This window comes from Dendrobates tinctorius, unplaced genomic scaffold, assembly GCF_039654945.1.
Source record: "Dendrobates tinctorius isolate UK_male_01 unplaced genomic scaffold, ASM3965494v1 ptg000230l, whole genome shotgun sequence".
Lineage (NCBI taxonomy): Eukaryota > Metazoa > Chordata > Amphibia > Anura > Dendrobatidae > Dendrobates > Dendrobates tinctorius.
In genome coordinates this window covers 6,400,712-6,689,069 of record NW_027361897.1, presented here as the reverse complement: position 1 = coordinate 6,689,069, position 288,358 = coordinate 6,400,712, and the positions used below count along the sequence as shown (strand labels likewise).

Genomic DNA, 288,358 nt, shown 5'->3' with positions numbered 1-288,358 from the left:
GGCGATACCCGATATTTTTTTCGTATCGGGCGATACCATCCGATACGATATTTTTGGGTATCGAACAGTATCGCTCAACACTAACTGTGACCCATTACTGTCACATCTCCTCCAGTCACTTTCCTGTTGTGAGTTCATTTTCCCCTTCGTCACTGAAGTCTGGTGAACTCCCTATTCTGGTAAAGGAAGGTAATGAGCCTGATTATCAGGCACCTGAGCCTAATGATGATGACTGGCTGAGTGGAGTCACGGACTGGATATAAGGCTGCCGACGCCCTTCTGCCCTGCGGGTGATTTCTCTTTGGACTTCCAGGAAACCAGTCTGATTCCTGCTCCTCTAACGCTAAGTTTTCTGCTTTGCCTTTTAGCATTTGTGCTTTGTTTTTGTTTGCCTTGCTTTTCTGGATTCTGCCATTCCCTGCTGGGGTGAGCTGATTCTCCTTTTGCCGGTTGCTCTGTCTTCAGAATATTCCTGAGTACTGACATAGTCTTTCTGAAGCCTAGCGTCTTCAGGGCCTTTTTCACTGTCAGTCTGTTGGCTCTTATTTTCATAGGGTTTTTCACGGATTGCAGACAGCAGCCTTCCTGTCCTTTCCTATCTAGTTAGCTTGGGCCCCGTCTTTGCTCAGTCTATCTTTCTGTCTGTGATGTGTTCTTTCTTCTTGCTTCACCGTCATTATATGTGGGGGGCTGCCTTTTGCTTTGGGGTCTGCTCTGGGGCAGTTTAGATTTCCCTTTCTGTCTTTAGGCTATTTAGTTCTCTGGCTGTGATCGAGGGGTCTAGGGCATCGTAGGAACCCCCCACGGCTACTTCTAGTTGTGTTGATAGGTTCAGGGGTCTGCAATCCGATAGCTGCCAACCTCTCTGGTTTTCTGGACTTAGCTAGCATTTCTGTTTTTGCCTCCTACGGTGACTCAATCATAACAGAATCACCCGCCATACCGCAGATCCTAGGGTGCTCAATAGCAGGAAAGAATTTTTTTTTTTTTTTTTTAAACACAAGAGTGTATATTCTTTCCTCTATATCTCTGAGGCCGTAGGGGGAATTTTTTTCTCTCAATGGAGATAAAGCAATTGTCTGATCGTGTGGAGCAGCTCGCTGCGGAAGTGCGGGGAATTTCCGCCTACCTTGCTCGTTCGCATGCTGTTGAACCAAAGATCCCTACACCTGATGTATTTTTTGGGGATCGATCTAAATTTTTGAGTTTCAAAAATAATTGGAAATTATTTTTTGCCTTGAAGCCTAACTCGTCAGGGAGCTCCGCGCAGCAGGTTAAAATTGTCATCTCTTTGCTGCGTGGCGATCCCCAGGATTGGGTGTTTTCTTTGAAACCAGATGATCCTATTCTGACTAATGTGAACGCATTCTTTCAAGCCTTGGGGTTGTTGTATGACAAACCTAATGCTATTGATCAGGCTGAAAAGACCCTGTTGGCATTGAACCAGGGTCGAGATTCTGCAGAGTTGTACTGTCAAAAGTTCCGAAAGTGGGTGGTCCTTACTACCTGGAATGATAATGCCTTGGCTGCTCTCTTTCGGAAGGGTTTGTCAGAAGCCATAAAAGATACTATGGTGGGATTTCCTGTTCCCTCTGGTCTGGACGATTCTACGTCATTAGCCATTCAGGTTGATCGGCGTTTACGTGAACGCAGGATTGCACGAGAGGTGTTGCCACTGGTAGAACAGACGTCTGAACCTATGCAATGTGATAGAGTTTTGTCTAAGGCGCAACGTCAGGAGTTCAGAAGGCGTAATAAGCTGTGTTTTTTCTGTGGAGATGCCTCGCATATTATTTCTGTTTGTCCTAAACAAGAGAAACACTTTGCACACACGTTTTCTGTTGGTGGTGTTCAACCTAAGTTTCTTCTGGCAATTACTCTGATCTGCTCCCAGTCCACATTTTCCGCTAAGGCTTTTGTGGATTCGGGAGCAGCGCTAAACCTAATGGACTTGGATTTTGCTAAACGTTGTGGATTTCCGATGACACCTCTGCAGACGCCTATCCATTTGAGGGGGATTGATGCTACTCCTTTGGCGAAAAATAAACCTCAGTTTTGGACCCAGGTGGTCATGCGGGTCGCCCCAGACCATCAAGAAAATTGCAGATTTTTGGTGTTACATGGTCTGCATGATGCCGTTGTTCTGGGGTTTCCCTGGTTGCAAATTCATAATCCAGTCTTGGATTGGAAATCTGTGTCTGTGGTGAGTTGGGGTTGTCGGTGTGCCTGTAGTGAGGCTCCGGTTTTTTCCACCTCTCCTCAGTCGCATGATGTTCCTGACTATTTGGCGGACTTTTATGATGTATTTAGTGAGAATGAGTCTGCGTCCTTGCCTCCTCATAGGAGTTATGACTGTGCAATTGAACTAAGCCCGGGGTGTAAATTTCCCACGGGTCGGCTCTTCAATTTATCTGTACCCAAGCACGAGGCTATGCGGTCCTATATTAAGGAGGCGTTGGAGAAGGGTCATATTAGACCATCCTCTTCACCCTTAGGTGCCGGTTTTTTTTTTGTGGCCAAAAAGGATGGTTCTTTAAGGCCTTGTATTGATTATCGTGCCCTCAACAAAATTACTATTAAATATCAGTATCCATTACCCCTGATTTGGATCTATTCTCTAGAGTTAGAGGTGCTTGCTGGTTTACCAAGCTTGACCTCAGGGGGGCATATAATCTTATCCGCATTAAGCAGGGGGATGAATGGAAGATGGCGTTTAATACTCCGGAGGGACATTTTGAGTACCTGGTGATGCCTTTTGGGCTCACTAATGCCCCTTCTGTCTTCCAGTGCTTCATGAACGATATTTTCCGAGACTTTGTCGATAAATTTTTGATTATCTATCTGGATGATATTTTGATCTTCTCCAAGGATTGGGATTCTCATGTGGAACATATTCGGACCGTGTTCCGGATCTTGAGGGAGAATTCCCTGTATGTCAAAGGATCGAAATGCCTTTTTGGAGTACAGAGGATTTCATTTTTGGGATTTATTTTGTCTCCATTAACTATTGAAATGGACCCAGCCAAGGTACAGGCCATTTATGATTGAGTTCAGCCCACTTCTTTGAAGGCCCTCCAGAAGGTTTTGGGTTTTGCTAATTTTTATCGGAAATTTATAGCAAAATTTTCTAGTATTGCCAAGCCATTGAATGATCTGACTAAGAAGTGTGCTGATGTGTTGAATTGGTCTCCGGAGGCTGTTGCTTCCTTTCAGGAGCTGAAGCGAAGATTTACCTCCGCCCCGGTTTTGCGGCAACCTGATGTCTCACTCCCGTTCCAGGTAGAGGTGGATGCTTCTGAGATTGGTGCAGGAGCTGTTTTGTCCCAAAAGGATCCTGTATCATCTAAAATGAATTCCTGTGCTTTCTTTTCCCGAAAGTTCTCCCCATCTGAACGTAATTATGATGTGGGGAATCGGGAACTGTTGGCCATGAAATGGGCATTTGAGGAGTGGAGACATTGGTTGGAGGGAGCTAAACATCAAGTTGTGGTCCTCACTGACCACAAGAATTTGATTTACCTAGAGTTGGCTAAACGCTTGAACCCTAGACAGGCTAGGTGGGCCTTGTTTCTTACACGTTTTGATTTTGTGGCCTCTTTTCATCCTGGAACTAAGAATGTCAAGGCAGACGCCCTCTCTAGGAGCTTCTTTGCTGATTCTCCTGTGGTGACCAAGCCTGCTACCATCTTAGGCGAAGGGGTAGTTCTTTCTGCCATCTCGCCTGATTTGAGACTTGCTCTGCAAGAGTTCCAGGAGGACAAACCTGAGCGTTGTTCCAGTGGAAAGTTGTATGTTCCTGACCAGTGGAAGAAGAGAGTGATGTCTGAAGTTCATTGCTCTGCATTGGCTGGTCATCCAGGTATTTTTGGTACTAGAGATCTGGTGAGTCGCTCTTTTTGGTGGCCCACCTTGTCTCATGATGTCAGGAATTTTGTGCAGTCCTGTGGGACTTGCTCCCGGTCTAAATCTTGTTCTCGCTCTAGTTGGTTGTTGATGCCTTTGCCGGTCCCCAGGAGGCCATGGACCCATATTTCAATGGATTTCATCTCTGATATGCCGGTCTCTCAAAGAATGACTGTTATTTGGGTGATTTGTGATAGGTTCTCTAAGATGGTTCATCTTGTATCACTCCCTAAGTTGCCATCTTCCTCTGAGTTGGTGCCCCCGTTTTTGCAACAGGTGGTTCGCTTGCACGGGATTCCTGAGAACATTGTATCTGACAGAGGAGTTCAGTTTGTGTCTAGATTTTGGAGGACTTTCTGTTCCAAGCTAGGAATTCAGTTGTCCTTCTCCTCTGCTTTTCACCCTCAGACCAATGGGCAGACAGAGAGAACAAACCAGACCTTGGAGTCATATTTGAGATGTTTTATTTCCGCTGATCAGGATGATTGGGTTTCATTTTTGCCCTTGGCCGAATTTGCTATAAATAATAGAGCTAGTTCTGCCACTTTGATGTCACCTTTTTTTTGTAACTTTGGGTTTCATCCTCGATTTTCTTCAGGGCAGGTGGAGCCTTCTGCCTGCCCAGGTGTTGACACTGTGGTGGAGAGAATGCACCAAATCTGGGACCAAGTGGTGGATAAGTTATCTCTCTCCCAGGAAAAGGTCCAGCGGTTTTCCAATCGACATAGGACCATTGGTCCCCAGTTTAAGATTGGTGATATGGTGTGGTAATCATCAAAAAATATTGCTATGAAGGTGGCTTCTCCTAAGTTTAAGCCTAGATTTATTGGACCTTACAAGATTTTGGAGATTATTAATCCGGTCTCTTTTCGTTTGGCTCTTCCTGTCACATTTAAAATCCATAATGTGTTCCATAAGTCCTTGTTGAAGAGGTTTGTTGAACCAGTTGTTCCTGGGGTGGCACCTCCGGACCCTGTATTGGTTGAAGGTAACATGGAATATGAGGTAGAGAAGATACTGGATTCCCGTCTGGCTAGACGGAGACTCCAGTATTTGGATAAGTGGAAGGGTTATGGTCAGGAGGATAATTCCTGGGTCTCTGCCTCTGATATTCATGCCAAAAGATTGGTGCGTGCCTTTCATCGGGCTCACCCTGATCGCCATGGTGGCGTGGTTGAGGGTTCGGTGACCCCTCCTCAAGGGGGAGGTACTGTTGTGAGTTCATTTTCCCCTTCGTCACTGAAGTCTGGTGAAGTCCCTATTCTGGTAAAGGAAGGTAATGAGCCCGATTATCAGGCACCTGAGCCTAATGATGATGACTGGCTGAGTGGAGACACGGACTGGATATAAGGCTGCCGACGCCCTTCTGCCCTGCGGGTGATTTCTCTGTGGACTTCTAGGAAACCAGTCTGATTCCTGCTCCTCTAAAGCTAAGTTTTCTGCTTTGCCTTTTAGCATTTGTGCTTTGTTTTTGTTTGCCTTGCTTTTCTGGATTCTGCCATTCCCTGCTAGGGTGAGCTGATTCTCCTTTTGCCGGTTGCTCTGTCATCAGAATATTCCTGAGTACTAACATAGTCTTTCTGAAGCCTAGCGTCTTCAGGGCCTTTTTCACTGTCAGTCTGTTGGCTCTTATTTTCATAGGGTTTTTCACGGATTGCAGACAGCAGCCTTCCTGTCCTTTCCTATCTAGTTAGCTTGGGCCCCGTCTATCTTTCTGTCTGTGTTGTGTTCTTTCTTCTTGCTTCACCGTCATTATATGTGGGGGGCTGCCTTTTGCTTTGGGGTCTGCTCTGGGGCAGTTTAGATTTCCCTTTCTGTCTTTAGGCTATTTAGTTCTCCGGCTGTGATCGAGGGGTCTAGGGCATCGTAGGAACCCCCCACGGCTACTGCTAGTTGTGTTGATAGGTTCAGGGGTCTGCAATCCGATAGCTGCCAACCTCTCTGGTTTTCTGGACTTAGCTAGCATTTCTGTTTTTGCCTCCTACGGTGACTCAATCATAACACTTTCCCCTGCTGTCACCCCTCACCTAACTAAAATATTTAACCTCTCTCTCTCTTCTGGTATCTTTCCCTCCTCATTTAAGCATGCCATCATACATCCACTACTTAAAAAAACATCCCTCGACCAAAACTGTGCCGCTAACTATAAACCTGTCTCTAATCTTCCCTTCATCTCTAAACTCCTGGAACGCCTGGTCCACTCCCGCCTTATCCGCTATCTCTTTGATAACTCTCTTCTCGACCCTCTCCAATCCGGTTTCCGCTCTTTATACTCTACTGAAACTGCCCTCACTAAAGTCTCTAATGATCTACTAACAGCTAAATCAAATGGTCATTACTCCATGCTAATTCTCTTGGATCTCTCTGCAGCATTCGACACTGTGGATCATCAGCTCCTCCCCACTATGCTCCGTTCCATTGGCCTCAAGGACACCGTTCTCTCCTGGTTCTCCTCCTATCTCTCTGACCGCTCCTTTACTGTATCTTTTGCCGGTTCCTCCTCCTCTCACCTTCCCCTTACTGTTGGGGCTCCTCAAGGATCGGTTCTAGGCCCCCTCCTCTTCTCCTTGTACACTGTCCCTATTGGTCAAACAATCAGTAGATTTGGTTTCCAGTACCATCTCTATGCTGATGACACCCAATTATACGCTTCTTCTCCTGACATCACGCCAGCCTTTCTAGAAAACACCGGCGATTGTCTAAACGCTGTGTCTAACATCATGTCCTCACTATATCTGAAACTGAACCTGTCAAAGACAGAACTCCTTGTGTTTCCTCCCTCTACTAATGTACCTATACCCGACATTGCCATTTCCGTGTGTGGCTCCACTATTACTCCCCAGCAACATGCCCGCTGTCTTGGGGTCATACTTGACTCCGAGCTTTCCTTTGCCCCCCACATTCGATCACTGGCTCGCTCTTGTCATCTGCACCTCAAAAACATTTCTAGAATTCGACCTATTCTTACTTTTGACTCCGCAAAAACTCTGTTTCTCTTATTCATTCTCGTCTCGACTATTGTAACTCTCTTCTAATCGGTCTCCCTCTTACCAAACTCTCCCCTCTCCAATCTGTCTTGAATGCTGCAGCCAGGATCATATTCCTCGCCAATCATTACACCGATGCCTCTACCTTGTGCCAGTCATTACACTGGCTACCCATCCACTCCAGAATCCAGTACAAACTTATTACCCTCTCCCACAAAGCTCTCCATGGCTCAGCACCACCCTACATCTCCTCCCCTGTTTCAGTATACCACCCTACCCGCGCCCTCCGTTCTGCTGATGACCTGAGGTTAGCAGGTTAGCAACCTCAACAATCAGAACCTCCCACTCCCGTCTCCAAGACTTTACACGTGCTGCGCCAATTCTTTGGAATGCACTTCCCAGGTCAATACAATTAGTCCCCAATCCCCACAAGTTTAAGCGTGCCCTGAAAACGCATTTATTCAGACTGGCCTACCGACTCAACACATTAACCTAATCTATCCCTGGGTGGCACAGTCAAAAGTTTTACCATAACTAGGTTCCCCGCATCATGTTTCCACATGCTTTATGCATCCATTAGCCCTCTGTGTCTGTAGTGTTACACACTTAACATTATGGCTGGTCCAAACAATCAGGGTAATTGTTACCACCCACCTTTCGTGTCTCCCCTTTTTCCTCATAAATTGTAAGCTTGCGAGCAGGGCCCTCATTCCTCTTGGTATTTGTTATAATCTATGTGATTATTTTTATGCTGTAATGTTTATTGTCTGTACAAAACCCCTCTGAAATGTAAAGTGCTGCGGAATATGTCGGTGCTATAGAAATAACATTTATTATTAATTATTATTAAAATTTATTATTATTATTATACTCTGTTCTGTTGGTGCATGTGCTGGTCTAAAAAATGTGTGAAACGACTCACAGAAATTACTTCTGCCACTTACACTGCTGCTGCTAATGTTCTTGCATTGACGACTCGACATTCCCAAGGTTTTAAGTCCATAACTGAGATGCACACGGTGTGCCTCACTGCTGCTTTGGGGAAAACAACTGTTAAGATTGTCTACAAGCAGGTTTCGATACTCCAGCATGCAAGCATCCCTTTCCAGGGGGAAAGTATCTGGCAAAATTTACTCTTGTACCGTGGATTTAACAGAGTGGCAACCTAGTAGTCAACACTATTTCTAATCCTAACAATACGGGCATCATGTTGCAGATAGTGCAGCAAGAAGGCGTTTGTGTGTCCATGAGGTCCAAGTCCATGGTGTGTTGTTGGCCGGATAACACTCAAGCTTCCTTCCTCTGTTCCCTCCTGCCAAGCACGGACAACAGAGAGGGGATCATTATCATCTTAATCTCCTTACTGTTGCGCACCCATCACTTCTTCCTCCTTGTCCTGCTCCATTTGTTCCTCGGCTCCTGCACCTTCACTAGCAGTTTGTCGGGTACCTTGAGTCCCCTCAAACGCTGTAAGACACCCTCCCATGGCACTCACTTGTGCGACGACAGTCTGGAACTTAGAAATATTGTTATCCCTTCCGCATCCTTCTCTGCTTCCTCTTCTTCCTCTGGGTCTGCCACCTCCTCCAACAGTTTTCAAAGTCTGCTCCAGCATGTAGATGACTGGAATAGTGATGCTGATGACAACCAGCTCTACCCTCACCTATTGTATCCTCATCCATTCCTTGTAGATAATCAGCCCTATTGGCAGCATCCTCTCTCCTAATTACCAGTTGACGACTTGTACTTTTTAAGATTAGTGTAGTTATTTTTATTATGGATACCTCTTTTCACACGTAAAGCACCTTTGAATAAATGGCACAATAACAATAAATAATAATACTGCTGTGCAGCTGCCAAAGAAAGGGAGTTGAGTAGCCCGTCCACTAACAGAAGTTATCAAAATACTGTGCAAATATACTATTTCTACTCTGGAGAAATTTATGCCACTTTAGTGGTGTGTGGCAATAATTTTTGGAAATGTGGATACTCCAAGATGGGTCTCCATCTGGTGGGTTGCCTGTAGTGGATGAGGTGTCAGAGCCCTATTATACAATTTCTACTCTGGAGAAATTGATGCCACTTTAGTGGTGTCTTCCCCTAATTTTTGGAAATGTTTGGACTCCAGGTTGGGTCTCCTTCATGTGTGTTGCCTGTAGCAGTAGGGCTCCCAGACCGGCAGGCCTCCATTTACTTTAAGTCAACTACCTATGTTACTATAATTACATTAAAGAATAGTAGTCTACAAAGCTGATGCTTGTGCCATCTGAGTGTGACTGAGCAGCAAAGCAATTTGAGCTGTTGCATGAGGTATCAGGGCTCCCAGCACAGCAGGCCTACACCAGTCTCTCACCTACCTCATCACAATTTAAACTTAAATTCAAAGGTCTAAATTCTGGCCCAGACCCTAACACGTCATGCATGGCCTATGGCTGGCTGCGCCTGTGCCATTATCTAATTATTCTACTGTGGGTCAATTGATGCCTCTTCTTGTGGTTTCTGCCCCTAATTTTTGTAACAGTCCAAGTTGGATCTCCTTCATGTGTATTGCCTGAATTTGGCAGGACTCTCAAAACACCAGGCCTACACATGTGATTCATACACCTGTTACTGATCAATGTTTAAGCTAGAAATGCTGGTCCAAGCCCTGTCCTATGCATCAATGCTGCACAATTATATTTGTACTCTGGGTCATTTAATGCCAATTTTCATGGTGTCTACCCATAATTTGAGCTGTTTTGGCAGCTTTTTGGACCCCCTGAAGGTATTGCCTATGCGTTTGGTTTTGCCTCCAATTGAATTCAATGGGGTTCAGGTATGCTCTTCGAACTGTTTGTCGAACATCGGGACATTCACCGAACCGAAACGAACTGAACCTTGAAAGTTTCACTCATCTTTAATTATATATAGGTTTTAGAACAGCATATGTTCCATTGAGACAACGCCTATTTCAAAGAAGGTCTTGTATATTTCAGCAAGACAATGCTAAACCACATACTGCATCCATGCCAACAGCATGGCTTTGCAGAAGAAATGTTCGGCTGATGAATTGGCTGCCTGCAGTCCAGACTTTTCACCAACAGAATATGTTTTGTGCATTATGAAAGGAAAAGAGAACTCTTCAGCATTGTTTCACATCGATCCCCAGGGTTGCTAACCTCCTAAAAAAAATTTCTGGACAACTAGACTCAAATGCATGGATGGCCTACAAGTTTTACAGACATTAAAAATGCCCCTAAAAGCCATGAATCCTAAAGACCACACTCCCTAAAGACCAGAATTTGAGTTGCTATCTATGCGCCCCTCAGGTCTTGTTTAACCTTGAAGACCCCTTTCTATATGCCCTAATAAGGTCTATGGGTATAATAAAGTGAACAGACATGGAAAGAGCAAGAGCAGAGGGATACCTACAACACTAGCTCTGGTAGCCCCGGTTGGTCCATATATTCATCTGAATAACAGCGTGTAATATAACATTTTCCTTGAAGTGGCCAAAAAGTATAACTAGCCAGATCTTTTTCTAGTAAAATCAGTTTATCGCATTTCTCATAAATTAGTTTTCTGTGATGATAAAGCACATTTAACTGTACCATTTTTAATGGAGACCAATATTTCTACACCTTTCGGTATAGGCCATATATTGCCCTACCTTCTGGAGTAAGCACCTGTACACAGCTCTTTCCATGGACCTGGGATTGGGAGGCTTGGACAGATCTGGGAACCACTCCACAACAAGTGCTCACTGCGCAGATACTGCAGTGGTTCCTTATGCCAGGGTTGCGTTTACCTGGCTTCAAACCCTCATCTAATTTTAATCACAACGCAGTCTGAGAAAGCCATGGGCTGTGCGGGTAATGGGCCATGGTAAAGCTGATGCCTCCTGTCCTGCCTCCTACTGCCAGACTAGGAAACAGCCAGGAATGTACGCACTGGCAGCAGTAAACGTCAATGGAAATAAAAATCACAGATGGTGCACTTTTCTGCCGGACATTATGGACTGCAGAGAAAAATAACTGTTTTTTTACGGACTGTCTGTAAGTTTATGAATGGTTAGCAACCATGCCGGTCCTAGGTAACCTGATCTCCGCTTCCTTCCACTGGATCCGCTGCCCACTTTTGTGCTCCATGTTGGGTTTTTCCAGTTGTCCGGTGTGAATCACCATTTCCCTAGGCCGATCTGAGGCCTGCTAAGAGACGCACACCTGTATCTTGGGATTGAGAGTCTAGTCCTATGTTTGGTGTGATCCACCATCCCTGATTTTGTGTTTGCTTTCATTACTGTTGGCTTCCACTTTATCTATCCTGCTGCTCCAGAGACTGCTGTGTGTGCCAATTCCTCACTGCTCACATGTTGTTCTGCTGCATCAACGCCCGGGATCCATGTGTCCACCTGGACCAGAGGCTTAGAGAATGCAACTCAGCATCTAACAAGCAGCAATAATCCTACTCCAGACAGGAGTGGGACATTTCTCTCCTAAACCTTCAGCAATTGGTTTCTTCATTTCCTAGATGTTTGCAGACGGTTATAAAAAGAAGAGAGGATACTTGATAATCATACACATGGCACTGGCCCAACATTTTCGAGATGTGTTACTGTCATCAATTTCTAAGAGTTAATTTTTTCAATTAAATTGAAAAAATGTCTACTAATGTTCTGATCTGTCATCTTCTAATCTGTGCTCTGTTCTGAATAGTGCATGGTTATAAGAGATTTCCAAATCGTTGCATTCTTGTTTTCTTTACATTTTACTCAGAGTCCCAACTTTTTTGGAATTTTGGGTTTTAGTTTTAACTTGTTTGAAGTCATCAAGACCATACTTTTCTACAGGTTTTTGTGTGAAAGACGCACATGTAGGAAACATTTTTAACTGTGCATTTTTTTTCACTGCATGTATAAACTGGTGACCATCTTCAATCACCCAACAAGTTTGTACAGCGATAACAGCGGAGAGAATTACCTGAACAGTTCACGATTATGAAACAAGAGACTAATCGCGTTACCAACACACAACAAAGCTGGCCGTGGTCCTGAAACCTTACGTTTTACACTTGACACTTATTGAACTCTCACGAGGGTTAAGAAGGCAAAGATACAGTGTATTCTGATGGATAAATAATGTCACACACGACCGGTTACATATATAAACTCATACAATTGTATAAAAGTTCAATGTGTACACAGATAAATATGAAGCCACCCGGAGCGATCACTACTCAGAGGTTAGTGATGTTTTCATTCGCAGTGTATTAGGAATTGAACAGGATTATAGATGCAAACCCGCTCCATTACATCATGTGTCACTTCAATTATTGATCTGTTTATCCAGCAATGAGCCATCAATGTACAGATGTCTGTATGAATTTACTCAGTGTATCTAGAGGCCTCGGGGCCTGATGTAAATGTTCAGCCCCACTGGTCCTACAACATCCTGTATGTATACTGAATGTTTGTCTTTTTAAGTTTCATTGTCCTATATCTAATTCCAACTGATGGATTATGTGGCTATATTAACCTATACACGACTAGGCAATTTTTCCTTTTTGTGCTTCCCTTTTTTTCCCTCCCTTTTTTTCCCCAAAAAGTAATAGCTTTTATAATTTTCCTAGGCATGATGTAGTTTTGAATAACAACTTTCATTTAACCATACACTTTACTGAGAAAAGAGAAGGAAAAAAATAGAAGGGTGGAGAAATAGACAAAAAAAGAAAGCTCCAGTAAGCCTGCCATTGTTTTTTGAGTTTTGGTATTACAGTGTTCATTCATTGTATAGTAAAAATAGATTTGCAACATGATTCCCCAGATCAGTATAATAAAGGTTTATTTTTTAAATTTAAGTAGTAATGGAAGATAAATGAAATTTAAAAAAAAAATAACAAAAATGGGACTAAGATTGAAGCCATCAGCAACGCCATGATCGCATCGTCAGGGGCAGATAGGAACCAGTGCACATGCACCTTGGCAATTGTTTCATTTAAATTCTGCTGTCAGTGATCAATAGCGGTATTTAAACTTTTTTTTTCCTTTTTTACTATGGACTTAAAAACTAACAGTCAGGCAGTTGCAGTTTATGCACCTGTTGTACATGGCGCTGGCTCAGAGCAGTCACTGACTGCTCCTGCCGACGGTTCGGCTGCTTAACGTCAATAGAGCAGCTCTTCTACTGGGCTGCTCTGTCGACGGTGCGTGACTGCCGACATCATGCTGATTGACAGCTGGCTTCCCGCTGTTAATCAGCATGATAGCAGCACTCATGCGTTGTCAACAGAGCAGAGTGGAAGAGAAGCCGCTGCTCTATCGATGTGACTTCAGCGGAAACTGCTGTATTGCAGAAATGGTCTAGGAACACTACATGCTGGCAGACATCGATGCTGGGCACACCAGGCAGGTATGTAGTTTTTAGGCCCATAGTGAAAAAAAAATTCTTGGATAAACCCTTTACATGGTTAAATAGCAATGACAGAAGCCAATGCCAGTCAGCAATGTTACAGCAAAATGCCTTACAGTCAAGAAACAGTGAGGGTGATTACTGTGTGCTCACTGTGTAGAGAGCAGTGACTGTCCCAGCTGTCCAGATACATTGCCAAACATCATTAAATGTTATGTACCTGCAGATTACCAGTATAGTTGCAGGTAAGATGTCGTTTTGTGGGTGACAGGCATTTATTTCATATACTGCAGCTATTCCATAAGTGTTTGAGTTTGGGCAACCCCTTTAAAGTGAATCTGTCACCCTTTCTTTGGACTATGAGCTGCCGGCACTAACATCAGGGGCTTATCTGCAGCATTCTGTAATGCTGTAGATAAGCCTCTGATGTAACCTGAAAGATAAGAAAAAAGAGTTAGATTATACTCACCCCAGCATCCGGTCCGATCGGTGTCGCCGTCCGGTCCGGCGCCTCCCATCTTCATATGATTCCGTCCTCTTCTTCCCTTTCTGTCGTGGCTCTGGAGTAGGCGCACTGCTCTGCCCTGTTGAGGGCAGAGCAGAATACTGCAGTGCGCAGGCGCCAGACCTCTCCCGGCACCTGCACACTGCAGGACTCTGCTCTGCCCTCAACAGCGCAGAGCAGTGCGCCGGAGCCACCACAGGAAGGGAAGAAGAGGACGACATTGTATGAAGATGGGAGGCGCCGGACCGCGACACCCATTGGAAAGGACGCCGGGGTGAGTATAATCTAACTATTTTTTCTTATCTTTCAGATTACATCGGGGGCTTATCTACAGTATTACAGAATGTTGTAGATAAGCCCCTGATGTCTATGCCAGCAGCTCATAGTCCAAAAAAAGAGTGACAGATTCCCTTTAAGTTTAAACATTAAAAGACTATGGAATTTTTATTTTTTTTCCCTCACCTTCTTCCAAAGGCAATAACTTTTTTTATTTTGTCTTCGACCCAGACAGGTGAGTGATTACTTTTTTGAAGGACGAGATTGGAATGACGCCATTCATTTTGCCATGCAATGTATTGAAAAACGGAGGAAAAAATAAGGATGAAGTGATAAAAAAAATGCAATTCCACCAATGTGCTTTTGGGTTTTGTTTTTACAAAGGTCGTTGTGCAATAAAAACGATCTGGAAATTATTGCGGAGGTAAGTCCGATTACTGCGGTACCAAAAATGTATTTCATTTTTTGTATTTAAAGACACTCGGTCATAAAGATTTTATCCCCCAAACTACTTGCATGTATGTAAAAGCTTTAATGCTGATTAACTTCTTACCTTACCCGAATCTCATGTTTCAATGATCGGTCACAAACAGGCAGCGGGCGGTGAATAGGGAGAGAGGCAGCAGAGCTGGAAGCTCAGGGACAGCTCCACATACAACTATGGATGTCTCTAAAGCAGCAAAACGTATTTGTACAAAAAAAAAGTAAGTCTTTAACCAGCATTAAAGCACCTTTATATATACGTCCTTAATTTGCTGTATAAAATCTTGATGACAGGTTCTCAAGTGATGAAAAAACTTCAAAGCATTGTAAAAAAATATTTCGCTTTATGTCACCATTTTCCGAGACCTGTAACATTTATAGTTTTCCACTAATGGGGCTGAATGAGGACTTGCTTTTTTAGCAGTGTGCTGACATTTTCATTGATACCAATATCATATACTGTATACGATGCTTTGACTGCTTATTGTTACATTTTTTAGAGAGGTGAGTGACTGAAAAAAACACAATTCTGGTGTTTTGATTTTTTTTTTTAACTTAGAGGTTAATTCCATATTTCGATTTATTAGACTTTTCTCAACACGGTACTACCAAATGTTTATAATTTTATTTTTTACCTTTCTTTGTATTTAATGGGGAAAGAGGAAAGTGATATTAATTTTTAAAAACTTAAAATTGTAAAACTTTTTTTACATAATTTTTTTTGCTATTCTTAGTGGACCTGAATCTGTGATTATTTGATTGCTCATACTATATTATACATCATCACAGTAATGCAGTACGTAGTAAAAATCTCATCCTGTGCCTGAGATTCACAGAAGTACCAAGAAGACAGCGGCTTCTGGCTGTCACAGTTATCTATTGGTTCTCCGCAATCATGTCACGGGTAGGCTGATGGTAGCAGGTGCACGCAAGTACTGTCTAGCGCTCCATTTAAATGCTGTTGTCAGACATTGACAGCGGCAGTTAAATAGTTAAATGCTGAGACCAAGCTGTTAGAGAGATGCTGACTATGCAAAATTGCGGTATCAACCAGGTGTGGTGGGAGTTCAGCCCCTGAAGCCCCTCCACACATGCGGCCTTCTTCCCAAGGTGATAATAGACATCCTAATGTAAGAATGGGTTAATTTATTGGCCATCATTAATTTTATTGCTCTTATCTACACTACTCTTTATATTTGTTAGGGACGGCGGAACGCACTAAATATAAAATAATAGAAAGTGCGTTCGCCGCCCGGGGTCCACCGTGCAGAGGTGTTAAACTGCTGCTATATAATGGCAGACGCACAATATGGCGGTATATCGCGCACGGATTGAACGTCACCTGGTGTGCACTGGGCGTACTCTGCTAGCTTCACAGAGACGCCTTAGACATAAACATAAGTACTGAGCCTGTTGGACTCACAGGTCTCAGAGAAATGCACGCACAGTATATGGTCACAGGAGCTGAGCCCAAGGCAGAGGGACAAAGTCTGTCTAGACCTACTGTGCATGCGGCGTCGCTACCGCAGACGCCCACAGGTGCTGCAGACTGCAGCGCGGCGACTGACACAGCCGCTATGCGACAGTGCCCAGGAGGGGGCGCACTGTCGGACGCTAGTTAGGTGATGATATGCAGTGTGGCCTGTAGCGTGCCACTGACTGGCGCTGACTCTATGAATAAGTCCCTATCCACACACGTAATATCAGAGGGAGGGGAGTCTTAATGAGTCATTCGCAGGTTCATGCATCCGTCATCATTCACGCAAGTAGAGTCTTTACTAGCGCATGGCCGAGTGGCCATGATGACCTTTTATAGCCGTGCACTTCCGGGACCTTCCAGATCTCTGAGATGGACCAATGAAATCAGGAGAAAGACCTGAGCATGTGACTCCCGATCTCCAATAGGAGATCGTCTCGTGAGCATGCCCCGTAGCGCGATGAGAGGACTTAGCCTCTGGAGCGTTTTGCTGCAAAGCAGCCTGCATTGCTATTGCTGACCCAAAGGTGGCAGCAACAGCCAGACCCACAGAACAGGTCTGGGCAGAGCGTCTGGGATGCTGAGACTGCTGTGCAATCTCCTCTGTGGTCGATAGACAATGAAAGACCGCAGAATGTGAGCCTCTGGATTCCTGCTGAGCTGCTGCAGGAACCCGACGCCTAACAATATTAGATGCAATAATAAAGTGGTTTTCAAATATTCAGACAATCCCTTCACTATATTTCACACTTGTAACATAATAACACATATACTCACCTCCGATGCCAGTGCCATTGCAGCATTGTCAGCAGTGGTTCTCCTGGGGATTGAGTGACATTGTTATGTCATGCGATCCTCTAGAGAGCTAGTGCAGAGGTCACTGTAACTGTGCTGGCACCGGAGGTGAGTATAGATGTTTTTATTTTACAAGGGAGAAATAGAAATTTAGAATGGGTTGACCGAGTAGTGGACAACCCCTTGAAAGAGTTATTCTCTTAATAAGTTATCAGGAGTGCAGCACTCCTCGGTCTCCCAGCTTCTTGATTGCATGGTGGTGGTGCGCTCCTGATGATTTACAGTTTAGATCAGCTGACCCAAAATTGAGTGCTCTTCCATGCTGCAAGCAGAGGCAGATTTGCCTTTGCATCATCAGATGAGCACAGGGGCGCTGAAGTTGGCCAGATTCCACGATCTGGCCAGATTCAAAGTAGCGCTTACAAGCTCTATAGAAAAGTTCTTGTAAGTGATGGGCTCCTGGCCAATTATGATAGTCTGCAAAGGTGTCTGGTGATCTAGGCAACAAGCAGTAAACTATAGAGTTGAGGGGGTTTTCCTACAAACAAAAGTTAATTTTAATCAGTAGATCTTGGAATAATAATAACTTCCACAACTGGATGTGTCTAAATAAAATATTCCTGTGCTGAGATAATCTTATACATGTGCCCCTGCTGTGTACTGTGTAATGGTTGCGTCTGACCGTGCAGGAACATGGTCTGATCATACCACAGCTCCTGGGCAGGGGAGGAAGCAAAAGAGACTATATGGACATGACAGCATGGGGATCACAGCTGATTATTTTTTTTGTGAGGCAAAACATTTCCCTGAAATGTCTGTGCACTCTTTTGCTCCTACACTTTTCTATAGAGCTTGGAAGTGCTACTTTGAATCTGGCCCGATCATGGAATCGTGAAACCGCTTTAACCTCTTGCCAACATTTGTAGTTCATGTACGTCATGATCGGGAAGGACTTCCTGATTGATGTTGTTCATTTACGACATGGCGATCGCCCACGCACAGCTGACACCCATTTCTCAGTGCCAGGAATGGTCCCGCCCTGCTCCTGCACTTTAACCCCTAAATGTTTCCGAAAATGGTACCAAATGATACCGGTAATGGTACCTATAAAAACATCAACTCGTCCCGTAAAAAAAAAGCCCTCACATGACTCTGTTGGACAAAATATTGAAAAATTATAGCTCTCAAAATATGGTGATGCAAAAACTAATTTTTTGCAATAAAAAGCGTCTTTTAGCATGTGACAACTGCCAAACATGAAAACCCCATATAAATCTGGTATCGTAGTAATTGCACCGATGTGAAGAATAAAGTCGCCTAATCACTTATACTGCACGAGGAATGGCGTAAAAAATAAATAAAAACAATTCTTCAACTGCTGTTGATTTTTTTATTCTGCCTCCCAAAAATCGCAGTAAAGCTATGTGCACACGCTGCAGATTCTGCTGTGGTTCCGCAGCGTCTTTGGCCCTGCGGCACTGCAGCAGTTCCGCAGACATGGTACAGTACCATGTTACCCTATGGGTTTTAAAAACCGCTGTGCTCACACTTCTGTTTTTTCCGCGCGGTTTTGCTGCGGTTTATAAACCGCAGCATGTCAATTGCTTCTCCGGATTCCGCTGCGGTTTCACACCTTTAACATAGTAGAGGTGTGAAACCGCAGGTCACATTACCTGCGGTTCCACGCGGAAAAACCCACAGGTGAATCCGCAGCGTGTACACATAGCCTAAGGCTCGGCATACATTTATCCTGTGCTCTACGCTGAGCGCTTACATTGTGGTTTCCGTGTAAAACTCTGAAATAATGTATGTGATTCAAACGGCACCCCCGGTGGAAGATTCCATATAGAAGTAGGTGGAGACACTGTTGATGCCATCTGACCTGTGATCTGGCGGTGTCCATCTTTTTATTAGGCGTACATATAAGTGCAGTCAGCCACACACACGCCTGCAGATCACCCACAGAGACTTACATGCGGCGCATCTTTCCAGACTGCAGCATATCATTTTCTCTTGCGGAGATGCTAGTCTTCGCAACAGAAATTACATCAATAGAAATGTATTGAATGCGGTAAATCCGCATGGTTCAGTGAACACATGCAGATTTACCTGCTTTCAACATAAGGAAGCGCTTTGGTCACAGCGAACATATGCTGCATCCAAAGTGCTGCTAGTTCCGAATCGTGGGCCCCCTTACTAAATCTGCTGCCTCATTATAGTGAGTGCCTCCCTCAAGGGTTTCATCTGAATTGTGTCACATCAAGATTTAAAGGGAAACCCCAATTTGAGTGCTCAGCGTAGAGCGCAGGATAAATGTGATCCAAATTGTTATTTAAAATGTTCCCAATAAAATCTTCGACTCAATCCATGAAAAAAGCAAGTCCCCACTCACATTTGTCATTTGTAAATGGAAATATAGGGGGTTCCATGTTACTGGTAGCACAAAGGCTCTGGAAAAGTGAAATGGCTCCTCACCCGCCAAAAGAAATTGAACAAATTCTGTACTCAAAAATACAAATGTCCCCTCCCTTCTGAGCCCCAGTGTGCCTAATCCACATTTAGAGTATACATGTTTACATGTTTGGCATTTCTGTAATGATGAGAGCTCGCCTAATTTACAGGTGCATGAGCATACTGGTCAATACAACGGCAGTTTACAATTTTCACTTAGCAACATCCACTGCTGCTTGTTTCTGAAAAACACCCATGGAGTCAAAATCATCACCTGTAGATAAATTCTGGAAGGGGTATAATTTCCAAAATAGGGTCACTTGAGGGGAGATTCTGCTTTTCTAGCACTTAGGGGCTCTGTATATGGAGTCCCCAAGCTAATCTAGGAAATTCTGCACTCCACGATGCCTCCAGTATAACAGTACAGCTTAGCCATACGGCCAGACTTCAGAGGGATGGAGCACAATTTGCCAATAGCACTCTGTCCCTACCAAGTCTCGCCGTATGGCTAAGCAGCACGGTACTGCCACATTTGGGGTGTTTCTACATTCAGCAGAAATTGTGGGACACATTTCAGTGCTATTTGTAAAATGTAAAATCTGGGGCTGAAACAAAATTTTGGTGGTATAAATAGAATTATTTTTTTCTTCATTACTCAAAAATTTTGTGATCCACCTGTGGTGTCATATGACCTCTGCACCCCTAGATGAATTAATTGATGGGTGTAGTTTGTAAAACAGGGAGTTCTGCTGTTCATGCACCTCATGAACTCTGCCAATGTGACACGGCACTCTCAATCCAGTCCAGCAAAATGTGAGCTCCACTATGGCGCTTCTTCCTTTCTGAACTTTGCACTGTGCCTCAAAAGTAGTTTTCGACCACATATGGGGAATTGGACTACTCAAGAGAAATTGCACACCAAATTTTGGGGTCCATTTACTTCTACTATCCTTGTGAAAATAAAAAAAATGGGGCTATAATAACATTTTTTGTGGGAAAAATTTGATTTATTTTATTTTACTGCTCTACGTTATTAACTTCTATGAAGCAACTGGGTGACAAGGTGCTCACCACACATCTAGGTACATTCTTTGAGGGGTCTAGCTTCCAAAATGGTGTCACTTGTGAGGGTTTTCCTCTGTCTGGGCACAAAAGGGGCTCTCGAAATGAGACAGGACATTGGCAGACCATTCCATCAAAGTATGCATTCCAAAATGTCACTCCTTATCTGAGCTCTACTGTGAGCCTAAACAGTATTTTATCATCACATATGGGGTAACTGTGTACTGAGGAGGAATTACAAAACAAGTTTTATGGTGCAATTTTTCCTGTTACCCTTGTGAAAATGTAAAATCTGTGAGTAAAAAACATTTCTGTGGGAAAAATGTGATTTTTTTTATTTTTACGGCTCAATGTTATAAACTTCTGTGAAGCACCTAGGGGGTTCAAGGTGCTCACCACACATCAAAATAAGTTCTCTGAGGGGTCTAGTTTTCAAAATGTTGTAAATTATGGGGGGTTTCCACTGTTTAGGTACATCAGGGGTTCACCAAATGCGACATGGCGTCCGCTACTTCCAGGAAATTTTGCATTCAAAAAGTCAAATGGCGCTCCTTCCCTTCCAAGACCTGCCGTGCATCCAAACAGTAGATTTGCCCCACATATGGGATATCAGTGTACTCAGGAGAAATTGCACAACATATTATATGGTGCAATTTCTCCTAGTTTGGGTCTAAAAATCATTTTTGTGGTGAAAATGTGATTTTTTTTTAATTTTCACGGCTCAATGTTATAAACTCTGTGAAGAACATTTTTTCCTTCCACATTCCAAAAATTCCTGTCAAGCACCTGAAGGGTTAATAAACTTCTTAAATGTGGTTTTGAGAATCTTGAAGTTTGCAGTTTTTAGAATGGTGTCACTGTTAGGTATTTTCTGTTATATAGGCCCCTCAAGTCACTTCAAATGTGATGTGGTCCCTAAAAAATTGTAAATTTTGTTGGAAAAATGAGAAATCGCTGACCAAGTTTTAACCCTTATAACAGCCTAGCAAAAAAAAAAGGGTTTCAAAAATTGTGCTGACGTAAAGTAGACATGTGGGAAATTTTATTTATTAACTGTTTTGTGTGATATAACGCTCTGATTTAAGGGCATAAAAATTAAAAGTTTAAAAATTGCAAAATTTGCCAAATTTTTAATTTTGTCACAAATAAACGCACGTCATATCGAAGAAATTTTACCAGTACAATAACTCACGAGAAAGCAACCTCAGAATCAGCGGGATCTGTTGAAGTGTTCCAGAGTTATTACCACATAAAGTGACACTGATCAGAATTGTAAAGTTTGGCCCGGTCATGAAGGTGAAAACAGGTTCGGGGGTGAAGATGTTACACTTAAAATTCCTACCATTCTCGAGAATAGAGATTTTTAATAAAAAATAAGAGATAACTTGCAAAATTGCTTATTTTTACAAACACTGTGCATTTTTACTAATTTATTATGATGAGAAAACCCCTTTAAATTATTTAGAGCTGTATATTTGCGCGTCATCATCTTGCAAGTTGCAGAATAAGGGTCAGTAGATTACAACATCCCACATCTATACTAATTAATTCAATAAACTCTCCAAAATGGTGACATAACAATAAGACCAGAACATATTTTTCTGCCCTTTCGCATCATCCTAGAAGGGTACGGATCTGTCAGGATCGTGTTAAAAAAAATAAACCGATGTGTTCGTGAATTCACTTGAGGCGCGTAAAAAAAAAAATCTCAGTTTACCTTGAAATACCGTAATTAGAAAGAGGAAAATCTCCCAATTAAAGTTATATTTGACGTTTGCCAGCTGCTATTACCGCTTTAAATACGTCAACCTGAAACAGATTTTTCTTGAAGTTTCGGAAGGGAAATAATTAACTGGAAATTATAAGAAATGATGAACTCAATGTATATACAGGAATGTATAGGAGGGCTATGTGCACTATATGGTCTGCAGGATGAAAAACGCACAGAAAACTTTGCTAACATCAGTGTTACAAGCTGAGCCGTCAGATCACGGCGGAGGGAAAACAAGTGGCCGAGCGGCACAGATTTCTTTTTTCAAGTGGAATTGTATAACAAAATAGTCCAAGGGTGTAGCTACATTTTTAGGTCTTGCAGTTTTAAAACATTTTCGAAAGGAAATAGTGCTTAGTTTCACAGCCAGCCTATAGCAACAGCTGGGAGACTACTTATTTCTTCAAAATGATCTTTCAAGCAGACACCTGAAAAATAAATGTACCAGGATAGACACATTACTTCATTTAAAAGTCCCCCAGATGTAAAAGTATATGAAATGGAATGCAAGGCATGCAAATCGCAATCTATCTCATGGTGGTATGAAAATTCTTTAAGATAAACTTGTGGGGGCAGCAGACCTGCTATACTGTTCTAGTAGTTAAATTCTTGGCATTATCTTTAATTATGTGCTATGAAGTCTTGCAATAAAAATATGGTGAGTATTACGGGTTTTTGAAGACTAATTTAAACTGAAGAAAAGTAAAGGGCTTATCCAAGAAAAGCAGATGAAGGCAGATGGCCGATTGCCCCCTGTTTATTTTGAGCTTTCAGACAAGATACCTTGGGAGAAGTACTGGTTTTCTTCAAAGGGTTTGTCCAGGTCAACCTATGTGACTTCAGAATTCACAATACGCGCTGTTAGGATTCTCTGATGCCGATGGAGAGACTGTACATTCCTGTGACCTCAATGATGCAATATGCATACTCCCGGCTACATTCCGACTAGACATGCGCGGCCTCGCTCAATTCATGTCTAGTCCGAATGTGGCCGGAAGTGTGCACATAGCATCGTTGCGGCCACATGACCGCGCAGTTGTAGGTAACAGCAGGTTCGCAGGATGCAGTGACGAGACGCGAGACTGGTTGAACTTTGAAAAGCAAACTTTTATAACTTGAAGCCACTAGGGCTATACTAAGCAACCAAATTATACTCTATAATGTCACTTATCCGTCCTGACGTCCCTCGGCGGCACTGTGGAAGCTGCGTCGCTGATGAAGCTGCTTTGGCGTCTTTGATAAGGCTGCTCTGGCGTCTTTGATAAGGCTGCCGTGGCATCTTTGATGAGGCTGCCTTGGCATCGCAGCCGCTGGGCCCAGCTGCTGAAGGTTTGGAATAATCTTCGGGCATTCCAGCGCCCAGGAGGAGTTGGGGCACAATAGGCCCTGATGGAGTCCTGAGATGAAGTAACCCCCTGTTGTAACAGCGGGGTTGCACTTGCTAGCGAGTTCAATGGGACTCTTGTCACCAAGCAGGGTTGTGTCGCAGTCCTCAAGAGTGGTGGTTTACTGGCCACGCGCACAGCCTGAGGCTGTGTGCAGAGTGTCTCTGTTGACGAGGAACAGGTCCCAACTGCCGACTGCAGCGGGGTGAAGGTGGCTGTAAGTGGTGATAGACAGGCCGCAACCACGGGCTGAAGTGAAACGGCAGCGGGCAGGCCGCAGCCGCGGGCTGAGGGGGGATGGCAGCAGCCAGGAGAGGGAGCGGACAGGCCGTGGAGGGCTAGAGCTCAGCGGTAACGGCCGAGGATGACCGGGGGCAGATCGTAACCCGGGATTGGGGTGAAGAGGCAGTCCCCTGTCGGTAAGCTCGGCGCCTCTTTCCTGAGGGCCACTGCGTATCTACCCTCTGCTGCTGGTCTCTTCTCTCAACTGTCAGTGTCCTTCCCGCTCTCCCACGATCCCCACCGTCTCCTGCTCCGGGTTTGACGTATCACCAACTGATTCCTCTGCGCGCTCCCTGTCCCTTTTATACTCTCCCCTCCCCTTGCTGTCCTGTCACTCTCAACAGTCCACTCTCCTCCTGTTCCCCGGGTACTGTTTCCTTAGAAATTCAGATGGCGGTCCCCTTGGTTCCTCCCTACACTCCCCCATCCTGTAAGCTCGCCAGTCCTCAGGCAAGGGCCTCAGTCTACTTGGCCTGGTCTGCGGAGGTGTCAGTATTCGTTGCCATATGAACTGGTCCTGTTCATATCGTTCGGGGGGTTTGCCGGCTGTTGACCGCTCGGAGCGTCTTAGTTCGACGAGGGTGGAGTCTTCTGGGGTGGTGGCCGGTGGTGGGCTAGCTGGTTCGGGAGGGCTAATTGTGTCAGTTGGTTTGTCTTTGAGTAGACAGCCCCTGGTTATTGTGGGGAAGTCTTCTTCGTCGTCCGAGTCCCAGAACACGGGCAATGGTTCAGAGACCTGAGGAACAGGTTCAGGTTGTTTTGGGTCAGTGGAAATACAGGGGCGTAGCATATTCCGATGCACTATGTGGGTAGGCAGCGTTTCATCTTTCTCGGGTCGTATTTTGTACACAGGTCCTTCCGGTTTATACGGCATAGGACCCGATAGGGACCCTATTCCCAGCGTGGCTTTAACTTGTTCTGGGGACATTGGTCTAGTACGAGTACTCGGTCTCCACTTTGGAGGTCAGGAAGTGGAGATAAATTCTTTCCTGGATGTTCTAAGTCTTGGAGTTTGGTATGTACGATTCGATGAAGGGTTTGCAGCTGGTGCCGGGGATTTCGGACCCATGATGATACCATAGTCCAGGTTCCTCTGGGTCCATCTCTACCTCCGTGATCCCCTTGCCCTCGCGTCTGAACAAGGAGTAAGGAGTGTAGCCGGTAACTCGATGTACTCGGTTGTTATAGACCCATACTAGTTCAGGGACATATTCGGGCCAACGGGCCTTCTTGTCACTCTCCAGAGTACGCAACATTTGGATTAATGTCCGATTAAATCGCTCACAGGCCCCGTTTCCCTGCGGGTGGTATGGCGTGGTCCAGGATTTGACAATACCGTAGAGACGGTGTAGTTCCTCCATTATTTTTCCCAAAAAACATGCTCCTTGATCAGAATGTATCCGTTGAGGGCAGCCATAAACTTGTATAAAGTTTCTACAAATTGCGGAGGCGGCCGACTCCACTGGTCTCGAGTGGGAGTGACCACAGCGAACTTAGTGAAATGGTCTACCATGACGAGGCAGTGTTCATACCCCTGGAATGTGGGACCAATGGTGAGGTAATTCACCGTCAGAAGCTCGAGGGGTCACGATTGTTTGTACTGGGGTTCGCTGTTCGGGCGGTTTAGCTAATTCGCATAGGCGACAGGTACGGCAAGTCTCGTCCACAACAGCATGCAAGCGTGGATGGTAAATTTTCTGTTGTAACCATTGCAAGGTCTTTTGAGCTCCGAAATGAGCCCCTTTTTCGTGGGCTTCTCGAGCCAGTTCGTTAAGTTGGGCTCCGGGCGCAACTACCTGCCAACTCGACATAGATGTTGTTCGTGATGTCATTTTACGATACAATAGTCCCTTTCGGATAACCAGTCTCTTCCATTGTCGTAATATCAGCGACATGTCCTGAGTCAAAGTCTGTCTTTGTGAGTCAGTGGGCAGTTTGCCAGCGGTTACCCATTTCCGGAGAAGCCCAATTTCTTCGTCTTCTTGCTGCTGTTGGATCCACTTATCCCGGGATTGTTCCAGCATGCCCCTTTGGGTCTCTGTGGCAGGTACTTCCTGGGTGGCAGCTGTAAGCACGGCAGCGGTGAGGGTGAACGGTATCTCTTCCCCTTCTAATTCGTCGTCTCGACTCTTCCCTGGGGTTGTATGTCGAATCCTGGAGAGAGCATCAGCGTGTATATTCTCGGCCCCTCTTTTATAATTTTATAGTTGAATTTCACCATCCGGGCCACCCATCTTTGTTCCAGAGCTCCCAGTTTGGCATTTTCCAAATGGGCCAGCGGGTTATTGTCGGGCAGCACCACTACTTCGGAGCCCGCCAGGTACTCTGCGAACCGTCATGGCCCACAGTACTGCAAGGAGCTCGAGCTTAAAGGAGCTGTAATTGTCAGGGTTGCGCTCGGAATCATGGAGTGAGAGGCTTTCATACGCGATCACTCTCTCCCGGCCGTCTTGGACTTGTGACATCACAGCCCCCAGCCTGTGGAGACTCCCGTCAGTGTGTAGGATGAACGGTTGCGAGAAATCCGCATAAGTTAACACCGGAGCATCCGAGAGCGCAGCTTTAAGGTCTTGGAAGGCCTCTTCTTGAGGTTGTCGCCACTGGATTTTTTGTCCATTTACCCCAGCGGGAGCCCCCTTCAGCAGGTCGTGCAGGGCTCGAGCCCGGCATGAAAAATTCTTTACGAAGCGACGGTAGTATCCGGCCAACCCCAGGAAGGCCCGCACGTCTTTTATCGTCTCGGGGGTAGGCCATCCCTGAATGACAGCAACCTTTTCCCGGGACGGCCTTACGCCCTCCGCTGAGACGACATGACCCAGATATTCAATGTGGGTGCGAAATAGATGGCATTTTTGGGGTTTTACCTTCAACCCGTACTTTTGCAGCTGTCCGAGTACCTGCCCCAACCGCTTCAGGTGGTCCTCAAAAGTGGCAGCATAGATGATGACATCATCCAGGTATATCAACGTGGCCTCAAAATTGTGATCTCCCAGACACCGCTCCATCAACCGCTGAAAGGTCCCCGGGGTGTTGGCCAGTCCGAACAGCATCCGATTAAACTCAAATAGCCCCATAGGAAGTATGAACGCCGTCTTTGCCCTGTCTTCTTCTGACATGGGTATCTGTCAGTACCCACTGGCCAGGTCCAAAGTAGTACGTCGCCTTCCCCAAGGCGGACAAGGATTCTTCTACTTGGGGTAGTGGGTACGAGTCTTTGATAGTGCAAGCATTCAGCTTTCGATAGTCCACGCAGAACCGTAAGGTGCCATCCTTTTTGCGGACCAACACAATAGGAGCCGCCCAGGGGCTTTGACTTTCTCGAATCACTCCCTTTCGTAGCATTTGGGCCAGCAAAGTTTTCACCTCTTGGTAAAGTTGTGGAGGAATCTGTTGATATCGTTCACGGATGGGGGCTGCTCCTGCCATGGGAATTACATGGGTGATGGCGGTGGTACATCCAAAATCTTCCTCATGACTAGCAAATACCTCGTGGTACTGTCCGAGCAGTGTTTTTATCTGAGAGAGCTGGGCTGCAGTTAGTCCAGAGAGTTCGGCCTGCATTTGTTCCAGGATGATTCGACCCTTTTCCTGAGTTGAAATTTCGGTAGTCTGTAGAGCACGGATAGTTACTGCCCAGGGGTCCTCGGATTGCACTCTCAATTGAACTGCAGGGGCTGGTAGTACTTCTTCAAAAGGCCTTACTAGCTTGGCCAATTCTGTCTGGGGCTTCAGGGTGATGTCTTGGTCTTCAAAGTTGACACTGCGCACCAGGACAGTCCCCTTCTGCACTGTGGTCAGGGAGCGAGCCACCAGTATGCCAGGGGGTAAGCGCTCCAAGTAGCATGGCTCCACCTGCATCTCCACGCCTTCCAATGGTATCGGGGCTCGGATGGGCATGGCCACCACTGTCTGTCCAGGGGGCAGTACAAGCAGGGGAGCGGCTGGCGCGATGACTTTGCCCAGAGCCTTGCCCTCCCGGCAGTCCTGGAGGACTCGTGCTTGCCGCACCAACTGCTGGAATACCTGTCCTTGGGCCGTGCGGGAACCCCACTGTTTCAAGGTCTCCTGCGTGGGATCATTGAGGAGTAGGTTGCCGAACTCCCGCAGTATGTTCATGCCCAGAATGACTGGGTGCTGTTTATCAGTTTCTCCATGGGTCAAAACCACTCCTCTGCGGCCGAGGAATTTACCGCACAGCGTCACCTGTATCCACACCACCCCGGCAACAGGGACCGGTAGTTGATTGGCGGCTACCAGTCTAATCATGGGCCCCCACTGGGGTCTCGCTGCCTCGGAGAAATTCTGCCGGAAATAAGTTGCAGGCATAGTTGTTACTTGTGACCCCTTATCCACCAGGCACCGGACGGCACAGCCCTTGACTTCTGCCCATACCAACGGACACTTTGCGACCAAATCTTCGGGACTTCCACCACCCCTAATTGTGGTTTCTGGCTCCGAGCGGCGTCCCCCCAGCCCGGGGCCCTCTAGTTTAATGGCCGCCGGGGGTGGGTATCTCCCACTCCACGGACACTCTCGGGCGAAGTGGCCTGGCTCCCCGCACTCATAGCACCGGGTCTGCGAGGTCTGTCCTCCCCGGGTGGGGTCCCCAGGGACCAGGGTTGAAACTAGGCCATCCAGTCCCAGACTCAGTCCTTCTTTTCACTTCAGCCAACTCGCCCTGGATGTTCTTCAACTCCTGCTTCATTTCCTCTACCCATTGAGGCTCCGCAACTGCGTTCAGGGAAGCCTCCACACTCCGGACCTTCCCCACGGGGACCGCCATTCCCTGCTCCTGTTCTCGAGCGCGTGCTTGACTTCCCACCTCGGAAAAGTCTATACGTGGATTCATTCTAATCTGCTCCCGTAATGCCTGCTTTATTAACGGGTCCCGCAGTCCAGTCACCAACAGGTCCTACCCCTACGCCATCTTTTCTTTCGATGGCCGTGTGTAACTCATGGAGGACATTCATATACTGGGTGATGGTCTCCCCCTCCATCCGACTGAACAACCGGGTTCTTAACTCTCCCAAGTTGGTTGGGTCCCCATGGGGTCTGTTCTAAAATCTGCAAAACCTTATCAAAGGTGTTGCGGTGTCTCGAGGGTTTTAACATCACTGAATTCCGAGCCTCCCCGTTTAATGCCATGAGAGCTACTTCTGCTTCCAGGTCAGGAGTCATCGGGTGCATTCTAAAGAGCCCCCGCATGCGCTCTGTCCAGCTCCATAGCATGGTATTGGAGCCAGAAAATCTAGGCAGGTTGCTCAGCATAGCCCCCAACGAAATGCTGGAACAAGGGCCCTCGTCAACTGTTGAGTTCACGGCCCTGCCCTGGTCTGGGGTGTCGTTGTCCACACTCGGAGACTGCATCCTGCCGACTACGCCAAATGTAGGTAACAGCAGGTTCGCAGGATGCAGTGACGAGACGCAAGACTGGTTGAACTTTGAAAAGCAAACTTTTATAACTTGAATCCGCTAGGGCTATACTAAGCAACCAAAAAGGGGTAACAACAGTTGTCCTCGCAGAGACTCAGTACAACCAAACAGTACTTGAAAAGAACACGACTAACCCGGCCGAGGCCGAATACTATGGGGACACGGTATGGCCGTCTACGGGTCCTTATACTCTATAATGTCACTTATCCGTCCTGACGTCCCTCGGCGGTTCTCTGGAAGCTGCATTGCTGATGAAGCTGCTTTGGCATCTTTGATAAGGCTGCTCTGGCGTCTTTGATAAGGCTGCTGTGGCGTCTTTGATGAGGCTGCCTTGGCGTCGCAGCCGCTGGGCCCAGCTGCTGAAGGTTTGGAGTAATCTTCGGGAGTTCCAGCGCCCAGGAGGAGTTGGGGCACAACAGGCCCTAATGGAGTCCTGAGATGAAGTAACCCCCTGTTGTAACAGCGGGTTTGCACTTGTTAGCGAGTTCAATGGGACTCCTGTTCCCAAGCAGGGTTGTGTCGCAGTCCTCAAGAGTGGCGGTTTACTGGCCACGCGCACAGCCTGAGGCTGTGTGCAGAGTGTCTCTGTTGATGAGGAACAGGCCCCAACTGCCGACTGCAGCGGGGTGAAGGTGGCTGTGAGCGGTGATAAACAGGCCGCAACCACGGGCTGAAGTGAAACCAGGGGAAGAGTCTTGAGGAGATCATTTGCATATTCCCAGTGCCTTCTAGGATAAGTGAAGAGTCTCCGCGAGCTCAACGATCACTGGGTTTTGGCCGTTGCAGCTGAAAAGAGGAAATCGGAAAACCAGGGGAAGAGTCTTGAGGAGATCATTTGCATATTCCCAGTGCCTTCTAGGATAAGTGAAGAGTCTCCGCGAGCTCAACGATCACTGGGTTTTGGCCGTTGCAGCTGAAAAGAGGAAATCGGAAAACCAGGGGAAGAGTCTTGAGGAGATCATTTGCATATTCCCAGTGCCTTCTAGGATAAGTGAAGAGTCTCCGCGAGCTCAACGATCACTGGGTTTTGGCCGTTGCAGCTGAAAAGAGGAAATCAGAAAACCAGGGGAAGAGTCTTGAGGAGATCATTTGCATATTCCCAGTGCCTTCTAGGATAAGTGAAGAGTCTCCGCGAGCTCAACGATCACTGGGTTTTGGCCGTTGCAGCTGAAAAGAGGAAATCGGAAAACCAGGGGAAGAGTCTTGAGGAGATCATTTGCATATTCCCAGTGCCTTCTAGGATAAGTGAAGAGTCTCCGCGAGCTCAACGATCACTGGGTTTTGGCCGTTGCAGCTGAAAAGAGGAAATCGGAAAACCAGGGGAAGAGTCTTGAGGAGATCATTTGCATATTCCCAGTGCCTTCTAGGATAAGTGAAGAGTCTCCGCGAGCTCAACGATCACTGGGTTTTGGCCGTTGCAGCTGAAAAGAGGAAATCGGAAAACCAGAATTTTGGCTCATCTTTCATCGTTTCTAAGAAATCTCAAGATGGAAGAGGCCAGGAGCCATTTGGTGAGCTGCATTTCTTGCTACATGTTCACAGATTTACCAGTGGAAAAGCCAAACTTCACCTGCCACAAATGCAAGCTTGTGTCCCTGTTGGAGGAAAAGTTGCAAAATCTCGAAGAGAGGTTAGCTACATTGAAGATCATTAAGGACGGTGAAGAGTTCTTAGACAGAGCAGAATTATCTCTTCATGTTACAGAAAGAGAAGAAATTCGAAGTGCACCTGAAGAAACAGAGGAATGGAGACATGTGACCCAGAGAAGCAGGAGGATCAGGAGGCAGTCAGCACCCATACTGCTCAGAAACCAGTACCAGGCTCTCACGCAGGAAAACGATGAAGAAATACATCAGGATAAGACTTTGCCAACAAACAACAACCATGTACGCCTTCAGAGTCCTCCCGGATGGAGAAAGAAGAAAAATGTTGTGAAGAAGAAACGGAGAGTGGTGGTCATGGGGGATTCCCTGTTGAGAGGAACAGAGGCCGCTATCTGCAGACCGGATATAACTTCAAGAGAAATGTGCTGTCTTCCAGGTGCAAAAATTAAAGATGTGTCTGACAGGATATCAGGACTCTTCAGACCTACAGATGACTACCCATTCCTGCTACTACATGTGGGGACAAATGACACCGCAAGAAACGACCTGGAAACCATCTGCAGAGACTTTGAAGACTTAGGCAAGAAAGTGAAAGAACTGGGAGCGCAGGTGGTCTTCTCTTCCATCCTCCCAGTGGATGGCCATGGAACAAGGAGGTGGAATAAGATTCTGCAGGTGAACAACTGGCTACGTCGATGGTGCCGTCAGCAACGATTTGGATTTCTGGATCACGGAGTGAACTACTTATACGATGGACTACTTGCTAGAGATGGGGTGCACCTTACGAAGACTGGAAAGTATGTATTTGGAAGTCGCCTTGCTACACTTGTAAGGAGAGCTTTAAACTAGAACAACATGGGAAGGGAAGCAAAAGACCAGAAAAAGCCATACACCTGACAAATGCTATTGAGAACTCTGCTATTAGAAGTGGAAAGGAAGAACAGGAAGAACAAAGACGAAAGAATCTAATTAATAAAAATATTGGAGAAAGAGAAACCAATCACAAACTAAAATGTTTCTATACTAATGCACAAAGCATGGGCAACAAACAAGGAGAATTGGAACTACTAACACAGGAAAAGAAATATGATGTCATTGGAATCACTGAAACTTGGTGGGACAATACACATGATTGGAATACAAGACTAGAAGGATACAACTTATTTGCAAGAAACAGACTTGATAAACGAGGAGGAGGTGTCGCATTGTATGTTAGAAACGCGTATGTCTGCACAGAGATTGAATCTTCAGAGACTGGGAGTTCTGTGGAAACTGTTTGGGTAAGAATACAAGGACAGAACAATGGAAAGGACACCATCGTAGGCATTTACTACAGGCCGCCTGTGCAAGCTGAAGATATGGATGAACTCTTTATGCATCAAATGGCCAAGTTCTCCAAAAAATGACATAGTTGTCATGGGAGATTTCAACTATCCAGACATTTGTTGGGAATCTCTCTCAGGCAAAACTAACAGGTCAAGGAAATTCTTATCCTCTCTTGCTGACAACTTTATCTTCCAAAAGGTAGGGGAGAAAACAAGGGGAACTGCTACCTTGGATCTAATCCTTATAAACAGGGAGGAAATGGTTGAGGAGGTAAAAGTGGCTGGGACCCTAGGAGGTAGCGACCATGCTATTTTAGAATTTTGGATAACTAGAGGCGGAAGACCTGTGAAGACTCAGACGTCAAGGTTAGATTTCAGAAAGGCAGATTTTAAGGGATTCAGAAAGAGAATTGGAGGGATCCAATGGCTGGATATCCTAAAAGACAAAAATGTCCAGGAGGGATGGGAAATCTTGAAAAATGAAATTCTCAAAGCACAGTTGTTAACAATTCCGAAAAGAGGGAATAATAGGAAGCATTTAAGGAAACCAGGATGGATGAACACAGAACTTAAGCACATGCTAAAAAGGAAGAAAAAAATGTTTATAAAATGGAAAGAGGGAGGCATATCTAAAGAAGAATATAATGCTGTCTGCAGAACCTGCAGGGCACAAATCAGATTATCTAAAGCTGAAAATGAATTGAGGCTTGCAAGAGATGTCAAAAGCAATAATAAAGGATTTTGGGGATATGTCAAAAGTAAAAGAAAAGTCAAAGATGCTATAGGATTTTTACAGGATGAAAATGATGAAATGGTAAGACAGGATGTTGAGAAGGCTGAACTTTTAAATTCCTATTTTGCATCTGTTTTCTCTCAGAAAGGAAATGTAACATCAACTGTTATTCACTGTCCTATTAAGGGAATAGAAGAATCCAGGATATCTATAAACAGAAAGATTGTGAGGAAACACTTAGCTAACCTAAATGAATTCAAGTCTCCAGGTCCAGATGAATTACACCCCAGAGTACTGAAGGAGATAGCAGAAGAAATTTTTGAACCCCTCTCCATAATCTTTGAAAATTCTTGGAGAACAGGAGAAGTGCCAGAAGACTGGAGAAGAGCAAATGTTGTTCCTATCTTCAAAAAGGGGAAGAAGGTGGACCCAGGCAACTATAGGCCGGTGAGTCTGACTTCTATACCAGGAAAGATCTTTGAACAAATTATTAAACAACATGTATGTCAATACCTGGATAAGAATGAAGTGATTAAACAGAGTCAGCATGGGTTTGTAACTAATAAGTCATGTCAGACTAACTTAATTTCCTTCTATGACGGTATCACTGATTGGGTGGATCAAGGAAATGCTGTAGATATAGTATATCTTGACTTCAGCAAAGCATTTGACAAAGTCTCTCATACAATGCTTATTGAAAAAATGACTAAGTATGGAATGGACAAGGCAACTGTTAGGTGGATTCATAACTGGCTTAGTGATCGGACCCAAAGAGTGGTCGTAAATGGCTGCACATCCAGTTGGAAGAATGTCTCAAGTGGGGTACCACAGGGCTCTGTCCTGGGCCCTGTATTGTTCAACATCTTTATCAACGATTTAGATGAAGGAATTGAGGGTAAACTGATTAAATTTGCTGATGACACAAAGCTAGGAGGGATAGCTAATACTAGAGAAGAGAGAGAGAGGATTCAAAAAGATATAAATAAACTGGAGAAGTGGGCAGCAACAAACAGAATGGTTTTTAACAGGGAAAAATGCAAAGTACTACATCTGGGCAATAAAAATGAAAAAAGCATATATAGAATGGGAGGAATAGGGCTAAGTGACAGCACATGTGAAAAAGACTTGGGTATACTAATAGATCACAGACTGAATATGAGTCAACAGTGTGATGCAGCAGCAAAAAAGGCAAATGCAATTCTAGGATGTATTAACAGAAGCATACAGTCTAGATCACGTGAAGTCATTATTTCCCTCTACTCCTCTTTGGTCAGACCTCATCTGGAATATTGTGTCCAGTTTTGGGCACCACATTTTAAAAAAGACATCAACTAACTGGAGCAAGTTCAGAAAAGAGCGACCAGAATGGTGACCGGTCTGCAAACCCTGTCTTATGAGGAAAGGTTGCAGGATTTGGGAATGTTTAGTTTGCAAAAGAGAAGACTGAGAGGAGACTTAATAGCTGTCTACAAATATCTAAAGGGCTGTCACATTGTAGAAGGATCAACTTTATTCTCATTTGCACAAGGAAAGACTAGAAGCAATGGGATGAAACTGAATGGGAGGAGACACAGATTAGATATTAGAAAAAACTTTTTGACAGTTAGAGTGATCAATGAGTGGAACAGGCTGCCACGAGAAGTGGTGAGTTCTCCTTCAATGGAAGTCTTCAAACAGAGGCTGGACAGACATCTGACTGGGATGATTTAGCGAATCCTGCTTTGAGCAGGGGGTTGGACCAGATGGCCCAGGAGGTCCCTTCCAACTCTACGATTCTATGATTCTATGAAACGGCAGCGTCCGCGGGTGGCAGCGGGCAGGCCGCAGCCGCGGGCGGAAGGGGGATGGCAGCAGCCAGGAGAGGGCGTGGACAGGCCGCGGAGGGCTCGAGCTCAGCGGCAACGGCCGAGGATGACCGGGGGCAGATCATAACCCGGGATTGGGGTGAAGAGGCAGTCCTGTCGGTAAGCTCGGCGCCTCTTTCCTGAGGGCCACTGCGTATCTACCGTCTGCTGCTGGTCTCTTCTCTCAACTGTCAGTGTCCTTCCCGTTCTCTCACGACCCCCTCCGTCTCCTGCTCCGGGTCTGACGTATCACCAACTGACTCCTCTGCACGCTCCCTGTCCCTTTTATACTCGCCCCTCCCCTTGCTGTCCTGTCACTCTCAACAGTCCACTCTCCTCTGTTCCCCGGGTACTGTGTCCTTAGAAACTCAGATGGTGGTCCCCTTGGTTCTGGCCCTGACACTCTGTGGGGGTCCTCCTCCCTAAACAGTCTCACTGCTGGCACCAGGGAATCTTCTCAGAGTGTGCCATGAGGAGTCACAACCTCTTCAAAGAGACCAGTTGAGTATGAAGTCAATGCTCCATGGGAGAAAAGTATGTAAATTAGCGGTCTGGTAGAAAGAAACAAATTATAACGCAAGTACCACATAGGAAAAGTATCTAACCAATAAAGAGGTTGATCAATATTTTTTTATGGATGGCCTATCCATTGGATAGACCATCTTTAGCTCATCTGTGGGGGTGAGTTACCTGCACTTGTGCCGATCAGCTGTTACCAGCGATGGCAGGAGGTTCTCGGATACTGCCAGAGCACAGCAGTTCTGTCTTTTCTATAGTGGTTGTGGCTGGGTGCTGCAGATCCACCCCTATATTCAATTAATTTGTTAGTGGATCTGTAGTACTCGGCCGTGGCCACTATAGTTTTGATGAAGCTGCTGTCTTCCAGACGCTGCTGGTAACAGCCGGTAGGTGGGAATGCCTAAGGATAGGTCATTCATTAAAAAAAAATAGTCACCAATCTCTTTAAAGGGAATCTGTCACCGAGTTTTTCTATTTCATCTGAGTGCAGCTTAATGTGTACAGGCAGAGTTCCTGATTTCAGCGATGTGTCACTTACTGGGCTGTTTGCTGGTTTTTATAAAATTACTTTTTTTATCTGCAGGTGATTATCACTAGAGGACTATTAAACCTGCTGTCAGGTAGTCCTCTATATTCATGAGCTCTGTAGAACCCCACCCCTGGTTGGCAGCTTTCTACCTATGCACACAGAAAGCTCCCAATCAGTGGTGGGGGCGGGGTTATACAGAGCTCAGCTTTCAGAATTGGTAGATCTGCAGCAGATAAAACAAAGATTTTGTCAAGCATCCCAGTTACACATTGCTGGAGTCAGGGTATTTGCCCCTGCATTATGATATGCTCAGATCTGACAACAAAAACATGGAGGCAGATTCTCTTTAAGTCAGTGTGCAACCCTTTAAATGAGCCTGGAAACATGACAAGGGATAATTGCCAAGTCAGAAAGCTATCTACAGACAGCCGGTTTCGGTGGGTTTGCTCCTCATGAGTGTAAAGCAGTGTTTGGCTGGAGGAGTGCAATGACCTTGACACAAAAAGGGGGATGAAATGATGCTCCTTAAAGGGAACCTGTCAGCAAGATTGTGCACAGTAACCTACAGACACTGTCAGATCGGTGCCATTGTACTGATTATAATAATACATTGGTTGATTAAATCTGTCTTGTGGTTGTTTAATCTTTATTTTAGTTAATGATATGCTCTTGCATTGGTCGGGGCTGTGGGTGGGGCATTATGTGGTGCTCGGATTAGGTATTCATCAGTATGGTTTCTGACAGGTCACTGATCCCTCACTGACCTGCCCACTAGTTTACATAATGAATATTATATATATACTGAACTAAAAAAAAAAAAAAAATCACCCGCAGCAGGTAGGTGCCGGCGCTGTAGCATGATCGCATGTGTAATGTGCAGAAAATTATTTTTTTTATGGTATAGATTAATTCATAAATAAAAATATCAGTCTGAAAATGGCACCGGCCGCACCTGCGCAGTAGCAGAACAGAAAACACGAGACGAAGAGAATGCCCCGGGTGGGAGACGTCAGCAAGCTGAGAAGCTAAATATTGGACATAGTGGCAAAATATTCCTCCTAAGAGGAAATAAGGATGCAGAACCACAAATTGTGGTATAGGACTCTTACTAACTGGACTCTAGTACTGAGCTGGGTTATGGGGAAGACAGAGGAACTTGAGACACAAACAAGTACGGCTAGAAGAAGAGAGACGATGTGTGAAGATGCTCCGTATTGTAAGGGAAACATTTGTGAAGTTTGGCATCCGCTATCTATTGTACATGGATCCCACCAAGTTAATGTTGAGTAAAAGGCTGTTCATTTTCGAGTTGTGGTCTCCCATATTGAACTGTTCTATATCCGATCCTGGCCAACCAAAGTCACCCCGGCATCAAGCGGCCTGCAAGGGCATAGTGCCCCCTTAGATGAAGCCCACACACCCAGCCAACACCCCCATTGTCATATAGTGTGCCACCCACGGCTACCGCCCCTCGCCACGTTACCCAACAATTTGACTTTAGATGGACAGGTGGTTTCGCCTTGTTAGAGGAGATCCAAGGAAGCATGCAGTTTGTCATTTTCCTTGCAATGCCTTGTAAATTTCCATCAATCATTCTTTTTAAAATTAAGTAGAGTCCAGCGTGAATATTCAATATTTCCCAAGGTTTTAAACTTACATTTCCAGCATCTAGCCATTTAATAAAGTGCTCCCTTAACATAAATAGACAAAAAGAAAAGTACAGTATGCAATCCCTTAAGAAATATTACAGCCATTGGAATCTGTGTTTTATTGTCTACATTCCTTCGTCATGATATACACGTCCTCGTGTGATACTCCCGCCATCCAATACAGTCCTAAATTACTCAATGAGCACCCTCCAAAGGTTCCAGAAAACACAACAGGGTAGCTTTTCCTTGTCCAAGTCAATATCTGACAATGATTATTATTGTATTTTATTGTTCTTCTTTTCTGCTTTTTTCTGTAGCCACAGCAAAATTTACAGCATGATTACCACAAACGACCCATGCTTCATGCTTGACATACAATATTCTGTTTTACTCAACTGTAACATGTATCCCTTAGAGGGGCGAATCATAGATAACTGGGAACGACAAAACGATTAAAATGGGCCAAAAATGTTAACGTGAAATTGCTTAAAAAAATCATAAGGTCTTTTTTATTCTCTTTTAGGAAAAAGGTTCTTAAAGAGAACCTGACAGCTGATACGTGCTGCCCGAGGATTGGGCAGCATATATCAGGCACTTGCTGTATGGACTAAGCCTGGCATGTGTGACTCGGAAATGCTGCGGCGTTTCAGAGAAAAACATGTTAAAAGTCGTCGGGGACCGAGTCGTGCTGTAGACTTGTCGGACAGGTAGGTCACAGACCTGCCCATCCAGGGTAGCGGGTGGGGAGAAGCTGCCGGGGACCCGCCTGTTTGACTGGCTTGCAGAGTGGCTTGGTCCCCTGCAGCCATCAAAATGCTTTTTTTCTGAAACGTCGCAGCGTTTCAGAGTCACACATGCCTGGCTGAGTTCATGCAGCCAGTGCCTGATATGGGATGCCCATGGATCGAGCAGCATGTATCAGTCGTCAGAATCACTTTAAGGGTATGCTCACAGTGGTGTTGATTTTCTCATGCGAGAGAATCGGGCCGATTATGATCAGAGTTTGATCTGAATGTAATCCGAGTGTGATCTGAAGCAGCACAAATATGGAGAACGTAATTTCTCCATCTTCTCCATTGTCTCTGTGGGTGTACATTGGACTGCACCGGGATGAGATCAGAGTGCAGTACGTTTCCTACGCACCCATAGACTTGTATGGGTGTGTGTGATCAGAGTATCAGAGCCATACGCAGCGTGTTGCTATTGTATTCTCATATAATCGCAGATCTGATCTGCCCCATAATTTAGCACTGGCCGAGTGCAATCCTATAAAACATCGGATAGCACTCAGTTGTGTATAGCCAGTGTGAGTGAGCCCTTAGCTTAGGAGTCAAGACTAGTTTAAATTAACTAAAGGACCCTCTCCGGGTCCAGCGCCACCTCTCGAGCACTGCTCCGGTCTTTGTTTTCAGGATGCAGTGGTGATGGGCACTATACTGATTCATCATCGATGCAGCCTGTGAGCTAAGACTGAAATAGCGGCGGGGAGGCAGCGCTGGACCCTGGGAGGGTAATTAGTAATTCCATTTATTTTAACCTGGTGGTCATTTAGGCAGAAGAACCCAATTCCCGGTAAACCAATTTACACCAAGGGGATAATGAGCCCCCGAAGATTCTAGAAATATAGAATAGATTCCTAAACTGGCTATACACACAAGATACCTGACAGCTCACTCGGCGAACCTCTATCTCTTCTGTCTCTCCCATACAAACGAGCGCTTGCCTTAACCAAACTCTCATGTTTTCAAAGGGGGATAGTGGCGAAATGGCTCTCAAACGGCTCTGTCTTATATCCTGCATAACAAACAGGTGAGGTTTTAAAATTAAAACTGTCCAAACCTCATAGCCCCCAACACCATCTGTTGGAAGACCCCCATACACATTAGGCCCCCATCACATTTGCAGTGTGTGATGTTATTTTTTTCGCGGATGCCACACGTGCCAATTATAATCTATGGCGCTGCTCACATGTCCGTGTTTTTACCAGCAGCATGGATGATGTGCCAATACAAGTATATGGGTCAGTGTAAAACACGTACAGCACACAGATGGCACCAATGTGTCATCCATGTGATATAAATATTTAACTCTGCAAAGTATAGGAGAATCTTTGGAATTGATTTTTCTTAAAGGCAGTCTGTCACCCCATTTTAACCCTATCTGCTGCCGGCACTGCCATCAGGGGCTTATCTACAGCATTCTGTAATGCTGTAGATAAGCCCCCGATGTAACCTGAAAGATAAGAAAAAAGAGTTTGATTATACTCACCCTGGCGTTCGGTCCGGTCCAATGGGTGTCGCCGTCCCGTCCGGCGCCTCCCATCTTCATACGATGATGTCTTCCTCCTTGCTTCGCCCTCGGCTCCTGCGCAGGCACACTTTATCTGCCCTGTTGAGGGCAGAGCAGAGCCCTGCAGTGCGCAGGCGCGGGACCCTTTCCCAGCACCTGCGCACTGCAGTACTTCACTTTGCCCTCAACAGGGCAGATAAAGTATGCCTGCGCAGGAGCCAAGGGAGAAGTGAGGACATCATTGTATGAAGATGGGAGGTTCCGGACCGGACCACGGCACCCACCGCACCCGACTCTGCCCCCCGGTCAGTTTTATCTAACCTGTTTTTCTTATCTTTCAGGTTTCATCGGGGGCTTATCTACAGCATTACATAATGCTGTAGATAAGCCCCTGATGGCGGTGGCCGCATCTTATAGGGCTAAAATGGGGTGACAGATTCCTTTTAAGCCATGCCGGAAAAAAAAACAGATGGCAAATGGATGGCACACTGTTCCAAAACACTGATGACACCGGTAACGGTTGGACTGATTGGAACGTACATTGTGTAAATTGCAGTGCCTTTAATTTTCTTACCGATTGCCTCATATTGTGGCTCAACTGTCCTATGTGACCCTACTATGATTACCCAAATCTACAGCATCTTCTGTGAGATCCAGAAGTTAGCCAGCAGCAGGGCTCATTTTGGTGGACTCGGAGTCGGTATAAAATGAACCGACTCTGACTCCTAAAATATATAATAAATTGGGTACAGTAATTCAATGCAGAATGTGCAGAATATTTTTTCATAGGAATTTAGGAAAGTTATGAAATGTCCTATAAATGGCTGTTCTATTCCTGATCTAAGGCTACATTCACACACACCGTTTTTCCTGCGTTTTTTGAGGATAAGTTTTTCAGCTGCAAAAGCAGATCAGCTTTTTAAAAAACCGCATCACCTGAAAGGTTTGTGAGCTCATAGATGTTTTCAATAGCAAAAGCAGATTAGAAAAACGCCACAAAAACTGACATGCTCATTCAGCCCAAAAACGGATCCTCACAAAACGATGTGTCTGAATGTCATATCTTGAAACCCACTGACTTTGCTGGGATGCCCATAGTCACTGCATTTTACTGCAAAAAACGGATCCGCAAAAACGCTGTGTGAATCATGGCCGAAGCCAGCGAGGGGCAGGGGGGGCAGCTGCCCCCCCTAGAAGCAGGGGCACACACCTATCAAAACCCACTTGTATGCTGCAGTGCTCCCATCCTGCACTGGCTCCAGACTGCAGGGGGCAATCTCCCCTCCTGTCATGTCTTCTGCCATCTTCACCAGAGAAAGGAGGGGGAGGGGTGCCTGCCCTGCACTGGAACCGATTCCTGGGCCGTGAGCTGGAGAAAGTTTTGCACACGCTGCAGCTGGCAATAAGAGATAGTCTGCAAGAGGGACATGCTGGAAATCTGATTGGAAAAGTGAGGAAATTGGATTTTGCCGCCAGAACCCCTAAAATTGATTCCATCTTGAAGAGACGTGCTGGGAATGGGGCAATTGTCGATCAAAGCCACTCGGTGGGGCAGCACTTATTTAATGATTGAGCGATTGCTTAAGCTAAAACCGTTTCTTATAGATATGGCGAACCCTCAGGTAACCCTAAATGAAGGTCAATGGACACAGGTGGCTGAATTGAAGGAATTGCTTAATCCCCCCATTTACAGTGACTAAAAAATTACAAGCTGAGAATTTAGCTCCTGGCATTTTCATAAGGGAGTGGAAGAACTTGCTATTTTGCCTGTCCCAAAGAGGAGGTTTAATCGCAGATGGCATTTCTGCTTCAATGAAATGGAGAGAGATACACTGCTATTGGAAAATAAAATTTTTATGGCAGCTGTTTATGTGGACCCAAGTCATCGTATACTGCTTGATGATCAACGGCTTACTAAAGGAAAAGAAGGTCTGACTGAGATAGCAGTTAGGATGAGTGGCCTACAGGAGGACTGCCAGGTGCAAGAGGACTTGGGTCCTGACAGTGCTACTGCTGCCATATCTTCATCCTCATCAGATGAGGAGTTTGACTTTGACAAGTATTTGGATGACATGGAGCAGGCAAAGCGTTGCCGCAAGGAAAAAGATTTCACTCCGTCTCCTATAGCAAGCAGATTGTCCATATTTCAGCAAAATGTTTCAATTGATCTCAAAGAAATAGAAAAATTAAACCGTTCATCAAAACTGACTTTGCATGAGGCAATTCCTTTATACTTGGGAAATTGTTGGAAATGTTGCCCATGTGGTTACGGCTTTGCTTGCAACCCAAGTTAGTGTAGAGAGGTTGTTCTCTAGCCTTAAAATTATTAAGTCAGATTTGAGGGCATCTATGAAAGAGGATCTGACGGAGGCAATTCTATTTCTTAGAACAAATTCATAGACTGCACAAATGTTATTTAGCATGTCTTTGTTGAAAACTTTTTTGCCACTTATATAGTTTATTACATAATAATAATAATAAATTTTATTTTTATAGCGCCGACATATTCCGCAGCACTTTACATTTCAGAGGGGATTTGTACAGACAATAGACATTACAGCATAACAATAATCACATACAGTAGATTATAACAAACAACAAGAGGAGTGAGGGCCCTGCTCGCAAGCTTACAGTCTATGAGGAAAGAGGTAGACACGAAAGGTGGGTGGTAACAGTTGCTCTGATTGTATGGACCAGCCATAATGTTAAGTGTGTAACAGTACAGACACAGAGGGCTAATGGATGCATAAAGCATGTGGGACATGATGCTGGGAACCTGGTTATGGTAAAACTTTTGGCTCTGCCACACAGGGATAGGTTAGGTTAATGTGTTGAGGCGATAGGCCAGTCTGAATAAATGCGTTTTCAGGACACTCTTAAAATTGTGGGGATTGGGGACTAATCGTATTGACCTGGGAAGTGCATTCCAAAGAATTGGCGCGGCACGTGTAAAGTCTTGGAGACGGGAGTGGGAGGTTCTGACTATTGAGGATACTAACCTCAGGTCATCAGCAGAACGGAGGGCGCGGGTAGGGTGGTATACTGAAACAAGGGAGGAGATGTAGGGTGGTGCTGAGCCATGGAGGGCTTTGTGGGTGAGGGTAATAAGTTTATACGTGTATATATATAGAGAGAGAGAGAGAGAGAGAGAGAGAGTACAGACAGGGCTGTGGAGTCGGTAAGCCAAGCCTGCGACTCCGACTCCTCAATTTCCCTTACACCGACTCCACGACTCCGACTCCCACATATATTGCTTATATTTAAGTGAAAAATTTATTGTAGTACAATGTGAACACCAGATATTTGATCATTTCTATGATCCAATAATCAAGATATTTAGGTAGAACATAATATCTATTTATTGGAATACAACTTTAGAACACAAAAAACTGTAATAAATTGTAAATATGTAATACACTGTATAATATCGATTACATATATACAGTACAGACCAAAAGTTTGGACACACCTTCTCATTCAAAAAGTTTTCTTTATTTTCATGACTATGAAAATTGTAGATTTACTCTGAAGGCATCAAAACTATGAATTACATGTGGAATTATATAATTAACAAAAAGTGTGAAACAACTGAAAACATGTCTTATATTCTAGTTTCTTCAAAGTAGCCACCGTTTGCTTTGATTACTGCTTTGCACACTCTTGGCATTCTCTTGATGAGCTTCAAGAGGTGGTCACCGGAAATGGTCTTCCAACAGTCTTTAAGGAGTTTACAGAGATGCTTAGCACTTGTTGGCCCTTTTGCCTTCACTCTGCGGTCCAGCTCACCCCAAACCATCTCGATTGGGTTCAGGTCTGGTGACTGTGGAAGCCAGGTCATCTGGTGTAGCACCCCATCACTCTCCTTCTTGGTCAAATAGCCCTTACACAGCCTGGAGGTGTGTTTGGGGTCATTGTTCTGTTGAAAAATAAATGATGGTCCAACTAAACACAAACCGGATGGAATAGCATGCCGCTGCAAGATGCTGTGGTAGCCATGCTGGTTCAGTATGCCTTCAATTTTGAATAAATCCCCAACAGTGTCACCAGCACAGCACCCCCACACTATCACACCTCCTCCTCCATGCTTCACGGTGGGAGCCAGGCACGTAGAGTCCATCCGTTCACCTTTTCTGTGTCGCACACAGACACGGTGGTTGGAACCAAAGATCTCAAATTTGGACACATCAGACCAAAGCAGATTTCCACTGGTCTATTGTCCATTCCTTGTGTTCTTTAGCCCAAACAAGTCTCTTCTGCTTGTTGCCTGTCCTTAGCAGTGGTTTCCTAGCAGGTATTTTACCATAAAGGCCTGCTGCACAAAGTCTCCTCGTAACAGTTGTTGTAGAGATGTGTCTGCTGCTAGAATTCTGTGTGGCATTGACCTGGTCTCTAATCTGAGCTGCTGATAACCTGTGACTTCTGAGGCTGGTGACTAGGATGAACTTATCCTCCGCAGCAGAGGTGACTCTTGGTCTTCCTTTCCTGGGGCGGTCCTCATGAGAGCCAGTTTCTTTGTAGCGCTTGATGGTTTTTGCCACTGCACTTGGGGACACTTTCAAAGTTTTCCCAATTTTTCAAACTGACTGGCCTTCATTTCTTAAAGTAATGATGGCCACTCGTTTTTCTTTACTTAGCTGCTTTTTTCTTGCCATAATACAAATTCTAACAGTCTATTCAGTAGGACTATCATCTGTGTATCCACCAGACTTCAGCACAACACAACTGATGGTCCCAACCCCATTTATAAGGCAAAAAATCCAACTTATTAAACCTGACAGGGCACACCTGTGAAGTGAAAACCATTTCCGGTGACTACCTCTTGAAGCTCATCAAGAGAATGCCAAGAGTGTGCAAAGCAGTAATCAAAGCAAAAGGTGGCTACTTTGAAGAACCTAGAATATAAGACATATTTTCAGTTGTTTCACACTTTTTTGCTATTTATATAATTCCACATGTGTTAATTCAGTCTTGATGCCTTCAGAGTGAATCTACAATTTTCATAGTCATGAAAATAAAGAACTCTTTAAATGAGAAGGTGTGTCCAAACTTTTGGTCTGTACTGTGTATATATATATATACATATACACACACACACTGACTTATCTTAGCTAAGACAAAGCCTAGATCCTCAGGCTACATTCACACTATGGGCGTAGCCAGGATCAAACCTGGGGGGGGCAGAACCTCATGCTGTTCCGCAGAATTTCATACTGCACACTCCAGCTGCTGCAGAACCTCATACTGCACACCCCTACACTTTAAAATAAAGCCTGCACCTTAAGATGTGGTGATGAATGCAGTCTATTTATTCCAACTATCAATTGATGTTTATGTGTTACTGAAGACGAGCAATGCCTGTCCTGGGCGTCCTTTTGGGCAGCTATGAGGTGTCCCTGACTGGTGCTAAAAAAAAGGAGCGTTAGTCTGTGTGCTATCCGGCTTTCATTCTTTTTGGTACAGATATGATATGGATACAGATATGGATAAATGTATATATAGAGCAGATTTCTAATCTGCTTTTGCTATTGAAAACATTATCTATGAGCTCAAAAACCTTTCAGGTGATGCGGTTTTTTCAAAAGCTGATCTGCTTTTGCAACTGAAAAACATATCCTCAAAAAACGAAGGAAAAACTCTGTGTGTGAATGTAGCCTTAGATCAGGAATAGAACAGTCATTTATAGGACATTTCATAACTTTCCCAAATTCCTATGAAAAAATATTCAGCACATTCTGCATTGAACTACTGTACCCAATTTATTATATATTTTAGGAGTCGGAGTCGGTCCATTTTGTACCGACTCCACCAAAATGAGCACCGACTCCGACTCCACAGCCCTGAGTACAGACCAAAAGTTTGGACACACCTCATTCAAAGAGTTTTCTTTATTTTCATGACTATGAAAATTGTAGATTTACTCTGAAGGCATCAAAACTATGAATTAACACATGTGGAATTATATAATTAACAAAAAAGCGAGAAACAACTGAAAATATGTCTTATATTCTAGGTTCTTCAAAGTAGCCACCTTTTGCTTTGAGTTGCCAGAGATGCTTAGCACTTGTTGGCCCTTTTGCCTTCACTCTGGGGTCCAGCTCACCCCAAACCATCTCGATTGGGTTCAGGTCTGGTGACTGTGGAGGCCAGGTCATCTGGCGTAGCACCCCATCACTCTCCTTCTTGGTCAAATAGCCCTTACACAGCCTGGAGGTGTGTTTGGGGTCATTGTCCTGTTGAAAAATAAATGATGGTCCAACTAAACGCAAACCGGATGGAATACCATGCCGCTGCAAGATGCTGTGGTAGCCATGCTGGTTCAGTATGCCTTCAATTATGAATATCCAACAATGTCACCAGCAAAGCACCCCCACACCATCACACCTCCTCCTCCATGCTTCACAGTGGGAACCAGACATGTAGAGTCCATTCGTTCACCTTTTCTGCGTCGCACAAAGACACGATGGTTGGAACCAAAGATCTCAAATTTGGACTTATCAGACCAAAGCACAGGTTTCCACTGGTCTAATGTCCATTCCGTGTGTTCCTTAGCCCAAACAAGTCTCTTCTGCTTGTTGCATGTCCTTAGCAGTGGTTTCCTAGCAGCTATTTTACCATGAAGGCCTGCTTTACAAAGTCTCCTCTTAATAGTTGTTGTACAGATGTGTCTGCTGCTAGAACTCTGTGTGGCTTTGACCTGGTCTCTAATCTGAGCTGCTGTTAACCTGCGATTTCTGAGGCTGGTGACTCGGATGAACTTATCCTCCGCAGCAGAGGTGACTCTTGGTCTTCCTTTTCTGGGGCGGTCCTCATGTGAGCCAGTTTCTTTGTAGCGCTTGATGGTTTTTGCCACTGCACTTGGGGACACTTTCAAAGTTTTCCCAATTTTTCGGACTGACTCACCTTCATGATGGTCACTCATTTTTCTTTACTTAGCTGCTCTTTTTCTTGCCATAATACAAATTCTAACAGGACTATCAGCTGTGTATCTACCAGACTTCTGCACAACACAACTGATGGTCCCAACCCCATTTATAAGGCAAGAAATCCCACTTATTAAACCTGACAGGGCACACCTGTGAAGTGAAAACTATTTCCAGTGACTACATCTTGAAGCTCATCAAGAGAATGCCAAGAGTGTGCAGAGCAGTAATCAAAGCAAAAGGAGGCTACTTTGAAGAACCTAGAATATAAGACATACAGTATTTTCAGTTGTTTCACACTTTTTTGTTAATTATATAATTCCACATGTGTTCATAGTTTTGATGCCTTCAGAGTGAATCTTCAATTTTCAGTAATGAAAATAAAGAAAACTTTTTGAATGAAAAGGTGTGTCCAAACTTTTGGTCTGTACTGTATATGTATATATATATATATATATATATATATATATATACACACACACACACACACAATATATATGTAATCAATATTACATAGTGTATTACATATTTACAATTTTTACAGTTTTTTGAGTTCTAAAGTTGTATTCCATTAAATATATATTATGTTCTTTCTAAATATCTTGATTATTGTATCATAAAAATGATTAAATGTCTGATATTCACATTGTACTACAATAATTTTTTCACTTAAATATAAGCAATATATGTGGGAGTTGGAGTCGTGGAGTCGGAGTTGGTGTAAGGGAAATTGAGGAGTCGGAGTCGCAGGTTTGGCTTACCGACTCCACAGCCCTGCGTAGTAGTGCAATCCTATGAGATCCTCCATGTGAGTCACGCAGGAATGAATAGAGACTGACGCCCACTCTGTAGGGTTCAGGTTGTTAGGGTGCGGGCCACTTGGTACAGCGGAGTAATGGAGAGGACAATATTAATGATTAAACAGACTATGATGAGGTTCAAGATTTTTTAATTTCAAGTAAAATGATTGCACATCACAATTATACAACTGATACTACACTCCCCACACACAAACTTTGAACCCAGAGGAGCTTTGCAAGGCTTAAAAGTCTCCGCACCTTGGCATGCCAAGCTTGACATGTCCCTCTCTCCAAGGAGAAATGTTAGCCCTTGGATACCTCTTATAGGGAAATCCATTCATAATTCATCACTCATGTACTTATGACACATCAGATTGGCGATCTCAGACCATGATTGAGTTCCAAAATTAAAAGGATTATAGAATATTTAACCCTTCTGGCCTCTGCTCATAGATTTCTGATACTGAAAACTGACTGTTCAAAGCAAAGGGGTTATTGTAATCAATGGCGGCATTCTGAGGCTTGTGTCCAATTACCAGAAATACCAAAGTGTCAAAAGAGGCACCTCACATGTATCTGTGATGTTTACTGGGTTATCTCTTACAGCGGTTATACAAGACATAAGGATAGGTTATCAACCTCACATCTGCGGGGGTCCGACAAAAAGACACACCTAGTTTTCTCACTGCTTTCCAAGAGCTAAAGCTTTATGATTTTTTTATTTGATGTGGCCACATAAAATTCCCCCGCATAGCGGATTGCAGAAAAGGATTTCCAGTTTGTCAAGGAGCGCCTCCGGCTGATTCATTAATTACTCCGAATATTTAAAGGAATATCCAGTTTATTACTAGACATAAAAACACAACGCGTTTCGGCTATACATAAAATTAGCCTTCATCAGGTAAAATCATATATATCTTTAAAAGACACATTTATATAGGGGGAAAAAAAAAAAAGGTTCCACCCTTCAATCAATTATCATCGTTTAAAAAGACATGCACACCTCTCCAAACTGTTGGGAGGCTAGTTGTAGGTGGAATCTATATTGCTTGGAATCTAATAATGTTTTTTTTTTTTTCTGTGTGTTTTTTTTTTCCTTTTTCTCCTTTTTTCCCCCTTTTCCACATAGAAAAGATGGATTTTTGGTTCTTACCGTAAAATCTCTTTCTTGGAGCCTTCATTGGGGGACACAGCTCGGGTGGAGTGGGCTCTCACTCCCGCAGGGGGCTGTTTTTCCTGAAGTCGGTAGGCTTCCAGGATGGTAGAACGAATTCAGCAAGCGATTGTGGATTTGGACGCTGGAAGCCCTTTCCGGCGACCTTCAGAGATGACAAGCAGGGAATCGGCTTGGCGAAAAGAAGCGGTCCTGGCAAGGAAGACACGCAAGGCTCTCACTACGTCCAGTTTGTGGAGCGACTTTTCCAGAGGATGAGCTGGCACAGGACAAAACGATGGAAGAACGATATCTATGTTAATGTGAAAGGGGGTTACCACCAAAGGAAGGAAGGAACTGGCCTAAGAACGACCTTATCTTGGTGAAGGATAAGGTACGGGGAACGACAGGATAAAGCCGCCAGCTCAGAAACTCTCCTGATGGATGTAATGGCAATTAGAAAAGCCACCTTCCATGAAAGAAGGGACAGGGGAATGTCCTGGATTGGTTCGAACAGCGCCTTTTGGAGAGCGCCAAGAACGAGGTTGAGATCCCACGGATCTATCGAGAATGATGAGGAGGAGCCTCATGGGCAACTCCTTGGAGAAAAGTCTTCACCTGCGGTAAAGAAGCCAGATCCTTCTGGAAGAGGATTGCCAGGGCAGACACCTGGCCTTTGAGGGTACTCAGGGACAGGCCTGCATCCAAACCGGATTGGAGGAGACCAAGAATGGATGGAATGGAGAATGACAATGGAAAAACATCGTTATCATCGCACCAACGGAAAAATGCCTTCCAGTACGTATGGTAAATGCGGGAGGAGGCTGGCTTCCTAGCCTTAATCATGGTCTGAATGACCCGGCTGGAAAACCACGATTCCCTCAGAATTGCGGCCTCAACGGTCATGCCGTTAAACTCAGAGACTGAGAATTCTGGTGGTAAAGGGGACCTTGTGAGAGAAGATCTGGACGGTCTGGAAGCCTCCAGGGGACGTCCGCGAGCATGTTCACCAACTCCACGTACCAAGGGCGTCTCGGCCAGTCTGGAGCCACTAGGATGACTGGGATGCCCTCTGACTTTATCTTTTTGACCACTCTTGGGAGGAGGGCAAGGGGAGGAAACAGGTAAGGCAGTTGGAACTGGGACCACGGAATTACTAGGGCGTCGCAACCGACGGCTAGAGGATCCGTGGACCTGGCTACAAAGTGAGGAACTTTGTTGTTCATCCGAGATGCCATGAGATCGACGTCCAGGGTGCCCCAACGCTGGCATATCTGACTGAAGACTGTGGGATGAAGGGACCATTCACCTGACGCTAGTCCCTGGAGACTTTAGAAGTCGGCTGCCCAATTTTCCACCCCTGGAATGTGAACGGCGGAGATCGCCGGAACGTGACGCTCTGCCCAACGCAGTATCCTTGCCACTTCTGACATCACCTGCCTGCTGTGAGTACCGCCCTGGTGGTTTATGTACGCCACGGCCGTGGCGTTGTCTGACTGAATGCGGACTGGTTTGCCTACGAGGAGATGCTGCCAACGAAGGAGAGCAAGGAAGATTGCTCTGATCTCCAGAAGGTTGATGGGCAGAAGAGTCTCCTGTGCGTTCCAGCGCCCTTGGGCCGTTTTCTGATGGTAAACTGCTCCCCATCCTAGGAGACTGGCATCGGTAGTGATGACCTGCCACTGAGGCGGAAGAAAAGTCCTTCTGTGGAGAACTGACGCCGGCAATGTCCACCAAGTTAGCGATTGTCTGACTCTGAGTGGAAGAAAAATGGAGCGGTCTAGAGAAAACGAGGTCTTGTCCCAGACAGACTGGAGGAACAGTTGGAGAGGGCGAGAGTGGAATTGTGCGAAGGGCACTGATTCCATGGAAGCTATCATCTTCCCCAGGACCCTCATGCAGGACCGAAGGGACATGATTCTCGAGCGTTTTAGGGACTGGATCCCTTTGCAAAGGGTGGAAAACTTGTCCCTCGGAAGAAACACCCGGGCTAGATTCGTGTCGAATTCCATGCCCAAAAAGGTCAGACGCTGGGTAGGACGCAGGACGGACTTCTCCTTGTTGACTATCCATCCGAGGCGGCTGAGGACATCCAGGGTTATCTGAAGACTCTGAAGACAGTCTTGGCGGGACGAGCCCTTGATCAGGAGACCGTCCAGGTAAGGAATAATAAGAATCCCCCTGGATCGAAGGATGGCCATGACTGTTGACATCACCTTCGTAAAGACACGGGGAGCGGAGGCTAGGCCGAAGGGAAGGGCCGTGAACTGATAGTGATTGTCCTGAATCGAAAAGCGGAGGTATCTCTGATGTCGCAAAGAAATGGGGATGTGGAGGTAGGCATCCTGTATATCCACAGAGCAGAGAAACTCTCCGGGTTCCATCGAGGCTATTACCGAACGCAGAGACTCCATCTTCAAGTGGCGGATTCTCACGTGGCGGGTGAGCAACTTGAGGTCCAAAATCGGACGAAGGGAGCCGTCCTTTTTCGGGACTACGAAGAGATTCGAGTAGAACCCTGAAAACCGTTCGTTTGTAGGAACGGGAACGATGACCCCGGCGGAAAGGAGGGAGGAAACGGCCTGAAGGAACCCTGGAATCTGGGACCGCTGTCTTGGAGATCGAGACAGGAAGAAGCGACTGCTTGGGGGGAAAGAAAATTCGATTTTGTATCCGGACGTGATGATTTCCCTGACCCAAGCGTCGTCGACAACGGAAAGCCATGCGTCCTTGAAAGAGGAAAGTCTGCCGCCCACCGTGGAAAGATTTCCAGGTGGGGGTGACCCGTCACTTAGACGAAAATCTGCCGGATCGGGAGCCTGAGGACCTGGAGGGCTGACCTCTGGATCTCCAGCGGGGAGCGGGCTTATAAGATGGCTTTCTCCGGTCTCTGGAAGCAGAGTTCCGGTCCTGCTGGGATGAACCTTCTGCGGGAGAGAAGGGGCGAAAGGACCTAAACGGCCGAGAAGCCTTCCTGTTAAAGAACCTCTTAGGGCGGGACTGAGGAAGGGAAGTACTCTTTCCATCAGTGGCATCCGAGATTATCTGATCCAGCTTGGCGCCAAAGAGCCTAGAGCCGTGAAACGCCAGGTTGGTGAGCGACTTTTTTGAGGTGGTGTCCGCATTCCACGACTTCAACCAAAGAATGCAGCGTATGGCTATTATGTTGCTGTTAGCTCTTGCTACGCACCCAGCCGCGTCCAAGGAGGAGGCCAAAAGGTATTTGCCCGCATGATTAATTTGGTCTGCTAAATCTGCCAGCTCGTCTTGAGGAGCTGCTGCTGAAATGCCCTTGCGCAGAATTTTTGCCCAAGCCGAAATGACTTTCGCCACCCAAGCGGAGGCAAAAGTAGGACAGAGGGAGGCGCCGGATGCCTCAAAAATTGACTTAGCCAACGACTCTATTTGCCTGTCTGTTAGATCTTTAAGCGAAGCTCCGTCCGGAAGGGAAAGAACCGTCTTAGAGGAAAGACGAGAAACTGGTGGATCTACCTCGGGAGCTTTGGTCCATTTCGTGACTAGATCCGCATCAAAGGGATATAGTACATCTAAGTACTTGCGGCCTGAAAAACGTTTCTCAGGATGTTGCCAGTGATTGGCTAAGGAAGTGTCGAACTCTTTGTGATTAGGAAAGGTTCGAGATGGAGGCCTCGCTTTCTTAAAGGATACAGAACATTCCTGAGGGGGTGCCTTATCCTCCTTTATCTTGAGAGTTTGGAATATAGCTGAAATGAGACTATCTACCATATCTCGAGTTCTAGCTATGTTGTCCGCCTCTGAGTCAGATCCAGATTGGGAATCATCGTCTGACCTAGGATTCTCTGAGGATGGAGAAGAAGAACGTAGCCTGGGAGAAACGGAGGGACCCTGTGAACTGGAAGAAGAGCCAGACAGGACCCGCTTCCTAGAGCCCCTACCCGGCTTGTCCGTCTGATGGTCGCGGTCAGGTGCAGGCGACTCACCGTGAGGGGCGATCGGCGCACAGGTGGCTGTAGATAGCTGGGGCAACCGCTCTAAGACCTGGACCAGAGACTGAGACACCTTAGTCAGGTCAGAGACCGACTGAGACATTGCAACGGCCCACTCAGGGGGTGGGGTGCTCTCAATCCGGGGCTCGGAGTGCTCCTGAGGGGCAGACATGGAGGAAGGGCTGCAGGACGGGCAGAAGGGAGATGACTGACCTAATGCCCACTTCTTTTTACAGCGCACACAGGCGTAGTGGATAGCGATGGGTCTAGGACAGAGCGCCCCTGCAGGGTTGGGCATATGTCTATGCGGTAGAGAAAACGCTATCTGATATTGAGCTGCGGAGGGGAGCTAATTCTAGCGTCAGACTGGTGCAGCGCAGAGCCTACCGAGGTTCTATTGTGTCCCCCAGGCAGAGATCCGGAGAAGAGGAAGAATGAAATCCAGCAAGGACAGGAAGCGACGCTAGCGGTGGGCGGGGCTTTACCGCCGAACCGCGTGATTGGAAGAGGACCAAGGGAAGGCGCGGTTAAAGTCATATTGGCAGGGGTAAAGTGAAAGCAGCCCTTAGGCTGAGAAAGCGCGCGAAGGAAGCGCGCGCAGGGAGAGGAGACGCAGCTTTGAAAATGAAAGCGAAAGTGAAAGCGCTCCCTCTGCACTCACAAGTGACGGCGCGCCTGGAAACAAGAAGCCACAGGGACAGGGAAGGCACAGGGCAGGATGCTGAGCGTGGAAAACACTGCAAAACCCCCGGAGATAGTAGAAGAGCGCGCGTCTGACAGAGCACTCGGCGGGAAATTCAAAACGGAGATGCAAGGTACTGGCCCTGATGGCGTTTGGGGAGGCTGCAGGGCGGGCATTTAAAGCAGCGCTGTACTGGCTATAACAGTTGTAGAGCTGAGTGGGTCAGGTTGCCATTCTTGAGAGCGGGGCTGGAGAGGGCATCAGATCAGCTTACCTGACGTCCCTGAGGAGGATGACCGCAGGGGCCCACGATAGGAGCAGGCCGCTGGGAAAGACGATCCTCGGTACCCGCACCATGTCCGTGTGGTGCAGAAGACGCCTCTAACCCATGTTGGCAGGGGAAACGTCACCACTGGCGACCGCCGTCTTCCTCTCAGCCCTGTCCCGGGAGAGGGGTGAGGAGGGGAATCGGCTAGGACCGGCCGTCATCAGCCTATAGCACCCGAGGGTGATAGGAGAAAGTCCTGCCTGCGGTCCTGAGAGTTGTGATGTGGCCAATACCACATTGCTCGCTCAGCCGCCTGAAAAAGGAAAAGCAGGATGAACTCACATCCAGTTTCCTGATGCTGTATCTGAAAAATAAAGTAAAAACATTAATACACACAACTAAAACCTGAAAGGAAAAAGGTTAAAAGCGGAACTGAGGAGATCCCGGTCCGCCTCCTACAGACACTAAGCACAAACTGAGGTACTTGGTGCCTGTCGGTGGGTGTATACCGCCGGGGAGGAGCTAATTTTCTTGTTTTGCATAGTGTCAGCCTCCTAGCAGCAGCAGCAGCATACACCCATGGTAATCTGTGTCCCCCAATAAGGCGATAAAGAAATGTTTTTTGTTTTTTTTTTTAAATTAGATTCCAAGCAATATAGATTCCACCTACAACTAGCCTCCCAACAGTTTGGAGAGGTGTGCATGTGTTTTTAATCGATGATAATTGATTGAAGGGTGTAACCTTTTTTTTTTTTTTTTCCCTATATAAATGTGTCTTTTAAAGATATATATGATTTTACCTGATGAAGGCTAATTTTATGTATAGCCGAAACGCGTTGTGTTTTTATGTCTAATAAACTGGATATTCCTTTAAATATTCGGAGTAATTAATGAATCAGCCGGAAGCGCCCCTTGACAAACTCGAAATCCTTTTCTGCATTCTCTGACGAATCTCCTACAAGGTAGTTCGTTCCACCTGTTTTGAGCTGCAGGCCAGCAGATCCAGACGATTACTCCAGTACCCAAACACAGGGTTATACGCTGAGCAACAAGACACCAAAAAGGTGAGAAGAATTTTTTATTTCTATCTGACATAATTAAAACTCTGCACTTAGATCTGAACCCCCCTTCTTTTTCTGGATATTCCTTGAAATACTCGGAGTAATTAATGAATCAGCCGGAAGAGCTCCTTGACCAACTGGAAATCTTTCCCCGCATAGCGGATTGTACTTTTTAACCCCTTAGTGACCACCAATACGTCTTTTTACTGACCTGAGATATAAGAGACTAGCATCCCCCTGCGAGTGATATGTTACAGAACCACTCAGCACCCAGAATATGTTGTGGAGTTATATGTATATATAATAGGTTCCATGTGAGATGCATGTCCCTAATGTATCAGCAGTGTCCGCCCTCCCCCTACCTTTGTAATTCCCACAGTAAACATACGCAGGCTCCGGCCACCTGCTGCTTTTGTAATGCATGTCTGGCCTGACGCTTGTCTATTGGCCGGCCCTCTGTATCTGTGTGATATATTCTGTGTCCTGTGAGTAAAGTGTTGTCAGACTGGAAATACATGGAGAAGCAGTGATCTTTTATATGCGCCCATGCACTCAGAGGAATTCCAGCCAGTGTCCTTCTTTCAGACTCCAGCCAACGCAGAGCGGACCTCCGAAAACACGGGGTGGTACAGAAAGAGGTACCCCAGCTTGGAAGACCCCATTACACTGGTGGCAGCCAGCGGGATTTGATACCCCTTCTACAGGAGGAAAGGAATGAATGGATAATAATTACCAGAAGTTAAAGAGGACTACATTAAAAGTCCTGGTGGAAGCCCGAGGGTTGATCGCCAGCAACAAAACAAAAGCGGATTTGATAGCAGCCATCATGGAACACAACAGTGCAGCGCCCCCCAATGTGAATGTGGAGGAGACCGAATTCCAGAGGGAGGTAAAGTACAGACTGGCGTTCTATGGCCCAAACCCTGCAGTAGAGATCATACGAGAGGTGATGGCTGATGTGCGTACTGATCTGAAGGAAAAGATGGCCGAGCGGACCAGGATAGAGCTAGCCAAGATGGAGATGGCAGAGCGGACCAAAGTGGAGCTGGCCAAGATGGAGATGGCAGAGCGGAGAGAGGAGAGTCAGCGAGAAGGGGGAGCTCTGGCCTTCGACCAGGTACCTTCAACAGTAAGCCACAAAAAGATCCAGTACAATGCCTTCCGACAGTTGGGGGAGGCAGAGGAAGACATTGATGGCTTTCTGCAGGACTTTGAGCGGCAGTGTGCTCTTCATCAAGTAAAGCCGGAGGAACGGGTTCAGATTCTGGCCAGCAAGCTGACAGGCCGGGCAGCGGACGCCTATCGCACGGTACCTGATGAGGACTGTATGGACTATGAGCGGATCAAAGAAGTGATCTTGGCCCGGTATGCGCTGACACCAGAGGCCTACCGCCAAAAGTTCCGCGGACTTATAAAACGCGTAACCGATACCCACGCTGAATGGGCCTGTAAATTACGGCGGTCACTGCTACAGTGGGTACAAGGGAGCCAAGCAACCACTAAGGAGGACGTCCTCCAGCTCTTCCTGTTAGAACGATTCTTTAATGGACTAAACCCCGAGACACAGGAATGGCTTCGGGACAGGCGGCCAACGACTCTTGAGGAAGCCGCTCGTCTGGCCGATGAACATCATGATGCCAGGAGGCCGCAGTTGTCCGGATCAAAGGTGGTCACCAGGGGCCCGCCCATGAACCTGGAGGGCCCCAAACCACCGAAGATTGTAGGGGAACCAGCTAGAAACCCAGCCTACAACAGTCCCCCTGGAGCGCGATGCCACACCTGTCGTCAGCTGGGCCACGTGCAAAGACAATGCCCCAACCGGACTCAGCATACCCAGTGGCCAAAGGCGGGAACAGCTACCTTCAGCCGGGCTGCTGTACACTGCTACCAAGGTGAAGCTGACCCGGCATTGGGGGCTACGATTAACCAAGGGGTGGAAGAGATGGAGGAAGTGCTGCAAGAAGTAGACCCCGTGCAGGCAGCCCGGGCAGATAATCGACAACAGCATCGACAAGTCGTGTGGGTTAATGGGAAACGTATGCAGGGACTAAGAGATTCCGGGGCAACTTTGACCCTTGTGAAGCATCATCTCGTCCGGGACCAAGAGAAGACGGTCAGGACAGTGGCAGTCCGTGTAGCAGGCGGAGCCATACATCGACTACCCACTGCCGGGATTCATCTGAACTGGGGAGTCGGGGATGGCCTTGTTGAGGTCGGCTTGATGGAGGATTTGCCTGTAGAAGTCTTGCTGGGAAATGACTTGGGGCCCATGTTGTCTGCATTCTCGGTGGCCCCTCTGGCTGAGACATATCCTGTGACCACCCGGAGACAAGCTCGAGCTGCGGAGGCGGAATCACACTCAGTAAGACATTCCAGCCCTACACGTATTCCCATAGCCAGACACATTTCTTGGGCCACCCTAGATGAATTTAAGAGGGAGTTACTTGAGGATCCTTCATTAGAGGGATATCGTGGGAAGGCACAAGAGGGGAGAGGGGTACTGGAAGGGGAACAGTTTGTATGGAAGCAGGGACTCCTCTACCGGATCACAGAGCAGCACCACACAGGGACGAGCCCCACTATAAAACAACAGCTGGTAGTTCCCAAGAAGTATAGGCAGGAGTTACAGCGAATCTCTCATGATATACGCTTGGCCGGGCACTTCGGCGTCAGTCGCACCAGGCATCGTCTGACACGAAACTTCTTTTGGCCGGGGGTAACCTATGATTTTCGTCAGTACTGCCAGACTTGTGACAGTTGTCAGCGCATTGGCAAGAGGGGGGATCGATGCAAGGCCAGATTACGCCCCCTCCCCATTGTGGAGGAACCATTTCGCCGAGTAGCGGTCGATCTGATAGGGCCGTTAGCCAAACCCAGTCCATCCGGGAAAAAGTATATATTGACTGTGGTAGATTATGCCACACGGTATCCAGAGGCGGTTGCGTTACCTAACATACTGGCAGAGACGGTGGCGGCCGCCCTGCTCCAGGTTTTCTCACGGGTTGGATTTCCCCGGGAGATTATCTCGGACCAGGGTACCCAGTTTACGGCAGAGGTGACCAACCAACTGTGGAAGCTGTGCGGCGTAAAGTCCATTAGAAGCGCCCCATACCACCCGCAAACCAATGGGTTGTGTGAACGCTTTAATGGGACATTAAAACAGCTCATTGGGACTTTTACCAGGACCTACAGGGACTGGGAGAAATTCTTGCCATACCTCCTGTTTGCCTATCGGGTGGTGCCCCAAGAATCCACGGGGTTCTCCCCGTTCAAGCTGGTATACGGGAGACGGGTAAGGGGACCCCTAGACTTAGTGCTGGAACACTGGGAAGGGGAGGGCCTCATAGAAGGGGTACCTATTGTACCCTATGTGCTGGAATTCCGGGACCGCCTACAGGAGCTGACCAAGGTTGTACGTGAGAACCTGCAGGCGACACAGCGGCGCCAGCGCTTATGGTACAATCGGAGGGCCAGAGAGCGCACTTTGGAAATAGGACATAAGGTCCTGGTGTTAGAGCCCACTAAGCAGAATAAGTTTCAAGCTGCATGGCAGGGGCCCTACCAGGTAGTGGGGAAAATAGCCGACACAACCTATAATGTCGCCGATTGTAACGACCCCAGGGTTATCCGCATGTTCCACGTGAATATGCTGAAGCCCTACCGGGAGCGCCCTGAAGAGGTAGTGGCCATCTGTGCACCTGAAGCAGAGGATTTAGCCGGACTTCCCTTGCCGGATGTCTTAGGAGAAAGGACTCAGTCTAAAACATGGGACCAGGTACACTTGGGCGAAGACCTAGGCCCCCGGGAGAGACAGCAGGCGGAGGCGTTGTTGAGGCTGCGACAGAGGATGTTTTCAGAGAGACAGGGGTACACTCGCCTGGAACAACACAAGGTTGAGACCCAGGATCAGACCCCCCTGCGACAAAACCCCTTCCGCGTCCCTGAGTCTGTACGAGAGGGGATGCGACAAGAGATTCAAGAGATGCTGCGTTTAGGGGTCATTGAAGAGTCAGATAGTCCCTGGGCATCCCCCGTAGTGTTAGTGCCCAAGAAGGATGGGACTACACGGTTTTGTGTAGACTATCGTAAGCTCAATGAGAAAACAGTGACGGATACATATCCCATGCCGCATGTGGATGAGTTGTTAGACCGGCTGGCGGGGGCAAAGTATTTGACCACCATCGATCTATGCAAAGGCTACTGGCAGATTCCCCTTAGTCCTGACGCTATTCCCAAGTCGACATTTGTCACCCCGTTCGGCTTATTCCAGTTTCGAGTTATGCCATTCGGGATGAAGAATGCCCCGGCGACCTTCCAAAGGCTGGCTGACCGGCTTCTGGATGGTCTCCAGGACTATGCTAGTGCCTACCTGGACGACATCGCCATCTACAGTGCGACATGGGAAGAGCATCTAAATCACCTAGAGACAGTATTGGACAGGATCCACCAGGCCGGAATCACCCTTAACACAAACAAGTGTCACGTGGGCAAAGCAGAGGTTCAGTATTTAGGGCATTGGGTGGGAAGTGGGAAACAGTGACCAGAACCAGCCAAGATTGAGGCCATAGCCAAATGGCCCATCCCACGCACTAAAACCCAGGTCATGGCGTTTCTACGGACAGCGGGGTATTACAGGAAATTCGTTCCCAATTACAGCAGCGTAGCCAAGCCCCTCACTGATCTGACCCGTAAGACCAAACCCCGCCAGGTAACCTGGACCTCAGAGTGTGAGGAAGCCTTCCGACAACTAAAGGACGCCCTCACCAATACCCCTGTATTGGCCGCACCCGACCCAACTAAACGTTTCCTTGTTCACACAGACGCTTCTATGTTTGGATTGGGGGCAGTACTGAGCCAAGTCGGGCCGGACAGCCAAGAACACCCGGTAGCTTACCTGAGTCGGAAACTACTGCCCCGTGAAGTAAGCTATGCGGCCATCGAGAAGGAGTGCCTGGCGGTAGTATGGGCACTCAAGAAGTTGCAACCATATTTGTATGGACGACAGTTTTCCCTCCTAACGGACCATAATCCCCTAGTCTGGCTTAATCGGGTCTCTGGAGACAACGCCAGATTGCTGCGGTGGAGTTTAGCCCTACAACCTCTGGACTTCACTATCCACTACAGACCCGGCAAATAAAACGGTAACGCCGATGGACTAAGTCGACAAACGGAACTTGTACCAACCCCATAAACTTCGGTCATCCCCAAAGTGATCTGTTGAGGATCAGACTGTGTATGCCGATCGCGTCGCTGAAAAGGGGGAGCCGTGTTACAGAACCACTCAGCACCCAGAATATGTTGTGCAGTTATATGTATATATAATAGGTTCCATGTGAGATGCATGTCCCTAATGTATCAGCAGTGTCCGCCCTCCCCCTACCTTTGTAATTCCCACCGTAAACATACACAGGCTCCGGCCACCTGCTGCTTTTGTAATGCATGTCTGGCCTGACGCTTGTCTTTTGGCTGGCCCTCTGTATCTGTGTGATATATTCTGTGTCCTGTGAGTAAAGTGTTGTCAGACTGGAAATACATGGAGAAGCAGTGATCTTTTATATGCGCCCATGCACTCAGAGGAATTCCAGCCAGCGTCCTTCATTCAGACTCCAGCCAACGCAGAGCGGACCACCGAAAACACGGGGTGGTACTGAAAGAGGTACCCCAGCTTGGAAGACCCCGTTACATGATATTCCAGCAGTGTCGGCTGTACACTATAGCTGACAATTTGCTGCATCAGCCAAGATCAGTCTAGGTACTGACTATGGCCACTTAACCGCCTAAATTCTGCTGTCAATAATGACTACAGCATCTAGATGGTTAACAGAGTGTGTGGTCTCCCTCTTTGAGCCTATCGGCACCCTGAGATCTTGATCGTGTGGTCCTGCTGTTTGCCACGGCAATTCACAGCCAAATAATGGCCTAAAAAGTCTAACAGATATAGTGGCCTGCAGTGGCGTAACTACAAAGTTATGGGCCCCGATGCGAACGTTCAAATAGGGCCCCCCATGCAAAAATACACGCACATTTCTGCTCCGTACACGCACGGCTCCGCTCACCTCGTACACACGCGGCTCCGCTTCGTACACACACAGCTCTACTCCGTACACTTCGTACACACATGGCTCCGCTCCGTCTGCCTCGTACACACGCGGCTCCGCTCCGTAGACCTCGTATACACGCGGCTCCGCACACCTCGTACACATGCAGCTCCACTCCGCACACTTCGTACACACATGGCTCCGCTCCGCACACTTCGTACACACATGGCTCCGCTCCGCACACTTCGTACACACATGGCTCCGCTCCGTACACCTTGTACACACATGGCTCTGCTCCGTCCACCTCGTACATACGCGGCTCCGCTCCGCACACCTCCGCTCCGTACACCTCGTACACACGTGGCTCTGCTCCGTACAGTTCGTACACACGCGGCTCCGCTCGTGCACCTTGTACACACATGGCTCCGCTCCGTCCGCCTCGTACACACGCGGCTCCGCTCCGTAGACCTCGCATACACGCGGCTCCGCACACCTCGTACTCATGTGGCTCCGCTCCGCACACACATGGCTCCGCTCCGCACACTACGCACACACATGGCTCCGCTCCGTCCGCCTCGTACACACGCGGCTCCGCTCCGTAGACCTCGCATACACGCGGCTCCGCACACCTCGTACTCATGTGGCTCCACTCCGCACACACATGGCTCCGCTCCGCACACTACGCACACACATGGCTCCGCTCCGTACCCCTCGTACACACGCGGCTCCTCTCTGTACACCTCCGCTCCATACACTTCGTACACACGCGGCTCCGATCACCTCGTACACACGGCTCCGCTCACCTCATATACACGTGGCTCCGCTCGGTACACCTCTTAAACACAAGGCTCCACACACCTCATACACACACGGCTGCGCTCCGTACACCTCATACACACACGGCTCTGCTACATCCACACTGTAAACCCCTCTTGACCCCACACATAAACTTTACCTCATCCAGCAGTGCACCATGACAACCAGGTCGGCAGAGTCCTGCATACACGAGGCTCCTGATCATGTGACCCCTGACTCCTCCCTCCTGTGACCTCATCACAGGTCCTGTGTGTAGCCATCGCCCCACTCAAGGCAAGAGCTGTACAGCCAATGAGCGGCTGCAGTTCTGCGATCTGGCCCCTAAACACTCCGGGCCCCGTTGCAGTTGCGACCCCTGTGACCGCGGTAGCCCCGCCCCTGGTGGCCTGTTCAGAAGTTATCAAGACTTCCGGTAGATGGTAAAAATACATTTCTTTATTCCTGTTATGCCACTTTGCATTAATTCCTGAAGAGCAGCTGAAGGGTTAATAAATTACCTGTCAGAAGTTTTGAATATGTTGAGGGGCGCTGTTTTTAAAATGGTATCACTTTTGGGGGTTTCCAACATATAGAACCATCAAAGTCAATTCAAAACTTAATAGGTCCCTAAAAAATAAGGTTTCTAAATTTCCTTGAAATAACGAAAAATGGCTGCTACATTCTTAAACCTTCTAAAACTCTAACAAAATAGAACAACATTTTACAAATGGTGCTGATGTAAAGTAGACACGAGGGAAATGTTATTTATTAATGTTTTTCTGTGATATGACTGTCTGGGTTAAAAGGATAATCAAAGTTTGAAAATTGCTAATTTTTTTTTATTTACTTTTTTTTTGTAAAATTTCTGATATTTTTCTGAATAATAAATGCAAACATATCGACCTAAATTTACCATGATCATAAAGCAGAATATGTCAAGAAAAAACAATCTCAAACAATAGGTTGACGCGTTCCTGAGTTGTTACTACATAAAGTAACGCTTGTCAGATTTTAAAAATTTGGCCCGGTCACTAAGGGGTTAATCATTTTGGTAAGCACGGGATGTGTTAAAAAAAAAAAAATACATTATAGGTTGAGGTAAGCAAAAAAAAGTTCATGTAGCCTTAGGCTAGTTTCACACTAGCGTTTATTCGACGCAGCGCACGGCGCCGCTAAGCCCTGCCCCCTGCCCGCCCCACCCGGTCATCGCCACCTACTATCGCACATGGACGCTTGCAATCTGTGCACCCTATCTTTAGCATAGGGTGCGCAGATCGTGCGCTGGCCGTGCGCTAGTAGGATTTTGGCGTGCGCTGCGCACTTTTGAAGTTTCGAAATGCAACATGCTGCGTTTGGCGCGCACGGCGCACCTTCAAAAGTGCGCAGCGCACGCCAAAATCCTACTAGCGCACGGCCAGCGCACGATCTGCACACCCTATGCTAAAGATAGGGTGCACAGATCGCAAGCGTCCATGTGCGATAGTAGGCGGCGATGACCGGATGGGGTGGGCAGGGGGCCAGGCTTAGCGGCGCCGTGCGCTGCGTCGAATAAACGCTAGTGTGAAACTAGCCTTATTTATGTTTTTCTATTGTTATGCAATTTAATACTTAGCATATACGGTATATTAAATATATATATACTATGTATGTATTTATATTTACTAATTTTTAGGGTATGTGCACACACTGCAGATTCACCTGCGGGTTTTTTCCCGCGGAACCGCAGGTAAAACCGCAGGTAAAGTGACCTGTGGTTTTGCTGCGGTTTGGCCTGCGGTTTTGCCCTGCGGTTTCACACCTTACTATGTTAAAGGTGTGAAACCGCAGCAGAATCTGCAGAAACAATTGACATGCTGCGGAAAAAAAAACACAGCTTTTCCGCAGGTAAAAAACCGCAGCGTGAGCACTGCGGTTTTGAAAACCCATAGGCTAACATGGTAAAGTACCATGTCTGCGGAACTGCTGCAGTTCTGCAGGGCCAAAACCGCAGCAGAACCGCAGCAAAACCGCAGCGTGTGCACATGGCCTTAAAGGGCTTTTTTTGCTGGACGAGTCGACGCTTGTCATTGATTTTTTTTTAATAAAAAAAAAAAAGAAAAACAGTCATTTTAGCATTCTTTTTTTTTTTTCCCTTTTGTTAAAAACTATAAAAACAAATACCAGATAAAAACGCCCAGTTTTCTTATACCATATGGGGGATCTATAAAAAAATAAAATGTAAAATTGAGGTTGGTAGTGTAAAGAAAAGATGCAAAACGCTGCCCACTCTTCACCTGGTGACAGATCATCTTTAACATATAGATATATATATTTTTTATTACATTTTTTATTGGTTCCAATAGGGAACTTGACGGTGGGATCACTGGACACTTGTAGGATACACTACGATCTTGTATTATTGCAGTCTCCGGTATAAACACTGGTCTCCTATGACGCCGAGCCGCAGGCAATAGGTGTGCAGATGCGGCCGACCCAGGCGTCTTCCGTAAACCTCCCGACTGCCATGACAATGCCATCCAAAGAAAGAGGCGCTTCATGTGTGATACTGCACCTGCAAGTGAGAAGGCAACTGGAAAGTGCCGCTCACCCGGGTGGGTTGTGTCCCAGCACCACAAAGATACGCATGGTGAAGGATCAATGGGTGGCTGCTGCTTCGGCCGCTAAACCCATCATTGGGGCAGGGGGTGACATGGAAACAGGATGAAGAAAATGGCAGCGTGATCAGAGCACTGCCAAGGAAGGTCGGAGATCGTGCATGCTTCATGAGAAAAGATTTATTCATACAACGCGTTTCGGAATTAGAGCAACTCCCCTGAGGAAAGAGTTGAACCAAGTCCGAAACGCGTTGTGTGAACATTTTTATCGTGACGCATGTATGATCTCCGACCATCCTTAGCATTGCTTGGATCACACCCCCAATTTCTTCACCTTTTACCATGACAATGCCGCCGCCGCGACCCCACACCCGTGTTGTGTGGAGGCCGACGGACGTCGGGGCAGACACCTCCCCCCATTTGCAGCCTGTTAATTGTCGCTGTCATAATTGACAGTTGCAACTAATGGGTTAAACTGCTGCGATCGGCGATAGATCGCCAAGTGCTGACGCCAGTATTCGCTCATGTCAGCTGAAGTGCCCACACAAACCTGTGCAAACATGAAGACCTTATGCAAAATAATTACTATAAGGTACTAGCAATAGAATAGTGATGGGGAGAATAAGCAGCAGCCACTTCTATACTTTGTTTTGTGTTTGGTTGCTATGAACATTTCTCCTTTCTGTGGGAATCCCATTTGCCCTAGCAACCAATCAGATCACTTCTTTCATCGAACAACCTGCAGTATCAGAATGAAATCTGGACGCCGATTGGCCGTCGCATCTCACCGCTGTAAGCACAGGAGCCGCCGCCGTCCGTCACGTGACGCGGTCAGACACTGACATGGCTCCCGGTGCCAGCTACTTGTGACCCGGCCACAACCATGGGAGAGAGGACTGCGCGGAGAGCGAAGCACCTCCGGATCCTGAGCACCACCAGGCCCCCGCTGACATGGGAGCCCACTTCCTGCAGCTGCCCGAGGAGATCCTCCTGCTCGTCCTCTCCTACCTGGACGGCAGGGCGCTGGGGCGGCTCGGGCAGGTGTGCAGGAAGCTCCGTCACTTCACCTGCAGGGACTCGGTGTGGAGGAGGATAGCCCGGCGCTGCCTGAACTCCGGCTTCGTGCTGCAGGGCGCAGACGTGTGAGTTACTCTGCTCTCAGGCTGCGGCCTAGTCTCTGGGGAAAGCTTTACGTAAACTACGTTGTTGCTATGGCGTACCGGCGCCCCGGGTTACGTAAGAAATGTGCGTATGTGCTGGTATTCTTGTAGGCGCTTGCGTAATGCTTCACTTTACTTGTTATGAAACTACAAGTTGCAGCTATGCCTGACAAGAGCTGAGATTACTAGAGCCTGTAATAGCAGATGGGACCTGGGGTGTAAGTTTTACCTGTGTACATTGGAGAGCACACATGAAAGTCTGCATCCTTGTATGTTTCACAATGTGAGAGGATATAAAGGAAGGAAGCAAAAAACAATACCCCAAAGTAATGTCAGGCAGCGCAGTGGAGCCACATATGTAGTAACCATCCACTACACCCGCCCCCATGGCGACAGCCTTGTACCGGACACCAGGCGATTTTGAGACAGATTTCACGGCTCTTCTCGTCTTCGTAGCTGGGTGCGGTCAGATACTACTTGTTGATATAAGAAATTTTGCAATTTTCTGCTTGTTAAATTTTGCAGCCGTTCTTGAGATATTAATGCTTTTCTTTTGTTTACAGCTTGTTGCCTTAGAAACCGACCACCGCTGCTAAGACAGAAGAAAATGCGCCGTGCTCATATCTATTGAGCTTGTAAGCGCTTATTTTGAAGCTGACGGGAATCGCTGCATCACACTGTTGCCTGATAATCCCCGGTGGTCGGTCTCCTAGGCAACGTGGTGTATACAAAATAAAAGTGTTAGTATCTCAAGAATGGCTGAAAATTGCAAAAGTGCTTGTATTTACATGTACTATCTGACAATAGGCTATATGAATTTGGGAGTGAACCTGGTATAGTGTTTTCTTGCATGTGGAAGTAGCAGTTTATAGGTGGAAGTATTCGAAAATTGGGACAAGCACCTGTATCTATATAGGTTTAGGTGCTTGTCCTCCATCCTCATGCACTATGCGTACTGAGGATGCGCCAGGAACAGACAGCCATGTGACAGCAAGTATGTGATTTGCATACTTCCAGGCCACATTCCAACTAGACATGTCTGGCCTTTCTCAATTCATGCATGTCTAGTCAGCCCGTGATCGCATCTATGCAAATCACATACTTGTGCTCATTCTCCTGGCGCTGCCACTGCTGGCACAGTGAGCGCTAAGGCCGGAGTCACATGTGAACAAATCTGCTGTATTACGCTGATGACACTCAGCTCAAACTCTGTTCTGAGTTTGAGCTGAGTGTGATCTGATTCTCTCTCATGAGAAAATCGTAGCACAGGTGAGGAGAAGATGGAGAACTTAATTTCTCCATTGTCTGTGTAGATCCGACACATTCGAGTGCAGTCTGATATTTTACATGCACCCATAGACTTTAATGGGTGCACATGAGCCGACGTACGAAGCCACTCGCAGCATGTTGGGATGTTTTTTTTCATGCGGAATTGGCATGAGAACATAATCGCAGATCTGCACTGCCCCACAGTACAACACTGGTCCAAGTGCTTTCCGATAAAACCTCAGAGAGCACCCGTCTGATGTATACGCCTGTGTAAGTGAGCCGTAACAGTGAGCAGTGCGCGTGCTGTGAGGATTCACAAGTCTGCAGTCATCTAGAGTAACTGCAGACCCTAAAGCAGGACAAGCCCTTTAATTGGTAGGAGAAACTTGGATTTTTTTTAACACACTGATGCAAAATGGCTTGTGTTTTTTTTTTTTTTTCCTCGTATGCAAAAAAAGACAGACTCGTACAATATATACCTTCCTCAGGGTATGTGGGCGCGATCAGTAATTGCTGCGGGTTGGACGCTGCGCAAGTACTGTGCAAGCAACACCTAGCGTCCAGATGTTACAGGATAGTGGATGGGCATTCAAGGCATCCCATGCCCACTATGCATGCACAGACGCGGCTTACCCGCGGAGACGGACATGCGGCGCAGCATGTCTATCTTATGGAGACGCGAGCCTCTGCAAGATAAATTTCACCCATACAATGTATTGGACGCAGTGAATCCGCACAGTTCAGTGATCACATGCGGAATCACCTGCGTTCACTAGCCAGCAGTGTTTTGGACGTAGCAGATATATGCTGCGTCCAAAGCGCTGCCAATTCCTGAACGTGTGCACCTTCCAAGATCTCTGTGTGGTCAGTGAATGAGAACAGTCGTGTCTACGTCAGTGGCTGATACAGACATAGCCGTTGGTCCACATGGGGCAGACTTTGCTGCAGGTCCACTTCAGATTTAATTCTCTATGGGACTGTCGGAGATGGACTTCTGCGCTCGGCCATCTCCGGCTTTCCGGTAGCTTGACCACTTTTATATTTAAATGTGGGATGTTTAACTCCCCATTCTGGAAATATGGGGGGTTCCTCGGCGTTCTGTGGAAAGATGATGGCTCCTTATTACCAAAATACCCCTTTGGATTAAATAGAAGACAACTTTGTGCCGTGTGTGATGTGTGGTTGGTTTCTATTGTTTTTTTTTTAATTTTTTTTGTAAAGCAAAATTAAAACTAATTTTGATGCCCCATTAAAGGGGTTGTCAAGCAGGAAGGCACACTCAGTGACTGACAGCGCTCCCGCTATACTAACTCATAGACAATAAGCCTTCAATCACTCTCTGTGGGTGGGAGAAGCAGGGATTATGGCCTTTTATGCGAGTCCTGGTTGCAGTTAAACATGTTTTTACATGAAAATAACCAGGCAAATATGAGGAGTCCGTGATCTCAGGGCTTCCTTCATATGGAGATCATAGGAGACCTAATTGTGATGCTTTTAAATGATGCGTGCATCATCTCAGGACTGTCATCCATTACTGGAGAAACGTAGCACTGAACAGCTCCATTTACACGCTCACAAGGGGAATAACTACACGGAGTGCAGCGGTAGCAGTGGCATCCAGGCCCTGTTGCCGGTTGGCCCAGAAGCCCTTCTGCAATATAAGATGACCCCAGTAGAATGAATGGATCAGTGGAGCTGAAGGGCCATGTAGAGATGAGCAAAAAGATTTGCACTACCCAAGTCCAGTGTCCACTTTGGTTCTCCATGACAGCCGTATGGGGGCAGAGCGAACTTCCTCAGCTGCCACTTGATTGTTGGCATCCTGTGCAGGACTATTGAAGGGCATATCTTTTTGTTGACCTCTAGGGCCCTGTCCACATGTCTATTTTTGCCGTGAACATGTGCAGCATGAATTGTCATGGCGCAGATTTCCAATCCGAACTGTGGGTGAATTTCCTCTGCGGATTTGTTACCTTCATTTTCAGATGGAAATTCTGCCACACATCTGCCGTGTGTGAACATAGCTTTACAGAACCTTAATTGGAAACCCCAATACTGGCTCTTGGGGTATACGATACAGAAAATGTCTCTGCTCTCGGTGCACGCAGTATCCTCTATATAAGTATATGGCATAGTGATAAGTGAAATGAAGCTGCAACATAGGGAGGGTGATAAAGCTTTATTATATTGTGAGATCTATTTGTGGCGATGTTACTAATGACTTCTTACAGAATTGTCTGCTCCGAGCTCCTAAAATTTTCTTTCAACAAGTTACAGAAACTTGAGGGTGGAGAGGGAGTACACAAGCCATTTAGGGCACTGCTGAAAATGCCTCATTGTTTGATGGCAGGTCACAAGATGGTGACATCAGAATGTAAGCTGGCGGAGTGTCTGAACCATAGAGTCGATCTCTTTGTGCCTTGTCCATGATAACATTGTTTCTGTACAAAGAGCATTCTGCACTGGAAATAGTCCCTGGCCGGTGTGAGACACATGAACTTCATGAAGAAGCCTGAATTGCTAATTAATATTTTCGGTGACCATTTCAATCTACAGGGGTCAACAAGAGGAATTACCTTCGTTCTGCCTCAATCTTTAATAACACTTGTTCATTTTGCGTCCTCAAAAATTAAGTTTTTTTTTCTTCTATTTGATCCGTTTTTTTTTTTTATCCATATCTGTTTTTTTTTCCACTCAATTTTTCATTCATTTTTCACATACAAAAAAAGTATGGAGATTTCCCAAGTGTCTCTTAGGAACCAATCCGTAACAAATGAACAACACACAGATACCGTGTGCATGCTGACCGCTTTTTCATTGATCCTGTCTTTGAATGAGTGCATTTGGGGAGCGTAAAGAGCAGAGAGTAGATCATTGGTCAAAAAAAATTGGGAATGTCAGCAAGCCCAGAATATAATTTGTCCCTGTGCTGTCCGTGGGGGAACCAGATGGCAGATAGCGGACTGAGGGCTCATGCAGATGAGCATATAAATTGGACGGGTGGTGTACAATTTTTTGATCGGACATCACATTGACCTATGCTAATAATCACTATGCACTATTTTCATTCGTATATCAGCTGAGACACACCCATTCAAGTCTATGGGTGAGTAAAAACAGAAGGGATCCGAACACAGAACATCCGTGTGGCATCTGATTTTTCCGGATACATTTCTGTTATTAACCTATGAAATTGTATTTGATCATGTACATTTGTAAATGTATATGTATGAAAATGGATCGTACACAGATGTCACATGAAATTCGGCCAAATTTTTTTGATGAAACACATGATTTTTCATACACTCTTTTGAAAGCCGAGCTAAGGCCGGGGTCACACTTGCGAGTGTGATACGAGAAACTCGCACATCAATACACGGCGCTGCCGCCGGCACTCGGGACCGGAGTGTGTGGCTGCATGTATTTCTATGGAGGCGTACACTCCGGTCCCGAGTGCCGGGTATTGATGCGAGAGACTCACGTGAGTTTCTCGCATCACACTCGCAAGTGTGACCCCGGCCTAAGACTGACTTCTGAATTAAGCCCTAAGGAAGGAGAAACGTACTCGATGTGCTTAATGATCGGCGGGGTCTATCCTTTGGGAGTGCGATCGATAAAGTACTAATCGAGTGTTGCTCACCCCTTCACCATGTTCCCTGCACAGCATCACCCTGGCCAATTACTGTCCCAGGAAACCTGCAGCTCTCTATATTGAATGGGGGCGTCTGCGGTTTTCCAGAGTGCTGCTAGTGAAACTAACTACATGGATTATTATTATTTATTATTATAGCACCATTTATTCCATGGCACTTTACATGTGATGAGGGGTATACATTATAAAAAATGAGTACAGTAATCTTAAACGATACAAGTCACAACTGGTACAGGAGAGAGGACCCTGCCCGTGAGGGCTCACAAGCTACAAGGGATGGGTGAGGATACGATGGGCGAGGGTAGAGCTGGTCATGTAGTGGTTTGGTGATTACTGCAGGTTGCAGGCTTGTCGGAAGAGGTAAGTCTGGATGAATCAGTGAGGGTCCCAGAGGTTGGACCACCACAGTACATGAAGTGGTGACATATCCTAATGCTTGCGGTCAATATAAAGCACAGTCTGGTTAGATGTCATCAAGGTTTGTAGGTGCCACCCTCCAAGAAACTGACCTTTTAGAAGGCAAAGCCATGGATAAGCAAATGGATATAATTGAACTAGTAAATGTAATTAATGTAGTAAATGACTCCACTGTTTTGGTAGTGACACGATTGTAAGTACAGCAGAGTGATGGTGGCATCTAGGGGACCTTGCTCATATCCGTCACTGGTGAGAATCTCTGTAATAAAGTCTGCGGGCAGCTCACTGTGCCTCAGGTCTGCTCCAAGAATTCAGTACTAGAGTTGTGGAGTGAGTCAGTTTTGTGTGGAATTGGTACATTTGTACTCTATAACCCTGGTAATAAGGGACCTGTTTTTTAATTGTGTTTTATTTTCACTTTTTTTTTTAAAGGGAATCTGTCAGTAGGATCAACCTTTATAAACCATCTATATGGACATGCAGGTTATAGGAAGTTGAATAAAATGATTTGTTGATATCTGATATCTTTTTAAAGAGCATTACATCTTTTTCTTTATATATAAATGAGCTGTTAAGATCTATGAGCCATACACAGATCTCCTTGAAGATCTGCTTCCGGAGATTACTTGAAATGAAAGGGGACGTTGCCAGTGTGAGACATGTGATGACTGACAGTCTTCTCTCCTGATCTATGTGCCTCACGCTGATCACGCCCCCTTTTCTCAGAGACCCATAGATCTTAACAGCTTATTTACATATAAGAAAAAGGTGAATTTCTCTGTAAAAATGTTATATCTGCGATACGATATCTGATCATTTATTCAGCTTCTTATAACCTGCATGTCCTTATTGATGGCTTAGGAGGGTTGAACCTTCTGACAGATTCCCTTCAAGGCTAGTCCTTGGAGAAGGCCTCTGTGTGCAGCTGTCCTCTTGTGTCCTATTCAGCCTATATGGAAATAATGAGACGTGATCAATAAGAAGCTCTGATTGCCCTAAGTACATCTTCTCCATATTATAGGTCAGTAACGAAACCAATGTAACTGAGCACTAGAAGTTTATCACATCTCTTCACCTGATCACTTCTATTCTCCTTCTGAATCATACCTTGTTTTACTTTGCCTGATTTTACATCTTTTACATCTTCTTCCCAGCGGATAGGCTGCTAGTATAAGATATATTACTACAAAGTACACATTTGAAAACTGTTGATGACCACAAGCTAGCACTTTTCCAATTTCTTATTTCATCACCAATGAATTATAGAGCGCAACTACAGCTCTAAGGACAACTGCTCACTCTCAGCCTCCAAAATTCAGCTAAAACCCGAGGATGTTTCCAAAGAGGTTAGGGAAACCCGGTCGGTAAAGTTAGCTGAACTTTGTTGTAGTTGTAAATCAGATTACAGTAGCTCAGAAGATGACAGAAGAGTCATAAACCCTGTATTTGGAAATAACGCACTGACGGACTCACTATTATATTAAAACAATAATTTCTCGTCTATGTTAATATCCTCGGCGTTGTTGTAACCAAAGGTTGCTGATCAGTTTTATACTTCTACCCCTGATGGCAGCTGTTCTGTCCAGAATCTTTATTTCTTTTAAGGCATCAAATCCATCAGCATGATTTTTTTTTTGTTGTTGTCCATGGCCTCCTTTGCAAGACTTCTTTAAACAACCCTCCACCCCTAAAAATTAAATGTGGCTATACAGTACATTTTTTCAGGTATCGTCACCATACCAGTTAGTGACTCGTTTTGTTCAAGATTATTGTACTTGTACTTGTTTTTTTTTTTAATGTATACCTCTTCACATGTAAAATGCCATGGAATAAATGGCGCAATAATAAATAATAATACCAGGTGCCTTTGGTTGTGCCGTTGCTGCCTCCTTCTGTCAGGTTGGTGCTCAATTGGGATCCTATTGAAGATGGCCGTCCCACTGGCGTGAACCATTTGTCCCCTTGCTTCCCGTGCCTTGGGATCACTGATGATACTGTCACTGGTGGGATGACTACCGATAATGTCATTGGTGGGGTGACTGTCGGTAATGTCATTGGTGGAATCACTGCTGATAATTTCTTAATCGGTGGGTGTCCCACCACTGGGAGCTGCACTGTGATTGGCTGATCCAGGAATGTATATCCCCAAATTGAAACTTTTATCCTCTTTACAAAATGGCGCAGAGGATTGAACTCCTGTACGTTGCTTCATTCATTCTCTTTGGGGCTGCTGAAAAAAGCGAAGTGTAACACTCAGCAGCTCCATAGGGAGTGAATGGAGCGATGATTGAACATACGCATGACCGCTCCAAAAGTCCCTGTACTGCCGATCTGTGCAGGTCCCAGCGGTTGGACCCTCACTGATCAATACGTTATCGCCCATCTTGTGGATAGGAAATAACTTGTTTTCACCGACCTTTTAAGTTCAGCAGGGATGCTTTAAGATTAAATTCACACCAGTCCTAGTGTCTGTGTTTTTTCATATGTTGCTTTCCTGTCGTCCTCATCCGCTTGCGTTCAGTGACCGCCATCGGTTCGCGTTTTCACATTCCCTTCACTTAGAGCATGCTGCTCTGTAGTCGTTAGGTATAACTTGTTTCTCGGGTCATATTTCAGCCCTGTGTATTTTATGATTACATAGGATAAAAAAAAAAAAAATAAAACTGTTTTATTAATTTGCATTGTTTGCGGTACGGTTGAGATAACTGTTATAACGCTTTCCACATGACTTAATAAAAAAAGGTTTATTTTATATTTAAAATAGTTTTGCACGGCAGGAAATGACCCGTCTTAGCAAGCACTTAAATAATTTATTAGGGGGAAACCTGTCTGCATCGCCCTCTTCCCCGGCATATATGTGCAAATCCTCCTTTTCTCTCCTTGAAAGTTGTAACACAGGAAATCTCCTGGTTTTTATATAAAAAATTAACCAGACCCCAAAAGTAGTTCTTTAAATTCCATAATTTTACCTCCAGTAGATTTAGAACAGATACGCCGATAACTCCTAACGTGTGTGACTTTGCTTCAGGAAATGTGTCTGCACTTGGTGTTGTGTTTATATGAGCTTAGAAAAAAATGGTGTACCCCTATAACACCAGCACACACTTATCGCAACCTTCCCTGGGGTCAACGACACAGGCCAGCAGATGTAACGTAAGGGAGGTACAGTGGGGGAAAAAGGATTCAGTCAGCCACCAATTGTGTACGTTCTCCCACTTAAAAAGATGAGAGGCCTGTAATTGACATCATAGGTAGACCACAACTATGAGAGTCAAAATGAGAAAACAAATCCAGAAAATCACCTTGTCTGATTTGGCAAGATTTATGGATTTAAAGGGGCTGTCTGCCCTTGGGATTTAAGGCTGCAGTCACTCTGTGCGTGCTGTCATGATCCTCTGGTGTGGGCCTGGGAGCTTGCGGGATCATTACCTCAAGTATGTGTTGTGCATACAGGCGGTCACATGTCAACTAGACGGGCACGGTCTCGCTCAGTACAAGTGAATTGAGTGAGGCTGGTTACAGTCTAGTTGGAATGTGACCTATTCCAATAAATGATTTGATTTTTAGGATTCTTCATCTCAGGCAGCGCATAATTGATACCTCCCTTTGTTTTCCTTTGTACCAGTGGTCGTCCTCCAACCGGTATCTGTGCAGCAGCTGTTACGTGCTGTTCATGTGTTGCCATTAAGCAGCTCAGCAGTGTGAGTGTATCTCACTTTTTCCTGACACCCTATTGCCATTGTATAAGACCCTATTACGTTTTGTCTCTTCCTAGTTTTATTTGTACGTTTCTTAAAGCTCATGAGATGCAGAAAGGCCCAGTTACTATCCAAGTTTGGCCGAAAATTCTACATGTAAGGCTGGTGGTTGTTTTTGTATAAACCATTAGAATAGTTTTGATATCATTTATTATAAATATCTCTTATTCTGCCAATTTTAATAATAATAATCTTTATATAGCGCTAACATATTCCGCAGCGCTTTACAGTTTGCACACATTATCATCACTATCCTCAATGGGGCTCACAATCTGGATTCCCTATCAGAACGTTTTTGGAGTGTGGGAGGAAACCCACGCAAACACGAACATACAAACTCCTTGCAGATGTCCTTGATGGGATTCGAACCCAGGAGGACTCCAGCGCTGCAAGGGTGTAGTGCTAACCACTGAGCCACCGTGCTGCCCTAATTTTGGTAAGGCTGCTGGAGACCACCAAATCTTTTATGGTATAGGCATATTTTTTTTTTATTTGAGATCTGACTACAAGTAATTTTTTTCAATTGGATTCATTTATAAATGTTGTGCTTTTAAAGAGTTAACTGATAATCTGCCAGTGAGCTTGTTCTGACATGAGAGTTTGTAAGTGTGGTTTTTCTGAGCTCTCACCTGATTTATGACCATAACGTTCAGCTAAGCTTTGATGTGGGCTGTCGTGATAAATCAGAACAGAAGGACTAAAATAAGAAGACTGTGGCCATTTTAGATGGACAGATTTAATGGTTTGTGTAAGGACCGCAACGCCTGGAAAGACCGCGGGTCTTCTGACCTTAACGTACAGCCTCATGTAATCATATGAGGCCTCACGTTTTAGTCATGAGACCTAGCGTTAACACCTCTCCCTTCAGAATGAGCTCACTGATGGCTGTTCAGTTGCCTCATTCTGAAGCTAGTAATAGGCAGAGGCTATGGAAGGCAAATGATTCAACATTTCTACTGAAACCCAATTACAAAAATTAAGGTATTTAAGAAAGGAAAAAAAATCAACGACATAAAAAGAAGCCTCCACAGGTGTCTATAGCCTTTTAGTCTATGTGCACACGTTCGGAAATGCTGCGGAAATTACTGCAACATTTCCGCAATTCCCGCCGCGGATAAAACGCATGTGGAATTCGCATGCGTTTTCCCGCTACATACAAGCGTTTTGCAAGCGTTTTTAGCTTGCAGAATGCTTGCGCTTTCCAAGCGATTTGAGGCATCGCTTGGAAAGGTGATTGACAGGTTGGTCGCACTTGTCAGGCATAGTGCTTGACAAGTGTGACCAACTTTTTACTATTGATGCTGCCTGTGCAGCATCAGTGTAAAAGATAGGATGTTAATAATAAAAAAATGTTTTTTCTCACCTTCCAACGGCCCCCGGCCCTCAGCGACGCTCCTGGCTTCCGCCGGTCCCAGTGATGCTTTGCACGAAGGACCTTTGTGGCGTCATGCTCGTGAGAGTGCTACATCATCGCAGATGATTCGCGCAAAGCATCCCTGGGAAAGGAAGTTGCTGGCAGCGTGGTGAGAGGCGGGAAGGACTCCAGGAGCTGCCAGAAGGTGAGTATATCCCGATTTTTTTTTTTTTTTTTTTTTTTTTTTTTTTTAATTTTAATTCTATTTTTTTACAGGATTATGGTACCCAGGGCCTGGAGGACAGTCTCCTCTCCTCCAGACCCTGGGTACCATCTGCACATGAAGAAGTGAGCGTTTCAGTGCAATCCTATGGGTGCAGAATCGACGCAGTTCCGCACAAAGAATGAACATGCTGCAGATTTTTCCACTATGCGATTCCGCAGCGGTAAAATCCGCAGCATTAGCACCTCAACTGCGGAATCCCATAGGATTGCATAGAATGCATCTTCTTAGCGTTTTCGCAGCGGAAAAACGCTAAAAAAGCAACGTGTGCACACAGACTTAAAGTTTCATGAAGGTGGAGCATGAAAACAGGGACAGAGTGCTGAATGTCTGCTGATGATTACACATCTACCTTTTAACCATGGGTATACATCATTTTTGCAATTGTTGTATTGGAGACGACACAAAGCCTTTTTTCCATCTATTAATTTTCGTCATCACACATTATACATATTTTTGTAAAGTGAACCTGTCAGGCGATTGATGCTGCCCAAACCAAGGACAACATGAATTGGAGTTCGGCTGAATGATTGTCGCCAGGTATGTTTTTCTCTGAATTGCTGCGGCATTTCATAGGAAACCATAGTTTGAAGAGCCGAGGCCCATAGGAAGAGACCTCACTAGTCTGCACTGCCTCCAGCCGACTTTTCCCCACACCGCTCTAGTTGATTGACAGGTCCATGGGGAAAGAACTGTCAGCTGCTTGGACGGTGCATGAAGAAGCCGGCCAGAGACAGCATTGGCATAGCTGGGTCTCACCCTACCGTCCCGTTCTTCTAGGTATGGCTCTGGTGTTTCAGAGAAAAGCATACCTGGCTGCATTTGGGCGGCTGAGCTCTGATTCATGCTGCCCCTTTTGGCAGCACTATTCAAGTGACAGGTTCCCTTTAAGGCCATATTCACATTTATACATTGCATTTCACAGGACAGATACACCTGCATATAGACGTATATGGCAGTGCATGCATACACTGAAGTGGGCAGGGCAAAGATTACAAAAAAAATCTTGTTTTGACTATATTTTGTCTGGTTTCCATCATCGACCAGACAAAATAAGTTCACCACTCATTTCCCCATTCTCCCCTCCTCAAAATAAAAAAAAAAATAAAATAGAGGTATAAAAGAGGTATTGGCTTTGTTTCTCCATTTTTCTCAATGGGAGACGTTTTGAAACGTAGCCATACTGCAATATGCGAACCAGTGTTTGGCTTGCATCTGGGATATGGGCCCTCATCCATTGCACTTCTATGTTTTTTTAAGGGAATCTATCGCCAGTATCAACCCTCCTAAGCCGCCTATATAGGTCATAGAAAGTTGAATAAAATGATACCTTTATATCTGCAATCCGATGTCTCATTAGAGAAAACCATGTTTTTCTTAATATGTAAATGAGCTGTTAAGATCTATGGGCTGGACAGAGATCTCCCTGAAGACAACAGGTCCCAGATATCAAGGTATCATTGTATTCAGCTGTCTATGACCTACCGTACATGCTCGTATAGACGGCCATGAGCGAGTTGACCCTACTTACAGATTCCCTTTAAATAACTTTTCTTTCTCCTGTTTTCTATTTTCATTGGAAATTCTTTTAACATGGTGAACAATGATTACATTTGGCACAATTTTTTTTTTTTGTTGTATTTTTTTATGCACCTTTGTATTCATTAGATTGGTGTACCGGACGGGAGATCATTGTCCCAATTTTTTTTTTGTCATTTCCCAAAGTTGCAAATGAAAATCATTAATTACCACATTATCATTTAAATCCTAAAAATGCGGTCCAAAAAAGCTAGCGTAAAAATGTCTCGAGTTACATAGGGGCCGTTTAATCAGTTTTCTGGAATAAAACACTTTAAAAAGTTGCAATTTTCTGCATGTTCACGCTATCTCCACCAAAGTGGGCAGAATGGGGCAAGGCAGGGCTTTGCCGGCCGAACCCAACAGAAGTCAGGCAGCTATAGTGGCATAACGTGTGGCACTAAGGTTACTCCAGTCCAACTCCTTTCTGGCGAGCTGCACGCCTCTGGGAAGAAACGCCAAATTTATTAAGTGAGGTGACCCTCTTAATGAGTTTGGTGCATTGTACCTCCACAATGCCAGTCTTAATAAATTGGCCCCATAATAAATTTGAGGTTAAAAGAACATGCCTAAAATCCAAACTTAAAAAAAAAATTGAAAAGAATGCAAAAAGATGAATGTCACACTATTAATAATATTTAAAAAGGAATTACAGCATAACCCCGACTGCAAAATCAAAATATTAATATTTATAAAGGGTGTGTTACCATTTTGGACATTTATCTCGTGCCCAGGATTTGCCATAAAGGTCTAATTGATGTCCCACTGCTGGGACCCTCATCTATCTCCAGTGGATGGAGAGATTCCTAGATTTCCAGCTGGGTTACCTGGCTTTCCATGATGGAGGTAGTTGTACATAGATATCCCGCTGTTCCAGTGACTAATAGAAGCGGCTGACATGATGCTTCCAGCTTTATAAGCAGATACATAGATCTTCCTCTCCAAGTTACTTATTTGTTCCCAGACTCCACAGACCTCATCCATTATTCCCTGTTACCATGTACCTGACTTTCTCTATTTTTATCCACTATCTTCCCCAGCTGCGTCTGACAAACCATAGGACCAGCCAACTATCATTATTAATGATGCTATCTTCATAATGCACGGGGATCTGGTTTTATTTATTTTTTTCATATTTCCTCTTGGAAGACGCGATGTATGATGAAGAGGTCTCTTGTTTACCGAGGCCAAGTCTTCCTGGAAAGATTTTTCTGCATCTCGCCAGTGATCAGGACACCTAATAGGCTTATACATTGGTAAAACAATAAAAATGTATGATTCTCCCAAATAATGCACTAGAAGCGCTGTAGGAGTCCACGTTCTTCATGTAAGGTTTGTAGAACAGACAAGTCTGGTGGTCCTGTATCGCTACAGAACATTTGTTACTAAACATTTTTGAGAAATAATTTATGGGCTTATGTTTTTCCTTTCAGTTCTCATAGTTATCAACTATCCAAAAGACAGATGATAACTTGTGGACTAGTCGGTTCCAACAGCTGATGCCACCCACCCAGATCCCAAGAACAGAACTCTGAAGTGCCCCATTGGAATATAGCGGTGGCCGCACTCAACTTTTCCCGACAGTCCTACAGAGCGTGAATGGAGCTGTTAGTGAATGTGCACAGCATACCCTCCATTATGACAGGAAATTTCAGAGAGTCCTAGCAGACTTGTGCACAATACCTGCTAATCCTGGAGGCTTGCTGACAGGTATAGTGCCGATTTTGCAGGTTTTTCCCACCTACAAAGAAAGGAGAGGTCTGTAATTTTTATCGTAGGCACGCTTCAACTGTGAGAGACAGAATCTAAAAATAAAAATCCAGAAAATCACAATGTATGATTTTTAAATAAGTAAATTGCATTTTATTGCATGAAATAAGTATTTCATCACCTACCAGCCATCAAGAATTCTGGCTCTCACTGACCTGTTAGTTTTTCTTTAAGAAGCCCTCCTACACTGCACTCATTACCTGTATTAATTGCACCTGTTTGAACTTGTTACCTGTATAATAGACACCTGTCCACACACTCGATCAATCACACTCCAACTTCTCCACCATGGCCAAGACCAAATAGCTGTCTAAGGACAGCAGGGACAAAATTGTAGACCTACACAAGGATGGGACGGGCTACAGACAAGCAGCTTTGTGAGAGGGCAACAACTTTTGGCACAATTAGTAGAAAATGGAAAAAAACAAGTTGTCAATCTTCCTTGGTCTTGGGATCCATGCTAGATCTTGTCTTGGAAGGTAAGGATGATTCTAAGAAAGGTCAGGACTCGGCCAAGAATTACACAGGTGAATCTAGTCAATGATCTAAAGAGAGCTGGGACCACAGTCTCAAACATTTTCGTTAGTAACACACTACGCCATCATGGATTAAAATCCTGCAGGGCAAGCAAGGTTCCCCTGCTCACATCGGCACATGTCAGGCCAGTTTGAAGTTCGCCTATGACCATTTGGATGATCCAGGGGAGACATGGGAGAATGTTATGTGGTCAGATGAGACCAAAATCTAACTTTTGGTATCAACTCAGCACGCTGCGTTTGAAGGAAGAAGGATGAGTACAACCCCAAGAACACCGTCCCAACCGTGAAGCATTGTGGGGAAAATGTCATACTTTGGGGGTGCTTTTCTGCAAAGGGGACAGGACGACTGCACTGTATTGAATGGAGGATGGGGTCACGTATTGCCATATTTTGGCCAACAGCCTCCTTCCCTCAGTAAAAGCTTTGAAGATTGGTAGTGGCTGGGTCTTACAGTATGACAGTAACCCGAAATGCACAGCCAGGTCAACAGAAGAATATTTCAAGCTCCTAGAAAATCTTTGGAGGGAGCTGAAACTCAATGTTTCTCAGGAACAGCACCGAAACCTGAAAGATCTGGAGAAGATCTGCATGGAGGAGTGGGAGAGAATCTCTTGTCTGTATTTGGAAACAGAGGTTTCTGCACCAAATATTAAGTTCTGTTTTTCTATTGTATCAAATAGTTATTTCGTACAATAAAATTCAAATTATATTTGTAAAATCGTACAACGTGATTTTCTGTTTTTTTGTTTTTAGATTCTGTCTCACAGTTGAAGTGCACCTACGATAAAAATTACAGACATCTCCATTCTTTGTAGGTGGGAAAACTTGCATTTGGATATTTATACCACCCTTCGGGGGCCGTACAAATAGCTCGCTAACTCCGCCCACAAAGTACGTCCTGACGCTGGCACTGGTGTCAGGACATAATTTTTCATTGTGAACACTGCGTGCACGTGCTCCCAGAACAAGAAGAAATTAATGGGCCGGCGGCTATCAAAATACAGCTACCGGCCCAAGCACTACCCGAGGGCGAACAAAGTCATTGAGCGCCGTTAATGGCTGAGGACAGCGACTGGCTGCAGCAGTCAGGTGACTAACGGACAAGACCGGCTGGAGATTCGGGGGGCATGTAGTGATTATTTTATAACTTTTTCAGATGTTTTTGTAACTTTTGGTAAATCCCTTTAAAGGGAATCTGTCACCCCTTTTTTGAGATATCATATAATGATATCATTCAATTGTGTGTCACATAAGGATTCTCTTAGTACTTTTGCTTCCCCCTGACCCCGCACCTTTCATGCATAAATACCTTTTTTATATCGGTTCAGATGTATTTATGAATGAAAGGTGCGGGGTCAGGGGGAAGCAAAAGTACTAAGAGAATCCTTATGTGACACACAATTGAATGATACCATTATATGATATCTCAAAAAAGGGGTGACAGATTCCCTTTAATAAAAAGAATCCTTCTAGAAGTACAGTATGAATATCTAGCACCAGGCTTTCACGCACATTGCTTACCTATACCGTTTGCAATCATTAATGCACCATTCAGAGCCAGCTTTTTATTGCATATTAAAGCCAACATGCAGGTGCCGGAGTAATGATCTCTGATGCCGCACAGGGAAGAACTGTGCGTACTGATGGGCAATTAGGATTTTTCTCCCTAAGGTCCAAACACTTCCAGTAACATTGAGTTGCCTGAATGCAGAAAAGGAATATAATTTGCCGTATGAGCGCTGCCCCTGCCTTAAACAGCTTAACTACTCAAGCAGATTACTCCTAAAACAATTTGTAAGTCCCTCGGGGCTTTTCTTTTTTAAATGGATCAATTAGACACCTTCTAAGTACTGCAATATTGAAGAGGAACGTCAGCACATGGGCTGAGATGTCTTCAGATTTTAAAAGAAGAAAAAAATAGATTAAAAATTATATATATTTTTTTTTTTTTTTTTTTTTTTTTTTTTTTTACCTTTTACAAAGCTGTCTGCATAAATAATTAAGTTTGGGTGCAAGCACTTTTTAAAGACATCGTGTAGTTAGACCACACTAACCAAAATGGTTCCCTGCAATATAAAAATGTATTCAAACATCTCTTCTAAGAATTCTGCATTCTGCTGAGCTTAATTTTTTTTTCTTTTCCATTTTTTTTTTTTTTTTTTAATAATTTATAGAAAAAAAACTCCTCCTAGGAATTTGTTAGTTGCTTTTACCCAGGACAAGAGGCCGTCACATTTGTAAATGGGGATTCGTGCCCTTGCTTTTAGCACCAGTTGTAGGGTTTCTACTCGCTCTCTTGCATTTGAGCTAGTCACAAGAAGCGGTTTCCGTAAATTGTCCAGGCTAGTTTATTAAAACTTCATAAACCGCTCAGGAAACCAAGCAAAACAGCCTTTTCCGACACAAAGTGAAACTACAAAGTACTGTAAATGGTCCATACAGTATTGCGGGTTTGCCCCCTTGGATTAGTGTCCAGTTCTTGAGTCCGTAGCAAAGGCAAACAGGACTGAGTGTCTGCCCATCTCCGGTGGGGATATGTGAGCAGCCAGTCCACCTCTTTGTTAGCGCATAGAAACTCGGCCCTAGGCACACCCTATTATCTCTCTCAGCACTATACATGCTGGAGCCTGGCTTTCTGGGTTTTTATCTGACGCTACCAGCCTTGATGATACATATCTCCCCTCGAAGACCTGTTTGGCCATAATAAATTGAAGCTGCACTTTGTAATGCTATAAGGCTAGTTTCACATTAGCGTTTATTTGACACAGCGCACGACGCCGCCTACTATCGCACATGGACGCTTGAGATCTGCGCACCCTATCTTTAGCATAGGGTGCGCAGATCGTGCGCTAGTAGGATTTTGGCGTGCGCTGCGTACTTTTGTAGGTGCGCCATGCGCGCCGAAATGCAACATGCTGCGTTCGGCGCGCATGGGCGCACCTTCAAAAGTGCGCAGCGCACGCCAAAATCCTACTAGCGCACGATCTGCACACCCTATGCTGAAGATAGGGTGCGCAGATCGCAAGCGTCCATGTGCGATAGTAGGCGGCGATGACCGGATGGGGCGGGCAGGGAGCCGGCAGGGGGCGGGGCTTAGCGGCGCCATGCGCTGCGTCGAATAAACGCTAGTGTAAAACTAGCCTAATATGTAAACATTGAATAAATGAAAGCCAAACGTCCAGAGCTCAGCTTTAAAATTAATTATATAGAGGAGCTCTCTTGGCTTGCACACACCTGTTCACATTTGTCTTTCTGATTAGAAGTGATGGTCAGTTGTTTTTTTTTTTTTTTTATATATTTGCAGTTCAAGCCCTCTAACCAAGCACTCCTCTCATCAGCTTATGGAATTTTTAAATAGAGCTTGGTCCTACATACCCACATAATTGTAGACTTATAGCCCGGGAGAAGCCTTGTCGCTGACTGTTGGGCTCACATGAATTGGCCAATTTGTGTGCTAAGTACCTTCATTTTTTAACATGTTTTCTACAGCAGAAATGCTGTTCCAGTTTCATATATTCAGTGTTTTCACATTATAGCATTTCAGAGTGCAGCTTCGATTTGTTAGTTACATAGAATGGCTCTCCTAGCTTGCACCTGTTCAAATTTGTCTTTTTCTGTTTGGAAGTGGCGGTCATTTTTTTTTATATTTGTAAAAAACAATATAACTGGATGTTTCCCAGCTGGTGGAGTGTCCTTATACACTTACACAACACACACTCAGATATATACACGCTCGTATTCATTCACCCATACTTATATCCATTCCTGTGACACTCAGTGAAAAAAGTATGCCAGGTAAAGTGCTGATTGGATACTTATACAGTGGTTTGAAAAAGTGTTTACCCCTTCCTGATTTCCTATTCTTTTGCATGTTTGTAACACTTAAATGTTTCGGATTACCAAACAAATTTAAATATTAGACAAAGATAACACAAGTAATCACAAAATGCAGTTTTTAACTGAAGGTCTTTATTAAGGGAAAAAGAAATCCAAACCTACAGGGCCCTGTGTGAAAAAGTGATTGCTACCTCCCCTTCCCCCCCTTAAAACCTAAATTAACTGTGGTTTATCACATCCTTGGGAAGCTGAGTTCAATTTCTCTAGTCACACCGAGGCCTAATTACGGCCACACCTGATCTCTTATCAAGAAATCACTTAAACAGTACCTGCCTGACAAAGTGAAGTAGACCAAAAGATCCTCAAAAGTAGACATCATGCGGCGATCCAAAGAAATTCTGGAACAAATAAGAAACAAAGTGATTGAGATCTATCAGTCTGGAAAATTTATAAAGCCATTTCTAAAGCTTTAGGACTCCAGCGAACCACAGTGAGATCCATTATCCACAAATGGCAAAAATATGTAACAATGGTGAACCTTCCCAAAAGTGGCCAACCGACCAAAATTGCCCCAAGACCGCAGTGACGACTCATCCAAGAGGTCACAAAAAACCACAACAACATACAGAGAACTGCAGGCCCCACATGCCTCCGTTAAGGACAGTGTTCATGACGCCACCATAAGAAAGAGACTGGGCAAAAAATGTCCGGCATGACCGAGTTCCAAGATGAAAACCACTGCTGAGCAATAAGAACATAAACGCTTGTCTCAGTTTTGCCAGAAAAGATCTTGATGATACCCAAGACTTTTGGGAAAATACTCTGTGGACTGATGAGGCAAAGGTTGAACTTTTTGGGAGGTGTATATCCATTATATCTGGCACAGAAGTAACACAAGATTTCTGAAAAGGAACGTCATGCCAACAATAAAATTAAATGGTTGTACTGGGATGGTCTGGGGCTGTTTTGCTGCTTCAGGACCTGGAAAACTTGCTGTGGTAAATGGAACCACGAATTCTGCTGTCTACCAAAAAAATCCTGAAGGAGAATGTCCGGCCATCTGTTCATGACCTCAAGCTGAAGTGCAGCAGGACAATGATCCAAAACACACCAGCAAGTCCACCTATGAATGGTTTAAGAAAGGCAAAATTAAGACTTTGGAGTGGCCTAGTCAAAGTCCTGACCTTAATCCGATTGAGATGCTGTGGCAAGACCTTAGAGAGGCGGTTGATGCTCGAAACCCTCCAATGTGGCCCAACCAGTTGTTAGGTTTAGGGACAATCACTTTTTCACACAGGGCCTGTAGGTTTGTATTTTTTCTCCCTTAATAATAAAATCCTTAATTGAAAAACTGTATTTTGTGGTCACTTGTGTTATCTTTTGTCTAATATTTAAATTTGGTGATCTGAAATATTTTAAGTGTGACAGACATGCAACAGAGCAGGAAATTAGGAAGAGGCAACCACTTTTTCACACCACTGTATGATTTTTTTTTTTTTTTTTTTGCTTGGATTACGTACTTTTTACAGTCGGAGTCTTTCCTGCTTGACTAATGACGAGGAGAATATATGTTGAAAGTGGATCTGTCACCTGATTTCGCAATACAAACTGTATACAATTTAAAAATACATCCCCAAGACCTATTGAGGCTGGCCTATTTGCTATGAAAAACCATGTCAGAATGGTGGTACATGTTAAAATGAAAAACAGCTCACAGAAGTACAAAGATTTATTTATCTTATATAGTAGCGCCATTAATTCCACAGCACTTTACAGACAATATCATCGCTGTCCAAATTGGGGCTCACAATCTAATTTCCCGATCAGTGTGTCTTTGGAATGTGGGTGAAAACCGGAGAACCCAGAAGAAACACGCAAACACTGGGAGAACATACATATTCAAATAATATCACAGAAAGAGAAACGGCCTTACCAAAAACAAGTCAGATTTATCTACAAGTTCTACGGCATCCTGCTAGTACATTGGTAATTACCAGTGTACTGGCAGGATGCCATAGACCCCCATGATAATGGCGGGGGCAGCACAGGTGCAAAATACTGATGGAGCAACAACTCACAAATCTACCAATTCATGGAGGGAGTGGCTGCCTAGTATTAAACATGATAAATCCAAAGGGAGTTCGTAGCTATATTCCGCGCTGCCGCTTTAGACAAATTCCAGGAGAATGCTGTATGATTGCAGTGGTTTTATTCTACGCGTTTCAGGGGTCTCATGCCCCCTTCATCAGGAAATACCACCTGATGAAGGGGGCATGAGACCCCTGAAACGCGTAGAATAAAACCACTGCAATCATACAGCATTCTCCTGGAATTTGTCTAATGCGGCAGCGCGGAATATAGCTACGAACTCCCTTTGGATTTATCATTTCTTCTGGTCACTGAAGACCTGTGGATCTGCTGCAGCCGCTACCTACACGCTCTTATCTCATCCTAACCAGGTGAGCATATTTCAAGATATACTGTCCTTTGTAACGTGGATAAGACCCTCTTGCGCTTTTGTCCCCCCCCTTTTTTTTGCAATAGTATTAAACATGCACACAGATGAGGCTTGCATAGAGAACCAGTCACACAGGTACGTCTGATGCACAGTGTCTGGCTTACAGCCTGTTGATGACGCCCATGCTACCATGTTAGATGGTGATTGCCCATCAATATACAAGTGCAAATCACACTGACAGACACCACAAATTGCCCAACCAACACTAAAGGGCCTGGCTGAATCCTGTATAAAATGGAAAAATATGCAAGGAAAATATAAAAAATCATATATAAAATACAGCTATTGATCAATATTTTGGCAAAAATATGCAAGCTTGCAACCCACGTCAAGGGCCCTTATACTTGCAGGTCCCTACATTATAATTCTGTGTTTTCTTATATTAAAATGAGCATTTTAGAAGTCCGGCTACAGAGCTCTTGGGTCCAGGTGTATTCAGTCTCTACCCACCCAGCCTGTCTGACCGTTGCATATTGTACTGAGCAGTGTGAGAGGAGCAGCACGGAGGAGGCACACTGAATAGCTGTCAAAGCAAAATTTGACTTTGAGCTTTGTAAAAGGATTATACACTTATTCTGATGTGCATACTCAAGGTAAGTATATCTGCCTCATCCGGTATAAGAGTTCTGTTTAATAATGTATGCAGTTTCTGTTGAGAAATATGGTGACAGATTTGTGTTTAAAAATTATGAAATATTAATAGAGGAAAGGAGAGATGTGTAAAAACTAGTAAACTGAAGTTACAACCTATAATGGCTAAATAAGTTGTTTGATGGGGATGACCTCCAAGTGCTATCTGATTTTTCATGAACTAGCAAAATGGAGAATATGGAGACATTTTTATATAATAGTTATAATGTCATCCTTTCTTTCGGTAAAAAAGACGTAATCAAATATGGAGTCTCTTAAAAGGAATCTGTCAGCAGGTTTTTGCTATTTAAGCTGAGATGGGCAAAAATCCTGATTTCAGGGATCTGTCACTTGCTCAGCAGCTTGATGTAGTTTCTATACAATCAGTGCTTTATCAGCAGGAGAGTATCACTGCAGGAAAATGTGTGGCTTGTAGGGCAGTAAGGCTAATCTGTATGACCCCACCCCCCACAACTGATTGTCAGCTGCCAATCAGTGGTGTGGGCGGGGTTATGCACATCTCAGAATTCATAGCATTGCTACACGCACAGCAGAGGAAACAGGGATTCTACCAGAAATGCACCAAGCAGCTCAGTAAGTGACACATCGCTACAATCAGGGTCTCTGTCCCTACATCATGCTGCTCTCAGATTACAAATATTAAAAAATCTGCTGATGGATTCCCTTTAAGGCAGGCTCCAACGCACATGTGAACATATTCGAAGGAGGTGGTGTCATTACTGAGACACTGTTTCCAAGACCTCCCCTATAAATAGTTGACTTGTTGGGGAGAAAAGGCCTCACAGAGTGAAGTTCACGGCTCAGGACTACACTCTGCTTTAGCTTCTTAAGCCGCTCTGCCATAAGCAGAAAATGGAAGTTTTCAGGCTTTAGGTAAATAAGGGCAATGAACAGTAACATACAAAGCAGTGATGTTCACCTTCTGGTACATCTATGTAGAAAGACTCCATACGCTCACATGCAACGTGATGCGTTGGGATGGTCGTGTTGACTTATTATCCCGTAGTATTTACTGCTGTTCTAGGCTGTGGCTACAAAACCTAGTGCTACCTGGAAAGTGTTATTGTGCTGCTTGACCCGTCTCCTCGAAAAGAGGAATGATTTCTATGCGCAGAATATGTCTGGAATCAAGAGTCTCAAAGTAAGTATGTCCGACCTGTCCCTGGACTCCGCTCCCAGACTACACAGACGAGAGTTTCTGAAATACTCAGCCGTGACCTCAGCCAGGGAACCATTTCAACAACTGGGATACATCCCAAGGCCTAGATGGGGCTTATTTTTAGATTAAAGAAAAGGAAAAATTAAAAAATTGCGAACATCTAAAAGTTTTAACATTGTTAAAAGCGTGAAATGTGTGGTGTGTGGAAAACTCATATAGAAGGAGTTATAAAACTGCAGAGTTCGGAAAACATTTGAAGTTTTATATGTCGTCCAGTGTTAATGTGTTGGCCCATTGTTCCTGTCAATGTTACTCAGTTTTTTTTTTTTTTTAATAGATTTGGGGAAAAAAAGGGAAAATCGTTCATACCGAACCTCATACCGCATCTCATACCGCATATGGGGCCCAATTCATCAAGCATTTTTCCCTTTCTAGTGTAAAACTGCTTGAAATTGCACAAAAACTTGGGAACTTTTTGAAGTTTTTTTTAACCAGTCCCTGCCAGCTTTGCCATTCTTTTGGTAAGTGGGTAGTGCTTGGATGGGGCATGGTTAGCGTGCCTGACAAATTCATGATAATTCACGCCATAAGGTGTTGTAAGTTAAGACAGAAATGTATGCCAGCCTGTGGCGGTGGCAAACGGCAGTTCAGTTGAAAGATGCTCCAAATTCATTAAAGGTAATCTATCAGTAGGATCAACCATCTTAGGCTGTTTGTATGTGCAGGTAGGTCATAGGAAGCTGAATAAAATGATACCTTGATATCTGCAATCCGATGTCTTATTCCAGAGGATCCCATGTTTGTCTTAATGTGTAAATGAGCTGTTAAGATCTATGGTACGGAGCTGTTAAGATTTATGGAATCTACCTCCAGAGCTTATTGTAAATAAAACTGGGTGTTACCAGTGTGAGACATGTAGATCATGAGAGCAGACTGTCAGTCATTACATGTCTCACACTGGTAGCGCTATCTTTCATTTTTAAAATAAGCCCTGGAGACAGATTCTCAAGGAGATCTATGTCCGGCCCATAGATCTTAACGGCTCATTTACATATTTGGAAAAATGGGAATGTCTCTGGAATAAGACATTCGATCGCAGATATTGAGGTATCGTTTTATTCAACTTCCTGTGACCTACCTGCCCATATAGATGGCTGAGGAGGGTTGATCCTACTGACTGATGGTGCATACCTCTTAATGAATTTGGCACATCTTCAGCATTCACTTCATAAAGATTGACGTGCAAAACGCTAGTCTTAATAAATCTTCTGTCGGAGTCTTTGGAGTTTCTTCCGCATAGATCTGTCAAATGGCGGAGCACAGAGTAGCTACAGCCATCTGCACCAGACCCTATACAGATTCCTCCATAGTGGTTTTGTACATTGTTTTAAAAGATATACTTTTTTATTTTAGAGTTAAAAATGTATCTACGGTAATCATTATTGTGTTGTGTATTGATTTTATAGAAGAATGCGTTATTATTTAGCAAATGAATGAGCGATTTCAGCCTGAGGACTCGCCAAACCAGACTGATTTAGTTTAATTTCAATACGGTACGTAAAACTTTTGAAATTCTCCTTAAAAAGATATTACTTTCCAGAAGGCTGCACTTGGACACGTTTTTCATGTTTTGCTTTGATTTTTTTTTTTTTTTGCTAGTGTCCAAAAGACAACAACTTTATGATACCCGAAGTATGTAGCAAATTTTTAGAAAGTCTACACAAACAGCATTTTTATGACTGAATGCAGCATGCTCGGAGCATGACACTTGGCCGTTTTCCTGTAGGCTTAAGTAAAAAAAAAAAAAAATGCAGCGTAAAACTTACAAACTAAAAATCGATGCCTTAAATGTAAAAAATGCGTTGAAATACTCTTGAAAATCAATGAAAAACACTGGAAACAAGGGAGAATTCCATAAAAAAAAAATCTTTTGTGACTCGCACCATATTTGTGTTTTAGACTCTTACTGGGTGCGGCTTCACTGAGGAGGGCATAGTTTAGGGTAAAGATGGAGCAACCGAAGATGCATACAAAGTAAGCCAACTAATAAGTGGTATAAACTTAAATCTGCCAGATCTCTAACCACTTGGCATCACAGCCAGGTTTGGGCTTTATGACCGACCTTTTGTTTCTTACTTTTTTTTTTTTTTGCTGTATAATACTACTCCCCTCTTCCGTGGGTGGGGGAAGGGTACAGAATGAGGGCAGATTCAGGAGCTAAGGCAAGATACGTGGCCCCGCATCTTCACCATCAAAAATAATCCTGGGAGCAGGGTGTGCTAGGGCGCCCCCTAGTGTTAGGGACAGGGAAGGAGCCCCTGGTCCCGGGACACCTGACTACAGAGCCGTGACAGTAGTATTAGTGGATCACATATTTCTACATATGGCGTTGGGTGGAGCTTCCTACTGCACATGCCCTCATGCCACTTTTCTAACATTCCAGAATAGATCTCTCTAAATCAGTGGTTCCCAAACTCCAGTCCTCGTGGACCCCAACAGGTCAATGTTTTCAGGATTTCCATAGTGTTACACATGTGAGAGAATTCCTGATGCCTTGATGATACTTCCATCACCTGTGACTTCCTGAAAACATGACCTGTTGGGGTCTGCGAGGACTGGAGTTTGGGAACCACTGCTCTAAATGAAACAAGGCGGTGACCATTTTAATGCTTTAGTTTGTCAGGTGGTACATTTGGTTCATGGACCCACTGTGCCACAGACTTGACTTGGAGTGACGTGACTAAGCCGCTACCTTGGTGTTCAATGGAGCCTCTACTGGTGAGGTTAGGCTTATGTGGCAGGTAGCTGCCAGGTACCACTCCAGGGAAGCTCCGGCAGGGAAGCTCCCAAGGGTCTAAGCTGTTAATCATGTTCCTAGACAGGAGAGAATAGCCACTTGGCACTGGTTTACAGATGCCGCTGAAGTAGTGACAGGAACAAGGAAAAACTATACTGGACTAACGGGACACAGGATACGGGAATAACGTTATAATATACTATGGGAACACAATATACAAGAATAGCACAAACGGACTGAGGCTGGGGGACCTGGCAACATACAGTTGCACACAACAAACCACCTAACAGAATCTATAGGGGTTGCTCAGGCACCTCCCTATTGGGGAGGATGCCTCCCAGCTATTGGCACATGCCGACATCAAATGTGGTGTTTATGCAAGGATTTTTTTTTTATTATTAAAATTGGATTTTTTTTTTTTTTTATATAATTTTATTTTTATGTGCAGTATTTACTTGTCCCACGAGAGGAGTTGATTGTGCGATTATTTGATTGCAATGATAATAGACTGTACAACTTGTCAGGGTACGACTAACAGTTAGTCTATCAGGCCACACCACCCATCAGGATGTCCTTGTCTGAGACGTATGGCTTTGTCAGACCAGAGGCCATTGTTAGGCTGACTTGTCCCCATAGCAATCCATCACACATGGATTGTGATGCAGGACTGATTAAAGGGAGTGATCAAACTCCCCCTCCCATGCAGCAGTCACTACTCACAGCGGCGTCTGAGGTGTTAAAGAATTGGAGCTGTGTCTGGTCTCCCCACACACAGCAGGAGCTCAGCCATATATAACAGCCAGCTTCTGCTGCAGATGGATCCTTAGTCCGTGCCATCCCTCTGATGTAACCGTGTGTTGGATTGGGCAAAATCGTCTGCTGTCGGTATGTACAGGTACATCATTTTGCGGGAAGGGGTTACACTGTCCGTCAAACAGCACGAACCATTATGATAAAATTTGATAACTCTGTCGCATTTTAAGACTGTCTAGTCTAAATTTTCACTGTCTGTGTAAGAATTAGTCGGTATTGACAGTGTGTACCGGAATTTGTCGTACGATGGAACATATAAACTTCTGTATGAAATCAGAGGCAAAAATAGTAAATGGTATACAGTAAGCGCCCACTAGTGGTAACCACTGGCAGCCAGATTTTAGCCATTTAACTCTATAGCTATATAGGGGATTTGAGCACAAACATGAAACTCAAAGTGATGTAAAGAATTTTTGTCGGTTTGCAAACATAGTGGAATAAAACTTACTATTTCTATGTTTCCATTGTCAGAAATGTTGTGTTTTTCCCTCTGTTTAATTTTTTCTGCAAATGTCCACATCAAAATACACAATAGCAGTCTTCACTGATTACTGTGATTTTTGCAGCATTTTTTTAAATGCATTTTCCACTTTTTTTATGTGTTTTGGGTGCAGATTTGACAGCAGTTTTTCTGCATTTTTTGGTGCAGAAATGACGGGATTTTGCATTTTAAAACGCAACTGCTCTTTTCCACGTGTTCTTTCAGGTTCACCCTAGAAGCGTAAAGGAAAGAAACACGTACTGTTCTACAGCACGGTGGGTGTGAATTTGCTTGAACTGTTAAAGCGCTTCATGCCTGACGTTTCGCTCAGGGCTCCATTCATTGTGAGCAATGCCAGTCTCCCCTCCATTATGGCTGATGCAGAAACGCACATAGGACCTGAGCCCCACAAGTCACCAGCACGAAGATGGAACCAATAGTTAAAACAAGTGCTAGGCCTGAAAATAACTTGCTGTTAGAAGGTGGAAAGTCACTGTAATATTAGAGCATGCCGTCTGGTAGTGAAGAGGTTAAGCCCGCCTTTATTTTGGAAGGTAGAGGTAGGGTTCGGGGTATGTGGACTTGTGGTTTTATTTGCGTGCTGCGTTGGTGACTAGTGAAAGTTTCCAGCTCAGGTGCAACAGTTCAGTATTAACGGCGGCAGCAGCTGGTGTTCATCAAAGTAGAAGGACTCACATTATAATCGATACAGGTAGAATTGACTTCTTTTGATTTTTCTCTTTATTTTCTGCAGTTATTTCACTTTCTCTGTTATGCAGATGCCTTAGTAATTTCAGCAAGTGGAGCAGATTATGAAAGAATTACTTAATTGTGTTTCTGTCAAAGAGGTCTACAGCAGATCGTAGCCGGGCGACTTTATTAGGCAGCGCATGTTAGATGAATGGATATGTTGGTCTGTTCTTTTGCAAAGTACAGAACTTTATTTTTCTCGAGAGAATACTTTGCCTGTGACTGACTCGGCTGATAATCCCGCTGGAGACTCGTTCTGTGAGCCACACGAGCGCTTTACTGCACATTATTACCTTCCAATTGATAATACAGAACTAGGAACTTAAACGCAAGCAAACCCTTATTTTGTGAAAGTCTGATAAGTGCGTGTTGTATGGTTTTTTTTTTTTTTTTGGTTTTTTTTTTCCCTCCCCCCATTTTTAAAAAAATTATTTTTTTTAAAACTCCCGTACACCGGATGAAAGTCTCCGAATCCGCCCACCATCTGATGTGTATGGAGGCCTCCTGCCTCTCCTGTGACAGATGATGGTTGAGCAGTTGGAATTTCAAGACCCCATCCTTTTTGTTTTTGGAAAAGATAAGTCGCTGTCAGAAATCTGTACCAGCAGCTTTTTTCTCTCTCCCCACAAAAAAAAAAAAAAACAGCAACCCAAAAGAAAACCGATGAATATCAGCGATGAACAGACGAATGCCAGCCTAGCCCTATGTCAAGTCGTTGTATCAGTCTTTTGTGGATTGTCAAACAGCACATATACCGTCAGCAAGCAGTCCAGATCAAAGGAGAAGCTCGCAAAGAAATCATTTGATGGATCCTCTTTTTTTTTTTTTTTTCCCGTGGGAGATTTTATCCCTTCTCCTCCCTAACCCCTCTTAATTATATATGTAGTTTAGTGTAAGTTTTAATAAGCTTACCGATCGGTCTTCCCCCGATTTCCAGCAGCGGGGGGGGGGGGGTTGTGTCAAGGGGAAGTTGGTTCTTTAGGCTGGGGTCACACGAGCGTATAAAAAAAATTGGTGCCATTCTCATTCAGGATAGTGGGATGGTTTTTTTTTTCTGACTTGCAATCTGTTTTTTTGCTCAGCAGCTTCATTTCCAGGACCATTTACAATTTCCCATCTTGCATTGCAATTCTCTATCTGTAAAAATCAGATGCTATACTGATGGTCTGTATGGCATCACATTTTTTTCTCACACCCATCAGATTTTGGAGTCAGATCGCATCATGCTACGATTTATTTACTCACGCCAAAGACAGCTGTGGAAAAATACGCAGATACGGGCAGCACGGTGGCTCAGTGGATAGCACTACAGCCTTGCAGCACTGGAGTCGTGGGAAGTTTGTATGCTCTCCCCGTGTTTGCGTGGGTTTCCTCTGGGTTCTCCGGTTTCCTCCCACACTCCAAAGACATACTGATAGGGAATCTAGATTGTGAGCCCCATTGGGGACAGTGATGAAAATGTGTGTAAACTGTAAAGTGCTGCTGTATATGTTAGCGCTATATAAAATAAATAATAATAAATCTTTATTTTCACTGCCTCATTGAATAACATTGGTCCGAGTGCAATACTTTTTTTTTTTTTTTTTTTTGTCGGATTGCACTTGTCTGATTTACAGGGTGGGCCATGTATGTGGATACACCTAAATAAATTGGGAATGCTTGGTGATATCAGCTTCTTGTTTGTGGCACATTAGTATATGGGAGGGGGGAAACTTTTCAAGATGGGTGGTGAACATGGCGGCCATCTTGAAGTTGGCCATTTTGGATCCAACTTTATAAATGGCCCACCCTGCATACAGTCGTGTGAGCGAGCTGTTGAAAAGTACCCAACTCTTTGCTCTATTTTCGCTGCTCCTCTGAGTATTCCGTTTTTTTTTGTTTTTTTTTTAATTTCTTAACTCAACTTCACCATACTTCACCATACACATTGTATACATTACTAAGTAGATGTCTAAGAACCGATGAGCCTGGTGTACTTACTCTGAAAATCAATCAGACTGGCTTATTTAGGATTTGAGTAAAGGTATAGTATTAAATTTCTCATGAGTCCAAGTGTATTTGGTCTCCATCCACTTAGCCTGACTGACATCTGCAGCTTCTTCTCAGTAGTGTGAGGACTCAACAGCAGCAGGGAGAAGGGACAACGAGAAGCTGTCATTTATTGTCACAGTCAATATACCATTTTCATATAATGTGTGCAGTTTGTATAGAGAAATCTAGTTGCAGTTTTAATATATATGTATATCATAAAATTCTTAGCAGATGTCTGCAACAGCCAATCCAATCTATACAGGCAAAGAAGTCAAACCACAGTTGTCTATAAATTAAGTTGTGTAATAATACAGGGGAAAAGCATTGAACACAGGAAGAAAGAAAGGTGCAAAAAGCCAAGGAAAGTCATGAGACCAAGTGAAATCTACAAGTAATGAGAGAGAGAGTTTTTTTTTTCCACCGCCAGAAAGGATTTCAGGGTTAAATTCCCAGCTGACTTCCTTTCTCCAGGCATGCGCACTGTTAAATGCGGATCCTACAGGGAAAAAAAACGTTGCAGGGTCCGTCCAGGCATGCCGGCGGACACAAACATTTTGGCGGATCCGCAAAAAAATGGATCCAACGGATGGCCATCTGTCAAGATCCGCCGGTAATGCAACTCAGTGAGGGGAAAAAAGCGGATCAGTTTTTTTTAAAAAACTGGCGGATTTTGACTGATGGTCAAAAACGGAAGTGTGAAAGAGGCCTTAGTGAAAAATAATATCTGCTGGTTCAACTGATGGCCTATAAAAAGGTCTCTCATTACCAATGTGGCACACAAGAAACAACTCATGATGAGCAAAACCAGTGAGCTGTCTCAAGACCTTCGCAGCCTTATTGTTGCAAAACAATGTGATATGTTAAATACTTACAGTATTTCGCCCACTGTGTAAAATATATATATATATATATATATATATATATATATATATATATTATATACGGTGTGTGTGTGTATGTATATATATATATATATATATATATATATATATATATATATATATATATATATATATATATATATATATAAATAATACGGTATGATGATGAACACTGTGATTAGGGACATGCCTTCTGGTTGATACTTTGAACTGAATTGTCTCTGGGATCCTTGGGTCCAATAATTCTCTACGTCCGTAGGACACGTATTGTGCTGTGCTACTCATGCCGTCCTCCTCGCCCCTTTATATTGAAGACACAGGACATGGCTCTTTCACAATTAAATTCTTTGGATCCAATTGTTTATGTGCCTTTCTTCTGGAGTAATGGCGGTTAGCTGAGCTCGTGCTGCACTTGACACCTGTGATTTTGTGGGAACTATACCACATTGACAGATTTCCATGTTGGTAATCCACCACTGAAATCAGGACGCCAGTCACTACTTTATGATGTCCTAAAACAGAACAACATACACTTTTGACCATTCCTTTTAAAGGGTTTGTCGGAGTAAAGGAAAAACAGCTGTAGTGGATGTGTGACAAAAAATAGTACACAAAGCATTGCTTACCTGTTAAATCCTCCCAACGCGCTCCCTACACCATTCCGGTGCACCCTGACTGTCTTTGTATACGTGGCCGTGGGGTTGATGTTTCATCTGCACACTGGAAAGTGATTGTCTGCAGCAGTCAGATGTAACTAAAGATGGTTGGAGAGCACTGAATGATGGGAGATTTAACAGAAAGATAATTGTGTAATTCTGCTCCCTTATTCTGATGATTGGTGGGGTCTCGGCGGTTGGACTCCAGTGGATGGGGGATAACTTATTACTGGAGTATCCCTTTAACTGATGGTCATCAGCCAACCCCTTTTACAACTAAAACTATGTAACGTAGTCTGTATGGGTGTGCCTGAGCTAGTGCCATTTGCTATATTTACACCCTATTTGAAGTTATGCATGGGGTGTCTTTATGACGCTTTAAATTAATAGGGTGGACTTTGTACATTGAATGTATGTAGAGATCTTATGTTAATGGTTCACTTGATGGGTTGCTATTATAATTCATGTCAAACAATAAAAAGTGTTCTCTTGTATTCCTATCGGAGGATGTTGAGCTACATGTAACGTGTGAGTCACATTTTCGGGCATTATTTCTCTAGCCTGGACATATCAGTGTCTGAGCATCACAATTGCTTTGGGAGGCTCTGTGCCGGAGCCTGTCCTAATCCCTTATGCACTCTCCTTTCAGAGTTAAGAGTTTTGCGTGGGATAGATAAAGTGACTGTAAAGTTACGTTTCTGGCTGGTTGTGGAGTTGCGAGCCTTCATTACAGCTCCTTCCTGCAGCTGGAACCTGGAGCTCGCAAGGGATATTGCATTTCTTCAGCTGTACTGGCCAAGTTCTAGAGGAAATCCTTAATTGAAGACTCCCCTCACCTCCTCATTGTTTTGTTACATATTTTTCATACAATGAAGTTGCCTACTTAGGGAAAATGTGCTGTATACCACGTTTCATCTATGAAACTTAATGGTGAAGCCCCAAATGTATATTTCTTACTGCAGTCCTGGATCGCAGAGCAAAGCACACTTAGAAGAAATGCAATCCCGGTGAAGGCGAGAACCTTTCGGACAGGGCCATAAAAATTTATAGCGTTTAAAGAGGACCTGTACCTTCAAGAAATCCTATTTACTTGTAGATATTGGGGAGTATTCTGCAGGTAGATAGTGTTTAAAAACAATGTGTAGCCAGCTTACTGGAGCAGCAGCTATAGGGAGGAAATTAAATTTTCTTCTCCCTGTAGCTGCTCGATTTCAGGGATTGAGGCGGTGCAGGGAGGAGATAGTCACCGACCACTATACAGGGAGCACGCTGTTATCACTCCCTAGCACTTTGATTGACAGCCAACTCTGCATAGTGTGCATGCAGAACAGGATGTTAGAGAAAGTATTCAAGAGTCATTACATGATTACATCTTCACTTGTATAGTGATTGGTGATTACAACTGCTCTCTGCACCACCCTAATGACTGGAGGTGAGCGGCTGCAGGGAGGATGTTACTTAATTTTCTCCCTCTAGCCACTGCTCCAGCAAGTTGACTATACAGAGCTTAAATGCTATTTACCAGCAGAATACCGCTATGTCTGCAGGTTAGGTGACCTGATCCTTTACGAAAGAGACAAAAGGATAGGTTTTGTTATTGACATAGTTGTTTAGAATGATCCCTTAAGCCCCCCCCCATACATATTTTACAAACTGCCAAAACCTCCGATATTTGCTGCTTCAGCCGACAGTGTACTGTGCATGGAGAAACCGGACAGATGATTGTCTGGAAAGATAAGGATTTTTCATGTCCGATTATGAACTTTTGTTCTTCCAAAGATAAGACAAAGCTGATGTCAGCCATGACTGTGTGTGTGTAATAAGGTGGCGAGGACCCTCGTGTGCCATCTATCTCCTGGACACTGTTCTTATGGTTATGCGGCACCTCATTGCTAATGTGTGGTTTCTTAATGTTGTTGTCATGTACTGTTATGTAATGTATTGTGCTTTTAGCTTAGGGATAGATTAGGATATAGTATAGAGGATTAGAGTACAAGGGGGGGCACCATAGATCTAGAATAGATGTAAGAGTTAGTAAGGTGTAGGCAGCATAGGGGTTAAGTAGATGGGAGGGGCACAGAGCATAGCGCAGGAAGATATAGGAAAGGGCAGGTTGCATGCAGTAGACAGTGGCAAGCCGTGGGGATAAGTCTGCGGATGGCAGTAAGGGGCCCCAGGCTGGAGAATAATGTAAACTGGCACGAGCTCAACGGAATCATCCCCAGAAAGAATTCGGGGTCTAAGACCGGGGTGGGAGCATCTGAGATGTCGTTCCTGGCACCTTTCCCCAATGGAACCGGACAAGGGGCTGACAGGGAGCTGGTGACATGGAAAGTACAGATGTGACATGGATTGTCCAGAGAGGCTGCCTGGATGGCAGGTAAAAGAAAGGCACTGATGGGACACAGATTGTCCAAAAAGACAGCAGGGATTGCCAGGAGAAAAGAGACAAGGATGACAGTGAGAATGGAGTCTGACCGGAAGGCAGGGAAAGTTCAGGATATTCGTCTGTGTAAATTGTGCTGCCAGAGTGATGTGTGCTCATGTTATTAGTAAAGTTGAACTGTTAGAAAAGGACTGTGACTCTGCAGTGTTTAATGGAACCTGGAAACCTGAAGCTGGAGTGACAGAGACCGAGGGGACTCCAGCAACTGAAGTGAGTACTCTGCTGCACACATCACACACACTAGAGAAAGGACTTGTTGTTTTATCTGTGAGGCGTCAGGGTGTGGGAACAGTGAAGCCAGTTGCCACGACTACCACCCTGGCCGCCTTACGTGTGTGTGTATGTGTGTAAAGCCCCCGTCACACACAGTGATCTCGCTAGCGAGATCACTGTGTGTGACACTTATCAGCGACCGGCCCCCCTGCCGGGTATCGCTGATCGTGCTCGAATGGCCTGGAAATTTTTTTGATCTTTGGTCTCCCGCTGGCCAGCACGCATCGCTGCGTGTGGCTGGCGAGAGATCAGCGAGCTGGAGCTGGTAACCAAGGTAAACATCGGGTTTCTAAGTGCGGCGCTTAGAAACCCGATGTGTACGTTAGATACCAGCGCACTGGTGCAGGGAGCTAGTAACCAAGGTAAACAGCGGGTTTCTAAGCGCCGCGCGGCGTTTAGAAACCCGATGTTTACCTTGGTTACCAGCTTCCTGCACCAGTGCGCTGGTATCTTAACGTACACTGCGGGTAACTAAGCGACGTGCGTCACTTGTTACCCGCGTGTCGCTGTCCTGATCGCTGCTGAAATCTGCCTGTTTGGCAGCTCACCAGCGATCATGTAGCGACACACCAGCGATCTTGACAAGTTCATATAGTTGTCGGGATCGCTGGTGCGTCGCTATGTGTGACGGGGCCCTAAGAGAGACAGCTGGTGGCCAACAGCCATCTAAGGTGTGTGTAGGGCTTTAGGCCCAGTTCTAAGAGGTGAGTGGTGGACAGCCTAAGAAAAGGGTTGCCAAGACATAGTGATGACTCTTAAGCATAGCTGTGTTATGGGTTTGTGTTATACGGATCTATAGTACAGCTCCAATAGGCATCTATATGCCATATAACTCACTGTGCCTTCATGGGCCTCCAAGGGCCTCTAATTCTACAGTGAAGATTTGCGGTATCTAGATTGGCTTTAGACTGGAGTCTCAGACACCAGTGTGGTGACGCAACATGCATCAAATGTACGCAGCTTAATATGTTCTGTGCATCTTTGGCTGTCGGAATTTAAAATGTTACATTTCTATTTTATGCCAAAATTTATGACTCTTTATGGCGTAAAAGTGACATAAATCGCTCAATAAATTTTATCCCAACTTTTTTCTTTTTTCTGGATATGCTGTCAGCAATTTTTTTATTTCTGGGAGGCACCAGATCGCATCATGAGAACTGCCGCCTTCAAGTCCTTAACCATGTACAAGGTCCATGCTCGCAGCGTGCCATAATGTCTTTTATATCCTCCCTTTCCTCATGGATGAGGCAGATGCCAGGATGGCCATTAAAGGGATTAATGGAGAAGGCTGTCATTTGAGGAGGTAAAAGTCATTCATTCACAAATGGGAAGATGGTATACAAATGATGAGGAGAGGACCGGAAGGTGGTGGAGGAGCAGGGGACTGCAAGCAGATTTTCTATGAAGAATTGATTTAATAAAATACACAATACTTGTGATTAGTGATATTAACTCCAAGTACAGGTTGCTGTAAAGAGTAAAAACATTCTTGGTATACAGAATAATACCCTCTTTTGTGTCAGTTTCATAGTAATTTAATCGATTTATTTCCACATACCATATCCGCAGAGGTGAAAATACTGATTTTCCGCACATTTCAGACTTGTCATTGGAGTGGCGAGCGCCTCTGCGCTTTCAGCATCTGCTGTAGTTAACATGCTGTGGATTTCATATCTGCAATGCTGTTCAATATTTTTTTTTTTGCTGTGTATTTTCTTCTTAGTGTGTCATTGAGATTCACAATGGAGGTCAGTTGTGGGAGATGCAGGTCAGGTTTTGCTGCGCTGCTGGTCGGTATGAAATGGGAGATATCCAGAGAATCCAAGGTATAATGAAATGATAGTGGTCTTATTGTCAGCACGATTCAAAATTTCTATTACTTCTTCATCAGGAGCAACCACAGGAAAGTTTGGTTACTCCTGATTAAGAAGTTATAGAGACTGCAAGAAGGAGGACCTGAGTCACCATATATTATGAAACATAGTATTTATTGTTACAAAAAAATCATTTTATAAATAGTAAATCGTACAATAAAAAGATTTTATCATATGATATGTATGGATACAAATATAATGATCCACAAGAATAGTGGCCGCAGACTACGGGCAAAAAAACATAACAAGGCATATGAATAATGTATCGGTTACAGTGATTAGACAATGGCAGCCAAATAAAAAGCAAGTGAAGATCCAGGCAGCTAACCGTTAGGCAATAAAACTGGCTGGATAGACACAAATCAGGAGCTTGCCACTGTGATAACAATACAAGTGAGTAAGAACATGTAAAGGAATAAAGGGGTTAATTACCCATCTGTGCAGTGACTGCTGCCCGTGCTGTGGCCACGTACCCCGATGCGCGTTTCGAGAGCAGTATCGGCGCTTCCTCAGTGGGCGTGGTGTTATAGACACTTGTCTGGATAGGGTCCCTAGTGGGCTTCTCTGTTCCTCTAGCTTTTTCTTCGTGGGATTCACAAGGCAGTTGCAGTAATTCACAGCAGATTTTACACCCGAATCTGTGGATATGCCATTTGGGAACACATCCTAAATAAAAAAGTGCCCATTAATTTTTAGAGAATCTACTCACTGGACAGCCCCCATCATCTACATGCAGGGGATGAATTTAGCTTACAGCGCATAACATTTTTGGCTACAGTCCTTCTGTGAGCCGAATTACACAAATTCCAACCGATGGATCCTTTTTAAGGTGTGGCCTTGTTGACAATGCGTTTATGCAGTGCATCTGTAGGTTTCTCTTCAGTCCCCTAAAAGTATGGGTTCAGACAGTACCCCGACCAAGCCATGGACTGCAAGAATATAAACAGAGTTCATACGGGCTCCGTTTGTGTGTTGGGGGGGCGGGTGCCAAGAACAGGGTCAGTATTTTCAGTTGGACACTAGAATGCAGTCTATGTTTTTGTGCCCATCTGAAAAGGACAGCGCCTGAAAAAGCACATAAAGGGCATCCATGCTATATCTGTTTGTATCATTACAGTCTATGGCCCTTTTGGGGTTACTGTCATAATCCTGCTTTTCAGGGATTTTGATATTACCCAGGCAAAATGCATAAACCTTTTTGGGACAGGACTCGTTAGGCTGACATGCAACGAACGCTCGGCTCAGTGGAGCATTTGTGTTTTTAATGGGGAAAGGATAGAGAGCAGAAAAACAGAAGGATCATGTCTGAATTTTAACCCCATCCTTTTGTTCCCCGACGGCTGAGAATCCGGGTGTGCACATGCACATTATACGACCTTCCGGTCCTCCTGAAAACATTTGGTTTGATTATTTCTAATCCAATGTGCACGAGAGCCTTTACGGACGCTGACTAGTCAGGATTAATGATGAGCGAGTGTACTCGTTGCTCGGGTTTTCCCGAGCATGCCCTAGTGTCCTCCGAGTATTTTGGCGTGCCTGGAGATTTGGTTTTCATCATCTCAGCTGCATGATTTCTGACTTGTAAACTGGTTGAATACATGTGGGAATTCCCTAACAAACAGGCATTCCACACATGTAGTCTAGCAGTCGCAAATCATGCAGGTGAGATGACGAAAACCAAATCTCCGAGCACACCAAAATAGTCGGAGACCACCCGAGCATTCTTGGGAAAACCCGAGCAACGAGTATACTCGCTCATCACTAGTCAGGATGACTTGCCTCAAGACAGTATTGGCGTGTGGATGTGAACCAGTCTCTGATTGGCGTTTAGCTGCTTTATTTCTGCATTTTTCAACTTTACAGCTCTGTCTGAAGTAATCATTACTGTAAATGTTAATGGCAGTACCTATAATCGGTTGACTCTAAACAAGACAAAAGAAAATACGTATTTTTTTTTCTAAGTATATTTATTTTTCTGACTTCTCCTCACAATGCTGTATCTCCATTCACCCTGCCTTCGCCTCATTCGGATATATATCCTTCCATAAAGTTAAAATAAGCATGAACGTTCCAGGTCCCCCTGCGTTCAGCTCGGAGGGGAGAGATTAGCACGATGTGTGGTCTGTTTCTGTGCAATGGCATGCTCTGTTTGGGTAACCAATTTACTTGAATGCTGAAAACAGGTTTTTTTTTTTTTCCTTTCTCTCCCCCCAATTACTTCTTCTGCCTGCGATTGTTACTTTTTGATACATTTTGGCATCTATATTCCATTGGGGACGTTCCGCTCCATTGACTTTTTGTTTTTGCGCTGAGTTTTCCAAGCACTAGCCATAAAGTTCAGCACAAGTGCAGTTATTGATATATAGGTGGGGGATCGTATTGTGTTTACACTGAATTTAATGTCACACGGGGACTGAACTATTCTTCAGGATACGGCTGCAGTTTTTTTTCTGCTGCTGGGAACCAACACAATTATTACTTTTTTTTTTTTTTTTTTCTTTTAATTTCTGGAATCCTTCCTCAGTAGAGCAGTTGTAAGACCTCTAAATTATTCTCTGGTCTAGCTTTGCTGATCATAGGCCAGGTGCCGGCGAAGATTTAAATGATCGAAAAGCTTTTGCTTTTTGTTTTGTTTAAAACAGGTCAGATGCCCAGGAATGCAGTCAAATTATAATGGTCTCTAAGTGCCGGAAGATGGAGAAGAGGGAGACGAGAGAAAAATGAGCCCTGGGCTTTAAGAAAGGGCTGGGAAAATGGAGATTTAGGCAGGCCCCGAGGCCAGGTTAGAGATTCCTACATGTATTAACAGCAAGGTGTGATGTTTATATACACGGGACTAATCGTTTTTTATGTGGCCTCTCCTCTCAAAGCCGCCGCTAATGGGCTGCGAGTTTCACCCATCGTTGTTCCTATTCTTTTTGTCTCTTTTTTTTTTTTTTTTTTTTTTTTTTCATCTTGTGGTCCAAAGGGATTTTTTAGTAGGATAATTGTCTTTAGTCTTTATTTTAATATGTACCAGTTATTGGATTTGCTTGGCTTGTGTTTTTCTTTCCATAAACAGTATAGTCTAATTCAAGCAGATCAATTTTGAGGAGTGTTTTTTTTTTTTTTTCATCCTTTTTATTATTTGTCCTATGTGTCCATTTTTCAATGTTGCATTTTTTTTTCTCATGCCAAAAAAAGTTGCTCAAACCATGGGATCTGGCCATGTACCCATAGATGTTTTATAAAAACATGCTTTTAGTAATCGACCAGGACCACGCATCTCAGATGACCAGTCTGAGGTAGGACCCTGGCGGCCTCTCCCATCCCCGCTTCCGTAGACTAGCAGATCACTCCCAATGTGTGTATAGGGAGAGACCTGTCCTGCTTCGGATGGAGGCACATGGTCCCTGCCAACTTTTAAGAGTATTAAAAGAGTTAAACAACTACATTGTCTGGAGGACTTAATGGCGTTAAATCAAAGCATATTTATTTGTGCAGCAAGCACAAAACACATGGTGTGAGGTTTAGAGACATGGGTGGCAAAGGAGTACATTTCGACCCTTCCCTATTCTTTTTCACATATTAGGGGAAAGTGAAAACATAGTACACACCAATTATTCTTTTCAACTCTGCAGTATTTCAGAATAAAACAGTCATGGCTCCAATTGTGCAGGCAGTAATTGATTCATGCTACCCGTCGTTCGTTTAGCATGAATCGGCTGAAAAATTATAAATGACAGCCCTCGGATGACACGTGGATGAATTGCATCCAAGTGCTGTTGATTTATTCAACACAATTTGAACCGCACGACCAATCAAAATTTGAAATGTGGCTTTTAATTTTTTATTTGCAGTCAATCTGTCTGCAAAAAAAAAAAGCAAAAAGTAAACCACAGATATGAGCCAGAACATATGTTTGTGTAAAGGTATAAGTGCAACGTCAAGGTACACGACCGTGTAAAAGTTTAGGGTCACTTAGAAATTTCCTTATTTTTGAAATAAAAGCAGTTTTTTCCAATGAAGCTAACATTAAATGATTCTGAAATACACTCTATACATTGTGGTAAATGACTATTCTAGCTGCAAACATCTGTTTTGTAATGCAATATGTTCATAAGTGTATAGAGGCCTATTTCCAACAACCATCACTGCAATGTTCTTATGGTACTTTGTGTTTACTAACTGTGTAAGAAGGCTAATGGATGGTTAGAATACCCTTGAAAACGCTTGTTCAAGTATGTTAGCGCAGCTGAAAACAGTTTGGCTGATTAGAGAAGCTATAAACCTGATCTTCCTTTGAGCTAGTTGAGAATCTAGAGCATTACATTTGTTGGTTCCATTAAACTCTCAAAATAGCCAGAAAAAAAGAACTTTCATGTGAAACTCGACAGTCTATTCTTGTTCTTAGAAATGAAGGGTATTCCATGCGAGAAATTGCCAAGAAACCGAAGATTTCCTACAACGGTGTGTACTACTCCTTTCAGAGGAAAGCACAAACAGGCTCTAACCAGAGTAAAAAGAGAAATGGGAGGCCCCGCTGCACAACTGAGCAACAAGACAAGTACATTAGAGTCTGCAGTTTGAGAAATCGATGCCTCACAGGTCCTCAACTGGCAGCTTTCATTAAATAGTACACGCAAAACGCCAGTGTCAACGTCTACAGTGAAGAGGTGACTCCGGGATGCTGGCCTTCAGGGCAGAGTGGCACAAAAAAAGCCATATCTGAGACTGGCTATTAAAAGGAAAAGATTAATATGGGCAAAAGAACACAGACATTGGACAGAGAAAGTTTGGAAAAAAGTGTTACGGACGGATGAATCCAAGTTTGAGGTGTTTGGATCACACAGAAGAGCATTTGTGAGATGCAGAACAACTGAAAAGATGCTAGAAGAGTGCCTGACACACACCATCTGTCAAGCATGGTGGAGGTAATGTGATGGTCTGGGGTTGCTTTGGTGCTGGTAAAGTGGAAGATTTGTACAAGGTAAAAGGGATTTTGAATAAGGAAGTCTATCACTCCATTGTGCAATGCATCGCCATGCCATACCCTGTGGATAGCGCTTGATTGGAGTCAATTTCATCCTACAACAGGACAATGACCCAAAGCACACCCCCAAATTATGCAAGAACTATTAAGGAAAGAAGCAGGCAGCTGGTATTCTATCTGTAATGGAGTGGCCAGCACAGTCACCAGATCTCAACCCTATTGAGCTGTTGTGGGTGCAGCTTGACCATTTGGTACATAAAGTGCCCATCAAGCCAAACCAACTTGTGGGAAAGGCTTCTGGAAGCATGGGGTGAAATTTCTCCAGATTACCTCAGCAAATTAACTGCTAGAATGCTGTAATTGCTGCAAAGGGAACATTCTTTGACGAAAGCAAAGTTTGAAGGACAAAATTATTATTTCAAATAAAAAAATTTTTTTTCTCTTTTTCAAAAGTCTGGACTAGATTTTAAATTCATTTGTCAACTCATTTGATTACTAAAAGTGTGAGTTTCCATGGAAAACACAAAATTTTCTGGGCGCCCCCCCCCCCTAAAAATTTGGAATGGTAGTGTACATGGTCACTCTATGGCCACCTAACAGACACTAAGATGAAAACAAAATGAGTAAATACCCTGAAATAAGTAAATAAATAGTAATAGTACATGTAAATAACTAAGTTTCTTACTTGATATTGTTTTGATAAAAAAAAAATTAAAGCCATCCCACCGCGACAAAGTGTTCCCCAATTGGGATGGTCCTACCTCTGGGCATTTTGTCTATGTATAGCTTTCCTCGGGCAGGCATCTGAACAGTTCGGGCTGGGTCCTGCTCTGCCCCCATCTACATTAAGGTCTTCTAACATTATTAGGTTTAATACTAGAGATAGGACCATGCCGATTGTGAGGGAGTCAGCTTATGCTGAGTCGTTTTCTTTAGAGTGGACCCTCTGGGTCGTGGCACCCACCTAGTGCGAGCTAACAAGACCAAGGGGGTGAGCCACCATGACAGCTGGAACCAGACGGCCGGCTCAGGTAGACACAAAGTAGAGTGTCTGACGACAAAGGACATGCAGGAGACAAGACGTGAATTCAAGGTATCTTCATTAAGGCAAACTCGGGGTAACATCAGGTGCAAAACGTGATAACAGGCAAAACACAGCAAGGTGCGTGCGTGGCACGCCAAGGTCCATGGCATGGTACGTGCCAGGTGGCACGCCAGGATACCGGCAAGGAGTCGATGGAATCGGACTCCAGACAGCTGGCGATGATCAACAGGATCAGGGGTTCAGGTTGCGGACATCAGCTCCGGACATTAGGCCGCAGTCGTCAAGCTCGGGATCCCAGGCAGCGATCGGCAGGTTCCGGGCATCCGGCAGGCAAACCAGGGTTCAGGCAAGGAGGCACGATAGATCTCCAGGCAGGGTGCGTGCTAGGGGCACACCAGGGTCCAAGGCAAGGTGCAAGGCAAGGTGCGTAGGGGACACACCAGGGTTCAAAGTACAAGACATGGTGCGTGTGTAGGAACACGCCAGGGTTCAAGGTCCAAGGCAAGGTCCTGCGCGTGCCGAGGGACACACCAGGGTCAGGGTACAAAGCATAGTCCTGCTCGTGCAGAGGGACACGCCAGGGTCAAGTTCAAGTCGGGGTGTGTGCTAAGAGACACACCATGGTTCAGGCTAAGGCAAGGGCCTGCACGTGCTAGGAGGCACGCCAGGGTTCAGGCTAGGGCCTGTGCGTGCTAGAGGGCACGACAGGGTACATGGCAAGACCTGCGCGTACTTTTACAGAAGCACGGGGAGGTATGCCAAGTAGCAGGCTAGGGCCTGTGCGTGCTATTAGAGAAGCACGCAAAGCACAGTGCAGAGACAGCGTGGGTGCAAGGAATCACAGCGAGCACGGCTGGGGCGAACCCGGCTGAGGCATAACAGGCGACACAGCTGTCACTGGCCGATGAGCATGGCTGAGGCACAAGCAGGCGGGCATGGCTAGGGTGGGCACGGCTGAGGCACAGACGGGAGGCTAGGAAGACCAGTCACGTGCAAAGGGCACGCGGAGAAACAAGGCGAGGCAAGGCGAGAAACAAAGCAAGGCAAGGAACAGAGCAAGGAGCGGAACGTAGGCAGAAACACAGTCAGGTTATAGCGAGTATAGGGCTAGCAGTGGAGCGTAGGCCGAAGCCCAGAGTCGGGTCAAGGCAGAGCCTTGAGACTAGCCTAGAAATGTGCAAGAGAGCACCATAGGTCAGAGAGCAGAGATGGTGCGTGTACCAGGAGGCACAACAGAGCACCAGGCAGAGAACAGGGCTAGCAGCGGAGCGTAGGCCAAAGCACAGAGCCGGGTCACGGAAGAACCTTGACACTAGCCTGGAAATGTGCTTGAGAAGCACCATAGCTCAGAGAGCAGAGGAATGGTGCGTGTGCCAGGAGGCACAACAGAGCACCCCAGGTCAGACAGCAGAGGAATGGTGCGTGTGCCAGGAGGCACAACAGAGCACCATAGGTAAGAGAGGAGGAATGGTGCGTGTGCCAGGAGGCACAACAGAGCACCCTAGGTCAGAACAAAGAAGACCAAGCAGAAACAGGGAAGCGGAAGCAGTACAAGGAAAGCATAGCATAGACAAAAATGGCAAAGGCAGAGAACACAGGAAGGACTACAAGACCAAGCATGACAGAGACAAAACATGGCACAAAGGACAACACAAGACATGGCACAGGACAAGAGGCAGCGTACAAGCACAGAGCGTGTGCAGACACGCACGACAGGGCAGAGTGCAGGGGCACAGAATACTGGGAGCGACCGAGCAGACCAAGCAGCCATGCAGGGAAACAACACGATACTCAGGCCCCGACCTTAGGAAGGGGAGGTCTGATATAGGGCATTAGCCCCTGCACTTCCGGGTCAGGACCAGGAGAGGACTTCCGGTTCAGATCCACCGGGATCATAGAGAGGGTCACATTGGCGAGTCCTCCAAGACCATAGAGAGCATTGCTGGATCAGGCTGTGCTGGAACATTGGAAAGTTCACATGATCAGGGGCTCCAGGATCACAGAGAGAATAGCTGGATCAGACAGTGCTGGAACATAGGAAAGGTCACATGATCAGGGGCTCCAGGAACACAGAGAGGATTGCTGTAGGCAGAGCATAGACGGCTGGTCACACAGCAACATATAGCCATGAGGTAAAACACACATGCGCACTGGCAATGGCAGGCAGCCATGAGATGAGGCTGCTTGCACACCGCTCCAGGCATCTTGTAGCACAACAGTCACGCGGTGCGTGTGCACACTGTTTTCAGGGATCTTGCAGCATAAGACATAACGGACATGAGTTCAGTGCGCGTGCACACTGCTCCAGGAGTCATGCGGCATACCAGACATGGCGGGCATGATAGTTCGGTGCGCGTGCACACTGCTCCAGGAGTCATGCGGCATACCAGACATGGCGGGCATGATAGTTCGGTGCGCGTGCACACTGCTCCAAGGGTCATGCGGTATAACATACATGGCGGACATGACACTGATTGGGTGCACTTTGTCATGGTGGGATGGCTTTTTTGATAAAAAAGTGTGTCCCTATGTTATTTACATGTACTAGTGCTATTTATTTACTTACTGCAAAGTATTTGCTCACTTTGTTGTTTTTGTTTTTTAAGATAAAAACAAAAAGAAACTCGCATGTGAACATGCCCACAGATTGAGGCATGTGTTCTATCCATGACAAACATGAATAGAAAATGCACATGAAAAAAATTGATGTGTGAATGAGGCCTAAATCTTTTGAAAGATTCCGTTTTGATCAGCATAGAAACTTTGATAAATCCAGAAATATTCTAGTTAAAATCTGCAGCGATTCTGCTGAAAAATCCTCCCATTCTCATTGTGCTGCATTTAGACTACGGCTTTAAGGTCTTCGATCTGGAAATCTGCAATATGCTTGCTTTACTGTGTAGAACATTTGTATAACACATGGATGACTCGTTGAACACCCCATTCTCATGTACTATAATTTATGGCGGGTTCGTATTGTGACGTCTAGATGAGCCAGATTTTTTTGCAAATTGAAGAACTAGTACTATACATGTTCATTGGTTTTTAAAAACTCCATTCACATGTAGTGAATATATTACATACACGAAAACTCGCACAGCACAGATTTTTGAGTACACAAAATGGTTATTCTGCTGTATAAAATGCGTCAAGTTTTCTGTATTTCAACCATTTAGTGTATGAAGGGTGAAATTTGTGTTGAATACACAGCAAAATAGTCGTGCAGGTTTTATTGTTGAATCGATAAGATTTGCGTCAATCTCTGTGATGAAAATATCTCCCTCCATGTTTGGACTAAGGCTATGTGCGCACGTTGCGGATTTGCTTGCAGAATTCTCCATTGAAGACCATAATATCATTAAATACCATATTCAAATTTATGTTTACACACACAAAACAAGTATAGGTGAAAATATATACCGTATATACGCGAGTATAAGCCAACCCGAGTATAAGCCGAGGCCCCTAATTTTGCCACAAAAAACTGGGAAAACTTAGTGACTCGAGTATAAGCCTAGGGTGGGAAATGCAGCAGCTACTGGTAAATTTCAAAAATAAAAATAGATACCAATAAAAGTAAAATTAATTGAGACATCAACAGGTTAAATGTTTTTGAATATCCATATTGAATCAGGAGCCCCATAATGCTCCATACAGTTAATGATGACCCCGTAAGATGCTCCATACAAAATACGACCCATATAATGCTGCACAAAGGTTAATAATGGCCCCATAAGATGCTCCATAGAATAATATGTCCCATATGCTGCTCCATAAAGGTTACCCCATAAGATGCTCCATAAAGATTATAGCCCCATAAGATGCTCCATAGAATAATATTCCCATATGCTGCTCCATAAAAGTTATGGCCCCATAAGATGCTCCATAGAATATGCCCCATATGCTGCTGTTGCTATTATAAAAGAAAAAAAAATTGACTTACTCACCTCTCATCGCTGGGGGTCAGGTGCCGATGTTCTGAACAGGTGGGGATACCGACGCTCTGTGGGGGATAGGTACTGGTGTCGCCGCAGGCTCAGGGCCCCAGCACCTGCGATATTCAACTGTCCCCGTTCCACCGCTGCGCGACACTGTCTGCCGGGTCTTCTGTCAGTGACTGTTCAGGCAGAGGGCGCACACTAACTACGTCATCGCGCCCTCTGACCTGAACGTCACAGCCAGAGGACGTGAAGGACAAAGCAGCGTGCGGCGGTGGAACGGGGACAGGTGAATATAGCTCCTCCCCGTCATTCTCTCCTTCTCCTGGCACGTCTCTGCAGCCCCTGCTTCTCCCATGGTGTCGGCGCCGCAGATCTTCCAGTGTTCAGCGGTCACGTGGTACCGCTCATTAAAGTCATGAATATGCGCACATTCTTGACTTTTTTGAGCAGTACCATGTTGACCGCTGAACACAGGAGCCCGATACCATGGGAGAAGCAGGGGCTGCAGAGACTGCGCTAGGAGGGGGCGAGTATGATCTGACACCCGCGCCTCCCCTCCCCCGCCGATCTTTGCTTATACTCGAGTATATACGAGTGTGTGTGTGTGTGTGTGTATGTGTGTGTGTGTGTGTGTATGTATGTATGTATATGTGTGTATATATACATAGTCATATGTTAACGTACTGCAAAAAACAAAAAAAACCCATTGTTTTTCAGATTTAGTTTTTTTTAGTGCGCTCATTTTGCAGTAAAAATAACCTGAGAATATGATTACATCGATACCAAACTTGATTTTTTTTTTAATATTAAATTAAAAAAAAAAATTCAAGCTTTCTAAAGAAATGTAGTTTTTGAATTCGTATTTTGACATTTTTGCATAGAAGGGCTGTATGAGATATATTCAGTGAATACCTTTTTAGGGTAAATACAATTTAATTACGTATTTTGGGGAAATAAAATACAAATCTAGTAATTTTAATTACTTTTTTCTTTTTGGAGACTGCATTGTGAGTTAAATAATTTTATATTTTGATTGGACATGATGGTAATAAATATGCTTTATTTTAATTTCTCTTTTTAAGCTGGGAACGGGTAATTTAAACTTTTACAGTCATATGTTAAGTTTGGGCACCCCTATTAATGTTAACCTTTTTTCTTTATAACAATTTTAGTTTTTGCAACAGCTATTTCAGTTTCATATATCTAATAACTGATGGACTCAGTTATATTTCTGGATTCAAATGAGGTTTACTGTACTAACAGAAAATGTGCAATCTGCATTTAAACAAAATTATTTCTCTTTATAGGTATATTTTTGGGTAAAATGTAAATTGTTCTTTTAGTCTACAAACTTCTGACAACATATCTCCGAATTTCAAGCAATAATTTTTTTTTTTTTTTTCAAAAAAGGAGAAATGGTCAAAATAAAAAACAAACAAAAAAACACTGCTTTCAGACCTGAAATAATGCAAAGAGAACAAGTTCATAATAATTTAGAAACAACAATACTAATGTTTTAACTCGGGAAGGGTTCAGAAATCAATATTTTGTGAAATAATCATAATTTTTAAAAACAGCTTTCATGCGTCTTTGCATGCTTGCCACCTGTCTTTCACACTGCTTCTGGGGCAAAAATTTAAGCAGTTCTTCTTTTGTTTGATGGCGTGTGACTATCCATCATCCCCTTGATTACATTCCATATATATGTGAAATGTATGTATGTTATAATATATATATATATATATATATATATATATATATATTTATTATTTTTTTTTTTTTTTCTTATTTTATACAGTTCCTTTTTTGCATTTTTTTTAACAACTTGGACTGTCTTACTATAGGAAAATGTACCATAATATCTTTACTTTTCCTTGAAGTTGGACAGTCAAAATCTTTTGTTTGATGGACTATCCATCATCCTCTTGATTACATTCCAGAGGTTGACAATGGGGTTCAGGTCTGGAGAATGGGCTGCCCATGACAGGGATTTGATGTGGTGGTCTCTTAATTTTTTCCAGAGCTGTATATATGTAATACCAAGAACGAGGTTTAGTAATGAACAGGTGTGAGCCATATACCCTCATTAATAAAACAGTACATAAAGGGTTAAATAAAGACACACACACACACACACACACACACACACACACACACACACACGTAGGAGCATTAACAATTAACCTACATATGTTGTAAGACAACAGCAACTGTCTGAGATCTGCATGAAACGCAATATGTTTATTTTTTAAAGAATTTAAAAAAAAAAAAAAAATTGTGTGGGCTCCTACATAATTTTCATAACCAGCAGAGGGAAAGCCGATGGCTGAGGGCTAATGTTAATATTCTGGGAAGGAGCCAATAGCCATAAAAGTTCCTAGGCTACTGATATCAGCTCACAACTGTTCGCTTAGCCTTTACTGTCTAGTTTAAAGGGGAACCCCAGAAAAAAAGTTGACTTATGGTCCCTCTATAACATCAAACCAATAAAGGCTAGGCAGACAGCTGTGGGCTGATATAAATAGCCTGGGAAGGGGCCATGTATATTGGCACCCCTCAGGGTAAAAACATTAGCTCTCAGCCGCCCCAGAAATGGCGCATCTTATAGATGTGCCAATTCTGGCACTTTACCTCTCTCTTCCCATTTGCCCTGTAGCGGTGGCAAGTGAGGTTCATATTTGTGGGGTTGATGTCACCTTTGTATTGTCGGGTGACATCAAGCCCACAGAGTGATGGAGAGGCGTCTATAAGACATCTATCCATTGCTAATCCTATAGTTTATATGTTAATAAACACACAGGCAGAATAAAGTCCTTTATTTGAAATAATCACACCTACTCTTTTATTGAATCTTAATTAGCCATAATTACTGAACGCCTAATCCCCGACTTCCTCGTCTCCTGCAACAAAAATAAAATTATAAACCAACATGTAATACTATCGTGTCAGACGTAGTCCATAATACAGAGTTTTTCATGGCGATCTCTCGTGTAGAATAGTCACATTGGGAGATGTGACTGCTCTACGTGGCCTCTGGCGATACACTGACAGGAGATAATCGCTCCCGCAGTGTATCACTGCGCTGCCGTGAGAGTTCACCGGAGTTCATCAGCTCAGGTACTCTCACAGCACTACCGCTGTGTGAGAACTTTTTCAAGCAGTGGTGCCATAAGTGAGAGCACTGGAGCTGATTTACTCGAGTGAACTCTCACGGCGGCTCTTTGATACACTGCTGGAGCGATTACCTCCTGTCAGTTTATCGCCGGCGGCCAGGTGACATCGACGTGGGACATTCAGTAGTAAATGGACTATGGTTAATATGTTGGTTTATTATTTTTGATTGTTTGCAGGAGACGCGAGCATCGGGGATTAGGTGTTTGGGGAGTATGTATATTGTATGTGATTATGTAAATGTTTTTTTTTTTTTTAACTATTTAACCCAGGCGCTGGATGATGAGACTATTCTCCCATCATCTTCTCATGCTGTCCCTGTTATATGTGACAGCAGACATAGCCGGATGGGAGTAGTGGTCCCATCAGATGATGCCCAAGTACAGTCGCTATGGGCTGTTCGTCGCATTAGTATACACACACAGACACCCGCAGACAGTTGCAGGCAGCCGCAGACAGACACGCACATATTCTTCGCCCACACTTTCTCCTGACATAATTTCCTTTGACAATTCTGCAGCGTTTTAGGCAGAAAATACGTAGCCCTTATTACACCTGTGTTATTGCTGCAGATTTGACTGATTCAATGGAAGTCAATGGGTGAAAAACACTGCAGATCCGCAAAAAGAACTGACATGCGGCGGAAAGAAAAAGCTGCAAATAAGGACGGAAATTTCCGCAGCATGTGCACAATTCAGAAATGTCATCGATTAACATTGCTTAAATAATTCATTGTGTTTTTGGAGCATTTCTGCGCTGAAAAAACTCTGCGGAAATGCAACAGACCCGCAACGTGTGCACGTAGCCTAAGGATAACAACAAATCCAATTTCACTCAGACGGGATCCACAGAAAAGCTCCAGTCGGTAACTTTTATTCAATACCGTATAGGACACTTAAGAATGTAGCAACATGCCTAGAAAATGAAATCATACCAATTAGTCATTAATCAATTATTACTACTGATGTAGCCTTTAGAACTCCAAATGCTTGTCAGCGACCGGCCTAGGAGAAGAATAGTCTAAGGGAGGGTCCATTTAGATAGGTGTACGGGGCCTGTTTTAGCTCAATATTCCTCTGTTGTGTAAAGGCATTAGGAGATTTTCTGTATAAATCAAATAGTGGCATGTTATATGAATGAGACCTTAATGGATGGGAGATAAATGTTGTTTATTGGACATCCGTTTTAAAGGCAATCTGTTAGTAGGCTAAATCCTCCTAAGCCATCTATATGGGCATGTAGGTCATAGAAAGTTGAATAAAATGACACCTTCATCTTTGATGCAATGTCTTATTTCAGAGAAATCCACATTTTTCTTAATATGTAAATGAGCTTTTAAGATCTACGGGCCGGACATAGATCTTCCTGAGAATCTGCCTCCGGAGCTTATTTTAAAGGGGACGTTACCAATGAGAGACTTGTAGATCAGGAGAACAGACTCATTACGTCTCGTACTGCTAACACTTAATTTACAATAAGCTCTGAAGTCAGATTCACAAGGAAATCTATGAGATCTATGACTGGCACATAGATCTTAACAGTTCATTTACATATTTTAAAAAAATTTGTATTTCTCTGAAATAAGACATTGGATCGCAGATATCAAGATATCAAACTTCCTATGACCTGCATGCCCATATAGATGGCAGAGAAGGGTTGATGCTACTGACAGATTTCCTTTAAAAGGGATGTCCAATAATTAACATTTGCCTCCCATCCACAGGATAGGTGATAAGTGAATAATTGCGAGGTGTAGCTTCCCCACTAATACATAATACATACAGATTTAGCAAAGCTGAATTAGCCTTTCACTTTTCAGGCTGAAGAGTTTGCACCCCTTGGACTTTACGGGCTGTTTAATATAAAACTACTGAAGGAAGTTAGATCTGCTCATCATAGAATAATTTCTACTGAAAAACAACTTCTGGTTTATGCCTCATTCACACATCAGTATGTTGATCAGTATTTGTATGCCAAAACCTGACGTGTCTCCAAAACACAGAACGGGTGTCAATCTTTCAATCATAGTTATTCCACTCCTGGTTTTGGCCTACAAACACTGATGTAATATACTGACCAAATACTGACATGTGAATGAGGCCTTAGGTTGGTTTCATATGTGTAGGGAATTCAAAATGCGGACCAACCACAGGTCTCCAGACCAGAATTACACAGACTCGTATACAGTATGTCTATAAGTCTTCATTCACACGTCCGTGTTTAAACACATATGTGAAAAAATGATAATGGAGTAATCAGTGGTTTGTATCAGTGTTTGGTCCGTGTGTTCGATTTTACCATCAGTGTTTGGTCCGTGTGTCCATTTTATCATCAGCGTCATCAGTGTGTGGTCCGTTTTACCATCAGTGTGTGGTCCGTGTGTCCGTTTTGCCATCAACGTTTGGTCCATGTGTCTGTTTTACCATCAGTGTTTGGTCCTTGTGTCCGCTTTACCATCAGTGTGTCATCAGTGTTTTGGTCCGTGTGTCCGCTTTACCATCAGTGTTTGGTCCGTGTGTCTACTTTACCATCAGTGTGTGATCAGTGTTTGGTCCGTGTGTCCGCTTTACCATCAGTGTGTCATCAGTGTTTGGTCCGTGTGTCCGCTTTACCATCAGTGTGTCACCAGTGTTTGGTCCGTGTGTCCGCTTTACCATCAGTGTGTCATCAGTGTTTGGTCCGTGTGTCTACTTTACCATCAGTGTGTCATCAGTGTTTGGTCCGTGTGTCTACTTTACCATCAGTGTGTCATCAGTGTTTGGTCCGTGTGTCCGCTTTACCATCAGTGTGTCATCAGTGTTTGGTCCGTGTGTCCACTTTACATCAGTGTTTGGTCCATGTGTCCGTTTTACCATCAGTCATCAGTGTTTTTCACAGATGGATAAATACATTACATCTTCTCCTATACTTTGTTCTGTTAAATATGGATGCCATCCACGTGCTATATGATGGACCCATAGACTTGTGTTGGCCCTTGTCAAGATACAAATTTTTGTAAAGTCTCATTCAGTTTTTTATAAAAAAAAAAAAGAAGAAAAAGAAATCTTTTGTGCATTTGATTGAAATCTCCCATCAGAATTCCTCGCTGACCCATAGGTTTCTACTGTACATTTGTAGTTTGGACTGCCATGGACCTGCACTCGGACTAACCCCTTGAAAGTGACTTCAGTAGGTGATGGCACTGTTTAAAACAGATTTCAAATCCACGTCTGAAAAATTTGCGGCCGTGTGAACGTGACTACTGGTTTCTCATTGAAAACCGTAAAAAGCGATTTGTGTGGAATTTCCTCTGTGAATTCCTAGCAGAATGGGGTCCTAAAATCCATATAAACTTCATTTGTGCATACCCTGAAAAACTCAGCATATCCGCCCCGTGTGAACAGACATTTATGGACAGTTGTAGCTCTCAGTTGCACAAGTTTTATAGATACTTTTGTCTTTTAACCCCTTCACCCCCAAGGGTGGTTTGCACGTTCATGACCGGGCCAATTTTTACAATTCTGACCACTGTACCTTTATGAGGTCATAACTCTGGAACGCTTCCATGGATCCCGGTGATTCTGACATTGTTTTCTCGTGACATATTGTACTTCATGTTAGTGGTAAAATTTCATTCAAATAACTTGCGTTTATTTGTGAGAAAAACGGAAATTTGGCGAAAATTTTGAAAATTTCGCAATTTTCCAACTTTGAATTTTTTTGCCCTTAAATCACAGAGATACGGCACACAAAAAACTTGATAACTAACATTTCCCACATGTTTACTTTACATCAGCACAATTTTGGAACCAAAATTTTTTTTTGTTAGGAAGTTATAAGGGTTGAAAGTTGACCAGCGATTTCTCATTTTTTCAACACCATTTTATTTTTAGGACCACATCACATTTGAAGCCGCTTTGAGGGGTCTATATGATAGAAAATACCCAAAAGTGACACCATTTTAAAAACTGCACCCCTTAAGGTGCTCAAAACCACATTCAAGAAGTTTATTAACCCTTTAGGTGCGTCACAGGAATTTTTTTGAATATTTAAAAAAAAATGAACATCTAACTTTTTTTCATAAAAAAAATACTTCAGGTTCAATTTTTTTTATTTTACCAAGGGTAACAGGAGAAATTGAACTGCAAAAGTTATTGTGCAATTTGTCCTGAGTACGCAGATACCTGATATGTGGGGGGGAACGACTGTTTCGGTGCATGGCAGAGCTCAGAATGGAAGGAGCGCCGTTTGACTTTTTCAATGCAAAATTGGCTGGAATTCAGATTGGACGCCATGTCACGTTTGGAGAGTCCCTGATGTACCTAAACAGTGGAAACCCCCTACAAGTGACCCCATTTTGGAAACTAGACCCCCCAAGGAACTTATCTAGATATGTGGTGAGAACTTTGAACCCACAAGGGCTTTACAGAAGTTTATAACGTACAGCGGTACAATTAAAAAATCATATTTTTTCCACAAAAATGAACTTTTCACCCCAATTTTTATTTTCCCAAGGGTAACAGGACCCTAAAAGTTATTGTGCAATTTGTCCTGAGTACGCTGATACCCCACATGTGGGGGTAAACCACTATTTGGGCGCATGGCAGAGCTCGGAAGGGAAGCAGCGCCATTTGACGTTTTTGGCTGGAATTGAGATCGGACACCATGTCGCGTTTGGAAAACTCCTGATGTACCAAAACAGTGGAAACCCCCCACAAATGACACCATTTTGGAAACTAGACCCCCTAAGGAACTTATCTAGATGTGTGGTGAGAACTTTGAACCCCCATGGGCTTCACAGAAGTTTATAACATAAAGCCATACAATTAAAAAAATCATATTTTTTCCACAAAAATGATCTTTTCACCCTCAATTCTTATTTTTCCAAGGGTAACAGGACCCTAAAAGTTATTGTGCAATTTGTCCTGAGTACGCGGATACCCTACATGTGGGGGTAAACCACTATTTGGGCGCATGGCAGAGCTCGGAAGGGAAGCAGCGCCATTTGACGTTTTTGGCTGGAATTGAGATCGGACACCATGTCGCGTTTGGAAAACTCCTGATGTACCAAAACAGTGGAAACCCCCCACAAATGACACCATTTTGGAAACTAGACCCCCTAAGGAACTTATCTAGATGTGTGGTGAGCACTTTGACCCTCCCAGTGCTTCACAGAAGTTTACAACGCCCGGGCGTGAAAATAAAAAATTTGTATTTTTTCCACAAACATGATCTTTTAGTCACCATTTTTTTATTTTCCCAAGGGTACCAGGAGAAATTGGACCCCAAAAGTTGTTGTCCAATTTGTCCTGAGTACGCTGACACCCCATATGTGGGATAAAACTACTGTATGGACACACGTCAGGGCTCGGAAGGGAAGTAGTGACGTTTTGGAATGCACACTTTGATGGAAAGGTCTGCGGGTGTCATGTTGCCTTTGGAGAGCCCTAATGTACCTAAACAGTGGAAACCCCCACAAGTGACCCCATTTTGGAAACGAGACCCCCTAAGGAACTTATCTAGATGTGTGGTGAGCGCTTTGAACCCCCAAGGGCTTCACAGATGTTTATAATGCCCGGGCATGAAAATAAAAAAATCGTATTTTTTTCCACAAACATGATCAATTAGTCCCCAATTTTTTCATTTTCCCAAGGGTAACAGGAGAAATTGGACCCCCAAAAGTTGTTGTCCAATTTGTCCTGAGTACGCTGACACCCCATATGTGGGAGAAAACTACTGTATGGACACACGTCGGGGCTCGGAAGGGAAGCAGTGACGTTTTGGAATGCAGACTTTGATGGAATGGTCTGCGGGTGTCATGTGCGTTTGGAGAGCCCCTGATGTACCTAAACTATTGAAACTCCCCACAAGTGACCCCATTTTGGACACTAGACCCCCCACGGAACTTATCTAGATATGTGGTGAGCACTTTGAACCCCCAAGTGCTTCACAGAAGTTTATAACACTCGGACGTGAAAATAAAAAAATCATTTTTTTCCACAAAAATGATATTTTTGCCCCCAATTTTTTATTTTCCTAAGGGTAACAGGAGAAATTGGACCCCAAAAATTGTTTTGCAAATTGTCCTGAGTAGGCTGATACCCTACATGTATGGGTAAAACACTGTTTGGGCGCATAGCAGAGCTTGGAAGGGAAGGAGCACCATTTGACTTTTTCAACTCAGAATTGGCTGGAATTGAGATCAGACGCCATGTTGCATTTGGAGAGCCCCTGATGTGCCCAAACAGTGGAAACCCCCAATTCTAACTCCAACCCGAACCCCAACACGCCCCTAGCCCTAACCCTAGCCCTAACCCTAGCCCTAGCCCTAACCCTAACCCTACTCCAACACACCCCTAGCCCTAACCCTAATGGAAAAATGGAAATAAATACATTTTTTTTATTTTATTATTTTTCCCTAACTAAGGGGGTGATAACGGGGGGTTTGATTTACTATTTATGGCGGTTTTTATGTTTGGCGGCTGTCGCACGCTAAAAGACGCTTTTTATTGTAAAAATAGTTTTTGCATCACCACATATTGAGAGCTATAATTTTTCCGTATTTTGACCCACCGAGTCATGTGAGGTCTTATTTTTTGCGGGACGAGTTGACGTTTTTATTGGTACCATTTTCGGGCACGTGGAATTTTTTGATCGCTTTTTATTCCGATTTTTGGGACGCAGAATGAACAAAAACCAGCGTTTCATGAATTTCTTTTGGGGAGGTGCGTTTACACCGTTCCGCGTGCGGTAAAATTGATAAAGAGGTTTTATTCTTCACGTCAGTATGGTTACAGCGATACCTCATTTAGGTCTTTTTTTATGTTTTTGTCGGTTTTATGCAATGAAAACTATTTTATATAAAAAATAATTATTTTTGCATCGCTTTATTCAGCGAGCTATAACTTTTTTATTTTTTCGCTGATGATGCTGTGTGGCGGCTCGTTTTTTGCGAGACAAGATGACGTTTTCAGCGGTACCATGGATATTTATATGCGTCTTTTTGATCGCGCGTTATTACACTTTTTGTTTGGCGGTATGATAATAAATCATTATTTTTTGCTTCGTTTTTTATTTTTATTTTTTAAGGGGTTCGCTAAAGGGGTTAACTAATGGGACAGTTTTATAGGGCGGGTCGTTACGGACGCGGCGATACCTAATATGTGTACTTTTATTGGGTTTTTTTTTTATTATTTCCAAAAAATGGATTTATTGGGGGAATATTTTTTTTTTTTTTTCTAATACACTCACTGGCCACTTTATTAGGTACACCTGTCCAATTGTGTGTTAAGACTTAATTTCTAATCAGCCAATCACATGGCGGCAACTCAGTGCATTTAGGCATGTAGACATGGTCAAGACAATCTCCTGCAGTTCAAACCGAGCATCAGTATGGGGAAGAAAGGTGATTTGAGTGCCTTTGAACGTGGCATGATTGTTGGTGCCAGAAGGGCTGGTCTGAGTATTTCAGAAACTGCTGATCTACTGGGATTTTCACGCACAACCATCTCTAGGGTTTACAGAGAATGGTCCGAAAAAGAAAAAAAATCCAGTGAGCGGCAGTTCTGTGGCCGGAAATGCCTTGTTGATGCCAGAGGTCAGAGGAGAATGGGCATACTGGTTCGAGCTGATAGAAAGGCAACAGTGACTCAAATTGCCACCCGTTACAACCAAGGTAGGCAGAAGAGCATCTCTGAACGCACAGTGCGTCGAACTTTGAGGCAGATGGGCTACAGCAGCAGAAGACCACACTGGGTACCACTCCTCTCAGCTAAGAACAGGCATCTGATGGCTACTTTCAGCAGGATAATGCGCCATGTCATAAAGCTCGAATCATCTCAGATTGGTTTCTTGAACATGACAATGAGTTCACTGTACTCAAATGGCCTCCTCAGTCACCAGATCTCAATCCAATAGAGCATCTTTGGGATGTGGTGGAACGGGAGATTCGCATCAGGGATGTGCAGCCGACAAATCTGCGCCAACTGTGTGATGCCATCATGTCAATATGGTCCAAAATCTCTGAGGAATGCTTCCAGCACCTTGTTGAATCTCTGCCACGAAGAATTGAGGCAGTTCTGAAGGCAAAAGGGGGTCCAACCCGTTACTAGCATGGTGTACCTAATAAAGTGGCCAGTGAGTGTATATTTGGCGATTTTCTTTTTTTTTTTTTTTTTTTTTTTTTTATTATTTTTACACTTTTTTTTATTTTTTTTTTTACTTTATTAAATAGTCCCAGGTGGGACATCACTGTCCTGTGACAGATCGCTGATCTGTCACATCACAGATCACTGTGACAGATCAGCAATCTGTCACAGGCATTGAAGAAGACTTCCTCATGCCTGCGCTTTGCAGGCACTGAGGAAGCCAGCTTCCTCAGGCCCCCGAAGGCCCCCGTCGCCATCTTGGATTCGGGGGCCTGGAGGAAAGGAGCCCCCCGCAGCAGCGCTGCACATTGCGCTGCCGTGGGGGGCTCAGGGAAGCACGGAGGGAGCCCCCTCCCTGCCGATGCTTCCCTTTAACCCCCGGTACACCGCGATCGTGTTTGATCGCGGTGTGCAAGGGGTTAACGTGTCGGGGGCGGTCCGTGACCGCCTCTGACACATTGTGCCGGGTGTCAGCTGTGATAATCAGCTGACACCCGGCCGCGATCAGCGGCGCTCACCACGTGGGCGCCGCTGATCGCGGTAGACGTACTATCCCGTCCACGGTCATACGGGCCCGGGTACCGTGGACGGGATAGTACGTCGGATGTCAGGAAGGGGTTAATCTAGCGTAAGTATTTCTAAGGTCTAAATCTAAGGATGGCCACATACCCCACAACTGCTAAGAAATGTATCTAGGATGGATGGGGGATGTATTGGGGAAAATCAGAATTTCAGACACTGCCGATTTTGCAAGTTTTTCCACCTACAAAGAATGGAGAGTTACTTAATTTTTATCGTCGGTACAATTCAGAATCTTAATTTGCATTTTATTGCAGTAAATAAGTATTTGATACCATAGAGAAACAGAACTTAATATTTGGGGCAGAAACCTTTGTTTGCAATTACAGGGGTCAGACTTTTCCTGTAGTTCTTGACCAAGTTTGCACACACTGCAGCAGGGATTTTGGCCCACTCCTCCATACAGGTCTTCTCCAAATCTGTAAGGTTTCTGAGCTGTTGCTGAGCAACATTGAGTTTCATCTCCCTCCAAAGATTTTCTATTGGGTTCAGCTTCGGCGACTGGCTGGACCACTCCAGTCCTGAAATGCTTCTTACAGAGTCACTCCTTAGTTGCCCTGGCAGTGTATTTTGGGTCATTTTCATGCTGGATGACCCAGCCACGACCATCTTCAATGCTGTTACTGAGGGAAGGAGGTTGTTGGCCAAAATCTCGCAATACATAACCCCATCAATCCTCCCTTCAATGCAGTGCAGTCGTCCTGTCCAGAAATAGTAGCCCCAAAGTATGATGTTTCCCCCACCATGCTTCTCTGTTAGGATGGTGTTCTTGGGGTTATACTCATCCCCTTACTTCCTCCAAATATGGCAAGTGGAGTTGATACCAAAAAGATCTATTTTGGTCTCCCATGACAATCTGGATGATTCAGAGGAGGCATGGGATAAGGTCATTGGCGAACTTCTAACGGGCCTGGACATGTGCTGGTGTGATTAGGGGTCATTGCGTACCCTATAGGATTTTAATCCATGACGGCGTAGTGTGTTAGTAACTGTAATGTTCGAAACTGTGGTCCCAGGACAGCTATCTTCAGGTCATTGACCGGGTCCTACTGTGTAGTTCTGGACTGATTCCAGACATTTCTCAGAATCATCCTTACCCCAAGAGGCAAGATGTTGCATGGAGCCCTAGACCAAAGAAGATTGAGGGTATGTGCACATGCACACGCTGCGGATTCTGTTGTGGATCCGCAGCGGATTTGGCCCTACCATGTTAGTTAATGGAAAATGAAATCCACTGTGCACATGCTGCGGATTTTTCCGCACGGTTTTGCTGCGGTTTCAAATCTGCAGCATGTCAATTCTTTGTGCGGATTCTGCATCGTTTTGGCACCTGCTCCATGATTAGGTGTCAAACCGCAGGCTAATCTGCAGGTAAAACCGCAGGTCTTTTTCCCAGTGGATTTACCTGCGGATTTTGCCAAATCCGCAGGACAATCTGCAACGTGTGCACTTACCTGACAGTCATCTTGTGTATCTTCCATTTTCTAATAATTATGCCAACCATTGTTGCCTTCTTACCAAGCTGCCTGCCTATTGTCCTGCAGTCTATCCCAGCCTTGTGCATGTCTACAATTTTGTCCCTGATGTTCTTAGACAGCTCTTTTGTCTTGGCCATGGTGGAGAGGTTGGAGAGTGATTGACTGTGTGGACAGGTGTCTTTTATACAGGTAATGAATTTACACTGGTGCAATTAATGCAGGGATTGAGTGTAGAGTAGGAGGGCTTAAAGAAAAAATAACGGGTCTGTGAGAGCCAGAATTCTTGATCATTTGTGATGATCATATACTTATTTCATGCAATAAAATGCAATTTAATTATTTAAAAATCATACATTGTGATTTTCTGTTTTTTATTTTTAGATTCTGTCTATCACAATTGAAGTGTACTTACAGACCTCTCCTTTCTTTTTAGGTAGGAAAATTTGCAAAATTGGCAGTGTATTAAATAAGTATTTTCTTCACTGTATGTCTATTATGTGTTTTCCAGGGGGCTAGATGAGAGATAGATAGATATCTATCTATGTATATGTATGTGTGTGTGTGTATATGTATGTATAGATAGATAGATATACACACATATTTAGCTCTGGCAAAAATGAAGAACCACTTCCAAATGTTCAGTTTGTCTGATTTTTCTCTTTCTAGGTATATTTTTGAGTAAAATGTAAATTGTTCTTTTATTCTATAAACTTCTGACAACATGGCTCTGAATTTCCAAGCACTAAATTTTGTTTATTTTTCTGAAAAGGAGAAATGGTCAAAAAAAAAACAAAACAGTGCTTTCAGACCTCAAATAATGGAAAGAAAACAAGTTCATAATAATTTAGTAACAACAATATTAATGTATTAACTCAGGAAGAGTTCAGAAATCAATATTTTGTGGAATAATCGTGATTTTTAGGCTATGTGCACACGGTGCGGATTCTGCTGCGTTTCCGCAGCAGTTTTGGCCCTGCAGAAACGCAGCAGTTTCGCAGACCAAGTACAGTACAATGAAACCCTATGGGTTTTCAAAAACGCTGTGCTGACGGTGCGGTTTTTTCCGCGCGGTTTTGCTGCAGTTTACAAACCGCAGCATGTCAATTGTTTGGGCGGTTTCCACAGCGGTTTCACACCTTTAACATAGTAGAGGTGTAAAACCGCAGGTTACTTTACCTGCGGATCCGGGTGGAAAAAAACGCAGGTGAATCTGCAGCGTGTGCACATAGCCTGAGGCTGTGTGCACACGCTGCGGATTTTGCTGCGGTTCCGCAGCGGTTTTGGCCGCTGCGGACCCGCAGCAGTTTTTGCTGCGGTGTACAGTACCATGATTCCCTATGGGAATCAAAAACCGCAGTGCACACGGTGCGGAATTTTCCGCGCGGATTATCTGCGGTTTTCAATCCAAAGAAAGAATTGACATGTCAATTCTTTCTGCGGATTCTGCTGCGGTTTGCCATCTCCTCCATTGAGGAGATGAAAAACCGCAGAGCATTCCGCAGGTAAAACCGCAGGTATTTTGACCTGCGGTTTCACCTGCGGATTTTAGAAAATCCGCGCGAATGAATCTGCACCTAATCCGCAGCATGTGCACACAGCCTTAATCACAGCTTTCATGCGTCTTGGCATGCTTTCCTCCAGTCTTTCACACTGCTTCTGGCGCAAAAATTTAAGCAGTTCTTTTTGTTTGATGGCTTGTGACTATCCATCATCCTCTTACATACATTTCATATATATATGTATGTATATATATGTATGTATATATATATATATATATATATATATATATATATATATATATAATTATGTTATAATATATTATTTTTTTCTTATTTTATACTGTTCCTTTTTTGCATTTTTTTTTAACAACTTGAACTGCCTTACTATAGGAAAATGTACCATTATAGCTTTACTTTTCCTTGAAGTTGGACAGGCAAAATGGTATAATTCCTTATGTCAACCACACAGCTTTTCAGACGAGGATTTGCGGAATAACACCGGTCTTTGTCTGCAGGGCTTCTGGAATTCCTGTGAAGGAAAGAGTACGGGTTTCTCAAAACTGGAAAAATGGACGTTGTCGGCGGGATGTCCTACTCAAGTGGAAACGCAAGCAAGTGACACTTACTACTGCTTTCTTATCATCTACATTCACTAAAGTGTTTTGCTTACGTGTTTGTCTTATTCTATTAAGTGTGAGCCAAGTTATTACATTTTATCTCCATTATTACTAACGCAAAGCTGCACAACTATATAGTATGTGGTATCAGCTTTATGTCTGTCTATGGGGGCTAGTTAACATGTTTCGTTTTTTATGCTTTTTTTATACACGCTAGGATAAATGCAGCATTTTACAGTAACAGCAAAATGCGATTTTTGAAATCTCATTCACATTTTTCCTTTTTTTTATAACATAGTAACATAGTTTTGAAGGCTGAAGGAAGACCTTATGTCCATCTAGTTCAGCCTATTTTTAGTGCAGCTGTTCTGCATTGTTGATCCTGGGGAAGGCAAAAAACCCACAGAGTAGAAGCCAATGTTCTCCATAGGGAAAAAAGTTACTTCCCCTAAGCTGGGTCAACCATCTACCTATAATATTCTGTTATTCGTAACCTTCTATACTGTTACTCACAAGAAAAGCATCCATTCCTTTCTTAAATTCATTCAGTAAGTTGGCCATCACCACTTCCTCAGGAAGAGAATTCCAGAGCCTCACTGCTCTTACCGTGAAGAACCCTCTTCTATAACTGCAATGCACTTTTTTAAAAAAAGCGGCATGTAATTTCTTTCAGGGCATGTTCACACAGTACATTTTTATTTTCTCCAAAAATTCATTAAAAACCTGGAAATGTTGGCAAAAAAACACATCTTGTGAGCGCGGGCTGAGTGTTTTTACTGCATTTTTTCCCCATTGAGGTAACCATGCACTAAAATGCGTAATTTGCCTTGTGGTTTTCTAGCCATAGCCTGCTTTTTTCTTGAAGAGAAACACTATGTATGAACATACCTTAAAAAGGTTGTCTGGGTCTTTAACATTGGTGGGCTATCTTGAAGATAGACCATCAATGTCTGATGAATGAGGGTGCGACACCCAGCACCCCATCAGATCATCTGTTCCAGGTGCTGTCCTCAGCCGGAACTGCCCAGTTGTGGCCAGGACTGCTCTGAATACTAGGAGAGGCTGGTTACCGCGCGTCCGTACTTTGTTCGAATGGGCGCGGAGGTAAGGTACTCAGCGTGGGCACTGTACAGTTGATGTGCTGTTCAGCTCCGCAACTGAGCAGCTCCATCCAACGCTAGTATGGAGAACAGCTAATCTGATGGGGTGCCGGGTGTCGCACCCTCACCTATCAGTCATTGATGACCCACCCTAAGGATAGGTCGTCAATATTAAAGTCCTGGACCACCCCTTGGGGACACCACTACAACCATCTGTAGAAGTTTCTGTCAGCTGGTCAGTTTCCTTGCAGTGGCCACTACAGGATACACTTAGTATTGCATGTGACCCTCAGTGACCAGTCCTTAGGTCAGTACTATGTATGTATTACATAACGGAGCAACTTCCACTATGGCTCATAGTGCGGGTGGTCTTGAGTAGGAGATCCCCATTTATTACATCAGTATGCCCTAACATATATGAAAATGGGCTGCAGAGGGGCCCAAGTACCTTAATAAACCTCACTAATTACACGTCTAGTTGCATTTCCATAACCCGCCTCATTTATCGGCATTAGCCACATCATCTTATTGACGGCAGTGTGTTTTAAAGCTGATTTTTCTGTGGATTAATGTCCTATATAAATCAGTTTTAAAGTCCTGTTTGTCTCCACAGGGAGCCATATTTACACACAGTTGTGACATCTAGGCACGATCTGAGAGCTGCTGACATCGGGGCTTTTGTAGTCATCCCCTTTGATACATGTCCAGGTGCTGAGGAGGTGGGTGTCTTCACCAGAAGGAAGAAGGTTGCCAAATGGGGAGGGGGGAAAATTACAATTTGCAGTTAAGTATAAGGCGGCAAACGACACAATCCATAGTTTCATGTATTGACCGCAGTGATATATGTCGCAATTAAGAAGAGTAAAAACCTGAAGACTCGTGGAGCGGATCGCTTTGTACCTGCTGCTCTGCAAGCGAAGAGATAAATGTGTGCGAGCAGGAACCGCTGCCCCATAAAACATCTCCACGGCCGCTTCATAATCATCTGTTTGTGATGACAGAGTTCGCCGGGAAATGACTCTGCTGTCATTGAGAATCTAGACGCCTGGCGTTAAGAGTAGAAATGCCTGAAGGGTGACCAGTGCCTGAGCCCCACCACGTGGGCAATATTACCATATCTCATTTCCTGCCTTGAAATACAGACTTTTTATTAATCACGCTGGTCACTGAGTAGGTGAGATATGCACTGGATGGAGAAGAGGTCTTCAAATGAAAATTTTCGAATAATTGCTTACTTTTATTACGTCATGTTTAATCACTGCCCCGAGATTGTGATATGATGCTATTAATAGTAATAGTTGGGATCCTCAGCGATGCTATTGTAATGGCCGGATTATCCTGCCAACCGGCCACTCACTGATCAGCAGAAAGCTAGGAGTCCTTCATCCATTATAGCATGTTCACACGCAGCGTTTTAGATCCAGTTTTGTTTTTCCAGAAACCCACAGTAGAAGGCTTTTTTTTTTTCCTTTGTTTTGATGCATTTTTTTGGTAATGAACAATCTTGATCTCACTGGGGAAAAATGAGAGTTCAGCCGGCTGTCAGTTAGTGTTGGGGCGTGCTTACATTCCCAGTCTCAGCACGCATGACTGAAAGCTGGCAGCTCCCGGGAGAAATGATAACGTTCATTTTCTCTCAGCGCCACACTTTCAGCACAGCGGCAGGCTCCTTCATAACACTACTAAGCTATAGATTAACCCTTTATCTGCAGGTTAATAGTGTGATCGGGCCTGACAGGTTCCCTTTAAAGGGAATCTGTCACCTATTTTTTCGACTATCAGCTGCCGGCACCGCCATCAGGGGCTTATCTACAGCATTCTGTAATGGTGTAGATAAGCCCCCGATGTAACCTGAAAGAGAAGAAAAGCAAGTTATATTATACTCACCCAGGGGTGGTCTGGGTCCAGTTTTGGTCCGATGGGTGTCGTGGTCCGGTCCGGCGCCTCCCATCTTTTAGCGATGGCGTCGTCCTCCTTACTTCTGCTGCGGCTCCTGCGCAGGTGTACTTTACCTGCCCTGTTAAGGGCAGAGTAAAGTACTGCAGTACGCAGGCGCCGGGAAAGGTCAGAGAGGTCTGGCGCCTGCACACTGCAGGACACTGCTCTGCCCTCAACAGGCATTTGAGAAGTGGCTGTCCAAGAGGTAGACAACCCCTTTAAATCAATGAAATCCAGAATATAATCTTGCATTTCAAAAAAAAAAAAAAAAAAAAAGCACCAGCGAGCACAGAAAGCATCTCCTAATGTAAAATATTAAAGCAAATCTCATAGAAATGTAAAATCTGGACACAGTGTTGACTGTAAGGAAAAAGGCAGCAACATCCCCCCCACCCCCCAAATAAAAAGACCCAACAACTCCCATAACTTTTTCTTTACACTCATGAAGGGATCTCTGAGCCCACAGACAATGGTCCTGATGTATTTTGTTACAGGAGTATGTACTTGGCACCTAACGTGGCGCTGCCCTTGCGGCGCTCGGCCTGCTCACTGGCTCTGCTTCATCTGACATCTAGGCCGTCCTGTGGTCTATAGTTTAGAAATCCTACAGGGCCAAAGATGCTGTAAACCAAATCCACAGGCAGATTATTCACCTCTCTGTGGTTTGTGGTATTTATTCACCTGCGCTCCTTCACCCAAATCATTGTCCTGCGCAGTAGGAGCAGGATTTGTGGTTTCACCACTCATGGGATTAAAGTCAGATTCAGCCAATAAGTTAACCTGTTAAATGTCGTGCTGCTGCAACCTCATTGGCTGTTTTCTATTGGCCACTGCACCCCCTACTGTAAATTCTACATATATAGTAAGTACAGGTGATGTAATAGATCAGTGAATAGGGGTAAGTGGCTCCTGTGAGGACAAATCACAAAGTGCATTACTAATAAGCGTTTTCCACAGCTGCTGCACAACCTCTTTTTAAGAAGTGGTAACTTGATGTTAGTCGCTGATTTCACTATTTAAATTGTAGACTGCAGCTAAGCTGTGCGTTCTCACATACGTTGCCTATAGGTGCCCGCTCCATGCAGTGGTTCCTATTATGTGCCACACACAAAGGCCCCCATATAGTGCCGCTCACAGTGACATTTCACTGTGTCTATGTTGTACCCTGCAGCTCTGTGTAACCATTGCCGTCTGATATCACAATGTGCTGAAAATACAGTTGTTACCTATGGAGAAAATCCCACATGTTATGGTGATTACTTTAATCACAAATGCCAAAATCAGACGTCGGGCATGGCAGAATTGCATACAGTCCATTGTTTTGCATTTTTTGATCTTGCCACACATCACATTGCATCCTCATCCAAAAGTTGCATGTTGGGCAGGTGGAAGCAGTAGTAGGTTGTCCCATCACATTTAGGCTCTGTGCACATGGCATATACGCCATTAATAAATATCCCTTTATATACATCAGATGCATCTGTAGACTGGTCTTTGGGTCCCACAGGTTAGACACCCACCACCCAACATTCTGCTTATGGCATATCCCAGGGTTACATAGAATGCAAATGTTTTCTTACCTTATTTTTGTCGTATGATTTCACTTTTCTCCCTTCTTCTAGTTTGATGCCCTGGCTGCAACTAGACGGGAACGTGTTATATTTTACTCAGGCTGAAGAAATCAGAGCCCACCAGCTGCACACCAATGGCGGCCGACTTCACAAAAGACCCTTTGCCATGTTCTTGGGTCATCAGGAAGATGTCTGTCGCTTTGTCATCTCCGATTCTCATATAATCAGTGGCGGAGGGTACGTTGATGCAATTTACTTTTGTGTTATCCATAAAGCATATGTACGCTAGCATACCATTGGCGAATCTGCAAGAAGTAGAAGCGAGGTGGAAGAAAGCGTGACTACAGAGATCATTTCTGGAGACCAGTAGCTGATCTTTCCAGATCTCAATATATTACTATAGGACTGGTCTTAGGTGGACACATGCGCTCCTTTTTCTGTTGTCAACCGTGGCAGACAGTCTTTATTTCTATGTATGGTCTCACATTCATTTATGATGAACTCCACTTGCATTCCAGAATAGTTTAGGCGGCTAGGGAGGATATGCCCACCATTTTCATTCCTAAAATGAGTTCTTAATAAAAAATTATTTGCTAAAAAAATATTAACGAGAAGTTTCTCTACTTTTCCCCAAGAGATCTCTGATTTCCCCACAGGCGTGCATGCTTGGTTTGGGTCTGTTATCTTAGGTGTATGGGCAGTTTAGGGCCATGGTTTAGTATTAGTAAGCGCTGGAGCACGTCTTGGTTCTGTATAAATGGGCTCGTATGTCCTAGATCTAGCTCCTTTCCTGAGACAAGACCATTGACTGAGCTGCTGTAGGGGGTGATTAGTGTTGCATGGCACCCACTGAAGTCCCAGTGAAGGAGATTTATCAGTGTCGGCTCATTAACCCTTCTGAAAAGTTGATCACCAAGGCACTGTCTAGTTAGAAAAGTGCTGTAAACACTTTAGTGTGACTCGGATATCTCTGGATTCTTTTTGTATGTGTCGCAAAAGAAGTGGCATGGAGGCTTTCTAAAAGTGAAGTTCAGCTCGATTGTCATATTAAAATTCTTAAAATGGCACTGATATAAAAGAAAAACCCAATATAAATATATAGATGAATGTGTCCGGCCATGGCTTCCAGAGTAGTAGGGGACCCATCTCTTTTATGGCCACATGCTGTTCTACAAACTGGCGGGAACAAATCCTCGTATGCCAAGTGTAAGGCTAACATTCCCTAAGGTTGCTTATCTACTATTGTTTTGTCATTCCTAGGCTTTGGCATTTTTAGTACTTTTTGATCTCCGGTGTAGCGCCCATTCGTCTTGGAAGGATACAACTTTTGCCCCAACACGTAGAAATAAGACAATGTAGTTCTTCAAAGGTACAATGTATCTGAAGCCTAAACCTGGGCTGAGGTCATGGCTTTTTGAAGATTCACACTAAAATGTCAGTACGAGCAGAAGAGTGTTAGAAGCTAATCCTGTTCATAAAAGAGATAAATGGTCTGACTCATTCCACGGTGAGCTCTGTTGCATTGCTCAAAGGTGAGTTCAGTGGATGAGCCTGCCGAGGCAGGTGGGGAGCGCAGCTCTGCAGCATCACCTTTTTGTGTTTAATGCCAACTGCTTCGGAAAATGTTAAGACCTTAGCCGGGTGATCCATTCAGCATCCTCAAAGTCATGGGAAGAAGAAGAAGAAAAAAAAAAAGTTTGGAGTGGAATTTTTAATGGAATCCTTAGTTCAGTAAGCCTGGACATGGGCAAGTAAAGGAATTATAGCAATTATGTTTGCTTTGAGCAGCATTTTATAGCTGGAAACGTTATAAGTAAGATTTCCTTTGATCCTTAATGTATGGTCTAATCGTCTTTTTCCTGAGCTATCACTCGTCTTGACTCATCGGCATGATTGCAGGACTGTGCTGGTGGAAAGCACAAATCATCTGCCCTGTGTAATCATCATTTATTTATTACTAGCTCATTCAGTATGTTGGGATTTAATATAGTGGCCCAAATTATCAGTAAAATCAAAGGGTTTCAAGTCCAAATTCCCAATCCTAACCCCAGGCACATCATACACTGTAGGACTAATTCAGGGTTTTGACCATGGCCTACAAGCCTTGATAAGTGCATCCAGTGTAAGCATACAGACCAGTCCATCAATTAAAGGCTTCCTCACATAGCGACCGCGATCAGCTGATCTCACCGGGTCCTGCTTCTTGCCACCTAAGCAAATAACTGTCTCTGATGGCACCGGCCACCGCCATTCAGGTCTTATGGCTTGTTCACACCTGTTTTTTTTTTTTTTTTTTTTGTTTTTTTTTTGTTCCACACTCACCTTTGCACGTTTTTATGGCAGCGTTTTACAGATCTTTGCAGATTTGCAGCCTCAAATTGTTAATCCAAATCTGCAGCAAGTCCACTCCTTCAGCGTTTTTGCAGCGTTTTTCATATTTTTAAATGAATATAGGGGGAGCACGTAAAAACTGGCGTATTGTACTCTGCATTTTTTCTGCAAAGATGCTGTTTTCTGGTGCAGAAAAATGTACTGCAAGTACTCAAGGTGTGAACATAGCCTCAGGCCGGTGCTACACAATTCAACAGCAATCCTCAGACAAGTCGCCCCACCAGTAACATTTATGCAACTTGCATTGACTTCTATTGCAAGTGAATCGCATCTGATTTGCCGCCAGCAACAGAAAATCCTACACATTCGGAAGCATTTGCGACTGTGTTGAAGTCGTGGATGGTCACAGATATGAAATCATAAGATGTCAGTGTCGCGAGACAAATATTACCCTAGCCTTATAAGGCTACCATACAAATACAAGGCCACCCTAGTATTACAGAGTGGTCCTTCCTTCTGTCTCAGAGATGAGGATCTTCATTAGTGAACTCCTTTCTATGATGACCGTGTGCCACAAGAGGTTATTGGTACAGGGTTTAAAATTTGGATAGATCCCACTTAAGTCATAACTTTCCTTATGTATTTGTCATAGCATGAGATTTCCAACAAGTCAGTTCATCCACAGGCTGTAGTCACACTAGCGTATGGCATCGGATGCGAGGGCAACAGATGTGATATGCTAATGACCCTCGGGTCCTGCTCTGCTGCGAGCGTCAGTGCTCTGTGCAGAGTGGATCGGAGCACATCTGCTCAGGAGGCGGAGAAAGTAATTTCTCCATCTCCTCCGCTGTCGGCGTATATCGCGCACCGCACTGTGATGATATCGGAGTGTTGTGTCACTCACACCCATAGACTTATATGGGTGCGAGTGCGTTGAGTCTCGGCTGAGTCTCAATGCCAGTCGCAGCATTCTGCGATTATTCTCGCATGCCGATCCGCCGCCTGCAGAGGAGATTTAGAAATGACTTTCTCTGCCTCCTCCTCAGCTGTGCTCCGTTACTTACTGTGCGAGAGGATCGGAGCCTAGTAGCACAACACTCTGCTCCCGCTCGGAGCAGAGCAGGAGCCGAGGGTCATTAGCATATCGTATCCAATGCTCTCTCATCCGATGCCATACCTTATTGTGACTCCAGCCCAAAGTATAGAGTTGCTGTAGCTAGAAAGAGGCAAAGACTAAAGGCTACAACATCGTTGTCACCAAGAAGAAGACCACTACTGGTTAAGAGCGTGGAAATGCTCAAATCCCTTAGGCCTAGTGTTATGTAATTTCCCTCTTTTTATTGCATATCAATAAATTATGTATTTAATATTTTTAAATAGAAGTTAAATTTTTTTATTTTGGCTGGGAAACTTGTCTTTTCTTATCCATAGAAGACCACACAGGCTTGCAGTTTGGGATCACCAAGTGTGGCAGTGTCTATCCATTTTCGGTTACGGTGGTCAAGTTACAAATCCGTTCTTTAAAAGGAAACTGTCACCAGGTTTTTGCTACCACATCTGTGAGTACACATAATGTAGAGACAGAGACCTGGATTCCAACGATGTATTACTTTCCATGTTGCTTGCTGCACTTTTGATAAAATTCCTGTTTTATCTCCCAGATCCATTGATTTTATTAAATCTGCAGCAAGTAACACAGCAAGTGATACATCAGTGCAATCAGGGTCTCTGCCCCTACATCATGCTGCTTTCAGATTGGGTGGAAAAAACCTGGTGACAGATTCCCTTTTAACCCCCTTAATGACCACCCATACACCTTTTAATGGCGGCAGTTAAGTGTACTTATTCCTCAGTGCCGCTTTTTAACCCCCACCCGGGGTCAGACAATATCCGGGGTCTCGACTACCAGGGGTAGCCAAGACCCTGAGGAACATGATTCGGGTCAGTTTTTACTAACCCCGGTGTTGCGATCAATGGCAACCACCAAAAAAACAGTCTGATTTCCTATTTATTTATCTCTCCTCTGATATGATCTAGCACATCAGAGGAGAGAGAAATGGGGTGCCTCGAGACCTTCCGGTACCTGCAGTGTCCCCTGACCCCCTCAGCGTCTTCTTCGGGGAAAAAAATGGGCACATGCGCAGTGCGCCCACCGAGATCTGCTGGCCGGCACCCGGCAATAATAGGAGATTTCCTATCCTAGTGATCAAAATAAAAAAAAAAAAAAAATAGTAAATCAAATTTCCGTTTATCACCCCCTTAGTTAGGTAAAAATATTATTTTTTTCCATTAAGGTTAGGGTTATGGTTGGGGTTGTAATTGGGGGTTAGTGTTGAGGCTAGGGTTATGGTTGGGGTTATAGTTAGGTTTGGGGCTTGGGTTAAGGTTGGGCTAGGTTTAGGGTTGGAGCTAGGGTTAGAGCTAGGGTTATGGTTGGGGTTAGGGTTGTGTTGGGGCTAGGGTGGTGTTGGGATTAGGGTTTAGGGGTGTGTTGGGGTTAGGAGTGTGGCCTGTGTTAGGATTGTAGTTGGAATTGGGGGGGTTTCCATTGTTTAGGTACATCATGGGTCCTCCAAATGCGACATGACGCCCGCTATTGATTCCAACCAATTTTGCGTTCAAAAAGTGAAACAGTGCCCCCTCCCTTCTGAGCTCTGCCACGCACCCAAACAGTGGCTTTCCCCCACATACGGGTTATTGGCGTACTCAGGAGAAATTTTGTGGTCCATTTTCTCCTGATACCCTTGTAAAAATAAAATACTTTGATTCCAAGGTACGATAATTTTTTTGTGAAACAAGTAAAATGTTCATTTTTTCCTTCCACATTGCTTTAGCTCTCGTGAATATCCTGAAGGTTTAAATGTGGTTTTGAGAGCACCTTGAGGGGTGCAGTTTTTAGAATGGTGTCACGTTTGGGTATACTCTGTCATATTGACCTCCCAAACTCGCTTCAAATGTGAGGTGGTTTTGTAAATTTTTTTGGAAAAAATGAGAAATCACTGGACAACTTTTTAGCCCTTATAACGTCCTAACAAAAAAAAAAAATTTTCCAAAATTATGCTGATGTAAAGTTGACATGTGGGAAATGTTATTTATTAACTCTTTTGTGCGATATGACTCTCTGATTTAAAGGCACAAAAATTAAAAGTTTGAAAATTGCAAAGTTTTCCAAATTTCCATTTTTTTCATAAATAAACGCAAGTCATATCGAAGAAATTTTACCACTAACATGAAGTACAATGTGTCATGAAAAAACATTCTCAATCAGTGGGATATGTTGAGCATTCCAGAGTTATAACCTCATAAAGTGACAGTGGTCAGAATTGTAAAAATTGTCCCGGTCATTAAGTGCCAAATTGGCTCTGTCACGAAGTTAAGAGTGAAAGATCAGTCCAGGATGCGAAAGAATCCGATTTCTCTGAACACAATGATTACAAAGTATTTTTCACGTGTACCATTGATTTTATATAAAAAAAATTAAAATGAGGGTTAGTTTTGTTAAGTTCTTGTCCTCGGTGTTCTTTACACGCAGAGCTCGGGGTATACCCGCAGGCCTTATCTAGTAGCGCAAGCTCTGCGGGACACTTTTCGCTCACTGGATTCAGATAATAAATCTCTGACTTGGATTTTCCTGCAGGGATGGAAAGATCGCCCTTCATAATCTTCACAGCGCTGCCAGCATACAGTTCTCCGCACATGAGCAAGATGTCAACTGCGTGGATTGTCACGGAGGAATTATAGTCAGCGGCTCCAGAGACCGGACTGCCAGGGTAAGTCCTCTTGAAGCTGCCACTCGATCATTCCATCTGACTGTCCGTCTCCCCGATAGACGGTGGACAGGAGAGACTGAGCACTGCAGTGAGGCACATTACTCACACTCATGCTGAAAGCTGATTAGCTAAAAAGGCACGTGTAGTGGAAAGCGGCTGCTGGACGGGAGCCACGCTGTACTCCATGCTATTCCTCTCCTATATTTCACGGAGATTGATCGGGGCGGTTCGATGCCGTTTAACCTTTTTGCTGATAGTAGCAAGAATTTCTGATCTGAAATCCTGAATAAAAAATGTAAAAAAAAAACACAATCAAGATATGTATGCACAGATCAGGACATAATTTAGCTTTTATTATACAGCAGGGCACATAATATGACTGGTTTATACACCAGGACTTACAGTTGTGATACAATCCCTGTTTTCTCTGCTGCAGATCTAGCAGTGCTTGGAATGTTGAGCTTTCTGTTTACACTGTGCATAGGAAGAAGTCTACCAATCAGTGTGGGGGTGAGGATGGCCAGGAGGCAAAAGGAACCTAGTTTTGTAGTGATAATCTACTGCTGATAAAACACTAATTTTATTGAAACAGCAAAACACAGCCCAGTAAGTGACACGTGACTGGAAACGGGGTCTCTGCCCCTATATCCAGCAGCTGTCAGATTGTAAAAACCTGCTGACAGAGTCTCTGTAAAGGGATTGTACAGGATTATAATCGCACAAAAAACATGCTTATCTGCCAAAAATAGCATTGTAATTGTCTATGGGTTGTGCTAGCTTCATTGAAGTTCATGGGGCTCAGCTACAATATCATACACAAGCTGCTGACAGTGCTGCTGGAAAGCAATTTAACTTTTTTATTGCTCATTCGGATCAGTTATAATTAAAAATGTAGAGTTTTCCTTGTTACAATTCTGTTTATTCCTTTTTGAGAGTGTGCGAGTTCAGGGATCTTGAGTATTGGCATCTTCAACCTCTGCTCCATTCATTATCTATAAGACTGTGGGATAACGCTGAGTACAGCAGTCCCATTGACAAAGAATAGAGTGGAGGCCGAACATGTGCATCTCTGCTCCATTCAACATAGTGTTCATCGGGATTCACCCGGGTCCTGCTCTCGGGATTCACCCGGGTCCTGCTCTCGGGATTCACCCGGGTCCTGCTCTCGGGATTCACCCGGGTCCTGCTCTCGGGATTCACCCGGGTCCTGTTCTCGGGGGTTCACCCGAGTCCTGTTCACGGGGCCCACCCGAGAGCGATCTCTAGCTCGCTGGAGTTCTAATCACTGTGAATAGGGGATAACTAGTGCTGAGACTATGTGAACTACTAGGCCTGACTTTAGAATTTAAAGTTCCTCTTACATGTGCCGATTCAGGCCATCAAATGACTGCCAGTAGGAGACATGCTAGCAGTCATTTACCGGCCCATTGAGACCGGCCGATGAACATTTAATGCCCACTGAACAATAGTTAATACCATCTTTCCATGTGCATAGAATATTATGTTATGATAATTGGTTTTAAGCAAGTGTAATTGAAACCAAACAACGAGCGTTTAGCATATCCATGAGATGACTGCCGTCCTGTTAAGATGAGCGTTGCTAGGAGAACTTGTTCGTCGATTGTTGGCTCTTCTAAATGGGCCATAACAGACCACTAGGTGCCAAAGTAATGAAGTTTTTCATTATTTTTAAAAAGTAGCTGTATCTGGAAAAGGGCAAAAGGTATTGTGAAGATGAGACGTCCTGCACTGTTACATCAGACACTAGTCTCGGACAGATATTCTATATTCCCTCCTCCCTCCCGAGCTGTAGAACTCTATAAAACACTTCCAGGCGGCGTCTGCCGGGAATAATCTGACATTGCAGTTAAAACACTCAAACTAGTTTCTCCAGAGCAATGTCATGCAGAAATCTTGTTTCCAGCTGGTTGTACTACTGTTACTCACGCGGGAATTGGGACCGTTTGATCTAAGCGTGCATTTTGAAAGAGTTAGTGAGCGAGTCCGTTTCGGGAGGCAGAGCCCTACTTAAACTAGTCTGAGCTCAGAAAGTTTTATTTTCATTTCACAAGTTTTTACATTATTATTTTAGTTTATTAGGCTTACAGCATAGCATTACTATTTTACTGCCATTTAGATAGAAATCACTGGTAAAAGTGGAGCAGGTGCCCGTAGATGTTGTCCTTGCCCTCATCCAGCAATGAAGAGGACTTTATTTCTCTTAACCAGTGTAAACGATTTGACCAAAACTGCAGAAAGCATAAATTACATAGTGCCCTGTATGGAAACTGTCTAGGAAGAAAGTTAGAGGGGTTGTCTGTTATGTAGATGCTGATGAGCTATCCTAAGGTCATCAATGTGAGTTTGGTGGAGGTCCAGTAGAAGGCACAGATGTTTGGAGCTCTGCCGGTGGCAGCTGGATGTGAGGAGCATATGGGGCCGTACACTCTGTAGGGGCCGTTCTCCGGTGCTCTGGTGCTGAGTGGCATTACTTAGCAACAGCCAGTATCATGGATGACTTGCTGTTCGGCTGATGAGTGGGGGTGGCAGGTTTCAGATCTCCGCCAATTGGATATTGCTACCTATCCTTAGAAAAGGCCATCAATATCCAAAGAGGGGAGAGCTCCTGTAAATGTCCTTGTGTTTTCAGTACTGGCCAGATTCTTCCTTGACATGGGAAGCTTTGTGGCTGGTCCGAACCATTTTGTGCTTACAGCTTCTATGTAAACCCATGTATCACCATGGTTACAAACTATTAAAGCATCCGACTTCTGCAGTCTATTTTAGGGACCTTTCACACTGCGTTCTTCGTCATGTTAAGTGGTCTTGTCGGGGCTTGTGTCCGAACAAAGTGTCCGCCTCCAGTAGTCTTATATGCCAGAAAAGTATACCACCTCTGCCTGCACCATTATAGTTAACTAGCCATGAACCCGTTCTACGCCTGGGTGGCGGGCATTTCTATTGGTATTTGGTCTCCCATCCTGGTATGTACTGCCCCCCTCATCCATATCCTGGTGTGTATGGTACCTCACCCCTCCCCCCAATCCTTGTATGAATGGTACCCCTTTATCCATATACTGGTATTCATGGTTCCCTCACCCCCTAATCCTGGTATGCATGGCACCCCCTCATCCCTATCGTGGTATGCATGGTACCCCTCATCCCTGTCGTGGTATGCATGGTCCCCTCACCCCCCAATCCTGGTATGCATGGTCCCCTCACCCCCCAATCCTGGTATGCATGGTCCCCTCACCCCCCAATCCTGGTATGCATGGTCCCCTCACCCCCCAATCCTGGTATGCATGGTCCCCTCACCCCCCAATCCTGGTATGCATGGTCCCCTCACCCCCCAATCCTGGTATGCATGGTCCCCTCACCCCCCAATCCTGGTATGCATGGTCCCCTCACCCCCCAATCCTGGTATGCATGGTCCCCTCACCCCCCAATCCTGGTATGCATGGTCCCCTCACCCCCCAATCCTGGTATGCATGGTCCCCTCACCCTCCAATCCTGGTATGCATGGTCCCCTCACCCCCCTATCCTGGTATGCTTGGTCCCCTCACCTCCCCCCCCCCCCATCCTGGTATGCATGGTCCCCTCACCCCCCCAATCCTGGTATGCATGGTCCCCTCACCCCCCCAATCCTGGTATGCATGGTCCCCTCACCCCCCAATCCTGGTATGCATGGTCCCCTCACCCCCCAATCCTGGTATGCATGGTCCCCTCACCCCCCCAATCCTGGTATGCATGGTCCCCTCACCCCCTATCATAATATGCATGGCCCTCTCACCCCCCAATCCTGGTATGCATGGTCCCCTCACACCCCAATCCTGACATGAATGGTCCCCCTCACCCCTATTAAACTTCACACATTAAAAAAAAAAATTTATACTCCCCTTTCTTCCCTGTGTCTAGCGCTGTCCTGTTCTGGGCGTGTTGTGGTGCTGGACTCTGCGCCTGCACAGTCCTCACCTTTCCGCCGCCATGTTCTTGAAGACACACTGCAATGTGTGTTCAAGAAAAAGGCGGTGGTAAGTGCGGACTGCGCAGGCGTCGATTCCGGCGCTACAACACGCCCACTCCAGACACCTCAAGACGCAAGACCCCGTCGGCAGCAGCCTCACCGGGTTCGGTATGGTGTTGCGGAGATCGCGGTATGCCTTCAGTGCTTACGCATACCGCGATCTCCTGGGGGGGGATGCGTCACTCTGGGTCCAGACTGCGCAGCCACGTCGCGCTTGCGCTGTCTATAAAGGCTTCAGACAGAGTGCCGCTTAGCCCGTTATATTGTAGATGGACCAGTCAGCGCATACACACGAATCCTGCTTTGGGGGGGGGGGGGGGGGGTTCGGACGTGAACACCAATGGGGCCAAGAACATATGACACAGCGCAGCGTGGAAGCACCTTACTCTGTTCTATTTAATCCCTATGCTAAAAGCAGGTTAGAAAAAGAGATGAAGATTGTGCAAAACACAGTGGATTTCCGCCTGGATATTCAAGTTTCTACAGTGCCAGAAAAATACATAATATATCGGCAGGGTAAACTGACAGGAGCTCTGGGTTTGGGATCCGTTGTGGTTATAGGTGAAAGGTGCCGAGCAAAGGATGATATGTGTGGCTTCTCTCATCTTTGTATCACCGAGGGGGTTTCATTACCGGGAAATGCGTTCTGTGGTAAAGGCCAATATATTGCCTGTAATTAGGGTCAACCATAGAGATCACCTTCCAATTCCTTGTGTTTATCTGTGTCACCAATAGCAAAGATATTCATTTGTACAATTAATGTGAGTGTTTGTCCGCACCAACACCCTCCCACAGGTTCCGTAGATGCCTCTGTAAATGAGGGATGTGCTGACCCCATAGTCACAGCTCTGGCACTTACAGATCTGTTCAGTTCCCAGCTCACCTTACCAAACACTGAGACAATTTGCAAAGTTACGCCATTAAATAATTAAGAATTTGAGCAATAAACCAGAAAGGAGGTGGACATTTTTTTTTCACTTCTGTATATGGGTGTTCACTTCTTTCCAGTTTACTCTTTTCATGATTTCACAATGAATATTTGACCGTCACCGGTTGCAATAAATTGGCATGGTCCATTTTTACACGAAGCAGAGGAATCGCAATCCGACGGGAGCACTAAATGCAGAGAGTGTGGCTGGGACGGAGCCCGCTGGAGTGTTGAGTGCTGTTAAGCCCGGAGAAGCTGCTAATGTACATTCCTGACTGATAGGCCAGAGATAGGCTGCTTCCAGCAATATTTTTAACCTGTTGAAGATAGGGAAGCTTAGCCTAGTTAAGCTTGCCACCTTCATTCAGTTACTCGTGGTGCGATAGTAAATTCCTGTTGACACGACTAAAACACAATCCCCTTTGTGGTCAACAAACACGCGCGCGAAAAGAATTCTGAAGATTTGGGGGATCTTTTGTGCATAAAGAAGGAGCTTAGACATAAAAACACAAACATTCATCAGAGGAGATCATCTGCTTACAGGGAAAGCCATCTCCAGCGATGGGCTGAGAAGCATTGAGCGGATTCAGTTTTATGTCACTTGTAGTCTTGTTTTTACAAATGTATATGTAGCCGATGTCACACTAGATGTTAAGATGCACATATGTGACATGGCTATAGACGGAAAGTCTTCTGCGTATTGCAGATATGTTGGCTTCTATGTAAGGGTGGTTTTACACTTACCGCATTTTTTGCGGTCCATTATTGCGGACGTTTTTGTGGGCCGTATCGTCGCATTTTTTGTGGTGTAAAAAAATGTTTGCGGATCACCGTTTTTTTTTTTTTCTTTTTGTATGGAAATAGTATTGGAGAAAAAAAATGGCGTTCCGCAAAACCGGAAGTTACGGCGTGCCGCAAAAACAAACTTCCGGTTTGTTTATGCGGCCCCATTGATTTAAATGGGCGCCGTGTCCGTACACTGTATAAAAGATTGAGCAAGTTCGAACTTTTATCACAGCTGCAGAAACAGCCCTCACGGCCATACGGCACATGGCGCTCCATTCAATTTTTGCTGGCCGATTTTGCGGCCCCATTGAAAGCTATTGAAGCCGCAAAATCGGGCCGCAAAAATACGGTAAGTGTAAAACCACCCTAAGGGTTTCATACCAAAAAGGATAAAACCTTGAGGAACCTTTGTAATGATGTGTTTCTGCATCAGGCTGTTAATTTTCTACCTTCTGCAAACGTTTCAGGTGTGGTCTCTTTCATCCAACACAGACGGGCGATGGCTGCACACCATTCAGACAGAAGACAGAGTTTGGTCGGTTGCCATAAACCCTGTTTTGAGGTAACGGAAGTATTCAGTGTTTTAGTATTTAATTAATCTTTACCTTTTTATTGTTGGATCTTTCCCATTGCTATAACGCTGCACAAGGGTTTGTCCACACATTGCGTTTTGGCTGCATGTCTTGGTTGCGGGAAAAAAATGCAGCGTCTAACAGTGCCACCAAAGTGAATGAGATTTCTATCATTTCATGCACGCGCTGCTTATTTTTTTCCTTGTAGATTTGAACTTTTTATCTGCAACATGTTGATTCTTTCAGTGTTTTTGCAGCGTTTTTCATTCATTCAAATGAATGGGGGAAAAAAGTGCATATTTTACTCAGTGTTTTATTTTTACTGCCAACACTTGAGTATTTGCAGCAGATTTTTCTACTGCAAAATCAAACTTTTGCATATACCCTGAAGGAAGAAATATTTTCTTCAAAAACACATAAGTATCACTTGTAGTTAAACCCTGCAATCAATAAATGTCTACCTGCTCAATATTTAACACTGCTTGGATGTTTTTGAATGATTTTGAAAAGTCTGTGGCTTTACAGGTGGGCTACCAAAGAGGTAATGACTCCCTATAGGCAAGGTAGAGACTATTTATTGCCATCCCTGCCTTACTGGTCTCAATCTACACAGCGCTCAACTTTTGTAAGTAGTCCTGACTCTTAAGGCCCATGTTCCAGTGATGATATGATGGCTGGGTGCTGGAGACCTGCACGGGCCAGATCAGCTCTGCTGTCTATCCCAGGAGGCTGGAATTTGTCCCACTTATTGGGAAAATCTACAATGAAAAAAGGTGTGAAAAGGTTCCCCCAAACTTCTTATAGGAGGCTGAAAGTGTAAAATACAATAAAAAAGACAAAAAAAAAGGTGAACTTAAAAATAAACACATAGACCGCCACCACAACTTCTAATCCCTTCCATGATGGCACAAAATAATATATCCGTATAACTTCATTAGGGAATTGCACTCCATTGGTAATAGTTGATAATAGACATTGAGATACATGCAGACCGGGATAGAGAGAGTTAGCATACCCACTGCTAAGATGTTATAGTCCAGGGCATTTTACCCTGTGGTGGACCAGTGCATGAACTTGCCTCCTATGGTGATGATCCAAAGATGTACAGTGGGGAAAAAAAAAGTATTTAGTCAGCCACCAATTGTACAAGTTCATTCACTGAAAAAGATGAGAGGCCTGTAATTGACATCATAGGTAGACCACAACTATGAGAGTCAAAATGAGAAAACAAATCCAGAAAATCACCTTGTCTGATTTGGCAAGATTTCCACCATAATTTGCAAAATAAAATAAGTATTTGGTCATTAACAAAAGTTCATCTCAATATTTTGTTATATATCCTTTGTTAGCAATGACAGAGGTCAAACTTTTTCTGTAAGTCTTCACAAGGTTGGCACACACTATTGGTGATATGTTAGCACATTCCTACATGCAGATCTCGTCTATAGCAGTGATATTTTGGGTCTTGCTGGGCAACATAGACTTTCAAATCCCTCCAAAGGTTTTCTATGGGGTTGAGATCTGGAGACTGGCTAGGACCTTCATATGCTTCTTATGAAGCCACTCCTTTGTTATCCTGGCGGTGTGTTTGGGATCATAATCATGCTGAAAGACTCATCCATGTTTCATCTTCAATGCCCTTGCTGATTGAAGGAGGTTTGCACTCAAAATCTCAAGATACATGGCCCTATTCATTCTTTCACGTACGTGGATAAGTTGTCCTGGTTCCTTTGCAGATAAAAAGCCCCAATGCATGATGTTTCCACCCCCATGCTTCACAGGTATGGTGTTCTTTGGATGCAACTCAGCATTCTGTCTCCTTCAAACACAACAAGTTTTGATTCGACCAAACAGTTCTACTTTGGTTTCATCAGACCACATGACATACTCCCAATGCTCTTCTGGATAATCCAAATGTTCTCTAGCAAACTTCAGATGGGCCCGGACATGTACTGGCTTAAACAGGGGGACACGTCTGGCACTGCAGGATCTGAGTCTCTGGTGGCGTAGTGTGTTACTGATGGTAGTCTTTGTTATGGTGGTCCCAGCTCTATGCAGGTCATTCACTAGGTTCCCCCGTGTGGTTCTGGGATTTTTGCTCCCACGAGGTGAGATCTTGTGTGGAGCCCCAGATTGAGGGAGATTATCAGTGGCCTTGTATGTCTTCCATTTTCTTATTATTGCTCCCACAGTTGATTTCATCACACCAAGCTGCTTGCCTATTGCAGATTCAGTCTTCCCAGCCTGGTGCAGGGCTACAATTTTGTTTCTGGTGTCCTTCGACAGCTCTTTGGTCTTCACCATAGTGGAGTTTGGAGTGTGACTGTTGGAGGTTGTGGACAGGTGTCTTTTATACTGATAAGTTCCAACAGGTGCCATTTCTACAGGTAATGAGTGGAGGACAGAGGAGCCTCTTAGAGAAGAAGTTACAGGTCTGTGAGAGCCAGAAATCTTGCCTGTTTTTAGATGACCAAATACTTATTTTCCACCATAATTTGCAAAATAAATCTTGCCAAATCAGACAAGGTGATTTTCTGGATTTGTTTTCTCATTTTGACTCTCATAGTTGTGATCTACCTATGATGTCAATTACAGGCCTCTCTCATCTTTTTAAGCGGGAGAACTTGCACAATTGGTGGCTGAGGAAATACATTTTTTTTTTCCCACTGTATGTCCACCAAATGACTGTAAAGGTGTGGGGGACACGTTTTAAGATACTTGACTTTAGTAGCACTTTGTGCTGTCGAGAAAAAAATAATACATTTTACTTTGTAGAACAAACAGACACATTGGTCCCAGTTCATCATTTGTGTGTGTGTGTTTTTTAACTTGTTTTTCTTATTTGTCTTGTAGTATTCGTTGATGTATCTTGCCCCAAATTGTTTAAAATGTGCACGCGGTTCATGAATTTTGTGCATTTTTTTTTTTACACCCTTTTAAAGCAAAAAGTTACTTGTCCTGCTAAAATATCACAGTAAATTTGCACAAAAATTTGGCAACTTTTGTAAGAATATCAATTTATCAACTAGATGTGTATTTCCTGAAGGAAGCACGGATAGTGCTTTGAAATGGTGCCCGGGCTGCCCCTTTAAGAGAGACTTGTCTGCTGCCCCTGCAAGACTTTCAACTCCGGATCCGTTTTAACTGTGGGTGCCTCTCAGGGGTTACTTTGGCCTGAGGGGCCCCTCAGGGTTTGATTTGGTGGGCGGGGCCCCTCAGGGTCAGATTTGGAGGCCAGGGTGGCTCAGCCTCCGATTTGTAGGCCAGGGTCGATCAGCCTCCGATTTGGAGCCTGGGGTCTCTCAGCTTTCGATTTGGCGCGCCGGCCCTTTAAGAGCCAGTTTGGCTCACTGGGCTTCTAAATCCACTTTGGCGCACATTCTCTCTCAGGGGCATGCGTCATGTGATGAAGCTAGATTTGCATTTGTGCTGTGGGTTTCGCTTTAAGAGCTGAAATTATCTGGCAGAAACTGTGTCCTGCTGGGGTCATGTGAAGTTCGTAGGCGTTGCCATAGTAACTGGGTCTGCCTGCGCATATCAATGAGCTTAACTGTCATTTGAATCGCCTCAGAGCATGTTTTCTCTGTGGCAACATTTTCCCATTGAAAAGCATTGAGACAGTGCATTCCAATTATGGGAAAGAAATTTTTCAAACGCATGTTGCGCAAAAACTACAAATCCGATCGACACGAAAAATACTTAGCACACCACTCAACGCTGGCTTCGAAACGACACCTCAACGGCGTCTGTGCGTGTAGCGGTTCGGGCCGCATTAATTGCGGAAATCAACTGAATAATAATAAGAAGTTAGCAGCGTTCAGATTACAATATAGTGGTTTTTTCAAAAGCACTATAATTAGCTGAAACCATCTGGAGACCCCAAAATTTTGCTCCCAATGAAGAAAATAAAAAAAAAATACACAGGAGAACACACAAAATGAACTTAAAAACATTGAAAAGAAGAATGAAAACAGTATGAAAACATCAAAAAAGGCCACAAACCTATAATCAATTGGGCTATCTTTTTTTTTTTTTGTCCTTTCTTTAAAATTTCATCTGATATCATACCCCACCCCTATAAAAAAAAAAAATGTGAAAATAAGAGTTAAATCTAATTTATTATGAAAAAACAATGACCATTTTTTTAAAACATTGTGTTAACTGAATTTGATAGGACATCCAGACTTGAAAGCTATGTTTTTGAGAAAAAAACAAAAGGTATCTAATCGTGAACGGGGAAAAATGGCTTGGACTTAAAATTTTTAAATAAAACTTTGTTGCCCAAAATGTCATAAAAAATTTTTTTTCTTGCGAATAACCAGACCTCACTCTGTCATCAGAAAAATTTGCCTTACCTTCCTTGGATAGGTGGGTTAGAGGTGACCTCTGAGCGATACCCCTGACTCCGAGAGACGATCAGATGACGTATACATAGGTTTTATTGGAAATTTATGGATCGTAAATGTAATTGTGAATATTTCCCTCTTCAGCTTACAGAAAAGTAAGTAAATGAAAGACAATATGTGTAACCCTGTGTATTATTACCATACCATAGAAAACCCCTCGTCCTCCTCCAGGTATTTGTTAAACGCAGCCGCACGGGCTTTGTTATATAGTAACGTGCCACAGCAGAGTGACAGATCGGAGCCGAGTTGCTCAGAGGCCTGCATTTTGTCAGGTTTTCAAATGATAGATCAAGTTTTAATCTGTAATAGAAATTGGATAGACTACGGGTCTTCAGCTTCGTTTTTATATTGCCTTCTAGCCTAGATTACTCAGATGCTGTTATTTTACGGAATTTACGATTTATTTCTTCTCCAGACTAATGGGATTGAAAAGTTCATGGAAAAGTAATTTTCTGTCCTCGCATACCAACTTTTCCAAAACTTTTTTTTTTTTTATTCTAGTATTCCCTAAACAATGTCACAAAAGAAATAATGTAATATATTTTCGGCATGTGAGTCTTCTTTGAAATCACAATTGGAGCACAGGAGAAGTATGCAAGGATGTGAACAGACTTCTATACAGAGCTCTGTCTGATCCGTACAAAAGTGCACACGATGGTTCTTTCTAGGGTCCTGTGCATTGTCTGGATGGGGGTCACAAAATATTGGGCACTTGTCTTGTGATAGGTTAGTGTAGTCGCTCCTGACGGTTGTACAGCCCAGTATGGATCTCATGACTTTATCTTCTGGACGCTGAACATTTAAAAAAACAAAAAAACGCCAGCATTACAAATATTCTAGAAATGAGCGAATGGATTTTCAGAACGTGGTTCAGCAGCCACATCAAGACAGGAGATCTGTGGATGGCTAACTGTATGCCGACATCTCTTGTGATTAGGAGGCCTAGTACAACATCGTGTGTGTGTGTGTGTGTCTCGATGCAACGATGATGTCAAAACCGGGCAGGAACACTGAGCGTTCCTATGTATGAGGTTGTGGGGGAAATCAAACAATCGTTTGGTGACAAATGTCTAATGTTCAGGAGCCTTAAGAGCCTTCTTGGGAACTGTGTGACCAGAGAGCATTGTATGCTTCTCCGAAAAAACCTGCAGTGGTGCAGTAGAGACTATGGCCCCCATTCATCAAGACGGGCGGTTTTCATGCCATCTTTGATGAAGGGAGCCTGTTGGAGTCAGATGCTCATGATTCATTAAGACGCAAACACCTCTTAATGAATCCGAAGCATCTGAAAAATTTGCGCTTTGATACATATTTTACCCCAGTTGGGGACTGGAGGAAGATTTGTGGCGTAGCAAACACTACCACTCCTCATGAATATATTGAGGCCATTGCCATGCTCCCTTTCCACCCAAGCTCTGCCCACTTTGTCAGAACTGGGCAAAAATGGCGTGAGAATGCCAAAAGGTACAACGTTTTAACGTAGCCTTGTGTTTCACCAATACTTTGTGACTCTTCAAAGCTTTTTACGACAGAATTCTGGCTTAAAGTTTTTGATAAATTGGGCAATATGTTGTTTTTATTTGCTTTCTTTACTGAGTATCATGATGGGTTTAGGTGATGACCCTTTAAGCTCGTTCCTTGTTAGGCCATGCATCAACTTTTCGCCCCAGCTCCATTATGAAGCTGATGACCGTAGATGTCCACACTCTTACTGTCACAATATTTACTAACTGTGTTTCCTTTATAGGGACGAATGATAGATGTGTCTTTAGCAGAGGGGCCGCAGTCCCTCCTTTGACTAAGATTTAAGTCAGTCACCCATTTTATGTGAGACCATGAGGTTCTCCCTCCACCCCAATTATCTATCCACTCTCCACTCCATGCAAATTCTTCTTGAATTAGAGACCATTATCCACGTCATTAATTCTTCAGTTTGATGGCTGGTGTATCACGGCCTGCAACACACTACTGACCTCAGATAATGGAAACCCGCTCTTTAACATATTGATGATGGGAGAAGTTAATTAAAATTCCTGGGAGTAAAGGTGTCAGCCAGCCTATAAACCTGTCATTGAACAACGGGCTCCGAGTGATCTACAATAGGAGAAGAGAGGAGAGGCAAAATCGGTGTTCGGAAGAGTGTAGAGAGATCAGAAGAAGATACATTTCCTAAAATAATAACTCCGTCTCATTTTAGCATGGACGAGCAGTTCCAGAGATCAGACTGCTCGTAGCAAAACCCAGAAGACTTGTGGCCCTGGCAGGATTGTAACAGCTGAAGAACCCTTGACCCAACCTCCACGTCCAGCGTGTGTTCTCCATATGGGTCCAGAGAGCTTCACAGATAATGTTATTTGTTCATGCCTCATCATGATAACGCAGGAGAACACATGTTGCTTTTAGGAAATCTACCCCATAGAGCAATCATTTATGCACTGATAGACCGATTAAATGAACATCCAAAGATCATCCGCGCACTTCCAGTCTGCCGTTTACAACTGATTAAGATCCCGCCAGAGGGTTGAAGGACTGTAAAATCAGCTATATGGTGGTCCAGCCTAACAGAAGACCCTACAACTTTTTTTTGTTTTAAACCAAAAAATAGAGACATCACTACGAGATTTTTACTTTTAAAATAGTTGTGTTGCTTGTGACTTATTAAAAGAAATGGACATAAGAGCAGACTGTTCAGCAATCTGCTAATTGGTCAACTGGTGCTAAGATTCCTTTTCATCTGCACCTGGTAATGGCAAATGGGATATCAAAATTCTCTTTAAATTGTATTTAAATTATTTTTTGGAAAGTGGATGAAGCTTAGCGAGGAGGGGTACGGCCAAAAATTCATCATAATTTACACCACAAAATGTCATGAAATTACCACGGTAATGTAGTCCAGGCCATGAATGGAGTACGTTTCTTAGGCCGAGAACAACTGCTGAAAGAGGCGCTAAATTCATTAAACGGCACACACCTCCTAAAAGAATTGTCCACTTCTCAAACCCCTTCTCAAATGCTATATTCCCCCTAAATAAATAATTATAATATAACTAGTTGGAGACCCGATGCTATTGCATCGGGAGGGCGGTAATGTCACGATGGGGGCAGGCTTTGCAATGTTGAATCTCTCTCCCCATGTGCTCACCCACCTATCCACTCCTCTCTTTCCCCATGTGCTGACTTCTCACGTCTGTGCTCTCTTCCTTGACCTGTCTACCCCTGTGCTATCCCCCTTGTCTGCTGTCTCTCTCCTTCCTGTGTTGTGTAATCCCCTCATGTGCGCTGTCTCTCTCACCCCTGTGTCTGACTGTGTACAGAACATACCACAGCTCCTGGGCAGGGGAGGAAGCAAAAGACAATACTGACATTACAGCAGGAGATCGCAGAGGATACATTTTGTGAGGTAAAATATTGTTTCTAAACAGTCAGTGAAATATTTTACCTCACAAAATGAATCCTCTGTGATCCCCTGCTGTAATGTCAGTATCGTCTTTTGCTTCCTCCAGGAGATGTGGTATGCTCTGTACACGGTCAGACACAGACAATTTTTAAAATGAACTTTCATTCGTGGGAAAACCCCTTTAATGTGACCGGCTTCCTCTGCCTGTAGACACGTTGCGCATCTGCTGCTGGGACCAGCAGAATAATTCATTGCACCTGCGAGGAATTTGCGCAGGCGCGGTGCAACGGTGTTCTGCTGGTGGTACCGCGCAATGGCTGCGTGAGTGTGAGAGGTGCGTATGGCGTTTAGTGTGTGTGGTGCGACGGTGTTCCCCTGGTGGTACTGGGCAATAGGTTGGTACCAGCAACAGTTTCCATATTGAGACACCCATCACTTGGGTGTCCCAATATGGTGGTCGGTGAACTTCCTCTGCTTGGAATTCTGGGATACGGTGACATCTGGACAGAACAGGAAATGAAAACATTACAAGGCAATTATATACTTTAAATAGATTAATAACTATAAATAATATAACATTCTATACTGACCTCTGGCACCACTCCAAAAATGATGATGATACTAGGTTTCCCGGGGCTTGTGTGATGTTGGGGGGGAAATATAGCAATTGAGAAGGGGTTGTCCGAGTGGTGGACAACCCCTTTAAGAGGTCTGTGACTTTTAATGAATTAGGCACATCTTGCTTAGACAGAGCCTTCAAGGCTAGTGTGCAGAATGCTAGTCTTGATGAAATGGGACAATGACTCTAAATTATTTATTATTATTTCTTTTTTTTTACTCTACCTTATCTATGTCAATATGTGATTTTTATTTTTTATTTTTTTATGTTTTCATTTAGTAAAAAAAAGGTTTGTGTAAGGGACAAAATGTCATAATTCACTTCCTTCTTTTCTTCCTTCCTTTTTCTATTTGTTCTTTTTTTATTTTTGTTCTATCTGTTTTTATCTTCTTTATTCTATTCTATCTTTGCTTTTTCACTTTTTTTTGGGGGGGGGTTATTTCTCTATCATCTTTTTGTTTTTATTTTTCATGTCTCTGGTTCTTTTTCTCTCATTTATGCTTTTTTTTTTTTTTTTCTTTTTCTCTTTTTTTCCTTCTCTAAAATTCTATCTTTTATTTTTCTTTATTTCTTTCTCTGTATTTTTTTCATTTCGTTTCCCTCCCCCCGCTTTTATGTCTCTTTACATATCTATAGGTACATATACACACTTTCATAGGATGCTTCTATAACAATTTGTGTGTAGGTGTGATCATTTGATTCCGTCTTTTATCTGATGAGTGATACTGTTTGGCTTGCTGGTGCTGGGCAGCGTGCCTTTTGTTTTTTCAGCTTTGATCAGTGCCCTGCCAACAGATAATTTAGGAATCGCATCCCCGGGTGGAAGTGTGTAGTTAATGTTAAAATTACTTTCTTTTCCCCTTTATTTCTCTTGGGTGATGAAGCAGAGCAAGAGAGCAGACAGGGGCTATAAATCCTGCCGCTATAGGAGGCTATCTTTCTACATCTCTTCAGTTTCACCGACAGATAAACGTTTGTTCACAAATCAGTAAAGTTTGTTTTTTAACGCGGATAATAATTTACTGTAGAATCCTAGACTTTGTTTTCCTATTACCCCGTTGTCTATGGTCCTGCTGGCCACTCCAGTCCTTTCAACCCAATGGCCTGTCTAAGTGTTAAAATTCATCACTGGGGATTTCTGTGGGGTCCCTGTTAAAGATCCTCATCATCCCAAAAGTGAAGGAGCCATTTATTTTATATATTATACTTGCATATATAGCACCACAGCACTTTCAGGCATCATTCCTGTCCCCATTGGGGCTCACAATCTAACGTGTGTGGGAGGAAACAGGAGAACGCAGAGGAAATCCAGGGTAACATGGGGAGAACATACAAACTCCTTGCAGATGTTTTCCTTGGTGGGATTTGGACCCAGGAGCCCAAGCTCCGCAAAGCACCAGTGCTAACCACTGAGCCACTGTACCCCCTTGTGAGCATTGCAGCCAATCAGTGGCTACTAATGGGCTGCAACCCTCGCATCTCATAGACGTCCCAGTTTCGTTCGAAGGAAGCGTGCGTGAAGCAGCGCCTTAACTGCTGGTTATTGGCAACAGCCGTCACGTCATAATATCACACGAGCGCCAGGAGACCTGACAGCAGGAAGGGAATATGAGGGTTTTTGTTTTTTTTTTCCAGTTCACGCTCTACTCGATAAAGAGCATTGTTAATTAGTGTTGATTCCATTGTCTATCTGAAAATAAAAATCTGGGCAAAATCACCTCCAGCTAATTACTGAAATCATTGCTTTCCCCAGCATCTATGAGGCTTCCTTTATTGACCCTAGTACTTGGAGATGTCAAAAGTATTTTTCAAGTGTGACACTTTTAACACTTTTTAGATTGCTATTAAAGGGGATCTGTCACCCTTTTTTCCCCTATTAGCTGCCGGCATAGACATCAGGGGCTTATCTACAGCATTCTGTAATGCTGTGGATAAGCCCCCGATGTAACCTGAAAGAGAAGAAAAACACGTTATATTATACTCACCGAGGTGGGCGGTCCCGACCGGCGCCTCCCTTCTTCATGCGATGACGTCCTCTTCTCTCGTCCTGTAATGGCTCCGACGCAGGCGAGAGTCCTGCAGTGAGAAGGCGTCGGGAGAGGTCTGGTGCCTGCGCACTGCAGAATTCTGCTCTGCCCTCAACAGGGCAGAGCACTGCGCCTGCGCTAGAGCCATTTCAGGACGGGAGAAGAGGGCGTCATCACATGGAGAAGGGAGTCGCCGGACCGCAACACCCATTGGACCGGACCGCCCACACCGGTGAGTATAATATAACGTGTTTTTCTTCTCTTTCAGGTTACATCGGAGGCTTATCTACAGCATTACAGAGTGCTGTAGATAAGCCCCCGATGTCTATGCCGGCAGGTGAAAGGCCAAAAAAAGGGTGACAGATTCCCTTTAACTGCTGGTCAAGAAGGTAATTACCTAACTAAAAAAGCCAAAACGGAAAATAATTTTAAGTTCTTAGTTTTGTATAATTTTTCTTTTCATTCTGCTGTTATTTCAGCATATAGCTATTAAATTTAGTAGATATTTTTTATTACCATAACTTGCATATTTGTTTCACTCTTTTCATTTGTACCTTATTGTTTACACAGAGAAGTCCCTAGCACTGATGTGCACTGTTAATCTTAAAGGGTTATTCTCATCTCCAAGATCCCATCCCAATATGTAGTAGGTGTAATAATAATAATGGCAAATACCTCCCATTAGAAATGTAGTACAGTATAGTTCTTCTGATTCGCTATGTCTCTTTCCCCATGTGCTGGGCATTGCATTAGCTTAGATATCCATAGTTACAACCACTGATAAAAGTGACAGTAGTTGTAACCATGGATCCCTGAGCGACTGCAAAGCCCTGCAAATGGGGCGAGCAACATTGCTTATCAGAAGAACTATACTACATTTCTAATTGGAGATACTTGCTAATATTATTATTATACCTATTTTACATATTGGGATAGGATCTTGAAGATCGGAATAGCCCTTTAAGCTCCCCATAGACATTACATAGCTGTCGGTTGTATGATGGTTTAGATGATTGTTGGGCTGACAGCTCTCTCGCCCGGCTCTCACTCGTCCGAGCGCTACTGTGTTCTCTATGACAGAGCCGCTGCCAGACATTTCTGGTGGCCGCTTATCTTTTAGAGAACAAAACTCAGACATGCCGAGTCCTTATCTGTTTCCCACAATCCGCTATCGGGAACCCCCATGCTCATTTGACTAACGATCAACATTAAAGTGTATAGAGCCTTTACTGTAGCAGGTTCTGCGCCAATAGAAAATGGCACCAGAGATCTTGTTGAAGTCCTGAACTTTTGTTGGAAAGGAAAGTATCTATGATATGTTATGAATTTTTTTTTTTTCTTTATTTCTGGTATTTTTTTTAATCTTTTTCCATTCCCCCCCCCCCCACCTTTTAAGAGTCTTTTTTTTTTTTTTCTTTTTGTGTATATTTTGAGCTGATAATATTTGGTTTCGCTAAAACTTTTGTTCTGTTTGGCATTTAAGGCTGTTTTTTTTCTGGAAAGATGTATATTTCCTTTAAATTGTGAAATATTCACTGCAAAGTTTTTTAATTTGTGGCTTTGACCCCCTCTAATGCCATTAGGACATGTCAGAAGATGTTTTATAACAAAAATCCCTTTAAGAGGGTAAAGGGTTACAACAATTGACTCTGAAAAAATATACAAAGAGTCAGATGAATGTAGTATAGTCCTCTGTTGTTCCAAGCTGATAGGATGACATCCGTAGGATGACTAGGGATGAGCAGACTCATGAAAGTTCGGGTTCGACCGAACTTTAATCCAAAGTTCGGTTCGGGTAAGAACTGTACCCAAACCCCATAGGTTAATCATGGCTGAGACGTGAAAATCAATGCGTATGCCACTTTGGATGTCATGTAACAGTGAGGAGCAGAGCTTGTCGGAAAGCTCATGTACACACATTGAGGGAATGGTCTTGGTGTAAGTATAGAAGGCTGATAATTCTCTATATACTGTGCCCTATTGCCCCACACAGGCAGCTTGTTAGACGTGGTGCATTTATCTCTGACATAAGATGCGAAGAATTGGGAGTAACCCACTCGGCTCTAGTAACATGGCATAAAGTTGATTTATTTTGCTATTTTAGGGCTATAGACATAAGCTGAATAAAAGCCAGTGGGAGTCTTCTCCAGGAATTAGTTTCCCTTATTTTGAAATGTATATAATGATTTTCTGCATTGTATAAAGATTCGTTCTCCATTTACCCACATTATGATACTTGTATCTGTAATAAACGTTATTATTTCAGCTTTTAATCCTTAATGGCAGAATAAATTCTAGTAATCTGGCAGCTAAGCATCTCTCCACTAAACAGCTGCCTGGGTATTACAGCTCAGGGGGTGTATGGATAAAGCAATGTTTTATAATTCCTCATGCCATCTTATTGACGTCAAAGTGTGAAAACTTACAGACCTCTATACACATCCGGGCTCTTTCTACATCGTTTAATTAGTGAAAAGAAGAAGAAAACACAACACATAATGTATCCACTACTTGGCCCTGATCTTTTGAAGGCATTTTAATATTAAGGTACTGTCACACTAATCGATGCACCAGCGATCCCGACCAGCGATATGACGCGGTCAGGATCACTGGTGCATCGCTAAGTGGTCGCTAGTGAGCTGCCACACAGGCAGACCTCACCAGCGACATAGCAGCGGTCGGGGGTCGCTACTTACCTGTCAGACAAGGCGATCCTGACGTCCGCCCGCCCGCGTCCACACGTCGCTCGTCGGCGTTACAGGAAGCCCAGCAGGAAGCACCCGACGAGAAACGGCCCAGGCCGTTCTCGCGCGATCAGCGATAATCAGCGGGGGAGCTGTCGGAGGTAAGTATCAGACATAGCGATATCGCTAGCAATATCGCTGCAGCGTCACAAAAACCAGTGACGTTATAGCGATATTGCTAGCGATATCGCTTAGTGTGACAGGCCCTTTAGTCTTTGGGCGTGTAGCAGTCTGCAGTCTTCTAGAAAGTTCCAACATGACTGCTGGGTTTTTTGTTCTCTTATAGTCTTAGAGATCTAGCACTTATGTTGGGTGATTTATGGCAAACTAAACATTGAGGCTCATCCCAAGGGAGAATCTTCCAAGATTTAGAGAATGTTTGTTCGATTTCAAGCAAGCTTAAACCGTAATTACCATAAGCAAGATTAAAAGTGCTCCATGGACATGCACCATCAACTCTTCACCTGGATGTGGTGATCACCTCACCATGTGAATAGAAGGCCAGAAGATTATTATTATTATTTATTTATATAGCACCATTGATTCCATGGTGCTGTACATGAGAAGGGGTTACATACAAATTACAGATATCACTTACAGTAGACAAACTAACAATGACAGACTGATACAGAGGGGAGAGGGACCCTGCCTTTGCCGGTTTACATTCTACAGGATGGTGGGGAAGGAGACAGTAGGTTGGTGGGTTGCAGCAGCTCCGGTGTTGGTGAGGCAGTCACTCCAGTAGTGGTAAGTAGGCAGCGGGGTCATTGCAGGCTGTAAGCTTTCCTGAAGAGGTGGGTTTTCAGGTTCCGTTTGAAGGATCCGAATGTAGTTGATAGTCGGATGTGTTGGGGCAAAGAATTCCAGAGGATGGGGGATATTCGGGAGAAGTCTTAGAGACGATTAGGTGAGGAGCAAATAGGTGTGAAGGAGAAAAGGAGGTCTTGGGAGGACTGGAGATTACGTGAGGGATGATATCGTGAGATTAGATCAGAGATCTATGGAAGAGAGAGGTTATGGATGGCTTTGTAGGTCAGTATTAGTAATTTGATAATTAAGGCAGCACTCTGTAGCGCCATAGCTTGCAAACATGAAATATGAAAGTTGAACTGCATAATTGCATTAGAAATATGAAAAATTGAGAATGCTTAGCGCATAAATTGGCCAATTCATGTGTACCTGGAAGCCACGTTAAGGCGAATCTCGTTTTCCAGGACCTAACACTGCCATTTTTCATATTTCTAATGCAGTTATGCAGTTCAACTTTCATATTTCATGTTTGCAAGCCATGGCGCTACAGAGTGCTGCCTTATTTATTTGATTATATATGAGTTGGTGACTCTAGATAAGCACCCGTTCACACCTAGTCTATATTTGGATGTGATGGACAGTTTTTTGAAATTAGTATTAGTAAATTGAATTGGATACACTGAGGGAATGGGAGCCAGTGAAGAGATTTGCAGGGGGGAGAAGCGGAGGAGTAGCGAGGAGAGAGATGAATTAGTTGGACAGCAGAGTTAAGGATGAACTGGAGAGGTGGGAGAGTGTTAGGAGGGAGGCCACAGAAAAGGATGTTGCAGTAGTCGAGGCGGGAGATGATGAGGGCACGCACAAGCATTTTAAGATTGAGGGTTGAGGAAAGGATGGGTTCTGAAAATATTTTTGAGCAGGAGGTGACAGGAGGTAGAAAGAGCTTGGATATGCGGTTTGAAGGACAGGGCAGAGTCAAGGGGTACTCCGAGGCAGCGGTCCCCTTTTCCCTCCCCGTGGAATTGCAGGGAGGGTGAGTTAGAATAATACGTGGTCTGACCTGCACCCTGACTTTTTAATTGGTGTCTATGGGTCTGACAGACAAAGCCGAAGGTAGAAAGTGAAAGAGGTAAAAGTTTTCCTCACTGCTGTCACAGCCGGAAGAAACAGGGGAAACGGCAGCCAGACATTTATACTGATTCCATAGATAGTGATAAATATCCATCGTAGGACAACCCCTTTTTTTGCTTCCCAAAGGCGGCAATTTATCTGTGACTGCTGCCAAATTTTATTGAAGTTTTTGCGCCTCTTCTTTAACACCAGGTTAGTCCTTACTTACTGAGTGAGCAAGTCCTAAGGAAATGTCTCTAAAGTAAAATGGTTGATCTACTGTAAAGAAGGCAATCTTCACCCTCTCCTACGTGGCTTGCATATTAAGGCTATGTGCACACGTAGATTTTCGTCCTGCGGATTTTTCCGTGCAGATTTTAAGAAATCCACAGGTCAAATGACCTGCATTTTTCCTGCGGATTTCTTCCTTTTTTATTGCGGTTTTTGTGCGGTTTTCCACTGCGGTTTTCCCCCTGCGGATTTGGAGAATTGAGCAGGTGGAAAACCGCACAAAAGAAGTGACATGCTGCTTTTTTTTGGACCGCACAAAAACCGCGCGGAAAAAAACGCAGCGTCTGCACAGCAGGTTTTTTTTTTCATTGATTTACATTGTACTGTAAATCACAGTGCGGATCCGCAGGAAATCTGCATCGTCTGCACATGGCCTAAATCTTCTTTTAGTGATTTTGGTGCGAACGATGTCTGAATGATTTTATATTAAGTTTATGGTGCGGACTTCGGTTTTGCCAGATTGGTTCTAATTTCTGAGATATTTAATAGTTAATTACAGTAGAATTCTGGCTTGAAAAAGTGGCTTTTATGGCATTGTAAGACTATAGATTGTAATACATATATGGAATATTTATTAATAATAATCATCTTTATATAGAGCCAACATATTCCGCAGCGCTTTATTCCCTAGGACACTGATAGTCAAAAGACCAAAAGCTATTGCATTTGTTATCGCACAGGTCGCACTGAGGGAATGCATTGTTTCCATGGATGAATTATCTCAAAAACTACAACCAATTCAGCAAAAGGAATGGGAATTTTCATTTCAGCACCCTGAAAATACTCTAAATCCATTCAAAAAAAAGTTTTAAATTTTTTTTTTTATGCTGCCCCCCCCACACTCTCCATTTCAGTGAACACAATTGCAGATTGCTTTTCTTCTTGCGAGGGTTCTTGCACGCCACCGTTTTTTATAGGACGAGCGATGTCCACGGTTTTGACAGATCACACTCATACCTTTGTTATTCATTGGGGATGGGCACATGTCCGATTTTTTTTTTTTTTTTTTTTTTTTTTGTGAAAAATGGGTCCGTGAGGAAAAAAAATCCAAGTGCGGTCCGATTTTCACAGACTGTCGCGAAAAGCGGATCACAGGCTGATCAGATCCTGATTAGCACAATAGGACCGATTTTCTCGGATTGAGAGAGAAATACGGTCCTTGCGCCTAACTTAAAAGTAACAAATTGGAACTTTATTTTTTAAAGTGGCCTTTTATATCTTTTTTTTTTTTTTTAATATACATTTATTTCAGCAAATATTATTTCTTTAATCTTCCACCTTTACTGCAAAAATATTGAGTTTGTGGTTGAAAAAAAATAAATGGGTTGAACGTTACAAATCTCTGTATTATTAGCGTTACACACTGTTACAATGGACTGTAGATGTGCGTGATAAAGGAGGACAAATGAGGGAATGAGTTGGGACTCTGGGACCTTTTTCTTCCCAGGCTGGATACACTTGTAAGTAAAGCGATGTATTTGAGAACAAATACTTAATAATATGTTCTCTCCGGCATAGAGCATCTTTGATTAGGTGTAGGTCAAAAGAATTTCCACATTGTGGCCTTTCGTCACTCGGTGTGATTGGCAGGCTGTCGTCGGAGGGAGCGCGGCCTCTGCCTTTCATCTCACTTAGTAGTGCACAGGGACAATAGGAAGCAGATTTTCCTTGTTGATTCTCATTTGAAAAGGTCTGGTATCTCTACTAGGTACCTGTAACATGGGGGTCTTGATTGGGGTCTCATAAAGGGCTCTGTCAGTATGTCCAAAGGCCAAGAATACAAAAGCTATCAGTGGGTGGGGGTCTCAGCTGACCACTGAAGAAGGGAGGGGAGGGCCTGAGAGGCAGTGGAGGGAGAAGTAACCCCCGATGAGAGCCTTAAAGAGAGAGCCATTTTTGTCTAAAACCCATCAAGCACATCTGCAGAATTGTCCCAGTTGCTGCCTCCCAGTTTCAAAAGAAAATGATCGTTTGATAAACCGTCCTGATTCACCACTTTCTCACAAGAGCTAGAGACTCACCTTTGACCTTCGTATGATTTCACATTAGGCCAGGCTTTTCTTTCTGCCTCAAATTGCTATAGAAACTTTGAAATGCATCTCTTGCTTTTCTATATTCCCTCACCCCTCCTTCTCTCTCTCCCTCGCTCACTCTCTCTTCTTTTCCTCTGTTATTACTCCGTGTGCATTTCTGCTTTTTCCCCCTTTATTATTTTCCCCTCACTTGGGCTTTGTAAAGCCCAACACTTTTTTTCCCTCTTTTTCTAGAGTTGGGTAAGTAATTAGTGTTACCAAAAAAAAAAAAAAATACAACGGTCAGTCTTCTCATTCCCACAATTTGCTCACATCGGCGATTTGAAGAAGGAAAAAAAAGGAACAGGTGGTGCTTGACAGCCACGAACAATTTATTATCTCATGGCAGATCCGTAATCTACGTGCTGAACTTATGTATCATCTTGGAAAAAAAGGTGATTATTCTAATGAAGCAAAGAAAAGTTTGGATACGCTTGTCTGGTAGTAAAAATGCACATCTTCATATTGCAACTGTTGATAGACAAAAAAGACTGAGTTTCCCCCCTGCCATTTGTAAATGTCAGTAATGTGGATTTTTAGTCCAATTTTTTTTTTTTTTTTAAATTTTACCTACTGATCACATGATTTTAACTGCAACGATCAAAATTCTGCCCGACCTAGTTGGTGATCTTTTTGAAATGAAGACTTTTGAGGATTAGACATCTTTTTGTTTTTTTGCATATACAGCTGGTGAAATAAGTATTGAACTCGTCACCAATTTTCCAAGTAAATATATTTCTAAAGCTGCTATTGACATTAAATTCTCACCAGATGTCGGTAACAATCTATCCAATCCACACAGGCAAAGAAATCAACACATACATGTCCATAAATTGTGTGTAATGATGAGAAAGGACCCAGGGAGAACGTATTAAACACATTAAGAAAGAGAGGTTCAAAAACCCATGGAAAGTCATGACACCAACTGAAACGTCAATAATCAGAAATCCTGCCACTTAGTGAAAAATAATATCAGCTGCCTCAACTGATGGCCTATAAAAAGGTGTCTCATTCCCAAGGTGCCACACACAAAATATCTCATGATGAGTAACACCAGCGAGCTGTCTCAAGACCTTAGCAACCTTATTGTTGCAAAACATTACTGATGGCATTGGTTACAGAAGAATTTCTAATTTGAAGGTTACAGTGAGCACTGTTGGGGCTATAATCCGGAAGTGAAAAGAGCATAATTTCACCATAAACCAGCCACGATCAGGTGGTCCCTCCTCCCACTATTTCAGGCAGAGGAGTGAAAAGAATTATCGGAAGAAGAGTTGAAGTTCAAGAGCCAAAGACCATCTGTGGAGAGCTACAGAAAGACCTGGAATCAATAGGTACAATTGTTTCAAAGAAAAAACTATGTAATCTTCTCAACCTCCATTCTCAACCTCCAACCTCCTTCTCAACCTCCTGTATGCACTCTCACCACGCAAGACTCCGTTGCTGAACCAAAAGCATGTTTAAGCACGTTTACAGTTTGCTCAGCAACATTTAGACAAGCCTGTGAAATAATGGGAGAAAATGGTTTGGTAAGATGAGACCAAAATTGAACTCTTTGGATGTTATAATACACACGTTTGGAGGTTAAAAGGCACTGAATATCACCTCAAAAACTCCATACCAACAGTGAAGTTTGGAGGTGGGAACATCATGGTGTGTAGCTGTTTTTCAGTATATGCAACTGGCAAACTTCATATGATTTGAAGGAAGGATGAATGGACAAATGTACCCAGTTATTCTTGATAAAAATCTGCTGCCGTCTAACAGGATGATGAAGATGGAACAAGGGTGGACATTTCCGCAAGACAATGATCCTAAACACACAGCCAATGAAAATTCGCAATTGGTTTCAGAGAAAGAAAATAAAGCTGCTAGAATGGCCGAGTCAATCACATGACCTGAATCCAGCAGAAAATTTATGGAAGGGACAAAAGCTCAGAGTTTATAGAAGGAGCCCACGGGGCCTTCAGGATTTGAAGAGCGTTTGTGTGGAAGAATGGTCCAAAATCACACCTGAGCAATGCCTGCAACTAGTTTCTACATACATGAGGCATCTTGAAGTGGTCATCACCAACAAAGGCTTTTGTACGAAGTATTTAAATAAATTTCAATGAGCGTGTGCCATACTTTTTCCCCTGTCATTTCTCATTATTACACATGGACATCTAATGTTTGATTTCTTTTTCTGTGTGGATTGGATGGGTTGTTACTGACATCTGATGAGAATTTCATGTCAGTAGGACCTTTAGAAATATATTTATTTAGAAAATTGGAGGCGTGTTCAATACATATTTCACCCGCTGTGTGCATGTATGTAGGTTACTTGGACTCATGAGCAATCTCAAGATCTGAAATCACAAATCACTGTCCGCTATTCAAAAGAGCACTTTGTTTTATGTGGCATATATTGATCTTTTTTTATGCTCTGTTTAACGGTCTGAAAATATAAACATCAATGCTCTAAAATATATGTGTACACATACACCTAAACGTTCCTATCCACTTTTGGATGAAAATGGGTTGAACCCGCTGATTTTTGGCAGGACTGGCTGACCATATGACGTGTATGGAGTCCTCCCAACTTTCCCTGTTTCAGTTGAGAAGTATGAGTCTGTTAGAATTTCTACGTAATTATTATTGATTAATATAGCTCCATTCATTACATGGGGCTTTACATGTGAAAAGGGGTATATAAAAAACAAGTACAGTAATCTAAGGCAGGGTTCACAATGCGTTACGGGCAATCCGCTAATGGGATCCTTTAAATAGCGGCGCTAACGCTATCTAACGGATCTGTTAACGCCATTGCCCGCAATGATACTAACGCATGCCAAAATCAGCATGCATTAGCAAGTATGCATTAATTCATGACGCACCCTCGAACGCTGCTTGCAGCATTTTTGGGTGCGTTGACATTAACGCACAGCGAACGGACCCATTCGCTGTACATGGGACTGTATGGGCTAATGCATGGTAGCGCTTGGTACCGGAGCGCTACCATGCGTTAACACATACCGTTAGCTCTAGGACGCTAAAGATGTAAAAAATTACATCAGCGTTAGCACATCCGTTTAACGGATCCGTTAAACGGATGCCCTAACGCAGTGTGAACCTAGCCTTAAACAATAGAAGTCACCGAGTGGTACAGGAGGAGAGAGGACCCTGCCCGTTAGGGCTTACAGTCTTCAATGGATGGGTAAGGATACAGTAGGTGAGGGTAGCATCTGATCCTCTTGTTTTCAGCTAAGGGTACCGTTACACTTAGCGATGCACCAGCGATCCCGACAACGATATGGATCGCTGGTGCATCGCTAAGTGGTCGTTAGTGAGCTGCCACACAGGCAGATCTCACTAGCGACATAGCGGTCGGGGGTCGCTACTTACCTGTCAGACGCGGCGATCCTGACGTCCTCCGCCCGCGTCCACGCGTCGCTCGGCAGGGCCACAGGAAGCCCAGCAGGAAGCGCTCGACGAGAAATGGTCCAGAACGGTCTCGCGCGATCAGCGACATACAGCGGGGGAGCCGGTCGGAGGTAAGTATCACATGTAGCGATATCGCTAGCAATATCGCTGCTGCGTCACAAAACCAGTGACGTTACAGCGATATTGCTAGCGATATCGCTATGTGTAACGGCTCCTTAAGATAAGCCACTGCCAGAGGAGTATGGCAGCAGCTTTTTCCTTTCTTCTCGTTGGAACCACATAAGCGCTTGGTTCAGCTCGCCACTAGTGTGTACTGAGGAGTTGATAGGAGTAGATAGTGGTTTGCCGAATGAACGCTATCGCATTTATATGGCATGCTTTGTTGACCAGGAATTTGCTGCCAGAAACTCATGTCATAACTTGGCTCCAACTCTGGCTTATCGAGGGATCAAAACTAAACCATAAAACTGTCCGTTATCTTTGGTCTCCCAAATCTGTCATTAAGCAACGGCTATTATGCCCCTGTTTAGATTAGAAGGTCTGCAGATGCTTCCAAAATCGACAAGTTTAGACAATTTTGATCTGATTTATAAGGCCAAGTAAAGACACAGTACCTGCTTTGCTGTATTTTCAGATGTTTTTTTTTTTAACTTTTGATTTACTTTTTTTTTTGTCACTTGCAGGAGTGTTGAGCATTTATCAGAATGGGGGCACTGGAATTTACCGCATAGTTAAGGGGATGCGGCTCTAAAACAACCTTGCAGCCCCTCATTCTTAATAACAGTAGGGGTCCCAGGGGTCACATTTGCATAGCATAGATCATTAAATGATGGTATTTTCTAGCAATGGGATGGGCATAAGCCTTTAAATAAAGGGGGCTATTTTTCTTGTATTACCCCGTAAACTACCGTATTAAGAATAACCTGACTACCAGATACATTGGAGACCATTATTAAGGTTAAAGGGTTTTCTTTCCAAATACTGGTAATAGGATATTTGGCTTTGAAATGGGGATAAAAATATGTTTATACATATTGAAGGCAAAAATCCACAGGAACCACAATGCATAGAGGATAAAGTGGAATAAAAAATGTAATTTCTTAAAGAATAAAGCCGGAATGTTACTTCTATCTCTGTAAGTGCAGCTAAAGGAGGCCATGCACGTTTCCCCTTTTAAAGTGGATTCACACGTGGCTTATTATTCTGCAGATTTTGCGGTGGATTCACTGTGGTCAAATTCATGGCAGAAAGATTCACCTTGCTTCATTAAAAATAATAATTTTAATGAAATGCCTACTTTTGGGCAGTGCCAGACCAACTCCAGGTTCTTAAAATATCATTAAAAGTGATAGTACATAAGTGGTCAGTAATCGCTCCGCTCCGCTAAGGTTTGCTCACGTGACAGTCACACACATAAGATAGGAGCGTTTTGCCTACACAAGCAGATCACTTCCATCTGTGTGGTGGCTGCATGCATGTGTTTCCCTTGTCCCTGGAATCCAAAACTAAATAGAAACATATTAGAGAAGATCCTTCATCCGAGGCTTTGAGCAAAACTTTTTTTTTTTACATGAGCTCTCATAAAATCTTCAATAATGAGAACACCCATGTCATGTGTTTATTAGCTGTAGGTCCCTCCATAAAACTGTATGCTGTAGGCGATTTAGCAAATGGCAATCCTAAAACTTTCTCTAATATTCAGCGGGTACAGAAAGTATTCAGACCCCTTTAAATTTTTCACTTTTTTCTTTTTTAATAAATTTGAAAACATTTCTACATTTCTACTTTTTTTTTCAGTCAAGATGGGGTGCAGAGTGTACATTAATGGGAAAAAGTGAACTTTTTTGAACTTACCAAATGGCTGCAATGACACAAAGAGTGAAAAATGTAAAGGGGTCTGAATACTTTCTGTACTGTACGTTGTGTTCAAGTGAGTCGTTGGACAGCATTATAGACGGTGCTGATGCTTATTATTACACCGATTTTCATATTAAGTATAATTTTACACAAATGAAACAATCACATAATTGCATTAAAAAATAAAATAATTGTGGAATTCCACAAAAAGACCTATGTAAGGTGTAAAGCTTCTTGATATGTACCATAATATGTATGCGTAAATATTGAATAGCACAAGCAATGGCAAAGAAAATAAAATTGTTGCTGTTGAAATCTGATAAATTCTTATTTTTGCACCAAAGTACTTGACACGGATTTTGGCATGGCTTCTACTCCAAAATCTAAATCCAAATCCACTTAAAATACTCTTTTGAATAAGCTTCTTATTTTTTCAGAAGAAAACCACACTGCTGTTTCCACTACATTAAGTTATTTTTTTTCTTTTTCTACGAGGTTTTAAAAACCGCCCCTTGGGGTAAATAAAAAAGCGACGTCACTTCCTTTGATGCAGGTTCATCATGGAAACCACATCAAACTGGACAAAAACGTTGAAAATCCGCATCAAATTTTATTTCTGAAGTGGATTTTTCTACTTTTTTCTCTTTTCATGGTTTGTCACTTCAAAACACTTCAGTATGTACATACTCTTGTTGGGGTAAATACATTAGTCTTTGAAGAGTTGCAGAGACAGTTCTCCAGTTCTGGGATTCCAGGTTCTGGGACATCTCGGTGAGAACCCAGAAGTGCGTCTATCTAGAAGTGGTTTACTTGATGACATTATATATTATATGTCTTAGCAACTATCCATCCCAGAAGACCATGCAAAGAAACTAAATACATGGCTATAAGAAAAAGAAATCAGTCCATTTTAATGATCTTCTAGATCAGGGGTCTCAAACTCGGCAGAGTAAATGGACCGCACATAAAAAAAAAAATTTGAGCTGGTGGGCCGCATTCCTTTCAAACTTAATACACCTCATACACACGCGGCTCCGCTCCGTACACCTCGTACACACGCGGCTCCGTACACCTCGTACACACGCGGCTCCGCTCCGTACACCTCGTACACACGCGGCTCCGCTCCGTACACCTCGTACACACGCGGCTCCGCTCCGTACACCTCGTACACACGCGGCTCCGCTCCGTACACCTCGTACACACACGCGGCTCCGCTCCGTACACCTCGTACACACACGCGGCTCCGCTCCGTACACCTCGTACACACACGCGGCTCCGCTCCGTACACCTCGTACACACACGCGGCTCCGCTCCGTACACCTCGTACACACACGCGGCTCCGCTCCGTACACCTCGTACACACGCACGGCTCCGTACACCTCGTACACACACGCGGCTCCGCTCCGTACACCTCGTACACACGCGGCTCCGCTCCGTACACCCATGGCTCTGCTACATCCACCCTGTAAACCCCTCTTGACCCCACACATTAGCTTACCTTCATCCAGCACCATGACAACCAGCACAGACAGCAAAGTCCTGCATACACTTAGGCTCCTGATCATGTGACCCCTGACTCCTCCCCCTCCTGTGACCTCGTCCCAGGTCCTGTGCAGTGTGAGCACACAGAACAGCCATAGCGCCCTTCCCCCTGCTTCAGGGAGTGAGACGTGGTGCACCGCGGGCCGCAGATGCCTGCTTCAGGGGCCGCATGCGGGCCGCATGTTTGAGACATCTGTTCTAGATGTTCAGCCCAAGGACCTATGGACTTTTAATTAAAAATATTAAACTAATTGAACAACGCAGGTCCTGTTTATGTAGCAAAATGATGATTCATGAAAAGTAAGCCTACATCACAGGGACTAAAGAGAACACAATATGAAAGTTTATGACTACTTTAGTCAAGGACCTTGAACAAGCAATTTATGTCCAAAAATCTCTGCCTGCCACAGATTCATTTCTGAAATAAATATTTGTTACCATCATGGTTCACCTAGTCTGGTTCCCGTCTCTGTGAGCCTGCAAAGAATACATACACACAGATACTATGAAATGTAGCTGTACATAAACACTTAAAGGTCTCCATTCACTTTACATTTTGGGAGGACTGGCTGACCATGTGATGTGTATAAAGTCCTCCCAACGTTTCCCTTACAGATGATGAGAAGGATAGGTCAGGTAGAGTTTCTACATCATATCATCTCTTTCAGCTCAGATAAGCCTCTGCCAAAGAAGTCTTTTGGCTTTGTGTCCTTTATTGTTTCTTGACCTCTGTTATCACAGAATGACTGTTGAAACCAAGTGCATACGCTCTGCGCACTCTTGGCTGGGCCAAACATTTAAGTGCACCTTCCTACCTACTTGTTTCGCATCTATCGCTACATTTCTCTGCCTTTATAAATCAGTGTTGTCAATCAAAGAAGAGGGTAGGTTAGGAGAGTGCTGACGGAGGGAAAATAAGTAAATGTTTGGCAACCCCAAGGGACATCGAGCACATGTACTTGGTTTGAACAGTCTTTCTGTGCTTGCAGTCCCTTTAAGAACAGATGTCAAGGAATGATGTAGGAGAATGAGCCATAGTCATTCTGACAGACTCCCTTTAACTACAGGCAAGGTATGTGTTGCTGTAAGTAATTGGCGCTAATCTTTAAAGGGAATCTGTCACCCCATTTTAGCCCTATAAGCTGCGGCCACCTCCATCAGGGGCTTATCTACAGAATTCTGTAATGTTGTAGATAAGCCCCCGAAGTAACCTGAAAGATAAGAAAAACGAGTTAGATTATACTCACCGGGGGGCGGTCCGATGGGTGTCACAGTCCGGTCCGGCGCCTCCCATCTTCATACGATGACGTCCTCCTCCTTGCTTCTGTCGCGGCTCCTGCACAGGCGTACTTTATCTGCCCTATTGAGGGCAGAGCAGAGTACTGCAGTGCGCAGGCGACGGACCTCTCTGACCTTTCCTGGCGCCTGCACACTGCAGTACTTTACTCTGCCCTCAGTAGGGCAGATAAAGTACGCCTGTGCAGGAGCGGCGACAGAAGCAAGGAGGAGGATGTCATCGTATGAAGATGGGAGGCGCCGGACAGCGACACCCACAGCACCCGCCCCGCCCCCTCCGGTGAGTATAATCTAACTTGTTTTTCTTATCTTTCAGGTTACATCGGGGGGGGGGGGGGCTTATCTAGAGCATTACAGAATTCTGTAGATAAGCCCCTGATGGCGGTGGCCGCAGCTTATAGGGCTAAAAATAGGTGACTGATCCCCTTTAAAGTGGTTTTCTGGGAGTACAAAAAAGGAAAATAATATACCTGTCAATACACTCAGGTTTTGAATATTCTACTGTTTTCTCTGCTGCTTTTTCTGGTTTATGTTTTCATTTTTGTTTATTGGTAAACTACAGTCGTGGAAAAAAGTTTTGAGACTGACACAAATTTGGGTTTTCACAATATTTGCTGCTTCATTGTTTTTTAGATTTTAGTCTGATGTTTCTACAGTTACTGAAGTACAGTTATCAGCATTTCATAAGTTTGTAACGTTTTATTGACACATACATCAAGTTTATGGAAAGACACAATATTTACAGTGTTTACCCTTATATTACCACACTTCTGTAATTCGCCCGGGCAGCTGGATATCAGCTTTTGGGCAAGATTCTAACTGATAACAGCCCATTCTTGTGTAATCAGTACTTGGAGTTTATCACAAATTTTGTATTTTTATTTGTCCTGCTTTTTGAGGATTGACCAAAGATTCTCCATGGTACTGAGATCTGGGGAATTTGCTGGCCATGGACCCAAAATTTCAATGTTTATCACTTTTGCCTTGTGACATGGTCTTCATGCTGGAGAAAGCATTGTTCATCACCAAATTGTTCCTGTATCTTTGGGAGGACTCACTTGGAGGATGTTTAGATACCATTCTTTATTCATCCACTCCCTTGGATGAAAAACAAACTCTCACATGAATGCTATCTGGCCACTTTTCTGTTTGAATGACACAGGGCTCATGGTAGTGCTCACCTTTTCTTCTTCGGGTCATCATTTTTCTAGATGTCCTAAACAGTGTGAAAGAGGGCATCATCCGAGAAAATACCTACACCCCAGTTCTCTGCCTTCATCTCACTGTGTGTTAAGGTGCACTGCCTGCTGCCATTCCTGAGCAAGTTTTGCACTGGTGTTAATCCAATCCCCTAGCTGAATCCTCTTGGGGACAAGGTCCTAGAACTTATTGTACTTTCTAAAGTGCCCTGAAACCTTCTCCACAGCAATTGAATCTATGATTTTAAAGTTCTTAATAAGGCAATAAATGGTTGATTTAGAGGCAATGTCCTTGTCTGTAAAGTCCTTTTGATGAAATGCAACGATGACTGCATGTGTTTTGTCCACCACTAGGAAACCCCTGCTTGATCTAAATGTTTGGCCCTGATAAAATAAAGCCTATACTGACCTCCTGTGCCTGTGCCATTCCCACGGTGTTAGCACTCGGTCCCGGGGCTCTCGTATGGTCATTGTGACACGTGACCCTGTCGCCCATTCAGCGCTGGCATCATTGTCTTCGCCTTCGGAGAAATCGAGCATAAGGAGGAAGGTCCGGGCTGCAGCTGATCTGACTTCCTCTTCATGTTCAGTTCGACCGGATGCAGGGACAGTGACGCCAGTGCTGATTGGGCGCTTGGGTCACGTGTCACAACAACAGCAAGGGGGCCCCGGGAGACTGAGTGCTGACGCTGCGGGAATTACACCGGCATGGAATGTGATTATATGTGTGGGGTTTTTTTTTAATCCGGGCCAAGCGTGGGGTATTACAAAGAGTTGTCCAAGTAGTGGACAACTTTAATAAGGATGTGTTGCAGTGCCAATCAGGAGACCGGAGTGGTGCTGTGTTTATAAAGAACATGTTTTTTTTTACCTTTTTTCTATTTATAAAACACCATTAAAACTAAACAATAGTCATTATACAGGTCTGCTAACTACTGGATGTGTGCTTGAGCTTACTGTGCTAAAGTGGATTAATGGAGATGCTCACTCAGCGGGGTCAAGTATGCAAACATTCTGCGGGTGCTAAGCATCTACAATTTTGAGAATATACTTCTCATAGAAGATAGCACTTTCCTTAGGGTTTTAAAAAGGCTTGATAATTTGCTTGAACTTTCTAGAGATGGAAAGTGTCATGGAGAAATCTGGAGTAGTGCTGAAAGTTGCAGCAATTAAAATACCTTATTACAGGAAGTAACCATCTATACATTTTAAGTTGAAAAACATGGGTATGTATTCATTTTTTTACCCTTTATTTTACTTAAAGAATCTCCATACTCCTGAACGTACAGTGTCTATAGAGCGTGAACTGTTTCATAACTTAAAGGGGTTGTCCAACTTTTTTTTCTAGGCATAAATGGTTTTTAAATAACAAATGGTGGCGTACACCGCTTTTGGCTGCAACAGTCAGATGAGTAGGAGATCACATCCTCTCATGTTTATCAGATGAAGCACTCTTCTAGTCATATGTTCACTGTAGAGGTCCTGGTGAATTGCGAACAAAACATTCATTGCTTCTCGAGCCTTTGCAGACTTCCAAAGCAGTATGTGCTGCATCCGCTGGGTAGTTGAGCAGAGGTAGTTGGTATGCCTCCGTTTATTGTTTGAAATATTTTTTTCTAGGTATGAATATTTTAAGTGTTGGACAACCCCTTTAAGGCCCCCATACATATTGGATAAAAAGATGAACGGAGAACACAAGGAGTTAATGCTCACATTAGATTTTATTACATTATATTACGAAGTGGCAAGTGATATATAAAAACTCATCAGGAAAGGAGACAAAGCAGCACAAAGAATGGATGGACCACACCAGTTTACACAACATGTAAGCGAAAACATTAGTGCAAATGCACACTACCTTAAACTCTCATAGACAACATGGTCAAATTTATATATAGTATAAGAAATACATCATAATATGAATGCACTAAACTAGAACTAACATGAAAACATGATAATATTCATTGAGGACACAGCCACAACAGCAGACACGTGTTACATATAGTAGACATAGTCGCAAGTGTCTTAACTGCAAAACATGGATTTTTGTGAGTACTCACCGTAAAATCCTTTTCTCCGAGACGCTCATTGGGGGACACAGATACTGTGGGGTGTATGCTTCTGCCGCTAGGAAGCTGACACTAAGTGAAAAAAAAAGAGGTTAGCGCCTCCTCCACAGTATACACCCTCGCCCCTATTGCGGCGAAAATCAGTTTGGTGCCAAAGCAGTAGGAGGACAACAAATCAGCCTTAATACAGGTACAACATGTCCAAAGGAAAAACACCACCCTTATATCAAATAAGTAAACACATATTCATTTAAGCAAGAGCCAACTGGCTAATGGGGTGGGTGCTGTGTCCCCCAATGAGCGTCTCGGAGAAAAGGATTTTACGGTGAGTACTCACAAAAATCCATGTTTCTCCTTCGTCTCATTGGGGGACACAGATACTGTGGGACGTCCTAAAGCAGTCCCTGGGTGGGAAGTTGACTCACCGATCCAAGCTACATGCACCTCCTTCCAGGTGTGGTGGTATATTCATGCTGAAGCAGGCCTCCGGGCGCTAATCGTTGTAGCGACCACCTTGCTCCCAAACCCTGCCTGGGTTAGAATCCAAGATTCAACGGCCCTGCCGTCAAACACAGGGTCCCTGAGTTCGGGTGGCAGATTAGCCCCTGAGACGGTAGATCTGGGCGCTCTAGCAGGCGCCCAGGAACATCGGCGAGCAGCTGCCTTAGATCTGCGTACCACGCTCGACGGGGGCCAGCAGAATCGCCGGCCCTCCTTCCGTCTTGATCCCTTTGCTGACTCTCGGGAGTAGTGGCAGTGGGGGAAATAGATATGGGAGGCGAACCTGGTTCCATGGCAGAACCAATGCGTCCACCCGAATGCCTACGGGTCCCTGGCCCGAGCGACATATGTGGGCACCTTGGCATTCACTCTGGAAGCCATCAGGTCCACATCCGGAGCTCCCCCACAGTTGACAAATCTGTTGAAGAACTTCGGGATGTAGAGGCCACTCTCTGGATGCAAGACCCTGGCGGCTGAGGAAGTCTGCCGCCCAATTTTTCCACGCCCGGGATGTGGACAGCCGAAATCACCGAGTGGTTTGCTTCGGCCCACTGAAGAACGTGTTCCACCTCGCGCATGGTTGTTCTGCTGCGGGTGCCCCCCTGACAAATTATGTAAACCACCGCCGTGGCAATGTCCGATGGAATCCAGACGGGGCGGCCTGCTAGAAAGTGACGAAACTTCTACAGAGCCAGCCGAATTGCTCCTATCCCCAAGAAGTTGATCGGGAGGCGTGCCTCCTGTGGCGACAACCGTTTCTGGGTTGTGTGGTGGCGAAAACCGCTCCCCAACCGAGGAGACTGACGTCTATTGTCACTATCAGCCCATGACATGGGGGGAAAGGCTTCCCCTAGGCCAGAGAGGAACTGGTTATCCACCATCCGAGCGACTGCCGGACCTGAGGACAGTTTGCACCGCCGATCGAGCGTGAAAGGATTCTTGTCCCAGGCTGACCTGACACGTGCTGCAGGGGGTGAAGGATGGAACTGGACGAAAGGTATCGCTTCGATTGCTGCCACCATTTTCCCTAGGATCCTTATCGCGGATCGGATGGTGTGAGGGACTGCTTGGCGTAGTGTCCAGACTCCCTGCCGGAGACTAGCGCCCTTTCCTGAGGGAGAATTATCAACCTTCAGCAAGTGTCGAAGATCATTCCTAGGAAGGAGATCCTCTGAGCTGGCACAAGGGATGATTTCTTTGCATTGACCAACCATCTAAGCGGCAAGAGTATCTAGCGTGATGTTGACACCTTCACATGCCCGTATTGACGGGCCCTTGACCAAGAGGTCGTCCAGATAATGCAAGACGACTATGCCTCATGAATGCAATGTGGCCCTGACAATTGCCATAACTTTTGTGAACACTTTGGGAATATGCAGAAATGCGTCCTGGCTGTCAATTGAGGCCAAGTATTCTCACTGCTCCATGACCGCTATGACTGAACGGCGACTCCATCCGGAAATGTCTGATCCTGATGAATTCGTTCAGAAGCTTTAGGTCCAAAAACAGGCCTGACAGACCCGTTCTTTTTGGGAACCGCAAAAGGGTTGGAATAAAACCCCTGAGCTTTTCTGTGTTCCGGCACACAGCGACTTGATGGCTCCCAATAGAGCACTTAACTGGGTATCCACCCTGGGAAGCCGGGAAAGAAAAAACCATCTTGGAGGGTATCTGACAAATTCTATTTTGTAACCTGAGGACACCAATTCTTTTAGCCATGCGTCGTGAGCGACGTTGGCACAGACGTGGTGAAAACAGAGTAGGCGGCCGCCCACTTTGCTGTGTCGTCTGGTAAAGACCTCGAGTCATTTGGCCGATGATCCCTAGGATCTGGGTCCCCTCGATCTGGCCTGTTGAGCAAGTATTCTCCCCAGTGGGTTGGCTCTATATGACCTGCCGCTCCCTATCCTGATTGGGGCGGCCTGAGGTGGCGGAATTGGGCCCTGTAGTCCACCCGGAGTCTTTTAACGCATGACCCCGGACCGGTCTCCTATTTGGGTCCCGGACCCGGCTACTTAGCGGCCGCCACCTGACCAATGCCGTTACGCCCGGCCTAGAATGGCCGGTGGCACTGCGAAAGGCTCGAAAACGTGCCTGAACCGGGTGACGAAAAAACGATTTAACCTTCTGTTGAGGGAGAAACCCGCTCTTTCCTCCTGTGGAATCGGAGATAAATCCAAAAATAGGCGGTCGCACTGATAAGGCAGGGACGTCAAGGACTTCTTGGAAGTAGAATCAGCCTGACATGTCCTCAACCATAGGGCTTTTCAGATAGAGATTGCATTAGCGGCAGCAAATGCTGAACAATTGGCTGCATCCAAAGACTCATTCAATACATAATCTCCGGCTATCGTCACCTGACATGTGGCCTCCGAGATCTCCTGCTCCTGTGCAACCCTGTTTAATGTTTCTGACTATGATATCATAGCCTTGGCCACCCAAGTTGCTGCGAACGAGGGAGCGAGTGCAGACCCTGACGCCTCATATACTGAACGAGCTAGGCTTTCAAGGCAGTCCGTGGGATCTTTAATCGAGGAAACCCTAGGGACAGATAACAGGGTCTTAGTGGCCAGGCGTGAAACCGGAGGATCCACTATCGGGGATTTCATCCATTGTTTACGGAGGTCCGGAACAAACGGATAACGCGTTTCAAGTGCCCTTTAACCCGAAAAAAAAATGCCGTTTTGTCCTCAAACTCAGGGTGAGAGGAGAAAATTCTGTACGGCCGCTTCACTCGTTTACATGCCACTTTATGCCCCGTAGCCGCTGCGGTCTCATCCTCAAACCCAGGGTCTGATTGATGGCTTCTATGAGGCTGTCCACTGTTTCACGTGACTCTGGAGTGTCCAGGTCAATGGGCTCGTCTGAGTCGCAATCTGAGATCTGGTCGCTATCAACCACTGGTGACGGGGAGCGAGAGGCAGATCTTACGGATGCCGAAGGCACCGGATGGACTGGGCGACACCGTGTGGATTCGTTTTCCCCGGGTCTGCCTGGAGTGAGGGCAGCCCCTGCAGGCTGGAGGCTCCTGTGAGGTGGAGGTTCCCTCTAAAGGCGGCGAGACACTGTCCCTGCCCCTATCTGGGGCTTGAAGGGATTCTATTGCTCTCGCAAGCGACACCATGTACTGTGACAGTGATCGGGCCCACTCCGGGGGATTTGACATATTGGTCGCAGGGGAGGGGCTCCTGGGCGCGTTCGGAACTACAGGCTTCATATAACTTAATAGTCTGCGCTTGTGTGAACCAAAACCCACAGGAAACGCATGCGGTATCAAGGGACGTGTGCTTTTTTCCTCCTTCCCCAGACATACTGCAGAAAAAAGGCCAATTTTATCTCTTTAAGGCATAAGGGGGAATGAGGAGAAGGAGGATAACTTGCCCTAGTGTGGCTCCGGGACGGGGTCGCACTTACCCGGCTCCTGTTGTCTCCTCGCGCTCCTGATCCTGCTGTTCCTTCCTCTCTGGGCAGGCTGCGATGCTCTCCAGATCGCGGCCTACCCTGTTCTTAAGCCAGGGCCTCGACTTAATCCAGCGCTCGTCCCGGACCTGGGGGCGGCGCTGGATCTGACGTCAAGCAGGGGGGCGGGCCGGATCTGACGTCACGTCGGGGGCGGGCCCGGCGGGCCCTCCCCCAGGGCCCGCCCCCTCCCCCCGCGGCCTAGGCCGAAGCCGCGGGCTAAATTTAACACTGCCCGCTCGCCCGAGCAGGGGCGCGCTTGTGTACCGGAGCTGGATCGCAACCCCGTGCTCTCGACCCTGCGCTCCCCCGGTACCCCCCTGAAGCGACCCCCCCTCCCCAGCTGGGGGATTTCCCTGCGCCCACTGGCTACAGGTATGGAAGGGAGGAAGGAGAAAGGGAGGCAGGAGGGAGGAAGCGGTGAGGGGAGAGGAAGGATGGAGCTGCTGCTGATCACCGCCTTTGGTTACTCTGCAGCTCAAGCGGGGCATACGAAATGTATTAAAGTGTTCGTCGCTCTTTCCTAAGCCTGGAGCCTCTCGCTGCCCAGGGGCCCTCCCAGCCCAACCATACCTCCTTGAGGCCATGAGGTAATCCATTTTCGGACGGTGCAGGCACCCTAGCTCCATCCGCCTTGCTTGAACGAGGAGAGGGACCGTCCGCCGCCATGCAGCACCGCCGTCATGCGTTGGTGGAGCAGTGGGGGCGCACAGACTAGTCTTGTGCCTCTGTGCAAGCCCATGGTTTCACTACCTAGGGGTGGACAGGGCTAAGTCTGGCACAATGTCCCACGTTGCGGGAGAGGAAACGTGGAGGGACACTCGCACGTGGTCGCCCGTTGTTGGTTTGGGGAAATCGGATCCTTTCAATAGGATGCTTTGCCCCTGTCTTATCTTCTCAAAATAAAAAAGAAAAATAGATGTCTGGGGAAAAGTCCCAGAGATGTCCCTCGATGCGGGAAAGGATACGCGGAGGCGATACTCGCGCATGCTCGCCCGTTGATGTTTTGGGGAGATCGGACCCTTTCAATAGGGTCCGTCGCCCCTGTCTCCTCTTCATGGCGAGAAAAATATATAAAAAAAAAAAAGTCTGGAGAGACCCAGACTGCGTGTGCCTCCATCAGACACTAAGCAAAAACTGATTTCCGCCCGCAATAGGGGCGAGGGTGTATACTGTGGAGGAGGAGCTAACCTTTTTTTTAACTTAGTGTCAGCCTCCTAGCGGCAGAAGCATACACCCCACAGTATCTGTGTCCCCCAATGAGACGAAGGAGAAAAAAGAATTAACATGCATTCAATGAGTTCATAACCATGAATGAAATCTGTGCCAGTAGTGAGGTCTACCCAGAGAAAAATTCCCAACGCGCGTTTCGCAATATTATGTGTCTTGCTTGATCAGAGGGGATGGAAAATATTGCTTTAAGGCCCCCTTAGTTATTGGATAAATAGTCATCCAAACCTGCCAAATTTGGCATTATGATTAAGAATTGGTTGGATTATTTTTGGGAATTGATTAGACTACAGGGAAAATCCTTTTTAAGTAAGTGTGGTTGAGCTGCAGTATCGGACACAGCTCAAAGATGATAGTGATGCAGATTCTAGGAAAAGCCAACTATGGGGTCTGGCTCTCAATATGGCAACCTACTGAAGTGACAGCATAATGTCCCAAAGCAGAGCCAGAGAGGGCTAGTTTCACACATAGTTTTTGTTACACTTTTTTGGGTGTTGGAAGGAAGGAAATTACCGTATCCTAGTTAAAACATTATAGTAAAATATGAAAATGAGGACAGCGTGGCATTTCGATTTGGAATTTTTGGAGTCAGTGGCCGTTTTATTAATAAGCAAAAAAAACAAACCGGCTTCTTTTTTCCAAAGGCTAGTCTAATAGAACTTCAAACATTTCTTGATAAGTGTATTCAATATTATACCATATAAAAAGCCACTAAAATGCACGTAAAAGATTAAAAAAAAAACACTGAAAGTATCCTAATAAGAATCCCATCAAATCAAACTATTTTTTTTCAAATATGTAGCCTGCTAGAATAAAAAAAGGAAAAAAGTGGCCAGGTTTTTTGGCGACGTTGTGGGTTAAGCAGTGCCAAGCACTCTATAGTGTGAGAGCCTTATTTTTTGGCATAAGTGTCAGACTCATCACATTTGTTGCCTGAATTTTCTTTACAAAACTTAAAAAAAGAAAAGTTAAATATTTTGGTTTTGTTTTCCATGTCAATTGAAAGCCTCACCTGTGTAGCATTATTAAAAAATGGCAAAATTATTAAAACAAAAATGATCAGCAAGTATCTTTACATAGGATAATACTTTTAGGCTATGTGCACACGGTGCGGATTCTGCTGCGGATCCGCAGCAGTTTCTGCCCCTGCGGGTCCGCAGCAGTTTCTACCCCTGCGGGTCCGCAGCAGTTTCTGCCCCTGCGGGTCCGCAGCAGTTTCTGCCCCTGCGGGTCCGCAGCAGTTTTCTGCCCCTGCAGGTCCGCAGCAGTTTTCTGCCCCTGCGGGTCCGCAGCAGTTTCTGCCCCTGCGGGTCCGCAGCAGTTTCTGCTGCATTGTACAGTACCATTGATTTCAATGGTAAAACCAAAAACGCTGTGCACTGCTGCGGATTTTTCCGCGGGTTACAATCCGCAGCATGTCAATTCTTTGTGCAGTTTCACACCTTCACCATTGTGAGGTGTGAAACCACAGGGCTAAACCGCAGGCTAATCCACAGGTAAACCGGGCTCGGAAAAATCCACAGCACTTCCAACTACGTGTGCACATAGCCTTACTGTGAATGACGAAGACCTTGGTCCCGAAAAGGTTAATAAGGAAAAGAAAATTGTCTTAAATTTCGCATTTATTTTGTCCATCAGGGATATATATATATTATATAATTTTTTTTATTTATTTATTTTTTTGCTTGTTCTGATCCCTTGAATCAACAAAATCTCCACTTTCCTTCTGCGTTTGGTGGCCATGTTGCACTTTGATCTGCCAGCAATTCTATTGTGCTCCCACAAAGTGAAGAGATCATAGTGTAATAAAAGACTGCAGATGTAATAATGGCCTTCTCTTGAAGGAATGGATTAGTTGTACTTTCTTCCAGAGACTGCATTTTAGGTGACTTTGGGATTTGGTAACATTATATAAAAAGCAGATTGTGTTTCACGGTAGAAAAAAAAAACCCACACAAAAGGAATTTCCTTTTTGTACTGAAGAGATACAGCGTCACCTACTATAAACTGAAAGCGATGTTTTGGCTGTAAGGTGCATTACAGGCAGAGTTTCTTATGAATGGCCGGCTTTATCTGCATTCTTTTGTAATTTGGGAAACTCAACCTAAACTGGTAGAAAATAAAAGAAAAATATCCTTTAAAGGGCTTTTCTGTATTTTGTGTCACAATGTCAAGAAAACAATGTTCTTAACAAGAGATCTCTTTAGTAACTTGTGTAAAGCCCCAGAGTGAATGGAGATTTATTTTTGGTTATTAAAAACCAGGCACTCACCTGGTGGGTAATGACACACTGTTGTAAAGTTAGTTATTTGTCCGGCCGTTCCTTACCTTCATCTTATAGTACCTAGTTGACAAAAGTTACTACCTCATTTGTTTTTTCATGCTGAGAGCAGGTCCAAAGTTGCATTGTACTTCCGAGGATGTTTGGCATGCACAGCTTGCCTATGAAAGAGCCTCCGCTGATTGCATTGTCTTAAAATTACAACTTTCCATCAATTCGCCCTTTTTATTTATCCCTTATTCTCGCTCGTCTTTTTCTTTTGTCCTGCTGGGAAACATTTTGAGTTTTTATTGTATCAGAACAAACAAAAGCCCTCCTACAGGTACAAGCCCTTCATGCAAGTCTACAGGTTCATACATCGAAAAGAAAAGAAAAAGGTAATTACAAGTTCGTCCAGGTGAAAGCAGCGTTAAACTTCCAGAAACAAATTAGGCTAAATTAGGAAGAGTAGGAGAAACTTGTGTCCTCAGGCATCAGATTCGATTAAAGGAAAAAAAAAAAAAAAAATAAATAAATTCTATCAGATAGAACTCTATATTTTCAAAACTAATAATTACAATCATAAATTGATGTGAAATTCAACAAAAAATGTTGTTTTTTTTCTCTTTTATCTCCCCTTCTTATGTGGGAGTTTTTTGTAGATTTTAGAAGTGAAATCTTTGTACCAACCTTAATCCTCTTAAATCCCCGCACAGAATTCATGTTCTAGCAATTAGGAGCTTATGTAAAATTCAAGAGACTTCATCTTCTTTACATGTTTCTTGTGCCAGACTCTATATATCATCTTCACAAATTAAGATGACTACTTTCTTAAAGAAACCAATATGTACCCTGTGGAGTCGTATGTATCAAATGCATGTTTTCTTTTCAAAGACATTTGGGATGATGGGAACCCCCCACAACCCCGCTGTCTACTAATCGAGCTTTAATAGGAACTGTTCAAAATTGTTGACTGATGCAAACTATGTAAAACATACTTATAAGAATATTATTCCTTCCAACAGGACTAGAATTTCATTTTAATATACCAAAAGTTTATGGATTGTCTTAACCCCTTAACCGCCAAGAGTGGTTTGCACATTCACGACCGGGCCAATTTTTACAATTCTGACCACTGTCGCTTTATGAGGTAATAACTCTGAAACGCTTCCATGGATCTCGGTGATTCTGAAATTGTTTTCTCGTGACATATTGTACTTCATATTAGTGGTAAAATTTCATTCAAATAACTTGCGTTTATTTGTGAAAAAAATGGAAATTTGGCGAAAATTCTGAAAATTTCGCAATTTTCCAACTTTGAATTTTTATGCCCTTAAATCAGAGATATGGCACACAAAAAAACTTAATAACATTTTACATATGTTTACTTTACATCAGCACAATTTTGGAACCAAATTTTTTTTTTGTTAGGCAGTTATAAGGGTTAAAAGTTGACCAGCGATTTCTCATTTTTGCAACACCATTTTATTTTTACGGACCACATCACATTTGAAGTCACTTTGAGGGGGGTCTATATGATAGAAAATACCCAAAAGTGACATCATTCTAAAAACTGCACCCCTCAAGGTGCTCAAAACCATGAAGTTTATTAGGTGCTTCACAGGAATTTTTGGAATATTTAAAAAAAAAAAAACATCTTTTTTTTTTCACAAAAAAATTACTTCAGGTCCAATTTTTTGAATATTTTACCAAGGGTAACAGGAGAAATTGGACTGCAAAAGTTATTGTGCAATTTCTACTGAGTACGCTGATACCTGATAAGTGGGGAGAACCACTGTTTCGGCGCATGGCAGAGCTCAGAAGGGAAGGAGCGCCGTTTGACTTTTTCAATGCAAAATTGGCTGGAATTCAGATCGGACGCCATGTCACGTTTGGAGAGCCCCTGATGTGCATAAACAGTGGAAACCCCCCCACAAGTAACCCTATTTTGGAAACTAGACCCCCCAAGGAACTTATCTAGATATGTGTTGAGAACTTTGAACCCCTAAGGGCTTCACAGAACTTTATAACGTACAGCCGTACAATTAAAAAATCATTTTTTCCCAAAAAAATGATCTTTTCACCCTCAATTTTATTTTTCCAAGGGTAACAGGACCCCAAAAGTTATTGTGCAATTTGTCCTGAGTACGCTGATACCCCATATGTGGGGGTAAACCACTATTTAGGCGCATGGCAGAGCTCAGAAGGGAAGCAGCGCCATTTGACTTTTTTGGTTGGAATCTGGATTGGACACCATGCCGCGTTTGGAAAGCCCCTGATGTGCCTAAACAGTGGAAACCCCCCACAAATGACACCGTTTTGGAAACGACCCCCAAAGGAACTTATCTAGATGTGTGGTGAGCACTTTGAACCCCCAAGGGCTTCACAGAAGTTTATAATGCCTGGGTGTGAAAATAAAAAAATCATATTTTTCCCACAAAAATGATATTTTTGCCCCCAATTTTTTTATTTTCCTAAGGGTAACAGGAGAAATTGGACCCCAAAGTTGTGCAATTTGCTCTGAGTAGGCTGATGCCCCTTATGTGGGGGTAAAACACTGTTTGGGCGCATGGCAGAGCTTGGAAGGGAAGGAGCATCATTTGACTTTTTCAACGCAGAATTGGCTGGAATTGAGATCAGACGCCATGTTGTGTTTGGAGAGCACCTGATGTGCCCAAACAGTGGAAACCCCCCAATTCTAACTCCAACCCTAACCCCAACACCCCTAACCCTAATCTCAGCCCTAGCCCAAACACTAATGGGGAAAATGGAAATAAATACATTTTTTTAATTGTAATATTTTTCCCTAACTAAGGGGGTGATAACGGGGGGTTTGATTTACTATTTGTGGTGGGTTTTTATGTTTGGCTGCTGTCGCACGCTAAAAGACGCTTTTTATTGTAAAAATAGTTTTTACATCACCACATATTGAGAGCTATAATTTTTCCGTATTTTTACTTACCGAGTCATGTGAGGTCTTATTTTTTGCGGGACGAGTTGACGTTTTTATTGGTACCATTTTCGGGCACGTGACATTTTTTGATCGCTTTTTATTCCAATTTTTTTGGACGCAGAATGAACATAAACCAGCATTTCACGAATTTCTTTTGGGGGGTGCGTTCACACCGTTCCGTGTGCAGTAAAATTGATAAGGCAGTTTTATTCTTCGGGTCGGTGCGATTACAGTGATACCTCATTTATGTCATTTTTTATGTTTTGGCAATTTTATGCAACGAAAACAATTTTATGTAAAAAATAATTATTTTTGCATCTCTTTATTCTGCGAGCTATAACTTTTTTATTTTTTTCGCTGATGACTCTGTATGGCGGCTCGTTTTTTGCGGGACAAGATGACATTTTAAGCGGTACCATTGATATTTATATCCGTCTTTTTGATCGCACGTTATTGCACTTTTTGTTCGGCGGTATGATAATAAAGCATTATTTTTTGCTTTGTTTTTATTTTTATTTTTTAAGGGGTTCTCTAAGGGGGTTAACTAATGGTACAGTTTTATAGGGCGGGTCGTTACGGACTCGGAGATACCAAATACTTGCACTTTTATTGTTTTTTTTGTTTGTTTTTTTTTCCAAAAAATGAATTTATTAGTGAATATTTTTTTTTTTTTTTTTTTAAATTTATTTAGCGATATTTTTTTTTTTATAAATTATTTTTACACTTTTTTATTTTAAACTTTATTACAATGTCCCAGTGGGGGACATAACTGTCGTGTGACAGATCGCTGATCTGTCACATCACAGATCGCATCACAGCGATCTGTCACAGGCAGTGCTGCAGGCTTCCTCGTGCCAGCGCTTTGCAGGCATGAGGAAGCCGGCTCCCTGCAGGCCCCCTGAAGGTCCCCGCCCCCATTTTGGATCCGGGGACCTGCATGGAATGAGGTCCCCGGAGCAGCGCTGCACATCGCACTGCTGCGGGCGTCTCAGGGAAGCACGTGTTTGATCGCAGTGTGCCAGGGGTTAACGTGTCAGGGGAGGTCCGTGATCGCTCCTGACACACAGTGCCGGGTGTCAGCTGTGATAATCAGCTGACACCCGGCCCCGATCAGCTGCGCTCCCCCCGTGAGCACAGCTGATCGCTATGGCGTACTATCCCGTCCCTGGGAATTAAGTCCCAGGGCACATGGACAGGATAGTACGTCATATGGCAGAAAGGGGTTAAAGTCATTTGGTTTAGAAAAAAAGGTTGCACAGATTACATGAAAGATTAGGTGCTTTTATTGGACCAGTGTGCTAAATAATAAGAAAAAATAAAAATGTAGAATGAGTGTGAGTGCCTATGATAAGATATTTATCGTACCTACACAGGCACAAAAGAATGAGTTAGATATCCAATAAAATATTGCATAGTTAAGCAAAACATCACCTTCTGAAGCAGGCCTATCCATACAAGAAACAAATAACAATAGTTATCCAAACAATTGTGGAAATGCACTGCCTACATGAATTAATTTCCAAAAATCTTCTGTGTGAAAGGGTAACTTCTACAAAGCAATTGTGCCCCTGACATGTTCTACAGCACATATAAGTGCAGACTTCTCCAAGGGAACACCATGCCCTAAGTAGGGCTGTGGAGTTGAAGGAAGTACAAATGTTCCATATCTATCTTTAAATAAAATATTAACCTTTCGTAGAAATGTAATATTAGAAATCTTAAGTATATTTTCTCTGTTGCTTCACTGGGGGACACAAGAAGCCTTGGGGTGTATTCTGCTGCCACTAGGAGGCTGACACGATGCACAAAAAAGTTAGCTCCTCTTGCACAGTGTACACCCCACCGACCGGCACTAGTTTAATCAGTTTAGCTTAGTGTCAGTAGGAGGTGGACATGGGTCTTTTACTAGACCCATTTCTACCCTGGTTTTTGTAGTTTTCCAGTAACATCTTTTCTTTTACAGATGGATCTTCTACCCTTACCTCTAGAGGGATACAGTGTGAACAGTCACAACTGTACTCCCACGTAGAGACCATAAGTACGGCGTGTACTGCCACCCCGTATCCTCATATGTCATATGTCTAGCTGGCAGGACCCTAACACAGAAGAGTGTTTAGGTGATCCAAACATTGGTCCTGGCCCCAGTCTCCTTACCACTCGGCCACCAGAGCATGTCGGTTTCAGGAGGCATGGACATCCCACATTCCAAGGAGGCTCGGACATCCAGTGAAGGTCTGGATGGAGAGGTACATCTCCCTTTCTTCACTGTCAGGTGCTCAGAGGTGTCGTGCTCAGAGGTGTCAGGGAAGAAGATCCGGACTAAGAAGAGGAAAAAAACTGAAGATAATGAAAAGATGTAGGAAGATGATAGAAGAAGATGGATGATTTTTACTGCCCCCCCCCCCCTAAGTATAGACCATTTTTGGTCTATAGGGGGCCTGTTTTTCTCCTTCATTCTGGGTAACTTCACTGGCAGTCTCCGGGCCTCCGCGCCGCCCTCCCCTGTCTCCGGGGCCTCGGTTATAAATTTAGGCCCCGCTTCAGCACGGCCTAACGCCAGCATTTAGCTCCACCCCCTTCTCAGCATCTTCAGGCAGGCTTTTCTCCCGCCCATGGATAGCACGTCCTCTCCTGTTTTCGGCAGTTAACTCCACCCCTTTGGATATGCAGGTGTCCCGGGCGTCGCGGTCTCTCTACCTTCTCTTGTTCCCGGCTGTTAGCTCCGCCCACTTCCCGGCTGTTAGCTCCAATCACTTTCGTCCCCCTCGTCTCTACCTCTGCGCGTGCTTTCTCTCTGCGGCCCCACCACTTCTTTCCTGCGGTAACCATTTGCTGGCATTAGGTCCCGAAAGGTGGCATCTCTGCAGGGAACTCTCATCTCCATGATTATCCTGCAGCCCTGGTTGTTTCCTGGAGCTCTCTACAGTCTGGAAGCAGACCTCAGGACCTGCATCTTCCTATGAGTAGCTCTGCTTTGCAGACTGACACTCTCCTCTGCAATCTCCTTTTGTCCCCTAACCTTCTGGCATTAGTTAGTGGGTATGCTTCTCATCATGCCTAACCCTAAAGAAGAGCGCTCTCACTCTCCTGTCTCTTCTTCCTCTGCTCTTGTCGGACACTTTGTTTCCACCACATGTAATTGTAAACTCCCTTCAAGACAGTCCTCTCTCCTCTGTCAGGACTGCAGCAGCCCCCCTGTGCCTGCTACCCAGGAGTCCCCTTCCACCCCAGGAGAGAGTGGTTCCCCTAGCCCAGTGTGGGCTACCTCTCTGTCGCAGTCAGTCACGGACCTCACCAAGGTATCGCAGTCCCTGGTATCCGTCTGACAGATTTTCCCTTCTTACCTCTGCCGTTACTAGCGGATCACAGGAGTCTCCGCCTATGCCTATCATCAGGGGTCTTAATAGATCTAGGCGGGAGCATCATTCTAGTTCTTCCTCCTGCTCCCTCTCTCCCCCGACCTCTGCCGACGGACATCTTTTTCCTGATCCTCTTCCCTGGAGTCTGTCATGGCAGTTTTGGATGTACTATCCAAGCATTACTCAGTCCCGAACTGTCACCGGGCTTCTAATAGAGGCATGGTCCAGAGCCTCATTGTGTCTGTCAACCAGACAGTTAACATCAAGGATACCGCTAAGGAACATGCTGAACAGGCGGTTTCCTTTAGACGGTCGAGACCAGCTTCTAAGGTCTTTGCCCATTATAGAGAATTTTAGGAGGTACTTTCCAAGGAGCGGGACAACCCAACCAGCTGCTTTCAAAGAGGAAAGCGCCTCGGCATCCCCTGAGCTCTCCCCTGAGCTCACTTCTAATTGGACCACTTCTCTGACTGTGGACTCTCCGGTTTTCAGACTATCCACCAATACAGTCCTCCCTCTTCAGGATGGAACATCTCTCAAGGACACCAATGACAGGGCTCATAGTCCTTTGCAAGGTTAGCCTTTGAAGCGGCCACCTCTTCATTGTGCCCTGCCTTTGTCTCCACCTGGGTGGCAAAATCGATAATGGCATGGGCTAATCAGATCCGTCAGGGAATTCTTTCTGTAGCCCAACCAAAGGAATTGGCCGACCTCGCGAACCATCTTGCTTATGCAGGGAAGTACATGGTATACGCCCCTCTGGACTATGCTGCATATGATTCTCGGGTGTCTAGCAATTTAAAGGCCACCCGAAAGACCATTTGCCTTAATGTGAGACTTATCCTCACAGTCACTTATCAGCTTGACTTTCCAGGGTTCCCGTCTGTTTGGCTCCAAGTTGGACCAAATTATTAAGGAGGCCAGCAGAGGGACGAGCTCTCTCCTTCCTCAGGCCAGACCTCACCATTCTCCTTTGTCACGTGAGTTTCGGTACTTCGACGGATGAGTTCTCCCACCAAGAGAAGCCACAGGCTCGCCAGGTTAGGAAAAAGGTTTCTTTTAAACCTTCCTCCAGGGGTTTCCGTGACACAAAGTGTAGATCCCCCAGGACTAGTCCTGGTAGATTTTCCCCCCCCGTGACTCGTTGTGGATTTAATATTACCGAACGGAAGAGTCCGTCTTTGTCTTTTCAGGATGGAGTCTCTTCGTTCAGTAATTGCTTCCTGGGGACAGCAGGAGTTTTTTGTTAAATCGAAGCCTTTATCCGTGTCCTTGTTTCTTCAAGGCATCAGAGATTTTGCGATGGGCGAGTCCATTTTTAATTTGTCACTTTCCCTTTCGGGATCTCGACAACTCCCAGAGTCTTTGCAGAGACTGTGGCAGCGGTTTTGCACATTCTGCAGATCACAGGTTCAGAGCTCTTCCAATACTTTGCTGACATTTCTCATCATGGCTCTGCCCATCATTCTTGATTCCCTTCCTTTCGTCCAGGCTCGGACTCCTCCTCCGTAGCGTTCTCTCGTCGGGTTTCCTGATCAGGGCGACGTGCGACTCTCCTGTTAAGGCCGCCCCCCTTCCGGCCTCCAGGTCAACGATTGCTCACTGGATCCGGACGGCAATTGGATGCTTACAGTGTCAGAACAGAGCGCCTCTACCCAGGCAGTGGGCGCCTCCTGGCGGTACACATAAGACTTTCGCCCTGCAGCTCTGCAGAGCGATGATCGATCCTCCATCCACATGTTCGCAAAATTTTTCAGGGTCCATGCCTACGCTTCGGCGTATGCCAGCTTAGGTAGAAAGACTTGTAGATGGCAGTGGTGAGTTCTCCGACCCTAATGGAGTTTTTCTGCTGTTCCCTTCCCTTGGGTACTGCTTTGGGAGGTCCTATGGTTTCCTGTGTCCCCAATGAAGCGATAAAGAGGATTTTTGGTTGCTTACCGTAAAATCTGTTTCTCGGAGCTTTCATTGGGGGACACGGCACCCTCTCAAGTTTAACAGCTCTGTTTACTGTATTAAATTGTTATAGTTTGAGTTTGTGTGTTTTCTTTCTCTTTTATTTGTTGCTTCTCCTACTGCTTTCTCCTCTCCCTAACGGATTAACCTAATGCCAGTCGGTGGGGTGTGCACTGCGGAGGAGGAGCTAATTTTTTTGTGTATAGTGTCAGCCTCCTAGTGGCACCAGCATACACCCCATGGTTTCCTGTGTCCCCCAATGAAGGCTCCGAGAAATAGATTTTACAGTAAGCAACTAAAAATCCTGTTTTATGTTTTATCAATCTAAACTGTGTGTATATCTGTAATAAATAGAGCACACAAAAATGATAAAATGTGATATAAGTGGACTTTAATAACCCAAGGTCAGTGTTTCGGTCCAAGGTGTGAACCGTTCTCAAGCTTAAGAAAGGCTCACACCCTGAACTAAAACGTCGCCACATGGGCTAATAAAATCCACTTGCGGTATGTCACACTTTATCTTTTTTGTGCGCCTCCTCCATTTATCCATTTTATTTGGTAGACTTGCAAGTTTCCTCTCTCTGAAATCTTGCTGGAAGCACCTCATCATGGCCCGTTTATGGTGAAATGATGTTCTTTCCACTTCCCGATTATGGCCCCAACAGTGCTCACTGGAACCTTCAGTAGTTTATAAATTCTTCTGTAACCAATGCCATGAGTATGTTTTGCAACAATAAGGTTGCTAAGGTCTTGAGAGAGCTCACTGGTTTTACCCATCATGAGATGTTTCTTGTGTGGCACGTTGGTAATGAGACACCTTTTTAAAGGCCATAAACTGAACCAGCTGATATTATTTTTCATTAAGGAACAGGATTGCTTTCTATATCACTGATCGATTCCAGCTGGTGTTTTCAGTTTTCCATGACCTTTTGCACTTCTCTTGCGTCATGTGTTCAATATTTTTTTCCCTGTGTCATTTCTTATTATTACACATTACTTAATTTATAGACCCCTATGGTGATTTATTTGCCTGTGTGGATTGGATGAGTTGTTACCAACATCTGGTGAGAATTTCATGTCAATATCACCTTTTAGAAATATATTTACTAAAATTGATGACATGTTCAATACATATTTCACCCTCTATGAAAAAAACCTGATTATTTAATACAATAAATTTGTTTTTACTAACAATAGAGGAGTTAGAACCCAGACTTAGGCCAAAGAGAATCTTTCACTGTCAGGGCAAGAAAACCTATAGTATCTTGGTGCCAATTTTCCAGAAATAGACAAATATTGATAATGCTTAAGATACTTGTCAAATAAACCTTTATTCAGCCTACAGCTTCTTTCCCAGCATTTCCAAAACATGCCCTCTTGGCTTAGGTGAGCGTGCGTGTGCTTTTTGATGGTGCGAGGAAAATAAAACACGAAATCCAACTGAGCTCCTTGGTTTGGTAAAAATCCAATAACTATTTTGGATTGAGCATAATGGGTTTTTTAACCATGAAGTTGAGCAACACAACAAGCCATGAGGAAGAACCAGCGTGTTTGAAACGCATTGGAAATCCTGTATGCTCCGCCATCATACTTGTTTGTACCACTCGGATTGCAAGAGGGGAGGTTTACTGATTTTTCTTAAAATCCAACATGTCTGACCTTTGTTTCACCTGTGATCAGAAAACAGTCTGAGGCCATCATACATTGTCTGTTGAAGAACGCACCCATTTTTGTTCATATCCCGCAGAGCCCCTATTTAAGTTCAAAAGTCTAAAAATTAAATTTATTTACACAAATTAGCTGTAACAAACAATTGCTTCAAAGAAAATGGCGCCATTGGCTGGAATTATTTCCTTAGAGTAGGTGGTGGTGTTTTACGTTTGCACTTGTGCTCTGTTATTTGGCTATACATTTGAATTGATTTGTGTAATTCTTTTGTTTCTGTTTTTTACCTATATGTATTGAATTGTAGATTGGAAATCCACTCTCTTCCTTATTCCTTTCCGTTTTTGCTTCCCCCCCCCCCCATCCTGATTATAAAATGTTAATAAAATTTATTGGAAAAGAAAAAAAAGTCTAAAAATTAAATTAGCACAATTCTATTTAATTGGAATTTCACAATCGAATGTTCCTCCTTCCCTCGCAAGAATCTTTCATTTAGTAAAGTTTCACATTTAGATACAGTATTTCCATCACCAAATCTTCGCCACGTTCCAGGACTCTTGAAGACGCCACTGCGATTTTAATGACACCCTAAGTGCCTACAAATTCCATCCAACCAACGCGCCAAGTATAGAAATTAAACAATGATCACTCTCATTTTCCTTATGCATTATCGACTGCCAGAGCTCATACATGGATTTCACTGACACGAGCAGGCTTTTAAGATTTCCAGGACAGTGAGATAAGGCATCCAGAAGTGTCATGGCAGCTTACAGAATGACATTCTCCCTGCGCCAGCTATCTTATCTTCTAAATTATCTGAAGCTCTGTAAATTGCGTATACCGCTCGGTTGTGAGGGTTGAATCTTATTTATATGTCAATGTTGAAATAACGAGAGCGGAAGTTCAGTTATGTTGTCGAACAATATTGTATGGCTTTTTTTTTTGCCATCTATGTGATATCTGCTGAAAAGAATGGAGACAAGAATGGTGCCCATAACTCCCTGCTGGCTAACGTGGGCTTATCACTTGGTCTACATATACTACTTGTGAGAACCATAGCAGGCTTGTCCCTTCGTGTACATTTATGGCGTAGTCACCGGATACTCAATGAATGTCTGATAAGTACGAATCCCTCCGTTGGAACTTGCATCTATCTTGAGACCAGGCTGAATAAAATACAAAAGTGCAATAGTAGCTTATCCAAGTAACACATTGGAAAATTAAGGTTATTGCGCTCAGCTTATATTGTGTGACACAACCACTAAAAAAATACTGAAGTCCAGATGCTGCAACTTCTATACTGAAAAAGGTTACCAGGGCAATGGAAGTAATCTGCGCTTACTGGAAAGATGACATCCACACTTGGTTTAAAGCTGGTTTACTGTCAACGCGTTTCACAGTCACACCGCCTCCTTCTTCTGGACGACCATACAGCTGTACATTGTGTGAAGGAGTCGGTGTGACTGTAAAACGCGTTGACAATAAGCCAGTATTAACCCAGTCATTGATGTCGTCTTTCTAGTAAGCACAGGTTCTTCCTTTGTCCTGGTAACCTTTAACTTGAGAATTGGGCTCCGTCCCATGATGGCGGTGGGACTTGTATCCATTAGACATTTATGGATATGCTATAAATGCATGAAATGGGACTATGCAGGATCATATGAAAAGCCGGAGGGAATTTACATGACTGCTGGGACATAGCCATATTGGCAAGCTTGACAATCTGCCAAAATGTTTTATCATGTATGCTGGTATTATTCTACAATGACCAACAAGAGTCTTGTCAGCCACCATTTGGTAATGATTACCTTATAAGTCATATGTATGATCTATTAATCAGCCTCCTGACTTAGAATATTAGCCAATATTAGCAAGTACCCAAAACAGATTGCATATACAGTTTTGGCCAAAAGTATTGACACCCCTGCAATGCTGTCAGATAATACTCAGTTTCTTCCTGAAAATGATTGCAAACACAAATTCTTTGGTATTATTATCTTCATTTAATTTGTCTGAAATGAAAAAGCACAGAAATAATTGTCCTAAAGCCAAACTGGATATAATTCCACACCAAACATAAGAGGGTGGACAAAAGTATTGACACTGTTCGAAAAATCATGTGATGCTTCTCTAATTTCTGTAATTAACAGCACCTGTAACTTACCTGTGGCACCTAACAGGTGTTGGCGATAACTAAATCACACTTGCAGTCAGTTGACATGGATTAAAGTTGACTCAACCTCTGTCCTGTGTCCTTGTGTGTACCACATTGAGCATGGAGAAAAGAAAGAAGACCAAAGAACTGTCTGAGGACTTGAGAAACCAAATTGTGAGGAAGCATGAGCAATCTCAAGGCTACAAGTCCATCTCCAAAGACCTGAATGTTCCGGTGTCTACCGTGCGCAGTGTCATCAAGAAGTTTAAAGCCCATGGCACTGTGGCTAACCTCCCTAGATGTGGACGGAAAAGAAAAATTGACAAGAGATTTCAACGCAAGATTGTGCGGATGTTGGATAGAGAACCTCGACAAACATCCAAACAAGTTCAAGCTGCCCTGCAGTCCGAGGGTACAACAGTGTCAACCCGTACTATCTGTCGGCGTCTGAATGAAAAGGGACTGAATGGTAGGAGACCCAGGAAGACCCCACTTCTTACCCCGAGTCATAAAAAAGCCTGGCTGGAGTTTGCCAAAACTTACCTGAAAAAGCCTAAAACGTTTTGGAAGAATGTTCTCTGGTCAGATGAGACAAAAGTAGAGCTTTTTGGGCAAAGGCATCAACATAGAGTTTACAGGAGAAAAAAAGAGGCATTCAAAGAAAAGAACACGGTCCCTACAGTCAAACATGGCGGAGGTTCCCTGATGCTTTGGGGTTGCTTTGCTGCCTCTGGCACTGGACTGCTTGACCGTGTGCATGGCTTTATGAAGTCCGAAGACTGCCAACAAATTTTGCAGCATAATGTAGGGCCCAGTGTGAGAAAGCTGGATCTCCCTCAGAGGTCATGGGTCTTCCAGCAGAACAATGACCCAAAGCACACTTCAAAAAGCACTAGAAAATGGTTTGAGAGAAAGTACTGGAGACTTCTAAGGTGGCCAGCAATGAGTCCAGACCTGAATCCCATAGAACACCTGTGGAGAGATCTAAAAATGGCAGTTTGGAGAAGGCACCCTTCAAATATCAGGGACCTGGAGCAGTTTGCCAAAGAAGAATGGTCTAAAATTCCAGCAGAGCATTGTAAGAAACTCATTAATGGTTACCGGAAGCGGTTGGTCGCTGATATTTTGGCTAAAGGTTGTGCAACCAAGTATTAGGCTGAGGGCGCCAATACTTTTGTCTGGCCCATTTTTGGAGTTTTGTGTGAAATGATCAATGTTTTTCTTTTTGCTTCATTCTCTTTTGTGTTTTTTCATTTAAGACAAATTAAATGAAGATAATACCAAAGAATTTGTGATTGCAATCATTTTCAGGAAGAAACTGAGTATTATCTGACAGAATTGCAATGGTGTCAATACTTTTGGCCACAACTGTAGGTGTCTAATAAAGGTATGTTTACACAGAATTTATTTTTTACTGAGGTGGAAAAATCTGACATGGTTTTTCAAGAGAAATCAGTAATCCGTACCTCGTTTGATGAGGCTTGCCTATCAGACGTGGTTCTTTTGAGACAATTTGGAAGAAGTTTTTGAAGCTTTCCCTCTTCCCTCACCCCGTTTTTTTTTGCAGTCTTTTGATTTGGCAATATCAAGTTTGGAGCGGATTACACCTAAAAATCAAGCTATATCAAAGTAAAAAAGTGACTTGTTTTAGCGGGGACGTTTCCAAACCTCGTTGCAAAAATATGCAATAGTTCTGTGACGTCTGCCTGCGGTCTGGACTGCAGCCAGACAGCACCCCGAGAAACACTGAGACCCTTTACCCCTATACAGGGATCTGGATTTATAGCAGAGCCCAGGAGGCGCTGTCTGAATAGGAGCAATGACCAGAGCAGGACGGTCGCCAGAAAGGTGTTCCAATACAGGACACAGAGGCAATGATATCCGAGACTAAACCAGTCAGGCAGAAATGGTATAAAAACAGTAGACAGTAGCAGAGTCAGATTCCAGGTCGAAGCCAGAGTCATAAACCGGGAGGGCAGCAGAGGTACAGAATCGTTAGGCAAAAGCAGAGTCAGAATCCAGGCCAAAGTAAGAGTCATAAACCAGGAGGGCAGCAGAGGTACAAAGTCGTTAGGCAAAAGCAGAGTCAGAATCCAGGCCAAAGTAAGAGTCATAAACCAGGAGGGCAGCAGAGGTACAAAGTCGTTAGGCAGAAGCAAAGTCAGAAGTCCAGGCAAAAGTCAGAGTCAGTAAAACAGCAATTCACACAGTAACACGCAGGGGAACCAAGAATATATCCGGCGGCCTGCAAGAGCAGTCCCAAGGTATTTAAGGGATCAGGTCATCCCTTACAGGCCCGTGGCCTGATGATGTCATCCGGACCGCCCCCAGGAGCAGGCTGGATGGTAATGCACCAGCCCCTTCATGACTGACCGAGGAGCGAAGCCTGCGTCCAGCGGACGCCTGCGCAGGAGCCTCATGACTATCGCCGCCACCACTCGGGGTTGAAGCACAACGCCTCCCAGAGACCAAGGCCGAGACTGCAGGCCACGGGTCAGACGGTGATAGGACAGTCCGGCGCCTCCTAGTGGTCGAGGCCGGAACAGCAGGCCCTGAGTCTGACGGTGATGTGATAGTCCGGCGCCTCCTACTGGCCGAGGCCGGGACAGCAGGCCCTGAGTCTGGCGGTGATGTGATAGTCCGGCGCCTCCTACTGGCCGAGGCCGGGACAGCAGGCCCTGAGTCTGGCGGTGCCGTGACAAGTTCTTACTGTATGATCGGCAATGTGGGTTTCCTATTCACATCAATGGGAAGAGAATACAAAAGTTTTGCGGTTGGTTTCGATGTGGATTTTGAAGCAAATCTCATTTTGAAATCTATGTTAAGAAACCCCTGTGAACATACCCTAGCAGAATAGATGCCAATAGCAATTTCTAAGCAAACAAGCGCTCCATATGTACTACTCCTTTTTTTACTTAGTCATGAAAGCTGGTTCAAATTCCTTTTTTCTTTTTTTTTTTTTTTTTTAGACTTTTTATATCTTGTTTATGTGGATCTTCATAAATGCTTGGTCAGACGCAGCCCTGGCGCTACGTCCGTGCCGCTTGGTACCTTTTCAAGACTAATGACAGCTGATTAGGTCACCACTTGCAGTTGGAATGTAGAATGCTCTAATGACTCATTGTTGCAGCTTGCGAAGTAATGAACGAAATGGGTGAATCCAGGTGCTGACAAAGGCTGTGACCTTTGGTGCTATAATATCACTGTTTCACAGGCCGGTTGGTTCTCTAACCAACTTTCAGCCCATCAAAAATTGATTTAATTGCAATTCTAAGCCTACCCCCCTCATTTGAAGCATCGGAGTATGACTAATTGTAGTAATAGAGAGTAATAAGGCTCAGATAAAAAGCTTTCCTTAGCCTCTTTTGTATCTTGTGTCACTGTCTGTCAGAGGTCAGAGAGCTTGCATATTCTATTAGTTGCCTTCATTTGGACAAATTAGTTTACCCAACAGTAATTAAAATGCCAGTACGGGTCGGGAAAAGCTGAAAGCACTTGATGGGCACAATGATGAAGGACTTGACAGCTATGGTGGCCTTCCTTGCCAAAGCGTGTCACTGCTGCATTAGAGGATACACAAACCACAAACTTATATGCTTGGTAGCATTGGGGTCATGTCATTGTTTTTTTTCCGCCTATCTACTTTTATCTTCTTCGTCACCTGCCATATGTCTTGACTTGGTTGTTATTTTTAGCCATTGTTCCAAGAACAACTAAGCGGTAGGAAAACTAGAAAATCCAAACGGGTGTAAGCCATGCCTACTTGTCATTATTATTCATGGTGAGCGGTGGAATATACCGTTTAAAAAAAATAAATAAGAATGTGGACAAAACCAAGAGGTAATGTCACAATGAATGGGGATACAACATGGTGCTCATAGCCGGTGAGGTAAAGTCTAGAAGGAAATATATGACCCCCTCAGCTCATGCACTTTTGCAGATTTGTGGTGCGAGGTTCTGTAATATGGGACCATACATCGTTGTGGTGGACCTATACACCCTGAACACATTGGCTCAGTGGTTGTCACTGTAGCTTTGCAGCGCTGGGGTCCTTTATTTATATGGGGTCTAAATTTCCAGTATGTCTTTGGAATGTGGGAGGAAACCGGAGAACCCGGAGGAAACACAAGCAAACACGGGGAGAACATACAAACTCCTTTCAGATGCTGTCCTTGGTGGGATTTGAACCCAGGACCCCAGAGCTGCACAGCTGAAAAATGATGTTCATACTTCTGCACTATGATTGACGGTACAACCTTAATTTAGTATGCCATAGAAAATGATTGTACCATATTAGTTACAGGAGGGTTCCCCTACATATTGTATATCTTCCCAAGGGAATTAATTATCTCATTTATTAGCGCCATCAGATTCCGCAGCACTTTAAGATATCACCATCACTTTCCCCATTGGGGGGCTGCAAGGAACAGTGCTCACCACAAAAATCGGGAAACTCCATAACATTCTGTCCGAACAGGAAAGTGGAAACGGCAGCCCATCGGTATATAGGACATCGGTGGACGACGCAGCCAGTGCAGAAGAGGGCACTGGTTCTAGAGGGGAGTACAGAGAGGAGGTTTATACAAATTTCCCATCCTGAGTCCATATACAATCACAATAAGTTTGAAAGTAAGATAATCCCCCTTTTTAAAGAATATTTGGGGAAAAACTTGACTTTAGGAAGTTTTTGAGTTCACCACATCCCGGTGTCTTTATTGTGAAATAGTGTAGACTGTACAGTCAAAATATTGGTAAGGCCTGTGTCACACATCAGTTTTTTTTGGTCAGTCAAAATCCGCTAAAATGGCGGATAGCGGATCCGTTCCTGTACTGACCACAACGTTTGTCACCGGACCGTTATTTTAACGAATCCGTCAAAGTAAGAATTGTATAGGAACCGCTGCCGAGAGAGAGAGAATTTTTCAGCCGCAAGAACAGAGTTTAGGGTTAAATTTGCGGCTGAGTGAAGTCTTTTGGGCATGCACAGTGAGAAGTGCGGATCCTGCCGCCCGAAAAAACGTTGCATGGTCCGTTCGAGCGTGTTGGCGGACGTCAAAATTTTGGCGGATCCGCAAAAAAACGGATCCAACGGATGGCCATCCGTCAAGATCCGCCAGTAATGCAACTCAATTGGAAAAAAAACGGATCCGCCAAGAAAAATGGTGGATCCGTTTTTTTTTTGCAAAACGGAGGATTTTGACTGATGGACACAAACGGATGTGTGAAACAAGCCTAAGGAGAACACTTAGAAATTTTGCTTTTGTGATTTTCATTGTCTTGAGAAAATATTAGTGAACATTCGATAGAAAATTGGGAAGTGTGGTTGCTTTAGTACTCAGTCCAATTTGCCTTCTTGTTTTTGCATTAGTAGAATGTAATGCTTTATAATGTAAATGATGAAGATTAACTATTTTCATTACCTATGAAAGAATTTCAAGGTAATTGAGGATCGAAGGCAGAGGGTACCTTCAGAACCTGTCACCTGGATTTTGCCACCTAGAATGAGAGCAGTATGATGTAGGGGCAGAGACACTGATTCCTGCAATGTGTCCCTTGCTGGGCTGTTTGCTGAAGTTTTGCCGCTCTCAGATTAGGTGGCAAAAATTTGTTCACATATTTTCTTTTAAAGTGTGTTTGAAGCATTTGGCACATCCATGTGTTACAAGGACATTGCATTGATTTCAACCATGGTTGCGCATTGCTTCCTTTTCCATGGCTGGTGAACTGAACATTATCCCAGTTTTTTTGTGGAGAATCTTGGCATTAGGACATCATGTGGGCTTACAATTATCACAGGTGACTTTTCACATATTAGGGTTGTCAAAAGCGGGCAACACCTTCGCAGGATTTTACAAAATCTGCCGTAGGAAAGGCAACGGTATAAAATAAAGAAATAAGCATTGATTGCCCTTGGAATTCTCCATTACACCAGATCCACACCGGTTGACCTCCTCTGCATCATTCACCTTGACCATTGCCACCATTCTCTTGCCTTAGGGGGCTCATAAGCCCAATGCATTCGTAGAAATCCCCTGTAAAAACAAACAAACAAAACACTATAATAGATTCCAGGAGCGCAGCTAGTAGTTACATCCCTAAGCAATCTTCAGTGAATTTAATAAAAAACGTGGTACATCAGAAAATGATCGCAAGTGCCCATGACCACACGTGGTTCCAAGGTAAATGTATGTTGGGCCGAGTGGGCAGTTTAACTTTTTTTTTTTTTTCTCTCTTTAATTATTTTTCGCAATTTGCTATTGAACGTTTTCCTGTCTGTGCAATTTAATTAAAAACAAGCTGCAAAAGCTAACGACTTAATAAGATTCTATATTACCTTTTGAGACTTCTAGAACAAAAAAAAATCCATGAGAATTAAGGCTCTTTGGCTTTTTATGCCCCCTTTATTTTTTTTTTTCTCTATGTCACACGTACTCCTGTAAGGCCAAACTTATCAAAGGAATAAAGAAGCAATTCTGTTGTATTAAAGAAGAGGAGCGCTGGAGTGGAAAGATCAAGGTGGTGGGAAAACCACAGGTATCTTGGTGGGACACAAGGCCTTCACTAAACTAGCGGCTCAGTATGCACCTGGAGAAATGCGTTAAGACAATGCGGGGAGGGAAACTCGTTTGGTTTTAGTCTGCTAACTGCAGACTGGATCAAGTAAGAGAGGCGAAAGAAGAGGGGGCCCAGGGGTGAAGGGCCAGTGGGGTAGAGATATTAATCCCTACCGCAGGCCTACTGGGAGGTCAGATTTGCCAGAGTGGCAGGGATTAGAATTGGTTTCCTCCCCTCTTTCTTCACTATTGACTTACCTTGATGCTAATTTAGACCCGTGGCAACAATCAAAGAGTGTTATTGCATACCTTCCAGAGGGGCGAATAGCCCGGCTCCTCTCTTCTTCTTTGTTTACATTTTTTTTTCTTAAGCATCTTAAGAAGCAAATTGCTCCCAAGAATGATTTTGTGAGAGGCCGGTATGTTACTCACTACAGTAATTGGCTTTGGTAGTTATTAATGGATTACGGGGGAAGAAAAAGAAAATAATGTATTACTTTTGTAGTCGCATGCTTCATTGACAAAATACTTTTTTTTTTTTTTTTTTTTTGTCTCACATTTTCGAACGCCAGTTGCTTCTAAAGTACTCTTTTTCGGAGTAGATGGATAAACTTTTAAGAATTCTTTTTTTTTTTTTTCATTTTCTTCCACAGTTTTTTAGTCTAAACATTTTAGGTAATGATCACGTTATTTAACCCCTTAACCCTCGAGGGTGGTTTGCATGTTCATGACCAGGCCAATTTTTACAATTCTGACCACTGTCCCTTTATGAGGTAATAACTCAAACTCTTCCATGGATCCCACTGATTCTGACATTGTTTTCTCGTGACATATTGTACTTCATGTTAGTGGTAAAATTTCATTCATATAACTTGCATTTATTTGTGAAATCAAGGGAAATTTGGCGAAAATTTCACAATTTTCCAACTTTGAATTTTTATGCCCTTAAATCACAGAGATACGGCACACAAAAAACTTAATAACATTTCCCACATGTTTCCTTTACATCAGCAGAATTTTGGAACCAATTTTTTTTTTTTGTTAGGAAGTTATAAGGGTTATGTGACGTCTCTGGAGCGGACAACGTCCAGGAGTGGACCCTCTGGATCGCGGATCTGGAGCTCCTGGGCCGAGAGCTACAGGTGATAACCGACCCCTATACAGGGATCGTTAGGGGCAGCACCACAGGGGTCAGAACTGCGACAGCCGGAACCAAGAGGGACGGCTCAAGGACAGATAAGGATACAGGCGGACTAGAATGCAGGACAGAGACTAGGGTACCTGAGCAAAGGGTACCGGAGGAGGAGGGATACCAAAAGGGCAGCAGGAGGAAGGCACAGAAGGTGAGGAAAGGCAGGCGTAGAGAACCCAGAAGCAGGAATAACAACAGGCGGACAGAGGACGGGAACCAGCAAGACAGGGACCAGGCAAGGCACTATAACACCAGACAATAGACAGGAGGTAGCAGGGACTGGACTAGGAGAGGACAGACCGGAGGGATCGCAAGTTACAGAGACAGGAACAAGGCAGACAGGGACCAGGAAAGGACACGGCTAGAGAACTATAGAAGCACTATAGCGGCCAGAATAGTGCAGGAGCACCACACAATTACCAGGCGTCTTCCCCTTAAGGAAGACGCCTGAAATACCTTATACCCGGAAGTGGATCACCACGGCCCTGCCCCTCAGCGACGCCCCCCGCCGAGTGAAGAGAGCAGTCGGGTGCGCGCCCACGGCCCAAGGGTGGCGCACGGGACCGCAGCAGCACGGGAGGAAGGATGGGAGAACGCCCGGGAGGAGAAGCGCAGGTGAGACGCAGCTGATGGAATATCGGCAGGCACGGCCGCCGATGTTACAGGTTAAAAGTTGAGTTTGGAAGGAGCTTTACTCATACCAATAATCAGATTAAATGGATACAACCTTTATTGAAAATAAACTAAAAACAGGACACCACACAGAAACCCAACAACTAACTGTGTCCCCTATTATGGCCCTGCACTGGGGCCCTGATGATAACTACCTACCAGCAGATGTTGGCACCCTAAACACAATCGAGATTGGCGCCCCTGCTACACGGTGGCTGATCCTAATGCTCCTAAATAACCCTGGACTGGTGCAGCATACAGTCACTCATTTGACCAGGAAGGGAGAGTAAAGGTGTCACCAGTGTAGGTAGGTTCATAGGCAACAATAGAAAAGGTGCAAAACAAGTGCTGTAAACACTAGACATAAAGTGACATGTGCAAACAAATGAGTACCTGACTATACTGTCCCTGTGACTGAATACCTTCCTGTCAGCGGAGGTTGGCACCCTACTGGTCAGAGGAATGACGCCCCCGCTCCACGACGGCTATCCCTTCAGTCCCTGGTGTGACTCAATTTGTATCAGATGAGGATAGCAGAATAATAGATTAACAGGTACATTTTAACCCAATGGTCCATTGGTGACCCATATGGAAAAAATTAATGAATCATATTGTTAACAGTAAAAGGTACTCAAGGTTAGTAGTTGATTAAGAACAACCCTGATAGGAAGTTATAAGGGTTAAAAGTTGACCAGCGATTTCTCATTTTTGCAACACCATTTTATTTTTACGGACACATCACATTTGAAGTCACTTTGAGGGGTCTATATGATAGAAAATACCCAAAAGTGACCCTATTCTAAAAACTGTACCCCTCAAGGTACTCAAAACCATATTCAAGAAGTTTATTAACCCTTTAGGTGCTTCACAGGAATTGTTTGAATGTTTAAAAAAAAATAAATAAACATTTAACTTTTTTTCACAAAAATTACTTCAGGTCCAATTTTTTTTATTTTACCAAGGGTAACAGGAGAAATTGGACTGCAATAGTTATTGTGCAGATTGTCCTGAGTACGCTGATACCTGATATGTGGGGGGGAACCACTGTTTCGGCGCATGGCAGAGCTCAGAAAGGAAGGAGCGCCGTTTGACTTTTTCAATGCAAAATTGGCTGGAATTCAGATCGGACACCACGTCACGTTTGCAGAGCCCCTGATGTGCCTAAACAGTGGAAACCCCCCACAAGTGACCCCATTTTGGAAACTAGACCCCCCCAAGGAACTTATCTAGATATGTGGTGAGAACTTTGAACCCACAAGGGCTTCACAGAAGTTTATAACATACAGCCGTACAATTAAAAAATTATATTTTTTCCACAAAAATGATCTTTTCACCCTAATTTTTATTTTCCCAAGGGTAACAGGACCCTAAGTCTGTGTGCCCATGTTGCATTTTTTAAGCATTTCCGTAGCGTTTGTGCTGGATCAGACGCTGCAGAAACGCTTAAAACAAGCTTCCAATTAAATTTAATGCATTTTTGGCTTCTTGTGCCAATGCATGCGTTTTTAAACGCTTAGCGGCTAAAAACGCAGCATGCTCAATATTTTCCGCATAGCTGAGCGTTTTTAGCCATTTCCAGTGTTCCTTCTGGGAAGGAGTCTGGTTTTCTAAGTGTTTAAAAATGCTAACGTGGGCACATAGCCTTAAGTTTATTGTGCAATTTGTCCTGAGTATGCTGATACCCCATATGTGGGTGTAAATGACTATTTGGGCGCAAGGCAGAGCTCGGAAGGGAAGCAGCGCCATTTGACTTTTTTGGCTGGAAATGAGATCGGGCACCATGTCACGTTTGGAAAGCCCCTGATGTACCAAAACAGTGGAAACCCCCCACAAATGACACACAATTTTGGAAACTAGACCCCCAAAGAACTTATCTACTGTAGATGTGTGGTGAGCACTTTGAACCCCCCAGTGCTTCACAGAAGTTTATAGCGCCCGCGTGTGAAAATAAAAAAATCATATTTTTTCCACAAATATGATCTTTTAGTCCCCAATTTTTTTATTTTCCCAAGGGTAACAGGAGAAATTGGACCCCAAAAGTTGTTGTCCAATTTGTCTTGAGTACACTGATACCCCAAATGTGGGAGAAAACTACTGTATGGGCACACGTCGAGGCTCGGAAGGGAAGTAGTGACGTTTTGGAATGCAGACTTTGATGGAATGGTCTGCGGGTATCATGTTGCCTTTGGCGAGCCCCTGATGTACCTAAACAGTGGAAACCCCCCACAAGTGATCCCATTTTGAAAACTAGACCCCCCACGGAACTTATCTAGATGTGTGGTGAGCACTTTGAACCCCCGCAGTGCTTCACAGAAGTTTATAACGCCCGGGCGTGAAAATAAAAAATCATTTTTTTTTCCACAAAAATTGTTTTGCCCCCAATTTTTGATTTTCCTAAGGGCAACATGAGAAATTGGACCCCAAAAGTTGTTTTTCAATTTGTCCTGAGTAGGCTGATACCCCATATGTGGGGGTAAAACACTGTTTGGGCACATGGCAGAGCTTGGAAGGAAAGTTGCACCATTTGACTTTTTCAACGCAGAATTGGCTGGAATTGAGATCAGACGCCATGTTGCGTTTGGAGAGCATCTGATGTGCCCACACAGTGGAAACCCCCCAATTCTATCTCCAACCCTAACCCCAACACACCCCTAACCCTAATCTCAGCCCTAACCCTAATGGAAAAATGGAAATAAATACATTTTTTTTTATTTTATTATTTTTCCCTAACTATAAGGGGGTGATAACGGGGGGTTTGATTTACTATTTATAGCGGGTTTTTATTTTTGGCAGCTGTCACACGCTAAAAGACGCTTTTTATTGTAAAAATAGTTTTTACATCACCACATTTTGAGGGCTATAATTTTTCCGTATTTTGACCCACTGAGTCATGTGAGGTCTTATTTTTTGCGGGACGAGCTGACGTTTTTATTGGTACCATTTTCGGGCACATGACATTTTTTGATCGCTTTTTATTCCAATTTTTGGGACACAGAATGAACAGAAACCAGTATTTCAAGAATTTCTTTTGGGGGGTGTGTTTACACCGTTCCACATGTGGTAAAATTGATAAGGCGGTTTTATTCTTTCAGGTCAGTACAATTACAGCGATACTTCATTTATGTCTTTTTTTATGTTTTGGCGCTTTTATGCAATGAAAACAATTTTATATAAGAAATAATTATTTTTGCATCGCTTTATTCTGCGAGCTATAACTTTTATTTTTTCACTGATGCTGTGTGGCAACTCTTTTTTTGCGGGACAAGATGACGTTTTCAGTGGTACCATGGTTATTTATATCCGTCTTTGATCGCGCGTTATTGCACTTTTTGTTCTGCTGTATGATGATAAAGCATTTTTTGCTTTGTTTTTTATTTCTATTTTTAAGGGGTTCGCTAAGGGGGTTAATTAATGGTACAGTTTTATAGAGCGGGTCGTTACGGACGTGGCGATACCAAATATGTGTACTTTTTTTTTTTTTTTTTATTTCCAAAAAATGAATTTATTAGGGATTTTTTTTTTTTTTTTAATTTATTTAGAGATTTATTTTTACTCTTCTTTTTTTTTTTTTTTTTTTAATTTTTATCACATTGTCCCAGGGGGACATCACTGTCATGTGACAGATCGCTGATCTGTCACATCACAGATCGCTTTGACAGATCAGCGAACTGTCACAGGCAGTGCTGCAGGCTTCCTCATGCCTGCGCTCTGCAGGCACTGAGGAAGCCGGCTCCCTGCAGGCCCCCGAAGGTCCCCGCCACCATTTTGGATCCGGGGACCTGCAGGGAAGGAGGCCCCCGCAGCAGCGCTGCACATTGCGCTGCTGCGAGGGTCGCAGGGAAGCACGGTGGGAGCCCCCCCCCTGCCGATGCTTCCCTAAACCCCGGTACACTGTAATCATGTTTTATCGCAGTGTGCCAGGGGTTAAAGTGTCGGGGGCGGTCCATGACCGCCCCTGACACATAGTGCCGGGTGTCCGCTGTGATAATCAGCTGACACCCGGCCGCGATACGTGAGCGCCGCTGATCGCTATGACATACTATCCCGTCCCTGAGAATTAAGTTCCAAGGCACATGGACGGAATAGTATGTCATATGGCAGAAAGGGGTTAAAGAAATACAATTATGGTAAAATAGTAAGTTTAAGGCTATGTGCCCACGCTAGCGTTTTTAAACGCTCAGGAAAAGGATCCCCTTCCCAGAAATCGCGCGTCTTTTTCTGCGCGTTTTTGCGCGATTTTTGAAGCGATTTTGATGCGTTTTTTGACACGTGACTTCTGGGATCATTGGGGATGGCTAAAAACGCTGAGCAATGCGGGAATTAATGAGCATGCTGCGTTTTTAGCCGCTAAGCGATTCCTGAGCGGTTAAAAACGCATGCATTGGCACAAAAAGCCAAAAACGCATGCTAATTAATTTGATGCATCTTTTAAGCGTTTCTGCAGCGTCTGATCCAGCTCAAACGCTGCGGAAACGCTTAACAAAACGCATCGTGGGCACACCGCCTAAAGGGCTTGTCCGCTTAAAAAAAAGTATTTACATTTTTTTTTTTTTTTTTAACCAGTTTTTTACCACGATTCTGCTGTGCAGGTAGCAGTTATGTGGTTTTGTACCATTTCCTTCCATCTCATCAGTCTTTAAAGGGAATCTGTCAGCAGGTATTTGCTATGTAATCTGAAGACACCAGGAGATAGAGGCTGAACACAGAATTCAGGGATGTGTCACTTGTCAAAGAGCGTGCTGTTGTTTACTAACTGTGAAGGATTTATCACTAAGGCCTGTTTCACACATCAGTTTTTCACCATCAGTCAAAATCCGCCAAAAAGTGAAAATGGCGGATCCGCTAAAAATGTGTAAAAACGGATGCCAGCGGATGGTACGGATCCGTTGTTTCCATCCGTTGATTCCGTTTTCTGACGGATCCGTTTTTCCACACCTCCAAAATGGGATGCTCCCAAATATGATTGGCTCTTGGAAAATGCTCCCAAATGTGATTGGCTCCTGGAAACTAGGGGAAACTATGTCTATGGTGTTGTAAAACAATATCTTTGAAAGGTTGTAGAGCTAGTGGCAGAGATGGAAGGAGTAATAGCGAATATTAACAGCTTCTGTGTGGAATTTGATTTGCACTGCAATCGGTTGGCAATTATTGCCCTGCAGAGGGAGAAAAGAAGACTGCGAATCCTGTGTCTCCAACGCATGAAGAGACGACAGCAGTGGATTCATCCGATAAATTCCCAGAGATTTACCCTTGCTGTGTTTTCTGCACTGCATCTGGAATTGAGGGATAATCCGGACAAGTTCTTCAGTTATGTGCGGATGAGACAGGACTTGTTTGAGATATTGGTGGCGTGTGTTGGAGTGCTTATCCGGAGACGGGACACCTACATGCGGTTTTCTATTTCACCGGCGGAGCGTTTGATGGTGACCCTTCGGTAAGTTATCTATTTTTTAAAAGTTTTCAGATTCTGCAGACGTTTATTGTTATGTTATGACCTGTAGTTTGTATTAATTTTACTTTTTTCCCTTTTTTTTTTTTTTTTTTTTACCAGATTCCTGGCAACTGGAGAATCCTTCACCTCCCTCCATTACCAGTTCCGGCTCGGGATTTCAACAATCTCTGGAATAGTCCAACAGACCTGCCGGGCATTGTGGGATTGTCTACATGAGTACATCCCACAGCCAACACAGGAGAGGTGGCTGGAGATTGCGGACAGCTTTCAAGAAATCTGCCAGTTTCTGAATTGTGTTGGTGCAGTTGATGGGACGCATATACGGATTGTGAAACCCATTGGATCTGGATCAGAGTTTTTCAGCTACAAGAAATTCTTTTTCATTGTACTGATGGCCATTGCAGACTCCAAATACAAATTTATTGCCGTGGACATTGGTGCGTATGGTCGATCAAATGATTCTCAGGTGTTCAAGATGTCCGCAATGGGCCGTCGTTTGTATGGAGACAATTTTGATTTCCCACCTCCAAGACCACTCCCTGAACAACAGGCCCACCAATGCAATTTGTGTGTTGCTGATGATGCATTTCAACTCTCCAAACATCTTCTCAAGCCATATGGTAGTCATGGATTGACACACAGCAAAAAAAAAAATTAACTATCGATTGACAAGAGCGCGAAGAGTAGTGGAGTGCGCTTTTGGGCTTTTAACTGCAAAATGGAGAGTGGTCTTAATGGCCATAAAAATGAAAACTGAGACTGTGGATGAGGTGGTGAAGGCATGTGTCATCCTGCACAATTTTGTACTTTCAAAGGAACCTGTTTCTATGGAAGAAAATGTTTGTGAAACCACCTTGTGGGATTATCAGCAGACAAGTGTTCGGAGTACTGTGTCAGTGTCAAGAATGAGCTACACATTTGCGGATTATTTTCTGTCACCAGAAGGAAGAGTCGACTGGCAAGATGACGAGGTGTAATTTTTTTTTTTTTTTTTTTACCAAGGTTCCTTTGAAAAACTGTAATTTTTCCTTTTTTAGTTTTGATACCTTTACACCAATTGTGAGTAATAACAGTGTTGTGTTTTTTTACCTTTACACCACCAGTGTACTTTACCAAGTGTTGTGTTTTTTGTACCTTTACACCACCGGTGTACTTTGAAATGTTACCACGTGTTGTGTATCTGTACACCACCGGTGTACTTTCAACCTTTTACCAAGAACTAAAGAAAAAAAGGAAACTACACAATAAAATTGTTTTAAAACAAAAACATGTTTATTTTTGCATTTTTTAAAATACTGTTTTAATTTTGATAAAAAAAACTTATTTAAATTTTTTAGAAAAATGTTTCATTTTTTAACAAAGTTAAAGATGCCGGTATTGTTGGGTGGAGATATCATCGCAGGGGTTAACAGGGTTGACCACATTGAGGGGGTGGTGCTGGAGGACTGGGAACGGAGTTGGTGAGGATCAGAAGTCTAAGGAGGGTTGAAAACATGAGGTTGGGTTGGGAGTTGATGTACAGAGGAGGTTTGTGGGAACATTGAAGGTGTGTGTGGGTATGGTGAGGGCATTGGGGTATAATGTAATGGGGAATGAAGGTACTGGGAAGAATGGAGTGGGGAACTAGAGGAAGGAGTAGGAGGATGGATGGTGGTGGAAGGATGGACGGGGGAAGGATGGACAGAGGGAGGATGGATGGTGGAATGAGGTGATGGAAAAGGTGCATGGGATGCTTCGGACACTGCAGTCACTAGAGCATTGTGACAGGCTTGCATCACATGCATCTGCTGGTGAGTATTTAAACCTTCCATTTGCCGGACAACTGAATGAAAAAAAGTGTCTCGGCGTCTGGTTTCTGAGTTCCATGATACTTTGATTTATCATGTTCAACCCAGAAGCTGACTGCTGACCATAAACGTGGAAAGCATTCTGGACGGATGAGTTGAGACTCAGTCAGACAAGGTCATCCTTTCCAGACCTCTCAGACGCTGCCTTCCAGAACCAAAAGTTGGTCGAGATGTTGCGGCAGTGTCAGAGGGGTGGGGCAAAGGGTACTGTAATTCGTCACCAGCAGCTTCATGTGATGAAGTCTGCCCTGCTGCTCCAGTGCTGGTGGAGGGGATAGAGGGACGAGACAATAGGGAAGGTAGAGAGGGGTCGGATACCTCAATGTGGTCACCGGTGGCGGTCTCCGAAGGGATCACTCCAGAGGGAGGCAACTCAGAAGCAGGCTCAAGAGTGCTGCAGATGGTGCTAAAAAAAGATAAAAAAAATATATTAATATATTGATATTTCATTTACATTGCTGAAAATAAAAATAGGTTAAACATGTAAACATTTGTACTACAGAAATGGTGTGTGGAATATTTACCTTCTGCTCACCATCGTCGACCGGAGGAACGACAGGGCTTGGTAATGTTTATACTGGGTGCTCCTGCGTCCTCTCGATCCACTCGGAGCCTGCATCTCCTTGTTGAAGTCCCTCTTGAAGCGATCCTTGAGCAACCACCGCCTTATGATAAACCTGTCACCTGTGAAGGAAAAAAAAAGTTGTTAGTATTCAACACTTCACATCCTGTAATATAAGTTACTGAAATTTGGATACTTACTCACAAAATCCCTGGCCCTCGCATCGAGCTCCTCCCAGTTCTCAACAACCTCCGAACACACCTCATCCCATAGCCGTCGGTTGGTTGGTCGGCATGTAAGCGGTTTGCCATGTTCCACAGCAGCTCCTGTGGTTGGACAACCTCAATGAGGGTGTCCACATCAATGATGATACCCTCTTCCACATGTCTGTGGGGAGCACGCTGGGAAACCTGTGAAGAAAAAAAAAAAAAGATTACATTCAAACACATGAGGTTCATTAATCAATCACCCAAATAAAGGGTTACTTACCGTTCACCGACCACCAGAGGCATCACCTCGATGACGCTGGGATGTCCTGGGATTCGCTCTAGTGCGGACACCAGATTCTGAAGACTGTAAAAAAAAAATAAAAAAAAAAAATTAGGGGGTTGGATGGATGCGTAGTTATTGTGTGCAGTCATGAATGTTTGTGTTGGGTGTAGCATTATGTATGTATGTATGTATGTATGTATGTATGTATGTATGAATGTGAGTTTTTGTATATGCTAAACTTACACTCTGCGCGCCCCCTCCTTGCATTTCTCCACCTTGCATGTCTCCTCCTGGAAATTCCTCAGATTCAGCTTCCTGTGAAAACATAATACATGCATATAGGGTTAATAAGAGTAAAAAAAAAAAAAATTACCTCAGTTCGCTGATGATGTGAGGGGGAGCTCTCAGAAGAAGACATTTCTGCGGCCTGGCTTGCGGGTCTGCTGCGGTGTGGCTGGCGGGTCCTTCCTGAACGGATCTGCAAGTATAAAGACACTTGTTAAGCTACTATACAAAGGATAACAAAAGCTTTCAGGCCTTTATACTTACTGGGAGAACTGAAGGTTTTCCTATGTGGCTCTGGTGGTTCTGCTGCGGCCTGGCGGGTCCTTCCTGAACGGATCTGCAAGTATAAAGAGAATTTTAATAACATTAAAAAGAAATCTTCATTGGTATTAATGTGTGTAATTCCCTGAAACTCTCACTGAGAGTATACCCAAGTGTTTGCATGTGTGTAAGTTCCCTGAAAATCTCACTGAGAGTGTAACCACACTATGATTGGATGTGTGTAATTCCCTGAAACTCTCACTGAGAGCATAGCGAAGTGTTTGCATGTGTAAATTCCAATCTCTCCAACACTTAATGTACCTTTTTTTGCACGTATACCCATACTTAATTTTACCTGGTTTTAAAATAATACTACAGACAGTTTTTATAAACAGTTTTTATTAATTTTTTTTTCACAAGTAGGAGCTACTCTGCTCTTTATTTTAAATACCACAATAAATGAAAAATAAAAAACAGTGATATACTACAGAAACACCACATACAACACCACAGTTACACCACATACAATACACAACACAATCACAGCACAATTGCAAATATGCAAATAAAATTACAGTACTATGAAAATAAAATTCAGTACACATGCAACAGAAAAAAGTATGAAAAAAAAAAGCATAATAAAAATTACACACACACAGACATGCAACACTGGGAGGCCACAAACATACATGCAGGAAGGCAGACCACACACACACAGACACGCAGGCCACACACACACACAGACAGGCCACAGACACACACAGACATGTCCCACACAAATAGTTCAATACTCACACAATTGCAGGCTTTTGGTGGTTTTGGTAGCAGGCCTCTCCGTCCTGGCTTGGTGCTGGGCAGGTGCTGGCAGGCCTCTTGCTCCAGGGGTTTTGCAGCTGCGGGTCTTGCTGCTGGGCAGGTTATGGCTGGCTGGAAGGCTCTGTCTGTCTCTTCTCAGCTGGGGGTCTTTCTGCTGGGCAGGTGCTGGCTGGCTGGCTCTGCGTCTTCAGTCTGGCTGGTGGCGGATGTCTGGGCCCAATGATTAATTAGCCCACCTTATATAGTTTTTGGACTAAAAGTAACTGGAAAAGTATCTTTTTTTTCTGAGCACAGTGCGATTTAGCGGATTCCACCAGCGGATTCCGCAAAATAGCGGATCCCGGCGGATCCGCCGCCCATAGGCGCCCATTCTACCACATGGCAGACGACGGCAGATCCGCCATCTCCCGCCATTTTGACGGCGCCAAAAAACGTTGCAAAGTCCGTTCACCTCAGACAGAATCCGCCAGAAATCTGGCAGATCCGCCGAATAGCGGACGTAACGGACGACCATGCGCCAAAATCCGCCACTAATGTATCTCAATAGGAAAAAATGGCGGATCCGGCACAAGAAAAGCGGATCCGCCATTTTCAAATTTTGACTGTTGGTGAAAAACTGATGTGTGAAACAGGCCTAAGAGATTAACATTGCGGGACTACACTAGTCCGGCAACGCCGCCCTCCCCATGTGACAGCCGCTCCCTTGATGTCACTGCAATGTTTCGCCAGAAGGAGAAACCATTCACTGGCGGAACATCAAAGGAAACTGCCGGGGTGTCACCTGACTGCTATCTGCACAGCGAGAATGGGGCAAAAGGGGTAATAAAAGTATTTGGAAAGTTTGGGGATTTTTTTTGTTACTGTTATCGAAAAAGTAGAATACAATCCCTTTTAATATATCACTTTAAGAATTTTAGTTTTAGGCCTCTTTCACACTTCAGTTTTTTGCATCAGTTATAATCCGCCAAAAAGGCGGACAAGCGGATCCGTTCTCAACTGATGTGAACGGATGGCACAGGATCCGTTTTCAGACGGATCCTGAAAATGAAGAAATTTAAAGGAATCGCTGGCGAGAGAGAGAGAGAGAGAGAGAGAGATTTTTTTTTTTTTGTCCGGCACCCAGAAAGAAATTCGGGTTAAATCAGTGTTTGCAGGATCCGCCAGAGAAGAAAAAGTTACAAGCTCCGTTTTGAAATTTTTGAGGATGGTGACGGACAGCAACTTTTGGCGGATCCTCACAAAAAACAGATGCAACGGACAGCAATCCGTCACAATCCGCCATTAATGCAAGTCAATGGGAAAAAAACGGATCCTCAAAAAAAATTTGAGGATCCGTTTTTTTTCAAAACCTGGCGGATTGTGACTGATTGTAAAAAACGGAAGTGTGAAAGAGGCCTTACTCTTTTGCTTGTAAGGCACTAGGGTAGTCGAATCCACAAGTTAATGGACGCACTCATGCAATATCATATGTTTGGCTTGTGGCCAGACTGGGAAGAGAGTCTTAGAAATGATCTGTTATTTACTTTGCAGGCGCCTCATGGAGTCGAGGAGTTTTTCAGAGAGACTCCCAACATCACTTTCCCGGAATAGTTCTGCACACAAAATTTCGATGTGAAACTTTACCAGTGTGATTGACAAGGAGCACAGGGCAGGTGTAAAATGTGTAATACTAGAAGAGGAGTACAGGTCACAGCAGTCAGTGATCAGAAAGCACGGTCAAATCCGCAGCTTTAGTTTTAATTAGTGAGAACTGTTCTGTTTATTTAAAGCAGTACTCCCATCTCTGTAAATGATGACTTATCACGAGGATATGCCATCACGTAATGGTCTGAGAGACCAAACTCGCCTTCAGTTTTTTTTTCGGCATATTGCATTTCTGAATAACTACTGCAACATGGATACAGTCAAGTGAATGGAGGCCATCTAAACACAGCTAGGTGGGAACAGGAGACGTCAGTAAGGATGTGGTAATGATACTCGACGATTACTTTGTGCAAAGTAAAGTTCAAATATACAGGTGCTTCTCTCAAAATTAGAATATCATCAAAAAGTTAATTTATTTCAGTTCTTCAATGCAAAAAGTAAAACTCATATATAGAGTCATTACAAAGTGATCCATGTCAAGTGTTTATTTCTGCTAATGTTGATCATTGAAAACCCAAAAGTCATTAGCTCAGTAAATTAGAATACTTTATAACACCAGCTTGAAAAATTATTTTAAAATCCGAACTGTTGGCCTACTGAAATGTATGTTCAGTAAAATGCACTCAGTACTTGATCGGGTCTCCTTTTGCATCAGTTACTGCATCAATGCGGCGTGGCATGGAGGCGATCAGCCTGTGGCACTGCTGAGGTGTTATGGAAGCCCAGGTTGCTTTGATAGCAGCCTTCACCTTGTCTGCATTGTTGGGTCTGGTGTCTCTCATCTTCCTCTTGACAATACCCCATAGATTCTCTATGGGGTACAGGTCAGGCGAATTTGTTCAGGCCAATCAAGCACAGTGATACTGTTGTTTGTAAACCAGGTATTGGTACTTTTGGCAGTGTGCACAGGTGCCAAGTCCTGCTGGAGAATGACATTTCCATCTCCAAAAAGCTTGTCGGTAGAGGGAAGCATGAAGAGCTCTAAAATCTCCTGGTAGACGGCTGCTCTGACTTTGGTCTTGACAAAACACAGTGGACCTACACCAGCAGATGACATGGCTCCCCAAACCATCACTGACTGTGGAAACGTCACACTAGACCTCAAGCAGCTTGGATTGTGGCCTCTCCACTCTTCCTCCAGACTCTGGGACCTTGATTTCCAAATGAAATGCAAAATTAACTTTCATCTGAAAACAACTGGGCAACGGTCCAGTTCTTTTTCTCCTTGGCTCAGGTAAGACGCTTCTGGCGTTGTCTATTGGTCATGAGTGGCTTGACACCAGGAATGTGACACTTGTAGCCCAAGTCCTAGATACGTCTGTGTGTGGTGGCTCTTGAAACAATCACTCCAGCAGCAGTCCACTCCTTGTGATTCTCCACCAAATTTTTGAATGGCCTTTTCTTAACAATCCTTTCAAAGCTGCGGTTATCCCGGTTGCTTGTGCACCTTTTTCTACCACACTTTTTCCTTCCACTCAACTTTCCATTAATATTCTTGGATACAGCACTCTGTGAACAGCCAGCTTCTTTAGCAATGACCTTTTGTGGCTTACCCTCCTTGTGGAGTGTGGCAATGACTGCCTTCTGGACATCTGTCACATCAGCAGTCTTCCCCATGATTGTGGAGCCTGCTGAAACAGAGTAAGAGACCTTTTTAAACACTTAGGAAGCCTTTGCAGGTGTTTTTTGTTAATTATTCTAATTTACTGAGATAATGACTTTTGAGTTTTCATTGGCTGTAAGCCATAATCATCAACATTAACAGAAATAAACACTTGAAATAGATCACTCTGTAATGACTCTATATAAGAGTTTCACTTTTTGTATTGAAGAACTGAAATAATTTACCTTTTGAGGATATTCTTATTTTGTGAGAAGCACCTGTATGTATGCTCATATACACTTTGTGGGAAAAATCTGGTTGATACAGAAATTTGTAAGTATGAGGAGCTTTGGCATTTTAAATGCATGTATTTTGATCTAGAAATAAAAAAAAAATTGCAGTAGTTTCATTAAAAATGCTAAACGTTTTGGCTTTTTACAGCATGTATTACTGTGTATAGCAAACTGTAGAATGAGTGAACAGTGAATCTGTCAGTGATCTAACTCTGGCCAGACTTATAACCCTGATCTTTGCTCTCCTGTGCTCTTCTAAGCTAATTGTCATGGCGATAACCCGTGTGCCTTCTCAGTGCTGCCCCACTTACCATCGTCACCACGCGGCGTTTCCTCACATCAGGTCTGTTTGCTGGGGTTTGTTTCCTGTTGTACTCCTTTGCACTGCTACTAAACTATAAGTGTGTGTGCACACGTTGCGGATTCTGCTGTGGATTTTTCCGCGCAGATTTGTCTAAATCCGCAGGTAAATACGCAAGTCAAAAGACCTGCAATTTACTGCGGATTAGCCTGCGGTTTTCCCCTGCGGTTTGAGACCTGTCATGGAGCAGGTGCCAAACCGCTGTGGAATCTGCACAAAGAAGTGACATGCTGCGGATTTAAAACCGCAGCAAATCTGCACGGAAAAATCCGCACCGTGGGCGCTGCGTTTTTTTCATTTTGCATTGACTTAAATGGTACTGTACACTGCAGCAGAAACTGCTGTGGATCCGCAGCAGAATCCGCAACGTGTGCGCACACCCTGATGGTTTCATCTGGCCTCGGGTACGTGGCCGGTCTCTGCAGGAATTTAACCCTGATGCGTTCTGCAGGGATCTGGCACCCCGGCCTATCCCATGTGAGCAGGCTCTTTATAAGGCAGGTCCTCCCACCAACTCTTGCCCGAACGTTTCATTCCTTACTGTTAGTCTATGTGTATGCTTTCTTCTGTATTCCGCTTCCCGTTGTTGACCCAGCTAGTTCTCCCGTCCTGTCTGACCTCTCCTGACCTCGGCTACTCCTACTAATCCTGTGCCGCCTGCCCCGTCCTCAGACCGTCTGACCATGTTTATTCTTTGCCTTTCTGTACCACACACCTGTGCCACTAAATACCCGGTCAGCTGCTGCAGACCCGGGGACTGCCCTGGAGTGGTACCTGGCGGCGACTAACTTCACCCAGAGGCCCTGGCAAAAATCAGGTAGTTGCTTTTACACCCCTCAGGGTAAGCTTGGCCCATGGTGCAGTGGATCCACACCCACCAGTTAAAAGTTGCATAGAAGATCGTCTCGGAGAAGCGAGATAAGGGTTGTACTCCCAGCCACCAGGCACACTCAGTGACACATTTGTCTGTTAACTCATTCTGCAATGTATATAGGCAAGCTTAAAAGTTGGCCTAATGACTACATCTAAAGGTTTATTTGAGTAATTAAAGAAATCATATTGAATAAAATTTTAGGTGATTTGATAAAAATAATTAGAGAAGAATTGAAGTAACCAAATATCAATGCCCCAAAGAAATATGGAAGACTTGAAATTAATATTATAGCTTTTTTTTCACATTACAAAATTTTTTTTTGTGTGTTTTTAATGATAAAGGCTATATGTCATTAATTTCAGGTCTTAGTTTTTTTGTGCGCAGATATCTGGTCACTTGGTGTTTTGTAATGTACACAGACTGTAGGAGCCCAATGGTCAAGAAATTTTAATAGAACCTTATTGCAGAAATAGATTTTTTTCTATCACCCAAAATGCACGTATTTTCAAATAAAAGGTATCCATTTTTCTTAAATGCACAGCATTATTAAAATCCATTTAATAACTTAAAACATGACTGCAATGAGACTGCAAGCGGTAGCTTGCTCAACGTTCTCTATGCCATGTGTTTTACAAACCAATTGTGTATTTGTGTGTAGTTCAGTGCAGCGGCAATAGTACAGCTTGTAATCATAGCTGCAAAGGACTCCTAATACTAAGCTATGTGTAAGAAAGCTGTATGGACCATGAATTAGTGATTATGCTCTTGATACAATCACTGTGTGCGCGCTATAGGGCAGGTGGCCCCCAGGATGTCCTCCGATGAGTAATGTTTTTTCCCCCTTTCTGTGTCTTCACAGCTCCTTCGTTACTGGGACAGCCTGCTGCCACCATACATCACCGCTCAGGATTTGGGACCTTCAGAGGTAATATCTGTGTGTAATATCAGACATCTGTTTTCTGCCAACACATTCATAACATAAATGATCTTGCAGGACCCTTTTTTCTTAATGTACTGTGTAAATTTTCGTAAAGACGTCTAGTGACAGTGAAACTGATATAGCAATCTGGCATATGAGCAGATGAATCTCCTAATTCTGTTCTGGCATCTGATCAGGTTATAGAGTTAGCCAGATATAACACTATATAGGAGGAATCACAGTTTAGCAGACATAGCATACAAGTTTAAGTTAAGCAATGCTTCACACACAGATTTTTTTTTTTTTTAGTATGTAGTAATTTTTTCATCCATACATTTTTCCATCAAGACCATTTTTTTTCCCCCATTAACCTACGTATTGTAGGAAATCATACATACAACATAAGTTGGGAACCAGACATCATTACGAAGGTAACATTGCAGGTTTTTGCATAACACTCAGAGCGTCCTACAAGAAGGCCAATATCCCCTTTACCATAAGTCAAACATTTTTAGGAAGCTAAGATCTATGATGTAAGTTGGTTAGCTTTTGGGGAGCAGCTTTAGTTAATTTTAAGTTCTGGAACTATGGAGTCATCACCGAGGATTTGCTTTTCATGGTGGATCTAACTCTAAAGGGTCAATAGCCTATTTTTGGCTTGCTTGTTGGCTTTTCGCAACTGAACATGGTGGCCCTAAGTCTTAAGGGACAGTGGCCCATTTTTGGCTCACTAACTGGCTTTTCACAACTAAACATGGAGGCCGTAAGTCTAAAGGGACAATAGTCCATTTTTGGCTCTCTGCAGTGATTCCCAGACCTCCATAATTAATTATGTCACATGATTACCAGGAATCAAAGTGCCAAAATCACAAGAACGGCGGCAGTCCAGGAGGTACAGTGCCTTGCGAAAGTATTCAGCCCCCTGGAACTTTTCAACCTTTTCCCACATATCATGCTTCAAACATAAAGATACCAAATGTAAATTTTTGGTGAAGAATCAACAAGTGGGACACAATTGTGAAGTTGAACGAAATTAACTGGTTATTTTAAATTTTTGTGGAGATTCAAAAACTGAAAAGTGGGGCGTGCAATATTATTCGTCCCCTTTACTTTCAGTGCAGCAAACTCACTCCAGAAGTTCATTGTGGATCTCTGAATGATCCAGTGTTGTCATAAATGACTAATGATGATAAATATAATACACTTGTGTGTAATCAAGTCTCCGTATAAAAGCTCCTGCTCTGTGATAGTCTCAGGGTTCTGTTTGAAGCACAGAGAGCATCATGAAGACCAAGGAACACAACAGGCAGGTCCGTGATACTGTTGTGGAGACGTTTAAAGCCAGATTTGGATACAAAATGATTTCCAAACCTTGAAACATCCCAAGGAACACTGTGCAAGCGATCATATTGAAATGGAAGGACTATCATACCACTGCACATCTACCAAGACCTGGCCGTCCCTCTAAACTTTCATCTCAAACAAGGAGAAGACTGATCAGAGATGCAGTCAAGAGGCCCATGATCACTCTGGATAAACTGCAGAGATCTGCAGCTGAGGTGGGACAGTCTGGCCATAGGTCAACAATCAGTCATGCACTGCACAAATCTGGCATTTATGGAAGAGTGGCAAGAAGAAAGCAATTTCTCAAAGATATCCATAAAAAGTGTAATTTAAAGTTTGCAACAAGCCACCTGGGAGACACACCAAACATGTGGAAGAAGGTTCTCTGGTCAGATGAAACCAAAATCGAACTTTTTAGCAACAATGCCAAATGATATTTTTGGCGTAAAGGCAACACAGCTCATTACCCTGAACACACCATCCCCATTGTCAAACATGGTGGTGACAGCATCATGGTTTGGGGCTGCTTTTCTTCAGCAGGGACAGGGAAGATGGTTAAAATTGATGGGAAGATGGATGGAGCCAAATACAGGACCATTCTTGAAGAAAACCTGTTGGAGTCTGCAACAGACCTGAAACTGGTATGGAGATTTGTCTTCCAACAAGACAATGATACCAAACATAAAGCAAAATCTACAATGGAATGGTTCACAAATAAACGTATCCAGGTGTTAGAATGGCCAAGTCAAAGTCCAGACCTGAATCCAATTGAGAATCTGTGGAAAGAGCTGAAAACTGCTGTTCACAAACGATCTCCATCCAACCGCACTGAGCTAGAGCTGTTTGCCAAGGAAGAATGGGCAAGAATTTCAGTCTCTCGATGTACAAAACTGATAGAGACATACCCCAAGCGACTTGCAGCTGTAATCGCAGCAAAAGGTGGCGCAGCAAAGTATTAAGTTAAAGGGGCCAAATAATATTGCACGCCCCACTTTTCAGTTTTTGAATTTCCACAAAAATTTAAAATAACCAGTAAATTTCGTTCAACTTCGCAATTGTGTCCCACTTGTTGTTAATTCTTCACCAAAAATTTACATTTGGTATCTTTGTTTGAAGCATGATATGTGGCAAAAAGTTGAAAAGTTCCAGGGGGCCGAATACTTTCGCATGGCACTCTAAGTAATATTTTTTTTCCCATTTGCCCTGTGACTGTTAAAGGTTTGTCCCATATACTTGGGCCAGGACCCGTAAGCTCTATCTGACAGCATTCTGGAATTCTGGATATATGTCCCAATGCTTTATTATACTCGTCTACAAGGATAGTCCGGTCCAATGGGCGTCACGGTTTTTGAACTGGCACCTACTTTGTTTTGACTTCATGTGGATGACATATTCTACGTCATCCACACAGTGTCTATGGCATCGCGCTCCATCTCCTGTGCAGAGAACTGCGCCTGCACAGAAGCGCAATGCCGAGGACACTGTGTGGATGACGTAGAACGCGTCATCCACACAAAGCAACGAGAGGACACACCAGATCAAGACCAGGGATGCCTACCGGATCGGACCGCCTCGTAAGTGTGTGCAGAGCATCTTGGGGACATAAGCACAGCATTCTAGAAGGCTGTATATGAGGGCTTAAAGGTGCTGGCCCTGATTTATATGGGAAAATCCTGTTGACAGGTTCACTGTAAGAAGCGTTTGTCCAGTAATGGACAACTCCTTTTAGTCATCTATTTCGAGGGCAGAAGCCATGATGGTGGTAAGAAACCTTACCACAAATAGGAATACTGTTACTCTAATGACATTTACGTTAAGCCTGAGGATAGTAACTGTGAGCGTTATAACATAGAGAAGATTTACAGTAATATGCAAGAATCCTAATGAAATGAACAGATCAACGGAGTCCTCCAGACTCCAAGCTTCTGTGACTTTCCAGTCCGGCACATAGAGGAGGATGCTAAGAAGGGGCCCTTCTTTTAGAGCATGCATATGCCCCACTAGGACATGTGGCCCTTTCAAGAAATTATTATTAGTTATATTATTACAACACATTTTTTTAGGATGTATTAAAGGTTTCAATATCCATTTTAGGTAGTTTGGAGCCTAGAAGGTCACGTTCGGCCTGTAACCACTTAACAGAAATACATGAAAATAAAATATGCGGCCAAGTGTGTGGGCAGCTGTTTCTTTAAGTTAAGATGAATTTTACCCAAAGTATGTGCCAGTGTCTGTATTCACTCCTGACTGACCAAAACAGGTGGGTCGGGAGTGTTTGGGGGGGGGGGGGACGAAATGACGAAGCACGTGGCTTACAGAATACATCAGATGTGATCTTTTTTTTCTACTGTAGTCAAAGAAGAAAGATCAGAAAGTGTATTGGCAAATCTGCAAATGTCTGTATAAAAGCTCCTTGGGATCGATTGTATTAGCGTCAATATGAGCCCAGCTATTTCTATTGTAAGGGTTAGTACATCTGTGTTTTTTTTTTTTTTTTAGAATGGTTGGAAGCACACAATACCATATTAAAATAGTTTACAATGTTACAGATCAATAATCGTATGTTTTTGGTTTGCTTGAAAAAGGTTTTCCTTATTGTGGACCATTAACGTTTAGTTGGTGGGTGTCCAATTCCCAAAGCCCCGCACAATCATTCACTCGAACAGTAGGATATACTTATGTATGCAATTAATCAGTTTTTGGCTTCCTGACGACCCCTTTAAGTGTATGTACTATGTATAAGCATATACATACAGTACACGATGCATCAAAATGTTAATGAATACATGACCTCCGCTTTAGCTGTAAACGTTAAAATCTTAAGGTAGTTAACATTTTTTTTTAATCAAAACGTGCAAAAACCATTCAGATACAACAAGGTGTACCTAAATATGGATGGTCCCCCATCACTAATGTCCTACCTCTCCATATGCCAGGGCAGGCCTCATCTGAGCTTGAGAAGTGAAAGGAAACAAGCCATGGCTCACAATTAAGCCTGGTCTGAGAGGAATGTGTGGATAAGGGTGCTGAGCCCTGGAGGGACCACACACCCAATATATACTGCAAAAAATAAAAAAATAGGGCCCGCACATCATTAATCTTAAATCAACATACAGCTGCACATATACACTATGTGGCCAATATACAAATGTACGCGTATATATCCATGTACATACAGTGAGGAAAAAAAATTATTTAGAGAGCCACCAATTGTGCAAGTTCTCCCACTTAAAAAGATGAAAGAGGTCTGTAATTGACATCATAGGTAGACCACAACTATGAGAGTCAAAATGAGAAAACAAATCCAGAAAATCACCTTGTCTGATTTGGCAAGATTTATTTTGCAAATTATGGTGGAAAATAAGTATTTGGTCACCTAAAAACATGCAAGATTTCTGGCTCTCACAGACCTGTAACTTCTTAAAGAGGCTCCTCTGTCCTCCACTCATTACCTGTAGTACCGGCACCTGTTTTAACTTGTTATCAGTATAAAAGACACCTGTCCACAACCTCAAACAGTCACACTCCAAACGCCACTATGGAGAAGAACAAAGAGCTGTCGAAGGACACCAGAAACAAAATTGTAACCCTGCGCCAGGCTGGGGAGACAGAAACTGCAATAGGCAACCAGCTTGGTGTGGTTAAATCAACTGTAGGAGCAATAATAAGAAAATGGAAGACATACAAGGCCACTGATAATCTCCCTCGATCTGGAGTTTCATGCAGTATCTCACCCCATGGGGTCAAAATGTAATCACAAGAACGGTGAGCAAAAATCCCAGAACCACACTGGGGGGATACCTAGTGAATGACCTGCATAGAGCTGGGACCACCGTAACAAAGGCTACCATCAGTAATACACTACGCCGCCAGCGACTCAGATCCTGCAGTGCCATACGTGTCCCCCTGCTTAAGCTAGTACAGGTCTGGGCCCGTCTGACATTTGCTAGAGAGGATTTGGGACAATGTCATATGGTCTGATGAAAAACTAAAGTAGAACTGTTTGATAGAAACATTGTCGTGTTTGGAGGAGACAGAATGCTGAGTTGCATCCAAAGAACACGATACCTACTGTGAAGCATGGAGGTGGCAACAAAATACTTTGGGGCTGTTTCTTTGCAAAGGGACCTGGATGACTGATCCGTGTACATGAAAGAATGAATGGGGCCATGTATCGTGAGATTTTGAATGCAAACCTCCTTCCATCAACAAGGGCATCAGCGTGATAATGATCCCAAGCACACCGCCAGGGCAACGAAGGAGTGGCTTCATAAGAAGCATATGAAGGTCCTGGAGTGGCCTAGCCAGTCTCCAGATCTCAACCCCATAGAAAACCTTTTGGAGGGATATGAAAGTCTGTGTTGCCCTAGTTGTGGTCTACCTATGATGTCATTTACAGGCCTCTCTCATCTTTTTAAGTGTGAGAAAACGCACAATTGCTGGCTGTCTAAATACTTTTTTCCCCACTGTATTTATATATTGGCCATAAAACATATTTGTGTACCTGCATAGGTATTATTAATTTAATACTAAAGGTGTGTGGGATCTATTTTATTTTTATTTTTCAAGTTGTACAGTCATGACCAAAAGTTTTGAAGCGGACACAAATTTTACAGCACCACCTTCCAGCCCCATGTGACCTCATTCAAAAAAAAAAAGGACGACCTGTTTTTATACAGGGTGGTCTGATCCAATGTACGTCGCTGTCTTGGTCCGTGCCTCCTCTCTTCTTGCGATGGCATCCTCCTTCTGTGCTTCGTGTGTATTATGCATCCTACATCTATCACACCGTGTTCCCCTTCGCGCTTCAGGCGCACCTCTCTCTGCAATGCCGGGGGCAGAGCAAAGTGCTGCAGGGCGCATTTGCCGACACTCTTTTGACCTTTCCCAGCCCATGTGCACTGCAGTACTTTGCTCTACATAACTGCATAATCTCATTGCAGCTGCTGAAGAACCTCTTTTGGAAGATATAAAAAGCAATTAATCTGTGATACATTGCTTGTGCAGAAAGGGATGAGCGGCACCTATGTAGCACCACTTATCTCTATAACATTCTGCTCCTAACATAAGAATCTGATTATAAGAGACTTATTTACAGACACTTTAGAAGAAATGTTCTACTGATGGATATTTTTTAATTGTATAGCAACATAGGATTGCGAGCCTAATTTCTCACATGAACACTAAAAAAAAAAGCAAAATTTCAATGAAGTGAATTTGACTGCCGTGATCTATCAGTTATATCCATTCTTCAGTTCAGAGATATATCTAAATTTCAGCATATTTCAGTACTGTATTTTTCCCGGACACGCCATATGGTAATGCTATTCAGTGCAACATAATCTACAACGTATGCCAGTAGTTGCTTCCCTAGGTAATCCTAGCCTCTGACCTATGACTAACTGCATTTCAATGCACCATAATATGTATGTGGATATACAGTTTGCTTGTAGGTGAGTGGGTGTTTGTTATATTACTATACGTACATGCTACCATGTCCACTCTGTATTTATTGCAGGTTGCCTTATATTTTTAAGTGTAAACAGCTTAGAAAAGCAGAAACGTCTTAATTACATAACCATGTGCAGCATATTATATACATGATCACGGTTTATTTTCCTCTATACTGTCGCTGCCTGTTGCTTGACATCGTTTTTCTCATTGTTTTTTTCCACCCTACACAAGACTGTGACACAGTGATGGACAGATCTACATACACAGCTGTCAATCTCTGCAGAGAGGGGCTGTGATAAGATGGGTTGCTCCACTCATGAATACACATGTACACTGCGGGAGAGGTCTATCAAGACTGTTTTTTCACACCTCAGTCTTAATCCAGCTGTAGTACAGTACGCTAGATTTGTAAAATAGGTTCGCCAGTGAAAACAAGTTATCAGCTATGTAAAAGATAGATGATAATTTATTGATTGTCAGAGATCTGACCTCTGAGCCCTTCACTGATCGCAGAACGGTGGACTTTTTTCCCCGTCAGAATGTAGCGGCAGTGTGCATACCGGACCACCGCTACATTCATTCCCAATGGTGCTGTCAAGCTCTGCACTCTGATTTTCTGGCAGACTCACAGAGACTGAATGGACCGGCTTGCACACTACTGCTTAATTTTAACAGGGATAAAAGTGCCCTGTCTGGGATAAAGGTACCTCGTTCTGATTAGTCAGGGTTCTAGTGGTCAGACGCCTGATCAATAATTTGTCTCCTATCCTGAGCATAGATGATAACTTGTTTTCACCAGAGAACCTGTTACAGAGTTGTATGCTTCATAATACATTTTGCACGTCTTTTGGGCCATTTGCGCACTAGAAAATTAAATCTACGCCAGCCAGGTATAAAATTTAGAAAGATATGAAACATTGAATAATTCAATCTTTATAGCTTGATTTACTGTTTATTTTTCATAATGTTTATTTAAATATGATCATTGTCTGGCTGTGTTGTGTAGTTGAAGAAGCACTCAATCATTTCCCCTTCCCTGCATCCGCACCCGAAATTGTTTATAACACTCTGCACTTCTTTTACACGTTAATCTCCGTATACACAAGCACAACATCTCTAGATAAAGCATGTGCCATCTTTGCTGGACTGACACTATGATTATTCGTCACTCTATATTATCCAAAATTGGCTCAGATATTAAAAGTATATAGTCAAGGAAGCTGAAATGCTCTCTCCTTTATTTGACTACTGTGACAGTAGCTGTGTAATCATCATCATTAAATGTGATAGGAGCTCTTATCTTCCATCTGTGGAGAACTTCAGTTGTACAGTCCATGCATTTTCCTCATACAGGTAGTACTAGCGACTGTCCTTTTCAAAGAACATAAAGGCATATAATTGCCAGAGAAAAGGGTCACCATTTGATCATATGAGCTAACTGAAATGAAGGTAATAATAAACAATGGAAAAAATTTGTGGACTGGAACTTTAAAAAAAAAATGAAATCAATTTTTTTGACAGTTAAGTAAAACTATTTAATAAAATCCATTTTTTTTTATTTCTAATCTTCACTTTTTCTTTTGTATTCCGTTTCTTTAACATAGAAGGTAACAGGTGTGTTACAACAGTTCTAAAAAATGTTGTGATCATCAGTCTTGAGCAGAGCAGACGAGCACAATTAATAAATTGTCGTGTCAGGTTCCACATTTTGCATTTTTCAGCTTCCAGTTTGATCTCTGCGATCAGTCGTCTTTAGGAAAGAGTCGGATTAAAAAATGAGTTATTTCATCACATAAGGAAATAGTGAAGTTTTTTTTCTTCTTTCTTGAAATTCATCATTTCTCGGCAAAAGCAAAATAAGTGTTCATCATCCGTTAAGAAACTGGAAAGGAGAGGAAACCTGGAAGCCATAAGCCTTGTTTATTTAGCAGATTTGTTAAACGTCCTTTTGGTAATGAATGAATGTTCTTTACCTGGAAAACAAACCTAAGAGAACGTGCCATCCTTAACTGCTTTTCCCAGAGAAGCCGAAACAGATAATAAAGCTGTAGAAAATAGGATTAAGGTATTGAACAGGCAGGATTTAGTCTGATCTTTCAATAATACCAAAGCCTGACTGAAGAGAGAATCAAGAGCCAGAAAGCATGCAGCCAACACAAGACTTGACTATGTCGGCTAAACGTCCAACCAGTCACAGCTGAAAAGTGCCGTCCTATTTTTCTTTTATGTTTTTCTTTCTAATGTAGAAGTCTATGTGTAACGTTTATCCCTTTTTCATGCCTTTTTTAAACCAGGAAACAATAGAGGCGGGTGGCTGTTTAGTGAAAGGTATGAATATACTTGTGCTCTTTCATTAGCACATCTGAAGTTTTGTGATTTTTTTTTTTTTTTTTTCCACTTTTTATACTTGATGTCTAGTTCTAAAAGGTGTTTTAGGTTATTAAACAAAAATAGTTTTCTTGCTTTTAATTAATAGGATGGGATCAGGCAGTTGTGATTAATGGGAAGTAGTTATAAAAAATATTGAAAAGTTCTGTATTTTTTACCAAATTATATAGCGTATTTTTGCACAGGTCAAGTTCCCTTTTAAATATCTTAGATGTGAAAAGTTGCTTAGAGCGGTGGTCATTGCTAAAACGAAGAGGTCATTGCCTCCTCTGACCCCCAATCTTTTCATCCTTATGCGCATTACACTCCCGTTGCAGTGAATGGGACATTTTTGACTGGGAAGTCTCAGGTGATGCTTTGAATATGTTCCTTCTATCAGTTTGTGGGTTGTCACTGGACTTGGCCCTCCACCAGTGAAATCTCTAAACATTTTAGATGTTCACTTTCAAGTTATTTAAAAAAATATTTTAGTTATAAATGTTCATTAAAGGGATTAATGGATGATCTCAATTAATTAGAGGGGTACCTTGAAAAAAAAAGACTCATCACAAAGTGTATCTCTGCTGAGATTCCCAGCAATTAGCTGCTGATAAACCTGGGAATAATTCATCAGTTTCCCCCTGCAGCGCCACCACAGTTGAAATTAAGCATTGCACAGTGCCCATTTATTCTCAACGTGTTTCAAAGTACAAGATTTCTTCAGATTGTGGTGCTCCTGATGAAGTATTGTACTTTAAACTGTGGAATTATTCTCAACACGTTTCAATGGCTACATGGTCTGGATCCTGAATTATTAAGCAACGCAGATTAAGTCCACATTTATCCATTTTTTTTTTTTTAATCTATTAGTACGGGTTGGGAGCTGGTAGGAGTATTAGTATGGGTAGTCAGCTGGTAGGAGTATTAGTACGAGTTGGTAGCTGGTAGGAGTATTAGCACGAGTTGGCAGCTGGTAGGAGTATTAGTATGGGTAGATGGCTAGTAGGAGTATTACTATGGGTATGCTGGTAGGAGTATTAGTACGAGTTGGCAGCTGGTAGGATTATTAGTATACAAGAGAAGGAAGCGGAATGACTGAATCCAACAAGTTTTTTAAATATAAAAATATGAAAAATTTATTGTAGTAAATAAATATAAAGAGACAAACAATAATCATGGTATAGTTACACATAGAGTATGACACCAGAGAACCAGGAGGGGAGATAAAAAGGAGTAGTAAAGAACACCATCATCATGAGTTACCTCTAGTAGAACCGCCTTAATGTGGTGCAAGTTAAATGTTACTGCCTATATAGGATTCCATCATGGCCGTAGTCATAATAGAAATAGTGAAAAGCTCCCACGGCGGGTATCATATGACAAAGAGGAACACAGCGGTGAGGATTCAGCCGTACAGAGTTATGTCACAGTGATCAGAAAGTCCCTGAGAACGCTCACCTGATGGTGCCTGCTACCCCTGGTTGTGCAAAGAATCTCCAACGCGCGTTTCGCGCTCTACAACTAGCGCTTTCTCCTTGAGAAAGCGCTAGTTGTAGAGCGCGAAACGCGCGTTGGAGATTCTTTGCACAACCAGGGGTAGCAGGCACCATCAGGTGAGCGTTCTCAGGGACTTTCTGATCACTGTGACATAACTCTACCGCTGAATCCTCACCGCTGTGTTCCTCTTTGTCATATGATACCCGCCGTGGGAGCTTTTCACTATTTCTATTATGACTACGGCCATGATGGAATCCTATATAGACAGTAACATTTAACTTGCACCACATTAAGGCGGTTCTACTAGAGGTAACTCATGATGATGGTGTTCTTTACTACTCCTTTTTATCTCCCCTCCTGGTTCTCTGGTGTCAAACTCTATGTGTAACTATACCATGATTATTGTTTGTCTCTTTATATTTACTACAATAAATTTTTCATATTTTTATATTTAAAAAACTTGTTGGATTCAGTCATTCCGCTTCCTTCTCTTGTATACATATATTCATGGAATGGAACCATTGATTATGGCAGACCATATACACAGGTCTCTGCCATTTGTTTTTTGTAAGGTACTGGGCTATTTTGTTTTACTAACTGGTAGGATTATTAGTACGGGTAGATGGCTAGTAGGATTATTCCTATGGGTAGGCTGGTAGGAGTATTAGTATGGGTAGATGACTAGTAGGAGTATTACTATGGATAGGCTGGTAGGAGTATTAGTATGGGTAGGCAGCTGGTAGGAGTATTAGTATGGGTAGATGGCTAGTAGGAGTATTATGGGTAGGCTGGTAGGGGTATTAGTATAGGTAGGCAGCTGGTAGGAGTATTAGTACGGGTAGATGGCTAGTAGGAGTATTACTATTGGTAGGCTGGTAGGCGTTTTAGTACGAGTTGGCAGCTGGTAGTATTAGTATGGGTAGATGGCTAGTAGGAGTATTACTATGGGTAGGCTGGTAGGAGTATTAGTATGGGTAGGCAGCTGGTAGGAGTATTAGTATGGGTAGATGGCTAGTAGGAGTATTACTATGGGTAGGCTGGTAGGGGTATTAGTATGGGTAGGTAGCTGGTAGGAGTATTAGTACGGGTAGATGGCTAGTAGGAGTATTACTATGGGTAGGCTGGTAGGAGTTTTAGTACGAGTTGGCAGCTGGTAGGAGTATTAGTATGGGTAGATGGCTAGTAGGAGTATTACTATGGGTAGGCTGGTAGGAGTATTAGTATGGGTAGGCTGGTAGGAGTATTAGTATGGGTAGGAAGCTGGTAGGAGTATTAGTACCTGTAGACGGCTGGTAGGTGTTAGTACGGGTGGACGGCTGACTGTTATGAATGGGCCACCGAGGAGGAAAAAATCTAAACAAGCTAAGCCCCAGAAAAACCAGAGAGGTTGGTAACTATGCAGATTGCAGATCCCTGATCCTAACCACACAACTAGCAGCAGCTGTGGAGCGTACCTACGATGAACCTAGACGCCTCGTCACGGCCGGAGGACTAAATAAGCCTAAAGCAAGAAAAGGGGAAAACTAACTGCCCCAGAGCAGACCCCAAAGGAAAGACAGCCCCCACACATGTATTGACGGTGAAACAAGATGAAAACACAAACACAGGCAGGAAAATAGGCTGAGCGAACGATGGGGCCCAAACTAACTAGAAAGGAGAGGAAAGACACTGTCTGCAATCTGCCCAAAACCCTACAAAATAATGTCCAACACTTCTGATAACAAAATTAACCCTGAAGTCACTAGACTTCTCCCACTATATCAGCACTCTGAAATATTCTGAGACAGAGCAAAAAGAGGCCAAACTAATGAGGGACAAAAAGCAAATTGGCAAATACAGATAAATAAGAGTGGAAATTCAACACAGCCCCAGCCGGGGCTGGCTGACCACACAAAAAAACTGAATAGAACAACAAAATCAAGTGTGAACATTAGCAGAAAAACTTAGCTTGAGCTGACTGGAACAGAGCTGAGAACCAAGACCTGACAAGCAGAAGGAATCACCAGCACCAGAGTAGGGCGTCGGCTGTCTTAAATCCAATCTGAGATTCCTGAGGTCCAGTCGGCATCCTCATTATCAGGTGGCAGATCTCTACTGATTAAATCAGCCTCACTACCTCCTGTTACCACCTGAGGGAGCCTGGAAGGAGAACTCACAACTGGTAGACCAGAAAATGAACTCACAACAGCTGGCAAGTATTGGTACGGATATACGTCAGGTAGGTGTATTATTACAGATAGACGTCTGGTAGGAGTATTGGTATGGTAGATGGCTGACAGGAGTATTAGTACTGGTAAATGGCTGACAGTAGTATTAATACCTGTAGACAGCTGGTAGGAGTATTAGTACAAGTTGGCAGCTGGTAGGAGTATTTAGTAAGGGCAGACGGCTGACAGGAGTATCAGGACGAGTAGACGGCTGGTAGGAATATTTAGGTTCCCCCTATCTACTATTGATTTAATATTAATCTAAATTTGAAGTACCAGAGTTTAGTCATTTCACTTTTATTTGTATCTTTGATACAAAACATTTTTATGTTGCTGATGTAATACATGTCGGAAGGAATATAAAGTGTATGTTGTCCGCTTTTTGGGCTGTAATTCTTTCCATTTTTGTTAGATTAGCACTGATTGGTGCCTATTGAGAAATAGAACGTTACTTTTCCTGAAAGAAATTCAGAATGAAAATGAAGGCTAGAGCCTGCTCATTGGTGTAATCAAAACAGATTAAGAAAAATTAGCGCTTGGCAGATTATACTCTTGACTCATTTAACAATAATGTAAATCCTGTAATTAAGCTGAAGAAGTCATACTTTGCATTTGTTAAGGGGAGTTTGTTCTGAGCAGGTAAGCTGTTGTTATTGTTACTAGTTCTATTATTTCCCTGGAGATTTACATTACCCTTTACACATTTCACTGTGAAGAAGTAGTGGCACAGCGATGGAGCCAGCGGTACTTGTGCATCACATGTATACAGCAAAATCTGAGCTACACCTAAAGAAAGGAAGCTAAAATATATTTCTCTAAATTGACTCTTGGCTTCAGTCATTTTATAAAGTGTTACAAATTTTCTAAAAGTATCTTAGCAGACAACGCTATAATTTGCCACATATACCTGCCACACATTTTTTCATAGCGTGTTTTTTTCACTTTTAAAGTTCAGGAACTATAACGTGTTAGTTTATTTTTTTTTGTCGATGTAGTTGTATGAGGGTTTGATTTTATTTATTTATTTTTTTCCAGTATGAATTGTAAAGCGTTAACTTTATTCTGAGTGTCAGCACGATTATGGTGATACCAAATTCTTGTAGTTTTATTCATTCTTTACTACTTTTATAAAATCATTCTGTTTTTGTATATGACAGTCATAGGTTTTATAACTCCTGCTGATGTCCGTGGATCTTTGTCTGATCACGGACCGCAAAGCACGGACTGGCCACTGATATCCCGACCGGAGCATGACAGCTTCATATGTTTCTATTAGGCTGTCACACTCAGGTCGGGAAACCTTCTGCCAGTCCATGCATTGCAGTCCGTGATCGGACCAAGGTAATACATAGACTTTCTGGCATAACGGCAAAACAAAAAATAACTTATAGCACAGTCCATATACCTGCAAGATTCTCCCACTCAGGATACCACAAATATCAGCTCCCACTGGAGCTCCAGACTGGAGACTTCCTTGTCTCCAAACACACAGGCAGAGAAAAAAAAGTCAGTGGACTTTTAACTTGCCCAAACACACGTTTGAGATGGAGATATGGTGAGTATCTGTCCTACCCATCTATTACAGCTACTCGCAAAAAAACGAACCCTGCCATGGCTGATTAACCCCTCTCAGCCTGTCTCCTGGTAGCGCCTCTGGACACTACGCTGACAGACATAGCAAACCTTCTTGCCACAGCTCGCATTGATGTGCCATCCTGGATGAGCTGCACTACCTGAGCCACTTCTGTGGGTTGTAGAGTCCGTCATATGCTACCACGGGTGTGAAAGCACAATTAAGATTCAAAAGTGACCGAAACATCAGCCAGAAAGCATTGGTACTGAGATGTGGCTGTGGTCCCCACCTGCAGAACCACTACTTTATTGAGTGTGTCTTGATAATTGCCAATAATTTCCATCTGTTGTCTATTCCATTTGCACAACAGCATGTGAAATTGATTGTCAATCAGTGTTGCTTCCTAAGTGGACAGTTTGATTTCACAGAAGTTTGATTTACTTGGAGTTATAATCTGTTTAAGTGTTCCCTTTATTTTTTTGAGCAGTATATATATCTCGATGTACAAGACTGGTAGAGACATACCCCAAGCGACTTGCAGCTGTAATCGCAGCAAAAGGTGGCTCAGCAAAGTATTAAGTTAAAAGGGGTGAATAATATTGCACGCCCCACTATTCAGTTTTTGCATTTCCACAACAATTTAAAATAACCAATAAATTTCGATCAACTTCACAATTGTGTCCCGCTTGTTGTTGATTCTTCACCAAAAATTTACATTTGGTATCTTTATGTTTGAAGCATGATATGTGGGAAAAGGATGAAAAGTTCCAGGGGGCCGAATACTCTCGCTAGGCACTGTGTAGGTGTGTGTATATACAGTCTGTATATACTGTGTGTGTATGTGTGTGTGTATATAATATATATATATATATATATATATATATATATATATATATATATATGAGAGAGAGAGATATTAGAGAGATAATATATGTGTGTGTATATATATATATATATATATATATATATATATATATATATATATTGTAAATTATATATCTATAATGTATAAAATATATTTACCGATGCCAGTATTATTTTGTGCAAAAGTAGTAAAACACAACATTTGAAATTGGGAATCACCGTAATTGTATCAACCTGTACTAAAAGGATTTTTGTCTTTGTTAAGGGAATGCAAAAAAAAAAAAAAATATGTACGGTATTTTTCGCATTCTGTGAACAAAGATACGGTAAATCTTTATAGTATAGATACAATTACGGTGATTCCCAATTCATAGAATCATAGAATCGTAGAGTTGGAAGGGACCTCCTGGGCCATCTGGTCCAACCCCCTGCTCAAAGCAGGATTCGCTAAATCATCCCAGTCAGATGTCTGTCCAGCCTCTGTTTGAAGACTTCCATTGAAGGAGAACTCACCACTTCTCGTGGCAGCCTGTTCCACTCATTGATCACTCTAACTGTCAAAAAGTTTTTTCTAATATCTAATCTGTGTCTCCTCCCATTCAGTTTCATCCCATTGCTTCTAGTCTTTCCTTGTGCAAATGAGAATAAAGTTGATCCTTCTACAATGTGACAGCCCTTTAGATATTTGTAGACAGCTATTAAGTCTCCTCTCAGTCTTCTCTTTTGCAAACTAAACATTCCCAAATCCTGCAACCTTTCCTCATAAGACAGGGTTTGCAGACCGGTCACCATTCTGGTCGCTCTTTTCTGAACTTGCTCCAGTTTGTTGATGTCTTTTTTAAAATGTGGTGCCCAAAACTGGACACAATATTCCAGATGAGGTCTGACCAAAGAGGAGTAGAGGGCAATAATGACTTCACGTGATCTAGACTGTATGCTTCTGTTAATACATCCTAGAATTGCATTTGCCTTTTTTTGCTGCTGCATCACACTGTTGAACAATTCCTAATGTTTTATTTTGTTTTACTAATTTTGCACAAGAAGATGTGGGGCGGAATGAACAAAAATTGCGAATCTGGTGTAGCTTTTCAGATTATTATTTTTTGGGCCGCAGTCACCATGCAGGATAAATAATAAAACATTTTTATTGTACTAGTCGTTACTGTGATACCAGATAGGTTTCATTTTTGGGGGCAATTATTTATTTTATTAGATTTAAGCAATTTTTTATTCAGAAAAAATTGGATATTTTTCTTTTTTTTTTTAACTGAAAGACATGTTTTGACTATTTATATATAAATACACTTTCTTAGTCACGCCATGGGACTTCAACATGCAATCGTTTGTTTGCCTAGATAATACCCTGCACTAGTTATGTCGTTCAGAGCATTATCGAACCTTTCAGAGTCCAACGGATAGGCTGCCTAATAGATTGGGGATTTTGCAGATTATTTTAGGCTTTGGTATATGGGACATTGGAGGCCAGTTTTAGGCCTCCAGTAGCCATAATAACCATCGATTTCCTGAGATCGCACTGTGGGATGCTGATGGAGAGACAGAAGAAGCTTTCTCCCTCTGCCATGCTCTTTAACATGCAGCGGTTGCCTATTGATCATGGCATTTGAACAGTTGATTGAACGCAGCCGTGCTCTTTTTTTCATTACTACATGTTTGTTAGTAGTGGGACTTGAGCACTGCGTGCAATGTTGGGGTGAATAATCGCAGCCTTTTCATATCCTAACTGAAAGTGGCACATCCATTAGGACTTGAAAAGGCAGTGAGGTGGCAGGATGTGGTTAAGAGGACTTCTCCTTCTGTGTCCTTTTGTCAGAACAAGCAGTTGAGTTGGTGTTTGGAAAAACTTCTTCAAAGAAAACAGTAATTGTCACAAATCCTTTTTGGTACATAGGGGCCGATTCATCAAATTGTTTACACCAGTTTTCTGACATAAAACAATTTGAAAAGTCGTTAAATTTTTGTGCAAAAGCAAAGTTGCGCAAAAACCTTGAGACTTTTGGCCCAAGTGGGCCGGATGGAGAGTCGTGTTACCCGCCCGCTGAATTCATCATAGATTACACCACTTTATTGGCATAACTTACTCCAGAATTGTTATTCCAATCCCTGACATGCAAGGAGGCACACGACATTGAGGGGAATCGCTGAACTCATTACGTGGCGAGTGCCTTTTAATGAATACAGCTCATCTTACCCCACCACGTCCCTTTATTAAGACTGGCATTGTACAAGGCCAGCCTTAATGAATTGTCCCCATAATTTTGCTGTTTTTGTTCTGGGCCGTTTTGTAGGCATCACAGCACCATGATCATTAATATGGCATGATATCTAATCTACTCCAGCAGGATCGGTCCTGATCACTGGTGCCTTTAAGGAAAGCATGTATCGTAAAGGAAGTTCTTCATACGTGTAATAACATGTACTAACAACAGTGACCTCCACAGGCTGAAAGAACACGGCCTCCACATAGAAGAACTGGATCTGTCACCAGATTTCACAATGCAAACTTTATACATTCTTATTTTTATTTAGACCTGATGAGACTTGTGTATTTATAGTGAAAATCCATATCAGAATGGCGGTGTAATCCTTTATAAAAGTTTTGCTCAATCTGCACTAACCGGTCATAAATGCCAAATCCTCAGTGTCCCTCCTCCACTGCTCACACTGCTGAGTACAATCTGCAGCTGTCAGGCTGGGTGGGGGATTATACAGCCAGTCTAAAGGGGGTTTTACACATAGCGATATCGCTATAACGTCAACGATTTTGTGACGTTATTGCAATATCGCTATGTGTGATACTTACCTCCGACCGGCTCCCCCGCTGGTTATCGCTGATCGCGCGAGAATGTCCGGCTCCATTTCTCGTCGTCAGCTTCCTGCTGGGGCTTCCTTCTGTGACGACGAGCGAAGCATGGAGGCGGGCGGGAGGACGTCTTCATCGCTGTGTGTGAAAGGTGAGTATCGTCCGCTGTATCGCTGCTGCATCGCTGTGAGATCTTTGTGTGAAAGCTCACTAGCGATCATTTAGCGATGTGGTGCATCGCTAAATGTTAAAGGGCCTTAACATGGATTTTCACAGTAAATACATCACTTATCAGTTTAAAGTGATCTATTTAGTAATGTGTGTAGTTTATATTGGAAACTCTGGTTACAAATCTGTTTTACTTTAAAAAGGTGGGGCTGGATGAGGAATAGTCAGAGAGGCATCATGCCGGGTGCACAATCTCTTTATTTTGTTTCAATTATTGGGAGAAAATCTAGAAAATGTCACTTATCTTGATATTTTTTGTAACGTACCATACGTGCATTTCTGTTTTTTTTTGTTTTTTTTATATAGGGAAAATCCCCTTTTAACAAAAATATTGACATTTTGTGTTCATTGATTATTCATTTTATTATCGCTTTACAAGTATCTTCTAGGTCCTTGGCTTTTTAAACCTCTGCTATTTGTTGAGTGTTCTCCGATGGCAGCGGCGGGGCTTTGATTTGATCACATGTTGTTATGACTAGGAATGGTAATGTTTGTGGATACATTACAAAGTCAGGAAATGTCAGGTTCTGTTTTGCGACGTCTTCAGATTGTGGTTTGTGATACCCACCTATCTGAATTCCTTAATAAGACTGTGTACACAGGCCAAGGGGTGTTATACAAAGGTGGGACGTGGAGCCCGCTTTTAGATAAATATATGTCAAGAAGTACAGAAATGGCGTTGACAAGATATAAAATAGACATTAAATGCTGATTAAACATAGAATATACATTCTCAATTGAGAATAATTCTGGGGATGGAGATGGGACATGAAAACATCAGAGGCAGCAGGTCTGAAAAAGAAAAAAAAAAATGATCAAGGGTGACGTCAAATACTCAAACGAAAGCAAAGCCTCCCTAAACAACCTGCATTCTCCCTGGTATGGGAAAAGGCACTGACTACTGTCATTTTGGGCTCAAAATATTTAACTGCCACATAGAGAAAGGTGCATGGTTGTATCCCAGGCACAAGGGACGGATGCATAACAATGTAACTTTAATGTTACCAAAGAGATGAGGTTATGGACCCTATATACAACTACAACATGATAAAGCCCACAATGTTATATGTTTCCAAACAATGTGTGTAACCTCATATTCAGATATAGTCAGCTTGATTCCTGAAGAAGGTGCGTGACATCCTGAACCCTGAGCGTATTCTACGCGACCAAATCTACAGGAACCTATTCAAGAAATCGATCATTTTAAATAAAAATAACCCTCATATCCAGCATCCTGAATATACACATGATGTCCTAAAATTTTCTATTTCACTCGTGCGTACAATTCATTGGTTTTATATCTCTGCGATTTACTATTTCCGCTATTGTAACTGGTAATATGGACTTAAATGTCAATGGCTTTGTTGGTATTCCGATCGCAAAACCAGCAGCATACAGGTGCATGGGTGGCCTGAACTTTCCTTTATTGCCCAAGCCTGGCTTTAGTGCTCTGCAGCTTATAAACTAATCCCATCTATGAAAAGTAACGTCTATGAAAAGAAAACCTATTGCTATAGGAATTTCTAGTTCAGTTACTATTTGGTATGTTTTGCATTTCCTCGAACCTCCGCTAGGCTTGCATCCACATCGTGTCTTTATGTAATGTGCTCTTGGCATATCTGTATTTCGTATTCTGTAGATCGCAGCTTTATTACTCATTCATCTGTTTACATAAAGAGAAAAGCAGACGTTGAGTTTGATCTTTGTTAGTTTAACCAATAAAGCACACATCCCACTCTTCTCACTGCAAGAACCACAGAATCTTGCGGTTGACTTTCTGGAAGAAAGAAGTCCAAGTACTTAAGTGCCTCTTCACCAGATTTGAGGATCATGACAGATTTTCTCTCTTCGCCCCCTCTAGTATTTACTGAGGGATTTGCCCAGTTAAGTGGAGTGTTCCTAAGGAGACATCTCTTTAAAGTTATGCACAGCGATGTAACACAATACTTCAAATTTTACCATCCATGCAGATCAGAGGAGGGTTCCCAAAGAGGAGATTTGCCTGGCAAGGGTCAGTGGCAAACTCTTGTACACACCATTACCAGAATACTCAGCGGTATCTGTTGCACTTCTTGCCATCTGAAAAGAAAATACAGACAAAAAAAATCTTGTCCTTTAAGAGATTTTGTCTGAAACGTTGGCCATTTTTGTATGTTTTGACAGGTTTAATGTTAGCTCTGAGCTAAACATAAAGCTTAGTTTTAACAAAGGAGGGATAACCTAGTCTTAACTGTAAAGGTGCAAAAAAATTTCTTTCTCCAAGCCAAGATTTTCTTTAGAACTCTAACACACAAAATTAAATTAATTTTAATTTTTGTAAACTGGAAAAGCAGTCAGGTGACATAACTTCATTTTGGGGGAGGGGGATCATACAATACCTTATGATTTATGAGTTTATATTTCACAAGTATATTTTTCAACACTCACTTTAGCCCAAGTTGCGCTCGTAGTCTAACTTTCCTATCTCGCACTTTGTGTGCCAGTTTCACAGCAGGGTAACTAACTTAACAGTACGTTTTTTGGAGTGTAGGAAGAACTCGAAGTACCTGGAGACAACCCACTCCGACACGGTGAGAACATAAAATCTCCATGCAAATATTATGCTTGGTCAAATTCGAACTCACAATCCAAATGCTGTGGGGCAAGAAAGCAAACTGCTTGTCCACTTTTGTATTTCTGCCCCTAAATAGTAGATGCAATGGCATCCAGTAAATTTCCTCCTGAAGTACAATGAGTGGGCTATATACCCCGTTCAACCACATTGGAGATGTTGCCTTTCAGACTTACTGTCTGTAATTTTGTGAACTGCTTATTTGGATCCACTAATTTAAACTTTGATAGATTTCTTCGGCCTGTCTTGGAGGTATATTCTTCTCAAGTTCTCCCTTGAAAAAGTATTTCTTATGCCAAAGTTTGTATAAGGTTAGACCAGAGTGTTTTTGTAGCTATACTGGTAGATTTAACAATTGAGCTGCAGTCCACACTTACGATGAGACCAGATGGTGTAGCATTACAGACTGCCAAAACGAGCCTGAATATAGTGGTCAGTAGCCATACTGTTTACAAGAAAAAGCGTGCGGTTGTAGTCTGGATGTGTCTGTTTCACCGCCCTGTTGATCTCTCCTCCTTTTTGGACTGCAGCTGTCACTTGGATCAACCGATCAATCAAAAGCTAGAAAAAGTTTCCATACGGTACAAGAAAACAAAGATAAAATGGCCAACCATTTTTTAGACAGATCTACTGCCATACAGAAAATGGAAAAGTTGAAGACCATATAGGATACCATATATACTTGCAGTAACCACTGATCCACCAAACCGCAGCACGACCACCTCTACCCTCGCCTACTGTATCCTCACCCATCCCGTTGTAGATTGTGAGCGCTCGCGGGCAGGGTCCTCTCTCATCCTGTACCAGTCGTGACTTGTATTGTTTAAGATTACTGTACTTGTATGTATTATGTATACCCCTCCTCACATGTAAAGCGCCATGGAATAAATGGCGCTATAATAATAATATATACTGAAATGCCACAAGACAACTAACCATGTGGTTAGGTCTCAGGCATACATAAAACAGACACTCCGAAATATATCTTAGACCAAAAAACTTGGAGTACAAAGTCCAAATATCAATAAAAAGATATAAATTTATTGAAGTCACAAAATATCAAAGAAGTCACAATGTACTAAATTACATACATAACATGGATATCACAGACAAGTGTCACAAAGACAGGATCAGTTAAGAAAATTGGTACACATGACCTGACAGCCATAATAATAGATATAATAAAATGCTAAGTGTTACCCAACACTAAATGTGCTTACCCATAGTGAATGCTGTCAGGACACGACCCATGCCGCAACCAACACGCGTTTCGCCATAGTTTTGTTTTAGTTTTTTTTAGAATCTGGGGTTTATGACTACTTTGGAACTTTGTTTTAATAAGTCCTTAAGCTTTCTATTTTTCTTTTTGTGTTATTTTTTTAAAGTTTCACATAGATAATAAAATAATTAAGAATCAAATATGTTCACGTTATTAGACTAACTATAATGATGAGGCCATGGCTAAATCAATCTCTCGTGAATGCTTTCTATAGCTTGAAGTGTAATTGAATGATTTGAGTAAACGTCTGCCTGGTTGCAGTAAGTTTGTGTTTCTTGGGCAAATTGGTAGTCTTTTTGCTAAGTTTAGCCACCATGTTACATTTGTTTGCCCACTGAGACCCCACTGATGCTTTTCTCCTTGTATAAATCGATTCCCACACAAGAGGTGCAAACGCAGGGATCTGTACTGAGAGCCACCTTGGCGATTTCACCCTGAACATCACAGTTTGAGTGAATTGCCACAAAGCTGAGAATTCTTGACATTCTTTTTTTCATAAAGGGGTTAAATGTCTGAATTTGGGGGTCACAGTGTTATACAAATTGCAATCTAATCGTTTTTACAAGAACACACGTGCAATAAGAAAAGAAATATAAGACAAGAAAAGGAGACAGACGGCTTGTTTTTTTTTGTCCTCGCTTCCAAAAGTTTTGACCAATTGTCTTGTCCCCTGAGAGGGAGAGAGAACATTGCTTTATCATTAAATTGGTCCATAAGCAAGGGGCTCAGTGCCATTTCTGTTTGTTTTCCTAAATAAAAGACCCAGTGGGGTCTCCCTTGTACCACCCTGGCTTTATTTAATGAAGCTGGCTGTTTCCCATAGCCCAGCATGTCCGTTTATACACTGAACTTAACCTTACGGGAACCTGGACAACAAAACGTGACGGGGTCTCTTAGCAGGGATGGTAAAGAAATTGTATCTTTTTTTATTGGTCCATTTAAAATGTGTGTGGCCAATTCAGTGAAAGGAGGCAAACTTCCATTATGAGCGCCAACATAAAACATGTTTTCATTTGGTCAGTTGCTTGTATACGTAGTGACATTTAATTAATAGATAAAATATAAAAAAAATGCTTAAGATTTTTACTGATTGAGCTATTTTCAACAAGACATGAATGTTTTATCCTCGTGTTACATTAAGGTGTAAGCTTATGGTGGCTGCTACATTGTTTTTCATGTTATTACAGTATTTTGAAGCCTTAACTGCAGAAGACAAATTGTCCCCTACAGTGGTATACAGCTGTATCTGGCTTATATATTCTCGACAGTAGCCTCTGTTTGTATTAACATACGCAAAACAACTCTTTGCTTTATGTTGGCTCCATGAGTATATATCATGTATTCCACCTTAAGGTGCCTCATTGAGACATCATGTTCTTCTTGGCCCGCCTGGCCACCAACTGCACCTCGCTGCCTAGTATCCAGCGGCACACAGCACAGCATACATTGTCTATACCATTCCTCATGGTGATGATCAAGACTCCCATGCAGTCTGGCAGTTCTCGTTCTTAAAGCGACTCTCCACCCTGGCACTGAAAAGTGATTAAACATTTGTCATGTATAGTCCACTTTAACTTTAATTTCCTCTTCCACTGAGACTGGTGCTCTTCTCTTGCATCCAAGATGACCGCAACAGTGGCATAGGGAGCAGCAAAGGAGGCAGTGGAGGAATGGTTCAGACTTAAAAAAACAGTGCTCTACAGGATCAATCTTGGATGGAACGCCGGAGGAGGCAAAGGATGGCAAACTGAGGGCACCAGGCTTTGTAACCATACGTGGCAAGCCAGGGTGGAGGGTCGCTTTAGGACTTGGGAGGTTAGTCTCACTACATCTCAATTTTTTAAAGGATCCCACTCGCTGGCTGACAAGTGAGGCTTTCTAGGTAGCCAACGCCATAGCATATCCTGGCTGGATTACAGCAGAGAGGAGTCTTCTCTTTCCACTCTGGTCACTCTCCAGGTTCTTCTTAATTCAAAGTAAAGGAATATAATTCTCCTAGCCCATCACCTCTTTAGACACACATTTTACATACATCTATCATTTTTATAGCTGCCCTGCTACCTATACCATGGGGTATTTTTTTTATGTAAGATGTTTTTCCAGATCCACTTCCCTATGCCTTCGGAGACTGCGATATCTGGCAACAGGTTGATTTTAATACAGGGACAAATTTCCTCCTACTTACCGTAGTTTGTACTATGATAGAAAAACGCTGACTGACTCGGGCTTATGGTAGTAATTATGCTAATTTTATTGTAATTGTTGCTAATGGTTTAATATTACTGAGTTAAGGACTTATGGTACTAAAAAAAAAATTCTTATGGTACCGGGATATGTCTTGATGATTGAAATATTTTGTAACTTTGTCCAAAAAAAAGTACAAAAACTAACGTTGCCTTTAGAACTGCTAGAAGTGAAATGTTCACAATATGATAACGATATGTAAAATATGGCTGGTGCCACCACATAATAGATGGTTAATAACGGTGAATAGCAACTTTTATGTATGTTGCAGATCCAAGAAAATGAAATTAACAACATTATTAAATTTCAGTAATAAGTAATTTGACCTAAATCAATCATTTCAATCCTAAAATGTACCTTCTCATATACTCATGTTCCAGTTTTCTTTTCATATTATTGTAATTGACAATGACTTTTACTAGTATAAAATATAAAATAACACAATGTGTGTCACCAAAGTACATAAAATTGATCGGTCAAATAAGGAACCTGATAATATAACATTTAAATCAGGCCCAAACTGACCATTAAGGAGATTGAAGTTACCTAAATACAACTAGACAACAAGGAAAATATGGAAAAGACGAATTATTGATTCAAATTTAGACGCCTTAACCAAAACTTTGCATATAAATACAGATGTTTAAAAGCCCATAATGTCGGCTACACAAATATACATCATGCGAGTGATTTCCCCAGACAGCATTGAGAGTAGTAGGTTATAATGTCTCTCCAGCTTTAGCACTGTGGCACTTTAGGACAAGCTAGTCCCCTGAGGAGTTCGCTTGGATGAAACGCGTTGTGACAAGGATACCCCCCCGTTTTAGGGAAAGTGCAGGGCATGTTAATAGGGTTAGTTGTGGACTGCCCGTGTCAGGGCGGGAGTTTTGGGGATTAGACGATTGCTAGCCCCCTAGGGATTGACAGGGTATTGTCCTCCCAACTTCTTTGATTTAGGAAACATGGTCTTGATCTGATCATTGAAGACTCCCATCCTGCTTTCAACTTTGGGTGAGATCACTCCATTTTTTATTATACTTATGATCTCACTCGCATGATGTATATTTGTGTAGCCGACATTATGGGCTTTTAAACATCTGTATTTATATGCAAAGTTTTGGTTAAGGCGTCTAAATTTGAATCAATAATTCGTCTTTTCCATATTTTCCTTGTTGTCTAATTGTATTTAGGTAACTTCAATCTCCTTAATGGTCAGTTTGGGCCTGATTTAAATGTTATATTATCAGGTTCCTTATTTGACCGATCAATTTTATGTACTTTGGTGACACACATTGTGTTATTTTATATTTTATACTAGTAAAAGTTACGTTTTAAATTCACTGATTGCTTTATATTATGTTATTTTCTTTGGTGAATTCAGCACATGTCAATTACTGACTGAGTGCTTATTGCTTTATAGTTTAATTGACAATGACCCATAAACTCATCCGTCAAAAATAGGAGTGCGTCTCATGAAATTTTTTACTAGTGACTGCAAAAAATTAAACCATAATGCATCCCAACGCTATGGAATAGTATGAAGAGGCACTATTTCCCCCCTCAGACTATTTATATGAGCATGTAGCTTTTACAAAGACAAGTCCAGCAATGCCTTTACATGGCCAGTCTGCTCCTCCATTACTGAGAAATCAGCGTTTGAGTTGATATGCAAATGAGGCTGAAGAGCTATTTGTACAGGGTGGGCCAATTATATGGATACACCTAAACAAAATGGGAATGGTTGGTGACATCAACTTCCTGTTTGTGGCACATTAGTATATGGGAGGGGGAAACTTTTCAAAATGGGTGGTGACCATGGCGGCCATTTTGAAGTCTGCCATTTTGAATCCAGCTTTATTTTTTCCAATGGGAAGAGGGTCATGTGACATCAGACTTTTTGAGAATTTCACAAGAAAAACAATGGTGTGCTTGGTTTTAACGTAACTTTATTCTTTCATGAGTTATTTATAAGTTTATGACCACTTATAAAATGTTTTCAAAGTGCTGCCCATTGTGTTGGATTGTCAATGCAACCCTCTTCTCCCACTCTTGACACACTGATAGCAACACCACAGAAGAAATGCTAGCACAGGCTTCCAGTATCCGTTGTTTCAGATGCTGCACATCTTGAATCTTCACAGCATAGACAATTGCCTTCAGATGACCCCAAAGATAAAAGTCTAAGGGGGTCAGATCGGGAGACCTTGGTGGCCATTCAACTGGCCCACGAAGACCAATCCACTTTCCAGGAAACTCTTATGATTGAGTCACCGAGGAGGAAAAAAACAAAACACAAGCTCAGCCCAGAAAATCAGAGAGGTTGGAAACTAGCGGATTGCAGACCCCTGATCCTATCACACAACTAGCAGTAGCCATGGAGTGTTCCTACGGTGATCCTAGACACCTCATCACAGCTGGAGATCTACACAAGCCTAAAGAGAGAAAAGAGAAAAACTGACTGCCCCAGAGCAGACCCCAAAGCAATAGGCAGCCCCCAACATATAATGACGGTGAAGCAAGATGAAAACACTAACACAGATAGAAAGATAGGTTGAGCAAACGATGGGGCCCAAGCTAACTAAAAAGGACAGGACAAAAGCTGCTGTCTGCAATCCGAGAAAACCCTGCCAAAAAATACTACCAACACAACTGATAAGCAAAAAGGACCCTGAAATCACTAGACTTCAAACCCTATATCAGCACTCAGAATATTCTGGAAGCAGAGCAAAAGAGAACACTGATCAAGGAAAAAGAATCCAGCACACCCCCGGCCGGGGATGGCTGAACTCAAAAAAACAAGGTAAACAAAACCAAAACTAATAAGTTCAATAGCAGAGCAAAAACTTATCTTTGGGAAGCAGGAATCAGACTGGTCTCCAAGAATCCAGCAGAGAAATCACCAGCGACTCAGAAGGGCGTCGGCTGCCTTATATCCAGTCTGTAGTTCCCGTTACCCAGTCACGATCCACCTGATCAGGTGTTTGGTTTCTTTCATCCAAATCATCCTCACTACCTTCCTTCACCAGAAGAGGGAGATCCTCGGACACAAAAGATGAATGAACAGATGAGCTCACAACAAACTGTGTAGGAATGCTCGGACCTGACGCCCATAATTGATGGTATGGTGTGGTATATGGGGTACAAAGATAGTGGGGCCATTCTTCCTCAATGGAAACCTCAATGCCACTGGATATCTGAAATTGCTACATGATGCTGTGTTGCCCTCTTTATACATTGAAGATGGCACGTTCCCTGAGTTTTTCCAGCAAGATGGTGCACCACCACATTATGGGTGTCAGGACCGAGCATTCCTACAAGGAATCTGACACCCATGCTTAGACTAGCATTTCTTCTGTTTAACCACACCCATATACTAATGTGCCACAAACAGGAAGTTGATATCACCAACCATTCCCATTTTATTTCGGTGTATCCATATAAATGGCCCACCCTGTAGATCTGAAGCCTCTGTCACTCCAGCTCTATTCCCTTCACAGTGTTGCCTTATCCTTCTTCGTCTGAAGTCCCAGATCACAAAGGTGGTCAGTCAAGCAGGAGGAGGAGGCGCTGAGTGAGGAGCAGAGCTTTAGTGATCCTCTGGCCATAAAAAGATACTGAAGGACGTATCTTTGAAAGAGCTACATGCCCTTATTAATGGTCTGGAGGGATGAAATCCTGCTGACATATTCTATTTAAACAGTGAATTTAGGAATCTTTTTTTCTTCCATAATAAATAATAATCTTTATTTACAGTATATAGCACCAACAAATTCCGCAGCGCTTTACATTTTAACAATTTCAAAACACAAGTCATAAGTAACAGCGTTAACAATACAACAATTAAAGCAAAATAAGACGACCCTGCTCGTGAGAGCTTACAATCTACAATGAGGTGAGGGAGATACAAAGTACCGTATTTTCCGGCGTATAAGACGACCCCCCAACTTTTCCATCTAAAATAGAAAATTTTCTTAAGTCGGGGGTCTTCTTATATGCCATGTGTCATCTTATATGCTGGGTGCTGGGGAGTGGTTCCTATGACAAACTGAGGCTGTACATGGAGTTATCATCCCCCTTTTACCTCATTGGTGGCAGCGGTGCTGTCTGCTGGTCTCTGTGCTGGGGATCGGCGGCTACTCCATCTGCACTGTGACAGAGAGCCTCCGCAGCCGCCCCCCAGCACAGCGCCCCCACGCTGAACAAAGAGAAGCTGCCGCCGACCCCCAGCACAGAGCCCCACACTGCTGAAGGAGGAGCCGCCGTGCTGCTGCCACCAGTGAGGTAAAAGGGGGATGATAACACCATTTACACCCTCCCTTGTTCTTCGGGACCACTCTCCCCATATGCACTCGTCGTATAAGACGACCCCCGACTTTTAAGCAGATTTTCAGGGGTTAAAAAGTCGTCTTATACGCCGGAAAATACGGTACAGGTTTGTATTTACAATGGTGCATTTACAATGATGGTCCAGCCATCTTGAATGACTTTGGGTATTAAGGAAGAATTTGTGATGTCTTTGTGAAGATGGATTGTTATACAGAAAGTGTACCTCTGCTCGTTGGATACTGTGACTTTTGTAATGACTTGTGTCCTCATTGACGTTCTGTTCGCTGCATGAATACTCCCACATAAGATAAACCATAAAGCGACGTCACTTTATTATATCCCTCCCAGAGATTTTTATACATATACTTTTATACTTACAAGCGTACTATTATCTTATCCTCTTTCTAGGTTCCCTCCTTCCAATATTTAATTGGGTTTTTTTTGGCTCTGGAGGCTTACAATGATGTTAAAAGAAATGCACAGCTCCAGGGAAGGCTCTGCCAGCTTTAGCTTGCCACAATAGGTCTCCTGCTGGATAATTAAGGAGAGCTGTTGAGACAGGGCTTCATATGAGAGGTGCTGGATGGACCCGCTGGTGTGTTTTCTTTCACAGTGGGTGGGATATATCACCCATCTACTGTAAGAAAAAAAAAAAAAGGGATTTATTAATATTGCAGAGTTGAAAAATATCCTGTATGTTTTTGGCTTGGTAAAGTATCCAGCGTGTAACATAGCAGCAGCATCATAATAAAACTAGAAGTGACTGATATAATGGTGGATGGTAAAATACACAAAGCGAATTAACGACAGCTGGCTAATTATATCCGGGATATCCAAATATTGGAGGGACACCCCATACTTATCTGCCAGATCTGTCTACCCTTTTCAGTGTCTACATGGCTGTTAACTGCATGTTGCACACCAAGAAGTATATTTCAAGTTTTTGTGCAATATAGACATTATTAATTTGTACATTTAGGTGATTTATATGGTAATGTGTAAAAGAAATACTATAGAAAGGTATAAACATACGTGATAGAACTTTATGCGGTGAGCCGTAAGTGACCATCTTTGACCATGCAATATCTTGGGAGGGACTGTATGGTCTCCTGAGTACATTACTTGCCGCATGGCCCCAGCATCGGTGGATGTGTTGTAAAGGGGTTGTCCATGATTGGAAAGACCCTGTGTGTTTTTCTTTCAGGAACAGTACCACTGCGACCATGGGTTGTGTGTGATATTGCAACTCATGCTCCATTCAACGGGGCTGAGTTACAGTATCAGACACAACTCACGCTTCTGTTTTCCTAAATTCTCGAAGATCGTTAAGGGGTTTTCTTTTTTAGAAAAGAAAATCTCATTGCAGCTGCCTATGGCACAAAATAACATATGCACATACGGTATTTACCCTATAAAAATGTGTTATTTTTTTTTTGTTTTTTTTTTTTGTTTTTTTTGCTGCATTTGTGTTTACTATAAAAATTAAAAAAAAAAAATTTTTCCCTTTTGTTTTTGGTTTCTACTTTATATGACAATAATTATATATCCAAGGTTATACCGGTTGTAGGATACTTTTTTTTTTTTTTTAATTTACTGTTTTTTTTCAGGGTTACTAATATACATTTTTGCTGCTTTTCACTCCTTATAAAGTAAAGCCACCTTCATAACGTAGAGATGTGCTTATTACTGAAAATCTGTTATACAGTCTGTACATTTTTTTTAGATTGATTTGCTATTTTCTTTAATGAGTTATTTTGTACATTTTTAGAGCTTTTTGTTCCTCCATATACAGTGAAGCAATTTTCATGCCGTTCAGATTCCCCTACTGTTGTAAATCCAAGGCAGAAATTAAGATTTGGCCAGAATTTAAGTGTAGAAACTCTGCTTTCTACAGGTTTATTCCACACAAGTGGACCAGCTTCCTTGACTTATATCTTTTCTCTCTGGCACAAACTCCTCAACAGTAATAAACTTTGTGTGGGTATAAATTTGGCAGTTTCGGGCAAAATCCTGTGCAGAAATTTTCTGGTCCACCGAATGGGTAATACATTGGGGATTCACGTCGGCAGGTTCTAGCTGGATATTTGGATGATATCTGCTCTTAAATTGTCAAAATCATAACTAAGCGACCTATGATGTTTGACTTAATTGCAATTGTATAGAATCTCTTGTAACAAATTGGTTTGCGAGACCCCAGATAAATCAGAGCTTTCCTGAACAAAAGTACTCTCAATTCTCTAAGTACTCTAGTAAAAAACTACTCTAAGTACCCTAGTATAAACTACTCTCAGTTCTATAAGTACTCTAGTAAAAAACTACTCTGCTCTCTAAGTACCCTAGTATAAACTACTCAGTTCTCTAAGTACTCTAGTATAAACTACTCTCAGTTCTATAGGTACTCTAGTAAAAAACTACTCTCAGTTCTCTAAGTACTCTAGTATAAACTACTCTCAGTTCTCTAAGTACTCTAGTAAAAAACTACTCTCAGTTCTCTAAGTACCCTAGTATAAACTACTCAGTTCTCTAAGTACTCTAGTATAAACTACTCTGTTCTCAAAGTAATCTAGTATAAACTACGCTCAGTTCTCTAAGTAATCTAGTATAAACTACTCTCAGTTCTCTAAGTACTCTAGTAAAAAACTACTCTAAGTACTCAAAGTACTCTAAGGTAAAGTGTATTCTCTTCCCGCAGAAGCATTCCTCAACGTGTACCCACCATGGCATTGTACGCCTGGCTTTATTAGTATTGCTGGACCATTTCCTTACTTACCTGTTTTATACTTAGTCAATGAGAGCTGTACTTGTCACAGAAATCTACAAATATGGATGAGGCCGTCAAGAGTCGAAGACTTACATTACATTATTGTGGCACTAAAATGTGCTATGCTTTCTCATACCAGATACCTAATAAGCGGACCTAATAAGCGGAGCTCCTGTGAAATGACACTTTTCCATCTTGTGGTTCTCAACGTGGAGGTCAATACTGAGCGAAAACCTGGCGTTCCTGCAGCAGGATAAAGCAATCTTCCTCTGCAGACCTGCCTCTCCCTTTGTTACCCTCCAATTCACCCTACACACAGACACCCTAAGCTTTCTTTCATTGCAGGTTTCTTCATGCTCATGTCCCCAAGCTGTGTAAGCTGGGTGGGCAGACCATAAAAAGCTGGGATATCCCACCCTCTGTAAATTGCAAACCCTGCGCTTAGCTTTGATGTACACAATGCAGCCACATAATAACAAATTTAGCACTCAGGTGTTAGGAAGAAAAGAAACTGTGAGAGGTTGTACACTCTGCGGGTATCTAAGAGAGGCTTTTATTGTTTCACATTTCTCTCCGAAATTATCTGTTTTCATTTCCATCCTTACAAATACACATTGATTTTATCGAGGTGGCAAGTTATTGTATGTTTGTGAGATTTGTCATTTTTATTTGTTAAAATAAATATTTATTTTAAATAACTTTGAGATGGGATATGATTTATATTGAGGGTTATTTCTTTATACTTTTGATTGACGCTGGTAATTTGTGATTAAAGTTCTCAGCAGATCGATTTGTGTAAGAGATGATGGAAGTAGGTACTTCCTGGTGTCCAGCAGGTTATAGTGGACAAGTTCTGTAAGTGAAAGGGGTCTTGTTTCCGCTTATTATCTGTCTATAGTGCATGTTATACCGTGGATCATGTCCAGCTGTTGTTGGACACATTGGGTTTAACAGGTAAGGCAGACGCTCTCCCGGACCATTACTATGCCTCTAGAACGTAGTGCCGAGCTGTCAGTCATAGTGCGGTAGCCACTCTCATTTCCAAGGTCCTTATATTGTCGCCAGCACCGCACTGACCAGTTTCGTGAATTATTTATTATTTATATGTACTTTGTTTTTTCTTTATTGTACTGTATTTTTGGAAACATTTTTTTTCTTAAAGGAACGTTTTCAACATAGGTTTCCAGGAGCGCGCGCTGCCTCCCAAAGTTCTGCTTGCCGGGGGTGGTGTGATCCTGATGATTGACAGTTTGAACCAGGGGTATAGTTGAGCCAGCCGCTGGTCCACACTGAGCTGTCAAATGCTGCAAGCAGAGGTAGTCGTTCCCCGGCAGAATCATAGAAAGGGACTGAAGCCGGCCACATCCTTCCAGCCTCAGAGCAGCAATTGAAAGCTTTATAGCAGCAGAGGTGGCCGGTAACCTAGGCAATGAGCAGCTAACTTTAGAATTATAAATATAAAAATTAAGCAACTTGCAAAGTTCACAATTTTAACTATTTATGATGTTGAGAAAACCCCTTTAAATACCTGTTTATGCAGTGTTGTATCTAACAATACTATATTTATTATTTTATAGAACCTGGCGCTCTCCACATGAAACTTGTCAAAGTTTTTCTTTCTTTACCTTTTTTTTAACTGAAGTTTTCCTGAATTTAGATTTAATGATCTTAAACAGATTTTTTCTGATTAAGTGTAAAAACTGGTGTTCTTTACAGGGTAAACGGGTAAATATTTGAAGTAGAGCAGATTATAACATCTTGTAAGTCTTTTTAATACAAGCTGATGTTCTTTAATCTGTATGAGAAAATCAATAAACATAGTACTTTTTATACAGCAGATTTTTCATCGTTTGAGGCTTGCCTGGATGATAATTTTTCTAAAGAATAACAATTCTATCTAGAATATGCACAAATTGAAGGGGACCTCTAATTTTATGTACATGAAGCATAATAATTGTGCAATGAAACATGTCCAAAATGAATCACTAAAGATTAGAGATGGGCGAACCCGATTAGTAAATTTGGGGTCCATACAGAACAGCTATTGTTTGGACTTGGACTCCGAACACAGGCTTCACCAGGAAGCCCATGTTACTGTTCGAGTGTTTTTCGCGCTTTCATGTGCATGACAGCATGGCAAACACTGCCTCTGATCGGTGATAAAATAATAACCGCCGATCAGACAGTCGCTGTTCCCACACTGTCATATCATAGCATGAACTCACAGCTGTGATCTGAGGTAAAAAGATTCTCCTGTCACTGGCATCGGCTGATGGGACTACTACTCCCATCAGCCCATGCCTGCTGCCGCTAATAGCAGCGAGAGCAGGTGGTTCCCCTGTATTTGATAACCAGCCATGCAAAACTCACAATTACGGGATGCAACCCTCAGCTGTCAGCGTTAGGAAGATTTGTTATCAAGAATAGAGGGGTCTCCACACCGTATTTTTTAATTATTTGAATAATTGAAAAACATTGTGTGGAGTCCCCTCCATTTTTAACAGCCAGCCAAGCTAAAGCAGACACCTTGGGGCTGGTATTCTCAGGCTGGTAAGGGGCCATGGATATCGACCCCCCCCCCAGCTTAAAAATAGCGGCACACAGTTGCCCAAAAAAGGTGCATCTATTCTTGCGCTTTGAAGGAAAGAGGAAGAATACCAACCAAGAAGTCCCAATGCAACAATTAGCGAACAGAATTAATGCTTTATAAGAATCAGGTGATACAAAGGATAACAGAACAATGAAGAAAAATTTTTAAAACCGTATAAAAAAATAGGAGTGCACATTCAGAAGAGATATAGAAAACTGTCCGAAGGAGAGACAACGAGGCTAGTGCAATATAATCATGATAATATAAGGTGCATAAGAGTTGGCACGTAATGATTAACCATGTTTAAGCAACTATCTACTGACAATATGAAGATAGGTAAAGTGCTAGTGCAAGAGGTTATATTAACAACTGGAATGTAATAAGAGATGGTAGCTAGTTAATATACAGGGTGGGCCATTTATATTGATACACCTAAATAAAATGGGAATGGTTGGAGACATTAACTTCCTGTTTGTGGCACATTGGTATATGGGAAGGGGGGAACCTTTCAAGATGAGTGGTGACCATGGCAGCCATTTTGAAGTCGGCCATTGTTTTTCTTGCGATGTGTCACATGACCCTATTCCCATTGAAAAAAAAAGTTGGATCCAAAATGTCCGACTTCAAAATGGCCGCCATGGTCACCACCCATCTTGAAAAGTTTCACCCCTCCCATATACTAATGTGCCACAAACAGGAAGTTGATATCACCAACCATTCCCATTTTGTTTAGGTGTATCCATATAAGTGGTCCGCCCTGTATATAAAGTCCTTATGCCTGTAAAGTGCCAATGTGCTAGTACATCAGGATAAACTCAGTAATATAGTAAGAGGAAGGAAATCAGTGTTCCTGCGATGTATAAGCAAAGCATAATCTGTCACCTATAGTGCAAGCATGAGATGTAAATGTAAAAGAGGAACGTACACAGTCATAGCTCCTTCATTGGCGTGGCGTGGAAGCGCTGGTCAAAACTACTGTTATTGTGAACAATTAAGCAAGTTGAAGATTAAATGATCTCTAAAAGAGCTAAAGTTAAAGATGACACCTTTCCTTTGTATTTTAGGCTAAATATTTTTTTTTCATCTTTTACATTTTAAAAATTACAAGAAGGAAAATGGGCTGATGCAGAGGTTTGGTCACCCTGTATGATTAATACCTAGGAGCATCCCCTTTTGAACGTATCACAGCTTGTAATCGCTTTTTGTAACCAGACAAGAGGCTTTCAATTCATGTTTGAGAGAATTTTCATCCATTCTTCCTTGGAAAATTCTTCCAGTTCTGTGAGGTTCCAGGGTCGTCTTGCACGCACTGCTATTTTGGGGTCTAACCACTGATTTTCAATGATGTTCAGATCAGGTGACTGTAAGGGCCATGGGCATTATAAAACCTTCAGGTAGTCTATTGTGGTAGTATAAGCTTGTGTCGTAAAAACAAGCTGTCCGCCCCATCCACGTAGTAGAGCTGACCACTCCATTCACATAGGAAAGCGAACTGCTCTGTCCACGTAGTAGAGCTGACCATTCTGTTCACGTAGGAGAGTTGATCACTCTCTTCACATAAGAAATTTGACTGCTCTATCTGTGCAGGAAAGCGGACTGCTCCATCCACATAAAAGAACTGACTGCTTCATTCACGTAGGCGCATTACTGTCTTGATGACATGAATGGAGCCAGTGATAGCCATTTCTCCAAAGTGACCCATGAACTATTTTCAACATGACAACGCCAGGGGTCTTATTGCTTGTGCTACTATGAACAGCCTGTTGGCCTACCATGGCCTGCAGCGGCTCCGGACTCGTTTCCCATCGGGCACATCAGGGACGTCATTGGTCATGAATTCTTCAAGTGCATTCAGTGGGTCGCCCTCCCAGGGCTGTGGGGTACTCTGTACCGGGCCGGTCTCTCAGAGGGGAATGTCACAGCAGCGGTGACCCGGTCCATGGCCCTGGGCGCCCATGTAAAAAGGGGTTTGAGTGGTGAAATAAAGTTTGAGTGATTTGTGACGCAACCTGTGGTGTTCGGCAATGAAGTTGTAAAGCAGACGCTGCAGACAGATCCTCTGGGACAGATGGTGTAGTGCAGCAAAGATGTTGTAGCCCTCCACAGGTAGGGCTGTTGGTCCCAGGGCAGTGTAGATAGGTGTTGGGGAAGAGGGTGCAGTGTCTGGCACAGAGATGTAGCAGTGCTGAAGAAGTTGCAGGAAGAAGGCAAGGACACAGCGGAATGTAGTTTCTTTACCTTTACTTGTAAGTGCAGTCCAGATAACAGATGGCACAGGAGATGATTAGCCTGGAAGCAACTTGGGAATCTATCAGATGGGTTGTGTAGTCTCCTCTCTAGCGCTTACTTGAGGTACATGCAGTACAGTGTTAGGGTGGTTTCACATTAGCGCTTTTTAAGCGCACGCACGGCCGGGGGTAGCTCCGCCCCCGAGCCGGCTCTCTGCCCGGCGTGCCCGCCCCTTGCTTGTTGCGCCGCCTCCTAGCGCACAGCGGCGCCTGCGATCGGCGCACCCTATCTTTAGCATAGGGTGCGCAGATCGTGCGCAGGCCGTGCGCTAGTTGCGCTTTGACCTGCGCTGCGCACTTTTGACGGTGCGCCGTGCGCGCCAAAATCAAACTTTTAGGATTTTGGCGCGCACGGCGCACCGTCAAAAGTGCACAGCGCAGGTCAAAGCAAAACTAGCGCACGGCCTGCGCACGATCTGCGCACCCTATGCTAAAGATAGGGTGCGCCGATCGCAGGCGCCGCTGTGCGCTAGGAGGCGGCGCTACAAGCAAGGGGCGGGCACGCCGGGCAGAGAGCCGGCTCGGGGGCGGAGCTACCCCCGGCCGTGCGTGCGCTTAAAAAGCGCTAATGTGAAACCACCCTTACACTGACGTTCCTCCTTCCCTTTTGGATCTACCTCGTATGGCAGACAGCTGTAGCCTTCTGTCTCTCTTGGCTCACACATTGCTGTTGTGCCTCCGAGTCTTAGCTGGGAATAGAGCATTTACAGCTTCCTATTCCTCTGGTTTCTGTTGCAGGACCTTCAGTATCCGTACAACCATGGAGACCAGACTCCAGATCATGCGCTATCACTGGGAGGGAGCTCTCTATCCTCAGCTCAACCTCCAGCTGCTCTCCGCACACTCACTAACTAATTTCCCCTCCTGGACCTCAGAGAGCACTCCTCCCCCAATTCTGGTTCAGAGCTCCCTCTGCTGGCCTGGAGTGGGAACTGTGTTGCATGACATGGTTAACTGCTAGAGAGACCCTTCATCGCTTCCAAGCCTGACATCACCCTCCCTGGAGGAAGACAATGCCAGTGTGGCGACCATACTCGTGGGGGCGCCACATCAGCATGGCATAACATTCTTAAGAGAACCATTAATAACCTCATTGATAACGTACCAAGATGTGCGCGAGTGTGTATTTCTGCTCGTGGCGCTCATTTTTGACACTGAATAAATCGAGAGGTTTTGAAAATGTTGTTTTTGTTCCTGTAGTTGCAGTTTGTGTTCATAGCTGTATGTTCAGACTCAATCTAGAATCTCTATCCCATTGTTGCTGCAGTGTTATGATTGTACAAATCTTACTTTGAGCTTGCAGTTCTTTTTATTTTTTCCAATTAATCCCGGTCTGTTTCATGTTTTTACTTTTATTTAGAAATAACATATTGCAGTAAAGTTTTTTTTTTTGGATTATTAGAGATTTTTTTTTTTTTTTACCATATTTTCCTTTTCCGTAGCCCTTCGCTGCGTCTGTGTAGAATGCTTGTTTTCTTCATTTCAATAGATACAATAGTCACATCCTTGAAATGCCAAGTTGCCACTTCATCCAAAAGCAGGGAGGCATTTGTGAATAGATAATGCTGGCTCTGTACACTCATACCTCCTTCACACTGCACACTGGCATGCCCGCACCCAACAAGTGCCAAGCAATTCTCACCCCCTCCTCCATCCCTTTCATCCGCTATAATGAAAAATAAACAAACAAACAGAACGTACATTACGTGTCCAGATTCAACCCGACAAGCGCTCTTCAGCGTGTTTGGCCACCACACTTTATAGCCTCATTAGTGAGTGCTCAGCGTAAAGAAAAAAAAAAAGGGACAAGGTTAGAACCCAAACAATACATTTGGGGTAATATTGGAAAGCCGAGCAGATGTTTTTCTAATGAACTGGAGTGGTACAATCACAAATCTATGGAGGGAGCGCTTTTCTTTATTTGGTAATGAATATACCACTTGAAAGTGTCTCGGGTGTTATTAAAAGAAGAGGACCTCACAAGACAAGACCAATTTTCGAAACGATCATTTGTTGTGCGACGGAGTCCGCAATTCAGAAGGGGTAAATGAACTATTAGCTGATCAGATTAAGGATGCCTCCTTTACTAGAAAAGGCTCTTATGTGCTTTCTTTTACCCGCTTTTCTTTTAGTCCCATCTATACAAGTGGAGTATTGAGGACCTGCACTTGAAAGGCTGAATAAGACAAATAGATCAATGCAGATCTTCCTTTGTGACGTGCGTTGGATTCAACAGATTTTTCCTGCAACCAATTTGAATAAATGTTTTGCATGGGCTGCACTACAATTTCAGTGACTTTTTTGCAAGAGTTTGGCATTCCTAAACTCTGACAAAGCAGTATTTTGACAAAGTAGTAAATTGCAGACGTAGAATTATCGCTAAGTATAAAACAAGTGGTGTTTGACTTAGCATCTGCCTTAGGCTGGTTTCACATTAGCGTTTTTTTGCGCAGCGCATTGTGCGCGTCCATGCGCATGCGTCGTGCGCACCTATGTTTAACATGGGGGTGCATGGTCTTGCGTTTGCACGTGTTCGTATGCGTTTTTGTGCGCATGCTTTTTTTAAGGTGTGCACCAGACGCAACCTGTTGCAATTTTGGGTCCGTGCAACGGCATAAAAAAAATGGACATGCGCATGCCTGTGTTAAAAATGCAGGCATTTTAAGAGTTAACATGGCTAGAAACTGGTTAAAACGCATGCGCCTAAAAACCGCAAACGCATGCAAAACGCATGATGCGTTTTTTGCATGCGTTTCTATTGCGCACGAAGCGCTGCGCTAAATAAACGCTAATGTGAAAGTAGCCTTACAGGTGTTGTTTCGTCAAGGCAAATATCTTTTTACAATTGGAACTTTCCCATTCCCCCACGAAAAAAAAAAAAACTGGAACTTTTGGACGGGTCCTATACCAGTTCATACCAAGAGAAAACAAAAATTGAGCTTGGTTTGAGGTGGTATACATGCAGCATATAAATGCATGTTCACATGGCCAAAAAGCATACAAAACCTACAAAAGACAAAATGAAAGAAACCCTGCTGTAATTAAATAAATAAAAAGCAAAAGTGCATCTAAATCATCAGTTCATACCAAGCATACTCAGCCCAAAGGTTGCAATGCAACATTTCTGTGTGTAATAGTTTAGACTTTATTGTCCACTGTGTGTTTTCATACATACAGTGGGGAAAAAAAGTATTTAGTCAGTCAGCAATAGTGCAAGTTCCACCACTTAAAAAGATGAGAGGCGTCTGTAATTTACATCATAGGTAGACCTCAACTATGGGAGACAAACTGAGAAAAAAAATCCAGAAAATCACATTGTCTGGTTTTTTTTTTTCATTTTATTTGCATATTATGGTGGAAAATAAGTATTTGGTCAGAAACAAGCAATCAAGATTTCTGGCTCTCACAGACCTGTAACTTCTTTAAGAGTCTCCTCTTTCCTCCACTCATTACCTGTAGTAATGGCACCTGTTTAAACTTGTTAGGCCGGTTTCACATTAGCGCTTTTTAAGCGCACGCACGGCCGGGGGTAGCTCCGCCCCCGAGCCGGCTCTCTGCCCGGCGTGCCCGCCCCTTGCTTGTAGCGCCGCCTACTAGCGGACAGCGGCGCCTACGATCGGCGCACCCTATCTTTAGCATAGGGTGCGCAGATCGTGCGCAGGCCGTGCGCTAGTTGCGCTTTGACCTGCGCTGCGCACTTTTGACGGTGCGCCGTGCGCGCCAAAATCAAACTTTTCGGATTTTGGCGCGCACGGCGCACCGTCAAAAGTGCGCAGCGCAGGTCAAAGCGCAACTAGCGCACGGCCTGCGCACGATCTGCGCACCCTATGCTAAAGATAGGGTGCGCCGATCGCAGGCACCGCTGTCCGCTAGTAGGCGGCGCTACAAGCAAGGGGCGGGCACGCCGGGCAGAGAGCCGGCTCGGGGGCGGAGCTACCCCCGGCCGTGCGTGCGCTTAAAAAGCGCTAATGTGAAACCGGCCTTATCAGTATAAAAAGACACCTGTGCACACCCTCAAACAGTCTGACTCCAAACTCCACTATGGTGAAGACCAAAGAGCTGTCAAAGGACACCAGAAACAAAATTGTAGCCCTGCACCAGGCTGGGAAGACTGAATCTGCAATAGCCAACCAGCTTGGAGTGAAGAAATCAACTGTGGGAGCAATAATTAGAAAATGGAAGACATACAAGACCACTGATAATCTCCCTCGATCTGGTGCTCCACGCAAAATCCCACCCCGTGGGGTCAGAATGATCACAAGAACGGTGAGCAAAAATCCCAGAACCACGCGGCGGACCTAGTGAATGAACTGCAGAGAGCTGGGACCAATGTAACAAGGCCTACCATAAGTAACACACTACGCCACCATGGACTCAGATCCTGCAGTGCCAGACGTGTCCCACTGCTTAAGCCTGTACATGTCCGGGCCCGTCTGAAGTTTGCTAGAGAGCATTTGGATGATCCAGAGGAGTTTTGGGAGAATGTCCTATGGTCTGATGAAACCAAACTGGAACTGTTTGGTAGAAACACAACTTGTCGTGTTTGGAGGAAAAAGAATACTGAGTTGCATCCATCAAACACCATACCTACTGTAAAGCATGGTGGTGGAAACATCATGCTTTGGGGCTGTTTCTCTGCAAAGGGGCCAGGACGACTGATCCGGGTACATGAAAGAATGAATGGGGCCATGTATCTTGAGATTTTGAGTGCAAACCTCCTTCCATCAGCAAGGGCATTGAAGATGAAACGTGGCTGGGTCTTTCAACATGACAATGATCCAAAGCACACCGCCAGGGCAACGAAGGAGTGGCTTCGTAAGAAGCATTTCAAGGTCCTGGAGTGGCCTAGCCAGTCTCCAGATCTCAACCCTATAGAAAACCTTTGGAGGGAGTTGAAAGTCCGTGTTGCCAAGCGAAAAGCCAAAAACATCACTGCTCTAGAGGAGATCTGCATGGAGGAATGGGCCAACATACCAACAACAGTGTGCAGCAACCTTGTGAAGACTTACAGAAAACGTTTGACCTCTGTCATTTCCAACAAAGGATATATCACAAAGTATTGAGATGAAATTTTTTTTCTGACCAAATACTTATTTTCCACCATAATATGCAAATAAAATGAAAAAAAAACAGACAATGTGATTTTCTGGATTTTTTTTTCTCTAGTTTGTCTCCCATAGTTGAGGTCTACCTATGATGTAAATTACAGACGCCTCTCATCTTTTTAAGTGGTGGAACTTGCACTATTGCTGACTGACTAAATACTTTTTTGCCCCACTGTATGCCCGTTGTAGCTGCTTAGTGGGTGGCAGCAGCTTCCATTGCTCTTCTCTTTTATTAGCTTTGGGGCTTTTTGCGTAAAGCACCTGTTTCATCATCGCTGTTTCTCCAGTATTCTGTAGTAATTTATTCCCCCTTTAGCGGCTTTAGTAATTGCACCTTATTCTCTATACGTTTTGTGCCACTTTTTAAGTTGTCTTTTTCGAGTTTGTTTTTTTTAATTATTTTTGTTTAATATCGTTGGTTAAACCAGATGTTTTAGACCGATTCATGAAAAGTGACTTTTACCAAATGTGATGATCTTTAGCACCTCTCGCTCCAGTCCCTGCTCGGAGTAAGGCTAATTGGAGAAGTTTTCAGTTTGGCACATTTTTGCGACCTGTCAAGCATTGGTGACTTTTGGTGCTGAAAAAATAAGAGCGTTTTTTATTTTTCGGCAAAATCATGAACCACGCGCACCATTTTTAAGAATTTATCTCAAAAGCGAGAGTGAAAGACGGAAAAAAGAAAATTGACTTCAATAAACCATAAGTGATAAATCAGGCCCATAGTTTGGATAGCCATGCTCGTTTTTTTTTTTTTTTGCAGTAGTATATAAACGTAATCAATTGGTCCCAGCGCTGGCAGAAATATGCAAGTGTCCTTTTGACATGATTTTCAGCGTCCTAAAGGTGCATTTCTGCTGCGGACTTTTCACTTTTTGTATCCCAAAGGGTGAAATCCCAGGTAGCATCTGCAGCATAAGCGGACGTGTTGCAGATTTCTAATCTGCAGCTTCGGTCAGTTCTTGCTACAGATTTTCTTTGCGTGAGATTTCTAAAAATGATATTTGTGTAAAACCCAGCAGACTTTTTGTCCAGATGCAAAATCCACTGCGTTTTCTCCCCTTCATGGGAACATACTCTAAGGGTGTGTGCACACGCTGCGGATTCTGCAAAATCCGCAGGTCAAAAGACCTGCTGTTTATCTGCGGATTGGCCTGCGGTTTTGCCCTGCGGTTTATCACCTCTACAATGGAGGAGATGGTAAACCGCAGCGGAATCCGCAGAAAGGATCGACATGTCAATTCTTTCTGCGGATTAGAGACAGCAGCAAATCCGCGCGGAAAAATCTGCACCGTCTGCACAGCGGTTTCCATTTCCCATAGGATATTATGGTACTGTACACCGCAGCAGGGCCGAAACCGCTGCAGATCCGCAGAGTGTGCACACCCTAATTATAAATGTAGTCATCACTCGGTGTGACATTCTGGTGTATTCCTTGAGATCTTGTGGCCGTGTTCACCAGATGTATCCCTTTTAAAGCTTACCTACCAGTCCCATGTATATGTAGCGATCACAGGTAAAGGCCACATTTTTCTGTCTCTTGTGAGTCGGGGATGGAATGACAGAAATGTTATTGTAGGCTCAGCCTCATTGTTGTCTTTGTGGTGGTTGCCTACCTCCAGGAGATGTCTAAAGGTAAGGAATGATGGTGAGGGCTTTCTTTTGAAGTTAAACTCATGACAAATTTGGCTTTTAATCTGCTCTCAAGTTTCATTTAGCACTCTATAAGATGTAGGATGACTGGAGGAGATAAGGGTGCAGGTTTGGTCACGGGATAGGGCTTCTACTCCTTTCCTATCATTGGGAACATCAAACCGTCAATGTAAATAACATCTTCTATAGCTTTTTCTTAGACACTACAACGTGAATCATGGCGTTCAACTTCTTATACAGCGTTAATGTCCTTGGGCTGAGAAATCAAATATGTTATATGTAAGGGCTGTTAGAATTTCTGTTGGATAGGTGGGTCTAGTTTTGAAGTCTCCATTATATTTTTTTCGCCCTTTATATAGCAGTTTTAGGATGTTGAATTTTCTATGGCTACTACAATTTATCAATAAAAATAACGGAGCAAACTGGCCATTTCATTGTAAGACCGGTTGTTGGTCTTCAGAGTAGAATATGGTTCTCATTCACGTATTCTATCATTATAACCTGGATAGCGATGTTATACTCCGTAATTGGGAGCATCATTTGGGCTCTTTATTCCTCTACCCATATGTGCAATCATTGCTTGCTTTCTAGTCATTTTTTTTTTTTGTCTAAGCCTGTCCATACTAAGTAGATAAAATAAACTCCTCTTAAAAATATCACATTCTTAATGGTGTCGTGTAAAAAAAAAACTCTCAGATCATCAGTTTTCATGTTGATATTTTGAACAGGCAGTTCTTATAATCACACAGCATCCCTTAGGATTGATGTTGTACTACAGCTTTTTGTTGTTCCTCTCCAAATAAATGCCATGATTTTGTATAAATCAAAGTGAATGAGTCATTTAGTAAAACTATCAACTAATTGTTAATTCTAACATGCAGTGTTAATATTACCAAATCATATTCTCACGGTCTTCCCCCATTCAGGGTTTCACCCTTGACGCTTCTTCCTGGAGCACTAAAAGGCCCAATTGTAAAACTATTATCCAACATCTATCCTAATGGTTTCTATATTAATGTTGGTGGTCTGTAAAACATTTTTATGACTCCCTTCAGACTGTGATGATGGTGAGCCACCCTAAAGGTACTGTCACACTTAGCGATGTACCAGCGATCCCGACCAGCGATATGACGCGGTCAGGATCGTTGGTACATCGCTAAGTGGTCGCTAGTGAGCTGCCACAAAGGCAGATCTTACCAGCGACATCACTGGGGTCGGGGGTCGCTACTTACCTGTCACACTAGGCGATCCTGCGTCCTCCCGCCCGGCTCCACGCTCGTCGCTCGTCTCTCCACAGGAAGCCCAGCAGGAAGCTGATGACGAGAAACCGTCCTGGACGTTCTCGAGCGATCAGCGATAACCAGCGGGGGAGAGGTCGTAGGTAAGTATCAGACACAGCGATATCGCTAGCAATAACGTCACAAGTTATAGCGATATTGCTAGCGATATCGCTTAGTGTGACAGTACCTTAACTTTGCTTTTCTATTTGTGCTATGGTAAAGTTCTTTGTGGACTTTCTTCTCCAACATAAGACAGAAAATTGATTATACAGACTTTATATGCACAATATTTTGGACTTTGTATTGACCTTTTGTAATATTTTTTGCAGATCTTTTGTATTGTGCTCTGAGTATTTTATAACTTTGCATATTAAATTGCTATGTGCTGAACACTCTTTTGGCTGGCTGCTCTCTCCCAACTCCCCCTGCCCATGCGTACATTATCACAGCCAAGTGTGGTTGTGTTCTCTGTAGCAAAAAATGTAAGTTGCTGCATGACCCTTCTAGAGCCAGCCTATATTCCTGAGAGTGAAAGGATTTTTTTCATTTGAATAATTCAGCAACACTTAGTATAGGGGAATCGGTGGCCTTTACCTTAGTGCCATCGCTTCCGGTATTTATTGCCAGTCTAAATTCACACAAGCATTTTTGGTTTGTGTTTCTGAGCAAATGGACCAATGTTATTCAATGTTGTGGGTCTCCTGCAGGCTTTTCCCCACAGACCAACAGACTGTGTTGGAGAAAAATCACAAGGTGCTAGTCTCATCAGTTTTACATTACTTAATCCTGTATAAAAGCAACGTAAACGGATTGTAATACATTAAATCGGGAATGGGGAAATCTAAATTGTTATAAACTAAAGCCATTACTGTTACATATATGTCAGACTGAAAACAAGTAATGGTTTCAGAAGCCACGGATGCAAACCATCTTGCTGGTATTTAAACATCCAATGCCCTGAGAAAGTGTAAAGTCCAATAACTAGAACCCCTGCGTCCAGGTTTGGGGGATTAGTTCATGCACTTGATGTTAAAGCTTGCCCATGATGATCTCATGGGAGGCTGTTGCTAGGGCCGTCAAGCCGGTGTAAATGGTTGATAGGGACAAGGCATCAAGGGTCGATGTTGTTGCCCACAGTCACGGTCACGGAGGGAATTACACATCCACAATGAAATTGTTATTCTACATAATCTGCTCTTTGGAGCGCCACTAGGGGAAACGGGCCGGCCCCAGCATGCCGTCAGAGCTGTGATCACAGAAGCGTGCTGGCTACAAAGATCGTACAGGACTTCGCCTTCTGATCTGGGAACTCCAGCGCACCAGACGCTAATCTGCTTTATCAGCTATTTCGCTGACACAAAGGTGTTTACTTATTTTAACATCTCCTAGGACTCTATTTCTCCTTTTGTGTGGTCTTTATCCCTCCAACAAGGTTTTAGCCCAGATTACAGATGGTGCCTCAGATCTGTGACACTGGATCAAGGAGCAGAGAGTAACAAAATAATGGAGTCCGACGCATGAGTCTCATGTCAGATTCCATTCTCTTGACTTAGTGTATATCGTTTGTAACTTACTTAAAGAGCAGGTGCTTTCGCTCCATTGTTCAGGGTTCCAAAGAAGCAGTTAAATTATTGAGCAAAGTAGAAGATTATGATATTCCCTTATTTGGCTTAATTTTCCCCTAAGCAGGTCATTTAGACGCCGTTCCCAGGGATTACCCGGCCATGATTAGTTTTCTGTAGTAACTATGCAGTGGTAATAATGGGCAGATGAGATTACCCATCTGATACATTCCAGCATATTGTAATCATTGGTAGCTCACTCCCTAAATAATGTCCTTCACAAGTGTGGATTGTAAAGAACCAGTCAACTACACTTTATTGAAGTGGCCGCTTATCCTCAAGCCTTGAAGCTCTTAAATCATTTTATTCTAGTGGAAGGTGAAACTTTAATGACATTTCTTATTTATATGGTTTATTGAATGTGTCTAAATGAAGACAATTATGGATCTATATACGGTATGTGATTTTCTGAAGTCCACTTATACTTTTTTGTATATTTGGTTATAAAAATAAACCTGTAATGATTTATAGCATAAAGAGTGGAATCTCCAAACGACAGGAGTGTACAAGCTTTTTCACTCCGAGTGACACAGATTATACCTTTTTCAAAGGCCATATAAAACTTAAAAGCAGTTTATGGCATATCAACTGTATCTCATTAAAGCATGAGAGGTGAGGGTTCGACCTTTGAAACTTCCACTTATGGGGGTGAATTCAAAAACAGTAAAGCTTTTCTTAGATTCCTAAAGCGGCAAAAATGTCTGTCCAACTGATCTCTGGAGTGCCAAAGAGGATCAGACACTATGAGAGAAAAGTTACAAAAGGGAGAAGGTCATAATGAATCAATCTTGATAAAACTGGAGGTCTTAAAGCATGTGTCATTTATATTCTTGCTTATATAGCGCCAGTAATTCCACGGCACTTTACAGACATCATCATCACTGTCCCCAATCTAAATCTATCAGTATGTGTTGTGAACTCCCTTGCTCGGATTTCTGAGCCGAGGCTCCCTCTGGTGGTTACTGAGAGTAGTGGAGCTGGCCAGGTTGACGGAAGTTCCCCACCTGACGACGATAATTGGGAACCTGGGATTACTGGCTGGGAGCATATAATTGAGATGGCTCAATAAAATGGGAGGTCTTAAAAGCATGTGTCATTTATATACTTGCTTATATAGCGCCATTAATTCCACGGCACTATACAGACATCATCATCACTGTCCGCAATCTAAATCTGTCAGTATGTCTTTGGAGTGTGGGAAGAAACTGGAGAACCCGGAGGAAACCCACGCAAACACAGGGAGAACATGCAAACTCCTTGCAGATGTTGTCCTTGGTGGGATATGAATCCAGGACCCCAGCTCTGCAAAGCAAATATGCTAACCAATGAGCAACTATGCTGCCTACACAGGGTTTTAAAGAACACCAAAAACGTACTACTCGTAAAGCCAATTTTGGCAGATTGTGCATTCCCCGGTTCCTTTTAAGGAGGTCTCGCCAGCCACAATGTGCCAAGGCCTCATCACTTGTCGAAGTGCAAGCCAAAATTAAATGTTTCTTTTTCCCTCTATGTATCTCTCATTTGTCTCCAGAGGCCAGTAATAACATATAATAACAAAAAGTCAATTATCTGGATAAACCAGAGATTGGTGAAGCCAAAGAGGCTTGTCTAACAAAAATGTTAAAACGACCTTACCAAACAACTGGCAATTCCTTTTTGGTTTGAGAAGAACTATAAGATCTATATGGATGATTAATCTATTGGATGCTTTACGTGTCATTGATCCTGTATAGCTGTGGACTCCAACCTATAGCTTTTGGACTTTGCGAAACTTCAATTCCAGCATGGGAATTGTGACGAGCCACAGGTTGGAGATCACTGCTATAAACAGGAGCATTTATTTCCACAGTTTCATAGTCCTCCGTGTCCCTGTACAGCATTGATCTGTAGAAGTGCAGAATCGAAAATGAAGCTAAGCGCTTTGTGTTTGAGACGAGATGCGTCAATTGCATCGTGGATGTTGAGAAAACCACCACTACCCTAAACCATCAAGGAAGGAGACATTACCATCAGGGCTGTGGCGTCGGAGTCGAAGCCCATTTTGGTCGAGTCAGTGTCAAGGAAATTAAGGCGTCAGAGTTGGAGGTTTGGCTGACCGACTCCACAGCGCTGGCAGGGCTGTAGAGTCGGAGTACTAGTCGGTGTCATGGAAATTGAGGAATTGGAGGTTTGGCTTACTGACTCCACAGCCCTAATTACCATAGACCGTCAGGAAAAGAAAATATTTGCTCTTCTTTTATCCTAGAACCCAAATTATGCGTGTCCTCACCACCGTGAACCACCAAGAGATGGTGATAATTGAGTATATAAGACGGGAGGGTGATAACCTGTACCATGGATTTATTACTGTGCGAGTAAAGTTTAATGTCTTACACGACCATTTGGATAAATTAGAGTTGCGTTTAATACTTGCACAGGGTTGGCTGAAATCACTGTAAGTAATGATTGCACAGAATAATATATAGTAAGAAGAATTATTGCCACAGGGTAAGGATGGAGATACAAGAGGCCATGCATACTTAAAAATGTGATTTGTTCTTCAATATATTGTGCACGTATGACTGTAATCTGAACAATGGTCCAATTCTACTTGGGGAGGCCGAGCGTCAGCAGGTTCTAGGATGTATTGGAGCAAATACACATTTTAATATGCAATGTTGCTGCCTAAGAACATAAAGTTGGAAAGCTGCCTCAGACACCTGCTTCAGGGACCGGCATAGAGGATTGAGACAGCATTTCACTATGAGAAGCATATGTTCCAAAGATGAGACATATAGGCATCTGGTTTAATAAATATTACTGACTTTTCGTGTATCTGAGAAAGAAAATGTATTCTCTGGTGATATTGATTTATGATCCATGGTGAGATTAGATTAGCTGGTGATGAACATTTCCCTGCTTTATTTGGATGTTCAAAGTGAAGCCCAATATTTCTAATCCAACATTGATCACAGACCTTAATGTACACGAGGCATTATGTAAGGCCTTTGGATATATCATTTTTTATAGGGACCCTACAATTCATACTGTATACAGTGGCGACAAAAAGTTTAGCATTTTTATTTTTAAAGTGTGATTACTTCTGTCTCATTGTTGTGATGCCATTTTCCTGGTCAATTTAGTAAACAGGAAGCAAATGGCTGTCAGCTATAATGATGAAAATTGTGTTTGACATTGTTTTATCCCTTTTATGTGTTAGTTTTCAACATTTGCTGGCCCAAATGTTCTGCATATTTTGTCATTGCTAGTCGAAATTTGCCTTAATTTTTTATTTTTTTATTTTTTCGGTTAAAAAATGGCAAAGACAAAGCCAAATTTATCACCAGATGTCAGGAAGCTCATTATTCTGAGAGTGAAGTCAGGCAAAAGCCAAAAAGAGGTAGCTATGGAATTCAACTGCACTCAGAGTCAAGTGTCATGTATAAGAAAGAAAAAAAAAAAGGCGGTTATGGAACAGCTGACAAACCTAGAAGTGTTCAACTGCTTAAAACTTCCTCCAAAGTTGATCACATTATTAAGAAAAAGTCAGTATATGAAGTCCATAAAAATGCTGTACGGATTTTGCACAAAATGAACAAAGAATATAGGGCCAAAGTGAGTCGTCATAATGCTAAAAGCCTCTCTGGTTGAATGCACAAGCTCCAATCAAGAAGCCTTTCATCTCTGCAAGGATCCAGATGGTTCGACTTGAGTTTTCCAAAGAACACAGCCAATAGAAGGAGTCAGATTGGTCTAAGGTGTTGTGGTCGGATGAATCCAAGTTCAATCTGTTTGGTAGAGATAGCAAGCACTATATATACCAGCCAATTGGAAAACGTAATGATGTAAGGTACCAAACGCCTACAGTGGAACATGGTGGTGGCACTGTCATGGTTTGGGGCTGCTTTTCTGCATCTGTCATTGACCCTCTGCATAGAATTGATGGAATTATGAATCCTACTATGTACAAGGATATACTTGATATAATGCTGCCACATGGTAAATACAAAATAGACAGGGGCTGGAAATTCCAGCAAGACAATGACTTTAAGCACACATCCAATTTAGTAAGAAATTGTTTAGCAAAGAAATATGTTCTCCTGTTGCAATGGTCAAGCCAATCACCTTATTTAAACCCTATAGAGCACCTTTGGGATGAGTTAAGGCAGCGAGTTGAGGCCCATACCCATGGCAATAAAGATTGTTTGCAGATTTGCAAATGGAATGGTGCACGATCCCTCAGTATGTCTTGAATACCCAAGTGGCTTCAATGCCTCGTCGGTGTGATGCAGTAATGAAAGCAAGAGGTTATGCTACAAAATACTAAGTTATGGCATTGTAAACAATTAATTACTCTCTATGTTATGGTTAATAAATAGTGTATGCAAAACTTTTGTAAGTCAGTTTTCTTTAATTAACTGACCATACCTATATTTAAAGGATTTTGGTTAAAATTAAGGTATTGCATGATAACTTCATGCACTTTCAATTCCTGACCATTAAAATGGCATCAGAACAACCAGACAGAAGTAATCACACTTTTTAAAAAAAAAAAAAAATCAAAACTTTTGGTCACCACTGTATGTACTGTATTTATTTAGAGGCAAAGTCATATATACTAAAGAAGTGATAGAGACTCGGCTCAGGTGGGCACCATCCTCTTCTATGGACATAATGAGCCCACCTTAGGATTTATTTGTCCACAGAAACTGTTATGAGTCCAAGGCTCTGAACCACTGTTCCCCATTGAACTTCTTGCTGAAATGGTCGGCTAGCCCTGCTGGTCTGTCTGTACAGGGTTAATCTTCTTTGTGCATATGAACTCTATGTAAGTGCATAGCTATAATGTTGTACCATGTCTCATTGTAGTGGCCAGCTCATGAACTGTCTTGGGACTGAATTCAAAAGAGGTGCTGGAGTTTTGGATGTCTGCTATGAAACCCCATCCATTTTGTTGTCATGTGGCTATGATACCTACATTCGATGTTGGGACATAAGAGCAAGCTTAAGGTATTATCTGTGTTGAATTTGGATGATAGATTGATCTATAGAATGTCATTTCATTTCTTTGTCAAAAGTTTTTTAGCCTTAATAGTTAAAGGTGTTATCTGGTCATAGCATACAGATGACCTATCCACAGCATAGGTGATCAATATGAGATCGGTGGGGTCTAACACCTGGCAACCCCACTAACCAGCTTTTGTTTGTTCTGCTGGATGGAAATACTTTGAATTGAGGTGCACTACGCTTCTCCATTTAAAGAGTAGTGGCTGCTGGCTCCTACATAACAGAAACTGTTCTGCAGCACCCAGCAGCTGCTGCTACACATTGAATGGAGCTTCAAAGGGCAACTCCAAAGTATTTACATCTGGTGGCCGACGGAGCAAATATCAGCTTGATTGGTGGATGTGCCAGGTGTCGGATCCTCACCAGTCTCATATCAATTACCTATCCCAGTCACGATATGGTATGACCGGACAACATCATTAAAGGAGTTTTTCCAAAATTTTACACAGTTGACCCGGTATAAAATAAAAAAATTAGCATTACTTATACTTGGAATCCCCTCCTGCTTCAGCACTGCCACTTTGAAGGGAACTAACTTTAGTAATAATGCCTCTTCCATCAATGATCTGACTGGCGCTGCCGGTTCCTGGCATTGGCAGTGACATTCATATGTACAGTAAGTGACGACTGAGGACAGTGATTGATTGCAGCAGTCAAGTTACTTCATCACTTCAGTCACAAGTAGGACCACCGCGCAGGTGGCGTTTATTGGGCAGGGAATTTCACGGGGTGTTAAGTAACTTCTAAATAACATTCCCTACTTAAGGCGCAGTTTTACCAAATCCTGAAAACGTCCTTCAAATGATCAAAGAATATTATTGTGTGGAATTTGTCCCTGTTAGACGCACGTAGGGTCTTCAAATCAAATTCATATAATAAAAGGTAAATATTTCAGTAACCAAACATGAGTTCGGACGCAACGGATTTCCAAATGAAACTGATGGCGCACATTTGTAGACATCTAGTAGGGGGAACGTCAGAACCCTGCACATTTTCTTACAGTAAAAAAAAAAACTTATGAAGCACCTCTGAAGTGTGAACTTAGACTAAGGTATAAAAATATGGGCAAGCACAGGATGAAATTACGTCCTGCTCCTTTCTAAATGATATTCAGCCCTCCTTGGCCCACATACGTTGGTGAATTCAGGTCACGAATCCCAATTAAAATTGCATGTAGAGCAGTCATCAGTTTTCTGGGATTTGTGAGTACAATATCTGACAATCCAAGATGTCTCTCTGCAGCCGAGCACAAGCTTTATGTGTATATTATCACACCATCCGAGGTCTGAGAAACAGATGAGGGAGTGAAAGGCATTAAAGGAATGAGGAATCACACTCCCACTGCAATTAGAAAATAATTTTAAAATAACTTTTAATTACGGGCACTGGCGAGGCCCCAGAGCAGATCTGCTTTGTTTGAGCCTAAGTGTGCTTGACACGTCCAGTTCAGTAACGGTACATACTGAGAACATTTGTTCTTTCTTAGGCTAGTTTGATCATATCCTAAAGGATCTGGTATCTTTATTATTCATCCCATCACAGATATTGATTACAATTTACATTTTAGATCAGAATCATGTTTAAATTTTGAAGAGGTAAAATATATTAAAGAATGGGCATGTTTATTGGCCAATAGTCACATAGCTGTGATCTGTAGCCTCGTCTTCTGGTTGGAAACCCAATGTAGGTAGAATTGTGTCATGCATCACAGCATGGGGATGTGACACGTGCATCGATCAGGATCATGCTGAGTAATGCTAGTCCCCCCCCAAAAGTCACCGTAATACTGTTTAATTGTCATACACAACTTTTAATATCAAAATAAAAAAATTATATTCTGGCTAAATAACAAAAAAAAAAAATTTGGTAGGGGGAAAGTGCTGTGTAATGTGTCTTCAGTGATTGAACGCAGCAGTGAAGTTACTGATGGACGTGACTTCATCACTTCAGTCAAAAGTAGGACTACCGGACAGGTGGAGTTTATTTGGCAGGGTATGTCAAGTTTAGACCCTGTTAGACGCAGTTATGGTTTTCAAATCAAATTCACATAATAAAAAATTCAATATCTCTGTAACCAAATATGAGTTCGAACACAACTGATTTCCAAATGAAACTGATGTTTTATGCACAAGTTTTAATCTATTGGAGTCAGATGTGTCAAATTCATTAAATACTACACACGATGTAATAGTGGATACAAATCAGAATAAAATGTGTTTTTTCTTTTTATTCTGCAGTTTCACCACTCCGATGCAAAAATATTAGTAATCAAATATCTGGAATCTAATGAGTTGACTTTGGTTAAGTCTAAGAAGTTATTAGATCATTTTCCCTGGGGGTGTGTCCTTCTGCCTCCTTGGTGTTGCTGACCAATTATAATCACGCATCAACATAGAAGTGTAGACATGTGATGATGTCATTAGACTCACCCGCCACCCGACTCATAATACCAGCTGGAGTGTGCAGCCTAGATAAGCACTGAAGCTATATTACAGAGCACAGAGGTGTAGAGCCAGTTAATATTCCGAGAATGTCTGTGCTGTGTAATCTGTGTAATATATCTTCAGTGATTATTTAGGCTGCACACTCCAGCTGGCAGGAACTATGGTTTCATGTCTAGTGTGTAACATCCCTGCCGGCATCACTGCATGGTTTCCCATCTCCCTTCTTACTCACCACTCCGGGCCATGCCGTGAGTTCTCTGCTCATGTCCTTGCTCGCTGCATACTTCCTGGCTGTATGCTTAGGGGGGCGGTGCCAGCACTTCCTGAATTTTATGGAGACGGTGTTCACGCCCCTAATTTGGCCCCAGCCTATTGCCAAGAGGCATCGAGTACTTAAGTCATCTCCACCCATAGGGAGATGCCTGAGCAAAAGGCTGTCAGTCTGTGCCTTGCTGCTGAGTTGCCAGATCCTGTCCGGTTTTCCGCCTCTCTGGGGGCGGAAAACCCAGACCCGTTTCTGTGCTCGTTGTGTCTTGTGTTCTGCCTCCTTGAGGGCTGCATACTTAGGCCTGAATCCCGTGTCTTGAGCTTGTTCCCGTATCCATCCTTGTCTGTGCTAAGTCCATTTCTTGTACCTGTTCGTGTCTTTGTTGTCTGTTTCCTTCCCTACTCAGCTCCATGTAGCCTTGTGTCTACTCCTTCTGCTCCGCTCTTTGCTCCGCACCCTGTGGCTCTGCTCTTTGCTCCGCACCCTGTGGCTCTGCTCTTTGCTCCGCACCCTGTGGCTCCGCTCTTTGCTCTGCACCCTGTGGCTCTGCTCTTTGCTCTGCACCCTGTGGCTCTGCTCTTTGCTCCGCACCCTGTGGCTCTGCTCTTTGCTCCGCACCCTGTGGCTCTGCTCTTTGCTCCGCACCCTGTGGCTCTGCTCTTTGCTCCGCACCCTGTGGCTCTGCTCTTTGCTCCGCACCCTGTGGCTCTGCTCTTTGCTCCGCACCCTGTGGCTCTGCTCTTTGCTCCGCACCCTGTGGCTCTGCTCTTTGCTCCGCACCCTGTGGCTCTGCTCTTTGCTCCGCACCCTGTGGCTTTGCTCTTTGCTCCGCACCCTGTGGCTCTGCTCTTTGCTCCGCACCCTGTGGCTCTGCTCTTTGCTCCGCACCCTGTGGCTCTGCTCTTTGCTCCGCACCCTGTGGCTCTGCTCTTTGCTCCGCACCCTGTGGCTCTGCTCTTTGCTCCGCACCCTGTGGCTCTGCTCTTTGCTCCGCACCCTGTGGCTCGGCTCTGCTCTGCTCTTTGCTCCGCACCCTGCGGCTCTGCTCTGCTCCTGTTCTGCACCTTGCGATCCTGCTCTGCTCCCATCTCTCGTCCTACGGTTCCAGTTCCTCCAGTCTGAACTGGTTCCTACCTGTTCTCTTATCCTACCCGTGCCTGCCTGCCTGAGTGCCAGCCGTGCCCGCTCGCCTGCCTGAGTGCCAGCCGTGCCCGCCTGCCTGCCAGCCGTGCCTGTCTGTACTTGCCCGCACCTGTCATTGGTGTTCCGTCCCCCAGTGGATCAGCTGCTACAGCCAGACATCGCCCTGGAGTGGTACCTGGCATTTACTTGCCACACAAGTCTAACCTCACCATCAGAGGCTCCAGTGAACCCCAACCTAGCTGCTTAATCACGCCCCTCCAGAGTAGTCTGGTTTGTGGCACAGAGGGATCACAATCTTCGCTCACGCCGCCCAGTCTGGGCGCGAGTGTTAGTGTGACCCAGATGACATAATCACAGGTCCTTCTACACTACAGTGTTCTGCCTGCTTATGATTGGTCAACCCCCCTGTGAAAATTATCTAATACCACCCACTTGGACTTAAATTTAGTTAACTCATTAAGTGCCAAATTTTTTGTTGCTAAGATATCCACAAAAGGGAGGCAAAAGAAAAAAATGGAAAAATGTGGTAAAAGGTCCTCTTTAATGCATGAGTCTTTAAATGAATTTAGCACTTCCTACTCCAGCAGATTCTAGATTAACAGTAATATTCTTCACCGCTATAATATTTTGCGATTTCTTTTTTTTTTATTATTATTATTTATTTTTACAAATGCAATTTTTTTTTACCTTCTAATGAATTTTACACATCTATTAGTTACCCGTGAACCAGATTTTGTGGAGTGTGACACATTTCTGCTATAATTTTAAGCCACTTTTGTGGCGTATATTATAATGCCTTTGTGGTCCTGCGCTAGGCCACACCCCATAGCTCCACCCACTTACAAACAAGATGGCTGAGCTGGGGTAAAAGGCAAAAGTCACAACATTTTTGTGCAACCACTATGTTGTGCAAAATTGGGCATCTTTTTAACACCAGTTTTCTGTAATAAGTTGCTTTATGTTCCCCCCCAATGTACGAATAATAGATCCACAAATGTATTTTGCACACTGTCAGTAAATGTAACAGTTAGTGTACACTTTTGGCATCAAAACTGAATTTTTCTGATGGGAAGCTCAACATTACTTGCATAGATTTACATCCATTTGAAAGACATTATCCCATTAAAAAAAAATAAAATCAGCAAGTGTGATGAAATAAAAAATAAAAAAAAATAAAAAAACTTCTATCCCCCTCGGATGTGATTAACATGTAACCGCTGCAGCCAGTCAGGGTCCGCAGCTGTCATGTGTCATACTACTGGCAGCATGGCCTAGCAGTGGTGCCAGAATAGTATGGTACATGACTGTGACGGCCACTGATTAGTTGCATCAGTCACATGCTGGCCGCCACTACTGGATCGGAGGGGGTAGACGATATGCCCTCCCATAATGCACTGCTGTCTATGGTAACCGGATTCCAAAACAGAATTTTGGATTTTGCTTTTCAGTTCAAACGGATAATAAAACATCCGTTAGTTACAAATCAGCACAAGATGCGTAAAGCAAAGTGTTGGCAAAGATGGTCACTTTTTATGACGATTTGATCTGTCTAATAATTTGGGCAATGGCAGTTTTCCGTCGAGTGCCACCCTGACCGCAGATGATGTTATTAGCAGCGTATGTATGGTAATGCCTGTATATTAGAGAGGTCTAGATGAGCAGCGCTGGCTGGCAGCAGTGTGCAGCATCCAGCAGCTCGGATCGATCGATTGGCTACATTACCACTTAGCACAGAGCCAGAGTGACTGCACATAAGGTCAAGGGGAACACTTTGTTTACTGTCAGCGTCCTACATTAATGGGAGAAGGACAGGTCGGCTCTCCATAGAATTGATTATCTTTCACTCGTGGGTCTTTTCTGCCAGATACTAATTGGTCTTCCTGCTTTTCACTTATTGGGATAGACAAGATGTCAGACTAGTGAAAGTGATGCCATCCGATTATAATTTATTAATGCAGATCCCTGCAGAACGCCAAAGATTCTTGCGCAATGTCAGATCCTTACTCACCACCTCATCTATTGCTGACACCACAGCCTGGGGCCATGAATGCAGAGGGGCGTTTCTGGGACCCCCCCCCTGAAAAACAGGAGTTACATTTATATTGTATTATGTTTAGGATAACAGTGAGTTTTATGATGAGATAGTAGTCACCAAGTCACTTCTCATAGCTACCACGCCACAGGACTTGGCTTGTTGGTGAACTTGAGTTTTGTTAGACTCGCATTAAGAGCCTTTCATTGGTGGCATGTGTAGGGTGCATTTCCTGACATATACCTCTGACGGGAAGCTGTGACATAGCCCACTGTATACTTTTCTGTTGTAGAAAACATATACTTTTTTTGCTATATACGTTAATATAGAATAGCATTGTTTCAAATGGTTTACCATCTTGAAGGAGGTCAAAAAGAAGTCCTTTGTGCCTTTAGCCCATGGGTGGGGAACCACAGGCCCCAGGGCCATTTACGGCCCTCGATGACCTTTTATCAGGCCCCCCGAGCAGATTCTCAGGGACCGCATTCTTGGGCAGGGAGCTGTATTTTGATTGCCACAAGGTCATTAATTTCTTCTTGCTCTGTGAGCACATACACGCAGTGTTCACTACTGAACATTGAAGGGCATGCAATGAAAGATTAAGTCATGAAACCAGTGCCAGAGTCAGGATGTACTTTGTGGGCGGAGTTTGTACGGCCCCCGAAGGATGGTATAAATATCCAAATGGCCCTTGGAAGAAAAAAATTCCCCACCCCTGCTTTAGTCCATGGGTTCATGCCAAGAGTGGAGCTTAAAGAGTACCTACCACCAATCTGTGGCTGTCCTTTTATATAATAAAACAGTGGGCAGTGCCAGATTGGGGATTTTTCTAATCATGTATAAAAAAAAAAATTGCTCAGAATTTTCCCTAATGTTCACCAAACTGGCCCGACTTTCTAGGAAAATTCGGAACTGAATTTCTGGGTTGTGGGATCACAGCATGTATAGCGGAATGCCACAACCCTCTGCGGTTCTCCTTGCTATTTGCACTAAACGAGGTTGGTTGCATATTTTACCAAGTTGTTACCGTACAGTAACATGATTAGAGAAGAGTCAGATGGCCGTATAACTGGGACGAGGATCCCAATCCAGTGCTCAGACTGGCAGATGGCTCTCCTGACCCGAGTGAGACAGCATGGGCTTCTATGCAGCTGTAACACTTGGGTCGGGAGTGTTGACGGCCAGTCCGAGCATTGCGTTGCAATCCTCTTTCGAGTTATTCTCTCCCTTTAATGCGATTACCATTCGTTAACATCTTAGTAACTTACATATCAGTGCTCAGTTATTGCAAAGAGCAAAACCTTGTAAGATCTCACTCTTTCCCTGCAGGAGCAGCCACAGAGAGTTGAGGGATCCTGATCTGCATGCCAGGATCTCACAACCCAGACATACTTTTGGCCTGACTTTTGCTGGAAACTCTTTTTGGAGGGGCAACAGGGAGACTTCTGATCACTTTTTGTTAGAGGTTGATATTTAAAAAAAACCATCAATCAGTCTGACCACTGTTTTATTACATAAAAATGGGACTAAAAAAGACATATTTGCATTATAAAAAAGGTATAATACGGAGTAGGGACTCTCTGACTTGATGTGGACAGAGCCATAAATTGTCCACAGCAGCTTACCATCTAATTGGAATGTATTTGGAAGTTCAACATTGCTATAGGAAATAAGCAAGTTCCATTGGTGTCTGGTGTTAGCCTCTTCCACTCTCCCCATAAAGGAAAATCTATATAGAAACCTCAGGATGAGTCGGGCACGATAGCAATGGGAAAAAGCAGTAGTGTGCCACCGGAAAGAAGCCAAGGACATGGCTGGTTTCTATGGGTGAGAATGACCCAATATCCCCAGTGGTACGAGGCCGTAGTGCTAATGTGATAAACGATTTATCTTTATTAGTAAAGACAGAAACTCTCTGCAGTTAAGAAGAGAGCGGCTGTGAGAGATGGTATGCTTTGTGAGAGACCCTGCAGTACAAGAACAGATGAAGCCGAGTCGTCAGTACGCCGCTTCCCTTCTGCCAAGAGAAGCTACTTAAAATGCTATTGATCCACACACAAAGGGGTACTTTGGGATTTCCTGCTTTTCAATTGCTCTTGGCCTAAGAGTGTAGGAAATATAATCATCAATAGGGTAAGCTCCCTCTCTGTGGAACGTGTCTCCCTTAAGGTTCACTCCGCAGTGGCCATAGGGAGCTTTCAGAGCCTGGTGTGAGGGCTGATAGTATTGGGATATTTGTACCTCGGGGTGCACTCGTATTTATATAAGTGTAATTTTCTTAATCATTATTTCATAGTTTATTGAAGAGCACTGCGTAGTCATGTATTACCTGTGCTACTGGATACTATGTACTATATGTACAGAAACACAGCAGTGTTTTTATGTAATTATGCAATATTAACGCATTCAAGATGTTCCAATGGCCACTAGAGCAGCCACAAAAGGCAGACACTTTCTGTAGTTTTGTTGTATAGACTGGGACAGAATGAGCACTGTCATCTCATCATTTGAGGGTGGTCAAGGTAGTAACAGCTCAGCTGTACTGCTGGAGGGTTAGATAAGGCCAGATAGGCACACTACACACACCGATAAAGCTCTATACAGTATACCTCTCCTCTGTCACTCCCTGGTCTCTGGGGGACCAGACTGTGTGCCATCACTGCCTGAAGACTGTAATTAGCTGGGATTCATCTATTAACTCCCATTCATCCATACATTAAAATCTCTGACCTTTTCAGGAGGTGTGTCAGCGAATGGGAGGAACCCCATGACAGCGCGCTGTACTGCATACAAAGTGACAGGAACAATATGATCGCCAGCGGATCTTCATACTATGGAGTCGTCAGACTGTGGGACAAAAGAATGAATCAGTGTTTACAGGTAGGACAATCTCTTATTGTATGTATTTAGAAATAATCAGGGGGTTATGAAATATATTCTTTATTGTTCTGATCGTTACGATTGTGATGATGGCAAATAAAAACAAAAATATATCTATAATATATACTTACCTTGTAATGTCTTCACATCCTGTTCCGTCCAGATGTGTCCGGATCCCAGAATTCCAAGCGGCGGAATTTCACCAACCGCCATATTGGGACACCCAAGTTATGGGTGTCTCAATGTGGAAACTGCTGGTGGTACCAGCTTCTTGCGGAGTACCACCAGCGGAACACTGTCGCACCAGACACACTGTATATGCCGTACGCACCACACACACACACGCACTGTATACGCCGTACGCACCACACACACACACACACCCACACACTGTGGAGGTGGAGTCGGAGCTCATTTTGGTGGAGTCGGTATAAAATGGACCGACTCCGACTCCTAAAATATATAATAAATTGGGTACAGTAGTTCAATGCAGAATGTGCTGAATATTTTTTCATAGGAATTTTGGGAAAGTTATGAAATGTCCTATAAATGGCTGTTCTATGCCTGATCTAAGGCTACATTCACACACAGCGTTTTTTCTGCGTTTTTGAGGATACGTTTTTTAGCTTCAAAAGCAGATCAGCTTTATAAGATATCGCATCACCTGAAAGGTTTTTGAGCTCATAGATAATGTTTTCAATAGCAAAAGCAGATTAGAAATCTGCTCTATCTATCCATTTATCCATATGTGTCTATCCATGTCTTATCTGTACCAAAAAGAATGAAAGCCGGGTAGCACACAGACTAACACTCCTTTTTTTTTTTTTTTAGCACCAGTTAGGTACACCTCATAGAACGCCCAGGACAGGCATTGCTCGTCTTCAGTAACACACCAACAGCAATTGATAGTTGGAATAAATAGACTGCATTCACTACATCTTAAGGTGCAGGCTTTATTTTCAAGTGCAGGGGTGTGCAGTATAAGGTTCTGCAGCAGCTGAGGTGTGCAGTATGAGATTCTGCTGAACAGTATGAGGTTCTGCCCCCTCCCCAGCTTTGATTCTGGCTAAAACTGTTTCTTATAGATATGGCGAACCCTCAGGTAACCCTAAATGAAGGTCAATGGACACAGTTGGCTGAATTGAAGGAATTGCTTGGTCGCCTATTTACCGTGACTAAAAAATTACAAGCTGAGGCTTTAACTCCTGGCATTTTCATAAGGGAGTGGAAGAACTTGCTATTTTGCCTGTCCCAAAGAGGAGGTTTAATCACAGATGGCATTTCTGCTTCAATGAAACGGAGAGAGACACAGCTATTGGAAAATAAATTTTTTCTGGCAGCTGTTTATGTGGACCCAAGTCATTGTATATTGCTTGATGATCAACAGCTTACTAAAGGAAAAGAAGCTCTGACTGAGGTAGCAGTTAGGATGAGTGGCCTACAGGAGGACTGCCAGGCGCAAGAGGACTTGGGTCCTGACAGTGCTCCTGCTGCCATATCTTCATCCTCATCAGATGAGGAGTTTGACTTTGACAAGTATTTGGATGACATGGAGCAGGCAAAGCGTTGCCGCAAGGAAAAAGATTTCACTCCGTCTCCTATAGCAGCAGATTGACCATATTTCAGCAAAATGTTTCACTTGCTCTCAAAGAAAAATTCAACCGTTCATCAAAACTGACTGTGCATGAGGCAATTCCTTTATACTTGGAAATTGTTATAGATGTTGCCCATGTGGTTACAGCTTTGCCTCCAACCCAAGTTACTGTAAAGAGGTTGTTCTCTGGCCTTAAAATTATTAGGTCAGATTTGAGGGCATCTATGAAGGAGGATCTGATGGAGGCAATTCTATTTCTTAGAACAAATTCATAGACTGCACAAATGTTATTTAGTATGTTTTTGTTGAAAACTGTTTTTTGCCACTTACATAGTTTATTACATAGTGTTATATATATATATATATATATATATATATATATATATATATATATATATATGTGTGTGTGTGTATATATATATATAATTGATATTACATAGTGTATTACATATTTACAATTTATTACAGTTTTTTGTGTTCTAAACTTGGATTCCAATAAATATATACAGTGCCTACAAGTAGTATTCAACCCCCTGCAGATTTAGCAGGTTTACACATTCGGAATTAACTTGGCATTGTGACATTTGGACTGTAGATCAGCCTGGAAGTGTGAAATGCACTGCAGCAAAAAAGAATGTTATTTCTTTGTTTAATTTTTTTTTAAATTGTGAAAAGTTTATTCAGAGGGTCATTTATTATTCAACCCCTCAAACCACCAGAATTCTGTTTGGTTCCCCTAAAGTATTAAGAAGTATTTCAGGCACAAAGAACAATGAGCTTCACATGTTTGGATTAATTATCTCTTTTTCCAGCCTTTTCTGACTATTTAAGACCCTCCCCAAACTTGTGAACAGCACTCATACATGGTCAACATGGGAAAGACAAAGGAGCATTCCAAGGCCATCAGAGACAAGATCGTGGAGGGTCACAAGGCTGGCAAGGGGTACAAAACCCTTTCCAAGGAGTTGGGCCTACCTGTCTCCACTGTTGGGAACATCATCCGGAAGTGGAAGGCTTATGGAACTACTGTTAGCCTTCCACGGCCTGGACAGCCTTTGAAAGTTTCCTCCTGTGCTGAGGCCAGGCTTGTCCGAAGAGTCAAGGCTAACCCAAGGACAACAAGGAAGGAGCTCCGGGAAGATCTCATGACAGTGGGGACATTGGTTTCAGTCAATACCATAAGTAACGTACTACACCGCAAAGGTCTCCGTTTCAGACGAGCCCGTAAGGTACCTTTACTTTCAAAGTGTCATGTCAAGGCTCGTCTACAGTTTGCTCATGATCACTTGGAGGACTCTGAGACAGACTGGTTCAAGGTTCTCTGGTCTGATGAGACCAAGATCGAGATCTTTGGTGCCAACCACACACGTGACGTTTGGAGACTGGATGGCACTGCATACGACCCCAAGAATACCATCCCTACAGTCAAGCATGGTGGTGGCAGCATCATGCTGTGGGGCTGTTTCTCAGCCAAGGGGCCTGGCCATCTGGTCCGCATCCATGGGAAGATGGATAGCACGGCCTACCTGGAGATTTTGGCCAAGAACCTCCGCTCCTCCATCAAGGATCTTAAGATGGGTCGTCATTTCATCTTCCAACAAGACAACGACACAAAGCACACAGCCAACAAAACCAAGGCCTGGTTCAAGAGGCAAAAAATCAAGGTGTTGGAGTGGCCTAGTCAGTCTCCTGACCTTAGCCCAATTGAAAACTTGTGGAAGGAGCTCAAGATTAAAGTCCACATGAGACACCCAAAGAACCTAGATAACTTGGAAAAGATCTGCATGGAGGAGTGGGCCAAGATAACTCCAGAGACCTGTGCCGGCCTGATCAGGTCTTATAAAAGACGATTATTAGCTGTAATTGCAAACAAGGGTTATTCCACAAAATATTAAACCTAGGGGTTGAATAATAATTGACCCACACTTTTATGTTTAAAATTTATTAAAATTTAACTGAGCAACATAACTTTTTGGTTTGTAAGATTTATGCATCTGTTAATAAATCCTGCTCTTGTGTGAAGTTTGAAGGCTCTAACTTATTTGCATCTTATCAAACCTGCTAAATCTGCAGGGGGTTGAATACTACTTGTAGGCACTGTATTATGTTCTATCTAAATGTCTTGATTATTGTATCATAAAAATGATTAAATGTCTCATGGTCACATTTTACTACAATAAATTTTTCACTTAAATATAAGCAATATGTGTCGGAGTCGGTGGAAGGGAAATTGAGGAGTCGGAGTCGCAGGTTTGGCTTACCAACTCCACAGCCCTGGTATATGCCGTACGCACCACACACACACACACACACACACTGTATATGCCGTGTGCACCACACACACACACAGTGTATACGCCGTATGCACCACACACACACTGTATATGCCGTACGCACCACACACACACACTGTCTATGCCGTACACAACACACACACACTGTATATGCCGTACGCACCACACACACACTGTATATGCCGTACGCACCACACACACACTGTATATGCCGTACGCACCACACACACACTGTATATGCCGTACGCACCACACACACACTGTATATGCCGTACGCACCACACACACACTGTATATGCCGTACGCACCACACAAACACTGTATATGCTGTACGCACCACACACACACTGTATATGCCGTACGCACCACACAAACACTGTATATGCCGTACGCACCACACAAACACTGTATACGCCGTGTGCACCACACACACACACTGTATACGCCGTACGCACCACACACACACACTGTATATGCCGTGTGCACCACACACACACAGTGTATACGCCGTATGCACCACACACACACTGTATATGCCGTACGCACCACACACACACTGTATATGCCGTACGCACCACACACACACACACACTGTCTATGCCGTACGCAACACACACACACACACTAAATGCCGTACGCACCACACACACTGTATATGCCGTACGCACCACACACACACTGTATATGCCGTGTGCACCACACACACACACTGTATATGCCGTGTGCACCACACACACACTGTATATGCCGTGTGCACCACACACACACAGTGTATACGCCGTATGCACCACACACACACTGTATATGCCGTACGCACCACACACACACACACTGTCTATGCCGTACGCAACACACACACACTCTGTATATGCCGTACGCACCACACACACACTGTATATGCCGTACGCACCACACACACACTGTATATGCCGTACGCACCACACACACACACACACACACACACACTGTATATGCCGTGTGCACCACACACACACACAGTGTATACGCCGTATGCACCACACACACACTGTATATGCCGTACGCACCACACACACACTGTCTATGCCGTACGCAACACACACACACTGTATATGCCGTACGCACCACACACACACTGTATATGCCGTACGCACCACACACACACTGTATATGCCGTACGCACCACACACACACTGTATATGCCGTACGCACCACACACACACTGTATATGCCGTACGCACCACACACACACACTGTATATGCCGTACGCACCACACACACACACTGTCTATGCCGTACGCAACACACACACACTGTCTATGCCGTACGCAACACACACACACTGTATATGCCGTACGCACCACACACACACTGTATATGCCGTACGCACCACACACACACTGTATATGCCGTACGCACCACACACACACTGTATATGCCGTACGCACCACACACACACTGTATATGCCGTACGCACCACACACACACTGTATATGCCGTACGCACCACACACACACTGTATATGCCGTACGCACCACACACACACTGTATATGCCGTACGCACCACACACACACTGTATATGCCGTACGCACCACACACACACTGTATATGCCGTACGCACCACACACACTGTATACGCCGTGTGCACCACACACACACATTGTATACGCCGTACGCACCACACACACACACTGTATATGCCGTGTGCACCACACACACACAGTGTATACGCCGTATGCACCACACACACACTGTATATGCCGTACGCACCACACACACACTGTATATGCCGTACGCACCACACACACACTGTATATGCCGTACGCACCACACACACTGTCTATGCCGTACGCAACACACACACACACTAAATGCCGTACGCACCACACACACTGTATATGCCGTACGCACCACACACACTGTATATGCCGTACGCACCACACACACACACTGTATATGCCGTGTGCACCACACACACACAGTGTATACGCCGTATGCACCACACACACACTGTATATGCCGTACGCACCACACACACACACTGTCTATGCCGTACGCAACACACACACACTGTATATGCCGTACGCACCACACACACACACTGTATATGCCGTGTGCACCACACACACACAGTGTATACGCCATATGCACCACACACACACTGTATATGCCGTACGCACCACACACACACTGTATATGCCGTACGCACCACACACACACTGTATATGCCGTACGCACCACACACACTGTCTATGCCGTACGCAACACACACACACACTAAATGCCGTACGCACCACACACACTGTATATGCCGTACGCACCACACACACTGTATATGCCGTACGCACCACACACACACACTGTATATGCCGTGTGCACCACACACACACAGTGTATACGCCGTATGCACCACACACACACTGTATATGCCGTACGCACCACACACACACACTGTCTATGCCGTACGCAACACACACACACTGTATATGCCGTACGCACCACACACACACTGTATATGCCGTACGCACCACACACACACTGTATATGCCGTACGCACCACACACACACTGTATATGCCGTACGCACCACACACACGCACTGTCTATGCCTTACCCAACACACACACACTGTATATGCCGTACGCACCACACACACACTGTATATGCCGTACGCACCACACACACACTGTATATGCCGTACGCACCACACACACACTGTATATGCTGTACGCACCACACACACACTGTATATGCCGTACGCACCACACACTGTATATGCCGAACGCACCACACACACACTGTATATGCCGTACGCACCACACACACACTGTATATGCCGTACGCACCACACACACACTGTATATGCTGTACGCACCACACACACACTGTATATGCCGTACGCACCACACACTGTATATGCCGAACGCACCACACACACACTGTATATGCCGTACGCACCACACACACACTGTATATGCCGTACGCACCACACACACACTGTATATGCCGTACGCACCACACACACACTGTATATGTCGTACGCACCACACACACTGTATACGCCGTGTGCACCACACACACACACTGTATACGCCGTACGCACCACACACACACACTGTATATGCCGTGTGCACCACACACACACAGTGTATACGCCGTATGCACCACACACACACTGTATATACGCCGTATGCACCACACACACACTGTATATGCCGTACGCACCACACACACACACACACACTGTCTATGCCGTACGCAACACACACACACACTAAATGCCGTACGCACCACACACACACTGTATATGCCGTACGCACCACACACACTGTATATGCCGTACGCACCACACACACACACTGTATATGCCGTGTGCACCACACACACACACAGTGTATACGCCGTATGCACCACACACACACTGTATATGCCGTACGCACCACACACACACACTGTCTATGCCGTACGCACCACACACACACTGTATATGCCGTACGCACCACACACACACTGTCTATGCCGTACGCACCACACACACACTGTATATGCCGTACGCACCACACACACACTGTATACGCCGTACTCACCACACACACACTGTATATGCCGTACGCACCACACACACACTGTATACGCCGTACGCACCACACACACACTGTATATGCCGTACGCACCACACACACACTGTATATGCCGTACGCACCACACACACACTGTATATGCCGTACGCACCACACACACACTGTATATGCAGTACGCACCACACACACACTGTATATGCCGTACGCACCACACACACACACACACTATATATGCCGTACGCACCACACACACACTGTATATGCAGTACGCACCACACACACACTGTATATGCCGTACGCACCACACACACACACACACTGTATATGCCGTACGCACCACACACACACTGTATATGCCGTACGCACCACACACACACACTATACGCCGTGTGCACCACACACACACACACACTGTATATGCCGTGTGCACCACACACAGTGTATACGCCGTATGCACCACACACACACTGTATATGCCGTACCCACCACACACACACACACACACACACTGTCTATGCCGTACGCAACACACACACACTATATGCCGTACGCACTACACACACACTGTATATGCCGTACGCACCACACACACTGTATATGCCGTACGCAACACACACACACACACACTGTATACGCCGTACGCACCACACACACACTGTATATGCCGTACGCACTACACACACTGTATATGCCGTACGCACCACACACACACTGTATATGCCGTACGCACCACACACACACTGTATATGCCGTACGCACCACACACACACTGTATACGCCGTACGCACCACACACACTGTATACGCCGTACGCACCACACACACTGTATACGCCGTACGCACCACACACACACACTGTATATGCCGTACACACCACACACACACACTGTATACACCGTACTCACCACACACACACACACACACACACACACACACACACACTGTATACGCCATAAGCAACACACACTGTATGTCGTACGCACCACACACACACTGTATGTCGTACGAACCACAAACACATACACACTGTATACGCCATACGCACCACATACACACACACACACTGTATACGCCATACGCACCACACACACACTGTATACTCCATACGCACCACACACACAATGTATACGCCGTATGCACCACACACACTCTGTATATGCCATACGTGCTACACACATACACTGTATACGTCGTACGCAGCCTCTTGCGCGGTACCACCAGCGGAACACCGTCGCACCATACATACACACACACACACTGTATATGTCGTACGCACCACACACACACACACACACACCCACACACACACAAGGTTTCTAAAGGTAGGAATAGTAAAAGTAAAGTTTCCATCCTCAGAAAACATTTTTTCAGGGGTTCCCTCATGGTGGGATTCACAGTTTTGATGTCTCATAATGTTTCCTTTTTGTCTTCCAGTCCTTCTCCTTGTCATCTCCCACCAGCAGCCCAGTGTACTGTCTTCGCTTCAATACGTCTCACCTCTATGCCGCCCTGGCTACATCTCTGCACCGCCTGGACTTCACAGTCTCCAGCCACCGCTTTACAGCCCTGTGACCCTTTATTTTTCTTTTTTTTTTTTTTTTTTTTTAAATAGACATTGTTCCTTAAAGGATGAAAGGTTAGAAAAAAAAAAGTGATTGTAGCCCACATGAAAAGAGCGTAACAGTGTATTTAGTGCCAGCAGTCTTTATACTGCTTCCTGTTGTTTGAATACATTGACCAAACCTGTGCAAATAAAGCCAATTCATGGGGCAATGCTAACTTTCTAATACACTGTTTAAATTCCTGATCATTTTCAAAATTATTGCTTGCTGTTAGTGAGTAAAAAGATTTTTGATTCTGAAACTCCATCCTAACCTGGTCCTGCTCACACTACAGCTGGGGATGAAAACAAAATCATCCTAGACTAGTACGATACATTGAAAGAAGCCCAGCAGCTTCATGAACAGGACATATTAAAATGAATTTCAGCTTGTAAAAAATATAAAAAAAATAAACAATCAAAGATGAGTTGAATACCTTAATAAAAATCTGTACGCGTCCCTAATTTTGCAGGAGTTTTCTGATTTGCACTGTGCCACTCCATTGCAGAGATACTCACATTTGCTGCTTCTGGAGCTTCGTATGTGAAATCTCCATTTTCAGACCAACTTGGGCATTACTTTAGAGACTTCTCTGGGAGTGTGCACTATCACCCCTCCATCCTAGACTCTATTAATCACAGCTCGTCACTTTCTGAGCCTGCTGGATCAGTTGTCAATCTGTAGGGAGAAGTGAAAGCACCCCCAGAGAAGACTCTAAAAAAACGCCCAGATGGTGTGCCCAGCAGAGATTTCACATACTGTGCTCCAAAAGCAACAAATGTGAATGTTTCTGCAATGGAGTGTTGCAGCGCCAAACAGAAAAAAACAGCAGAATCAAGGTTGCATTTTTTGGAGTAAATGACAGGTCCTCTTTAAGTTTTTTTTTTTTTTGTTTGTTTTTTTTTTGTTTTTTTTTGTAAAAGGGTTATTCCTTATTCCTGAGAATTGGGCTATAAAATACCTTGTTAGAATGGAGTGGTGGCCCAGAAGACATGTTCCTTAATAGGTATTTCATGTGGGATACAATTGTTTACTACATCTGACAATCGGAGGCGAATGCAGGTTCTCTTTAAGGCATCATGAGAATCATTGCACCAAATATGTAAAGCCCTTTAGAAGGCTGTGAATATTGTGTGAAAGCTTCACAATATGGAGTCCTGTGTTTTCTATGAAGAGTATATTATAAAATGAGGCCGATGATTATATATAGTAAGACGTATCAGATGATGCATTTTATATATAAATGGGTATTTTTAGCCAAGATTTCATCTTTGAAACACAAATATTCTGCCTTCCTGGATTATTTCTAGACTTCTTACATGGGATACTGTCAGTCTCGACTCAATCACTTTGCTTTTATCCAATGTGGAACAAAGCTTATATTCCTATATTTGGTGCAAGGCAGCGCACAAGATATAAACCTATTTTTATATTGGTATGTACCATTTTTATTTTAAGTTTATGTGCACTAATTTAATTATTCCATTAAAGTTTTCAGATTTTTTTTTGTTTCCTCAATGAATTCATTATTGTATGTTTAATTAAAATTTATTATAGAAACGCGGAGTACCTGATGATAGTGGTTCAGGGCATTGTAAACACAACTCTTAAAGGGAAGGTGACATCCCAAAAAATTTTTTTCCGCATTTGAAAAAATGTAAAGAATTAATGTTTACATTTTCTTAAAAAATATTATCATTTGTTTTTAATTTTGTAAAATATGAAAAATAATTTTAAAAAGTTTGACATTTCCACTTGTTAACACTAGGGGGAGCAGCTACTGAAGTTTGGCACAAAAACCTAGTGCAACTAGCTCACATTACTGCACTGGAGTAAATATGGGCGGAGTCTGCTGACATGGGTGTGATGTCACTCCTCTCCTCCCCTTCTGGGTGTTTACTAAGGGAAAAGAGAGGATGAGATTTAGGAACACAGTGAGCAGCCATTTTGATGGGGCCTGCAAAGTTACTGACTGTCTTTGCATGTACAGTATGGATCAGAACAGGCCATCAATCAGCAGACATGTTTCCTGGATTTCTGTGGAGCAGACAAGCAGACGGTCCATCCCTGTGTATAAAACACAGCACTCTATGTACAATCCCTGGCACCGAACAAGGTGCCCCCCATAGACCAGCACACTGCTCTCCTGAAATACTCTGTGTTGCTGTCACCCTGCTCCTTCCACCATATATCAGGCCCCTGTCGCCTCGCTTTCACACATCGCCAGGACGGGATCTGAGGAGAGGAATGGGGTCTTCGGTCACCGAGGATGGCAGGTAGCAAGGATTCTGGGAGCAGGGTGACAGCAGCACAGAGTATTTCAGGAGAGCAGTATCACACGGGATAGAATTAGATACACGGCTCTGCAGTCAGTAGAACACAGAAGATTAGACACATGGCTCAGCAGTCAGTATCACACAGGATAGGATTAGATACACAGCTCAGCAGACAGTATCACACAGGATAGGATTAGATACATAGCTCAGCAGTCAGTATCACACAGGAGAGGATTAGATACATGGCTCAGCACACAGTATCACACAGGATAGGATTAGATACACGGCTCAGCAGACAGTATCACACAGGATAGGATTAGATACACGGCTCAGCAGACAGTATCACACAGGAGAGGATTAGATACACGGCTCAGCAGATAGTATCACACAGGATAGGATTAGATACATAGCTCAGCAGTCAGTATCACACAGGAGAGGATTAGATACACAGCTCAGCAGACAGTATCACACAGGATAGGATTAGATACATGGCTCAGCAGACAGTATCACACAGGAGAGGATTAGATACACGGCTCAGCAGTCAGTATCACACAGGAGAGGATTAGATACACGGCTCAGCAGTCAGTATCACACAGGAGAGGATTAGATACACGGCTCAGCAGTCAGTATCACACAGGAGAGGATTAGATACACGGCTCAGCAGACAGTATCACACAGGAGAGGATTAGATACACGGCTCAGCAGACGGTATCACACAGGATAGGATTAGATACACGGCTCAGCACATTGTATCACACAGGAGAGGATTAGATACACGGCTCAGCAGGCAGTATCACACAGGATAGGATTAGATACATAGCTCAGCAGACAGTATCACACACGAGAGGATTAGACACACGGCTCAGCAGACAGTATCACACAGGAGAGGATTAGATGTCCAGCAGATTGCCAAGTGTTTTGAAACAGCAGGGAGCAGCTCCTATGTTTTGCAAGAGCAGGGGCTGCAGCTGGTCAGGTGTTTTGGAAAGAGCAGCTTGGTGTCCAGGAGCTCGTCCTGGTTCCTCTCCTACAGCTGGTATGTGCAGAGTGAATATCCAAGCCCTGTTATGCTGGAACAGTACAGCATCCAGGGCTTGCAATAGAGTGTAAATGGAGCTAAAAGAAAAGCACTGGGCTCTAATAAGATGGCGCCTGGCCACACCTACAGCTGTGAATTGAGCCTGTGGCCAGTTCACTCCTGATGCTGCTGCAATAAAAGAGATGGGGTCGGCAGCCGACTATTGTCTCTTATGCCCAGGGACTGCCGTAAATGAGCATGGAAAGTGTCGTTCAGCAGCCAGAGAGGTAAGATGGCAGCCCCCAGTGGCTGCATTACTACAGAAAAAAAAAATCCATACACACCACTGAGTCAAGCTTAGGGGACAATATCTTTTTATACTATTTTCTTTTTTACATTAAATTATGAAAAAACACGGCACCTTCCCTTTAAAGGAGAACCTGTCAACAGGACATGCTTTTTTTAATATTTCGTACATATTACAAATGCACAAATTATGTATAAGTAGTGAATGGAAACAACCTCCAAAACTGACATACATGGAACTCGAAAATAGCTTTCTT

At 43.6% G+C, this 288,358-nt stretch overlaps 1 protein-coding gene across 5 annotated transcripts; it reads left to right on the top strand.

The window, feature by feature from the left end:
- Positions 1-61,681: 61,681 nt before the first annotated feature.
- On the top strand, positions 61,682-286,005 carry FBXW4 (F-box and WD repeat domain containing 4). Of its 5 annotated transcripts, none has more exons than XM_073555815.1 (9): positions 61,682-61,813; positions 126,241-126,336; positions 131,003-131,188; positions 136,920-137,052; positions 143,258-143,352; positions 215,467-215,532; positions 266,489-266,629; positions 275,312-275,453; positions 284,335-286,005. In XM_073555815.1, exons 1-9 carry the CDS (start codon positions 61,686-61,688, stop codon positions 284,470-284,472), a joined length of 1,125 nt encoding a protein of 374 aa, XP_073411916.1. In that variant the 5' UTR covers positions 61,682-61,685; the 3' UTR covers positions 284,473-286,005. The 5 variants fall into 5 exon arrangements, with proteins under 5 accessions (XP_073411916.1, XP_073411915.1, XP_073411917.1 ...); XM_073555814.1 differs by lacking the exon at positions 61,682-61,813 and adding an exon at positions 64,754-65,109; XM_073555818.1 differs by lacking the exon at positions 61,682-61,813 and adding an exon at positions 65,317-65,345.
- Positions 286,006-288,358: the final 2,353 nt, after the last annotated feature.

Excerpts from the sequence above, each read along its gene's own strand:
- FBXW4 (XM_073555814.1), top strand. The coding sequence starts at position 64,919 with ATGGGAGCCCACTTCCTGCAGCTGCCCGAGGAGATCCTCCTGCTCGTC. Across the intron at positions 126,337-131,002 it reads CTACTCAAGTGGAAACGCAA|TTTGATGCCCTGGCTGCAAC; the intron begins GCAAGTGACACT and ends CCCTTCTTCTAG. Across the intron at positions 131,189-136,919 it reads CATATAATCAGTGGCGGAGG|GGATGGAAAGATCGCCCTTC; the intron begins GTACGTTGATGC and ends ATTTTCCTGCAG.